Below are 243793 nucleotides of genomic sequence, written 5' to 3'. Positions count from 1 at the left end.
GGGCGCAGGGCTGTTTAACGAGCAAGCTCACAGCACCCCTCCATCCTCTGTGGCGCCTGCTGGCTGGAGGCCCCCAGGTTCTGGCTACCCAGTAGGGGCTCTGGCATGTTCCATCTCGGCTGAAGGGGAGTTTGGTGGGGAGCTCAGGTTGAGGATTTATTTTCTCTCACAACCTGTGGGGCACATTGACACATGTTTTCACAGACTTAAAAAAAAAAGAAGAAGACAAGAAACATTCACTGAGGTTCACACACACATCCTCAGGGAGGAGAGATTCCCCACATGTGCATTCTGTCTCCCCCCCATTCACGTCGGAGGTATAACTGACACCACCTGAGACATAAACACAGTGGTAATAATCCTGGATTCTCCTTGATGTTGAGCGGCGGGTGCGCACAGCTGTGCGAGGTGCTGGGAAAAGCCATCAGGCAGCAGGTATTAGCTGTTGCCTTTTCAACTGTTTCACCGTGGTGCCACCATGGAGACTGACCAGAAAACACTTCCCTGTAGACCTCTATTAGGAGCCATTTCTTGTTTGAACACATCGATTCAGGGAAGGAAGAAAGACATGAATCATGAGGCTGAGATGCTGTACAAGACGGTACAATAGCTAGGAAGATGAATAAATAGGCCTCTCTTGACTCTGCATCATAGATGGACAATATACAAAAACGTAACACCTTTTTATTTGCTTTAGGTACAGTTAATCTAAAACATTCCTTCCAACTACAGGATCTTAACACATTAATACTCCAAACCTGATTGTGTCTAAATCACTGATTCAGTTACACTTGTATACATAGTAAAATGTACACCTGATACAGCTAAATTTAGAATGGAATTTGGGTCAAATATGCAAGAAGTTGCAAATACCATCTGTATATACATATGTCTGAAGAGACAGGTGGTGCACAGAAGTGTCATTTTATGCTAATATTGTTATCACTGATACACTTCCTGCCCCATGCAACAAAGTTTAAGTATCTTGGGATCTTGTTTAAGAGTGATGGCAGCTCAGCCAGGAAGCAAATCACCCATACAAACCCTCCCGAAAAACCAGCTACGGATGGTAACCGAATGACTGAGACAATCGATACGAGTTCCTTCTGCAGCGTGACTGATATCCGGAGGGAACTTTGGACACAGCATCTGCTAATTCAGGTGGTACAGGGGTCTGTCAGGTTGCCTCCTGGGTGTCTTCTTTCAGAGGTTTTCCAGGCATGCCCAGCTGGACCCCAAGTTAAACTTTCTGGAGGGGTTATACATCCCATCTGGCCTAGTATGTTATCTTGGGATCCCACAGGAGTGGCTGGAAAATATTGGTGGGGAGAAGGAAGTCTTGAATACCCTGCTTAGCCTGCTAGGAAGGAAATGGACGGATCATTCACACGTCCTTACTAGAAAAACACTTTTTAAAATAAAGTTTTAATGTGGACCCATCAAATGTTGCCACAATCAATTAGTGCAACCAATGGGAATCTTGCCTTTGCAGTGTGGCTGTAGCAAACCTTGCAAGATAAACTCCAATGAAATGAGACTGTTGAAAAGGGAGTCGACCAAATGTCAGCTTGATCTCTACCGAATCAACACACAGCACAGGATGATAAGAAGGCTTAGCTAACTTAGGTGGGGAAGGGAGAGACTCTCCTGATGCCCACTTACCTGAATGCACAGCTTTCTGAAGATATGACATGCTCATGAAGAACACTCTGAAGTCTTTCCTTGCAGACACTGACATGTGCAGAGATAATGATACACACAGAGACACCGTACACGTGTCCCGCTGACATCCAAGGCTGATCCTCGCCGCAATGAGCAACCATCAGTCGCTTTGGAAGTTTTTATATCCGTCATATTGACAGGATCAGTGAGAACAGGATAAAGAGGGGGTGGTGGTGGTTGTTGTGGAGGGGTTTAGGGGAAGAGAGGGTGAGGTGTGGATCAAAGACAACAAAAGGATAAAATGCAAAGATCAAAAACACAGGAAAAAAGGTGAATATAATTTCAACAATGAAAGTGAGAAAATAAAAAATAGTGAAATAAAGAGTTTGAAACAAAACAGTCAGAAAATCAAACAAGTGCAGAAATATAAGATGTGCCGAGAGCCGGGGAATGCAAGAAAAAGACTGCGGGGGGGTCGAAAGGTTCTTGTTCCTTCTTTCCTTTGACCATAAATCATGAAAAAACCAAACATGCGATGACCCTCACTGCTCAGTGGGATGCAGTGTCAAGCACTAAGTAACACACACTGGCAAACACTCACGGTGTGTGGTCAGAGCCCCTTATCTCAGAACCAGTGCTCATCCCGACACTCCAAAGGGGCTCAGTGTGTGCACTGTCTAAGATGTTTAATTCATACAGCTGCCTGCTTGTGCTCGACACGAACGTGTGACGGAAGATGGGAACGCGGAGCATTATGCACGACAGCCAGGCTGGAGATGACGCAGAGACACAAAGCGGGGAGGCTACACAAACAGAGAGGAAGAGAGAGGGAATCTTTGAAGAAGACAGAAGTGAAAGAAAGTCATGTAGGAGTGTGGCGACAAAGAACACAAGGATATAGAAATAGACACGACTGAAAGCTGTGAAGCAATAAAACGATAGCAGGGAGGGAGAGAAGAGAGGGGAACGAAGAGATGAGAGGGCACATGTTTGGGATAGATTCTCAGTCGCTGGCATACAGAGAATGAGTGACTGATAGAATTAGAGCAGCAAAACTCAAAGAGCGAAAAGAGGGACAGGGCAAAGTGAGAAACCAAAGGAGGGAAATTTCCAGATACAAAAAAATTGGGGATGTCACCCAGGCAGGTGGCGAGAGCCCAGAGTGCTGAGGGTGTGATGCGGGTCTCGGGAGAGGAAGGCAGGGATTGAGTGTTAGCGATTTTCTGTCCCCTCTCTCGGTCTCTTCATCCCTCACGCCTGCTGTGCACCTCTTCTTCCTTAGCCCGCCTCCACAATGCAGCATGGCTCTTTTCACAAGCATTTCAGCATGTGTAGCAGTTCTAGGACATCAGTTTTATTTGCAGATCACATGGTTTGTAATACACTGGTATTCTTTAGTTTTTCAAAACTTTTCTTATGAAACCTGTACAATACTGTCTCCTTCTAATGCAGGTACTGTATATGTCCAAATCCCTGGTACTACAATACAGTTCATACCCTACAGCTAACAAGCTCATTAGCTATTTCCTCAGAAGCCATGCTTAAAGAGGTAATTTCATTCATTATTAATTAATACCTTGATCATCAGGCATACTAATTTTCCACATAGAAAACATATCAGATTAAGATGCAAATTCAATTGAATCTTTGCCTTTAGGAAAAAAAAAGTCTAAGCCTGTATAAAATTAAAATGCAGACACTGACTAAAGCTCTCATTTTTGCAAGAAATATCCAGTAAAAGGTTGTTTAGTATGTTTACTAAGCTTCAGACACTTTAATTGGTTTCAATTTAGATTTGATATTATATTATATTGGTGGCAGAGGCTCATGGGTATTGTAGTATTCTCTTAGTACAGAATTGAAGAAAACAATGCTTTACAACTCTATACAAAAAATGATGGTGAATACTGATATACACGCTAAACAAAGTCCTAAAAACATGCTTGCAAAGTAACCAAGTGAATCAAACACCTAGACACAAACACAAAGTCTAAGTTAGTATATCTTGCAACATTAATAAATTAATTTAATTTTAGGGGTTATTTTAACTTCAGAATACAGAATAATCTTTTTAGTAATAATCAAAATTCATCATCCACTCATTCGCAGTTTCTTAAAATACAAACACCGTATCGCATCCATGAAACATGGCGTCATTATTTTACTCTAAATATGATCACGATTTAGTAATTGAGCGCCACAATGTATCAAATAAAAGTTAAATCTACTGACTGACACGTGGAATCATCAAGAAAGTGTTTAGCGAGGGCATAAATCAAGTGAGCAGTGGGGCAATTTTCTCATAAACCTCTGTACAGTTTGACCAGAGGAGTCGCCTCCTAGTGGCCATCACGAAGAATGCAGGTTTAAGAAACTACATTGGTTTCATTTTTCAGACTTGGAGGCAGTGCTTTTCTTTTATAGCCAATATGTAGCAACGTCCCATCAGTCAGCCCACAACAGTAACAAAAGCATCACTAAACCTAAAGTGCATGAGCTGTACACACTCACAAAAACAGCCAACCTTGCACAGTGTAAATCAGTTTTTTAGAGGATGTGTAATACAGTAGGCGGAATAAACAGAGAACACATATACATGAAGATTAATCTCTTTATTATGTACACTTATTACGATATCAATTCCATTATCATCCGTTATTAGGCACCTTATATGCAGATAGATTGGGGGAAGAGACTTCGCTCATATACCTGTTACAAAAGCACTCTGAGCAGAATTGAAACATGCTATCAGCTGGGCAGAAAACAAATCTGAGATTTGTCCTCTATTTAAATTCTGTTTGAGGTGTCATTTGTTTACATGTATTTACGCATAACTAATGTGAAAGATGTCAGCGGCTGTGACTACGCTTCCTGTTAACTGATGTGTGCGCTGCTTGCATTGTCACTCTGTGTATGTGCTTGTGCATTTGTTTACACGCAAAGTCTGTGTCCTTGAATGGATTTTACACGTGTGTCAGCATGTGTGAAAGTGCTTGTGCAATAACTGTTTGTGTGAGGTTTGGGGATCTCTTGTGTAACAGTGCACTGTGTATCAGTGTCTGTGAGTGTGTGCCAAAACTCTTAGGGGCACTAGAAGTCTGTAAGGCCAGTTCAGGCAAGTTCCTAGACACCTTGGTACAGGTGCCACAACTCAAGCTGGTTATACCTGGAATATTAGAGCCAGCAAAAACTGTGGAAACTTTCCCCTTATGCCACTGGAGTTGAATCTATTCCGTTGCTTCCCTCCCTGCAAGTAGGGAACACACCCTCTAGAGAATATCAATACAAAATCAATATTTTACTCCCTACACCCTGGGTTACCATAGTGCTGCAGTCTGGCATATGGATCACTAAGACACAGTGCTACATTTGTTATGCAGTGGAATGCCTGCAAGCAAATTGACCCCATTTTTTTTTTAATTTGGGAAAATTCATTTCAAAGACACTTTGGAAGGAAACACATTTTGATATGAATGCTCTGAATAATCCTTTACAACCACACTGAAGTGCTGAGCTGAAAGCGAGTTAGAAAGCAGAGTGCTTTCTTTACTGGACTACCATCGAAAATGATGAAATTCTATGCAACTGTTTCATGTACTGGAAGATCAGAGAAGTCAGGGTTGATTTCGTTTCCTACTAAATTTTAAGAATGCCTGGACATTTGCCTTGTCAGGTTCTTGTGTGCTTTTGACCATATCCAAACACGCTTTTCCTTTCCTTCTCCTTTTTCAATTCAGGGCTGCGGGGGGAGCTGGAGCCTATCCCAGCTGTCGTAGCGCAATAAGCAGGGTAAACCCTGGATGGGTCACCAGTCTATCGCAGGGATAACACAGAGAGACAGCTAATTATTCACATTCCCACCTACAACCAGTTTGGAATTACCCAAATGTGCACGTCTTTGGACTGTGGGAGGAAGCTGGAGTACTAGGACATGAGTGCTCCCCATGAACAACCCCACCCAGCGGATTCAAACCCAGGACCCTCTTGCTGTGACGTGATAGTGCTAACCACCACACCACCATGCTCCTCCCAGTATGACTCCTATGTCCAATAAAGATTAGCAAACTGGTTGGAAACTGGTACAGCTAGCTTTGGTCTGTGTGAACATAACAAGACCCACCTTCTTTCTCTTTTCTACAGATTTCTAAGTTTTTGAAGTGCTGGTATATAGATTCTGTTGTATGCTAAGCTAAGCTAACAGGTTGCTGCATGAAACCTTCTACAGGTAGACATGAGAGTTAAACTGATACAATAGTTTAACTTTTTAAACACAGTAAGATGTTTTTTTTTTTTTACAATTTCAAGACTTTATTCTGATCTTATTCTGTCATCTAGTCTTATTCTTATTACAAGAAAACTCCTTAACTTAAAATGTAACCTCTTAGAGCTAGATGTTTAATTGACTGGTATCGCTTTTTTAGTTTTTTTGCTATGCTGAGCTAGAGCTAGATTTGTACATCAATATGTGCTATGACAAAGATATCAGAGATACCTAGTAACAGGTTTGGTGATGCCCGTTTGATGCTGCTCACAAATGACTAATGATTATAGTATCATGAACACCCAATACTTCTCTAAGCTAACATGCTAGCCCAGAGCCACTGCTACAAATTAGCCACATGTTTCTAGCTTTCCACTGACACAACAAGACCTTACATGTTGTACAGCTTGTTTTCTTTAGGTCTTCTAATCCCAAAATTGGTGATTTGTTTCAATGAATAACACCTCCACGAATATATCACCCTCCACTGATTCTTTGACACATGGTGGCAGATCTGAATTTTTTAACGCACACCTCTATTCAGCAACTCTTTACCAATTCAAGCCATTCCTTCAAGTTTGTTTATGGACATTTTCCAAAGAAAAGGAAATCAAGTAGTAAAGAAATCAAACTTAAAGGAAGCTTCAGCCCTCCTCTTCCCTGCTGTAGCCTTGACAGCCATGGACACAGCACCACCACCCAACCGTGAAATAACCACTTGTGTTTTAGCCCGAACAACTCCATTCCTCTTGACTGTCAGAATACACCCCCCACCCCCGCGGTTTTTGTAATCCTGGAGGACCAAGTGTATGTTCCGAAGAGGTGATCAATACTATTCAATCTGCTTGCAAGTCTTTGCTGCATTAGGCCGCGGCTGCTATACAAACCATGCATGGGTGGACACAGAAGGACCGGTGTGCAAATGGAATTCCACTAAAATGTGATGGCTCTCAGGGGTCGACCCCGTTTTTGTTTTTTTCCCACCCCGTATTCTCCTCCAACTGCAGCTGCTATTTTTTTTAAATGTGCCTTTGATTGACAGATCCCGTCCAGGAAAGAAAAAGATGTTGCCGTGACAACAGCTCCTGCTACACCAGCGTGGATACGAGCTTCTGATAAATATCACTCTGATACACTGAAATCAGCAGCTAACACTGAGAGGTCATTATATTGGCTACAGATTTTTATAATGTCTTTACACTCACAGACATCATGAAGTGCTCCAAGTTACAGCTGTTTTGTTTCATTACAGACAAATGTGCTTTTAAGTGCTGTTAAAACGTCTATAATATCAACAGTGAGTGGCCATTATTCACATTGACAGTAGAGATTTGAGTTTCCCATCTGACATAAATAGGATGCGGTGTATGTTCCCAATATGACTGAGAGAAAACATTTCCATGTTGAGCTTTTGCACACAGCACGTCTTCTTACTACACTATTTTCAATATATCTCATCTAAAAATAGTTTCAAGCAGTGAGATGGAAAGCAGACAAAGCAATAAAGAGTTGGTGAAACAGAGGGGAGGAAATGAAAAAGGCTCCTCTTTTGTTATCTCTGATGTCTTTTCTTCTTTTTTTCCCTCTCTCCTCATTAGAGTAAAGAATTTCAAGTCAAAGCCCCTCTTTGTTCAAGGAGCCCTTTTGCTTTGCCTTCTTCTTCTTTTTTTCTTTCAGCCAACCCCCCTTTGGGTTGCCAAATTAGTTTACCTACTAGCACCAGGCTTTCAGTGACACCGAGGGACTTTCCTCCTTGCAGTTCATCTCCGTTTCAGGCTCTGCTTCATCTCCACTGGATTGCTTTTCGCAACAGTGTGACTTGTTTCAGGGAGCCAACTTAAGCGTACCTAATGTGATGCCAGGTTCAGTCTTTATTCTCCTACTAAATGTTGTTTGTTTTCACAGTGAAGTTCTTTCAGGCTTACTGTCTACCCGTAGATATATACAATATAGTGGGCAGAGGGAGACACAATGGACACTTCACCGGGTGTTGTCAAAGACTGTTCACAGGATCTATGCATAGAATGAGAAAGAGGAAGGACACTAAAGCACATACATGGTTGTGTGTGTTTTGGTGTTACCCTCTCATGTTTGAGGAAGTACAATCTGGATATATGGAGGAAAAAAGGTAGAAAGGGAAGTATAGAGTAGTATAATAGCAGTCCTATGGACAGTCTTTTTTGCTGCTTTTCTGAGAGTCCTCAGCGGGGTAGAACCGGGATCGGTAATACAGCACAAGAGTACGCACGGGAGAAAACACACATTAAAGTGCTACGATGAAGGAGCTAACATGCCACAAACAGTTCAGGACTTGTGTTTGAGTGATTGGAAAGTGGGTTATACTGTAGATGTCACTTTTTTACTGTAGGGATAGATAGGCGGCGGTGGGGTCCTTAAAGAGCCTTAAAAGCACAGACAAAGCAGAAATTATCTCTTTGCTCAAATACCTTTTGGAAACCTTGTTAGGCTAGAGTTTTGGGAGAAGGAGTGAAGAGAGCTATGAGAGAAGTCAATGCGTGAGAAGGTTTGGCTGCAAAGGTCAGGAATGACTGGGGATGGGGCGTCTGCAATGGAAAATATCGGTCAGGCTCCGAGAAGCTGCGAGCAATTGTTTGAACTGCGAGGAAACAGCGAGTCAGAACTTGTGAGAGTTCACAGGAGTGGCTGGGACGAAGGCATGGTTTCCATCCAGATCGGTCTTTGGAGAAATAGAGGTCGGACACTGAAGAGATGGAGAGCTGTGATAGGTCCAGGAAGAAGTGTAGGTGGGTGTCGACAAGGCGATGCGTATCAGCGTCCTTTTGCGGCTGGGAAGCCCTTCTCCATCAATCTATGGTGAAGACGGAGTGCACTCCAGAGAGGCTGCAGAAAATGAGAAAAAAAAGAACATTGGAAAAAGTTTATGAGAAAAAAAATCTTCAGAAAACACAGTCCCCGCTGAGATGAGGTTGAGAAAAATCAGAAATGGCAAGAAGGAGAAAAATAAGATAAAAACAGAAGAGCAAAAACAGAAACGATGAGGAACATCTCTGGAGGAGCCGGGAGAAGGGTTCAAAACGAAACCAAGCAAAGTGACGTAGATGAGAGAGGAAATTAAGAAGTTGAGATCAAACAGAGAGGAAAAAAAACAGAAAGGGCTGAGATAACAAGCATGGGCACAGTAAGGCATAAAAATGGATCTAGTGGGGTGGTGGTGGTGGGATTGGTGGAATTAGAAAAATAGAAGAGAGAGGCGCGAGATAAGAGAGACAGGATAAAAGAGAGAAAGCGGGAGAGCGAGCGAGGGGGAGGACGAATGAAAAGAGGAGACATAATTATAAAATGGCACGAGAAAATCAATGCAGTGGGCATCATTGTGCTTGCAGGAGCTGTACAAAGGGAGGTGGAGAGCAGCAGTGTGTCCATCAAACAAGTACACACCAGCACATGGTGTCTCTGTCTCTCTCACACACACACACACACACACACACACACACACACACACACACACACACACACACACACACACAAGGACTTCAAATGCAGAGTGAAGACAAGGAGGATGAGTCAGGCAGATGAAGTGGAGAGAGACAAGTGACATTTAGAGCTCACTCGGAGCATGTAAAGACAAGGCATAAAGATACATGCCAACCCTGCCTCTGACAACAGCTTTTGTACGTGTGTGTGTGTGTGAGTGTGTGTGTGAGAGAGAGTGTGAATGCAGACCTTGGTGCAACAGATTTGTGACTTTATACGTTACTCTTTTCAACAGTGACAGCTGAAGCTCAGGGCAAATAGCTAACACAAAGCTGAGATGTATTTTTAAAACTTTTAAAAGTACAGTTCAGATCTTTAAAGTACAAAAGCCAGTACTTTGATGTACCTTGACAGTACTCCATTACAATTAGAACGCGTGTATTACAATCCACTTAAAACAAATGAAAAAAGCAAAATGTAACCAAAAGTACTCAACCTTTCACTTCAAACTATAAAATATAATTAGACAGTCGATTATATGTGACTAATCCTTTAATAAAATATAAGAAGTCTTTTGTGATCATTTAAAAACTAAAGATCTTCTGACTTGAGTGTTTTTGGCTCAAAAGAAAAAAAGTTGAATAAATGCTCGGGTCAGACTCTTTTCAAAGGTCATCTATTACTTATATTTCTAGCTCAATATTTTTTTTTTTAGATGCTATGCATGATTCACAGGTTAAAATGAATTGAATGATCTGATACTGGCTCTTTGTACATCCACTAAGTTCATCACTGAGAAACAAGGCAGAGTTTCTCCACTTTGTTCTGATTGGCTGTTCCTCACGCACAGACGGCCGGAGCCGTTTACCTCAGATAACCATATAAAGGAATAGCCTCTGTCTTTGACATCATAAACATCCAAGAATAAAAAAAAAACGGCCTTAAACAGAGCAGTCTAAAGCCTGAGCGTTTGGCTCATAAGGAATACTCGTCCACATGCTGACACCAAAAATGTGAAAATCTGGCAATGTGTAATATGAGCATCCATCACTGTAACAGTATGCATATGGCAGGTTTAAAAAAATGGAAAAGTATCATAGATCTGCTTTAAAGAAACAAGATTAACACATCAGCAGACTTCCCAGTGCGCACTGTTTGACATTTGAATCTCTCATGAGAGTCTTCTTTTCATTGTATAATCCACCCCCCCCCTCCCCCACCCTGCAGATATGATAGGAACATGCTGTGCATCTGTTCATGAATTATGGCTGTTTCTTTTCAAAATAATCTAAACAATAGTATTTATGATGATGGTTTGTACTTGATCTGTAACTGTTACTGGATGCAGTCTCATATATTGTCTTTCTCTGGTACAAAGCTGCAGCTATAAGTTCTTGTCACATTAAAATAAATTATTCACAAATATGTTACTTACAATAGAACAGATGTTAAAAGTGGTTACAATTGTACCATTTCATGAAAAATTATTAGTTCATATAATATTTGACATTTAATAGCAGCAGCACATCTCAAAAAAGCTGGGAAGTGAGCAACAACAGGCTGGAGAAGTAAGTGGTACTAAAAGGAAACAGCTGGAAAAACATTTTGAAACTAATCAGGTTAATTGGCAGCGGGTCAGAAACAGGATTGGGTATAAAAAGAGCATCTGAGAGAGGCAGCGTTACCAGAAGTAAAGATGGGCAAAGGTTCACCAATCTGCAAATAACTATGTCTGTGACAAATTGAGGAAAAATTTGGTGTGAAATTGTAAAGACTCTGAATATCTCATTATCTATAGCACATAATATCAGTCAAAGATGATGAAAATCTGAGCAATCTCTGTGTGCAGGGGACAAGATCAAAAATCAGTGGACGCCCACAATCGTTGGGACCTAAGGCAGAACTGGACTGGATGCATCAGTGCCTAAAGAACTGTCAGCTTGCACATCTGCAAAGGCGCCATCAGTGCTGAAAGGCATATCCAGGTTTTAAAGCGGCATAAGCTCCTATCGAGACGGCATCTTCTTTTAGGGAAAGCCTTGCATATTTCAGCAAGACAATGTTAAACCTCATACTACTGCTATTACAACAACATGGCTTCAGAGTAGAAGAGTTCAGTTGGTTAACTGGTCTGCCTGGAGTCCACATCTTTTATCATCTGAAAACATTTGTCTGGTTATGAAATGAAAACTACAACAAAGAAGATCAGAACTGTTGAGCAGCTCGAATCAGGCGAGAATGGGACAAAATTCCTCTCCAGCAACTGGTTCCCTTAAGTTCCCAGATGTTTACGGGCTGTATTTAAAAGAAGACGGGATGATACAAAGTGGGGAAACATGGCCCTGTCTTAACTTTTTTTAAGATGCGTCTCTGCCAGTGCAAAAAAAGCAGAGATGAGATTGTTATCCTTATCACGATGGAGGGGGTAGACTTCCCAAGTGAACTCTGGAGCTATGTTGTCAGGGGCAACATGGCTGCTGGTATTGGCTCTACTGGCTGGGTGACAAGCTAAACTAAGTATATTTCATAAGGCCTCTATGGAAACAACAACAACACCCTTGCTACCTGTATCTGGGTTCCAGAGACCCCACCCAAGATCCAGACCTGGGGGAGGGGTGAACTGCTACTGGTCGGGCATTAGTTCATGAAGTCAGGCTTGGCTCAACTCCAGTGAGCCGCATGTGCTGGCCCTACTGCAGACCCACCACCCAAAGGATCATGCAGCTGTGGAAGTTGAAGGCTTTGGCTTCCAATACCTGGTTACTTAAAGTCTTAGGTTCAAAGTGTTTTTTCCTTCTCCCACATACTGAGTTTTAACATGCTACTAATCTAACCCTCAGCCATATAAATAAAAACACTGCAGCGTTAAATACTGTTAGAAACACACTTGAGACTGTCCGGCAATGATTAGCTTGTTTAAGGAGTGTAGGAGTTGAGTGATGCATGCTCAGAAGCATGTATACATCACGTCAGGCGGTGCGCACACAACTGGGCGCACACTCTTACTCCTTGTTAACTGCATTAGTGCCAGGGCTTATCGGTGCAGCAGGACCACACACCACAAAAGGCTGAAATTCATTACAGTCGTAGGAGGGCCCTGACAAGCTGTCAGCATGCTCAAAATGTTCTTCAAATCCCACCCTCCCTTTAGAGGTTCGCTCTGTCTTTTGAGGATCGGGAGAGTACTGAGAGCTATCTGTTTACCCACACACACTCACGCATGCACAGGCGCGCACACACACGTACACGCCTCCTGGTCTACATCTTAATTTCAAGGATAGTTTGCATTGTCACACGCAGAAGCAAACGTCTACATTTACAAAGCAAAATGAAAAAAACCCTCTTAATTTCATGGGTAGTTTACATTGACTATCACACACACACACACACACACACACACAAATAGAGCACACGGCGTATGCAAACACATTACTCTGACATAGTGCTAAATGGAGAGCAGGCCCAGAGGTGCAGTTCAATGACATACTCTGTATTTCCAATTTATGTTGGTGTCACTGCGTCTCTATTGGCTGCTACCACACACACACACACACACACACACACACACACGCACACGCGCACACACAGCATCTTAATATAAAGGATAGTTTTCTGTTATGACTAGAAAAACATTTCCCTGAATGCCACAGAGATTACTGTTGCCATAAAACCACGCAAAACAATAAAACCATAGCTCCTCGTAGATCCTTTATTTTTATATATTTTCCAATCTACTTGACCCAGTAAAAAGCAGAGTTTCAAAAAAAAAAAATTGGAGTATGAGGCTCCTTTAGCTAGCACTGTTTCAGTCTTCAAGGACAGAAAAGGGCAAAGTACTTTGAAAAATCTTTTCTTTAACATAATTACTATAATCTGCCAAACCGAAATTAAACTGAGCAGCGTGTGAATGCCTCCCTGACATAAGTGTGGAGCATGTGTGTGTGTGTGTGCGCACCAGCATCTGACAGAAAATTATGATTTCGGCATGCGTCTGTGGTGTGTAATCGCAAGTGTGTGTGCGAGTGTGAGTGAATGAGAGGCAGAGAACAGTTGGTTTGTCTCCAGTTAAACTCACCAATTACAAAACCCACTTTTCATGTTTACGGCCCATACGTAGGGAAAACTGATATATTACTAATGTTCTGTTTCACAGTGTAATACACACGGATTCCATCTCATGCCCATATGTTCGTATGTTCAAACATAAATGCTTGCAGGCCTACAACACGTGCACACAAACTCTCTTGTATTGACAGCGGCTCGCTCTTCTGTGCCACCGGTATGACTGATCAACGTGATTTGCCTCTATTAACACATGAGCAGCTTTATAGAAACAAGGAGTTAAATGTCCAGATCATCAAATTTCCCCCGTCTGTCTTCCTGCCATACTTCACTCACGCTGTCATTGCCGTCTTTTTCTCCCCCCCCCTTCCTTCGTCTCCTCTACAGCTTGCACCCATGCATTTGTAATCAGAGCTGTCCTGCTTGTTCAATCAAAGCACACCTCAGCGTGCGGCTTCATCTGCCGCCTCTCTGCTGCGTGCTGCGTCTCGATGTAAAAATGTAAACGAGGACGCTGTTGCGCCGATTCTGTCCGCCCTGCTTTGAACTATCTGCTCCATACGGGCTGGATCCTGCACCTGGTGGTGGTGTCCTGCTGCTGGGTCACATTAAGATGAGTTTTCAAAGGATTGCTCTTCATTATCGACAAATCCCACGGAAAGACGAATCCACAGCGTCAAGTGTCATCTATGCAGTAAAAGTCTGCCGAGACAGGAGCTCCATTTATGTCCACAAAAAAAATAAATAAAAAAAAATACAACTGAGCCACGGCGTTGCACTGACTAACAGGTTCCTTCATTACAATGAATGTGGGCACTGTAGTTTATTTTGAGCCAGATTATTATTGCAACAAATGTGCATAAATGTGTGGCTGAATGTAGTCCAATGAATACACAAATACGCCAACAAATTTAACTCAGTTTACTCTTGTTGGAGTTATTTTTGCTACAATACAATTAGTGTCATGCACTCTATACCAAACACACAATCATGGTTAACCACATTTAGCTGAACATCTGTCTTCTGTGGCCTTCAACTGAACACCTTTGGGAATCAGATGTTTTAGATGTCCACCGCAAGCAAAGCAGCGAGTCAGGGAAAATCATGTGGAAGAACGGTGTTCAGTCCCTCCAGCAGAATCCGAGACACTTTTAGATCAATGCTGGGGATATATAAGGAGTTTGGTGGCATCTTACTAAGAGAGTTGATAGTGTTCTTTGCTTGAATCTATAATCCATAAATTAATTGTGACCTGTTAAATGTACCAATCGATGATTTTCTTATTTAAGATATGTAGATACTCGAGCCTCCGTCGTGCTCAGATAAGCTTTATGGAGCCTCGTCTTCCAGCGTCTGTTTAAAATAGGTCATCTTATTCTGCGAGTCAGAGCAAGCATGCCTGCTTCTCTTCCTGCCCTGATTTCAACAACATAAACAACTGACGGGATGTTTCCCCTTCTCCGTCTCTCCATCTATCTCTATAAAGCAGAGCTCCTCATCAGCGTAACCCAGAGAGGTTAAATAAATAAGTTTATTTTATGCAGAGCGAGCGAGAGGGGAACGGAAGTCCTCAAAGTGCTTGTATTTTGGTTTTCGAACTCGTGTCAAGTTGAATTTGTTTGCTACTGTGCCTTTTCCAGTGCCACCTGCCAACACATACAGTGACACATACTCGCACTTTGCACATGCACAGACCTTGCCTCCATGGTTCGGCTTCCTTTAGTTGCTCAGCAGGGCACTGTCAAACTGAGCTCAGCATTGTGCTGCTCTATCATGCAGGATATCTCTACCGAAACGAAGCTGTCACATCGTCAGGGCTTTAAAAAAAAACAGTGATACAAAGAAGCAAAAAGCGAAACAGTAAAAACAAGCTTTTCATTTATTTCAGAACATCTATGCTGTCATTTGTTTGTATCTATATTTTTAAGCATGTCTATGTGGGGAAGTCTGCGTAGATATGCTTTTAGATCATTGACTCCCAAAGTGTGGTCCGCAGCCCCCTAGTGAATCATTAAGGCACAGCAGGTGGGTCACGAGATGCCTTTTACAATAAATAAATAAACAGAACCAATGAAACAAAAGCAATGGAATTCAAATGTTAAACATTATTCTGGATTTTCTGATATAAAAGAAAGTAGGTTTGGGGATCTCTACAGCACATCATCCACATGGACCCCAGTATAAAGGTCCTAATGTTTGGTTTTGTGTAGTTTTTGCAACCTCTTCAGGCAGGGCTACATCTAAAATTTACCCGTTTACTTGCTAAAATGAGACTCAAGTAAGAGTAGATCACTATGATAAAAGAAAAATGACATATAACTCTGAATGTTATATTCCAGTTCTTGAAATGGTTTCGATCGACTGAATCAAGGCGGAAACACAACAGACACTGGACAATTTGTTACTTCTAGAGCTAAAACAACAATGAGATTAAACAACTGGGTCAACATTTGGTTGTTATGATTAATACCAATTCAGGATGCTTACTGCAAATGGTAAGTAACATTACTTATCTTCAATTTTGCGAATAAAAACATTTGCAAAATTCAAATTTGTCTCAATTAGTGGATGCTGACACGGATCCCTTACTTTTCTAAAGTTATTTTTTTGAGCATTGCAGGCTGTGCTGCAAATTAGTGAGCAGATCTTCATTATCTGTTAAATTGGATTCAGAAGATTGAAGATGTTGGTACTTATTTTATACACAAGAAATATTCAAACTACAGTTTGACTGTAACTGTAACAGAAAATCTCAAGTAACTTTTCAGGGGATTTCATTCACATCTTCATCAGAGTTTTGCAGTTCCATACTTGAGGCTTAGATAACAACTGAACAAGTGTCATACATACCAAGGAAGTTTGCCTTTAAAACCTACACATTTTGGTTGAAAGCTGAACAGCTTAAGTCTCTTAGTCTGCCAGTCTGGTCAAATGTGGTTATATGTTGCTGCTTTCTCTAGTCAGCCCCAGATAGAAGGTACTAGTTGATTTTTCTTTTTTCATTATTGCACAGTGAGCTTGCTCTCCCTGTGAACAGACGTTGTAAATGAGTAGATTTGGAAAGTAAACAACTGTGCTAACTAGTGTTGTTCTGTAATTCTGTCATGTAATGTTAAAAAAAAATCACGTTTGTCAGAATAAACTGGAACATAACAAGTCAGATGAAGCAAAAAGTAACAATATACTACATCAAGATGTTCATGCTAGCATGGAAGAAACCAAGGCTACTGGTGCTAGCATTGCTAAGGTTAGCCAAACCCTGGAAACTCCCAACACTGTGTTTGGAACATCGTGTACAGCACAAACTGCTGCAACATTTAAAGCGGGATTTTATTAATGAGGAATGTGATGAACGGTTTCATATAGCACTTAATGTATTTGTTTGCAAGACATTTTCCATCCTATCCATGAATTTGAAAATCATCCCAAACAACATAAAACATACATTTAAATTTGTACGTATGTATCATTGTAAATTACACTCGTTCTGAGAAAAAGTGCAAACCTAGTTGCTGAAGACGTGCTTTCGTTGATACATGTAACTTGATTGTTTGTTTTTTTTAAATTAACATATTTCAAAGAACAGTAACTATGCACTGAAAGTTGTGTCCCACAACATATGTACCATGCTGCCAATAAACATACTTAACTTGGAAAAGGAAGGGACAAATCCATGAGATCACACGAACAAAGAGGAAGGGACATAACCGAGCGATATGCTAACACCACAGGTAGACTAAAGATCAGTCCTCTTTGTATTTTTTTTTTTTTAAATCTTTTCTGTTTTTGTTAGGTCACAAGGGTTACATCTGTTGCCCTTGCAATTATATGAATAGTAAGATTTTAAAATAAATATATAAAATTACTAAAAATTTATATTTGTGTCTATTGAAAAGTTGGGCAAGGTAGATTTTGAAAATTCTGAAATTGAATTAGTATTCAGTATGATGCTGATTATCTTTAACTTAAATGTCAATGAAACAATATATAAACAGAGTTGTGCCAAGCAAAGCAAAGTATGGCTTTAATGCCTGAGCTGGGCGAATCTAATTTTGTGATGATTTATTATCTGTTTTTCTTAAGTACAAAATAAAATGAAATACAAAATGACAGATAAAGTATATGGTGACAAATAATTTTACCCATTCTGCGCTCTATTTACACAGTTTGGTATATTTCTGTTTTTCTTAAGTGATTTACTCAAAAGCCGACCCCTGAGGAGAAATGTAAAGGAAAAAAGCAAGGCTCTAGCACTGTGGACTCAAAAAGAAAAGCTTAAGACATGTGGGTAGAGTCAATGAGAGAACTATATGAAGTACCCTCAGCTCACAGGTTTCTGCTGACACTGATAAATACCTGAGGAATGGGACACAGTCGAGAGGTTGGCTATGCCGTCATTAACCTTGTAAAACCTCAGCTTGTGCTCATGATTAACGATGCCCCATTATATGCTGCTAAACAGCAGCAGAGGAGGTTTTCTTCCCCCATACCAAAACACCACAATACTGCTTTTCAGGGAAAGTCTTTCTGGGCTTGACAACGTTGTCCTGCAGGGAGCTGAGGGTTTAAAAAAACAGGCCTAGCATTTTAGCATCAGCTAAAAAGATTAGTTGGCAAGTTACAGAATGACCCACTGTATCCTAATATCCTCTGACTGCTTCTTCTTTACATGCCACTTACTTGTTTCCCCTCCCAGTCTTGTTCAAAGCTCTGTTATTGTTTATTACAATAGACCTCAGTGGAGTCCCCATAGAAAACTCAGTGATAAGCAAAATACTCTGACACAGAAAAGAGGCTTTTACCATATGAAAGGCAGGGAGAAGAAAAAGGAGAGAGAGAAACGGGAAACAGATAAAGTGAGAACAGATAGAGGTGCTGGGATGGGGCGAAAATGTGCGGAGTGAAGGATGCATGTGGGTGAGAGAGTAAAAGAAAGAGGGAAGAGAGTGTGTGGCGGGCGGGATGGGGAAGATAAAGGCTGAGCTGTATTCCCCGATGTGGTTTCTGTGCGTTGCTCTTCGCAGCTCCTGCTCCAAGGATTACTGCATTTACACTCCAACTTAAAAATAGCCCCCGTGATAATTTATTTAGCTTGAGCACGCCATCCAGCATTGTGTTTCCTGAGAATAGACTTTTCCCTATCTGAGTCTCTATGAGATTCTTCCTCACTTTTTCCCCCCCCTTCAGTATAGCGATAATATTCTTTTTATCTCCAATTCCCTAAGAAAGTATGTCTCTCTAAAAATATATATATATATATATATATAAAAATCACAAATAAACACACTGGCCATGTTTGCCCGCACAAAACTTTAAACTAGCTATACAATACTTTTACATAAACCTTAGGTATCCTTACTCAGTGCAGTGGATGAAATACCTCTCAGCTACACCTTAGCAGGTACCACTCACCTCTGTGTTTGAGGACACATTTTTTAAATATTATCCCTGCATAACATGACAACTGATTGATTACAAGAGTCTCATCATGAGCCACAGAGCCTACATTGCTGTTGACAAGAAAATGTCCTATAATAGCAGATGCCACTCATATCATCATCCTTTGAGTCTTCATGCATTTGATCTTGGTGTTACTGGATATACATGTTGTGCAGTGACACGAGACTCCAGACTTTGCACCCAACATGCACCTAACTTTGTTTTTTGCACTTTATTATATACTTTAAGAAGGGGGGAAAGACAGAAGTAAGTGAAACAATAGAAACAAACAAGAAAATAGACTGAGCCCAAGATGCCAATTTGGACACAATACAATATAATCACTATTATTACCCATTGTGTTTGCCTGCGTTTATTTTCAAAATTAAAGACATGACAGAGCTGCAAAGGATTAAGATACTAGTAATACAAATTACGCAAGGTCCCAATGTAACACTAGAGCTTTGGTTGACAAAGCGATACATAACCTTTATTACACAATAATTTCTAGCAATTTCAAAATAGATTTGGCTACTTTAGCTCTTCAACCCAAAGTATAAGAAATGAAAGCGGCATAAATAGTTTGTAACACAAAGAGTAACCTCTGTGTGCTTACAAAAGCAAACAAAGAGGCTAAAAAGTGTAATATAATGTAAAACTGTACATTTTATTCATAAATGGGCCTTTGCCTGGCAGATTAAAGATTTCTTTTGAGATAAATTCAGTTTAATAATCTAATGTAATACAATAACCTCTAATATCACTGAATCTTTTAAAACTCTACTTCTGAGGTGTCCACGTTCTTCATTAATAAATATCTGGTTACGGCATCTTTCTAAGGTCAGGTTCTGAGAGGGTTATACATGACTTTATCTCAGCTATTGTAATGGACTTTTTATTGGTGCAACTGGTCCAGAAAATGCTGCTGCATGTCTCCTTACTGTAACCAGTAAAAGCAAGATCACATCTCCCCTGTTCTGACCTCCCTTCACTGGCTCTTTGCGCACTTCAAGATTGATTTTAACATTTTATTGTATGTTTTAAAACTTCTTAATGGGATATTAACACTTTATGTCCCGTCAAGGTCACAGAGGTCTATAGACCAGTTACCGCTGTCATTCTGTTCTTATTGTCTGACCCTTTTATTTTATGAATGTCATTTTGGTCAGCTCTGCCATTTTAAATGTGCTTTATAAATAAAGTTGGACTGCATCAGTATTTTTTACTGAAATTCAGCTGTTATATGTGTGGTTTCCCAATATAGCGGTGTATCCCATGCTTAACTCTCCCAGTCCCACCATGCGATCACAGCTCGATGTGTAGCTATGTGAAAATTCTCCATGGAGTGTAACCAAAGCCAATGGACATGAGAGAAATTAGCGTTACCACAACAATTCTGATTCTAGGACAAGCCTCTAAGCCAATGATATACTGCTCAAGTGAAGAAAGCAATACTATTACCACAGTGCTATCCAATTTGCCCTTGGGGTATGCCTTAAAATGTACTTTGAGAATACTTGAAGGAAATGATCCCACTCAAGCTTCTCAGTTGATGCGGCGCCTATCTAGACTCAAACAGGGCATGTTCAAAGTCAACAGCACTTAAATATAAGATATGGGAGGGGGGCTTCAAATAGCACAGACAAAAAGGCTTGGTTGCTATTTTCGAATGGGGAAAGTGCTTCAGTAGCCGAGGTTAAAGGGGATCATCAGTCTTCGTGGCACAGCGAATCTCATTTTCCACAGAAATTTGATGACTCGACAACAGGGAGGACGGCCATGATGTAGACAGAGGGAGCACGGAAGTGGTGCTCAAAATAAGGAAAAAACTGCAATGCGTTTCACTCAGCATTTTCTCTTGTCTCTCTCTCTCACCTTCTGTCTCTTACTACAGAAACCCTAAGAGCTGTTGGTGAATAATGATGACCTCACATCACCATGGCTCTGAAACACTGGCAACTCTTGTTTCCCTTTGTCACTGGAGTAATGGGATCTTATTTCTCACTATCAGGTCTCTGCTCTTCTACTAACTGTGAACAGTTGTGTTGAAGATGGCACCGCTTGTTGCCTTCTGTTCAAAGTGACCGCCAATGATTGAAAACAAATTAGGCAAAGGAAAACAAAGAGGCATTCAAAATGCTTTAGCTAGCTACATCACCTTGTGGCCCAAACATGAAAAAACAAAACAAAACAATGTAAAACAGACTTGAGAGGTTTGACCATTGCTAGTTACTGTTATGCTGACAATGTTCCCATTATTGCACGGTACATAACCCAATTTGTCAATCTGTAAACTAGAATAATGGCTACTGCTTGTGTTTGAGTTATGCTAGCTGTGCTATGCTAGCTTGGTCCAAGCATTTTCCTGTGATTGACTTTTAAAGTTATTGACCTGCTTTAAAATGCTACACTGAACAAAACTGGAACAAGATGATGACAAAGAAGAGACCTAATAGAAACACAACATTGTTCTTGTACTGCTGTGATGAACTAGTTTAGCTTGTTAGCATACTAAATAGGAGAGAATTCCAATCATTAGAGTTTATGGTAATGGAAAAGCTTTTAGGGTTGGAAGACTACTGCAACAAGATAATGGTATTTGAAAGGACTAATTCAGTGAGTAGATAGTAGAGGTGGGATGTAACCAAGTACAACTGTACTCAAGTGGATTTTAAAAATGTTCTTTACTTTTCTTGAGTATTTTTATCTCTACTTTCTACTCAACAGACGTAAGGAGGAGGGAAGAATAACACAACAAAAGCATGCTTACCTTAAGTAAACCTCTAGTGTGAACTCCATACATCCTACTTTGAGGCAGTTCATAACAGTGAAGTGAATAATCTACAATTTAGGCAACAGCAAATACAGCTTTTTTTCTTTTTATTTCTGTTTGTTTTTCTGTTTTTCTCTGTTTGTGTTCTACATAACAGATGGTCAGGCTGACTCCCTAATTACAGTTATAATTTAAGTTGAAATAACATTTTTATTTCCTTGTATTGTATGTTGTTGTACTGTATGTGGTTTTTCTATGTTAATTTGGCACATGTTTCAGTTTCCTGTGGACCAAAATGCCTGTTACAAACATCCTCCAACAAATTACTTTTTCTGTTTAATACTTTTATTTCAAATATACATTTCAAAGTCTGTATCTTTCACTTTTACATAAGACATTAATGTACTTCAGCTTCTACCAAAGTATTTTTTTAAGTGAAGAACATTTGTACTTTAGCCACCTCTGTTTTGATTGGTGTAGACGCTAATAAATAGAGCCTTTGTCTTTTTTTAAAATTTAAATTATTGTTTTTTAAACAACAATTCATTTTTTACCTTTACCCAAGAAGGGTAAAAAATATCTTAAGAACAAGAGTACAATGAGAACAGTTAGAGTGGCCTTGTCAGGCTCTATGTGTATGAACTAAATGAATGAAGCCTATATCTTGAAATGGCTACATTATGCTAAAAGATGTTATTTTCATGCAAGGCTAAAAAATGCCTAAGAAAATGACTTAATATAATATGAAGTGTATTTTGCGGTGTAATAATGTTTATCTAATGTAATTGCGCATTTTTTATTGTTGCAAGCATTCTGTCAGTTTCATATAACAACAAAATGACTTGCATGAAATTATCATAAGCAAACTGCTGAAAACCACAACTAAAGACATTTTCTTTGTGTTTTCCTCAATTTCCATTTAATCTGACTCATGCATCCGTTTTGTCCCCGAAGGCACCATTTCCACTGATGGAATCATTACCCTCTTTCACGCAGTGACAACGTAAAGAAACAGTTTTCAGCATTTGGTTGCAGTTACCAAAGGTGCACTATTGAAAATATACATTCTCTTGTCAATTTAGCCAGTGGAAGAGATACAATAAGGAAGTGAGGAAGCTCTCGCTATTCTCTTTGGAGGGGACACTGTGTATACTCGGTAAATAAATCTGTGTGGTAGCGCAATATAGCGCCTTCCTCTCAGCGACATAACCAATCACCATGAAAGAAAATTTCATTTTCCTCTCTGCTGAAAACTTTTGGAAGCACTTTAATTCCTCTTGAGTGGCTCTGGGATTTCAAGTTTAAACTAATTTGCCTGTCTTGTAATTAAATAAGAAATCAATTCTACAAACAATTAGTTCCGCTGGCACATCCAAGCCAGTTGAGTGTGCAAATGCTCATGTGTGTGTGCATACAGTAGTGTTCATGCACATTTCTCGGGGTGTTTGCTGTGTGGGTGGAAGAAAATCTTTTTCTGTGAGAGTGATTGCTTTCTGTGCTTTGTGAATCTGAGAAATGCAGGCATACCTTAACACGTCGTCACGTTAAGAACTCTGTAATTCATCAGTACGAGACATCTGTAACAAACATGAATCCTGCAGACTGCTATCGGTGTTGTTGACTACCTAAACGAACTGCCCGGTTTAGACTTTACCGCTGCTCTCGCAATATTCTAGCAATAACGCTGAGGACCTGACTCGAGTGTCATCAGGCACACAATTGTGAGGTATTTTATACAAAATAAAGTTTTGCATAGGCTGCTTTGCTTTTTTCATAAATCTCCCACAATGTATTTGAACAACCTGCAGACAACAGGTATGCATTCAGTTCGAGTGGGAGGAGAGAGCAATACAGATAATGATAGGAACATTATAGCAACTGCAATAAAACAAGTATCTTCAGGCAAAAAGAGGGAGCGCTACTTCCCCTACTAATTTTTGGCTGCATTTCCATGAGACATGTTTACTGTGAGTGGCAAATTAGCATCTGCACTCTCTTGCAGGGTTATCCCTGCACAATTGTTGCACGTCAGCACATAATGCTGAGCGTTCTTTTGCCTTAAAGCTGCACTAATTAATATTTTAAACAAACAAAATCTTCACGCGCAATGTACTCTTTACAATGCCTGCTGAAAAGCTAATGGCAGACACATAATTTTTGCAGATATCTGGAGAGATTTGTATAAGAGTTCTTGTACAAGCATGGAAACGCAAACAACTCAAAATACATGCAAATGTAGCACCTTAGGGCTGTTTGTTGTCGTTCTAATGTTGTGTTTCTGCCACATTCGGTCTTTGTTTTACAAATTTCTGATATCCAAATTAGTAATTCAACACAAGCCATATCTGCAATGCAAGCAAACGAGTTAATTTTGTTCTTGTTATACTTTTGATTGATGCAACTAATTACAGCAGAAGACAGCTCAAACCCATTTTTCACTCTTGTAATAACTGATATCAAAATAATGCAAAAACTGCTTCCACCAAACTCTTAACAGGTCACTGTGGATTTTCCTATATTGTAAGGCAGTGCTCAGTCTTCATGTGCTGACACCGAAATCTTCCCACCAGTCCCTCACACCCTCCCTGCTTTAAAAATAAATCACCTGAAGTAATTGTGTATTCTGGGTACGCCGCCTGCCCCGCCTGACTCTGTAGCATTAAACGTGTATTTACCAACTAGGGGTCTGAATACGTGACGAAGCTCCTGGTTTCCCAGCGGGGCCATACCTGCCACGACTATACCGCATCGCCCTTGAGCTAGACACTTTTAACCTTAGCAGAGCACACAGGCACATCATGTCGAGTAGACTATGTATAAATGGATATAATTTTCGCGTCAGGGTGTGCGGGTCCCTGCGGATACAGAGGGGGCCATCTGCAGGCAATGAAGGAACCATATGATGAATATTAATCATCAAATGTGCAGCATATCCGGGGAGGCTGTTGTAAAGAAATACATCAAGGTGGGAATTGAACATATACATTCATTCCCAATCAATAGTGCCATACCTGCTGTTGCAACGAGGCAGTGTGCTCTAGCATGGCCTCCAGTCAGAGAACTGTAGTTAGAGCTTTATGTGTTTGTGCGCGCCCAAGTGTGTTCAAATTACACGCACATTACACCGCCTGCGACAATGGTGGTCATACTGTGCAAGGGGCTAGCGCTGCTCTCTGGTGTGTGTCTTTTTTGAGGCACACACATCTCCTGATAACACACTCTCCAGTGTCTACCTGTAGCTTCATAATATGTCTGGGTCAACAGACATTGGTAACGCAGAGGGAGGTTAATGTGAAGCAGACAGTGTATCTGCTTCACTGCTGGCAACCATCAGCATTGTTTGCTAGATGTATTAGACACAGTTGGTGAACAGCGCTAGCAGAGCTGCACCCATTTGGATACAGTTGAGGCATCTGACAAACTTGAGATTTGATCTCCAACATAGAAAGACCTTGCATTACAACAACCTCCTGAACTTTGAATTTTTGTTTATTTTTTTCAAATGGACAGGCAGAAAAACGTGAATATTAAATTATTATTAAGTCTAATTTGTTATTTTTCAGGGTGTCAAACAAGGCTTTTGCATGAGAAATATTATGCATTGGCATTATGCATGCACTTTGCAATGTAAGGTAAAGACCTCACAATATTAAAAAGAAATGCCTTGGTGACAGTGGAAAGGAAAAACTCCCTTTTAACAGGAAGAAACCTCCAGCAGAACTAGGCTCAGTAAAGTGAAACAACAGAGTCTGATTTCATGTTTTATTATGTGTGAAACATTGATTTCACCCCCCCAACCCCCCGTTTTCTTTTGCATTGTTTGACTGCTGATGGCTTAGAATGTAAAATATCAGAAGATTGTGCCAAAGGGCCCACTGCATTATCTCAGAGCCCTCTGTGGCTTCAGAAAAGGATTTGGTTTGCACACGTTAAGCATATTTGAAGGCAGATACTGTATTGCAAAATTAGGAGAGCTAATGAATCATAAAAAATACATTTGACCCATCAAATTCAGTTTTAAACAGGCTCATTAGAAGACTGTACAAGTTGTCCTTCAAAGATAAAAGCAAGACGGAAGTAGGCAGAGGATTACTGCAGGGTATGATGGAGTCTGCTATTGTACAAGCGAAATCGACTGCTTATGCTGAAGAACTTGAGTGCAAAAGGTGTCCACTGTTTTTTATTTTATTTATTTTTTGAAACTGAAACTGGTCTCTTTGGGAAGTGAAAGTGAAGAGAGGGAACATTTGCACAAATGATGACTAATCGCCAAAGCCTTGTTTGCACGCGCCCCCCACAAATAAACGTGTCACCTGTTTTCACCGCCTACTTGACACTGAGTAATCACACAGTGAGAGACATCTGCCATGTTACTGGATGGCAGCGTTTCATCCCACATCACTCCTAGCCAGTTTGACGAGAGAAAATAAGTGCCACAGGAAGCACTGTGGGCTTGGGACTGACCCCTTAACACCAAGGGCCTATTATCAAGGCTTTTCTTAGCAGTGTATTAATAGGCAAGCTATAAAGGGTTTTCTTAGAAAGTATTCCACATATTAGGTGTGAACTTATACAGAAGAATACCTGCTATGACCAGAAATACTATACTAAGTGCTTATACTAAATGGGAAAAAGTAACAGCACAAAAACGGTGTTGCAGATGGAAGCAAAGGAGAAAGGAACAACCTAAAAACATGGAAACTATGGCTGGAACAAAGTACTAAATGAATGTGGCAAAGTGGGAGGTATACAAAGCGCTTGAACAAGAGAGAAGAGTCGGTATAGCTTTTGAAAATGTCTTTGGCTAATATGTGTGGCAGATGGTTAGGGTAGAATTAAAACACAAGCAAAACACCAAACAGTAAAGAGAATTGTAACACCTGCTTAGTATAGTAGGATTAAACTTATAGACTAGATTCGAGAGGAGTAAAATAAATTTGAGAGAATTGAGTGTTGAACAGCCGGCAGATTTATTACAATGTTACAGTGGTGCAATAATCCAATGTAAACAGCATAGAAAATTAACAGAAGATCAACAGAGAAGAGCGCTCTTTTGAAAATAACAACAAAATAAAATAAAATAAGTAGTCTCTTTAGACCTGACTCCTGATGAGCAGGATATTGGGAGTTCAATAGTTTCCCAGAGAAACAATCCGTATCAAGTAAGCAGTTTTTGTTCTTGCTTATCTGAAATCCTGCGATTCGAAGTAATTCAGACTGTAACTCTACTCCTGCATCCAGAACAGCTGGCCACACTGCTTTTGGATTCGCCAAGAGTTTTCACAGGGTCTGGCTCGCCATCCATATCCAGAACCACTTCAGATCCAGGATCACAAAAAACCAGTCTGCACATACAGTACAGAGCAATAAACAAAATAGTTCTTAACAGTTTTTCTAAATAAAATGAGATCTCATAAAGTTTTCAAAATCAAGTACACTGTTGTTTTAACATTGTTCTGTCTCTATGAATTCCATTTGTATTGCTTTACAGCATTACAATCAATTGTATTTATATACCCCTTTTTAAGGCATATGTAATCACATCATGAAATGTTTGTAACGTAACTAGTTTTAAATAACTTATTTACATGTATTAACCTATAACTGAAATTACAAAGTGCAGGAAAGGCACTGCACAACATTTATGGCTAAAAGAAAAGTGCATCCTGCATTAGTTTTGCGCATTTGTGAAGATGCCCAATCAAATAGACAATAAAATAAAATACGACATTCCATTTCACACACAATTCAAGTACTCCGACTGGTTTTAGCTTTTTTTAGACAATACAGAATTCGCACTGTTGCAGTGTTTACCACATGTACAATTAGCATAAGTTTTCCTGCTAACTTATCATCTCTAGTAACTCACCGGAATTCCCAAGAAACAAATACACGCTCTGCCTGGTTTTGGTCGAGAGTAAAACACATAAAGGCCTCTGAAAAGTACATAACTTTAAGTTAGAGACTGTTGAAAATACTTTATAACACTTATTTTATACCGAAAGACTCACTGTGTAGCTTGTTAATTGCTCTCGGGTGTCTTGCTCCGTTTTGCCTAGCTTAATGCAGCAACGTGCTTTTGTTGCATTCACTGAACTACGGAAAATCAAAGTGTGTTCAAGGGGTGTCGGAAATAATATTACCAGGTAAAAACAAGAAAATACTAGTAACCATGTCTATAGGGGTTACACCCTCCCCCTTTGAATAAACATGAGTCCCTTCATGTACTTAAAATGTATCTAAACATCATAGATTTGAGTGTTTTCATAGCTACTAAACGACTCAAGAGCTTGGTTAAAGTTATCCAGAAATCGTTGTGCAAAGGATATAAGGGGTTGACCCAACTGGGGGTAATGAAACCGTCCTGGGGGTCGCTTTAATCTCTCAGATTTTCTCACTTGAGGTGTTTCAGGAGTTATTTCAGGTGTTTGTTCAGCATGTTGGTCAGTGATATTTTCACTATGCTCTGTGTTTTCTATCTCAACATCTGGTTCTCCTGGAACTTGGACATTATGATTCTCTCCCATGATGTTAGAGTGAGATTCCTCATTCAGCAGTTCAGGTTCAGTTTGATTTCCCTGTCCATGGTCATTCTTGCCCGAGATTGTCTCTATTGGTTGAAGCAAAGAGTTGTCACTTTCGAGCGTACATGGATCATTTTGAATTTCGGAGCTTGTTGTCTCATTTTGCACATTGGAATGGTTTTGAGTTTGGTCACAAATCCTGATAAACGTCTCGGTTTGGATTGAGGGATGACCTGAAATGCATTCATACTCCTCCTCAGACTCTGACATTTCTGTATCTTTAGGTTCAGAAGGGCTCTGCCGAGTCTTAGGTCGACGTGGAGGTTTGGGCTTTGTCTCAACCTCATCCTCAATGTCTGAGAGATCACCACATGCAAGTAAAAGGTCTCGATGAAGAGTCCTGCTCGGACCACCACCCTTCTCCGGTTGGACCACATACACAGGAACATTTTCCAGTCTCTTAACAACACGGTACACCATGTGTTCCCATTTATCGCCAAGTTTGTGTTTACTGCGCAAACGAACGTTCTTGACTAAGACTCTGTCCCCAGCTTGAAGTGTGGACTCTCTGACTTTTTTATCAAACCTGTTCTTGTTTCGCTCAGCAACTCTCTTGGAGTTTTCGAGTGCAATCTGATAACTTTCCTCAAGCCTAGCTTTCAGATTGCGCACATACTGGGAATGGGATGTTGGTGAGTCCCCTGTAACTGGCAACCCAAAGGCAAGGTCGACTGGTAACTTGGGTTTTCGACCAAACATTAGCTCGTAAGGGCTAAAACCAGTAACCTCACTCTTTGAACAGTTGTAGGCGTGGGTAAGAGGCTTGACAAAATCACGCCAATGAATCTTTTGCTCATCCTTCAGGGTGCCCAGCATACCAAGCAGGGTGCGATTGAATCGCTCAACGGGGTTACCTCTTGGGTGATAAGGACTGGTCCTTACTTTTTTAATGCCTGTGGTTGAGCACAATTCCCTAATCACATGTGACTCAAAATCCCTCCCCTGGTCACTATGGAGGCGTTCGGGGAACCCATAGTGAACTAAAAAGTTTTCCCAAAGGTTTTTTGCCACAGTGGTTGCCTTTTGGTCTCGGGTGGGCAAGGCCACTGCATATTTCGTGAAATGATCTGTGATGACCAACACGTCTTTGGTACTCTTACTGTCGGGTTCAATAGAAAGAAAGTCCATACACACCAATTCCATTGGGCGTGTGGTTTTGATGTTAACCAGTGGTGCTGCTTTTTCAGGCAAGGACTTCCTTCTAACACAACGACCACAGTTCTTTATTTTAGTCTCAATATCAGCACCCATCTTAGGCCAATAAAATCTTGCCCTTACTAGATCATGAGTCCTCTCCCACCCCATATGACCCATATCATCATGGAGCAGCTTGAGAACGGTAGACCTAAGAGAGACAGGGAGTACAAGCTGGTAAGTTGTAACTGAGTCACACTGTCGTTTCCTATACAAAAGGCCATTTCTCATTTCAAAACGTTTCCATTCTCTGAGCATCAGTTTTATATCAAATGTTTCAGACCTGTTTTCACGTGGAACATCAGCACCAGATTCCAGTAACTGAATGACGTGGTTTATGCTTGGGTCAGATCTTTGGTGTTCTTTAAGCTCATGCTCAGAAAACAAGGGAGCAGCTACTTGACCAGATATTTCAGCATCACTGTATGCATCAGGAATGGCATCAGCACTCATAGCCAAGGACTCAACCAGAATGACACAAGGTGAGTTCTCACTGTTCTCATTGAGAAGATGCTTATTACATATAGCTGCTACAGTGTCAGGGCATACACTGTTAGAGCTTGGAAGGGATCCGAGAAGACGTGAGGTGAGTTGTTGAATCCTGTTTTCCTCTTCCAATGTCACACTATCTGCAGCCAGAGTTTGATGAGGCCTCCGTGATAGGCCGTCGGCATCCTGGTTAGCCTTCCCAGCTCTGTATTTGATTTGGAAGTTGAAGGTAGACAACGCTGCTAACCAGCGATAACTCGCTGCGTCAAGTTTTGCCGTGGTCAGAATATATGTAAGCGGGTTGTTATCCGTTACAACGATGAACTCGTTACCGTAAAGGTAATCATGGAATTTTTCGACAATGGACCATTTCAGAGCTAGAAATTCTAGCTTATGAGCTGGATATCTGGTCTCGCTTGGTGTCAATCCCCTACTAGCATAGGCAATGACGCGCATTTTACCATCCTGCTCCTGATAAAGAGCGGCACCCAGGCCCGTGGTACTAGCGTCAGTGTGCAGAGCATATTGGAGCTTTGGATCTGCAAACCCCAATACAGGGGATGATGTTAACTTCTCCTTAATGCATTCAAAGGCTGACTGACAAACAGGTGTCCATCTGTCTGCAAAGGGTTCTCGAGGATTGAGATATTTAGAAGTGCCTGTTTGTTTCTGGCCTTTTCTGAGAGGTGGATAGCCACATGTGAGATCGTTTAAGGGCCGGACTATCTTTGAATAGTCCTTAACAAATCGACGATAATAGCCTGTGAACCCTAAAAATGACTTCAGCTGTTTCAAGTTTTGTGGCACTGGCCAGGTCTTGATAGCAGCAACCTTTTCAGGATCAGTCTGCACACCATTTTTGGAGACAATATGGCCCAAATATTTAACTGATGTCTGGAAAAAGCGACATTTTTTCGGGGACAACTTTAAGCCATATTCACGAAGACGGTCCAAAACATGCTTTAGCCTCTGTTCATGTTGCTCGAGGGAGTCTGAGAAAACAATCAAATCGTCTAGGAAGACGAGTACCTCCTTGAGATTAATGTCTCCCATACACCTCTCCATTAACCTCTGAAAGGTGCTGGGAGCATTTGTGATGCCTTGGGGCATTCGATTGAACTCATAAAACCCCAGTGGGCATACGAAGGCTGTTTTGGCTTTATCCTCCTCCTCCATCTCTATCTGGTAATAGCCTGACTTCAAGTCCATGACAGAAAACCAGTTTGAACCAGATAGGGCGGAGAAGGTCTCTTCGAGGTTTGGCAACGCGTAAGCATCTTTTACCGTTTGCACATTAAGCTTGCGGTAATCCACACAGAGGCGTACCTCACCATTCTTTTTCTTGACTACAACGATGGGGAATGAGAAGGGAGATTCTGACTGTCTTATTACCCCAGCATCGAGAAGCATTTTAAGGTGTTTCCTGACTGCTTCGTAGTCATTTGGATGAATGGGCCGCGATCTCTGTTTTATAGGCGTTTCGTCTTTAAGCTTGATCTTATGCTTAACTTTAGTGGCATGGCCAAAGTCGAGATCGTGGCATGCAAAAACGTCACGGTAGGCACTAAGACTCTGCGTGACCCGACTTTCCCATTCCTTGGGCAGAGGTGAATCGCCAAAATCAAAGGTCAACTGGTCACTGGGTAATGAACATGAGTCTGCCGACAGGCTGCAACAGCCTGCAGAGTTTGCACTCGACGTGGTTTGAGTTTCAAGGACTTGGTCTGCAATGTGTAGTTCAGCAAGAACGCAGTTGCCAGGAAGGATGATGTCATGATCGGTTTCGTTTCTGATCCAAATAGGATGCTTGTAAGGACTTTGACGTGGCACTGTGATAAGGCAGCAATCGACAAAGATTCCTCCCGGAAGGGCTGAGGAAGTTGGCTGCTCTACAACTGCCCATCTGTCAGTGGTTGGTGAATTTAGGTGGGCGTAACTCTCTAGGCAAACCCTTTCATGAGCTGGTATTACGTAAGGTGTGTTGCCCCTCAGTGTCATTAGTCCAAGCTTTCCTGTGCTTTTTGTTTCATGTCTATGTTCAAGGATTTTTAAAATCTGACTATAGCCATAGACAGCTGATGAAATAGGAGTATCCCTACAGTGTTCCTCATATAAAACATCAAGGGCATTTGTACCAATTAAAACTGGTAAGTCTGTGCTGGAACGTAAATCAGGGACAATGAGAGCTAATGTAGAAATTTGGGGCTCAGACTCAACAAACTCCTTTGGAAAGCCAATTGGAACTTCTACATACCCTAGATAAGGTACAACTTGTCCATTTGCACCCTCAACATCTAAGTCACTGATTGGCTGGATGGGAAGATCAGACAAATGTCTCTGGTAAAATGAGTGTGAAATAGTCGTTACTTGCGACCCAGAGTCTAACAAAGAATTGCAACTCACTCCAGCTATGTTGACATTAGCTGTGCACTTCTTGCCAATTAAGCCCTTTGGAAAGCTGGAATGACGCATACTTGTTTGTGCACAACACTTTTTTGTTGGGCGGTTTTGAGTGGGACTTTTGTCGCTTCTAGTTCCAGTTTGTCCCTCAACTGAAACAGGAACTAGTTTAAATCAGAGTCACATTGGTCTTCCCAAGCTTTTTGTTTTACCCTTAGCTCTTTCCGCTTGGCTTCAACAGTACTGGGATTCGGCTCATTGTCACAAGAGGGAGCTATATGGCCATCCTCGCCACAGTTAAAGCAGAACCATGGGCGAGGCTTTTTGTTTTTGCCAAAGCCTTCATTTTTCAACGGAGAGTTCTGTGTTTGTGCCTCCTTTAGCTGCTGTTTCTTTACAGCTTTTGGGAACTTTGCCTGAGGTTTCTTTGCAACCATGGTTTCCATTGAAGCTTTTAAGGAACTTAACTGTTCTTGCAGTTGAGCAATTTGTTTTTGCAGTTTCTTGGCAGATGCTTGAGCGGAGCTGTCAGTAGCAGCAGCAGCTTGAAACTCAGTGGTTGGGTAAACATTTAAAGGATTGGACTGCACCTTTACTTTTGAAATTCCCAAGTGCTGCTTCATGCGAGTTGACTTGGCTGCCTGCTTATCTTCCTCTGTTCGCAAGAGTAAAAGCAGCTCAGAAAAGGAGGGTGGACTGGATTTCTTTTGCTCTAGATGGAGGCTAGCGATTAGGTTATCATCCCAGCATCCCCTACAGAACTGCTTCAAAAGCTGCTGATCGAAATCACTAACTGGGACTCCTCCCCCTTTTACAACTTTGTCAAGGGTAGTCTGCAGCCTGTGCACATAGGCTGAAGGTTTTTCGCCAGCATTTTGGTTTGTACTCAAGAATTTTGCGAACAGCTCATCAACGTCATCTACAGTTCCATATGCAGAATCAAGCAAGCTCAAAAAGTCTTTGAGGCTGGACAAGGGACCCAATTGTTTAACAATGTTTGCAGCTGGCGGTAAGAGACTGTCAATGATCTTCCGTACTACTTGTCTTTCAGGAACAGAAGAATCTGCAAGATAAAACTCAACATGACTTCGCCAAGTGTCATAGTCAACCTCCGTATTAGGGCATGGAGTTTTTCCAGAAAAGGACCTGAATTTTACAGAGCTTGGATAGGATTGGGACATATCAGTACTTTTGACAATGTGCTCCACAATGACCCTCTGGACTTCAGGTGTGGTCAAGTGTTCAGGGTTCAAAATAGGAGCTGGTCTGTCAGTAAGGGAAGGATTGATGGTGTCAGTGGTCAGAGTGGGTGGGATAGTTTCACTGCTTGGTCGTCTCAAAACAGAACCAGGTATTAAAGGGACTGGGTCATCTACTGAAATGACCTTAGAGGGGGCTGTACCCTCCCTTTCCCCAGCAGAGGCCTGAAGTTTGTTAAGTTCACTAAGTAGCATTTTCTCATAATCTACCCCACTCACCTTAGCAATACCCTTTAAATTAGAAAGGTAAGACTCTGTAGTACTAGCCGTTAGCTTAGCACTGTAAATTGGGGATAAGAGTTGGATGCTGTGAACTACATTTGGGTCAGATGTTGTTCTGTGACAGGGTAGTTCACCCTGAATCGACTCAATGGCTGTGCCATACTCAAACTCAACTATAACTGTATCTTTAAAGTCAGGGTCAGAACTAGCAATTTTCACTGTTCGTGCAATAGAACCATAGTGTTGCAAAAACTTAACAACTTCTTCATCAGTCTCTGTACCAGAAAACCCACTGATTAGTACAGCATTTGGTACCTTGATACGTTCACGTTCAATGACATCCATGTTACTTCAGTGGAAAAATGTGCAAAAATTGTCATAAAACTGCCAACTGTGTGCCAATGATTGGATTAAAGGCATTAAATAGCCAAACTCCTCCTGGCTGGCTCGCCACTTTTATGTAACACCTGCTTAGTATAGTAGGATTAAACTTATAGACTAGATTCGAGAGGAGTAAAATAAATTTGAGAGAATTGAGTGTTGAACAGCCGGCAGATTTATTACAATGTTACAGTGGTGCAATAATCCAATGTAAACAGCATAGAAAATTAACAGAAGATCAACAGAGAAGAGCGCTCTTTTGAAAATAACAACAAAATAAAATAAAATAAGTAGTCTCTTTAGACCTGACTCCTGATGAGCAGGATATTGGGAGTTCAATAGTTTCCCAGAGAAACAATCCGTATCAAGTAAGCAGTTTTTGTTCTTGCTTATCTGAAATCCTGCGATTCGAAGTAATTCAGACTGTAACTCTACTCCTGCATCCAGAACAGCTGGCCACACTGCTTTTGGATTCGCCAAGAGTTTTCACAGGGTCTGGCTCGCCATCCATATCCAGAACCACTTCAGATCCAGGATCACAAAAAACCAGTCTGCACATACAGTACAGAGCAATAAACAAAATAGTTCTTAACAGTTTTTCTAAATAAAATGAGATCTCATAAAGTTTTCAAAATCAAGTACACTGTTGTTTTAACATTGTTCTGTCTCTATGAATTCCATTTGTATTGCTTTACAGCATTACAATCAATTGTATTTATATACCCCTTTTTAAGGCATATGTAATCACATCATGAAATGTTTGTAACGTAACTAGTTTTAAATAACTTATTTACATGTATTAACCTATAACTGAAATTACAAAGTGCAGGAAAGGCACTGCACAACATTTATGGCTAAAAGAAAAGTGCATCCTGCATTAGTTTTGCGCATTTGTGAAGATGCCCAATCAAATAGACAATAAAATAAAATACGACATTCCATTTCACACACAATTCAAGTACTCCGACTGGTTTTAGCTTTTTTTAGACAATACAGAATTCGCACTGTTGCAGTGTTTACCACATGTACAATTAGCATAAGTTTTCCTGCTAACTTATCATCTCTAGTAACTCACCGGAATTCCCAAGAAACAAATACACGCTCTGCCTGGTTTTGGTCGAGAGTAAAACACATAAAGGCCTCTGAAAAGTACATAACTTTAAGTTAGAGACTGTTGAAAATACTTTATAACACTTATTTTATACCGAAAGACTCACTGTGTAGCTTGTTAATTGCTCTCGGGTGTCTTGCTCCGTTTTGCCTAGCTTAATGCAGCAACGTGCTTTTGTTGCATTCACTGAACTACGGAAAATCAAAGTGTGTTCAAGGGGTGTCGGAAATAATATTACCAGGTAAAAACAAGAAAATACTAGTAACCATGTCTATAGGGGTTACAGAATCAAAGAAAAGCGTTTCATAGTCTAGTTACTGCATGTCCCTGCGTCTTCTTCTACAATACCTCTACCTAACCACACTATGTAGGTTCAAATAAACACTGAATAATTTAGAAATGCTATTTGACCCTGGTTTGCAGCGACGTAGGCTATATCAATAGGATCAGATGAAATTCAGGTACGCTGGATATGAGCCAGTACTCTAATGAAGGGCTATTACATATCCTTCTGATAACAAGCCTGGCTTTTCTGCTTCTTCAAGTGTAAGGCTAAGACTGGGGAGAAATGACTGAAGTACAGAAAGAAATGCAAATTGGTTTTTTTTCCCCTCAAGCATCCACTTTATGATAATCACATCTCTACAGGAAATGAGATGATTTGAGAAAACTTGGGGATGCCTAATTACCAACCCGAGAAGAAAGATTAATTTATTTCAGAGGCCATGAGTGTGTGTGTCTGTGACACAGGTTACTGGAGACGTGCTATTTTCTTTCATTGAAATACATCTCGACACACTTACTCGCGTCTTTTGCCATTTGGGGTTGAGCAGTTAACACAACACTGACACAATTATCTTGAGAATTTGATGCGATGAACGTGTCGCCTGTTTATACATTCAGCAGGCACGCAGACACATTTGCATTTATTTGAGGCTGTGCTTGTAAGAAAAACGTAATTCAAATATTCACCTCGCTTTTAGCTGTTTTTTTCTTTTGGTTTCCAGCAATTCCAGAGGGAAATATCAGATTCTAAATGCTGCAATTCACAGACTAGTTGCTAAGCTTGTCTACTATGCTGAAAACTGTGCTGAGGTGAGACTAATCCAAAACTCTGCTGCAATGCTATTTTGAAATATTCTAAGAAACATATCTAAAATACAAAAGTAAGTTGTATTTTTCTGCTTCTAAAAAATTTTTAGGATGAAAAACATGGGTAGACACTGAATTAGCCCCTCAAAATTTACTGTATGTTAAGTTGCTAAATCTTAATTAAAAAACAACAGGAAATCACATTCATGTAATACAAGATGCGTAAATAGTGCAGTATATTAACAGCTAGAAATTTATACTGGTAATTACTGAGAGTATAAAAGTTAAAGCACTTTGCATATAAATAGAGATACAATGTAAATACTGCAATAAAAGTATAATCTGTTTTCAGAAAGAACACCATCACATCAGTTAGGCCCCACTCACACGGCCCTAGAGACAGGTTGGTGATAAACTGGCAACCACAGGTCACAAGGGGAAAATGTGTACTGTATTCTCTGACTGGTTGTTAGTAATTACTGTCAGTTGCCCTGAAACTGATTGCTGAAGCAGCCCAATTCACACACACCTTTAGACAGATCAGTAATCCCCTGGTAACTAACCTGAACTGGAGAAAAAAAGATGTTTTTGCAACCAATTGACAAGTGGTCATTGGAGGTTGCTAGCAGTCTTGAAAATGACTGCAAACACAGTGTTGCACCGAAAACCTCCTTGCAAGTGTTTGGTTGCTAGCAGCTGCTAGTAGTGCACTATATATAATGACTTATCTTGCAATCCCTTCTCCAAGATGTCATGAAAGTGTGAAAAAAACAGAATGTTCGTCATCAAAGTAAAAGCCGACCCTTTTAAAATGTGTTTTGTTCTACACAACATTTACTTTACAGGCAAATGTTTGGCTATTTCCCATTTGTGTCCCAAGTTTCACTACAGTTTGGGGACAAGCGAAGACAAGTGGGCATCTTTTGTGCAAACTATGAGGAACTGCAGCAATCTGCAAGTGACCAAAGCAATCACAAGAAGGTTTTTGGTGTAGCTCCCTCTTTATGATAATTTTATTGTCTGGGAACATTGCGCAGGTGCTGTACCAACTTTTACAATTTTAAAGTTCTCAACAAAAATGAAACAGCTTACAGGTTTGAGGAGGCACACTCTGTTGACTGATTTGAGAAGAGCAGCCTGGTCCTTAAAACCAACAAGCCCGAAGAGTTAATCAAAGGCTTCAGGAGAAGTGGAAGTACCTTCACATGCATGGACAAGCAGTTGAGAGTAGAGAAACTAAAAGTTTCTTGGACACACCTTATTCAACATCCTGAGCCCACCATCGACAGCATCCTCACAAATGGTATAATGGTGTGGCACAGAAGCTGCACACCTGCTGAGCTGAAGGATCAACACCGAATGGTGAAGACTTCACAGTGTGTAGTAGGGCTGCAGCTCCCACACCTAGAGGATGTCTACAACACCCGTCTGAGGGAGAAGACAGCTTCATTTCAGACATGTCACACCCCGGTCACCCTCTATTTGAACTTTTGCCATCAGACAAATGATACAGACTTACACAATCACACACAAACAGACTGAGGAACAGCTTTTTTCCCAGCGCTGTAGCCTCCATCACCTCTCACTCAACACACATACACTACAATAACTTGCACTGATCTCATTCCATCCTATGTAATTATTGGATTAATACAAATTTTATCTGCCTAAATATTGTTATTATAGTCTATTTATTGCTTTTTGTAATATTTGCAGATATAAAATTTTGTTGTACTTGAATAATGACAATAAAGATTATTCTATTCTGTTTTTGTGCAGTTAGGCTGTTTTAGTTGCTTTTGCCTCTTATGTGGTATATGTAGGGATGGGTACCGGTATCTGTTCTGACATAAACGGTAGTAACCAGACTGAAAAGCAGCGCACATTTTGGTGCTTTTTTTTCCCCTGAAATGTCATACACTTTGGATTCTAGCCAATCATTTTACCTTTGCGAGCGTAGTAGGCGGGCTCAGGTACATACGTTCTTTTAGAGCAGAGCTACAGATTAAAAATGCCCAAGGCAAAGTGGTCAAAGTCTGGCTGTACTTCACAGCAAAATATGCAAACTCAGCAGCCTGCAACAAGTGCTTTAAGCTGATACTGTGCAAAGGAGGTAAGTCCTCGACTCTGATAAAACACCTGGCGACGTATAGCATTTTGTTAAAAGCCGAGAAATGCACCATATTTGATAGCTTGCTGCGAGACCTCACACCGGGCACATCTATTGCGGGTGGGTTGCCTGTTATTGGACCCGGTGTTAGCAACATCCCCCAAAAACCCGAAGAGGAGAGTCCTGGCCCCTAGCCCTGCCAATGTAGCAGAAATGATGACGGATGATGATGCAGCAGCAGCCGTTCTTCTCTGCGTGAGTAGCTTAATGTTGTCCGTGTGTAATTTAGGTTGAGTAGGCTAACCACGTTATTACATTAATGCACGTAAGGTGAATTAGCAAACATCATCGTAGTTACATGCGGCTGTCTTCTTCTTTTATGGCAGATACTCCCTTCACCCTGGCCAAAAAGACTAAAATGACCAAAGAAAAAGTGGAAAACAGCTAAACATGAGAGGTTTTTGGACAAAGTTTGTGTTTTTTCCATTGATTAAGCACTGCCTCCAGCCAAGAGTGATGCCATAAATCCCCTATAGCTGCAGAAAAGGCTAACATTGTTATCTTTTTACAAAAACAAACAAACAGCTGAACATGAGAGGTTTTTGGACCAATTTTGTATTCTCCATTCTTTAAGCATCGGTTTGAGCACTGTTTAAGCACCGGCACCGTTTCAAAAGTACCGGTTTGGTACTGGTATCGGATAAAACCTAAACGATACCCATCCCTAGGTATATGTAGTTTTTCATGAGCTGGGAACCAGTAACACCCTCCTGCGTAATGGGTCATAATTCAAATCGCAAATAACATGAAGTGCCCAAGACTTCTGGAAAGTGTCCAACATTCATGTAGCTATCCATGTGGTTTGTGGTATCAAAATTTGCATGTTTTTGTAAATAAGCACATCAATGTGCACGTGCTTCAGACTAGCAGCCATGGGGTAGTGTATCAAAGGCAGCAAGCTAACAACGTATGCTTCAGTGCCTCTTTAAATGAATCATATGTCTCACTGAGAGAGCACAAGGCACTTCAGAAAAATCTACTTGACCTGCTCTATAAGAGCACGCAGGAGTAAAGACAATTGCGCTAAACCCCACTGCTGCTGAACAAAAGGATTTCATTCTTCATTACCGGTGGAGGAGAAAATTAGTTTGTCTTCATGCACCAGTGGTGGCGAAGCAAGCAGGTAGAGTACAAACCGCCTTGCACCTCAGTTTGACAACCAAATAACCAGAACGGCTTCAGAGACTGAACCAAATAACACAGATCGTACACAACAAAAGGCCATCACTGGCAAGCTAACTGTGATTCAGACAGTTAGTCAGTTGGAGGGAGTTGATAGACAAATAAGCATTGCCGCCCTCGTCTCTTTATCTCCTCATTCTGTTTAAGGCTGCAGTTGTGTGATTGATGGCTGAATGCAGGCCTTAATTTGTAGGAGGTGAAAAGATGGGGATTACAATGCCTGACAAAACAGGAACAAAGGAAGTGGAGATATAGATTGAAGGCAGGAGGAAAATGGAGATGTGAAGATCCATTGTTAATCTTCAGCACAGATAGAGTGACATTTGCTCGCGCAGAAGACGACGCCTGGTTAAATACTGCAACGCATATATATACCCAGTAGCACTCTTTGAATGCAAAACTGCTTTAAAAAAAACATTTTCAGCCTGTCACGATCGGCTAATATTTGAGATAGCAAGGCTTATATTAGGGTTGATGCAAATGCTAGTTGCCATGGTAATCAATGCCAAAAATCTGCATTCAAATGCTTCCTTTTATTGTTCAAGATTACGCCTGAGTTGTTTGACGTTTTACCCTTTGATTTAAGACCCTTGCATTCATGCACCCAGGATGATGACCATAAACAGTACTGTTTATGGTCATCATCCTGGGTGCATGTATATTATATATTTACAGGAGAAAAGTGCAGAAAAGAAAAGGATTTCTCCAGTTAAGTTCTATATACATCATACTTTCTTTTGAGACATTTCACAGCCTTTTTTCTGTCACATACGAAGCATACCTCAAAGAGATAAGTGTCATAACTCGGAAAATAGAGAAATGGACTCGTGAGAGGAGACTCATTATCATCACTTCCTACCTTCCATTGTGATTCCTCCATCCTCCATTCACTCTAAACAACCTTCAGTTTCTGTTTGCATCTCCCTCTTTCCCCTTCATTAGAGACTTAATTGTTGGCCTTGTTTTAGCCCACATTTCACCAGAATGTCAATAACAGCTGTTTTGTGAAAGCCGCTGGCATCTCACAGATACGTAGAAGGTGTTCTTTGGCGTTTGGCTGTACGGCTGTGATCGTTGCAATGAAGTTAAACACACTGGGCGAGTGTAATTCCTCAACGCGACGGATTACTGATTTGAAGTGCCGTACTCTGAACCTAACCAAGTAGTTTGTAGTACTTTTGTCTTGGTTAAATATTTTCCCTGCTGATTCATCAAAGGAAACTGCTCTTTTCTATGATGGCAATCCCTTCGGATTCTGATTGATAGAAGGGCAATTTTTTGATCCCTGCTGTTCCAAACACTATTAAACATTCTCCTCAAGCTTCCCTCGTCCCTTCTTTGCTGTACATTTAAGAGGAGTAGCTGGCAGGTAATTACATTCGCCTAAAGATCTTTATCCTGGTGTAAGTGTGATAGAGTCTCAAGTTAAGGTGGCTGTTTAAAGATCATTTACGACACACTTGTCATGTCACCACCGCAGAAACCGTGAATATGATTTGTTACACAAATGTGTAATTTTTTTCAATTTTTTTTTTTTTTTTTTTTGCACAGACAAGCTCAGTCTTCAACACGCGCATAATCACTTGCACTTTGCTTCACCCCACAATTACAGAAACAGCCACTTCAGGCAATTTGAAAGCAGCCACAATAAACGAAGATGTTTACATCATCAGAACACTTTTCCCCTTCAGGAGAAAAGAAGAGAGGAAATTAGTGTCGTTCTTCACATGTCAAGATTAAAGAGCGCTGACTTGAGTAAACACTGCCTTCTCATGTATACTGATGGAGACCCTCTTTGGGCTTACTAAAGGCATGTTATTACACGTAAACAAGTTAAGTCAGTGGATACTCAGTAAGTGTGCGTTAAGAAACAAACAGTGGGTTTTGGCTTGTTTGACATGACAGGCCTGCATAGGGAGAATAGTGGGAAAACTCTGTGCAACAGTGTGGTAAAGCAGACCAGACAAATGGCAAATTACTGCATGTTCGGCTTTATATCACCTGAAACGCAGTACAGACAAACACTGCTGCAGCAAGGGTGTGCTGTTAACTGGCTTCTGCTTAGTTGCAAAGCTTTAAACTGAATTTGATTCAACAAAGCTTTGAATTTTTGGCTTGCTTTTCATTTCTCCCAGCTCTGAAAAACAAACACTGTATGCTGCATTGTTCCTGTGTAACACTGGGCTGCCAGCACCCCTGTTTTATTTACAGCTATAAAAAAAACCCATATGTTTTCCAGAAACCGATAGCAACTGGGACTTGTTTACTTACATTAGAAGATATTAGTGCAAACTACCTTCGTTAGTCATCAGTGTACATTCTTAATCTTCTAAAGAGCAGCTCATATACCTGGCTGTCTAGAAGCTTCCACTCATATCATATACCCAAATGGACTAGTTGGCATAAATTTGTGGACGTTTGGCTCTCACCAGAGATGGGCAGTAACTGTAATCCGATTACTTTTTCAAGTAACGAGTAAAGAAAGGGATTACTATTGCAAAAACGGTAATTAGATTACCGTTACTTTCCCGTAGGAACGCTGCGTTACTGCGTTACTAAGACCGTGATTTTTTTGCGAGAATGTCTCATGACAGTGACGTAAGCGAGTGCGACGTTAGTGACAACAGCTGTGTGCAGATCAACAATGGATCATATATCGAGTGGGGAGAGAGTATGAGCGTGCAGCGTTTAAAGTGTGGAAGCACTGACCTTACTTTGAGTTTGATTCCATAAAAAGTGACAAAAACATTAGTGTCTGTTGTGCGTGAGAAGAAAACTTCTTTTTACAGTGAAAAAAACCCCTAAACTTCCAAGCAAGCACCAAGTGCGCAACGATGTAATGGGAAACTCAGAGAGAAACTCGTGGATTCTTCAACTGACCGCTGCGGCACACCTGCACCAGGGCAAACCTCCGCCTACCCCACTCCTGCTTTACAGGTGAAAATAGAGCAACAGGACTGCTGAGTCTTTGATTTTATTTATTTTCTGCTGTGTTTCACTTGCATCTATTTGAAAGAGTGAGTGTAAACACAAAAAATATTTTATTTTATCTGCTGGAATGTGCAGGTTTAAATATTAAACAAATTTCTTCCAGTCAGAGAATGTTGCATGTAATTAAATTTTTGCTTGATGCATAAAGTTAAAAGATTAAAACTAATAAAACAAGTTTTAAAAAGAGACTTTTCCATTTGATTACATTTTGTATGATGGATTATGCAGAAAAAGTAGAATTGGGCTAAAAGATCTATTTCTTTATCACCTATTCAGGTTGTAAATCGTGTTTTTAAAAAGTAACTGAGTAACTAAGTAATTAATTACTTTTGAAAATAAGTAATCAGTAAAGTAACAGGATTACTTTTTTGGGGAAGTAATCAGTAATTAGTTACTGATTGCTTTTTTCAAGTAACTTAACCAACACTGGCTCTCACATACTTTTATACGAATGTGAGTAAAATATGCTTGGAAAAAATGGATGTGAACATCGATGCAAAGTGATAGAAAAGAGATCTGACAATGTTGACAAGAATGAAATGAATATTCAGGTGCGATTGTTTTCTCCTCAACATTTCACACAAACTGAACGCTGACACGTTATCACATTTCTATTTAAGATGATATTTAAGATGAGTCTCCACCAACAGCTTAGGGAGATATCTGCCTTTTTAGCTGCTACTTGTTCACTATAATCTTGCTGCTTAAATCACCCATTTCTGAAGCTTTTGGAATATTTGCCATCCACTGACCAAATTTGGCTGTCGAGGTGGATTACTCAGCCATCATCTATAGAAACCTCTGCCCATCTACCGACTGAAAGGGTGCACACACTGCAAAATAGGGCTTATTTGCAGTAAAAAACATCTTATTGTGTATTAACTGCATTAAATACGTTCCAGAGTGCATACCACAAACACGTTTGAGAATGTTTAACTCTTCGACACGGCCTGAACTTTCTTATATAAACCTTTATCACCTTTATGCATTGAATGATTTGACATACCTCAGCCTTTTTTGACTTCATCCTTGTCTTTTATCCTGTAAGATCAGCTTCTTGACAGCCATTCTTCCACTGAGATCTACACTACATGGTCCAACTGAAGGGTCACATGCATCTTTCAGGTCCTGTGTCAGCAGTTTGCTCGTTTTTTTTCTTCCTATTTCTTAAGGACATGACAATACTAGCAGTATTTCAGATACCATTCATCTGCTGTTTATATACTATTTTCCTTCACCTCTTCTTTTGTCCTCCACTTGCACAGATTCCTCAAAATTTTAAGAATGCACTACACACCATGCCATGAAATACCATGCCAAATTTCTGACTAAAATCTCTTCAGGAATCACCTTGGTGCAAAAATACAACCGTATAACCGTTTTAGCTTTGGCATTTTTGTATATTCACCTAAAGAGGTGGGAACAAATTACAAGTTTCTGTGACAGGCTGAGAGTTACAAAGTGCCTAAAGATACCGTTTTGCTCGTCTCTTACGCGTAGACGTTAAGGTGCTTTTTTTCTGCTTGAATGATTCATGGGTGAATGCCAAGTGGCTTGACAAGCAAATAGCAAAAAGGAAAAAAAAAAAGCATTCTTGTAAAATGGTCAGGTACAAGGACTGAAAGGGAAATGAGTAAAACGGCATTTAATGTCTAAAGAAAACCCTTGAAAGGCCTTCAGAAACCCTGGAGAACTATTGCTCAAGACCACTTTCAGGTTCCTTGGACACAAGATATAAAGAAATTAAGGATGGCTCAAGACCTTTCCACAGTATTGTATAGCCATGTGGTGGTTGAAGAGGCCACATCTTTTGTCAAATATAACTTTAAGTCTTAATACAATTGAAACAAGTGAGATCATCATCACAAGTGACCGCTTTCCACTTACAGCCTTTTGGACTATCTGCTGAAAAATGCTTTGTTATGTGTGTGAGGAAGAGTCCCTGCTCACTTTGCTGTTCATTATAACGGAATAAAAGTTAGCACCTCATTACTTCAGTAAATCCCAAATCCTTCCCCTTTAAAGAAACTTGTGCCAAAATATAGCACCGCGAGAATTATTACACTTACTTTTGTGTGCTAAACATTAGACTTAGTTCATGACCTCAAGAGAGAAATCGCGTCAGTGCTGATGCCATGCAAGAATCATGCAAACTCTCAGCCTAAGAACATTTGTTCCCCGGGAGATGGTGAGCCGACGTCGCACGACAGTGACATTTTGTACACTCTCTGAGGAATAAGCGGGCAAAAATGAGATGCCACTATGATTAATAACCCTAAAAATCTATGCACACAGTAGACTTCAGGTGGCAACAATATGGATTCTATCAAGCGAACAATGACAAAGTTTAGCAATTTTGGCTCCAAGGGTGCAGTCATGCACAACGTCAGGTAGCCAATTTGCAGCAAATGCATGTATAGGCATTCGACTCCCAGTAATCATGTAGAGCTTCCTTCAAAACAAAACTGCAATCAAAGAGGATTCATAAGTGTGTGCAAGACAGTCATCATTTGTGTGTGTGTGTTTACTTGCAGAGTGATGACTGTGTGTATTTTTGTGTGTGCGGTACCTGCCTGCCTCCTTCACTATTCTCCATCAGGCTGTGTGCTGTCAAGCTGTGTTGTATAGCGTGGAACCATTCGATCAGTCTCAGGGAATAGAGTGTGTGTCTGCAGCGCGGCTATGGCCACCACTCTTCTCCCAGGAGTCAGTTCACTTTAATTGAAACTCCACTGAAACACAAGCCCGGGCAGTACAGTAGCTCACACAACACTGTTATCTGCAGCATCTCTGTCTCCCCATAGAAATAGAATTAGACTGACAGCCCCTGGCCTGGAGACCTGCTTTGTGACCAACACACACACACACACACACACAGGCAAACACACACACACACTGACAAAAACCACTCTGTCTTGCACCAAAATAAATTCACATACAAAACACAGTAACACAGTAACAAAGACAAAGGTGAAAGCGCATACACACACACATGTGCACACACCATCATATAAACACACTCACAAATACAGTGTGCTGGAGTGGCTGTGGCTCTCTATCAACCAAGAAATCTCATATTGGTCTGCACTATATTGGTCTGAGCTGCCACGGAGGACAAAAGAGAACACGGAGGAGGAGATGATGGAAAATAGAAGGATGAATTGAAGCAGAGTGAGCGATGGGAATGAGACAAGAGAGCAGAAACAGAGGAGAGAAAGAAGGCGACATTAAAGGAGACCAGAGATGGGAAACGAGTACACAGATGGCGGGTGTGTGGAGAGAAAATGAATAGTTACCTTCTTTCTGGGCTTCGCTATGCCTCCTTGTTTGAATTGGGTTCAGGCTAAAGTTTAAGAGCTAATGACTGTTTAAGCCTGTTAATGAAACCATGGGATGCAGATTTCTCACACAATATAAGTAACTGAATAAATAAATGAATAATGTCAGAAGAACCTTTAACTACCATAGCTGCCCAGGAAATATAGATAATTATGTGTATAGGAAATATTTTTGCTGTGTTGTTAACTGTCTCGTAGCAGGAATATGTATATTATATATACAGATATGCAGATAGGGATGATCGTGTCTCAAGAGTTGGCAGTTCGTCTTGTAATTGGAAGGTTGCCAGTTCGAGCCCCAGCTCCGACAGTCTCGGTCGTTGTGTCCTTGAGCAAGACACTTCACCCGTTGCCTACTGGTGGTGGTCAGAGGGCCCGGTGGTGCCAGTGTCCGGCAGCCTCGCCTCTGTCAGTGCGCCCCAGTGCAGCTGTGGCTACAACTGTAGCTTGCCATCACCAGTGTGTGTGAACGGGTGGATGACTGAATGTAGTGTAAAGCACTTTGGGGTCCTTAGGGACTAAATAAAGCGCTATACAAACACAGGCCGTTTACCATATATGTAGCCACAACTCATGCTTTGCAGATCTACTCTGTTAATAGAAACCTTTGATAACACTGTGGCTATTTGTTGTGTTTGCAAATAATTGTCACGGTTATTGAGGATAACCTCAATAACAAACAAACAAAAGTTGAAAAACTTTTGTTTGTCCTAATAATTGGTCATCTGCCCCACATAATAGATTTTTTTTGGTCATAAAACAAAGGCTAAATGCGTATGAATATAATCCTATTAGAATATGTGGGCTGACTTATATCATGATGAATATCATGATATGAATATGAACATCAACTGCATCAGTTGAAGTGTATGGATGGCTACCTATCTATCTACCTTCATCCCTGCCTATTAGCTTGAACACTCATCATCACGGGGGTTTCTTTGTAATCTCGAAACACAGATGTGTGTAGTTTGGCTTGAATGTGCAGAAATCACAAGTACTGTACTACTGGTAATGTAGCAATGATCTTGTGAGAAGAAAAAGGTGCGTTTCTTAGCCGGCATATCACCATAGCTAAAAACTGAATGAAAATTTTCCATAATTTTATTATATTTAGACTGAAAAATTGGTCATGAAGCAAAGGCTAAATGCGCATGAATATAATCCTATTAGAATATGTGGGCTGACTTATATCATGATGAATATGTGGATAAACGATGGCTTTTGGTAAATGTTTCCTTTGTTAAAAAGGAAAGCAGAGTTCACTACATTGTTATCCACTTTTCTAAACAACATGTAGGAATGTTACAGATTTGTGGGCATGTTTTGCTCATCGTAGATCAGCTTTCATTGATTTGTTATGCTTTTTGATTCCTCTCTCTCTCTCTAAAAAAAAAAGAGCAATACAAACAAGAAAAAGAAGAAGTGAAGTATCAAATATTAATTCGCCTCTAAACCCTTTGCCAGTTGTCTTGATCCACACCATGATCTGAGCTTCTGCAAGGCAGGGTCACATGGTACCAAGCAGCAACAACATTTTGAGAGGGTACTTCATCACCCTTCCCCAATTTAAAATTTCACACCGTTTGCTAATGCATCCCCACCATTAAGGACCGCATAATGAGCAGCAGGACACTGTTTAGCATGCGGTAAACACCTGCTTGGCCCCAAATCATATTTCACTCTTTCTCATCGTCAGCAGCTCTTACAGAGATAGTGTAGAAGCTGAGCTGTAGAGGACAGGAGGAGCAAGAGGGGCTATTTGTATTCTACTAATCCTCCAGTACAGTGCTGCAGAGGGTAATGGGGGTTAACATGACTTTCACTTAAAAACTCCCTGCTCTCAGGGAGATTCTTAGGGGTGAGAGGAAGGTGCACCTCCAGATACAAACCCTTCCAGTGACATGCTCACCTGAGGACTGCCGAAACTCTTTGATGGGGTCGTGAAACTAGGTGAATTCGCCCATCGGAGACAGTGGATGGCAAAAGTCAAGACAAGGGAAAATTACAGTGGAAGGGGAAGGGCACATGTGGTCGTGGTAAACCATAATTGTGTCATTGGTCTGTTAATGATGCTTTCGTGAAGGCACTAGAGCATAAGCACACACGTATGCAAATGTTTCCAGCAATACACACAAATCTAACTTTGCTGTAGTTCAGTATTTGTGTAATGGGAGTAACTACCAACAGTGAGGTTTCTTGTGTTTTTTATTGATTTAAGCACACATTTTAACTACATTTCAAAAGTTTGTGTTTAAGTCTTTCTAAATGCATTTCACAGCTATATAATATGTTGGCTACTACAATTTACTACTAATGACTCGGTATAAACTGCTCCCTCAGTCACAAGGGGTCACCGTAGTAGAAGGAGGTGCAAATTGGATTTGGTTGAGATTTCTTCGTGGGATTTGTGTCTCTTCCCAGCCTCAAATTGAGAATCTTTTGCATGTTAGGTAAACGTTAACCACTACACTCTGAGCAGACTGTTCTCACTCCTGAGATGTAATATACTGACGATTTGTCACATCCCGAGGCGTTCCATGGGAATGCAAAAGCTGACCTTCCACGTTCCAATGCTACGCGGCGGGTTGTGGATGAAGTCCGTGATCCGTTGCACCACTACTAAGCACTTTTATTCACTGACTTCTATTTAAGGCGACTGGACATCTGGCACAAGATATTTCTAACAAATCAACTAATGTTATCTGCTTTGCAAGATCAATATATTTAGAATAGGTCACTAATCACCACAGACAACTTTTAAAGATAATTTCCAACTCCATATTTTTATTCCGGAATCTTGCTTTTTGTGATCTATAAAGTTCAAACAATTTTTATTTATGGTAAATGGCCTGTATAAGAACAAAATTAGCAGCTCTGACTTGGCCTTTTGATAAAGTTGCACATCACCCCAGTCAGCATTAGCTGAGAGTGTTTCATTTGCCGAACAAAGAGCCTTAACGTTAGATTAACTGGTGATTCTGGTTTGGCTATAGGTAGGTGTTTCTCTCTCTGTTAGCCCATGGTGTACCCTACCTCTCGCCCCATAGGAGCTGGGACGTCATCCTCATCCTAGATGCTGGTTATTTGGTTAGAAGTGAAAGCATACTCTTTGAACATATAATACGTGTTTTAGCTAAAGGTTCAAACAGCTGGGGCTTATGGAAGATGAAACAAGTTTCCTTAATGGGGAAAAAAAACCAGGAACAATTTCTTTATATTATTAAATTACATGTCTGCTACACTGATCATTAACTGGAGCAGACTTTTTGACAAGACCTCATTTAAAAAAGTCACAGTTTTATACAACTGAGCTGTAAGCGCCTGCACTTTTTACTAAACCTTTTATATTCTAATTAGGTAGCTATGCTGTAAGTTAGCACTTCTGATAAAATCGCAGTCTTTGGACAAGGAAAATTAATTTTGTTAATTAATGTTAATGGAAATTTACCAAAAAAGAAAACGTTTTTGGTGATAAATCGCATCTGTTATCCCCTCAGACCATCTGTAGTCTGTTGTAATGTAAGATGTGCTGTGTTAGAAATGTGTTCCAACAATAAGGAGGGACAGTAGAGTTGCTGAGTATATGACAGAAAGATAAATATAATCTGTGATTTCATGCACATATACTGTATGCTTAGTGTGCCAGTTTTGCACACTGACTTTACTTCATCATTTGAGCAGTTCTTATTGGGAAAAGAACAGTAAAGCAGTTACACAAGCAAAGGCTGAACTTTCTTTAACCTTGCTCCACTTGATTGCTTAGACCATAGAAAAATAAAATAAGGACCATAGTGGACTACGCGGCCTCAAAGAGCCCTCAGGAGGGTTTAAGAAACTTTTAAAATTAAACATTGTCTGCAGACATTCATTAAAATGAGAGCAATGTCAAAAGAACAAGGCAACTGATGTGACTCAAAGACTGAAAAGGTTGTTTTCAGAGTGTCAGGTTGGCTTCAAAGAGACATACATTTAAAAACGGTTAGTGAGAAGGTTTAAATGAGAAGAAAAAATATTCTCCTTCCCAAAAATGAAGAATACAGAAAGTATTCCACTTAGAACTATGAACCAACTTCTCAGATAAATGGCACCATAGTTTAAAAATACCGAACATCCACATGGAGCCTTTTATTCCTACTTTCTGCAACTCAGGATGCCACTGGGGAAAGTATCTGCAGGTATTTTCCTCAATGCTTCATCTTCTTCACTCTCTGTGGTCTGGTGAACCCCTAAGGTGCGCAAAAGTAGTTGTATGTCAGGCAATTTTCCGACAGACTTTGTGAAACTACCAGGTAGAAATGAACAACATCTTCTGGAACAACATTTAAACTGAGGTTAAACTGAAAACTGAACTTTTCTGTTCTCATAACAAGGAATAATTTGCTTGCATTGTTTCTTTTATTCCTCATCCAATCTTCAAACATACAGGTAATTCTTTATTCTATAAGTTTGTGCCTGTAGGTCAGCTGCAAGCTCTGCAGAAGTTCTGCAAAGTGTACGTACTTCGGCCACCTTCTTCACTTGGGAACGTCAGCATATTCTAATTATGTTAGCCCGCTCTGCCTAGTTGCATGGCCTTGCTTTCCAATGAATCACTGTTAATCCCATTTTTTGCTACTTAAATATATATATAAAAAATCGGTCTCTAGCATGCAGCCTGAAAAATAGCAGGGGACCTGCGCTCAATATCTTTGTCCAATAGTATTGTAATTGTGTGGGGCTAAGGTGGCGGGAGCACAGCGCCTTGGTTTGGATATTGCCTGGTTAGATTTCCCTTGAGCCTGATGCAGTGTAAGTAGTCTTTCAAGGTCTCTCTTGCTCACATGTGTCTGTCCCCTCCTCTCTATTTAACTGTCTCTCTGCCTCCGTCTGGCTGTCGCACCCACTGCGCCATGGGAGAGAAAAAAAGCATGTCCCACCTCTCTGTCACAAAGCAAAAGGAACAGAGACAGTAGCACAAAACAAAAAAAGTGTGAAACCATGTGAAGGTACTGATTTGACTTTAGTAATCTGGTTCATGGACAGCTCTGTAACCGGTTTAATCACTCACTTCCCACACCTTGATATCTCCCCTCTTTTTGCCTTTTTGCCACTGGGTTTCTCTTCTTGTGTCACGGTCTGCAGAGGCAGGTCGTGCGGTGGTGTGTGTAATGGACCCAGGAGCGTACACAAGTGAGTAGACGGGAGTGAGTTTAACAGAAAGCGAGCCTTTAATATGACTGAAGACCAGGAATACAAACACAGCAGGGATAGCGTGGCTAAACTATAACTAAACTGGGAAAACTAATACTGTGACAAACTAAGAGAACTCTGAGACGAAGATGATCACAAAAGACTGATCGTGAAAACATGGGGGTGAGAACACAGACGACGCAACACAGACTGTACGAAACACAGAGACTAAATACACATGAGGGAAGATCAGGGGAAGTGGATGCACACGGGGAACACAGGTGACACTGATAATCATAACAAGACACGGCAGGAGTGAACGTAACACTGATGGGAGATGGGCAAAGTAAAGCAGGAAGTACACAGAGGTTCAAACAGGAGGAGAGAGAGCACGGGGAGAACGCAGACATAACGGGCTGGGGAAAACATAGAATAAAGCACAAAGAGAGACGAGGGCTCATAAATACACAGAGGGGCACACAGGGGGTAAGAGTCACGAAGGGAAAACACATAAGGAACAACGTAACAGATCAACCCAGGAAGCATGGCCTAAATAAAGAACAAAATACAAAAATACATGAAAACTAAGAATACTGGGCCCACATGGCCCAGGACCATGACACCACCCCCCCCTAAAGGGCTGGCTCCCGACAGCCCAAACCCGAGAAACAAAACACAAGCGAAACAGAAAACACCCCACCCAGGGCGGGAGGCGGGGGACCAGGACGGAGGGAACAAAATGAACCAAAAACAAGGAGCACGAGAACAAAACTGAGTCCACAAATACACAAAAGAGTCCAGAACAGGAAGGCAAATGTCCAAAGAGGCCCGAAGGCCAACCCGAGAGGCGACAACACAAAAGTCCAGTCCAACCGTTCCGGAGGCCGGCCACGGGAAAGGTGGCCACGGTGACAGAACAGATCCGGAGGCCGGCCGCGCGGAAGGCAGCGGCGGCGGCGAAGCAGTTCAGGGGGCCGGCAGTGCGCAAGGCAGCGGCGGCGGCGAAGCAGTTCAGGGGGCCGGCAGTGCGCAAGGCAGCGGCGGCTCTCCAGTGTCAGGCGTACTGGCCGAGGCCCGGTGGGCACAGGACCAGTCAAGGCGGGACCAGACGAAGCACAGGCTGAGGCGGGACCAGACGAAGCACAGGCTGAGGCTGGGCCAGGCGACGACTCTGAGGCTGGGCCAGGCGACGACTCTGGGGCTGGGCCAGGCGACGACTCTGGGGCTGGGCCAGGCGACGACTCTGGGGCTGGGCCAGGCGACGACTCTGGGGCTGGGCCAGGCGACGACCCTGGGGCTGCAGCAGGCGAAGCACAGGCTGGAGCTGCAGCAGGCGAAGCAGAGGCGGAGGCTGGACCAGGCGTGGCCGAAGCAGGAGCTGGTGCTGAGGCTGGACCAGGCGTAGCAGAAGCAGAAGGTGGCTGGATGGGCGGCTCGGGCCCTCCAGCTGACGTGGCATGGTGCTGGACGGGCTCCTCGGGCCCCCCAGCTGACGTGGCATGGTGCTGGACGGGCTCCTCGGGCCCTCCAGCTGACGTGGCATGCGGCTGAACGGGCCCCTCGGACCCTCCAGCGGAGACAGGCGGCTGAACGGGCCCCTCGGACCCTCCAGCGGAGACAGGCGGCTGAACGGGCCCCTCGGACCCTCCAGCTGACGTGGCGTGGGACTGGACGGGCTCCTCGGGCCCCCCAGCTGACGTGGCATGAGGCTGAACGGGCCCCTCGGACCCTCCAGCGGAGACGGGAGGCTGAACGGGCCCCTCGGACCCTCCAGCGGAGACGGGAGGCTGAACGGGCCCCTCGGACCCTCCAGCTGACGTGGCATCTGAGGAGGCCCTGGGGAGAGTCTTAAGCTCAGAAGCGACTGGTGAGGCAGCACATAGAACACTGTTAGCATGACAAGCTTTGAAAACATAATTTCTCAGGTCATGAACACTTTCGGTAACTCGAGTAGTAGATGCCAACTCCCTGTCGGTATTGTCAACACAATAGTTCATGGTAGGATTGCACATAAGTCCGTAGCTGGATTCAGAGTCACATAAAGAGGCAGGCATGCTTATGGCTGGCCTAACAGTCTGCGACTGAGAAGCAGTAGCATCAGAGCTCACGTTCCTGTGCATTTGGTCTTGAGCACTGTCTGCAATCCCACCATCAGGGAATACGGAACTAGACTCCACTACGATCTGCACGCGGGGGTAACACTCCGTCTCGGCTGTACGAGTTTGCTGCAGTAGATAACAGTCTGAGGCGGAGAGAAAGCTCACGCCATTCCTAGCAGGCTCAGAAGCAGACTGTACAGTCGACGTGTGAATCCCTTTCGCTGTCTCATGAACCTTTGCTCCATGTGGTGCGGCTATGGGAGCAACACTAGAAAAAGTCCTGGATTCTACAGGGTCAAGAACGTTGTCTGTGGTTTCGTTGTGTGGTTTTTCAAAACAGTTACACACAGTCCTTTCATTATCACAACACTGCTCTGACTGGCCCTCATTCGTAACTAGAGTTAGGTCAGTCACAGCATGGGTGTCTATGAAATCATGATTAATGGTAGAGCAGTCTTTGGCACCAGTTTCTTCATAGCTGGGCCCACAAAAGGGCAACCCAGTACACTCCACTATATCAGGTTCATGAGATGAAAAAGCACAGTCACTCACCTCCGTTATAAGAGGAGTCTGGGGCAAAACTAGGACGGGTGCTGACTGGACAGCTGCTGCCCCCACCTCTTCAGAGACTTCAGCACAGTACAAACAGTCTGTAGTTGCTCCTTGAGGAAAGCTAGGCAGTCTCTCTTCAGACTCGGTAGATGGTTCACGCAAAGTTTCAAACCTGGCATGAGGTGGCTTGGTAATCGTTAAATTGTCAGAGGTAATAGGATTTAATTCTTGATCACCCACACAACTAGGACTGCTCGCTAAGGATGTCAACACATTAAATCGAAAGTCGTCTGATACAGAATACTTTGAGTCTGACCCCTTACTCCCAGCATCTTTCATTATTCCAGAAAAACCCACCGATTGCAGGCTCACTGTGTGAGACGTAACGTCCTCATCACTAGTTACCTCAGAAAATCCCTTTGACTTGAGGTCTTTGGCTAAGGGGCTAGATACGACGTCAGAAACTGAGTCAGGGGTACTCACGGCTGGATGGCTGATGGGAGTTAAAGCCTCAGATGGCATTAACTGAGGGACCTCCTTAGGGTGGGGCTCAGAGCGCCGGCGGCGAGAGTGCCGCTTCTTTCTATCCGTGGAAGCGGGCGGGGTGAGCGGTGGAAGTCCCTGGCAACTCCGGGGACCCCCAAGAGCCAGTCGAGTTCCCCGGAAAGAGCGCTCGTCATGATCAGGAGCGAGCCACGGCTCCCTCCCGAACTCTTCCACTAGCTGTGCGCCTGCGGCGTGCTGCTGCCCCTCGTGATCGACGTCCAGGACCCCCACAGCGTCCGCGGGACGCTTCGTGGAGGGCGAGACAGGACGTAGCAGTGCGCGACGGCGGCGAGAACGCCGCTTTCCCCTTGAAGCGGCTGTGGACAAAACCCGACTGTCCCTGGCGACCGGCTCCTCGTCCTCCAACCACATCCGTGCTAGAAAGACAGCAGGGGACGAGTAGTCCGATCGGGGCGGCGAGGGCGGGCGGCAGGTGCGAGGTGGGGAAGTTGGCGAGAACTCCTCCTCGGGGATGAGCCAGGGCTTCCAGCGGAGCTCGTCCTCGCGATACGCCCGTAATACCTGCTGCCGCTCCTCCTCACCAAAGTCAATAGCAGCTGGCATCTCCTTGAGCCGCGTAGTGCAGTCAGGCGATGGCGAGGAAGCGGAAGCCGATGGAGCGTGAGCCGAGGGTGTGTCGGCGGTGAGCCACACCGTACCGATTCTGACCGCTTCAGGCTCACGAGGCAGCGGGGAAACAGAGCTACAGCATGGCTCAGGCGACGGCTCACGCTTACCGGGCAACTGCTGTCGCGGGCGGAGTTGGAGAGTGGAGGCGAGAAAGTCTATGATGAGGGGATGCAGCGCCTCCCATAACCAGGGGAATGCGGACACGCATACTCCGGCTTGGCGGGCTAGCTCAACCCGTTCCTCCTCCCCGGAACACTGCAGCCAACCGCCGTATAGCGACTCCACTGTCCGAATGATCTCCTGGTCTTGTGACGCTGGGTCCGGCATGGTCGCATCGTACTGTCACGGTCTGCAGAGGCAGGTCGTGCGGTGGTGTGTGTAATGGACCCAGGAGCGTACACAAGTGAGTAGACGGGAGTGAGTTTAACAGAAAGCGAGCCTTTAATATGACTGAAGACCAGGAATACAAACACAGCAGGGATAGCGTGGCTAAACTATAACTAAACTGGGAAAACTAATACTGTGACAAACTAAGAGAACTCTGAGACGAAGATGATCACAAAATACTGATCGTGAAAACATGGGGGTGAGAACACAGACGACGCGACACAGACTGTACGAAACACAGAGACTAAATACACATGAGGGAAGATCAGGGGAAGTGGATGCACACGGGGAACACAGGTGACACTGATAATCATAACAAGACACGGCAGGAGTGAACGTAACACTGATGGGAGATGGGCAAAGTAAAGCAGGAAGTACACAGAGGTTCAAACAGGAGGAGAGAGAGCACGGGGAGAACGCAGACATAACGGGCTGGGGAAAACATAGAATAAAGCACAAAGAGAGACGAGGGCTCATAAATACACAGAGGGGCACACAGGGGGTAAGAGTCACGAAGGGAAAACACATAAGGAACAACGTAACAGATCAACCCAGGAAGCATGGCCTAAATAAAGAACAAAATACAAAAATACATGAAAACTAAGAATACTGGGCCCACATGGCCCAGGACCATGACATCTTGTCTTGGCCTCTTTACTTTTCTCCCTCTCTGACTCTGTTCATTTACACTTGGCAGGAGAGCGAACGGATGGCCCTTAATTCTTCTGCTGCAGCCTGGACGAGCTGGCTGGAGACACAGGGCCATTTTGAGAAATAGGATTAAGGGGGAAAAAGTTCAAAAGTACAAGAGGGGAATAGGACAGCGAGTGACAGCGAGAGGGAGAAAGCCGAGGAAGGGGATTATGAAAAAGAGATGGAATGCGTGGGAAGTCTGACACGTCATCTCGTGTTCTCTCGCAGAAGGTGAAAAATGTTGTGTAAAGATGGGAGAGTGTGACAGACTGGCTTTAAGTCCCTGCGCTGCACTGCCTGTGCTGCAAATATGGAGGTGATGAATAAGGCAGCGTTGTTGGCTGCTAGTCAGAATTAAACTATGCAGTTGGAAACTTTAATTTTGACACAGGCCACATATTTGGTAAGCCCAACTTTTGATTGGCTAATGCATCTTAATAGCTTTAGAGGTATAAAAGGTTGGGTGATGTTTGTAGTTTGAGAAAGACAATGTATATATGTGTGTGTGTGTGTGTATAAATGATGACCTCTTGTCGTAAAATGGTTCACTGCGATGAACTTTGAAGCATCTGTCTGACATTTTCCCAGCGTTCCCATGTGATGGTAAACAAGAATGGATAGCATCCAGGGCTGAACATAATAACAGCAGATGACTGCCATCTTTCTCGGTGGCGTGTGAGAGATGTGCATTTCCGTTGCTCAATTTGTCAAACGATCGCATTCCCATTCTGGTAAAAATGACTAAAAATAGTTCAGTTCAAGTCATCAATAACATTAAAAACTCAGTGACAAAAAGTGAAAATGAGGAAATATGATTAAAGCCCGACAGCTTCATTAAAAACAATCATTCAAGTCTACATCCATCCAGTGGTGCAGATGAATGTACAGAGGAGCATCTGTGTTGTTTAATATGTAAACGTTTGAAATGTAGCTATTAGAAACAACATCATCCGTCAGTTATTGTTTCAGTGTTTGAAATTCAGTCTGATATTACAGAGGATTATGTTTTTCTTTTTTCTGCTCTTCTCCAGAGCTTTTAACAAGGTGGGAGTAAAGCAAACCGCTTTCCTCCACCTCCCACTCTCTTCTCCTACATTACTTTCCTTCCTTTTGAGACAAATAACCAGATTAATATTTCAGAATAAAGAAAATCTAACAATGTTGATATGAAAACTTATTTTATGTTTAATTATTCTGTGACAATAAATCCGTATAGAATTAGCGATGCTTACAGGATCCGTGAGGCGGGTGGGCAAGACCTTCATCACCGCTCATATTCCAGTGGACCAGCAAATGTGGGTGCAGCTGGGCAATGATAATATCCCATGTAGCCACAATCATTAGATAAGCAATTGCACTTACACAGCACATTTTAATTTTGAATTACAATAAACCCGCCTGTAAGTCTCACCTTTTAATAACCTGGGAAATTATGAGTGAGAGAATCATAACCAGCTTTTCAGTCCAACACCTTAATTACACCAGCCTTGCTTTTCCATCATCTGTCAGAGACACTACCAGAGGGCACACACACACGCACGCGCGCACACACACACACACACACACACAGACGATGTAAAATGTAATTGTGAGGCACTAGATTGGACTCAGCAGACGTGTTTAAAATGTGTAAGAATAGTATCGTGTGGTTGAATGCAGGGTCTCTGTTTATCTGATGTAAATATCATTTAATTTACAGCCAACTGTTAGGAACAGGACATTTATAAGTATGAATTTCATGAGCATCACCACTACAGCCTCAAACCAGCACTGTGGCAACAAATCTTGAAGCACGTTACATTTAGAAATGCATGAAACCCAAGATCAGCACGGAGCACAGATAATGTGTTTCCAAGCCTGGGAAAGAAAACGTGTATTTTGTTCATGTTTTTCACCAAAATATGACCAAAATAGTTTTTGTGAAAATCTGAACAAAAATAAAATGACAGTGTTATTCTGTAGCAGTTGTTTAAGAAGTTTCCACTTGGTAACGATATTAAGTGCACTGCAGCAGGAACTGTTCAAAGCCATTTTTAAAGCTCACAGGAGGAAGCATATGGATGTCACTTACTTCTTTACAGCTAAATACCCTTTGTGCAAATGTGGAGGTTCTTGCATTAATTTGAGAGAAAACAGGATTAGAGCCAGGCACCACTCCCACACTGACAATCTTTAAGGGCCGCTATCAAATGATAGATTCATTGTCATTATTGTTGTTGTAAATACATGGTTTGCAAAAGAATTTTGGAAATAACATGCAATATGCTTCATTATGGCTGAGGGGTACATAAAACGAGGATTAGCTATGAAATGTAGCCAGTTTTTATTTATTCAGAAAATACAAAACTAAATATAAACTTAGACAAAATGTGAAATTGTTACATCCCTACGGAGAGGAAACCAGGTCAGCAATCTAAGATTAACATTCTTATTCAGAAAAACTGAAAGCCTACTCCTGTGGGTCCACTTCCCCCCTCCCACAAAAAAAACCGATGCACAGATAAACAATGCAGTCAACAAAGCAAACGGTGACTCACTCACACCCACATGTCAGTTACCTTCGCGCAGTTCATGTGACGGGGCGGCATCGTTGCTTCAGAGGAACCTTTTACTCTGCAAGGGTTAGCGAGTGTGATGTAGGTGTAAAAACAGATGATGCTGCACCAGTGAAGTTTGTGTCAAACACTTAGCAAACAGAGCATCTTGTGTGCCAGTCGATATGAAACTTGCACAGGTCAAACCGATGTCGGGTTTATGCAATCTCAGCCTGTGCTGCTAATTCCCATAAAAGCTGGATAGAGCATCTCTTCAGGGTACCAGGAAGCAATGTGTGATGTCTAACAGATGGATGAAAGTCACCATGCCCTTCTTTGTGTTTTCCCCCCCATGCAAAAAATTCAAAGTTGCAATGCCCTGTAACTTCTGTCACACTGCTAATGCTAAGCCTGTTCTGGTTTCCACAGTAGTCTATTTAATAATGATGATGTCCTCTCTTTGTGCGGTCAGTGCAACTCACATATTATTGATGTAGTCAACACAAAAAACCAGAATGCCCCCGAAAGATCACATAGCAGTTATGGCCTGAGAAAAGCAGCATATTTTCTACTGCAAAGTGTTTGTTAGAGTTAAATAGACAGTGCTGAAATTAAAGGAACTTAGATGAGAACTACTTTCAAGTTATAATAGTTAATAATAGGCAAAGAAAAAGCAAAACCAAGAGTTATTATGAATGTTTTCAGCCTCCAGGGTCAAATCAGACTGATGGGGAAAAAAGGAAAAAATGTGTATTCGGCCTAATATTTCAACTGATGATTTAATGTGTGCATAATGAAAAATAATATATCCCCCATAAATATCTGCTGGGTAGATTTGGTGTCATGCGCCCCAAGTGTGCAGTGTATCATGATATTGCCGTGCCAGGGCAGTAAATGGCTGGCATAGCAGAGCATGGCCTGCCTCATTCTGCGTCTTATGGTTTCTCCGCGCCCATTTTATAGTGGCAGCACTTAAAACAGTGACGTGCTATAATTCTGCACTTTCTGCAGCCAAACGCTATAACACTGTGTAGAAAAGGTGGAGGTGGAGATGGGGTTGAGCAAAGCACAGAGGGGAGGAAAACTGTATAAAGAATGAGGGAACGGGCGCAAAGGGTGTGTATGTGTATGCATGCATACACGTGTGCTGTACATTTGTTTTACATCCAAACGCCTTTGTTATAAGCTCACTGCCCGAGGCGGAACAAATGACTGTAAATGGAACTATTAGTGAAACACGGAGGGTGAAAGGAGGAATTCAAATTAAAGTGTTTTCGCTAGCCACTTGCTTTCCTTCAATCTGCATAATTACGGTTAGGACACCAAGCACTTGTGTATGCATGTGTGTGTACATTTGTACATTCAACCAGGCATTAGGGGTCACAGAGGTTTCCTTTGATTTGCCAAGGTTATGAACACCAAGCATGTTTCCTTTCATTATCACCACAGGAGCTGTTTTAATTACAAAGGAGGGAAAGTTGATGTGGAAGCCATTCTTTCATGTTTAGTGCCTTCATCGTCCAGCTGCGCACAGATTCACAATCAATATAAAACAATGATGATATTTAAGTTAGAAATGACACCTGTGCTAAAATTAGAGGTTTGTATCAGCTCAATAAAAAAAAAAAATCATTACATAAATGCATGAATGTGGATTCAGAGTGCTGTGAAAAAGTATTTGCCCCCTTCCTGATTTCTCTTTTTAAAGTTATTATTCTGTTTTTTGTTGGATTTCCTTTATTAAGGGAGAAAAAGCTGTCCAAACCAAGCCCGATGTGAAAAACCACAAATTAACTGTCATTAATCAAAAGTTTTGGAAAGCTGAGTTTAGTTAGTTCATCCCTGAATGCCGCAGAAATGTGGTGAGGTCATTTTAAATAAATTATTGGAATTAAAGTTAAAATGATGCTGTTTCTTGTTTTAGGAACTGCGTCTGAACTACGATGTCTCACCACTATGTCACAATGTGTCAGAGTAATGGAAGAAACTTGAGGTAGGTGGTAAAACAGGAAAACAGACACATTTTTTTCTATCTGATTTAAATGTTGACTTTCAGCTTTAATTCCAAGGGTTTGATAAAAATATTGAAACTGTTTAGAAATTACAGCCATTATTGTACACACTCCCCTATTTTTAAAGTTTTAAAACTAATTGGATGGTTGACTGACAAGCAGTTTCATGGCTAGTTGAGGCCCGTTTCCTTGTTCTTTCATGACAAGCTGGTGTTATAAAACTGTCATCCATATTGATCCTAAGTGTAGAACTTGCATTGGGTAGCTGTTCACTGGAACTCTTAATGAGGTCCAAAGAGATGAGACCATCATTAGAGTGAAAAACTAAATAAACTTATCAGAGAAACAACAAAAAAATTTAACATTCTAAAAAAGAAGGAACGCACTGACCAACTCATCAAAGCTGAAAGTTCACGGATGACACCTAAAGTGAACAATGACATAATCATTAACATGGTTAAGAAAAAAAAACTTCACAACATCTAACGAAGAAGTAAAAAAACCTCCAAAACAGGCAGGTGTATTATTATCATGGTCTAAAATCAGCAGATGTGTAAATACAATTTACAACAAGGTGCAAACCACTCAAGAAGACAGAGGCCAGATTAGATTTAGCCTCTAAAAGAGGCTGCACAGCTCTGGAATAAAATTCTTTGGACAGATGAAACCAAAGTTAACTCGACTGATGGGAGGAGAAAAGCATACCGCATCATTGGTCAAACATGGAAGAGGCAATGTTATGACATGGGCATGTATGGCTTCCAGGGTCTAGCGTTTGTTGACGACATGACTGCTGATAGAAGGAGCAGTTATTAAGTCTACACAGTTAAAACGCTCAGATTCAGCCAAATGTTGCAAAACGGGTTTAACTGAGCTTCCTAGTGCAAATGGATAATGACCCGAAGCAAACTGCAAAAGTAACCCAACAGTTTCTCAAGGTAAAGACATAGGATACATAGCCAAGATAGTCACCTGATATCAACCCAACAAAGCATGCTTTTCAGTTACTGAAGATAGAACTGAAGGCTGAGAGAAGCTGCTGCAACAAAAGTCTGGCAGTCACAGACTATGAAGAATCTTCATCCAAGTATTATGGCCAATACTTATTTTTAAAATGACGTTAGTTTGTCCAGTTAACTTTGAATGCAGGATTATGAATAGTAATGGGTATAATTCTTAAACCAGTGATGCGATACTTTTTGTACAGGATCAATTTTCTATTGTATAAAAGATGCAATGTTCTCTTCTCCCTCGCTTCTCTTTCACCTCAAATACGTGGGGCTGATGGCTGGCCCCTCCATGAGTCTGGTTCAGCCAGAGGTCTCATCCAGTTAAAAAAGGAGTTTTTCCTCTTCGAGTTACCTAGGGGATCATCTCATCTCCAAGTCGTCTATTTATGTTTTATGCTTTACCTTATAATACTTGCCTTGAGATGATTATCATTGCCATTTCATGGTATATGAAAAACTGAATATAAACGTTTGAACCTGTAAATGTATCACAGTTCTGCAGTGAAGCTACCATTTGTCATCTGATTATTTAGCTTAACTCTGACAAACTTTAGCCATGTATTTTCATCTTCGGAGAGTGACACAGATCTCCAAAGATCTATGTGTTTTAATGCAGACAGAGTTTACGGTATACACCTAGCACGGCGTCACAGCTCGAGTTGTGCTGCTGCTTAGCATCATTGTGCTTGTCAGTAAGAAAAAAAAAGGTACAGCACTCGCAGAGTAAACTTATTATTTACAGTTTCCTAATGCACAGGAATGCAGCCGCAGGTATGAGATGACTGAAACAATAAATCAAGGTGCCAGCCAGCAGTGGGAAATACTAGGTGTCCCTCATTAATTGAAGCAGTAGCAGCGGCTGGCAGACTGGCTGCACTGGGGCCAGGCCATCCTCGGGTCAGTCTGGACGATAATCAAAAACTATGATTGTATCAGCAATGCCCCTGAAGCACGGTGACTGGCAGGAGGCAAAGGAACACCGAACAGTATCAGGCACAAAATGCAGAAGATTCACTGACAGAAACACTGAGAAAGACAAAAAATACATAAATAGAGAGAAAAAAGGGAATAAAGTAAAGAGAAAACAGCTTTAAGAAATCACAGACCTCCAGTGGGGCAGATGATAAAAGATGTGAAACGCTGATGTGTACACAGAAAGTGTGAAGAGAAAAGAGTGAGCGACAAGGAGTTTGGGATTCATAGCTGGTGTATGAAAGAGCAATGGGGGTGAAAGGTTGGGGGGGTGGAGGAAGATCAATCATGTGGAATAGCAAAAAGACCTTTCAACAAACTGGCTTTAATCTTCTGACAATGAAACAAACTGGTCTTGATTTGAAACGTCTTCCTGGGGCGCGAGGGCCCCCGCTTCTAATAGCTCCCCTCTGTGAACAAGCTAAATCTTCAGCGGAGGGCAAGTTCAGCCCAGAACTCGTCTCTCGCTGCACGTACATAACACAGCAGAGGCATGGGAAAGCAAGAAGAAAACCCTACCTGTTCCAAAGAGAGCTTAGTGGGAACATGACCATTTATAAGCAGGGCACTTATGGCTCATATTACTCATGTAGCACCTAAAACACCAAAGTGAAATCAACATAGAGAAAAAAAGATTACATAATGAGAGAGTTCTAAAAAAGCCTCATTTATATTTCATCCCTTAATAAATATTTAGAGGAAAGGTTGCCTAAGTAATTAAAATAAAAGTTAAAAGCATCTGAAGCTTTAAGTCCTCTGGTGGTGTTGTGGATAAAAAGCTCACTTACAGTTAGTTCTTTTGAAAATTCTAAGCTTAAACCAATGCCATCTAAAACATATCTGAGGAGTAAAGTACTCTGAAAAAGGGAGCCAGCTATCATGGGATCAATTAATGCTTTGCTTTAACGCTAATGGTGCCAGTGGCCACCTTCTACCAATATAATATATACATATATACCCAGAATTGTGGCTGGGTTGTAGGGGGACAATTACTTATTACACTCAATGACTCAAAATCAATTTATAACTTTTCTATAATGTGTTTTTGGGGTTTTTTGGTGATATTCTGTCTTTCATTATTCAACGAGAAATTACGATAAAAATTGAGACTGCCATCTACAATCCAGTTTTTAGATCCCTTCCCAGACACCTTAATGCCCACTCATATCCTGGACCTTTTGACCTCAGGAAATCACATGATAGGGTGGGGCTAGGTTTCACAATGAGTTCACCTGAAACAATTGCTACATCCGTTTTCACACATTGGCTTATGTGATTAAGTAGAGGATTAATAGGGGTCCATGTCCCTCTTGGGAGACACTCTTATAGGGCTTGAATCTGGGACTGTCCACCATTTGAGCTTAGAACTGAAGAAGCTTCTCAGATAAAAGGTGAAAGGATTCAAGCAACTTAAAGAAGTCCAGATGCTTTTCTCTCCAAGCTCCTTAGACTACAATGACCTGGATAACTGAGAACCTTCACAGACATGTTCCTTTATAAGTAAGCAAACTTCTAAATTCAGCGAGTGAAATAATTATCATCTCCACTGTACATAAATAAAGTCATCAATAGTTTAGGAGTTTCTTTTCTGTTATAAACCTTAATAATGGACAAATTAAGATGTTTAAATGATGAAATGCTAAAGGACCCTGCAGGCAACTTTCATGCAAATCATGCCACTTAAAAAAATACATGCACAAACTAACATTAGCAACTCTGTGATGAAATAAAGTTTATATTTTATACAGTGACACACTCACTGTATGAATAAAATCAGATGATATCCCTTTTAGTTGTTTTGTACTTAGTGTTGCTCGTCTGTACCATTTGCTGCAGACCTTATGGGTCTTTAAGGGTCCAAGCAGCAAAGCTATTGTAATTTTTTATTTTCTTTCTCTTCTTCTCCTCCCTTATGTTCTCTTTTATGTCCTTGCATTGTGTTTGTGAGCATGAAACTTAATCACATCGTCCCAAATTGGAATGTGTGATATCTAACACCCAAACTTATCTTTGGTTAGAATAGAAACACTTAGGCTGTTTTAAAGTTTAAAATCAAACTGTGAAAGACACCCCCAAAAATGAACATATGACATCATCGCCTCAGTTTATCAAAAGGTGTGCAGACAGCCAAGCCTCCCTGATAGCGTGGTTAGTAAACCACCTTCTCTGGCGATATAAATGATGCAAAGACCCAGGGTTTAAACCTTCTCACTAATAATACAGCAGTTTATGCATGTGGTTTACTTTCAAGCGTGCACTAAGATCATCAAATGCTAATAGTTCCAATTCCTGCATTCTGTTGGGATGCTGCTGATTGTTGCCTGTGGCAATTGCTTTCATCATGACCCAAAGTGCAGAAAATGTGCAGTGCACAGGATGGTGCATGTGATGATGTGCTCCGCATTTGGAAGTACAGCTTTCTAGACCTTCCATCAACAGGTAAAATGAAAACTATATATTTTTAAGTTTTAAAGTTTCCACTGAAACGAGTACACAATTACTTTTAATTACTCTGCTCAGAACAAAAAAAAATGACAAGAGGGAAATAGATAGGCTGACATTTTGGCACGCAATCAAGCATGAAAAGACTAATGGCACCAATTAAAAGTGATGTAGGGTGGGCTGATCACTGTTTCTTACTAAAGGGTTTGATTTAAACTTTTTTTACTCTGCGTTTTAAAGTGGATTACTGTCACTTTTGTGGGGAAAAAGAAGAAGATCAAGTGAAGCATGGGTGCAACAGCAGTATGCATAAAATCTGTTCCTACAGAAACATATCAGATCACATGCATGCATGCTACGAGGCATTTGTACTGTACATTATGCATACTTTTAAAGAAATTGGTACAACACAATGCACATTTTCTGATTGCATTTATATTTCAAAGAATGCCAAAAAAAAAAAAAAAAAAAAGAGACCAAAGTCAAGTCGGGCATATTATAAAAGTTTGCTTATTCTTCCACGTGTCCTCCTCCCATTTTAGTAGTAATAGTTTGATAAATGACTGTCTTCTTTTCAGATAATGTCCAATTGCAAACAAGACCTTTTTAAAATACTTTTTGTCACTTTTGTTGTAATAACAATTTCAACCCAAAGTCATTAACAGCTTGCCATCAATCATATCTGCCCCCAGAGTGAGAGATGTTACAATAATAATGGATGATCAGTTGTGATGCTGTACTCTTGCTAAGTACGCCGTCATAAATCCTTGATACACTAACCACGATGCTGTACTGGCGTAATATACATCATTTCCTTTTATGTACCTGCTCGTTGCACCCCATTTCCCTCCAAATGTCCTTGGTATCTCGCTTCCTTTTCACTTGACACCATTCTCTCGATCTCCTTTATGCCTGATGATTTTTCTTTGCATGTCTTTCAGTCTCAGCCCCGGCTTTGCTGTCTATAGACGTTTTCATAAATGCACCTCAGCTCTGAACTGTTCTAGACAAAACCTGACGAAGATGTATGTGGGAATGCAAACGTCAAACATAGCTGGAGCAGACATTAAAAACTCTTTAAGGTCCCAGTCACACAGTGACACACTAGAGACCAGACAGCAACCATCTGGCAACCACAGTTTCTGAGGGAAAAATGTTCATTCCATGACCTGTTGGCAAGCAGTTTCTGGAAGTTACTGCACCAACATACTCCTTGATTGATGGCGAATACTGATTTTTTTTCATAGTGACCAGCTGGATGCTGACAGTTCTCTTAGCTTGCATGATCGAGGTCTAACCTGCCAGTTTCCCAGTACAAACACTGTGGGCTGTTTACAGTAGCTGTGCCCTAATGAGAATATCACAGGTAATAGTGCATTGAATTTACAGCAGAAGAGGGGGTGTCATGTGTGCTCAAACACATGGAAAGCAATGAGATGCAAGGTAGCAAGCTTTCCAATGATTCCAGCAAATACAACATGAGAACCTCCAACTTTAAAATATTTTAAATGAACATATAAAGCTCTAGATGGTCAGACCCCTGCTTATAGAGCAACTGAGACCTTATCATTGCAACTGACTTTTTAGCTTTACCCATAATTTTTCCTTCATTAGTTGGGCTGTTGTTTGCTTCAGTTTGCATGAATTGAAGTGTTGTATGTTGTTATGAATGTCTGACTATATTATTATTGTATGATTGTGAGTCTGTGTGCTAGAACGTGTTCACTCATCTTGGCTTTTATTTTCAAACTGTGAAGCATTTTGCAAGTCTCTGTGTTTTGAAAAGTGCTATGCAAATAAAGTTCATATGTTCATACAAATCTCCATATTAGAAACATTTTCAGTATTCCAAATATTTCAGCAGTACTTTGAAAAAGTTACTCTCCTACCAGTATAAAGTGCTTAAACCAGAGCACAGGTAAATGGAATACACCTAAATAGCCCTTTCCTACCAAGCTGCTGCTAATGGACCCATTAACCCAAACAGCCATTTATGCTACATAATTTTAATTCAAGCATTGTTCTAATGCATTATGCGCTATCCTCTAAGTAGGCTGGAGACTTTCAACACTGCAGATCCATCTTATTAATAAATTATCACAATTAAAGTACCATGGAACAGAAATACATTAACACATTGTGGTGTCTGTTCTTATAAGGCATTAACCAATGGGCTTAACGCCACACTACCTCAAAGCTGCATAATGGTTGCCTTGACAAACAGTGGGCAAAACAGCTTCTTGAGTGCCATTTTCCTCTTCTCCATTACACATACGCACAGTAAGTCTGGAGCCAGTACTTGGGCATGTTTATGGGTAATGGCTAGTCTCTGAATAAAGTACGTGTCCTATAGCTATTGATCCAGGTTACTAAGATCATGAGCAAATGCTGGGAAGCTGAAGGCGTGTGCTCAGGAGTCTGGTCTGTCCACGCTGTCTGGGCTCCTGGATGTCCGGAGGTGGTCAGTGAGGCTGGAGGCAGCTGCAGACTAAGTGGAACCAGCCAATGCTGCCAGGCGACCAGTACGATGACTTCCTAATGGCTTCTCATTTTGCTTTAAACTAATGACTGCGGCTGTGCACAGTGAAACCTTACCCGCTACTTCTGGTTTAAAAAGGCATATAAAAGCAAACTATTGAGTGCTTGGGATTCGTCATCTGTGGAGGTCATTTTATATAGAGTTCAGGTTGTGATTTCCCACCATCGTACAGTTTACAGAGTACTTCTGCATGATGCACCAACTTCATTAAGTTTTCATAACTGCTGGCATCCAGACTCTGACAACATTTGGCCTTTGTGGTGCAAGGCCACATCTATACAAATGATATAATGATGGATTAACTCTGTAAATTTTCCCTTACAGCAGTCACGTTACGGGGCAAAAACTACCATAATGCTTTCAAGCCTTACTGGACGTTCGGCAGCCCAGGACTCTCTGGAGACTCTGTCAAAAGTGCAGATCATATCATATGATGTCAGTGGACCTGTCAAAGCAATCTGTTTCCCTCTGCCATGGGTCAGATGGCAGGACACTGAGACACAGACAAGTGCACACACCACATTTGACAATTGCTGATGCTGTTCCTCGGGCTATTCCACCTTTTCCACCCATTCTCTGTCTTCCTTTGGTTCTGGGTACATCTTTCTTTATTATCTCTCTTTATTCCTTTTCATTTTCTCTTGGTTTCATCCGTTTCCTCACATAATTTGGAATTCCAGCAGTGCCCTCTTTCCTTTAGCTTCATTAAGAGATCTGCACATGTTGTTCATACTTGGCTGCATCCTGCTCTGGTGTCCTTGTGAGCCGGAGTTGGAGGTAAGAGCGGGCTTGGTGCATTTATGCATCTCTTGCTTCACCGAGAGTAAAACTAGATGAAATGAGTTTTGCCTAACCTTGATTCTGCTCAGCTATCTGTGCTTTTTTCCTCACCCCCCAAAAAAAGAAGAAGAAAAAAAAGAAGAAAATAGCCAACTAGCAGTCCAGTTTGAAGCGCTTCGAGGGAGGTGAAAAGGGAAAGTATGTAATTGGGGCCCTGAAAAGGAAGATTTCACTGCATGCCAAAGAGAATTATAGCTTGAGGTTATAAGAAATACTCTGAGGAAAATAGGCTGCACTGGTTCTCTTTTTATTTATTTTTTTCTTTCTTCTTCTTTGCTTATTCCTATCAAAATACAACTGGGCACTACTTGCTGTGAGATCTCTGCTATACCTTGATTACACAACAGCCCGGTTGCTTTCCTAACAGGGGAGGCATTTACTCTCTGAGGTGTATTGCTATACAGTGGATGTCTGCCGCTGGGCTTTGTATCCCTGAGACCACTGCCATTAATGGCCAAGGTTAGGTTGCTGTCTGAATGGTGAAACCATTTGCTCCTAACTGACATTTCCCTTGTATGAGCTCAAAATGGCTTTTAATGTGGAGTCACCCAAGGCATCGAATTAATATTCAGAGAAGAGTAAAAATGAGTCTGCGAGACTTTATTAAGAGCGATATTGCCATACGCTCCATATATCTATATGAAAAAGGAAAAAACATGGCTCACTTTGTCAGACATAGGTATTCACTTTGTCTGCACTTTAATCACATCTTTCAGGCACCGCACCATAGATGGAGTCTCTGAGGGAGGAATCTGGGTGACAGGAAATTAAGGAAAATAATTAATTTGACCTTCGCTTGTGGCAGGAAAAAGAAAGGGAGAAAAGGCAAGCAAGCAAGTGAGAAAGCAAGATAGATAGATAGAAAGCAAGAAGAAAGAAAGAAATGGCATCAAGAGAGGTTTAAGGAGGAAGCGCCTCCACAGAGGGCAGAAGCCTGAGGAGAGAACTTGTATAATGAGAGCTCTCAGCTCTCCACACACTCTTGCAAGACATCTGATTTGCTAAAAAGCCCAAAGGAAGGACAGTAGTCACCCTGAGCTCCTTAACTCTTCAGAGTGAGTGGTTTCAATAAAGTCTTTGGAGCAAGGATATTTTGTTCACTTATGATGGCCAACGGGACACACAGATAACCTACGCTGCTGGCCATCCTTCACCAAAAGCCCTGGATGTGCTGAATTTGGCAGATCAAGGTCGCAGAATAAAGACGTTTTGTTCAGTTTTTAATTAAAAATGTTTACATTTGTACACAGTTTCACCTATGAAAATGTGCAAAACATCCAGAGTTAAATGCAGCAGACTTTGAAAAATGCAAGTATCATAAAAAGATGGACACTGCTCTGTGACTTTAAGAGTTAAAAGCATAAATGTCAGTTATTGTTTTTCGATGAATCTTGTTTTTGGCCCATGTACTTGGAAGAAAAGTTAAAAACTTTTCAGGCTATTTTTATTTAGTTCTATTTGAACATAACTGGCAACAAAAATATGTCCAAATGTTTATAACTGCACTTTTAGAGTTGTTCGTAACTGCATGGTGATGATACAAAGCCTAGACTTCATGTATTAAATATTAAGGTTAGCCCATGTACAAGTAATTCCTGATTTCATTCTAATTGACAGTTTTTGCTGCTCTAATATCTTTATTTTTTCATCGTTAACTCAGTTTCCCTGGGTCTTTTCCCGTGTGTTATGAATAAATCTTTTTCTTTTTGGTATTGGTACGGGTTTTATTTTGTTGTATTTATCCGCGACACCTTAAAGGCCGGTCTGTGTTGGACATAAACCGCTCCGTGGCGCAAAAAAGGTTGGGGACCGCTGGTTTAATGTGGTCATCTTAGGCAGATGTCTTGCAAGCGTGTGTGGAGTTCTTTCCTCTGTACTTAAGCCGAAATTTTATATATATTTGTACTTTTCTTGAGTTTTTTGGACAACTTTTTACTTTTACTCCCTACATTTTTAAACAAATATAAGTACTTTCTACTCCTTACATTTTGAAAACGGACTCGTTACTTTTGGTTCATTTAACGGGTCAAGAGGAGGAAGGGTGAAGGGAGTGACTGGTATTTAAAATGAAATGTTTCTATCAGCTCAACAAACAGCAAGCACACACGTGCTGTTGCCAGCTAAAGGTTAAGCTGTCCGGTTAAGCAGTGTCAGTGTTGGGGGAATAAATCATAATTTTTGTGTTCTTGTGTACTAATATCATTTTATTATATTAATACAGCAAACTCTTCAGCTACCTTTGTACAAAAACGGTTAGTAGAATTGTCCCTCAAGGAATTCCTTTTTACTTTGAGTACATTTCTGAGTTTGTACTTTTTCACTTTTACTTGAGTAAAAAAGTTGCTTCAGTACTTTAGGTTTTTTTTTTTTTAACTCAGGCATCTGTACTTCTACTTTAGTAAAGAAAGTCTGTACTTTTTGCCACCTCTGATCTTAGGCTCACAGCACTAGTATTGAGCACAGCAGCCACAACCACCTGCTGAAATCATCGTGAAGGAGGGCAATAGGACAAAGGGAACTATAAAGGACAGTATAAGGTAAAGAAGGATTATTTTGAACTGTGACTCACATAGAGAGTCAAGAAAAACAAATGGACCTGGAAATTAGCACACAGGTCCAGGGGTACAGCTTGGAAGCAAAAAATCTAAAAGATCTCTTAATCTTGTACATGATCACAGTGTCTTACCACTTCTGAGCCAACCTCACAGTGTTCCCACTTTGTGGTTGTAAGCATTAATGTTATTGATTTGACTGCTTGTTATCCCACAATCACTGGACTGTAAAATGATGCAGTAATTTACTAGAGGGGGAATATGTGAAATTTGTTTTATTTATGGTTAGTAAAGTGTCTCTAGTTACTTGGAATCTTCATTTCGGCACAGTGTGTGTGTCGAACAAGTTAAAAAAACATGGAAAAAAAGCTGGAGAGGGTATCCTGTTACTGAAGAGATTTCCTCTATAAATCCATGAAGCAGGGGGAGATCATTCATTAAGGGGCCTGAAGCAAAGGAAACATAGGTCTACTAAATCCCAACAGAAAAACTTTCTTCATTTACTGCCCCCGGGCCATAGTACTTTACAAAAGCTGTCAGACTGGGAAAGGAATAAGAAATTCAGGCCATAGTTTCAGAGATTTAAGCAAAGAAAAGAGACAGTAGCTCTTGTTATCTGGAAGGAATCAAAAACAGCACTAACATTAAGGGATGTCTAAGATTTATTTGTTTACTTACTTTTGAATGTTCGCGTGCATATATTATGTCACTGATAAAGTATGGGAGCTGAAACTACATTTAACATCTTTTTAAAAAGTGTTTTATACTGTTGATTCAAGCAAACAAACGTGTCAACAACCGAAGAACAAATGCCACGAATCCAGTGGACAATAACAGGCACAAGTGCACAAAGTGAAAGAAAGTGAAACTGTCAAGCAGCTATGTCCAATTTCTTCAAAGGTGTCCTCATCTTCTCCTTTAAACGAGTCTCTGTTACAGTAAATGAAGCATAAGCAGTGAGCCTGTGTCTACATTCACAGATTAGCACTATGTAGTCAGAAAACCACTTTCATAGAGCTCTGTCAGCTGTGTAATTCAAGTTTCTTTTAAGAGCGATGATTTCACAAGCCAGTAATAGCATATTTACTGGCATAGGGCTGTTATTGAAAACTCTGAAATGGTTATAAGCATGAAATTGAATACAGAAGAAGAGTAAAATGAGATTTTTTTTAAGAGGAGAAAGACGATGGCTTAACAGCTTCCAATCTTTGTATTTGGAGTTAATTCGTGGAGATTCAGTGCACTCACTAGAGGGTTTTACACACAACTATCTGAATGGCTAAATGGCATTATAAAGAAAACAACCTAATTAATCATAACAATCTCATTCCCTCTTCCATTGTCTCAGAGTTTGACTTTTTAAGGTGTCAGAAGAGTTAATGTGAAGCCATAACTCACTTTAATTTGCTAGAGAAGGGCAGATATTTTTATTTTTCATCCAGTCCTCCTTACTTTGCCTCAGACATGGACAGATCTTTTGATTCTCTCTTAATGCCCAAAGTATGTCAGGGGAAAATATCAAGGATTTATACCTTAGATGAAGACATTTACGTTAACATGAATAGATGGGAGTTGTTCGGTTGTTTTTGTGTAGATCCAACACGAACATTTAATAAACCCTCAAATAAAATGTGACACATAAAAGGAAAAGCAACCTCTGTTAACACAAAAACATATCTGCCCTCTTGGTTGGTAAGTCTGGTGCACTGATAAGTGCTTGCAGCTGGACTAGAAACAACTCTGATTGCAAACAGTCCTGCAAAGTCAAATCATTTATTCAGTAGATCTTTCTCAGAAGAACAAAGTTGGCTACAAAGTCTCACCAGAATGACACAATGCAAGAAATGCAACAGAAATGCATCAAACATGGTAGAGCCAATGTTATGCAATGGGATTGTTTCCCTGCTAGTGTTTATTGATGAGACTACAATTCATCCCACTGCTTTCATGAGCAAAGTTACTTTTGAGCTGCTGAAAATGGGGAACAACAGTTCATCTCTCAGAAGTGGCTGGAATTCCACAAATCCTCCAACAATGTTGCAATAAGTTCTACGCAAAACATCCAAGAAATTACACCTCAAAGTTTTCATGACTACAACATCTGAAAAATCCCTTTTAAAAAAGCATCCATGGAAACAGTTGGTAAACCACAAGAAGATGAATGGCATCATGTCATCACAACTTTTTGGCAAAATGGTGTACAAACTGATACGTTGAATATTGAACTCTGTGCTAGTCAGATAGTGTAAACTGGGGACAACTAAACAGAAAGAACACAATCGAGCAATTTATAATTATAATTCAGAGTAAATTCATTTATGCTCACTAGTTCTCAAGTAGTAATGTTTTGCTTTTATGAAACAGTGAAAGATGAATGTTACCATATTATTTTTAACTTAAGCAGATCTAGATTTAGTTACTATAGTTTTTTTTCTTGCTGCTGTTACAACCAAATTTCCCCTTGTGGGACAAAGGATTATTCTATTCTATTCTATTCTACTCTACATGTTTTTAGGCTCTGAGCATAATTTGCTATTAAGTACACAGCACTGACAAAGCAAGCAATATTACTTTCTTAAAGGTGGCAGTATTAACACATATTTACTTCATTTATAATTTAATGTGAATTGTTATTTACAGTTTATGCCTTGATTAATTTAAGATTAAATTGTTATTACATAACCAAAAAGGGACAAAAACCACATGAAGGCCTTTATGTATTTATCTGCAGTTTATATAACCTTTTGTTAACTGTCAGAAATTATAAATCTGGTCGTGGAAGCATATTTATACAGCATAGTTATACATTAAATGTGTGTGACAAGAGTGACAGCCTTAAATATATCATGAAATTAATTTCAGTGAATATTTGCAGGAAAAATATAACCAGAAATATAAATATAAAACTTCAGAATTACTATTAAATGCATTCAGCATGACAGTTTTTCTGGAGGTCTTGTTCATACTATTCTGGTGTATCTGGCATCAGTTATTTGGCTTCTGAGGGGGGCAGCTCATAAAAATATGAGACAATCAGTGAAAATTTCTCCCCAAGTTACTAATTTGTGCATATTTTATACTAAGGAAAGATTTCATTACCACATATTACCATTATCAGGGTAAACCTTAGGGATGTAAGAAAATATCGATACAACGAAATATCGCGATATTTCGCGCAATGATACTGAATCGATATTTAAAATCACTGTTATCGATTTTTTTTATTGAAAAATGACATGCATTTACTGTTTATTTCTTTTGTATGTTGGAATTCAAACTCCGGCCACTGGTTTGCAGTTTACCACCTTTACTATGACGTAAAAACGAGGTCTCGCGATAACTGTAGAAGCCTCTAGTTTGCCAAAAGAACGAAGTAGAACAGTCAGTGGACGTGTGTGATACTAGCTAACTGATGACTGAAGAGGAGAGGATACAGCCGGCCCCCGCAGCTTTCAAAGCTGATGTGTGGACTTATTTTGGATTTAGGACAAAAGAAGGCAGTAAAGACTATGACAAGAGCTATGCAGTCTGTAGAATCTGCACCGCCAGAGTCAAATATTCCGGTAACACAACAAATTTACGAACACACGTGTCTAGACACCATAGCGACGTAGCGTCAAATGCTAATTTTAAAACGAAACGAGGTGATCCCTCTCAACGGACAATTGAAGAAGTTAACTTTTCGAAACTACCAGCAACTTCAACTCGTGCAACAAAAAAAACGCAGTCAGTACTTGTTTTTATTTGCAAAGACATGCGCCTTCTGAGTGTTGTGGAGAATAAAGGATTTCGTAATATGATTAAAACGCTGGAGCCCCGTTACACCGTTCCTTCTCGACAACACATCACGGACTTCGCTCTGCCAAAGTTGTACCAAGAAGTCAAAGCGACAGTGCTGGACTCTCTCAACTCGGCTGAGACAGTTGCTCTGACATGCGACGCTTGGACTTCGAGAGCCACTGAATCGTACGTAACTGTTACAGCACATCACATAACGGACCAGTGGAACCTTCAGTCTCATGTACTACAAACCCGAGCCATGCATGACAGTCACACAGGTGAGCACATTGCAGTGTTACTAACTGACGCTGTGGCTGAATGGGGATTGAACGCAAAGGACCTTGTTGTTGTTGTTACCGATAATGCACCAAACATGGCTCTCGCGGCTAGACTTGCCTCAGCTATCCAAAGTAGCAAGGAGTTTCCTATGCATTCCTGGAACAAGTGTCTCTGCAGAGAGAGTTTTCTCCTCTGCAGGAGACATAGTAAATGCACAGAGAAGTGTCCTGAGAGCTGACCATGTCGATCAGCTTGTATTCCTGCACAAAAATCTGGAAATTGAAAAATAAACACTGAGAAAACACTACACATGTAAAATCTCTGATATGAGAATGTTTGACATTTTGGTTGAGTCTCATAAGCACTTTTATTTAGATGAGTAAATTCCTTTTTTCAGGTTGTACTAAAAGTGTTCCATTGATGGACACTGCAGAGCTGTACTTTATTTTATTAACACTTAATTGTAATAGCACTTTACATTTTTTGTTAATGTTTACTTGGATGGATTCTTCAAGCAATTTCATTTTTGATTTATATTTGTTTATGTTAAGGTCACATAAAAAGTACTTTGTTTTGATGCTCCATAGAGCAGTTTTTGGATAAGTATTTTACAATCATAGTACTTAGAAAGACTTCAGTGTTACATGTTTACTTTTTTCATGTTAAAAAATACTTGATATTTCAGTAAAGTAGTCTTTGTTTGTTTATTTGACATGACTTCTAATAAGGCAGATGTTAATTTCTCCATTCATTTTGAACTTAGAGTGTTTTTGTTTCAGATGTTTCATGTCAAGCATTAAACAGTTTGGACTGTTTACTTGAGTTTTCCTAATTAAATTTAGTCCTAAACACAAATATCGTCTGGCTTTTAGTATTGCAATATATCGTATCGTCTACCCTGTATTATGATACATATTGTATCGCCAGATTCTTGCCAATACACACCCCTAGTAAACCTACAATAAAAATGTTCTATATACTTTTTTCCTTCTGTTTAGGAGAGCAGCTGTTTCACAAGCATCACAAAAGCACTGCCAGGTCTATCATGACAAAGATAGTGTGTGGGAACAATGAAGCCAACACTACTTTCTCTGGTTTTCATGCCAGCCCCACTGAGGCTCACTGTGGGCAAACAAAAACACGTGAAGCCATTTCAAAATGTTTGTACTGGCCACGAATGTCAGTAGACATCGATAACTGGGTGGGTACTCCAAATATTATAACTGTTTTTTTTTTAAACGAGGCTAAAAGTCATTTGTTAGAACTTTCTAATTAACAAAGGTGTTCATTTAATAATTTGAAATTCCCCTGCCACAATAATTGCTCAGGTTTCCCAGTGCACAGTTTGTCAGGCAAGTGCTACTACAATAAAAAACAAACAAACTGTAGAGTACACTCCAATAAAGGCTAGTCAGAGGTTAGAACCTGCAGGCAGCAAATCATAAGAAGTCACTTGGATGGTTGACCAAACATTTTTCTACTAACCATATGCAGATGAACAGTATGGGACAGCCGTACCTGGATGTTCGAGCACTGTCTTTAATTTTTATATGATGAATTTACTTAATATGTCTTTCTTGTCACGGTTCTGGGTCGGTTCGACAGCATTTTGAGTTCTTAGGTTTTGTTTTTGAATGATCGTTTTGTTACTTTTGTGCCTCGTTGATTATTATTTAGAATTCTATGTTTCTGTTTATTCATGTTTAAGGATTTGTTCTTCGGTTGTGTCTCATGTTCAGTATAGTTCAAGTTCCATGTGTTATATTCTGTCTGTCTCTCAGTGTCAAGTCTGCGTCTTTGTGTAGTGTTTTCTTGTTTCCTGTTTTATTGTGTAGGTCTGCGTCTCATGTGAGTGTGTTCAGTTTTACCTCCCTTGTCTCGTTAATCACTCCCAGCTGTGTCCCCCACCTGTGTGTAATCTCCCTGTGTTTCTCTGAGTGTATTTAAGTCGTGTCTTCTGTTGTTGTAGTCGCTGGTCCGTCTGTGTATCCATCGGATTTCATCCGTGTGTTCTCCCTGCTGTCCGTCATCACTTACCTCCGCCCATCCTTCTTCATGTTCGTGTCCTGGTTCGTGTTTTGTAGTTTAGTTGTTCCCAGTACAGATAGTCTGCAGTCCAGTTTGCTGTTTTTCTATTTTGTACTTTACTTTCAATAAACCACCTTCACAAGTGCCTGCGTTTGGATCCTACTTCATTATCTCCACACGGCTCACTTCACTCGCTGTGACATTTCTATTTATGGTTTTCCAGTCATTTGAACTGGTTGGAATGGATCTTACTGGAAAGCTAACAAAAACCAAAACTGGAAATCAGTATGTTTGCATGTTTATTGACTACATCACAAAATGACCACAGGTGTATCTGCTGAAGTCCAAATCAGCCATAGAAGTGACAAACTGCCTGATTACATTTCAATTAAACCTTAATCAGGATTTTTTTTGTCATAATTCATGCATGAAAGGGTTAAAGTATTTTAAGTATCTTAATTTCAGCTAAAACATGAATCCTGGAGGTGACCAGTAGTTATAGGAAGGGCTTAATCATTGTAATGCCATTTTTTCTATTGATTATTGATGACATAAATAATTTTTATTATATTTTCAAAGATGGCTATGTCATCTCCTGTCCAAACAAAGTTTTTGATTTAATGATTATAATTTTTGAAAAGAGCTGTATATTGTTTTTCAGGTTACAGTTCAAACAGAACCATCATCCTGGTATTGATAACTCTGTGTGTGACATTTGTATGACTGGTATATGTTTTAACTCTTACTGTAATGCATTTCTATTTGCACTATGCTTGAAATTTTATTTTTGTAAAGAGACTAAAACCAGTGCATTTTATATATTATTGCAGCTCAGCAAAACGGTGAAATGTTGAATATATATTAGATTAAAAAAAAATATCAGTGTTTGCCCCATCATCTGCAAACAAACACTGTCAGAGACTTCTTTAAAATTGTCGGTGACCACCCAGGAACATGGGTTGACTATATTGATGCCGTGATATTTGGGGTTCGAACAAAAAAAAAAAAAAAAAAGAAAGAAAGAAGAAGAAGCAGATGACCACCAAGCACTCACTTTGGCAGGGAGGCTTGTTAACCATCCAAATTTCCCAAACAGTATATGGTTGTTGTTTTTATCTTTCTGTCTGTGACAAACTACTCGACAATCAAACACGATACATCTCAATAAGAATTCATAATCCATATTTTACTAGCGCTGTGCACCTTTTCTGAGATACAAACTCTCTATAAATATTAATTAAGCTACAGTGTAAACCTTTGGTGTGACCACTTTTAGTACTCGACATAGTCTGACCTCTTAAAAAGGCTTTCTTGTGATTACTTTAAGTATTACACATGATTATCTTTTACTGTTCATTTACTGGATATATTGCTTATCTAATGTGAAGGACGCACTGTACACTATGCTGAGAAATGCAAAATTTCATATGAATCATAATCACTATATAGAAATACTATCTGTCTGCCAATTTATATAAAATCCATTGGCTAATTATTTTGTGTTCAGGTTATAAGGTAGTTATTAACATGCCACATTAGATCAAGCCAATGGAGTATGATGTCATTGTGGGAATAGTGAACGAACATCATCACTAGACCTTAGTGGTAAATAACAAATTCATTTTAAATATTCATTTAAATCATTTAACCAAGACAAATGCTTGTGGATACATGGATTTTTAAGGGAAACATTTCTTTATCATTTGTTCTTCTTCACTAGACTTTGAGGTCATACAGCCACAACAAAACAAGTCTCTGTAACTGGATCCATTAGAAGAGACAAAACAGGACATTCAGAGATGTCTAGAAACAACAAGGCAAGGAAAACTGCCCAAATGTTATTCCATTATCCCTTCTTATACGAATATTTAAAAAATATGTTTATGGTATTAATTGTATTATTTTGTTAATATGAAACAATGTGTATAATTCTAAAATCTGGACCCACAAAAGTTTCATTTTTGTATAGTTTAAAAAAAAACAACAACAATGGTATGGGTATTCTTTATAGCTTTTAAAATACCTGTCCCTGTTTTTCTTTGTGTTTATTTCTACCCTCATGTCTGTGTCTGATGGTTCTTTCACAAAAGACAATGCGGCACAGGCAGAATCTACACTGTTGTTAAGGTCCGGTACCAAACGACTCACGGACCGGTACCGGTCCGAGGCCCGGGGGTTGGGGACCGCTCGTCTACATCACAGATGAGGGCTAGATGTGAGAACCACAAAATTGCTCAGTGACAAACTACTAACAACAACAGTGCTTTAGATGTTTAAAATGGAACTAAATTTGATAATTCACACAGATATCGAGGAGAACTTTTGTAGATTTTAATGGATTGATTTTGATACATCTGAGTTGACACTGGTACCAGACAAAGATTAAATTACCTAATCTATTCATTAGAGAGAGAGAGATAAACCTTTATTAGTTCCACACGTTTGGTCAATTACAATTGGTTTCCAGGGCATTTGTGTGAAGAAAGGCTTGCAACCTCTCCAGGTGGACTTGCGATACAGTGAAACATCCCAAATAAGTGGATGCTACATCGTGTAGAGTTCGCTGTAAGTATGTGTCCTAATCCTCATAACCTTCATATATCCATCTATCCAACCATCCATCTGAAAAGATATGAGTATGAAAAATGCTATTTTTCAATTAATATACCATTTACATTTTGGGTAGAAAATATATATATTTTTTAAAAGGGACAATATCTGTCCTATTGTCAAGAGAAGCCATAAACAAACACAGGCTGCAAACTGCCACCGCTCTCCTTCTTAATACACATATGTAACACATCACCATTCGATTTTCATACAATCCTAATATTTCCTTTTTAACTACTGTTGAAATTAACTATAGCAATGAATATATCTTTGGCTGTGTATGTGGTATTTTTTTGTTTTTTCTACAGATGACCACTGTGGATGTCACTACAGATGTCACTACTGTGGATAGAAAGAGCATGACACTGATGACAGCTGTAAACTTAATCAGAAACACTTGTTGTCAAATGATTACAAGACATCCCCGGAAATTCTAGGCTGAATGAAAAGCTAATAATAATAATTATAAATAAATAATGTATACTTTATTGATCCCGAGGGGAAATTCCTCTCTGCATTTAACTCATTCAGTCAGTAAAGCAGTGAGCAGTGGATAGGGATTGTACCTTGCTCAGGGGTACCTCAGGGTAGTCTTTCAGTGGATTTAAACCCCGACCTTCCGATCATAGGACCACCACTCTACCTACTGAGCTATCCCTGCCCACAGTAATATCCCTGCCCGCAAATGGCACTAATAGAAAAGTCACACAATGTGTGATGTAGCCCCATAGTTCTTGTGGTGATGAAAGATGGAGAAAACGGCAGCCATTGCATCCTGCATGCTTCCCAGTGACCAAAAAAGAGGTGAGATGGTTCTTGGGCCAGTTTTTACTGCAAGACGTTCAGTTAATTTTACAAATGCATGATACAAACATATACGTTTCAGTGCATAATATATTCGGATTCTCTGATCACAACCTGATGTAGGTTAAACTGTTATTTATAAGCGTTTCAGTGGGTATAAAAGCGCTTAATATCTGGAAGGTAGGTACCCCAATCATGACGTTCTGTTAGTAATACTCTTGTATCTTTTGCCTGATGGGAGAAGACTGAAGGTGACTAGCTTTCCTGGTGGCATAGTATGAAGGTATGGAAAGCAAAACCCAACCAACGATCCTGGAGCCTCTATATACTACTTTGTTCAAGCTTTTGTTTGTTGTGACTGGCTGTTCTAGTCAGGATGGAGAAAATAAGGACTATCTGTAACAGCTGTGTAAAATTGGGTCATACCTTCCCGACTGACCCTGTATTTTCTCAGCTACTGGAAGAATTCTCTGGTGGGCTTTACTCACTGGTGTTTAATTCCCATGATAGACTGGTGTATAGTGGTGCCTAGGAAGTGCTTGAAGAAGGAGACACTCTCAACAACCTGGCCAACATCATTACTAGAATTCCCACTGCTAGAAAATTCAGAGGAAGAACATCAGTCTTTAAGTTGAAAACTCAAATGAAGTTATGCAGCAGGACAGCAACCTAGCATAAGACTAAATCTACCTTTGAAAGGAGAAAAAAACGACTTTGCAGTGGCCAAGTCAACGAACACATCTGAAATGCACTGAAATTGGCTTGGGACATTAAAACAGGAAAGAAGGCATGGTGGAAATTCCACCATAGAGATGTTGGAGACTCGCCTCAAGTTATCAGGCCACTTTGTAACAGTGGTTACTGCTAAAGCGTGGCACAACTCCGACCTTTGTCATCAATGCATTGGATAAATAGTTGGTTCAATTTATATAAAATTTTTTACAAAACTTGCATTACAGGTTATTTTTGTTTTATGTTAAATCTGACACAGCACAAATGCACATAAAAACAGGACAGGTCAAAATGCTAATTCATGCTAGCTTGGCACCAAGAAGTGTGGACATCCTTGGAAAACAGAAAAGCGACTGGTAAAAGTAATGCTGAAATGATGCTTCATCTAGTTGTGACAATATGGTGTACTGAATCACCTTATGATATTCAGTTTTATTGGTTTTCGGTCATGGATTCACCTTAATGTCCTTCCTATTCCATATCTGACCCTTTCATATGTTTAGACACTGTAGAAAAGCTGTCATTTGTTGATTTTATCTTTTATTCATTTCCTCCCTGCTGAAGCGGAAATATTAGCAGCTGTATTTGACAGGTGTTCTCAAACTGACAAAAAAAAAAAAAGCCTTATTTATTTATTCATTCATTCATTCATTTTTGAGGTGATATATTGAGGGCTTCCATACTGTTATACTAGTTTAGTAGTAGTTTTACTTCAGCTAAAGGAGGAAAAGTTCTTTTCTCACCTCTTTCAGCATGCTCACCCTTCAAGCATCAGAAACAGCAACACAAATTATTCTTTTGTTTACTCTCTACACAAGTGCTGGAATAATCTTGCCAATGTAAAAGACACGATGTTGCACAACATTAATCAGATTCCTTCAGCTCCAGTGCTGCTCCACATTTCTCAGTCTGAACCTACAGTGTACACCCCTGCTTTGCTTTTATGCTACCACTGGTATCGTGCACCACACCACTTTAGATCAGTGTTATTCTGAACCCTGCTCTTATTCCAAAGCATCTCTAAGGCTGCTATTAAAAGGCTGGATATACCACTGGATATCACTTTCCATTTGGAGGACTTCAGCCCATCTCTGATGACTGTAGGGAATAAGTGGTTGTGAGCTTCCGCTGTCCTCATGGCAAAGAGAGAAAGGGAGAGACAAAGAGAGGGGAGAAATCTAATTATTTCTCTCCCATGGCCCAGCAAGCCTTAAAGGTTAATCACTGTCCGTTGAGCTAATTCTGTCTGGGTACACTGCAGTAATTACAACACCTGTCTCTCGCTCTCCCTCTCCTGCTTCCTCTAATGCCTTATTCTGTCTGTTTGTCTATCTGTGTGTCTGTCTGTGTCTCTGTCTGTGTCAGTATTTAGACAAGGGCATAACTGTTCTAATTTGGCATCTGTACACCACTACAGTGGACTTCAAATTAGGCAATTAAGATATGATTAAACCACAGACGTGTCAAGTTCAAGACAACACTTCTTACAGCACAACAAAAAAAGCTCAGGCAACAGGACAAACAGCCTCAGGTGGTGACCCGGCTTCCAACCTCTTAATATCTCAGTCGAATGAAGTATATATTTGACAGACATAAACCGATAGAAAGCGGCATGGTGGTTAACACAGTCGCCTCCTGAACATCCTGGGTCTGAAACCGCTCCCCAGCTGGGGCCTTTCTCTTTGCCTTTTGTCACTTGGTTTCTTTCCAGGTACTCCCGGCTTCCTCCTGCAGTCCAAATATATACACGGGGTTAGGTTAAATGGTGAGTCTAAATTGACTGTAGGTGTGAATGCGAGCATGAATTGCCTGTCTCTATGTGTTAGTCCTGTGACAGACTGGCGAACTGTTGGGGCTTTACTCCGCCTCGCATCCTATGACAGCTAGGATAAGCTGCAGCCCAACCGTGACACTGAACTGACGTGGATAGAGAGATGTGTTTATATAGGTACAGAAAGAGAGATGTATTCATATCTTGCATCACATCTCTAAGTGAGGAGGGTTTCCTTTTCTCACCCCCTCTCTTTCTCACATTCCTCACTCATTCTTTCTTCTCACCGCCTTTTCTCTCTCATCCTACCTTCTCGTCACCTACTGTCTCACTCTCTCCCCACTACTCTCAATGCTTCTCTTCCTCCTCCTTTCTTCCTCTTCATTATCTCAACAGCACTCAACCACCGTCTCTTTCTCACCTAATTTCTCTCTGTCACTGGCTCGGCTTCTAACTGTGTACAGCTGTATCTCACTTTAGCAACAGCTGAAGGAACTTCGCCCTGGGCCTAGAAATACTGCACCATCTCTTCTCCTTCCACTTTTTTCCCTTTTACTACCAAAAGTATGTCCAGAAGCAACAGCTTAAGAGTACCTCTCACTTCCCACCAAAGTTCAGTGATATAAAGTGCCTTGGATGCACCACCTATGACTGCTGAATAGAAGTTGAAGCATGACCGGTGTTCTTGATATTACTGTGAATAAAAAGTGCTTATGCATACTTTAGAAAATTGCTAATTTATGCTTAGTAGACCTTAGAAGACCCTATTCTTATTAATTTCTTATCACACTGCCATACACAAAAAGACATTTTCTACATCCCCTTTCATCCTCTACTTCTTCTTTCTGTTTCCAGATTTCCTACAGTTATCAAATTAGTATTTTTGGTCGTTCTGTTTTTTCTCCCTGAGGCCCAGATAGGCTTCTCTAACAGGCTGCTCCCTGCTGAGGCCAGTGGCCTAATGCTGCTGAGGCTGGTGGGCTGTCATTCCCCATATCATCAATACAAAACAGAGAGGAATGAGAGAGAGAGTGAAAAAAAAGAAGAAGACTGGGGAAGATGAGACATAAATTGTGACAAAGAAGCTAAGAGTAGCCCTTAGCAAAGTGTCATCACTCAGACAATCTCCATCCTTTCCACTCTGTCTTTATGTTTTCTACGTGCTAAGGGACCAAAACAGAAGCGGGGGACAGTGCCAGCTTTATCACATTCCAAATGTTTTCCAAGAATTTTGCGAAGTGACAAAGATCCCTAGAATTTGTTTCTTGGCCCCTGAGGCGAAGCTCTGCTTGAGAGTCTGTGCAGATGGGTGCTGATGGAAACAGTGGTGATGAGGAGTGCTGCTGGTAGCTGGTGGAGGGAAGCTAGAATTGCTGAGAAAGAGACGAGGGATGCTGAGAATTCACAGGGTGAGGAGGAGAGAGCGAGAGGGGAGAAGATGGAAAACAACAGCACCTGGCTGGCTGTTATGCCTTTGCCAAGGATAGAGTGGAGGCGGATGTATGTTTCCAGTGATGTTTATTTGTTTCTCTGTATGCCGAATTTGATGAAACTTGTTAAAAAGGTGGGGTTGGAGCAACAGACAAGCTCATTAATTTTGGATCACTTTAGAATGTATTGAAGAATGTATTGTGGAAAGTCAGATGAATGGTCTGTCAAAAGCAAAAAATGAGACTGAAGGACAAACTGCATTTACGTATCCTTGTGCATGAACATAAATGGAGGAAAATGGTGAGCTTTTTGTAAGGCTGTTTACACTTCTCAGTTTCTTCCGTCTGTTTCATGTAATCCCCAGAGACTGTATATAAAAGAAAGCCATAACCACCATGAAGAGCCACTGGTCTGAGCTTTGATGTGCCAACATTAGCATTTTTGAAGCCAGATGGAGTGCTAAGTAATCAGCAATTAACTGCACAATGAGCTGTATTATTTGTCATATAACTGCATTCAAATTATGCATTTGTGGATGACATGCACCATTATCCACTTCAAGAGTGCATCAACAAGGACACAGATTAAACCAGAACGACATGTAAAGGACTGCGAGCCTCACTTGTCTCAATTAAAGTCAGAGTTCATGATTCAAGAATAAGATAGACAATGGGCAAAAATGGCATCCACATGAGAGATCCAAGGAGAAAACACTGACTAATAAGAACAATAAGCTTGTCTCACATTTGCCAAAAAAAGCATCCTGATGATTCCCAAGACTTTTGGGAAAATATTCTGTGGACTGACAGGACAAAAGATGGACTTTTTGTGTGCTGTTGCATCTGGTGTAAAACTAATACAGCAGTTCATATAATGAACATTATAGCAACCGTCAAATATAGTGGTGCTAGTGTGATAGTCTGACACTGTTTTGCTGCTTCTGGACCTGAATGACTAGCTATAATTGATGAAACCATGAAATCTGCTTTCTGCGAGAAAATCCTGAAGGTGAACGTCCAGCCATCAGTTTGTGCCCTAAAGCTCAAGCACACTCGGATTATGCAGCGGAACAATGATCTGAAACAGGTCAGGAAGTCCACCTCTGAATGGCTCCAAAAAGAACAAAAAACAAAAACAAAATGAAACTTTTGGAGTAGCCAAAACAAAATCTAAACTTAAATCCCTCTGAGCTGCTTTGGCATGACCTAAATACAGAGTCGTCATTTTTATACCCGCTGTATTGCTCCTATACTGCATATTTCTAAAGTGTGTTTGTTAACAGTACATTTACTGCTACATGCATTGAGAGTAAGCTAACGCAGGGAAAGTAAGACAAAAACAGTTAAACCTTGGCTGTCAAAATTATTAGAGAAAGCAATATGTTTAGTAGTTAAAACAGTCTAAGTTAATACTGCAATGTTACTTCTTAAGAACATATTCTGAATTCAGACAGCTCTACAGTATGCAGATAAACTGTCCACTTACAATTAAAATCATTCCTTTTCCTTTAGTGTTAATAAACTCAACATATTGCTTGCAAAACTGAAGGTATTTTGTTCTTCTGTCAGCACACGAGCATTGATCCTATGCCTGTGCTTGCGTTGGAGTGTAGCAGCACCCACACATATTGCTGAGATGAATGTCTGGCATACAGGTAGACTCTTTATAGCTATTCTGAAATGTTTTGTCAAACAACCTTACAGTGTAACCATATAAGTTATCACAGCCTGACCTGTGTAGGCAGGTAAAGTCGTAAATCTTAAAAGGCAGCGACTTCTGTGCGCATCTCTCTTTAGAGCCGTACATGCTGTAAGCGTAGTTAATATATTTTTTAAAATGCAAAGCATATATAACGTTCCAGAGAAGCTTGCAAAAAGCGCACCGTCTTAAAGGGTTTTACACGCTGATGTTGCATCTGGCCTTAAAGAGATATATACACTTATCATGCTCCACCAGGTAAATGTGGAGCAGGATAGCTCTAAACTACGCCTTTAACATCAACAAGTTATCATGTTTACCACTCTGAGCTGTCTGTGATCACAGTACACCAAAAGATACCAAAAGAAACAATTTATTCATGACTCTCTCAGTTGCATAATCATTTATGATTCACCACTTCCTGCAGGCTTTAAAACATGCAGTGATTGCCATGACTACAGATGGCATGTGCATAAATGCTGCACATTAAATGATTTGAATATTTATCAAAATGTGACATGCTGGGTTTATTGAGAAGAATTTTACATTGCTGACAGGCAGATAAAATATGTGCGCTTAAAACCTAGATGCTGATGAAGATTGACAGCATTATGGTCCAGCGTATATACTGTGTGCAAAGGGTTCTGCTTAGAAGACCCAGCCACAGGGAGGCCAGTGAAATCCTAGTGCCAGAACCAAGCTTGGATAAAGGGGACGGCTTGGGTTGAAAGATTCATGGATGTAGTGAAGGAGGATATGCAGAGGGTTGATGTTCGAGAGGATGCTAGGGATGGAATAAAATACAGGCAGATGAAGAAGAACATGTTCTGCCTAAAAGTTACCTTGTGTGAGAAGTTGAAGAGTCCGGACTTCCTCCCGGACACGAAGCTGCAGGACCTGCTGCAGGATGTGCTGCCTCTGCGCTTCCTGCATGATGCCCATTCTTTCCAGCTTTCTGTCCGTCAATCTCATCAGAGCCCGCCCTGAACAAAACACGCAAAATGAATCTGAAGGTTAAAGGTGAGACGCCTGGGTGAAATTTAACATGCACAGCTGGAGACACTCCAAAAAGGGCTACTGATAACGTATTCGTGCCTGTGGAAGAGCAGAGTGTCAACGGCATTCAAGTGCAAATTCCTAAAGCTGTTCAAGGACGCAATATTTTCTTTTATAAAAGCATAAAGAGAAACTGTTTTATGACTCTTTCTTTTTTATGTGACCGTCACTTAGCCTGAAATTTCCAATTAAGCCCAGTGCAACTCACTGCAAAGCAGTTTCGTCTCTGCATAAATATCAGTACTGTGTATCCCTTGAGCAAGGATCCCTCACAGCTCTTTCCTTAATTGCAAATCCTTGTATAAAAATTCATAATTTAATCATGCAATCAGTTTGTATGAAGGGGATTTAGGCTGCTGATAAAAAGCCATGCAGAATATGGTGTAATTATTAACGCTTCTTATGAGTGCCTTTGTAACATGTGGGATGGTAAGCAGATAGGATAATACTGCAGAGCAATTACTAGGCATTAAAGTTCGTCCCCAGCAGCTCCCTTTCCTCTTTCGCCCTGATGGCTGTCTGGACAAGAAAATCTGATTGGTTTGACTGCCAAGAGAGTAGCTCGGTCCTGAAAGCCTCATGGATGCTGGTTTCTCATATTCGTCCCCATCTTCTTTTTGTTCTAGTTTCCTCTGTTCCACGACTATTTGTGGTTTGATCAACAACAATCAAATGCGAAGGCTCAATAATAAATATTTAATATAAAAATGTTTCCTTTTGTTCAAATCCAGCCTGCCTGCAAAAAAAAGGCAGACTTTACAATTTCATGTCTCTTGACTTTCTTGGACTATCTGTTGTAGATTGTTTGGGCATGCTGAGCCCCATGCTACCACTTTGCTACCACAGCACAAAAGGGAGTTTGCTTGGAAAGCTAAGTACCCTTAAGTGTTATCGGTAAAATGTTGACTGTGTTTGGCCAATTTTCTTCTTTCTAACAAAAGAAGCTCTTGACTCTGCCCTACGGCCAGATGGGGGTAAAATGCCTAATATAGTTAAGACGCCTCAACTTGAAGTCGCACTGAAAGACTGTAGACATTACAAAAACACTGGGGAACTAAGTAGAGTCATAAAGACTCAGAAGTAAGAGGAGCATATTAAATGGGAAGATGGAAAGACGAAGACTACTGATGTGAAAAAAGAGAGTGGAATCGGAGGCTGAGAGTGGAAAGTCGGGAAAGAAGAGTGAGACGTACAAACTGACAGAATGAAAAAAAAAACAAGGATGCACACATAAAGCATGCTGTTATGAGTCTATAAATATTGACCAGCCATCACTTGGCACCTGATCTTGTAACTCAAGATAGATTGGCATGGCAACAGAGGTTTGCTTTTTCTGTGCTTCTGTAAAGTCTACCTTAAACAACAGCAGAAACAACAAAGAAAACACGGCATACTTTACATAATGGATAATAATGCATGCTTAGAATCTTTATATGTTATTATTATCATCTTGATATTATGAATTTGGAAAATTAAAATAAAACTATAGAGCACTTGTGTCAAACTCCAGTCAACTTTTAAATGTGTCCCTGCTGCAACACACACACACGAATAAGATTAGTAGGCCATTAGCAAGACTCTATAGACTGCATGCTGAGGTGGCAACCCCTAAGCCTACTGAAGTAAATGTAAATAAATGGAAGTAAATGCAAGTGTTTGGAAAAATGTACTTTTATTGGACCATCTTCATTCGCTTCGCTTCATTGCAACATGAATCAAATTGTTGAATGCCACCTCAGCTTAAAAGTTTCAGGACACCGGCTCTCGAGGACTGGAGTTTGACACCCCTGCTTTAGAGAAACTCCCCTTAGTATTTATTACTTTACTAAAATTTGTTATCACAACTTGCCTATTGAAGCTTTAATGGGCATCTTTATTGAGACTCAGGATATCTACAAGACTGCTTTAAAAACACTGTGTTACTTACTGTAATACCGACACTAATGTTTCCTAAAGCAATACTGGCAATACTTAAAAAGACTGAAACTAGCAGTGAAACTAATAAAAACTAAACTACAATGAAACATTTTTCAAACAATAAAAACTGGAAACACTCTGGAAATTTTTTTTAATTAAGAACAAAAAGTCAAAACAAACAAACAACAAAAATAAAACTAATAAAGAAAAATAGAAGTATAATAACTACGTTCTCCGCAACTTTAATACCCACCCGTCATTATTTATTTGCCCACACATTGTGTGATCACCACAGACAGAAGATTGGGATACTTAAAAGAATCAAGGTAAGCTAAACCTCATATCTTATTTCAGGTCAATAAGTTTAAGGAAGAACTTTCATTCAACCATATGTTCTTACTTTGTAACATTCCCTTGCTTTCACCTGTTTGTGTGCCTGCTGAGGCTCTTGGTGTACAATCTGAAGGGCAGGCTTACAGTCTTTTCCTCTGTTGCCATTATTATGTGCTGAAACTGCTCTCATTGGACCCTGACATTACTTTGTTTGTAGATGGCTTGTGACTCATATGGCGTAGTAAGTGGACCTTGGCATGATGTTTTTAAATGTCTTTTTCCTCTTCTTTCTCTACAATGTCACCATCACGGGTGAATGATTCCCCCGCTGAAGCCAGTCCAACATATAAGCTGAACAGTTACGCGATAATTGGTTTTGATCTCTTCCACCCAGACTTTCCCTGTTTGCTTATCCTAAGGACAGCTTCAACCCTTTTTTATCTTTACTCCCAGATTTTTTTTTAAATTATTATGTGATTGTAATTTTAACAGATTTTTATCATGAGGCATGACAACAACATGCACTGTATTGTATGCAGATATTTCCCCCATTGTTCTTTGTAGAACTCAGAACTCCTAAATTGATTCTACTTTCAAACTTTTGAATATAGCGATTTGTAGTGTGTCACTTTGAAGCCGATAGCCTGTCACTTGCATATGCCTGTTGCTTCGGTTGCCTAGGTAACTCTCTAATGTACAGGGTGGGCCATTTATATTGATACTAGAGATGGCACGATACCACTTTTTTATGTCCGATACCGATATCATAAATTTGGATATCTGCCGATACCGATATGAATCCGATATAATGTTTTTTAATCAACAAAACTGTTTTTTTTTTTAAATATCTTGCTGCATTTTGTATAAGTTCATACTCAAGTTTAAAACAACAACTACACTAAAGCTATTCTGTTATACCTATATGCAAAAAAAAAAAATTTCATAGTTCAGCAATACTGATCAATCTAATAAACTTAAACCTACACCATCCTCCCTATTCTGGTATTTTAAAGAGTACTTAGCGTAAATATTAAGCAACCTAACTAATAGGGTTCCAACTCCCAGCAACAACAAAAATAAATAAATAAAAAATAGGGAACCACCCCTCACACTCCACCTCATGATGCTTAATCAACGTAATCAACCTTAATTTGATGCAGTGTGAAAAAAAATGCACAGAAATCAATTATTTTTCAAGAAATATTAAATAGATTCAACATCTTTCTTCAACAAAATTGCAGACTGCACAGATGGTACCTTCCCAAAGGAAAAAGTACTATAGCTTACTAGGGTATATATATTAGACTTAATAGTCACTATATACAGTAATGGACTTCTATTCATTTTACATCAAATTAAAACTTTGGGTGTAAGATTCGGATAATTATTTATTAAAAGCTAGACATTTTAAATGAGAATAAGAAAGAAAAGTATGTCTTTGTGCCCCCTTTTCCCTGTTCATGCCCTATCGGCCCCCCTGGCTAAACTTTGCTAGATCCGCCCCTGCACAGTTACCAGCCGTCAGCTACGTAGAAAAAGATCCTCGAGTAGAAAGTAATAATAAATAAATTCTAACAACAGCTTATCAAGCTTAAACGTGCTGCTGTTGTTCAGCCGATGGTTTCCTCTTTCTGGTGCAAAGTGGGCCAAAAACAAACCAGAGAGACGGACTCGCGACAGAAAAGCCGATCAGCTGATCGTTAAGCAGTTTCATGATTGAAGTAGCAGCCAGAAGAAGCAGTCGCTCCATATATCGTTTGGTAAGCTTAACGCAGGAATGCTTTACAAACATTCAGAGATGGACTTACACACTTGCTTTACTTCTCTCGGGGATAACTTTGTCGGAGATGAAATGCCGGGTTGCTAGCGAAGCTCCACATGCTATCCAGACCACCGACAGGTCCCGCATGCCACAGCCGCTCTATCACGTGATGCATACTGCTCCGACGTGCTAACGTTCTGAGGTGAGTTACGGCGTGTTGCAAGTTTTGTGAGGTGCTTTCGTGATATTTAATGGATCGGATTACATTTTTTATTTTTCTCCGATATCCGATCCAGTAATTTAGGTCAGTATCGGACCGATACGTAATATCGGATCGGTCCATCTCTAATTGATACACCGTAATAACGTGGGAATGGTTGGTGATATTAAAGTCCTGTTTGTGGCACATTAGTATATGTGAGGGGGCAAACTCCTCAAGATGGGTGGTGACCATGGCGGCCATTTAGAAGTCGGCCATCTTGGATACAACTTTTGTTTTTTCAATAGGAAGAGGGCCATGTGACACATCAAACTTATTGTTAATGTCACAAGAAAAACAATGGTGTGCTTGGTTTCAACGTAACTTTATTCTTTCATGAGTTATTTACAAGTTTCTCTTTGTTCACAGCCATTGACATGTCGAAGAGGTTAACACGTGAGTGGATCGAAATTGTGTTGATATTTGGTGAACGCAATAACCGGGTCATTGCAGTAGATTTCAATGCAAGACACCCTACGAGACCACCCGTCTCCCATGCTACAGTTAGCAAACTGCTTGCTAAGTTTTGTGAAACTGGTTCAGTGTTGGATTTGCCAAAATGTGGACGCAAGAAAACTGTCACTAATGAAGAAACATCAGTGGCTGTCCTAGCTTCATTCAGCAAGAGCCCACAGCGTAGCACTCGCCGCATGTCACTGGAGAGTGGCATTAGTCGAACATCCCTTCGGCGGATATGAGCTCCCCTCCTTCTAGAAACTTAAAGTTTAAATTCAACCATAAGCTGCACAGTTGCAATTTGAGTAAAAGTCTAGCTTTTTTAATCTCACAAGTCTAGTGGAATATTGTGAATGCCTGCAACATGACAAGCTCTGCAATTATCATGAACAAGCTGCCAGTTCTCAGCGGTGAATGCCAACGCGCCGCTTCTTCCGGTCAGTGAGGCAGCATTAGCGGGGTGGAACAGCTTCTGTAAGGCATCCAGGCTTTCACTCTGCTTTCCCGCAGTTCTGAGCCATTTGCTTTGACAATCCCACCAAGACTCAGCTGGGAGTTTTTCATACCACAATTAATACACTGTGCACTGTAGCGTGGTTGTGAGGAGAGGAAGAGGAGGAGAAGGAGGAGGTGGACAGCAGAGGAAATTGGTCAAGAGGAAATAAATGAGGTAAGGGGAGGAGAAGATTTAAGAAAGGCTGAACGTAAGGAAGCGAAAGAAAAACAGTGAATCAGCAGTAAAAGGCCCCAGAAATGCAGAGGTGAGAAGAAAAATGAGATAGGGCCTGGGCTGTGTGGACAGTGGTGCGAACGAAATATTATGTCGGCCTGGTGTTCTGCTGCTTGGCCAAGACAGTTATAGCACTATGATATAGCATGGCCTTAGTTCATTTAACATGCCAACACATAAAGATCATGGCAAAAAGACAACATGACAGAAAACCATTAAGTTATCATTTACTTAAAACATATAGTTTACACACTCACACTGTGACACTGTCATCCTTTCCCGACCTAAAAGCGTACCGTTTGGTCATGAATCTAGTTCTCAACATGTGCATAATGACTGTCCTGTTACTGTAGGCAAGAAAGAAAAATGCTGGCTATGATCCAGTCACCACAGCTCGTTCTCTTTCAGAATATTGATTAGACAAGAAATTTCATCCATCTCTGAAAACCGAAAGGGTTTACCCTCTTTCTTTTTTTCACTATCATTCTTTTCCATTCATTCCCCTTTCTCGCTCATTCCATTTAAATGCTACTTCAGAGTTTTTATTTATGAAATTTAGGCAAAGATGACAACCCTTCGACTTTCCAATTTTGGCCGTTGAGGTGTTAAAGCTCTAGTATTTTCCTGTCCTCATTAATCAAGCAGCAAAAACTGATGAATTGTGGCAAGTCATTGTTGCAGACGCGCCGTTGGTGTTTATCCAGTTAATTCATTTGTAGGCTGTGGTGATCTGGACAAAGCTGGGGACATCACACACACCCCTGTTTCAACTATGAGTGTTGGACATTTACCGTATTTTTCGGACCATAAGGCGCACCGTGTTATAAGGCGCATTAAGTGAAACAAATCAAGTCAAACTTTACTCAACTCATTCTTCTTGCTTCCTCCACTTCCGTACCATTGCTTCATTTATGTTGAATTCCATCACAGCTGCTCTATTCCCGTGTTGTTGCAGTATATTAATGACTAACCTCGTATTGTTGATGGATTATCTAAGTTGTTCTCCTGACTGAAATTTGGTCCGTTTACAGCATCCTGCCATGCGATTGCATTTATCCCTAACAGTGTTGCCAACTCCTCAGTAAGGAAAATCGCTATTGGCTGTCCTAAAAGTCGCTAGAAGTCGCTAAATGACGTCATTGCCTAATTTGCATAATTGGCCATGCTAATGTAATTGTAACCTACGAGAGAGAAATAACATCGGGGAAGAGACATAAAGAAGAGATTTATTTATGACGAAGTCTCCAATAACACCAGAAAAAGTCACCAGATTTGTCGCTAGTCGCTTTTTAGAAAGAAAGTCGCTAAGGGGGTCTGAAAACTTGATAAATATAGTGACAAAGTCGCTAAGTTGGCAACACTGGTCCCTAACCATCGGGAACCCTCACGTTAACTTTTATTGAGTGGAAAAAGGTTAGCATTCATCCTCCAGCTTCACTGTTTGTTATGCTAACATAGCTGTGTCGCTGTAACGTAGCACATCATTATATACCAGCTAGTCCAACTTCAGTAACCCTACAAAAGTCACTGCTGTTTAGTTTTCTGTCGTCATTTATGTTGGAAGTGATAGCAGAGCTGTATGTTTTAATTTTTTCAGAAATCTCTCAGTAAGAACATGCTATATCATGTTTAGGTGGAAACTAGCGAGCTAACGCCTGCTAACTCCATTAAAGTTAATAAATTCTGTTTTCATGGATGCCTGGATGTTAAAATTAATTGTTACACCTGGTAAAGCAGCAACGCTGATCAGTTTATTAAAGATGAAAGAATTTAGACAGTTTTAAAATCTCAGTGATGCTGCAGTGTTTGTTTGACTTTGGGACCTGACTTTGGGTAAGCGAGGCTCCCGACTAATGCTCCGACAATCCATCAAGCAGTGTGGCTTTGTAGCTTACCAAAGTCATACCAAAACATTTTTGACAGATTTTTCAGCACCGTGTACCACATAAAATCAGTTAGAGGTCAATAATCACAACTAGAATTCATACATAAGGTGCACCAGATTATAAGGCACACTGTCCATTTTTGAGAAAATTAAAGGATTTTAATTGCGCCTTATAGTGAGGAAAATATGGTAATCTACTTTAAGTGTCCAATAAGAAAGTCATAGATCTGAAACAGAAATTCGCAGCAGGAGGGCGATTTAACTGAAAAAGGACAAAGGCCCTTGGCAACTTTGCTTTTATATAGGAATATAACAACAAAAAAACAACCAATTGATACCGGCAACGATTGCAAACTGTTGGCAATCAGCTGTCTGCAATTAGAAATTTGCCTCATCTGTCTGGGAGTGAATGCAGTGAGTGTGAGACAGACCTCATTTATTCGGAGACAGGCTGTCTCCCATCAGGCAACCTGTGGGCAATGAGCTGGTTGCTGTAAATCACCGGGCAACTGGAGGTTGCCATCTTATTTTTGCTTTGGTGTAACTAAGCCATTAAACTAGTTGCCTGAGGCCTATAAGGAGAGACCCAACCCACCACCATCCAAAAAAATAAATACAAATATAAACAACCACCCAACTCATTCAGGTCAACCATGTAGTGAATTGAATGTTGAGAGGATTGAGATGATACCCTTGTCACTGAACTATTTTCCACAGAAACAGAGGCAGAGTTTGTTCTACTCTAGTGTTTTTACACGCAATTTGAAAATGTGTCTATCAGTTGTGTCTGTAGGATGTTAAAAGGAAAGGGTGTGTATGTGTTGCTGCACATGTTCTACCTGCAACACAAATGTCTGAATTTCAAGTGTTGAACAGCAGGGAGATGAGGTGCTCTATTTTCATTATACTCTGTGTATTTTAACACACAAACCAAATATGGGTACACATGTTGTGCACACATACTTCCTAAAAACACACCGACGTACACACAAACACATTGTCCCTGGGAATTAGATTAATGAGTGGTGGGTGAGCAGCAGTGTTGGGCTGCAGATTAATCTGCAGCTATAGCGTGACCATAGTCAGTGATGAATGGGAGCTTAAAGTGCATCTGTACACACACACGCACGCAAAAACACAAATACATATACAGACAACGCACTCACACCCAGACACTGATCCTGCAGTAGCCCACTTCATTTTGCAGGTGGAGCTAAAACAGCATACTAATTATGGCTGTGTGTGAGGCAGCCATGTGTAAGGACAGGAGTACAAAGGCAGCAAATTAACAGTCCTCTGCCTCCAATTTCCAAAATGGCACTTTTCAGCCCTGACAATTTTTGGCAGCTGTGCTCAAAGCTTTCGATACGGAGCAGGAATGTATTCTAAGACTTTTCCTCAGGTAAGTCTTCCATACCAGTCACTCATCTCAAATCTCCTTCTCAGCTGTGCTCATATGGGTGTCCTCTGGGGATGAATGTCACCGAGCTGCATCTGGAAAACTGCACTCCAAACCCGCACGACAATCTGTCAAGCGCAGCATAACAAGCCATGCAAGTGTTGAGCGCTGGATATCCAGTACACTTCTTGTTGCCATATGTGATAGGATCCCCCTCAAGAATAAAACCAAGATAACAGAATTGGATTCAACTAGCGTGCAGTGACAAAACTGTGGCAGCACTGGGCATATCCTTCACTAGTATTCACTGTGATGTGGCGCAGCTTGAAGTCCTTAAAGTCAATGGCAACTGATTGTCTCAGTCACGCAGCTGCCTGTAGCCCTGGAGCTAAAAGGCTACTAGAGCTACTGAGCAGAGGTGGGACCAAGTCATTGTCTTGCAAGTCTCAAGTAAGTCTCAAGTCTTTATCCTCAAGTCTCAAGTCAAGTCTCAAGTAATGTCAGGCAAGTCAGAGTCGAGTCTCAAGTCACTGGTGTAAAAGTCCGAGTCAAGTCACAAGTCTGAAACTTTGAATTTCAAGTCCTTTCGAGTCTTTAAAAAAAAAAAAAAAAAAAACGAAAAAATAATGTTGCAGTTATGCTAAATGTAAATGTTAGACCATGTAATTTTAAAATCTGTGTTTCTCAACACATGACAAAATAGTGAACTTAGAAAATATACACAAATTGTGAAATTGCACCTCTTTAAAATGCAGCTCAATTAAACTTAGCTCCAAGAATAATTTTCACCGACAGTTCTGAGATAAGCTGCATGTTATTCTTGGATGCGGTTGTAGGACCAGCTTTAAAATCGCATGACAAAAATATCATACACATTAAAAAAAACTGTATCACCAACGTAGCCTGGACAACATTTGCTAGTTAGATGAAGTCAGCTATCTCATCTTAGCATATTTATATGCATATTTATAATTATACGGTTCTTGGAGTGAGTGCATACACTCATGAAGTTTAGTAACTTCAGGTCACTGCAACAAGCCCAGGTACAGTTTACCGACGGATGGGTGCAGGACCTTGAAATGCACCGTGTAGAACGAAAGACCATCGTACGTATCATAAGTTTACCAGTCTCACAAATCGTCGTCATAAATACACATTCCTTAACCGTTTATTAATAGGACCTTTGAGCTCAACGGTAATTAATTAGTAGTGGAAATAATTTCTGGTAGCATCACAGAAATGTAGCAGTGACAACAATATTGTATGCTGTAATCACCGCGCGGATAGGAGGCGGCTGGCTTGACCGCGGCTCACAAATGACGGCTCACTTTACCGCAGTCTGTAATCGCACTGGGCAATTAGTGATACAAAAAACCTGTTTTATCCTGTGAATAAAAGTATATGTTTTTGTCAATGTACCATAATAACAGAAGCGAAACGCAATATTGTGTCAGGACAATTCATTATTTATGCACAATAAATAAAGGAGCATAGCGCGACAATTTCTGTTCAGCGCCAGACTTGCTTGTAACCTATATCACTAATTATGTTATGAAAATGACGTATTAACTACTAAAAAACACTGACCTTCGTGTAAATGCTTGGAGCAGACTAACCTGTGAGCTGGAGGGTTCTGGGACGTTATATTTGGTCTTTGAATGGCTGCAATCCAGGCCATCCGTCGCGTCTTTGTTACTTCGGAAACATGGCTTGAACTTCTCTTCAACGAGGTAATCCGATAACAACCGATCTCTTTACCCGTCGGCTTCCCGTGGCTGTCATGCGACCGGCTATTGCAGTTAATAATACAACGGCTTCTTGACATTTTTGTGTTTCTTTTTATCGCTGTTTAACTGATTTTAATTGAAAGCCTGCGTGCGCTAGTACCGCTTGCCACGAGTTCCCAGAATCCTTTGCGGTTCTACCCGTGAATGACGTCACGTTTTCAATCTCTATATAATATGCATGTTAAATTTTATATTTGGGGTAAAATATCAAGTCTTTTCAAGTAAACCGGTTCAAGTCCAATTCAAGTCCCAAGTCATTGGTGTAAAAGTCCAAGTCAAGTCACAAGTCTTAGAACATTTTTTCAAGTCTAAAGTCATAAAATTAATGACTCGAGTCTGACTCGAGTCCAAGTCATGTGACTCGAGTCCACACCTCTGCTACTGAGCACCTGTGATCCAATGCTAATGCTAATGCAGAGTGTAGGAGAAAAGCCCAGTTATAATCCTAGAGAGAACAAGGTTCAGTCTAAGTAATGAAGACAGTCCCACCAGAGATGGAGAGACACACAATTACATGCACCCAGACAGATAATAAGCCGCCTCAATCCTCCACTTGTCACATCAGTAGTAGCCTCATGCTGATTTCACCATTACTGATGTATTCTAAGTTTGCCGATCATTATACTGCAACTCTGTTGGATAGCCACAGCTAACAACATGCAGACAGCTCACTTGGACTCTAACACTGTGGAATCCATCTAAATTACTGAGATGACTTGAAGTTTGCCGTGGCAATAACTAGCCATCTTTCGATGGTTATTATGGAAGGACAATCGCTTGTCATTTTAGATAACTACCGTTCTGCGAGATGAAGTAGATTGCTGGATACACTTGTGAGCCAGAGAGGTTGTGATGACCCAGGTGAAACCTGCTTTGAATCTGTCATACCAACCTTGAATTCACCTACACTATCAAGTTATCTATTGCTGTAGTAGGAAGAAGAAAGTTATTATTCTAGAATTATATTTGGGTAATATTTACTTTTTTGGTGGAATACTGTAGATTTTCTGGGCCTTTGATGTTTCTATATTGCATTTATTTCTATGTGGCGCATGGGCATGCTGCACTTAAAACGCACTGTGAATTCGTAGTTTCTAAATAGTAGGTATTAAAAATGTGGCAAGCAAAATATGTAAACACATATACAGTCCTATGTGCATGGTGTTAAGGAAACCTTGTGAGACTAGTTTTACTGATGCAGGAAACATTTAGGAGAATCAGATGTCTTACACAAAAATATTTATTGCAGAGAGCTTGGTCCTGCTGAATAGATCACAGCAATTCAGGCTGACACGTAAAAAAGCCACCATCCACTTAAGTGGCCATTATGATAACAGCCCATATTTTACCCTACACAAAAACAAGCCATTCACAAGTATTGCACATTGCTCTCCATACACCACTTTGTGAATGAGATATTATATATGGGGCAGGTGTTACTTGGAAGGGAAAACTTGTAAACTATTCAAGGTTTTTCTAGTGAAGCCATAAAGATGGAGGATGGTAGGAAGATGTGATTGGTCTGCTGAACTACCTATGAGAGACCCCATCCTCAGGGTAACCCCTTGAAATCATAGCTAAGCGACAAACATCTTCACATATACACACAGACAATAAGCATGAAATATATATATTGGGGCTGAAATACAGCGCAAATCAAGACAGAACCTAAACAGATAACTGTAAACACTGTTGTACCTTGCTCCTGACCTCTTCTTTACTGATAACAACTTGAACCAGATCTTTGGATTCATCACACCATCAGACACATTGCCACAGATTTTGGGTTCGGTTCTCTTTCTCTGGCATACCTCAGCCTCTTCTTCCTGAATGGCTTCAGATAGCCTGGAGGACTATTTCTTAAGACATTGAGGGTAAGATGGTAAGATGGTTCTCTTAGCAATAAAGTTTAAAGGCACTGAGATCGTCCTTGTAACCGTCACCCACCACTGTTGTCATCAGCAAACTTCACAATGAAATTGTAGATACTAGTGGCCGTGCAGTTGTAGATGTAGCGTGAGTACATGAGAGTTCAGTATACACCCCTGACGTAACACCACGCTGCCGTCTATGAAGGCTGCATGACGTCACACCGCGCGACACCGGTGATAAGACCCACCACTGTTGAATTGTTGGCAAACTTCACAATGAAATTGGAGATGCTAGTGGCTGTGCAGTCGTAGGTGTAGAGTGAGGACAGGAGAGAGCTCAGTGTTGGGTCTGTGCTTCCACAGGGCCCGCTGGTTTAGAGACTTATTCCCATTAACGAAGCAAGACGAACAGCTCAACCGGGTTTTCACATGCTAGCAAGGGAAGGATCTCAGAGCAGCCCTTCTGCCCTCGGTGTCAGACCACTTTGAAGAACCATCTCCCCCTGCAGCCTTTTATTTCTGTGACACACAGTTTACACAAACACCCACTGTAAAAAAAAACCCATGGCTATAAAAGGTTAAAACACTGTGTCTTTGTGTGTGTGTGTGTGTGTGTGTGTGTGTGTGTGTGTGTGTGCGCGTGTGTGCGTGTGCGTGCATGTATGTGCGAGCATGTGCGTGTATGTGTATGCATGTGAGTGTGTGTGTGTTTGGGGGTGCGTTTGTCTGACCTCCTGCTCACCAAAGGGTCATAAAGGCAGGAAGTTTAAAACAGAACCTTCACATAGGATGTGTCCCTATAATAAAACACTATAGCCTCCTCCACCATTCAACAGCCTGGGGAGAGCAATAGAAACAGGAGAATGTCTTTGACCATATAGTTTGAACCAAGACTTGCAAATTTAAGTAACACAATGACAACATTTAACAATTTGACTCCAACACTCAGTATACACCCCTGACGTAACACCGAGCTGCTGTCCGCGATGGCTGTATGACGTAACAACGCGCTGACCTCTGCGAAAGCTGCGTGACGTCACACAGGTCACACCGCGCTGCTGTCACACCGGTGTCACCGCAGCCACCATGCTGCGGTCATACCCATCACACTGCGCTGCGTGACGTAACACTGTGCTGACTATGAAGGTGTATGCTGTTTGTGTGAACTGACCAGATGGTCTGCCAGATGTACAGCTAGGAAACGGAAGCTGTTCACTCTTGATGGTGATGGTGATGTGCTCTTCTACACCTCCAGAGGTCCACTATCATCTCTTCTGGTTTTGTAACATTTAGGGTGAGATGGTAGTCTTAGCACTGGAGTTTAAAGGCACTGACATCCTCCTTGTAAACTGTCACCCACCATTGTTGTGTCATCCGCAAACTTCACAATGAAATTGTAGATGCTAGTGGCCGTGCAGGCGTAGGTGTAGAGTGAGGACAGGAGTGAGCTCAGTATACACCCCTATAAACCCAAGTTAACATTATTCAAGAGTAGTAAATTGATATGAATTCCAATCACGTTGCCTACTCCTCATCATAACTCACAGGTAGGCTAAAGCAGTGGAAGCAATTTGGAACCAGGGTTCCTAATTCGTGTATATAATTAATGCATGTCATTTAAAAAAAGACAAAAATTAAAGAAAAAATAAAAATAAAATAAGAACATTTAAAAAAAATGAAAAAAAGCCATGCACATGCCTTCAGGCTTCTCTAAGGCACTGCCTGCTTTCAGGCTTTGCTTCCATTGCTGAATCACACTAGTAAAATACTTGGGAGACATAAGCAGAACAGTGTGACACGATTACTGTGCTTGAGACTGTAATCATATGAACACATAGTGGCAATGAGATAAGTTGCCTTTGAATAAATGTCCTATTTTCTCAAAATAGTTACAAAAGCCTCACTGGTACACGAGCTGCAATCACTTGGATATCTGCGCTTCTCTTTTGGGCCGAGACATTATTTTTTTCCCTCTTTTCATCAATAAACGGATATCTCTTTTCAGTTTATTATTATATCACTATTTAACGACAAGTCATTCACGGTCTCTACAGATTAATTTTTAATTCTCTATATGAAGAAAATTAAGAACGCCATTTTCTAAACATGCAATTGGCAGGACAGTAATTAATAACATGTAACACACTGACATGTAATCGCCTTGCTAATGGTTTCATTAACCATGATTCCTTCTGCCTGTGGATCAGATTGTCCCCCTAAGAGCTCATCAGCTCACTCCACAACTCAATCACTCAAACAACAACCACCGATGGATCTTTTATGTGGCTCGCCACTTGATTTGGAGCCATGTTAGTCCCTTTGACTCATTTGCTGTTTGCATTCTCATCTATTACCTGGAAGCAGTCTGTAGAAATCACTGCATTCATGAAACAAAAGCTCTTTAGATTATGAGTTACATTTATACAGTTTTTTTTTGTCCTGATGACGATTCAAAGTGCTTTTCACTGCAAGACACATTCACATTTTTTAAAACTATGAAACTATAAATATAAACAGATGGTAACTTTTTTTTTCTTTTTTTTTAAAAAAAGCACCCTGTGAGTAACCCCGAGGCACACAAACACCACCACAAATACCCTGGCATATGCTAGTGTGACAGCAACCGGTTGGAAGTTTTTACCATCTCATCCAATCCTAACTTGAAAACTGTTGTATAAATGTGGTTCATCCTAAAAACAAAACAAAACACTGCACTCAAATCTGGACCCCCATCTTCGACAGTTTTCTAAAACCAGCCCCTGCAGCCAGCCTCCACAGCTGCTTCTAATTCAGTCACTGTACGCCCTTAGAGACACTCTGAATTTCCACACTGTGATGTAATGGTCTCCTCTGACAGAAAATATAAGTTAATAGCGACTCGCCCATTTTTCCTCCTTCATCCTCTTTGCTTCTGATTACCTATGTCATCGCACCTTTTATGCTGATTACATCTAAAGTATCGGAAACGGTGTGTTTAACTAATTTACCATGCCAAGCTATTCTCTCAACCAAAAGAGCTTTGTCTTTGTAATTACAACGGATTAGGGACTAATATCTAATTATGCCTTAATATGCTTTAATGCATTTTTAATGGCAGCTGAGTGTTAAAGTCAAATTCGCTGCCGTCTCTGTTGGGGGTGGGAGGTGAAGATTGAGGAAGGGAAAGGGTTTCTTGGCAGCAGAGGCTGGAGGGAGGATAGGAAACATTGATTTCTTTGGCAGAGGTTAGAGGAGCCTAGAAGGAAGCCAGCTGCTGCATACTGAAGTCGCTCAACGTTAAAATGTTGCACCAGTCCTGATCCGCAGTAAAATGCATTTCCCTCGCCGCTGTTTTATGTCAGGAGCGGGAGGACACAAATGCCTGTTTGAATTATGATCTGAAATAGAGACCGTTTATTGATTTGCTACTTTATGAAGGGACGACTACGTTGCCAAGACAAGTGAGATTGAGTACCGCTGGCAGCCAAAAAGAGGGCTGACTTTTCTGTCAGAAAATACAGTCAAGAATTGCTACGGTCTGGAGACTCCGATGCTAAAAAGCCAAAAATCTATTCATGCATACACATGTGTACGCACACGCACACACACATGCACGCATGGTTCTGATTTTCAAGGGTCACAGCTCATGGCTGACAAGCACACTGAACAAATAGATATTCTCAGACGCACGCCTGCATGCTCTTATAAATGTATTCATACTCACTGTTTGTTTGTCTACGCATGATTGTTTTCCACAACAATATTCCATCATTTGTTTCCCCCTTGTTTATTCTAATAGAGTGTAGGAACAGAAAAATATCTGCATAATATTTCAAAGATTGATTGGGATGCAAATTGCCTCATGAGCCCAATTGGTGTGGCTTGGCCTGTTTTAATTGGGCTCTGTTAATTAATGCTCAATGTGAAGACAAACTGAATTACTTGCAGGTTTTGTGCATGTCATTATCTCCTAATTGTGCCAGCGTGAATGTGTATGTGTGTGCGTGTGTGTACAATATGAGCATGAGTTTTCATTTGGTTAACCCTTTCCACACCTGTTAGAGCCCGCAAACATTATTACACCTTAATAACAATCACAGGTCATTAAGTTAATACACTATTAGGAAGCTAGGTTCCAGGGTTTTATTAACTGGGAGACTAAAAGTGTAATTAATTTACAGACTAACTGGATGCACTAGAATTGTTAGGCACACAGAGGTGTTTAATCTTAAAGTTAGATTAATTTTTCCGTATTCAGATATGGACCTCATGAGAAATTTCAAATGAGTGGATGGATAAGCGCTCTAACTGCGTGATTAAGAGTGTTTTCAGAGGCAGGCCCTTTAAATCGTCCTTTTATATTTGCCTTGTAAGTCATCTGAATCGGCAAATATTTTATTTAGCACACGAGCTCCGAATCAGTCCACAGAAACCAGAAGCTAATGTTTCACAAGTGACTCGTCAATACATCACTTTTAGCTTTTACCTTGAGTGAAAAGAAAACAAAATAAAATCTGCTGAAATGCCTTCGCTTGAAAACGGATTTAAAAACAAAAAACAAAAACGCAGCAGTGGTTCAGCAAGCGTGCAATGAACTGTGGATCTCTCAGACCTCTATGCTGGTGATGAGATATATCTGCAACTTGAGCTGCAAAGCGGCGAGATTCATATTTTCAGGCCATTAAACAGGAGATGCTAAATCTCAAAATCCTCTATGCAGACGTATAACAGAACAAATGCATCAACGGGTGAAATGGGAGCGTGAGTCATTACACCACTCATCATGACCACCAAGTGATTTATCCTGCCATCCAGTCACTGAGTCGAGGAGGTCCTCGACAGCAACAAATAAACATATTAATGCGATCATTCGTGCTCTGAGAGGTAGAGAGTGCGGCAATTAGCGCTCGTCTGTTGCCACGCGGGCTGGAGTGTCGTTAGGTCAGAGTGACCTTGAGTAGCCTCGTTAGGAAGATGATTGACATGGCCGGCTGTTTTCGGCGGGAACGCTGAAAGTGGGAAGCGAGGGATGTAGGCCGGGTGGCAGGTGGCAGACAGTGGGTGCAGAAAGCACCTGGGATGTTATGAATGAGATCTGGTTTTGTCAAGAGCAGATGTGATAAATGTACCAGTTTCATGAACTTGACTCCAAACCTCATTTAAAGAGAGATATTCAGTGATTTAACGTTGTGATATTTGCTGCATATCATGTTACTTGCACTTTAGCACTTTTTCAGGAGCAAAACAGATTTGCTTTGTTTTTTCTTACTTTCTTTAATTAGTTAGCAGAGGTCTGACAAAGGTGGCTGCAAATATATTTAAACTCTTCACACATGCATGTTGCACCTTTTCTAAATAAGCCGGTAATAAAAAATTGGAGTTTACCAGGCAGGAAATGCTAAATCTTTAAATTCTACAGTTAGCTTAACCTCTGTGATTGCACAGAGCTCTCAGGAAGTGAGTATCTCAGAAGTGCACTTATTTAATTACTGATATCAAATGGAAACATGTTTGTAATGTTACGTTACGTTAAAAGCCGCCACTATGAGTTCTACTAAACTGTCCATATAGCGGATATAGCAGTTCAGTATCTATACATCCATTTCGTCTTATCCTATTGATCATGAATGTGAATGGAAAAAAAATCAACCAGGTTTTAAAAGAGCAACGAGCTACTAGAAACCCGTGGATAATAAGCCATAAACCTCCTCAAATGAAGCCACTGTACAGGTGCCAAAAACTACCTGTGATGTCGTGCTGTTTGAACGAATCGCTGTAGATCTGGTGCTGATTGGGACAGTGTTTCTTCAGCCATTTGCACACGTCCTGTTGGGTCCACAGGGCCACTGGCTTGGACAGCTTCACATAGCCTGTCTGTATAAGATACAAACATAATAATAAAAAAAATAAGAACTCCTTATTTTAAAATCTTTTTACACAGTCACCATTTATAACCATTAATAAACCCTGATTATGACGTTTATGGACTACCGCTTCCTCTTTTTGGTCAAATCGTTTGATCTAGAAGATGCAGGTAAAATACTGTTATGTGTCAGTGTTTTCCGTTTTGACCTGGTGGGATCATGCCACTTTCACTTCTTAACTGTATTTTAGTGTATCTGAATTTTTACAGGCTGCTTTGTGACATTTTCCCTTCTGCATCAGTGATCAATGGCTAATAAGTGATTTTTTTACACTATAACTCCAGAAAAATGTTTAAAAAGACAGTCATGAAATCTACAGCTGGGAGCTCAGCACAAAGTAAAATATTTAATCTTGAATTACACACACTGTTATGTATGAATTAAACATATGTTCTCAACATATGTTCACATTGTACAGCTCAGAGAAACGTATCGCTTGCGTTAAAGTTAAACACTAAATGGCTCATTTTTCCTCAACAACAACAAAAATCTGTATCTAAACACACACAAAAAAAATGATGACTGAGAGAAAGGTGGTGTTAATTTGTGCAAATCAATTCTGTGAGGAGAAAACTGAGAAACACAAAGGGATCAAAAACATGGACTCGAAATAAGCAGCTAGAAGATGAACACCTTGTGCTGTCGTCTCTTTACATGTGCGGAAATTTGGCCCCTGAATTATAACACGAAGCTTAGAGGATAACTTTAAGTTTTCTATTTTGATTATTTGCTTTAACGCCTGATAAGCACGTTAATCAAAATTACAGATGTCAAGAATGCATGCAAGCTCTGAGCGCTGCAAATGCACCAAACCAGTATAAGAATATTTCCACACAAGCAGTAGACCAGCCAACATCAACACCACCAAATGTCTCTGCACATATTGAACATATGTTATTCTCTGTATATCTTATTATTTATTGTGATTTGCTAGGCTTTCTTTAAGCGCCGATGTGGGACAGTACCACACTTTCATTGTACTACGTGTAATGGCAATGAAGAGTTAAACTATTAGTGCACTTCTGAGGGAAATTAAAAGTATGCCCCTTCAAGTGTCCTGTTAGTTTTCTTGTTGACTGACTTTTGCTGTATGCTGGGAAGTCTTGCAGTGTTTTATTCTTTCTGTATGGGCATCTGAAATAAAAAAAGAATAAACTAGACCATAAGAAAGACAGATATCATACTGTAAAAGCACAAGAGGACCAACACTTACTGCTATCCAGGGCCAATAGTATCCAAAACCTATAACATTGTAGCTGTAGCCAGTTTTGACAGAGAACTATGAACGAGTGCATGCATACACTTCTCTGTTTTGCATTGCAGTCTTGCTGCAAGACACCTTTCTTATTTAAACGCACTACTTCAACTGCGGGCTATGCAGTAGACTGCCAGCGGATTGCTCTTGAAAGTGCTGGCAATGGATTTGATTTTGATTGAGGGGGCTACTAAAATTACAAACACAGAGAGGTGATTAAAATTTCACATCCACTCCCCTCCACTTCAGCCTGCTCTCTGGCTGCCGTGTGGTGCGGCATAGCAATGGAAGCCCCCTCTTTCCTCCACCCAAAGAAAGCAGAGCAGCAGGTACTGGCAGCATTTCTCCCGGCTTGTGCCTTCTCGCTCCTCCTTTCTATCCCGTCTCATCTCTCCCCAACGTTCAATCTCACGCAGGCCCTGTCAGATCTGTCGCGTTGTCTTTCTCACTTCTTCTCCCCGCATATTGTAGCCCTCGTCTCTCCCATCGCCCTTCTCTCACCTGTTTCTTATTATATGGTGCTACCTCACTCTTGCCTTTTCGGTGTCTTTTCACCGCTCCTTCCCACTCATCACGCGGCATCCCTGAGAGAAAGAGAAATTGAGGGATGTGTACATGCTGATTTGGGCATATGGTCTGTATCCCGTGTAGGTAGGCGAAGTGACAGACAGCCAAAGAAAGCAGGTAGCTATGTACGCAGAAAGGCGAGGCCGCCTCTCTTAATACGATTGCTTGGCAGCCTGCAAAGGATAGGTGTAGAAACTGCAGAGAGGGGAGGGTGTGGTATTACAGGAAGAAACCACATTAACCATTAAACACAGCTCAACTCAATGCTAATTAACCCCGACTATAAGCCTGAGGCGACAAAAGAGAGAGGGAGGCCAGGATGTCGTAAGAGTGAAGGATGGAGAAGAAAAGAAGAGAGAGAGAGAGGAGTGTGAGTGTGTGTGTGTGTGTGTGTGTGTGTTATGAAAGCATGTGAGAAAGTAGAGTGTAGAAAAGGAGGAAAAAGAAAAAAGAGAGGAGGCTGGGAGTGTGAAGGATGGCCGGACTGACAGATGATCCAGAGGAATGAAAAGCAAAAAGCCTGGTGCTCCATGGTAGACTCAGCAGAGTTTGACACAGGAGACTCTCTCATTTTCCATGAACCCATTTGTGAGTCAATGGCCATCTGTGTTTTACATTCTGCACTGATTTAGCCCATAGCTGTGTTCCCTGGGCCTGTACAATAGGTGAGCCGGTGCCTTTCTGCCTGCCAGCCAGCCTGCAGAGCCAAAGGGCGGAGAGAAAACAGAACAGAGAAGAAAACAAGAGTACAATCATGCTCAAAGAGCCGTGTTCAAGAGACTCCAGGCCAATTAGAGTTTTGAGTGACAGCGCAGGGGTGAGAGAGGAAGCCCGCTTTATTTCTAAGTGGAATACGTCTGGGAACGAGCACACAAAGACGCACGCATTTATCCACATGTGCAGCCCGTTCGCACAAATGCGTTCACACTGGAAGGAATGCGCATAAATGCAATGCATACGCGCGCACGCGGCACATTTATATGACCGCCATCTGTGCCGATATGCGTACAGTGTTGTGATGTCCTTGGATTTAATTGATATCTGAAAGCCCAGTAGAGCTTCCAGTATTCTTCACGTTACCTTAGCAACAGAGCAAGGACAACCTCAAAAATTAAAAGATGAGAAATAAAGCCTTTTGGGGGGAAAACGCACAACCCTAAGATGAACCAGAGTCTGCGATAAACATACATTTCCAGTCACACTGGAAAAAAACAACTATTACATACATAATGAAGCATGTAATCCCACTAACGCTGATAAGCATTTAAAGATCCAATATGAATGCACTCAGCTAAATTAATCAAGAGGCAATCACATGGCCCCTTTGTGAGGACAGTATTGGAATACAAAAAAGAGCTGGGAATTAAAAAGCGCTGAAAAGCATTCCAGAGACAAACACCATGTGACTGAGAGAGTGAATTTGGCAGTGGTGTTGTACGGCAATAATTGTTTCTTAGGAGAACTGCAAACCCCCCTCATCCCCGTGCCGCGGTTTTCATTTTGCCTCCAAGATTGTCGGGCTGATTGCAGGGTCAAATGGCTTTTCACTCAATTAAAAATGTTAACTACAGCAGCAATTAGCTCATGTAAGGACATTGTCTTGTCAATAATTTGAATTTAGTGCTAAACTGACCACAAGGAGCTTATGAAGTGAAACAGATTTATTAGTTCGTCTGAGTTTTGCTTAGTTACCAGAAATAACTCAAATTCAACCTCGGCTCTGGATATTTCCCTGGACAATATAAAGTGGCAGAGTTCATTTATTGAGCAAATGCACACAAGGGCAGAACAAATACTCGATAGCTATTTGATAGCAAAGTGCTGTTCCTTTTATTTAAAACCGTTGTCTAGTAGCCTTCATTAGGCGCAGCGGTGTTTGTTGAATAAATCGTAGCTGATTCCCTTTTTGTCCTAAACAGGTATGAAAAAAAAAAATGGAAGTAATGTTCACACAGTACCAAAAGTTGCGTGTAAAAGTCAGCGTTTCTTAATATTTTGCTTCTAAACAACCAGACTTTGTTGTTTTGTTGTCTTTAGGCTTTCTGAAGGTCTTTCAAAGTATTTTTTTGGACATTGCTTTTGCACCGATTTTCCAGCCTTTGTACTTGATCATTTTTAAAGGAATGGTTTTCTCTTTTCTTTGCTAAGCCACTTAACAGCACTGACCTATGAATCACTCAGGCATAAAAATGGCACTTTACTCAAGGGATGAACCAGTGTTGACACAAAACAGATAAGACAACTAAGCAAAAACACAATTTTAACTATTGTAACAGCAGACAAAAAACAAAAAACCAAAACATAATTTCTGACAGGCATATTGAATTCATGATAACAATTCCCAAAGAGCTATTGGGTTTTTTGTATGTGAAGTGACTGGCCTAGGTAAACAGTATCTGAAAGTTGTGTCCTTTTGCACATTACTATAAATGTAGGATGCAAAAACTGTCATGGTCCTGAGTCTGAGGACTCAGTGTTTTGTGTTTCCTTATGCTTTTGTTCATTCCGAGTGTGTATTCTGTTGTTATTTTGCCATTTGTTAGGTTTCTGTTCTTTGCCTGCCTGCTCCCACTTCTCTGTGTTCCCTCTGTCTGTCCATGGTGTTATTGTGTCTGCTCATGAGTCTGCCTGTCAAGTTCAGTGTCCTGTCTGGTTCTCTGTCTGTTAATTTCCTGTTTTATTCTGAAGGTTCATGTCTGATGTGAGTGTGTTCAGTTTACATTTCCCCTGTCCCGTCAGCTCTGATTTCTCCCAGCTGTGTTGCCCTCCTGTCTCTTATCCCCTGATTACTGGTGTGTGTATTTAAGCCCTGTGTGTTCTCCTGCCTGTTGCCGGTTCGTCTGTATTACTCCATGTAAGTCCGCGCTTTTCTGCATTCATCTGTGTCTCTCTGCGTTTTTGTATCCTCCGTCAGTCTGCGTCTCTCTGCCTTTCACCCCGTGTCCTGTGGATTTCTAGTTGCTCTTTAGTTTTCCCAGTTTAGGTTTCCGTTAGTTTGTCTCATTATTCGTTTTCTGTTCCTGCCACTGACACCTTGTAAATAAACTCCACTAATCTTTTCATACACTGCTTGCTCTTGGGTCCTTTTTCCAACTCCACACGGCTCGCCTCGGCAGCCGTGACAGTACGAACCGGCCACTATGGACCCAGCAGCAGTCAACCCGCCCGAGGAGCTCCGGGAGGACATTATGTACTCAGTGGACAAATTAATTAACCTATGGCTGGAGCATGAGGGGAGAGAATCCCGCCAAAGCATAGCTGTTCGGCTACAGCGCTTACTTTCTGGTCTCCCCTGGTTGCTCAGCTCACTTCACCCGCTCACACAGAATTTTGTTCTGAACGAGCTTCATCTTCTCCCCCTTGCTACCACCCACCCTGCAACTCATGCTTCACTCCCCGACCCGACGGAGAGTGTCCTGCCCGGCCCGTCGGTCCAGCCTTCAAATGGGGATCAGCACTCACGCCGTCGACGCCCCTCGCCACAGTCGGACCCCAGGATATCAGAGCGGCCGACTGAGGTGAGTAGGAAGGATAACAGTTCCAATTCGGACCTTAAGACTTTTTCTTCCGGGATTGTTCGGGGTGTGTCAGTGGGAGCTAATTCGCTAAGCCTACCTACCTTCGTGGTAACCGATCTCTCCCAGGTTGGCATTTTTAAGACTTCAGTGAAAGCAAAGGGCTGTTGTTCTTCTGAAACTGTTAAACCCGTGTCAGCCAACCCAGGGTCTGCTAAAACTGTGACATATAACCCAGAGACCATTAACACCAGCTCTGATGATACTAGGACTGTTTATTCATTTGAGCCGCACGGCCTCAAGCTCAGTTAGCCGCATGGCCTCAAGCTCAGTTAGCCGCACGGCCTCAAGCTCAGTTAGCCGCACGGCCTCAAGCTCAGTTAGCCGCACGGCCTCAAGCTCAGTTAGCCGCACGGCCTCAAGCTCAGTTAGCCGCACGGCCTCAAGCTCAGTTAGCCGCACGGCCTCAAGCTCAGTCTCTAATTCCACCACCGTTGTCATCACAACCACTATGTCAGTCACCCTCAGTTCAGCCTCCTGTTCAGCAGCCACCAGCCCTGCATCCTGTGTCAGTTGTTCCACCTGTAAAACCATACAAGTCAATTCTACCCGAAAGACACTGCTCCTCGCCCATCCACTACAAGCAGAGAGACAAATCTAACAATACTGTCAACAGTCCTCAAAAGCTGGCCAGTTCTGAGACTGCGACACACTCCAGGGCCTCCCCAGAGGCCGGGGTTCAGCCCCCAGCTGATTCTGGATCCCTGGAGGTCAAGAAGCCAGCTGAGGACTGCACCCAGCTGTCACTGCCTGAGCAGAGTCAACGCTCTGGGCAGCTGAAGTCTGCTATGTGTTTGCCAGGGGCCACTGTGCCTGCTGGTTCTGTTCTGTTTCTGCCAGAGGTCCCCGCGCCTGCTGGTTCTGTTCTGTCTCTGCCAGAGGTCTCCGCGCCTGCTGGTCCTGTTCTGTCCCTGCCAGAGGCCCGTGTGCCTGCTGGTCCTGTTGCGTTCCTGCCAGAGGCCCGTGTGCCTGCTGGTCCTGTTGCGTTCCTGCCAGAGGCCCGTGTGCCTGCTGGTTCTGTTGCGTTCCTGCCCGAGGCCCGGGTGCCTGCTGGTTCTGTTGTGTTCCTGCCAGAGGTCTCCGCACCTGCTGGTTCTGTTCTGTGTGTGCCAGGGGCTCCAGTGCCCACTGGTTCTGAGACTGTTTTTGCTGGGGGGCCCGAGGAGCCCGTCCAGCCATCTGCCTCATCAGCTGGGGGGCCCGAGGAGCCCGTCCAGCCACCAGCTGCAGTCTCATCACCAGCTGCAGTCTCATCACCAGCTGCAGTCTCATCACCAGCTGCAGTCTCATCACCAGCTGCAGTCTCATCACCCTCGCCTGCTGCGGCCTCAGAGTCTTCGGCCTCGCCTGGTCCGGTTTCAGCATCTGCTTTGGCTTCATCCTCGTCTGGTCCAGCCTCTGCATCATCCTCGTCTGGTCCAGCCTCTGCATCATCCTCGTCGTCTGGTCCAGCCTCCGTGTCTTCATCCTCGTCGTCTGGTCCAGCCTCCGTGTCTTCATCCTCGTCGTCTGGTCCAGCCTCCGTGTCTTCATCCTCGTCGCCTGGTCCGGCTCCAGCATCCTCATCATCCTCGCCTGGTCCAGCTTCTGCTTCAGCGTCCTCATCAGCTTCGTCTGGTCCAGCCTCCGCCTCCGCCTCGTCTGGTCCAGCCTCCGCTTCGCCTGGGGCTGCAGGGGCCACGCAGCCTTCAGGTCCCCTACTACCACCTCCACATCGTCGGTCATCTGCCAGGCCGCTTGTTGGGCATCTCCGCCACCATGGACGCCCTCCTGAACGCCGCCACTACCTTCCACGTGGCCGGCCTCCGGACCTGCCCCACTGCCGCTGCCTTTCACACGGTCGGCCCCCGGAACTGAACTGTTTTGGCCTCCGGGTCGGCCCCCTGACCTTGTCCGTCTGGGCCTTTTCCCTGTTATATACTACCCTCTAGTGTCACCACTAAACACTGCCTCCACGTTTAACTGCAGACTGACGGAGAAGCACTAAGAAGAGCAAGGCAGCTGCCATTAATGTCATGTTGACTGAGTGAATGGGTGTCTGAGACACGGAGCCCTGTGTCGCCTGCCCTATCTCCACTGCACAGCTAATTAACAGCTCTGGCATGTTCTCTCTCGCTTTCTTTTCTTTCTGCCTCGCTCCATTTCTCTCGGCAAGAGCTGGCAGGAGATGAAAATTCCCTGTATTAATTAATCTGTTACATACAGGAATTGGGATGAAACCGTGATACGGGTGCGTGTATGTGTGAGTGGACAGGGTAGAGAGGAGTCCAGAGAGCTGTGGATAGCTGACAGAATAACACGCTGTGCTGGAAAAATTAATAAGCCTTAATAAGGAGCCTCTGTTTGAAATTGGATTTACAGGCGATGCCAACTTTACTCAGGCACATCAAAGAAAGTACACCAGATCCCTTCAGAGCACCTGACCTTGGGATTCAGCGGGGTCCATAAAGCATAGCAGGGCGTGTTAACACCAAACAAGATATATTCACCTTGGGCTTCATATTGATTACGACTGAGATGAGGTTATTTGCTATGGATGTTATAGCTATCCACAGAGTCTAAATGGCTGTTTTATGCTTCATGTTTAATCTATGGCTGAGCCTTGACTCGATTATAAATCCGAGCAGGCGCATGATTCAACTTTAATCCAATATTTAAAAATTAACGCCGCTGATGTGATGAACTGAAATGACCTGCTGTATGCTGTTCCACAGAATGGCACAAAGGTCTGGATTTATTATGTCTTCACATTTATTCAGTGCTAATTGATGGATCGTTAAAACAGGTACTTACACTCCACATGAAAAATGAGATGAATGAGCCCTAGCATCAAACTCTCCCTCTTAGTCAGCAATCCTGACAAAATGTTGAGTTTCTCACCGGAAAAGCCGATGAAGCTTGGTAACGTTTCTCTTCTATCAACTGAAATGTGTTTGTAGGGCTGAAAAAGCACTCGAATGTGGCACCGGAAAGTTTCAGTTAAACAGGATTTAGATTTCTCGGGGCGAGGTATCAATCACGAGTGCTGTGTTGACTCTAGAATTAATACAGACTCTCAGTTTCATCTGCGTGGCTGCTGTTATTTAACAGCCAACAACATTTGATTAGAATTTCTATTTGCAAGATATATAGTCCCTGGACTCATATGCATATACACGGACAAGCCAAAACATTACGACTGCTCACAGATGTAGTGAATAACATTGATTATACAATGATGCATTTCAAGGTCTGGGATTAATTAGACTATAACTGAACATTTGGCTGTTAAAGCTGCGCAAATGGGCAGCAGTAAAGAACTAAGTGACTGGCAAGGGTGAAGTTGCAGCCAGATGACTGGACGGGAACATATCGTTAGCTTCATAGCATAATTGCCTAAGTCATTTGACTAAGTCAATGACTTAGGCACTTATGCTATGAAGCTAACGATATCTGAAAGAGCAACACTTATCAAGTGGCCCAGTTTGGCACTGTTGAGTACAAACCCGCAGTGGTCTGAGGAGAGACAAGGCATGAACTGATGGCAAGATGTTTTAACTGTTCCCAGTTAAACTTGAGAGGCTTGATGCACCCCGGGCAGCAACATTTGATGGTGCAACACTCCACACGGCACCTTCAATGGTCTTGCCTTGATGGGTCCATTGACTTGGCACCACACAAAGACCAACAAGCAAATGAGTTGAGACATTGTAATGAGGGGACATGACAATCAGGGAGTGCTGAAGAGAAATCTAAGGGGAAAATACTGTAACAGAGGAGGCAAGGAGCCAAACAACAGTGTAACCTGGGAACATATGAGCCACTGACGCCTGCTCGCAGCACAAATGTTGTTGTTAAGATTGTTGTAAAGATGTAGGAAAGTGTACTTTTCTTGGCTTTTCACCCATAATATTATTAATTATAGCATTAGTAAAACACTCTGGCAGGATCAGGTAAAGACATTGACGCTAAGGTGCTCAAACCTTATTTTGCAGCAAATAAACATCAAATTTTTTAAGTATCACAGTACAGGATTTGGTTGCAGTTTCTATGCTCTGTGCTTTTTAAGATTATCACCTACTGCACATATAACTGCCAGGAGGCATTCCCTAGATGACAGCCGAGTGGTGAGAGTTTCACTTATGAGGACTTTGATATGAGGGAACGGGAGGTTTTGAAGCATCACCGTGATTTAGACTTGGTAGTGCATGCATATTTATGAAATCAAAAATAATATGCCGAGCCATACAGAATGTGAAAGAATGTGGTCATATAATAGCACACATATGTAATACTAATTGAAGTTGAACACCATTTAATTAACCTCAAATCCTGTAAGTACTAATAAATACTATCTGTCCTGTGTCTCCAAAGCTTGATAGTACAGATTACTATGAGACATAATTAAACTCTTTCTAGACTAGTCTACTTAGATTTTTCCAAAGATAGGAGATATTAAATCTATCGCACAGGGACATGTGACATTGAGGCTGAAAGTTGTCAAATAATTTCTGCAACTTTCTGTTTGCACTAATTCAACCAGGCCAGGCTGCAGGTCTGGTATTTCAAAGAGGTTTACACAGAAGCTGGTGTCTGACTCAAAGTACTTTAATCTTCTTTCATTGTCGTAACTGTTGATCAGGAAAGAAAAAGAGCATATGGCAGTTTGCATACGTTGGAAGTAAACACTACTCTCCCAATCCGTCTATTTCTGGAGAGGAAACAACTTATGAGTCTTCACTGCTGTTGATGGGTCCTTTCATCTATTATCAGGGACACCAAGGAAAACAACAGCTTGTCTGTCACTGCTTATTCCACATTAAAGTTATTGTTGGTGCTTACAAGGTGGACAGAAACATAAGGGGTTACTTTATCTACATGACTGGCATACTATTTTGTGCGTGGAAAGCAAAAGGATGTGTGCCGTCCACATAATGTGACAACAAATACCATCAATGTATCATCAAATAAGAGTAATAAGTGCAGTTATATCACCACAGTGCAGTTAAGCATGCTATGTGAATTCCTTGTGAGATCTGAGAACTTGTGCTACAGTGTTTCAAGTGCTATACTTTTGTTTAGATACAGTGGAGCATTTCATTAACTTGGTTTAGCCTGTTAGCATTCCAGCATTTGCTAATTAGCACTTAAGAAAACACAGTAATTACACTTTTATCCAAAACAAAGCAGCTAATTTGAGGGGTCACAAGTGTAAATCTAATACTAAGACTTTCATCATTTCAGTTTTTAGTGCGCTCGAGGTGGCCTATATTTATTTTGGGAATTTGGACACAAAAAAATTGGACAACCTGAAGCTTGCTGTCAAGCCAGAATGTAGAGCAAACACGTTTGCAGCTAATCAGCCATAAAGCAATAAAAACTGAAATAACAGTCACCCCCAAAGCAGGTTTTATTTCCAGGTTTATTTATTTTACTCTAGATTTGATTGATTTACAACATTATGCTGAAAGGAAAAAAGATCAGAAAATAGCAGCTGAGACCATAACTGGGCAAAATGTTTTAGTCAAATGAGGATTAAGGTCCTTTTTCTCATAGACTTCTATACAGCCACACTTTCATTCTGCCCATTCTGGCTTTTAAAATAAATATATATTTATGACACACTGAGAGCTTATATCCAACTTTTACGCACAGTCTGTGGACTTGATGGATTTTTCAAAGGCATTAAAAACCTTTTGAAAATTTCACAGTTAAAGATCAAACTACAACTCCCTCAACAAATGCAAAGAGACATTCTTTTTTAAAATGTACCTAGCAGCCCTGAATTTTTCAAAACACTACGCATCAAAAGACATTAAACAGTCTGTACCCCCCAAATAATATAAAAGATAATACATGTAACAGTTCAGTGTATTTAGCATTTGCTAGCAACTGGTCATTCAGCATGCTGCCACCTGCAATACTCACACAGCACCGTCACCCAAATCATCCCAGTAGTGAGAACACACTCCCCCTGACTATTTCAATTCTAAACTCACGTGTCTAACTCACAGACTTAATGGACAAACATGTAATATAAATATTAGCCATCAGTCACCTGTTTTCTTTTATTAATCCAAGCTTCTCTTACAGTTACCATGAGTCTGAAAACTGCTGACTCTGGCGCCCCTTAGCTGCAGTATGATAGAAAACACTATGAAGACACTATGGCAGCGGTCCCCAACCCCCGGGACACGGACTGGTACCAGTGAGTCGTTTGGTTCCGGGCTGCGACAGTTGAGGCTCGGGTGTGAAATTTATGGTTTCCAGGGGTTTTTTTTTATCGTTAACTCGGTTTCCCTGGGTCTTTTCCCGTGTTGTAGTTGTGTGTTTTCAAAGAAATATTTACACGTTACCATAGTGACCAGAGAGTATTAAGGGACAGAGAGAAGGATGTTACACTCAATTTGTTGGTCATTGTAGGAGGATGCTGCCAATAAAGTTAGGCAATTACACAGTGAATTCGCATTTATTATTATATTTGAAAAATACCCCAGTTTGTGTCTTGCTCGTATCATTTTATTTTGTTGTATTTATCTGCGCCACCCTAAAGGCAGGTCTGTGAAAATATTGTCTGACATTAAACCGGTCGGTGGCACAAAAAAGGTTGGGGACCGCTGCCATATGGCACTATGGAGACACAGAGTACAGATTTGCAAAGAAAAAGAGGAGTTGGAGTTGTTATATGCTTGAAATAACAGGAGATTAAATAATTAATAATTGAAAAATTAAAAATTGAAAAACAAAAACAATATATGCTATGCTATGATAGATAGTCTTACCCGGGTCAGCTCAGACTCTGAGACAGATCGGTGTGGCGGGGAGCGCCGCTGGTACCTAGGAGGGCTGACATCCTGATAGCTTGGGCTGTCGTCATCCAGCAGGACAGACCCCACGTCCACAGACTCTTCTTCCTCCTCCAGCTGTGACGTCATATTCTCCTGGCACATCTGGTGGTCGATGCCATTCTGGCTCAGGTTGCAGTGAACAGCTGAGTGTGTCAGAGGCAAACATTTCCAAGTGATTAGCAAAGGGTAACAGCAGACATTTGCCATAAATAGGACGAAAGTGTAGTATTGCAATTTTAACTGGAGGTGCTTTGCATTACATTTGAATCACTTAGGTTCAGGTATGTACTAGCTAAGGTATGTACTAGCTACTAGCTAATAAATTAAGATTGCAGTTTTCTATAAATGGGCCTTTCAATGCTTGTGTAGTACACAAGAGTACTACATCGTTTCTGTAATAGTATAACATCTTTTTTTAATGGTCTCTTTTTACAGTTCTCTTAAATGTTAGATTATTAAATTTCCTGGTGAAATTCCAAACTGTGAGCAACACATGTTGAATAACCCAGTCCTCACACACTGAACGCTACACTTCAGAAATTCCACAAGATGGCAGCAGAGAGTGACTTATGGTGAGTAAGCCAATGAAAGTCTCAGTAGTTCATTGTAATGCAACCTGTCTCCTACTACCAGACAGTTCTTAATACAGTGGACTGTTTGCAGACAGTTATCCAAAATCTGTATTAGAGCATAAATAATAACAGCAAAGTTTCAGGAAAAAGCTAAGTGTTATCTATTATTCACTAACATCAGAGAGACAAGTCCCAGAATGATTCTACATGATGAGAACAACCCAAATGTAAGGCACAAAAATATCTTCTGCAAACAAGAAGATGAGCAAGTTATGCAGGAGATGATATGCCCCCACGGAGATAATCTGGAATTTACATAAACAGGCAAACATCCACAGAAGAACCATGACAAGTTCTCCAAAAAGACAACTTAACTGAAAACTGTGAAAAAGCACAACAGCAAAGGAGTTGTCTCATACATCAGAAATTTAGTTTTTCTATCCTTAATGTAATGACCCTTCTATGAATCTCATGCTCTTAAAAGTAAAGAAGACAAAGAGAATTTTGTTAGTGTGGAACTACCAGCAAAGCCAGCGTTCAGGCATCCATAAGTTGAAAATTCCAACAAGTTCAGGCAGGCTACAAAGTCGAGCTCAGCTGCCGGCCTGGCAGATCAGATGATATCAGTGCCAGCACAGATCAGCTAGTCTCTCAGCAAACTGGCACATCTCATTACGTGTGTGCTATTGAATATTCTGTAACCTGCCAACAGTTTCTGTAACAACTGCAAGCCGCTCAGCAACCCACCTGACTTCATGTCGACTCTGTTGTCACTGATGCCAGCTGTGCTAGATCATTTTGTTGCCATGCCACGAAATACAAATTACTCCAGACGGAAAGAAACATTTTCTTTGGACTTCAGTGGACCACACTAAATTTTTTTCCATGTTACACTTGCTTAAGACTTTCAGTTTTTATGGAAAAATATTGCATTGTAAATTGACGACATTCTCAGCATAACCCAAGACTGGCTGAGCACTACAGCAGGAGAGTTTATCTTTAGCCACAAAAGCCTTTTTTCTTCTGTTTTTTTCCCCCTCAAAAATCCTGCACAGTTGATTGCCTTGATAAAAAAAACAACTGGAAATCTGTGTAAAAACTTGTGTTATGACTGCCACAAATTGGCATTCAAGGACATGTCTCAGGCAGATGACTTAAAAAAGAAAACAGCAAAAGCAATTCCTGTGAATCAATTTGCATGCATGTAAGAGATGAATGATAATAGTCACATATTGGCAGAAGGCTTGTATTACTCTGTGTAAAACCGTATCGTACTATTTCCTCCATGAAGGGCTTATTTTTAGTTGTGTTTTTCAGGAGGTGTCAGACTCGAACACTATTTTAGTCTCATCAGGCAGTGATGCAGGAGCAGAAGTGACAGCTAGCAGTGACTTGTTAGGTGTCACTAAAATAGGCCATTTGTCATCATAAAACCTGAGCACTTGTTCTAAAAACACCAGCGTCTCATTCATGTGGAATGGAAGTCAAAAACCCTTTTCATCACACCTGAAGTCTGCTTGGATAAAAGGTCAAAAAACATGTTTTTCGAAAGCCTCACATTCGGCTTTACTTAAAGGTCTAAAAAGAGTAACCGAATGAACTTGAAAAAAGGAGGGGAAAAAAAAGCACAACCGTGCAATGTGTCTCATATAATTGCCTGCAATAAATACATATTTGAATGTCCTTGATATCTTGGATAGACACATAGGCTTTGGGGAGGGTATAAAAGGACGACAGCTATCTACTACCCACGACTGCAGACCTGCTGATGGTTCCAACACCATCATTAAGTTTGCAGATGACACCACGGTGATTGGCCTCATCAGTGACAACGATGAGGCCGCCTACAGGGAGGAGGTGGATCGTCTGGCTGAGTGGTGCGACACAAACAACCTGCTGCTTAACACCGAGAAGACCAAGGAGCTCATCGTAGACTACAGGAGGAATGCTGACCCACATCCACCCATCCACATTAAGGGGACGGCTGTGGAGCGTGTGAGCAGCTTCAAGTTCCTGGGAGTCCACATCTCCGAGGATCTCACCTGGACGACCAACTGCTCCAAGCTGGTCAAGAAGGCTCACCAGCGCCTCTTCTTCTTGAGGACTCTGAGGAAGAACCACCTGTCCTCAGACATCCTGGTGAACTTCTATCGCTGCACCATCGAGAGCATCCTGACCAACTGTATAACAGTCTGGTACGGGAACTGCTCTGCCTCGGACCGGAAGGCGTTGCAGAGGGTCGTGAAAACTGCCCAGCGCATCGCCGGAGCACCACTTCCTGCCATAAAAGACATCTACAGGAAGCGGTGTCTGAAAAGGGCTGGGAAAATCATCAGAGACCCCAGTCACCCATCACATGGACTCTTCACCCTCCTGCCGTCTGGGAGGCGCTACAGGAGCCTCCGGACTAAGACCACCAGGTACCGGAACAGCTTCTTCCCCACAGCTGTCAGACTCCTGAACTCTGCCTCCTGACATCTGACCCACGTTAACTCATGGACTGAACATACACACACACACACAATGGACAACTGTACCCTCAAACACACAATAATAACATGGAGTGAACCACCACTCACAACCACTAGCACTTTATATAGCCTCTGTAGAAACTATCTACACCCTCACTTATCTTAACTGCACTACTGTATAGCCCTGTGTAAACAATCATTCTGTACATACGATAATTTTTAACCCTACAACTGTTTACAACTTGCATAGTTCCCATTTCTGTATAGCTGTATATCTCAGATTCCTGTAAAGTTATTTATTTCATATTCTGTATAGTTTTTCATATTTATATCCTGTCCATATCCTGTACATAGCTTGTACTCACTACAGCCTGTACATACTTATAGTTATAGAATATTCACAACATACTTCATACCGTGTACATTATAACATAATAGACCCATTTCTGTAATATACTTACATATCTATATTATTGCTAATATATATTGTAATATATCTATATCACTAAAGCACTTCTGGATGGATGCAAACTGCATTTCGTTGCCCTGTACCTGTGCATGTGCAATGACAATAAAGTTGAATTCTATTCTATTCTACTGGCCAAACAAAAATGCCAGTCTGCTTGTTGGCAGACAAGCACGGCCAGGAAAATTGCCAATTAGCGACTTATTTGAGACCACTGTCAGAGAGCAATTACAAGTCTGACACAGTTCAGACTGGACTGAAACAAAACAGCAACAATATCCGTGCTGCCATTCAACATACCAGCGGGGCCACCTACAGTAGATTTCACTTCTATAGTTCCTCCTCATACTGCAACATGCTATACGTCTGGGAAATAGAGTGTGAACACATTTAAAATAAGGGAGAGAGTGCACTACATTTGTTCAAATATCTGACCTAGAATCACACCATAGATAGATAGATCTCATGGCTAAAGCACTTCTGGGTGGATGCAAACTGCATTTCGTTGCCTTGTACTTGTGACATGTGCAATGACAATAAAGTCTATTCTATTCTATATAGTCACAGAGCACTTGAGCTAATACAAAAGTTGCCTGAATGACTCAGATTTTGTTCAGATTACTGTTACAAAGAACAAAGCTGATACCACAGCTAACAACAGATCTAATATTTATTGAGCTGTACACAGAATGGAAAGAAAAAACTGGGGCAGGGGTGGTTTGCAAAGCAGCTTACAGATGATTATGCTCAATACATTGAATCCATTATATAGCTGTTGTGATGAGCCTGATGATAATTTGTTGTAATGTTAAAATAAAGGGTGCCATGCTGGAGGCGTTACTTCTAAAAAGTGAATTTGTACGCAATATAAAAGTGTCCTATCATGATACTGATGATATATATAATCTGCATTTATGTTGCTAGTGCACAAATCCAGACTGCTAGAAAGTTGTTACAGCTAAAGGTGGGAAAAAACCCCAACTTGAGGCAAAACCACCAGTACAAAGAGGAGACATGGCGGCTGAAGTGAAACCAAAAAGTAATCAACCGAGCATCTCACTAGTTAGACTCTACATGACAGGAGGACCAAGTGGTGGATGGAAATTAGTGATGCAGTTACATGGCTTTAATCAACTGCTTAAAAGGTCTGAGCCAAGATATAACATCTCAGGTGGAAGATATTAATCAATTCAAGTTCTATTATTTGATAGTAATGTGCAGGCTCTATAAGAGTTTCAAGGTTACATCACTTTACTTATTAATATTATTGTTATTATTACTTACTTAAATGTTTGACATTTGGAAAACACTGACTAAGCTGCTTTTGGGTTTGCATTTGATGTATTGCACTATAATGCTGCTGCACCTTGTGGTAATGGATTCACACTGTGAATTAGGCAGTCTGTCATCAGTGACACTAGTTCATTGGGAAAGAAGGAAAAGGAAAAAGGTCGCTCATGTTGTTTGCACCAATAAGTAAATGCTCCTGCCTGCAAGCTGCAATGTCTGACTGGATGTTATTTAGTATTTGTTTTTCCTTATATCGACTGAAAAATAATTATTGGAGATTTTCTTGAAATGTTGTGATATCATTTTGCTATACCAACCACCTGTAATTAAAATAATTAAAATCTTTAATTTGTGATTTAATCCCTACATTAGGAATCATTGGAGTGAGTTACCTATTCTAAAGCAAGATGAACCATGCCTTAAATAGCCTTAAAATAGTACGCGTGCTGTGATACGTCACCGTTAACTACCTCTGCTACTTTTATGATTTAAATTTTGTTTAAGCAAAGCTTTTAATATATAACTATATATGAACTATTCCTCTCCCACATGCCTCTTTTCTTACTTGTGTTTTTTGATACCTGTACTCAAAGTGTGAGGCAGTCTACTGATTGTTTAAGGATCACTCTACACTTGGTTAACACACTGACCGACTCTCTGTGTGACATCTTTAACCAGCTTTCTTCGTTTTCTAATAGGACAAAAGGCAAGTTGCTCTAAAATATGCCACATTAACTAACAAGGCTTACTTATAGATGGATGGACTACAAACGCCGATCAGGTGTAATATTATGAGGCTAATATTCTGTTGGTCTCCTTTTCGGTGCCAAAACGGCCCGGACCCACTGAGGCACGGACTCCACTTGACCACTTGAAGCTGTGCTGTGGAATCTGGTACCAAATTGTCACCAACAGATCCTTTAAGTCTTGTGAGTTCCGAGGTGGGGCCTCCATGGATCAGACTTGTTTGTCCAGCACATCCCACAGATGCTGAGCGTATGAACCACGTGCATCGGTGAGCCTTGGCCACCCGTGACACTATCACTGGTTCGCCACTCTTTCTGACTTCGACCACCTTCGGTAGATTCTAACCACTGCAGACTGGGAACACCCTACAAGAGCTGCAGTGTTGGAGATGCTCTGAAACAGCCATCTAGGCACCACAGTTTAGTCCTTATTAAACTCACTCAAATCCTTACAATTGTCCATTTCTCTTACTTTAAACACATCAATATTGAGGACAAAACGTTCACTTGCTCCCTAATATATCCCACCCATTAACAGGTGCCATGATGAAGAGATAATCAGTGTTGTTCACCTGTCAGCGGTCATTATGTTATGTTGTGTATTACTACTTTAAAGAAAAATGTCAAACATGACACAGCTATAGTCCTGCTGTTTGATTCCTGATTAAAGAACAGAGCCCCGTGAAGCCCCATTTAAACCATACAAAGATCATACATGAGCGGGCCATGTTTTAAACAAAGCCGAATTGAGATGCGTGGCACGATGCATTGCTCCCTCTCACTGCTTCTTTATTCTCTCCTCCCAGCTCACTCCTTCCCCTTCCCCTCCTCACCCTGACTAAATTCATGACTGGTGTGCAACCACTCTGGAGGAGAAATGAATTATACATCCTCTGCTAAGAGCATCTGAACAATGGTACAAGTAGACTAAATGGATGGACGGGTGAGAAGATGGTGAGAGGAGTTAGGCAAAGGGGGAGGACCACAGCAAACAGAAAGGACAGCCGCACTGGCCTGTCATTGTTTCTGTGGAAGAAGGGTGAGTGGATAGAGGGCTAAAAGATAGATTTTCTTTTCTCTCTCTCTTTTTTTTAAAATAGCAACAGTTGCTATAAATAGCACCATTACATTCTTCCCTCTCTCCTCGCTGACATGCGCCGTGAAAGCTTTGCGAGGGAAGAGAGATAGATGAGGGAGGATATCCGCCTCCATTCTCCCACTCCGTTCTTTTTCTATCAATGGAACTCGGTGTTGGGAAATGAGGAGAGAAAATGAATGGAGCACACTTACGTAGAATTGTTACCGAAAACTGCCATCGCTTCAAAGCCAAATGCATTTCTATTAGAGGAGGATAAAGTAAGAATTAGATTAGTCTTACGTAACTCTGGTTCTCTTAATTACTGTACATGACTTTTAAACGAGCAGCCATTATCAATTGAATCTGAAAAGGACCAACCAGCAGGAATCTGTTTGTATGCCTGCCATGAAAAATTGTAGGCACACTGAATAAACTGACTGCTATAATAAAAATTTTAAGGGTTTTGGACTTGACAAGTTCATGCCGACAAAAAAATATATACAGTGATTCAGATCATCAAACAAAGATTAGACAGAGATAACCTGATAAGCACAAAATGCACTGATTTCATATTTTAAGGGAAAGAACATTCAAACTCTTCTGGCCCTATGTGAGAAAGTAATTGCTCACTAAACCTAATAACTGCTTGTGTACAGTTGGCAACTGCAATCGAGCGCTGGCAATGAGTCTTTCACATCACTGTGGAGCAACCTTGGCCCACTCTTCCTTGCAGAACTGTTTTAATTTAGCCACATTGGAGGGTTTATGAGCATGAACAGCCCATTTAAGGTCATGCCAAAGCATCCCAATCAGAGGTCCTTGACTTTGACTGGGCTGCTTTGAGCCATTCGAGTGGACTTGCTGGTGTGTTTTTGGATCATTGTCCAAGCACTTGAGCTTCAGAGCACAAACTCATGGCTGAACAGTCTCCTTTAGGATTTTCTGGTGAAAGCAAAATTCATGGTTCCATTAAATTTGGCAAGTCATCCAGGCCATCCAGGTATCACACTACCACCACCATGTTTGACTGTTGATATGATGTTCTCTTTATGAAATGTTGTTGTGGTTTTACAACAGATCTAATGGGACTCAAAACCTTCAAAAAGCTAAACTTTTTCTCATCATTTCACAAAATGTTGTGGATATTCAAGATGTTTTTGTGACACAGGACTTAGTATCCTTTTTGGTCACCAGTGGTTTTCTTATTGGAACTCTCCCATTTGGGCCCAGTCATTTTATTTTTGTTGAATACTGAACACTGACTTTGTGAGGCCTGCAGTTCTTTAGATGTTGTTCTGGGGACTTTTGTGACCTCCTGGATTAATCATCAGTGCAGTCTTGGAGTCATTATATTCCTGAGAAGGTTTACAAATGGCTTAGAAATGTCTTTGCAATCACTTCCTCACTGATGTATGTCAATGATTTTGTGTCACTTCACACTTTTGAGATCGTTTACCCTGCTTCACTTTGTCAGACAGCTTCTATTTAAGTGATTTCTTGATTCATCAGGTCTGCCAGTAATCCGGCCAAGGCGTGGCTAGCATATGCATATGGAGTTTTGCATGCATTTTCTTTCCTTAACATTTATTTAGTCTAGAAGGCTTTTCGGGGCTGTTTGCAGAGAAGCCCAGTCATGTCATATTTGACCAGAAATAATCAGGATCTTTGTATTCTCAGACTGTGCACTCCTGAAGAGACAGGCAGCTGTGTCTTATCTTTGCCAGAAACTGAAGTCCAACTTCAGTGACCGCAGGGTAACCCCTCTCAGGCAGAAGTTCACAGACGTTGAAAAACTGGGATTCATAATTGAAAGAAACGACAACTGCAACAGCTGCAGCTTTTGTTCCATTTTAAATTTGGATCTACTGTTTTCAGTGTAATAGCAAAAAAAAAAAAAAGAAAGTCAAACAGTCTTTTTAAGTTTAATAAGTGTTTTACATCAATGTGGAGTCCTGTTCACATCCCCTCATACTTAAAAAAAAAAAAAGCATCTTGGTGACACTGCTGATACATTGGCCATGAATTGGCTCCTCTGCAGCACTATAGTGTTAAAGGTGCAACAAGCCGAATTTAGAACTACTCAATATTGCATCAGAGTACCAGTGAACACTGAGATTTGACACACCTCTTGAAATCCTACAGTAGAGCGTCAGCGCTGCAGTCCATGACTTCAAAGTTAGGTGATGTAACAAGACAGTAACCCAGACCACACCAGTAAATCAACAAGAAGTCATTCAGAATTCCCAGCGCTTTCCTTAACATTACTGAGATCCCATGGCATGACCTAAATCAGGACATCCTACAAATATCAACGAACTGAAACAGTAATGTCAGGTCCAAAAATAGCTTCTTATTTGAGTAAAGTCCCTGAGGCTGCTATAAAATGTCTAATAGAAGTTTTTGCTGCTAGAGCTGGTACAAAGAGTTACTAGATTCACATATTAACTTTCCTTTTTCAGCATTGTGAGTTATTACTAGGTGTATTCAATAAAGATGGAAATGACTGAAGTTAGTGTTTTGTTAGCTCAAATAATGTTTGAATAGCCTACAAATATGAATAAGATAAAGATCAGAATATTTTTTTAACTTCTTGAAAATATGTTTTGTGTGTATAAAAACAGTTAAAGTAAGCACAGTGTGGAAAACCAGTTTAAATAAAAAGCACTCAAGAAATTTATTGATGGTTGCAAATGTCACCAACTGCAGTTTAATAGAGAGCATTGGAGATCTCATGGAAAATTAGATATATCTAATGGGTAAGTCTGAATGTATTTATTAAGTGAATATTTAATATTTTACTGCATTGGACAGTTATTGGGTAAGATTTTAATTGATTAGTGTGATGCTTAATAGATAGGGACATTGTCTGTAGCTGTAATACAATCTGAAATGGTGTAATATTACATACAGTACTTTGCAAAAGAGCAATAGTTATTCAGGCTTTTATCTTTCACATTTTTTCTTTGGATGTTGTCCCCTTTCACTCATTTTTAGTCAAATCCTTATACTGATCCATTTTCAGAGATATATTTTTGGTTTCTTAAGCCACTTAACTCTGACCATTCAAATATAAAAAGGGCACCGAACTCAAGGGACGTACCAGACAATTTAGAAAACAACCCATTTTGAATTATATCATCAGACACTTTGTTGCAAGAAGCCTAACGCAAAAACACAATTTGTTCCCATTTCTTTAGACGAATCTATGAAAACTTCCAAAGATGGCAAAATATAACAAAAATAATGCAAAAATAACCTTATTTTTGCACTTAACTGTGATTCCCAGGAAGCTATTGGCCCAAAACATGGCATATCCTGGCATGCTGTACAGTCTGCTGTAAAAATTTTAGGAAAATGGACAAGTGGAGGAAAAAATAAGAAGTGGCAGACCTTAAAAACTATCTACAGCAGATAAACCGTATCTCAAAGTCATGTCCTTAACAAATGGGTAAAAGGGTACAGCGAAGACCAGACAGAACCTGAGAGACACATGTGATGCATCATCAGTTCATCCATATAATATTCACTGAAGCTCAAAAAAAGTGGAAGGTTGGGAAAGGAAATGGCGAGAAAAGACCGAGATATGCCAAATTACACAAGAACTGGACTGAAAATCTGGGACAACACATCTTATGGACTCATTAACCCAACTTAGAAATTTGTGGTGTAGAGTCGACCATCATCGTCAGAGGTCAGGAGAGATGTACAATAATGACTCTCTACAGCCATCTGTAAAACATGCTGTTATGGTTTGGGGCTGGATTCCAGCCTGTGGTGTTGGGGATCTTTTCAAAACTGATAGAATAATGAACACAGAAAACTATTCAATTCAGTCTTACTTACAGTATAAAGCACCAAAACACAGCAACAGGCGCTTCAAGGCACTTTAAACTGTAAGGTAAAGACATTCCAGTAATACACAGAAACCCCAACAATCAGACGACCACTTATAATCAGTCACTTGGTGACAGTGGGAAGGAAAAACTCCCTTTTAACAAGGGGCCGTCATCTTCTGCAGCTGGTTGGGAGTGAGGAGAGAAAGACAAAAAGACACATGTCTAAATACTGACTTCCATTAGAAACATTATGCTGTATTTCCATTTATGTTCGCACCATTCAGTAAAACACCGTATTCCCATTGTCCTACCAATTTATAAAAAAACGAGCGGTAGCTTAAGACTTGAACAGGACTGTATGTTGCATATTTACCCACTTAAACAACTGTGTAAATGGCATTCTTGTGCACTTAACGTTCAGACTCTTCCAGGGGTTTGGGTATTTTATGTTCAGAATTAAATTGGAGATATTTAAATATAAATGCAGTCCCCCAGCCCACTGCATCAGCTGTACAACGTGGTTGTAGCCTGACATTTATGGTTTTTCTTCATGCAAAAAAAGCTTTCAATAAATCTAATGACTGAATGACCAAGTGAATTCCTATAATTGAACACTTAACTGAGCTAACAGAGGGTGAGATGATTTAAATATGTACCGAGGCCGATGTGTTTCCCTATCTCCTCATAAAACTACACCCATGCAAGAAACCCAGTGGAAAGAAAAAGCACATTTCCAAGAGGGGAAATGGAAGAAGCCAGACAGCAAATTTCTGCACTAACTTTAGAGCCAGTGTTTCACAGCACGAGCTGGTTCAAAGTGAAACCAGTAGTGGGTCCATAATCAAAAGTGATGTTTGCTCTGTGTGGACGCTCACGCTCATAGTGATCTCTTTCTCTTTGGCTGACTCCCAGGGTGTAGCAGAATGAAATGTTTGTGAATAGAATCAACTGTTATGACCCAGAAACAAAGCCTAGAGAAAGAGGCCAGGGCGAGCCAGATGACTGGAGACTGTACAAACTGCTGCTTTGAGACCTTGAGTTTGTTTTTTTCCTGCTTCCAGAACTTTTAGTGAAACAAGTTAATATGTAATAAGCTAACAGTCATGTACACAGGACAGGAAGGACGTGGGTGCCTTCATTCCAGAGCAATTGCGCCAGCAGACACTCTAGGGGAATTTGAAGAGGTTTTCTGGCACCCAAACTAGCAGGATGTAGAGAACATGGCATTTCAGTCAACTGCGCAGCTGTGACTCTTTTTATATGTTAACGGTAGCTTAGAGCTGAATCAGAAATCAGTCTCTGTCACATGGCTGGAAACATGCAAAACTCTACATCTAAAATAACTAAGGCATTTGGGAGTAAATGTGCGGATTTGCACATATTTTCCAGGCACATCGTCAGTTGCCCCCATCTGTTATCTCTCTCCTGTTAGCTCCCACACGTTCATGTGTGCCCAGGCGAACACTGCATGCATTCAGAGTGATGTGCAGACGTTACACAACCCTGCATGTATATATGCAGACAAAGACGTACGCACAAGCTGTGAAGACACCTTCCAAACACTGTGTGCGTTTGTAATTCTCGCCCAGTCTGCTCGGAGAAAGTGAGCAAACCTAGCAAATCTACTTGTGGTGTCCATCCTCTGCTTTCCAAATTAGAAAAGAAAATGTGAGAAGAGTGTGTAAACGTGTGAGAGGAGTGTGTCTGCTCAGTTGTCTGCCCCCGAGGACCTTGGAAAGAGCATCTCCATCAGTCAGGGACAGCAGACAGTTATATCCTTGTTACATGCTAACTAAAGTACTAATTAGAATGTATCTGAAAACTAGAAGGCGACAGGAAATGAACCTCATGGCCTCCGGTATCGGATGTTCTGGACAGGAGCCTGTAGAATAAACTCGCTGCCCAGAGAGACAAAAGAAAGTTACATGTACGTGATCGCTTTACTTATTCTTTTGCAAAGCTCTTTAAGATTAAAAAGGATTTCAAAGGCTCTTCTATCAGAATTAAACAAGATCAAGATATTCTTTGAGTTTGACAACCATATGTACAATTTAAGCATTTTCTGCTCAGTAACAAAATTTAATTGGCAGTGTTTAATAAGAGACTGCAGCAAGTTTGTTAAAAGTATTTAAAGTGCCTTACAGAAGAGGTGCTGCTGCTTTGAGTAGAAGGAGAACACATGGTTATGTAAACCATTTGCTCTGTGGTATTTGACTTCAAGCTGTGCATAGTTTAGGTTTTTATGCTTCTGAACACTGAAAAAGTAGGGCACCCTTCTTTTACACTAACTGATCCATGAGTTATTAATACACCTACTGTTAAAGCCTTCCCCGGCTACATTAACATTCATGAGCTGCCTCTGCAATCTGGGACTCAGGTGAGCTCAGGTAACAGTCACAGAACATGACGTTCAGTGGGTCAGCTCTGTTGTTGTCATCACCAGATTTGAAGTCAAACATGCCCCTTTTCTGCACACTTGAAATTGAATCAGCTCACTTAAGTTTTTGTGGCAGAAGAAACAAAAAAACTAGTGGAGTGGTCTACAATATTTGAGGAGTCCAAATATAAATGCTCGCTTTAATTTTTATTTCACGAAAAGACAAAAATGTGATGATAAAGTCAAAACTGTGCCCATGCCACAAACAACTACCCACTATCTCTATCGGAAGATCAGCTCTTTCTGCAAGCATCATGACAATATGCTTAACTCTGTTACACAATAATGCACAACCCTGGACCCCGGTTGATGTTAATGCCGAGTGCATGCCGACCAACAACAAGCCGCCAGAGCCTGACCTTCAACAGGTAGCAAAATCAATGATCAGCAGTTAGACCTGCAGCATCCAAAAGGATCGCTGTGCGCACGAGATTTTTCTGTAAAGTGCTGCGATGTGCTTTTGCCAACTTTTTGTCAGTTTGTTAATACTCCTGTGCCTTCATTAGAACAGAGATTTGTGCCAGTGTGTACACAGGTGGCCTAAGGCTCATATTGTTAAATCTCAAATATGCAACAGTGCATCAGAAGCAGAGTATTGCTAAAGTAATGCAAAAGTAATATGCCCCATGGTGCAATGCATTTTACATTTTACATACATACATGTTTGTTTTTCCCGTTTGTGAGCAGGTAGGTGCGCCAAGGATTAAGATCAGGCTGACTGTGCATGGAAACACGAGCGCGAAATGTTACATTTAGGTTCAGTGGCTTCAGTGATTCGGTTAAGCAGTAAAAAGTTATAATATGTAAGATTTCCACATTTATATGTCAGTGATTTTTTTTTAGTTAGCAACAGTGCTGTCCCCAAGAAGCTATCAGGTTTTGGGCTCCTTTGATCACAAAATACTGTTTATACATTTTTCCGGAGATGACTCGAGAGGGTTTCAGGAGGAGGGCCGGTTACAGAAAAAAGTTGGTAAATCCTGCAATAAAGTCATTAAATCGGACACAGTAACCAGAGTGGAGAATGAGCTTCCAAGCTTAAATTGTAGCTACATATGTCCACATTTTATAAAAGAATATCAGAATATTCTGATATGAAAAATTGAACATCTATGCAACAAAAACAAAACAAAAAAAAAATATTTGGGGATTTCCCTAATAGCAATCAACATTTCATTAGTAACCTGTGGCTGTTTAATTAGACTGAAATGACACAATATGAAAACATCTTAAACAATTAGAGCACAATAATTAAGGATTTTTAAGATTGATGCAGATATTTTCATCCGTATATCCATTTTCTCCCACATATCCAATTCAGGATTGTGGTGGCGCTGGAACTTATCCCAGGGTAAAAGGCGTGGTAGACCCTGGACAGGTTGCCATTCTGTCGGCAGGCTAACTTAGACACACACAAAATCCACACAGAAAGGCACCAGCCAGGTGGTGGATTCAAATTCTTCTTGCTGTGAGGCAACAGTGCTAACGACTGTTCCACGGTGCTGCTCCAGTACTGATTTTATTTTTTCCCTTTCAGACACACGAAACATTGGTTAGTAAGGAGTTATTTAAGAGTTCTTACTGGGGAAAATATGACAATGGAGTTGAATTACTTGTTTACGCTCTAAACATTAACACTAATTACAGTTGCAGAGTGCCCTCTGTTGGACAAACTATGTAATATCAACACTCCTAACATGGTTGAAGGGTGTTTCTCATATCTATTCCTTATTTCTTAAATTTATCAGTCATTTTAATGCAAATATATCGAAAATATTGTCTTATTTTCTGGGGGAGCCCAGAGATCAATTAACAGATGTCCATAAGCAGCGGTGAGGTCAACAACTACGCTACTTCGTGATTTCATTTCAATATGCTTTTTGTTATTTTTGTGATCAAGAGAGCCCCATGCAGCTTAATTTATAAACTGTGCATTTAATACGTAGAAAGCAAAGAGAGAATCTCACTACTCTGAAATGATTAGATGGGATTTTAAACAGGATACTCAGACGACTAAGTCAGCCTTAAAAGAAGCTTTTTGGAATCGTTGCCATTAATTTTGCTCATGCACACTCATAAGGCTGTGGTTATGTTCATATGTCAGCTGCTGAGACAATGAGGATTGACTGCATGACTAACTATCAAAGTGAAACCATGTAATGAGTTAGCCAGCCAGCTAGACTCTACGGGCTCTTAATTCACCCTGACATCCCATCAAAAGTTAACTGCATTCAAACTTCATAGACTGCCTTCTACAACCCCAGGGCTCCATCAGCCATGGCTGCTTGGGACTGTGTCAAGCAGGCGCAGATGTGCTCAGCTTTGAATATTTCTTAGGTGAAGAGTGTGAGGGAGGATAAAAAGAGAGAGAGAATGATGGATTGAGAGACGGTGGAAAAAAAAAAAAGTTGGACGGTGACTTAAAGTAAAAATCCGAAAGACAGACACAATGAGTCAAGTGAGACAGAGCTGGAAAGAAAAAGACAGACCGAACTGACCCACTTTGCAAATACATATGAGCTAAATATAACTGCTTTTCACTTTGGCTTGCTGTGATGCTGCTTTATGCCTGTATTCCAGGCATAAAGCTGTTAGCATGCTCTGCTTCAAAGGCAGACAGTAAAAGGGTGAAAAAATAGAGTGTCTTAATTTAGAACTGAGTAACAACTATTAATATTTAATGAAACTCAAACTTCCTCCATTTGCCCAAAACAACAGAAACTATTACATATTAATATCAAAAGTTTTTGACTCAAATCTCATCAGTTACCAGGTACGGTATACAAGACATGCTTTGAACCTTTCACTTGTTTTATTTGAAGAAGTTTGAAGCTGCTTTACCAATATAGCAATCCTAGACATCGTATATGTTTATATGTGTAATATATTTCAATATCAACTAGCTTTTACTGCCTTAAGATACACGTAATGCTTACAATGCAGAGTCATGATTCGGTATCACAGTGTCACTTCAAAAAGCAGAATTCATATAGAGACACAAACTGTTTACATTCTTCTGCTTTAAGGAGGGACCGGCTGATTAAACAGCCATCAGGCATGATGTGACCAATGCAATTTCTCCATTAGTTCCAGTCATATTCGATCAAGCCATGGTTGGTCAACCAACATGGTAATGAAAGAAACCCAAAACTACAGCTCTGTGTGGCCATATGTTAACTTGACAGAATGACTGTATGTAGGCCTCACGCCGCGCGGCACTCATACAGTTTACTATGCAGATATTAAAGACAACCCAAGAAACAAAACTAGATAGAAGATTTAAATACTGGAAAGGCGCACGAGAAAAAGTCTGTCCTTCTGATTCTATGGTACAACACCACCTCTACCCACCTTTGCCAAACACTTTGACAGCCTGATGTTCATATCCACTTCCCTGGAGCCTATCCCAGCTGGGCACAACCTGGACAGGTCGCCAGTCTGTCGCAGGGCTAACACATAGACAGGAGACAACCAGCCACACTCACATTCACTCCTGCTTTCACATCTATGGGCAATTTAGAGTTTCCAATTAACCTACTAACCCCACCAACTGCATGTCTTTGGACTGTGGGAGGAAGCCGTAGTACCCGGGGAGAACCCACGCAAACACAGGGAGAACATGCAAACTCCACACAGAGAGACCCCGGCCTGATGGTGGAATTGAACTCACGACTTTCTTGCTATGAGGCAACAGTGCTAACCACTGGATTTTAGTCCTTTAATTGATAATTATAGGATATTATATCTAACCTATTAAAAAAAAAAACTATTTGAATTTCCCACTGTAAGGCACATCTAAAAGTGCTCCCCTGATGTTTTCAGCAATGAGCTCATTGTACCCCAGCACACTGCTGTTCTTCAACGGCCTGATTAAATTAGTAGTGATCTAATTAGCTCTGTTGCCACCCCCCTGAAAAACACTTCAACTGAATTACAATTAACATTTTGTCCATTTTTGGCCTTCACTGTGGAGTACTGCTGTAAGTGGAGGATGCGTTTCTGTTACCATCTGCCTTTGCTCATATAGTTTAACAGAGTACTTCTGAAAGTACAACTACTAGAAAAGTTGCATTTTAAAAATGTAATTTTACAGTTATCCATATTGTTATGGGCCATATTCACACACACTTCCTAACTGAACCAAAGCTCCTGTTTATTCCACCTTAAGAGAACTTTAAAGAATCAGCTTCACAGCACTAAAAACGCCACATAACGATTTTCTTCACCTGACAATGACTCTCCATCTGTGCCCACTATATCATCAGTGACACCCAAACTCTCAGATCAGCAGCTTCAATCAGTCAGCAGAATGGAGCGCAGATGACTTCATGGTCACCAGGGACTGAAGCTGACACAAAGCCAAGTTTTTGCACTTGACACACCGGGGTGCCAAATATTCACAAAAAGCAGAAAGGGCATCCTTTTGGAAAGAGACGAGAAGTGCACAAAGGGCCGGGAGCGCTTTGCAAGGATGAAATAAGCAAAGAATGACTGGAACATTCAGCAAAATTTGTCTCCTCCCCTGGGCTTAATTTCCCTGATGGTCACACTTCATAAAGGTCGATAAAGTTACTGTATACAGTAAATTTTGTTCTGCCCTGTTTTGCGGTACGGACAAGAACCCATGCAATCAGCCAGGTATTTTTACAATGCATTTTTAAGAATGCCTTCACAGAGGTTAGACAGAAGCTATCTGCATAAAACAACATTATTGTCTTCATTAATTTGCATATTCATCACTTCTAAATGTGGAAAATTTACACTTTTTCTCCCTTTCATCGCTATAATTCTGAGAACAGAATTAGCATATGGCTCATGATTCAAGTTGATTGAGCTGTACCATGAAGCATCCCGAGGCTACAGATGAAACTTTAAATACAATGAGAGGGAAGTATTAATGCAGGTGTGATAGGAATAGATGAATAGAACAAAAACTACAATTTGTAATGGTGCTTTTAAATTAGAGAGCTGGTTAATGGTTACATCATTTTACATCATTTTTTTCAAATGATAAGGATGTAGTTTTGTAGAACGACTTTTGTTATTCTTCAATCATCTGTACATACATTGTGTTAAACAATGTAGTTTGAAAAGTGACACTAGGCATGCAAATTTTTTTTTATGTATTTATTAAGTGCAATTAGGATATTTGTTTTGGATCTATGGTACTGATGTACCCTTTAAACTTCTAAAGCAAATCAAGTTGTTCCTGCAACAAGAAACAATATTAACACACATCCACATTTTCTTCATAAGATGCAGGCTTAATATCTTAACTAATATAGTATTTCTACCAAGTGAAAATAGGCTTATTTGTTATTAATATACTTAAATGAAAGATGCCAATTGTACCTTTTGATGTAAAGTGAGCCAAACAGTACCTAGTTAATGTCAAACCCATGCTATGGAAGTCACCAGAATCAATATTTTCAATTTATATACTGTAGGCACAGTATGCTGCTCATGTACAAATGCTGCAGTTCTTCCAGAACTACCAGGGGCATCATATGCCTCCAAGTGTTTTAGTCTGCTGAAGAAAAGAAGAGGAAAAAGAGGACACCCAGAAGCAGCTAGCACAGCTGCTCTGACTATATGATAAGAATAGCATAGTTGGGTATGGTACTTTGCGCTTCAGGTGGATAGCCAAGGGGTGATGCTCTCTGGCTTATTTCAGACCAAGCGAAAGAATACTTCCAATTTAGCAAAGCACCTAAAAGATCAGCATACAAAACTTAATAAAGAATTCAAGGTGAATGAATTTCAATTTAACATCAATTCAAAGTATTATCCTTCTTATGTTACCATTTTTTAGACAGATGTCCCTGTAGGCCAAATTGTTTGCAATGGTTTACATGAATTAGCGTTAATATTGTATATGCAAAATATAATGTTGACATTTCAAATAAACAGTCTGTCACCAGCATTTGGGTACATGGAATATTCACTTTGTAGGAATAGAAAATAGTGTAATTTTGCTGGTACTGGTACCAACTACTACATCCCATGGTATCACAGCATCCCTAGCTCACACGTTAGTGTCACTTTGGTTTGGTTTGTTGTGCACCTCTTGATTTTGTAACATGGTCAGGTGGAAGACATGAGTGTGTCTATACTCAGTACAGGAGCTCAAAGATTCCCAGAGGACTGAGAGCAAGATGCTGCAATAGTCTTTAAACATGAGAAAAAACTCTACAAGCACACCCAGTCACACCCATGCAACAACAGTAAGCCAAACTTTAGCCCACTTTCCCTACTAAATCAGTCTTTTTCTTTAGGTTGAATACGTCTACATATCTTGATTTGGCACACATTTTTAAACCAGATACCTTTCCGACATAACCCTCTGCATTTATGTCTCCCCCTGGTCTCAAACAAGTGGCTTTTAGATGTTAGCTGAATTTATCAACCACTACACTGCCGAGGTACTACCAAGAAATCAAAATAAGAAAAGGCATTAAGAAAACATACCATATTTTATTAGTTTAACATTAAAGTCATTGCCTTTTTTTCTGTGTTTTTTAATTGGTCCTTTTACTTGTACAGAACACGTTCTAGTAAAACTGAGGGAATATAAACTAGTGCTGCGGAAAAAGAAAGTGTCCAGACCAGACACACTTGGCCTTTCCTTCTCCTGGATTTCTTTCTCTCAAGCTGACAGTCAGAGACAGCAATGCAAGCTGAGCCAGCTAAAGCACTCAGACCAGGGACAGGTCCAATAGAATTGTAATGAATAACCCATTGACATTTGTTAGACAGACTCTTTCAGGTACTTGCCCTTTACATCAATCCATGGAAGTAGTGGAAATCTCTGCAAGTCTGTTAATGAGAAAGTCTCCTTTGTGCACGTTGCTTGAGGGCATGTTTGTGCCTACCAATACTTTAATTTTCTATTTTTAATTTTGCTTATCTCTTATGCTAAACTCCAGGCAGCAGCACTTTAGTATGGTACATCAAACATGGCTGTAGGCCTACCTAAAGGAGGACGATTGCACAACACTGCTCTCCCTCGACATTTGCTGCATCCGCTTCTGTCATCTTAATCCTATTCCTGCTGAGTAAGGTTTGAAAGATCCTCGTCCGATGTAGTAGCTCCTTATTAAATTGACTAAGATGTAATCCCATTCCACTGACTCAAATAAACATGTTTATTCTCCTAATTCTATTCCTGGGCTAGATCCGGGGGAAGGATTTGAAATGAGTTTTCTGAATGGGTGCACAGACAGGCAGAGCAGGGCAGGGCAGATCAAGGAGGCTGGATGTATAGAGGCAAATAGAAAGAAGGGAAATGAACAACCTCAGCCACAGGGGTAAACACTACTGCGACTAGACTTGGGGTCCAGCTCTTGCCGCTTTCTATATGTGTGTACATGCACACGTCCACATAATTCATGGTCCTGACACATGTTAGCCTTTTAGTAGCTTGCCTGGTTAAATTATAATGACGTTAGCACTGGAAAAATGTAGAGCCTCTGTCATGCTGATAATAACAATGAATGCTGGCGGCTGAATGATTAAGACGTTTACTATGTGGTGTTCTCACCCTGATTGCGCTACCGGATCGCTACCAGATATAATCAAATTTTGTAGGAGACACAGCTGCTATGCTGTCCTACAAAAATTAAAATCTACCCAAGATTATCTTAAAACTGAGTTATCTTATAAAACAGTTTCAGCATGGGCAAGTTGCAAGTGAGGGAATAAAACATCACCTAGCAGGTCTGAAGGGTTAATCAGATACACTGGAATGTTATCACAGCTACACTGACTTGCTGCTCTGAACAGATGCTTGCAAACAACAGATTTTAAAAAATGCTGTAACATAAATAAAACAAGCTAATCTACTTGAGCTTATTCGATTTAGTTGTGTTAGGGTATGTGGAAAATGTTAAGCAAGATTTAATTTGCTTAATAACCCTGTTATTGTTTTGGTTTGCAAGAGTCCTCCTGCATTGGCGACCGCCGGTACCAACACTTTCAGTTTGACACTATTCTATTTTTGGTCCCAACATGGCCTTAAGGCACCAATGTCTTCTATCAGAACTGCTGTTCAGAAGTGCTCACACCTTTCTGATGTGGGTGCGTGTGACCATTTCTGTAAAGTTCCCAAACCAACAGTCCAACATTAACACCCACGCATCTACTCCCTCGTGCTTCATACCCAAAGTGAGCCAGCATTTAAACTTCTCTCTTCGCGTCTCTTCTTTCATTTGAAACATAATTTCTGTCACATAAATAAATGAGTCAGACACTAATACACTATTATACTCATATTTTAACAGTACTGCGTCCCTACCCTCCATACGATGGTTAGCTTCACACTCAGTCATTGTACCAGTACATTTATGATACAACCTTTAGTCAGCAGAACGCTAAAATTAATTTCCCCCATTAAGTCATGACTTTGTTTACATAAGCTGTTATGAAGCAAGATCACTTGATGTCTCCATCTGTGCTAAGGGCCCCAGGTGAAATTATCTTAAGCTACGTCACTAAGGATCCTGTGTCAAGTTTCTGGAGTATAACCTCAGTGCCTATCAAATTAACTATGTGTCAGAATAGACATCCCAGAGATGCACTGATCAACCAGCCAGGTACCAGAATCTGACAATTTCCAGCAGTCTTGGCTTTGACCAGTGACCGGTCAGTTAGCCTCATGTATGTCAGATGAGATGGTTGGTTTCATGCAATAGCAAGCAAATAGTCATGCACATACTTACTGCCATGCTATAAGCAGCATGCATGACGGCTGTGGCCAGTACTCAGTCTGAGTGTAGAATACACAAAGTTTGCCAAAGTAAACCAAGGGGGAACCCTAAGTATGAAAATCTTCCTAAAATCAAACCTAAGCTGAACATGTCCAGTTTGAAGAAGCTAACAAAGCCAAAGTGGCTAAAGCTAAAGCTATTCAGACGCAAAGCTAGCCACCAGCTAGCAGCCTCAATATGAGCGAACGATCAAAGCGAAAAAGAGAAACGGGTGAATGTTTTGTTACCTAAGTTATTCTGCAAAATTGAGTAAGTACCTGTGATTAGTTTTGTTATATGACTGCTGCATGTGCTTATTTTCTTAAGGTAAAATATATCAGCAGGTAAAGGTTCATCTTCAGTTAATTACAGTATATGTAGCTCTTTCCAGTAGCACAGCACATTATATTTAGTTGCTTCACCGAGAGAAGATCCTAAAATTTTGCTAACAACATTTTGCATTGAGGAAATGTTGACTTTTGCTCACATTCTGTTATGTCAGTTAAAGATCTATGAAAGAAAAATATGAATTGTTAAAAAGTTAAAACATCATCGGAAGATCACTCAGAAAAAAATTACTGGAAATTGGAATGGGACAAGAAAATTGCAATCAATACACATGTACATCAATCTCTAAGTTGTTCTGAGCAATCAACACACCCTCACTTACTCAGAATCTAATGTGTCAAAGAGTGTATCAGAAACATGACCATCTTCTTTCTCAGATTTCACTTTTTTCATCTAGACTAGACTTTTTTCTAGAATTTTTTATGCTAACAAAAAAAGCAGTGCTTGTACAAGAAAACAGTGGCTCCTAAACAGATCATTTAAAAGAAGCTATAATCAAATTTCACACCATTTAAAAGACCCTAATTAAACCTTCCTCTCGAGTGTAAAGTAAACTATTTGCCGGCTTATCATTAAAGAGCATTGCAAACATTTGTGCTTCCTTTGTTATTTTGTGTAAACTGAATCGGCTAAGCACAGCTAATCAAAAGTGCCTTTCAAAGTAAAGCTCAGTGGGGTCCTGGGGTGGCAGTCTCGAAAGCCCTCATTTCCCAAAGAGCTTTTTTGTCCTCTCATAGCTTATAAATTATTAAATATCTGACCTATATTCTCTGTCTTGGAAGGGTTGGTGGAGAACTGGAACAGAACACAGTGACACAGCAGAGTTGTTGTGATGTTTTTTTGTTTTTTCATCACATCTCAAATTAAAAGTGATGATGCTGCCGCAAGCTTTGTCCCACCCGCGGGGACAGTTTAGCAATAACTGCAGAGAAAATAATGGTTTTAATTAGATCTGATCTAAAAAAAAAAGAAAAAAAAGAGGCATTTTTAGCCAACTGTGGCAAATTTAGAAGTAGAGATCAGTGAGCATAGGAAACCAAAACAGGAAGGAGAAATAACAAAAGCAGGACATATAATTTAATATACCTGCACTGTATGCAAACCTTACTTTTATTTTCTGTTTGATTGTTTAATACGGCGGTCCCCAACCCACGGTCCGTGAGTCGTTTGGTACCGGGCTGCAAGAGTTGAGGCTCGGGTGTCAAATTGATGGTTTTCAGGGGGTTTTATTGGTTTTTATCGTTATTTTTTTAAGCGTTTTTATCGTTAATTCGGTTTCCCTGGGTCTTTTCCTGTGTGTTATGAATCAATTGTATTTATTTTTTGGTACTGGTACTGGTTTTGTTTTGTTGTATTTATCCGCGACACCTTAAAAGCAGGTCCGTGAAAATATTGTCAGACATAAACCGGTCCATGGCCAAAAAAGGTTGGGGATCGCTGGTTTAATTTATAAAATGCTCAAATAGAACCCTGACCAATATAACTTTTCTGTTTTAAAAATAACAAAACACAAAAAATCATGGAAAATCTCTTGTATTCAAAAAAAAAAAAAAAAAGACAAATAGTCACTGATTAATTTTGCAACAATAAACTATTTCATTTGACAGGTGATTTGACTATAGAGAGCTTGGACTCAAAAAGGTTTAGTGCCCTTTGCTTAGCAAATATAACACAACAGCAAATAAAAACATACTATGTCATAAAAACATCTACAAAGTCTTACCGGTACTTAATTAAAAGTTTAGAATCACAAGGAGAAAACTGAGCTAAAAGCATCAAAATTAAAACTACTCAACTGCAAAAATACATCCTTGTGAGTGTTATTAAAAACAGGAAGTGGCGCTCGTTTATGTGTCCTTACAGATTAAACATTTAATCGTTAGTTATTATTCATCCCTGGCTCTGTTCCACAGCCTGTTTTTTGTCCTGTCTCCCTGCCCCTCACTCCACGGCCACACCTCTCTGGAGGTTTCTTCCTGTTAAAAGCCAAAAGCTTGCTCATGTGATTGTTGAGTGTGCCTCTCTCTTAATGTAGAAGCGAATATTGTTGTGATTTGGTGCGATATAAATGACACTGAACTGAATTCAATTATAATTATAGAGTTGAAGTGTGTGCCTCTGTGGTTACTCACATAAATATGTGGGATGATTAATCAAGTAATCTAAGCAAATCTGCACTCATGTTTTGATGTTGGACTGAATCTTTGCTTTACTGTCAGGTGCTGAACTATTTTACTTCTTTGGGCCTTGAAATAAAGTGTGAATTTAATTTTAGGATCATGCAATTCTAGATAACTGAAACATTACAAGACACTCTAACCAAAACCCGAAGCTGTAGCCCACTCAGGTATCACACACCCAAAGCCTCCTAAGTTCAATGTAAGATCCTTTTTCTATGTCTTTTATAATGTGAAAAATACAGCTGTCAGATGAAAGTAAACATTTCCCTCTTAAATTTAAGGAAAAAGTGAATCAGTAAGAGAATACCATATTACTTTCTTCTACTCCGAGTCACAGTATTTCTGTAGCATCAGTACATTTTACCTTCAGCATAAGGCTCCGCAGGATGTTTCTGACAGCTTTGGAAAAGTTTGTGCGAGCTTGGTTTGTGTGTGTGTGATTTTCTTTCAGATTGTGGCTGTTGCAGCTTCAGTGAATAGGGACGTGACTCATAATTCATCTCTGTGAGTGACACAAGTAAATGAATCGTGTTCGAATGCAAAGATTTATTCCATAGCTGCATGAACTGCTCAAGCCTTAAGTGGTGACATTTTGTTAGACTATCTCCTATAGAGGTGCCAATCCTGTAAGATGATTTTGGGAGCATTAAATCATTTCATGGGAAAAATGAAGTGATGTCATGACTTTTAGCTGTGGTGTGGCTGAGGACTGATGCTATTGCTCCTTGAAGAAATGGTTGAAACTGGACAACAGACAAACTACGCAGCTTTGGAACAAAGAGTGCATCTGCAGACAGCCTTGCTCTTACAGCTTTGAATGATGAATCTCAAGAGGTGCATGAATGAAACTATACAGGGGAATATTCTGGAAAGGTTGTATCTAAGATGCTTTGAAACAGATGACGTCTCTATACCTGTTGTTCAGCTATCTGCCCTATTAAGATGCAATATCATCGGAGCAGTAAAGACACAACTTCGTGGCTGCAACATTTCTCGACTGGGGGCCAAACACAGAGCTTGAGAATGTTTAAAGCGGCCTTGAACCTTACAATAGGTTTAACCAATGAGGGGAGAAGTATGATCAAAGGCTCTAGGGGCAAGCACAAATGCTTCACTAAAATCTTAAACAGGACCTTAACATTAGAGAAAATGAAGGGAACAGCAGTCAGACAGCATTTATCTCATCTCGCTGTTTAATCTGTGCTATCAATGCCACTACACATACATCCTGGACAAAACAAAAAAACCCGTATCCTCACTAAGATAACTTAAACCAAAGAAAACAAGAGAGACTGGTTCAGGTCAGACAATACACAGACATGGCTGTGCACACAAACGTCCCACATAAAAAACCTGATCTTGGCTATGCAAGCGCTTCGAAATGTCATACCAAACATACCTGCGTGGGGAAATACACAAACAAAGGACTGGAGAAGCCCTCTCAAGCGAGAGAGCTGGCTGCACTCAATGCGTTTAAAGCATGCCTCTGACATACCTCTCATTGGATTCTGGATCCACAGGATGCCTCCGATAAGGTGAGGAGACTGGCCGAGCATTGTGACTCACTGACTGCCACTTCCCTCACCTCAAACGTCCGGAGCGAGCACCTTAACTAACTGTGTATTGACACTCACGGGGAGAGGCAGGTGACCACCCCTGTCCACATGCCACACCACCTGCTGACAGGCGAGCAGCCTCTAAGAGACTGTTCTTGTGGAACAGGTTGAGCGCTCACACGGCGCGCTGTTGCATCACGAAAAAGACCCGTGAATAAATCCTAGCAGAGATGGGTTTATCTTATGTTCTCTCATAAAAGTGATTCAGAATCCTCCAGAGAAAATGCCGAGGCGACCGTGTCAAAGGACTTCGGCGATCCTCGGTCGCAGACCTGTTAACCGGGGCTCCAATCGCAGAGCAACGTCGAGGCGCACAGGCTGCCACAATGTAAATACAGAAAGAGGCTGCGCGTTAACACGAGGCTTTATGGTGTGTGATCATGGATCAGCACTCTGAATACCAGCCGTACATTGATTCAATTGTACAGCGTAATAATAGGCTCGGAGAAGATGACCAAAACGGCGCATCTAACGCTGACAGAGCAGAGGCTACAACATCACCCAATCACAGCCTTTCACAGCTGACCTGACTGTGTCTTGGCTGAATCGTGTAAATCCTTTCATATGATAACTATACTATTGTATGCAATATTAGAAAGGACACAAAAAACCTGACACGCCGGTGTGGGCAGCGCATTGTGAGGCGCCTTACCTTCCACGGCCATGGTGCTACTCCACAGATTTGGGCATCACTCGCAAAGGGGAGCAGACGAAATGTAAAAGTCAACGCTCGCTCATTGTACCTTGTTTGGTGTGTTATCACCACTTTGCTGCGGGCAAGCCGGAGCGCACAGCTGCTGCCGCGCCTTAAAGGATTCTGGGAAGTGTAGGCTCAGCGCTTACTGGAAGGAAGAGGAAGTTTCCTGGGTTTTGCAGAGAAAGCAGTTTTAGCCGTAGCTGGAAACAGCGAGGCAAATGTCTGTGTACGCAGCACATTTCAACGCAATTAAATCAAAGTCTGCAGGACAGAACACACACACACACACACAAGTTAAAAAAAAAAGAATAAAAAATTAGCTTGCATATTATGTGAGAGAAAGCACACCCACTGGATCTAGATTTTAAGCTTGGTACAATTACACAATGGAAGCCAGGAGCTGACATATAAGATAAATCCTGTTGTCTACGCAGGAGAAATAATTTGCTTCCTCCTTTTAACTAATTAGGTCTTTGGTCAGTAGTTCATGAGCCAAATGTTTGAACACAATCCCACCACTTTGTTACTGTAGCAGCTAGAGAACAATCAAGAGTTAATTTCACTGATAATTACATTGTAGCTCTTTGTCTGTCTTACTGGATCCTGATAGAACAGTGGAGCTTTCACACACTGGGGCCTGATGACTGGATGTGGCACCTCCTTTGTCACCTTCCAAATCTGTTTCAAGTCCATTGTTACATCAGATGCTTTTGTTGTTATTATTATTATTATTATTATTATTATTATTAGTAGTAGTAGTAGTAGTAGTATTAGTATTAGTATTATAGCCTAAGCTCAATCTGTCACTATCCAGGTGGTCTGTGCTGTCACCATATCTCTTGAGTGAATGATATATCTATGACAGATTTTAGATTGACATGCTAGACAGTGCTTGACCAACATCATCAAAGCACCAAATTCGGGATCTTAAAAATTAATATAAACCCTACGCTGCCTACAGTGACTACAGTCCAGTGATCACTACAGTCATCACAAAACTATAGAAACCCTTTTTAATCAGAGTATAGCATCAAGTCAGTCAAATTTCTGGGATATTGATCTAGTCAGTTAGGTAGCAGAGGGGATTGTTAATCAGGTTCAGCTACTACTAACAGGTGGATTATTGAGGCAACAATGCAGGTAGAGGCCACCAGACATAGTAGTGGTGGACAAGCAGAGGAAGATGGCTGTAGTGATTGATGTAGCTATACCAAGTGATCGCAATATTAAGAAGAAGGAACATAAGAAACTTGAGAAATAACAAGGGCTGAGAAAGGAGCTGGAGAAGATGTGGAGGTGAAGGAAACAGTGGTCCTCATGGTAACTGGAGCCAAGCTCGAAGGATAAAGACAGCCCCGTGGGAGATTGGGGAATTAATATATATGTTACTGTTACTAGTACTAATTACGACAGTACAAGCATTTTCCAGAGAATTATGTCTTCATTACTTAGGAATGCTGCTCCCCTGTTGAGCTACTTCTTGTAGCGACACAATATTATACGTCTTAAACACAAGATGGCGCCAGAGCCTTTGCAACGTCAGTTTTCATTCAATAAATCCAGACTTTCATTCAATATAATCTGACTTTCATCAAATATATTCAAGTTTCATTCAGTATATTCAGATTTCTATTTTAACTGAATATTTTCCTGTTCGCTTAGTCTTCAGCCAGGCTGTGTCCCATAATGTGTCTCGCGGCTCTACTCTAGTTAAAGTGGAACGTTTTGTTCAAAGAAGATCTATGCATCTATGATCTATGCATTAAGTAGATGTTTATTGCTTTCTTATTTAAAGATACAGGAATTAAACTCCATCGAGCCAGCAAATTAAATCGACTAATTTCCAGTTTACACGTATAGTTGTATTTTTGTTGGATCGTGTGGAGGACGGTGAATAATGGCATTAAAAGTATACAGTGAGTAATAGAAAGATGACAGATTGCCAAAAGAAAACAATTACAGTTATCAACACCCGTTTTCTCGATCACTGATGTGTGCAATTGGGCAAAAGCAGTAGGTTAACTACTTTATAAGGATAAGAAGAAAAAAATAGTAATTATAACTTATTTTCATGTAGATACTTTATCATTTTAGATACTAATGAAAATACCCCTAAAGAATTTTGTGCAAAGTGCAATTCCTGTCCAAAAACTGAACAGATGATGCTACGGTCCTCAGTGTGCAGTGTTGTTGTAGTTTGGATCTAAAACAGCCATAGTGGAACTGAATGCTGATAAATAAATGAGACACAGACAAAGACAATGTAAGATAATTGCTGGTGGTTAATATGCTGCATTCTCATGACCAATAGATCAATAGACCTATCTCTTTTGTGCTAATTTTGAATGAAAGCAGTGTTAATATCACAAGGTGTAATTTTATTTTTTTATATTCACCCTATGATGTGGCCACTGTAGGTTTCCCAGACCCTTACAGCTGTGATCCTATCTTCTCCAGTGATAGCAAATTAGGTGCCACTTCCTGACCCGACAGAAGGGGAGAAAGAGTACTGAGGCTGGACTGCAAGGAGGAGAAAACAGACGTCATGAGGCAGCTGAATTTGTTTGACAGCGATGAAGCAGATCATACTTTGTGAACACAGTGCACAGTTTACTATTATTGCTTGTCACTTAATTGTAAATCCCTAAAATGCTTTAAAAACACATAATTGAATGCTGAAATATCAGATACACCTCATTGCCACTTACAGGAAGCTGAAGCAGAAGCCACAAGAAGCGCAACGATAACAACGACAACAACGACAACAACGACAAGCATTCTGTGAACATGAACACAAAGAACTATTTAATTATTTAAGAATTATTTAAAATTGGTGTTGATTGTAATTATAGTAAAAATGGTCTCACCTGTCTGCTTGGTTGTTTAGGTCAAAAAGATGAAGACGCGAATACTGAAACGTGCGTCTAAGTTTAGGCAAAACTGTGCAGCTACACTCTCCAGTTTACAGCAAGACGCAGCCTGGTTCATTTATACTCCCTTTAGTGCTTCAACATACAAATGATGGGCGGTATTTTCTGTTAAAGCATATTTGCATGCATATAATGTGTTCACATTGAACACCTGCAGACTTCACAGTTGATTTCACTTTTTGACTAAAATTACCGTAAGTACAGATATATAAGCAGGAAACAGATACATTTTAGTCTCCCATTATCAAACCATCCCTAGGTGCTGCTCGGCAGTGATATTGCATGCTACATTCAAAATTATATGCAGATTTGTCCTAATTAGTTAAATGGACTGATTCTTATATAGCTGCGTAGCAAAGTTTGAAACTTTACAAAATCACATGAAATCTTTTAAGAAAACGTCCTTGAAAGCAGTCCTTGAGTGGGATTTAAGTCTGTATGTGAGCTTCAAGAAGGCTGTGTGAGTACACTATCCAGTTTACAGTAAGAAACTGGCTACCATGTGTACATTTATAGTGCCTCACATTTGAATTAGGAGATAAAAGTTTTCACTGGTCTGTTGCACAAGTATATGCAGTAGCTGGCGTTCAAATTTATAAAGTATGTCAGCTAGGCATGTTTCTCATTGTTAGCATGTTAGTAATCTGAACATGACTGAAAATCCTGCAGAACCAGATTATTAGTTGTTCTTGATTTTACTAACCACCACTTTACTTAACCACCACTCGGCCTTGTTTGGCAGTGATATTGTCTGAAACCTCCAAAACCTTGTGCAGACTTTTCCTGTTCACTTGGGGTTCAGCCACTCTGCAATGAACTAATGGATATCTGGTTAAGAACGCTTCCTTGAAAACAGTTACTATTTAGAATTTTAAAGAATATCATTTTAGTTAAAGAGCTTTACATAATGGGAGTTTATGTTATCAGCTCTTACATGGTGTCTCATGGTGATCCTGTGTTCTTGACAGACATGTCAGGGTGTTCATATCAGTTCCAGTCAGAATACAATGTTCTATTTGATAGAAAGGAAAGCCAATCTGCACATTTTTTTTTAATCATACAAGGAAGAGGAAGACATGGAGCCCGAGCAAAGACTAAAATAAAACCTGAAAGAGGACTATATCACCTTAGCAGCCGTCGATCACTATTGCACATTTTATTTGTTCATTTTTTCTGCTACTTTGTCCTCCATCATTGTTTCTTGTGGTTTTTGGTTCATTTGCTATTTATGAACATATTTAAATGCAACTTTTACAACAGAATAGAAAGGTGTAATGGACTTTTTCTGATGAGAGTAGCAAAAGGGCATGTCTGCCTTCTCAAACCTAGATTAGAGAATGTTGACATTAAAAAAATGTAACTACGGCGTTACAGTCGGAACCAACCATAACACTAATAAGCAACTGTGTAGTAAAAATACTTTGTTTGGACACTTTTGTGATAAAACTGATCAAAAAGATCTACAAAAAATTGGACCTGGCTGATGTTTCAGTTCATTATTTAACCACATGCAGCTTAACCCATTTCACACTCACCACTCACCACGATATTAGTCTCGTTTATAGCAGGCAACTAAGAGGTGCTACTACACTCAAAAAAAAAAATAAATTAATTGGATGAACGTAATTTTATCTTGCCACTTATATTCCATCTAAACAAATCATGTTATATTAATCCATCTTGGTTGTGTTGTGTCAACACGATATATGTGTGTAGGTTTAACATAATATTAACATTAACATTCAATTAATTTGATTTGATGTTTCTATGGCGAACGTAATTAAATCATGTAGCATCTACATGAAATTCAGCAACTTAATTTGTTCTTGTTGAGATGACATGATACAATCCAGTAAGAGTGGCTGGATCCAGGCAACTAACCACTCTTACTAGATTGTATGATGTCATCTCAACAAGAGATGGTTTACCTGGTAACATTACCTTCCTAAGCGAGAGGGAGGGTGATGGGGCTTCTTATGTGTGTGTCTTTTGTGTGCATCACCTGTGTGATGGAGGGAGACTGCAAAAGGAAAGTGCACAGTCTGTCTCTGAGAGAGTCGCTTGTAATCCTCAGACCCTGCTCAGTCTGTAAATTGCTTGCTGATGAAGCTGAATGTTCACTGCAGCCCAAAACGACCCTCAGGCAATCAGACAATGTCCAGGTGCTCCCGGAGGCCAGTCCAGCCCTCAGCTTAGTAAGTGATTAACTGGTAAACATATCCAAGCATTTATTTTTATCATTTCTTTTTTATTTTTAATCCCAAGACAAAAAGCATCACAAAACACAGAATACAGCAAGTCATCATAGGCTACTGTATGATTAGGAATCCAGCTTATAACTATAATTTCGTTCATTTCAGCACTTTAATTTTGACTTATTCACACTTTACTGCTGTGCACTCCTGTAAAGCCACTGACAGTTGAAGCGATTAACACTGATTATCCTGTTCTAATGTGATCTTGTACCAGCACATCCTCTAATAGTAAGCAAAAGCACCTCGAGCAACACACTAAAAGAGGACAAAGTGCTCACCAGGCCTCAGTACTTCCCAGATTGTAGAATGATCCCAAGCAACAGCCTGATCAAAGTAGACCCTTTGCTGCAACCCACAGGAGGTTTTCTGCCATGTCTTAGTGCAAAAAACCCACAGGGCAGCCACAGCTGTCTTGTGGAAATGACTTAAAGACTATTAGCCGTCACTGAGGACCTACACAGTATTGGCCAGGTGGTTTTCATGAAGTGGATTTCTCCAATTTAATGAGTTTTCCCATTTTCCCTTGCAGTCTTGGTCAACCTTCGATACCATTTCAAAGAGCTGTGGTCTAAAAGGCCACGGTGTTTTAAAGTACTGTGGCGTTCCACTGCATTGTGTCTGGTGTAGCGCAATGAAAGCTGAGCTGCATGTATTCAGGCAGCGAAACCCAACCCATGTTTGAATTAGTGTACAGAATACTGCAAAGCTGCTGATTATTTGGTACGTTAGCACATGCTCAAGTATCTCATTAACATAAACCATGAAGTGAAAAAGAGACACTCGTGATAATCTGCAAGCTACTCTGAATGGATTTTAAGGAACCAAAACCCCAACACTTTATCTCTTCAGCGCTTGTGATTTAAAGCTTTTAAGTCTCTGCAGATTTCGCAAAACACTGAGCAAGACAGCTACAGCTCAAACACTGACAGAAAGAGTCGTCAAGTATCTACCAAAATAGCAGCAAAAGTATTCTTTGGATAATCCGTAGAGAGACACATCCGCCGAGCTCAGCTTGTATCCTTTTGATATTGTTCTGCAAGTGTCCACCGAGTAGTCCTGGGTCAAACTGCATCTTAAATCCTCCTCTTAGTGCTGTCTGACAATGACGGGGGTTATTTCAGGTTCAAATTCCAGTGTGCAAGCAAAGAAGCTGTAAGAGGATTTCAAGAACAACTTTGACCCAGGTGTTAATATCACACCAGAAGAGTAATAATAACTCCATCATCCTGGCCTTGCCACAGCATCTCGCCCTCAAACTCCACTTTCCCATGTTTCCTGGCTCTCATCAGAATCCCCACCACCTTGTCAGAGATCCGAACGTATCTGTCAAACAGTTCTCCAAATGTGACCCGGGTCTTTCCATCTGGGTCCGGATCGGCCATAGTTCTGATCACATAGCACATGTCGTCTATTTCACGGTGGATATGTTTCTCCGCACGTTTGGCCCTTTCTGCCGTCTTACTACCCTCCTTTGGACGTCCGTAACCCTCTTGACCTTTCTGGAGGCGGAGGGACATGGAATAGTCATAATCAAAGTATTCACTGAAGGGGTTGAGTTTCTGATTAACTGTGTGCTCAGAGGCCCAATTCTGCCAGCGGCTCTTGAGATTTCCCACGCTGCTGTATTTCTTGGACAACGTGTTGATCTTGTTGGCATCCTCAGCTTCTTTTTTGTAGCTGTGAAGCATGTCAAGTGACACAACAAGTCAATACAAAATGAACAAGACACTCAGTACTGGTTTTTATTGTTATATTGGTTATCATTTCTGCTTCTCTCTTGGCCAGATCTGATTTGAAAAAGAAAGGTGTAATCTTAATGAGAAAGTTACTTGTATAACTAAACAGGGTTTCAGTAATCAACAGAAAGAACTTGTGGTTTTACTTGCTTTTAAATGTAATTGTTGGAGACAAAAATGATAAATGTGTGCAAGTTTTTGTGTGGTCTAATGAAAACATCCAGTCTGTCAGCTCAATTCTCTATTTCTTAAATATTGAAAAGAAGTAAAGAGTGTTTGAGTTTTTAGAATTTGTTGGATGAAAGTTGATTTGGTGAACATTTTATACTCCCTCTTAACATTTTCTTTTTTGAAAACTTAGTTCTGAATACAAAATGAAGCCCAGTGACACTACTTACATTGGAACTGAGGATCTTTTTATTCCCACTGCTGTCTCAGAGTCTTCTTCACAGTTGTTTTCCTCTGCTTCTTCTGAAAAGCTTGTTCTGTGTGTTTTATCTACTTCCAGTCCCTCTACATCTGCCTCGAGGGGCCCACTGTCCTCTTTACGCCCACAGGTGAATCCCTCTCTTGGATCTCCTCCTTCTTTAACAAGCTTCTGCTCATTCTCCACCTGCTTCCAGCTTTTGGTCAGCGATGACACCATGTTGGAGCACTTCCTCCGACGGGTGGGCGAGCTTTTCTTCTTTAGCAGTCTGTCAATCTCCTCATCTGATGGGAGATGCTCCCTCTTGATTTTTTCTGTCAGGAGCCCAATACCTGCACTCTTCTCCTGAGCGCTGCTGGTCACTGTCTTCACCACTTGCTTTGTCTTGATAAAAGACGCCGCTGGTGGCTCATCCGATGTCTTAACCTCACCAGTCTTTGATGTCGTTGTTTGTGTAGCTGCGAGACCTTTAGAAGCTTCTGTTTGCTGCGTTTGAATGGATGGAGGCTTCTTTGAAACCCACTTCTTTTTGGGTTCCTCTGGTCCACCCAGTGAAGACGGAGCCCAGCCGCTTGGCTCGCTGGCCTGCTTGTTCTCATTCTCTGTCACCCATTGCTGCCAGCTGCTTGCCAGGTTGCACACCATGCTAATAGTGCGGAGCTTCTTGATGTTCTTGTTGCTGAATGGTTTCCTTTGGGAAACTTGGCCATTGTGTTTGTCTGACATAATTGTCTCTATTAGTCTGTAAATACAGGCACAATTAATCCTCACAAGTAAGCTGTAAGATTTGCTAAAATGAACTCATATCCTCTGCCTGACTCGCTGTACCTTTGTTGTCTCTGTTTCCCTGCTCCCACACACAGCTCCAAACTGGGGAGCGTAAACCCTAATGGTGGAAAGTATTCGAGTCATCCCAGGCTACCAACGTGATCGTCTTTCTCTGACACTGGTCACCCCCATGCACTCATGTTTCATCACAGATTAAGGCGCTTGTAACTAGAGGTGGACAGGGCAGTAAAACAAGTGCAAAACAGAATGACAAAAAACTTACCATTTTATATGCATTCAACATGTTCAGCTTCATAGATATTAATGATGATGATGTATACTGGGAGATATCTGCAACAATTACACAATATTCTACTTTGCTTTGCTAGCTTTTGCTAACCTTTTGGTTAAAGTACTTGTGACTCTTGATAAAAAGTATAAACCTGTTTTACAAAGTCTTACAAAGAATACGTTGAACTCATAAGCAGTTAAACCCACTTTTAATGGTATCATCTTTACTGCCACAAGCTGACATTTTTGGTGTAACACAAGGTTATGGTGGCTAATGTTAGCCAGTGTTATGAAACTTTAGAGTTGCTGAGCCCATTTGCTGATTTCCTTGCTACTATAAAGCTTTCCGTTTTACCCTTTAACTGTCTGAATATATTTTGTGGTCAAGGGGCTGCAGTATTCACTGCATATAGTGGGGCTTTAAGGGAACGTTTCAGATTAACTCTCTGAAGACAACAGTGATGCATGAAGTAAGAAGGAAAGAAATGCAACAGTACATTAGTATAATGACTGAAACTAGCACCACTGAAGGAACAATGGGCTGGGAGGTCAGTTCCTTCGTCATAATTATGCAAATTCACATGACCATGAAAACAGAAATATTCAATTTAAAGTACAAATTCAGCACCTTAACTGTGTACTCGACTAGCTTTTAACGGTAGCTAGTTAAGAAACTGGTTATAAAGAAAAAGAACAAGTATAACAAAAGGAAACTCTGGGGAGTTTCAACCAGGAAAGAATATGATACCCGCAGAAGACTGGGATGTCTTGCTTACGCATGCAGTGGTTTAGTCTTCCAATGCAGAGGTAAGGAAATCTCATCTCACTCAGTGGAGAGTGGCATGTATTCTGACGTTAGCAATATCATCAAAACATACTGCAAGCCTTAGGGGGTGTTTAGTCCTGTTTTAAGAGCTGTTTTATTTGAAGATGGTTTTATGTGTGTTGATTTTACATATGCATGTCTGATGAGGAAGGGGCCTGTTTATAAATAGGACTTGGAACATACACACGCACACAGGCATTAAGTTGCATCTGTTGGCAGTCTGTCATGGAGGGTGGAAGTGACTCAGAGAGCATCAGCAGAGGACATGTTCTCAAACCAACTCAGCATGTTAATATATACAGTTTCAAACTGTGCAGAGAGGAAGGCTAGTGCTCCTCCACAAGGACAAACGGGCTCACTATGCTTTCAAGTCTGGGGATAAAATAAAATCTGTGCTTGCAAATGCTTTGAAAATCCAAACAAAATATTAATTTTAATCCAAAGTAACAAAAAAACTGCATTATTTTTAATGCTTTTAATGAACAGACTGTATTTCATTGACAAAACATGCAGCACTTCCTTATCTAGAAACTGCCAAAGAGTTTGTTTTCAAACAATAAATGTTGTGTTTAGGTACAAAAAATCACCCTGAGACAATTTACCTCACAGGGCTTCTTTGTTTTTATATGACACACAGCCACAACTCGAGATTTAAAAAAGAACTGACCTCAGATAAAAGCTATGAATGTCTGGCTGAAACTAAATTTGGGTTTAAATTTAGGAGAAATATGAGGCGAAAATAAGAAACAGGGCACTTCTGCCCAGTAAAGAATGTGATACTTGCACAAGATGAGAATGCCCTGCTTACTCAGTAAGTGGTTTGGTCTTGCAGGCAGACAGGAAATTCAAGCTCTCCATGCCAGCACGCATCAGCTGATGTCTGCATGTTCTGTACCCTGCATTGTGTCAGTGCTGCTTTCCCTGCCTCTGTTTGGCTTCATGTATTTACATACAAAGGTGAACAGTTCCCAGAACATAGCCATTCTGCAAAATATAAAGTACTGCAGTACTATTCAACATGGTCTTGCCTTTTTTGACTGATACTTTTATTTTATTTTATTTTATTTTATTTTATTATACATATAACTGCATTCTATTTTGTGTTAATTGTATTTTCTTGTAGGGAGTCCAATATGCTAAAACATTAAAGTTGGTCACAATCAAGGCAATGCTCAATTTGTTTTTTAAGAGTTTAAAGTTTAATTTTGGAGAAGGAGTTTTTAGTTTGGTTGTCTACCACTGGAGGTCACTATGACTTCATTGTTGGAGCAGTACACGAAGCATCAGGCTACAAATAGTTTACCTATGTGTTTAGTATTTTCACACAGAGCAAAAGGGCCTTTCTACTATTAAGGAGACAGGAAGTTCCACTGCATATTGAATTTAATCCCTATAATTTGCATTATAAATAAAATATCCAAATATCCAAATAAAACTCCAATTCCAAAAAAGTTGAGATGCTCTGTAAAACGCAAATAAACGATTTGTAAATCTCTTGAATCCACATTTTATTCACAATAAAACATTTTACTTCTATGACAAATATTAGCTCATTTTGAATTTGACGATAATAGCGCTTCTCGAAAAGTTGGGCAACAAAAGACAAAAAAAAAGTAACTGTTTTTTTAAATTAATTAGGTTAACTGGCAACAACTCAGCAACATGACTGGGTATCAAAGGGTATCACAGACAGGCAGAGTCAGAGTAAACATGGGCAGAGCTTCACCAATCTGCAGAAAACTGTTTGCAAATTCTGGAACAATTTCAGAATAATGGTCCTCGACATAAATGTGTGAAGACGCTGAGAATATCATTATCTGCAGTTCGAAATATCGTCAAAAGTTTCAGAGAACCAAGGAAAATCAGTGTGATCTTCGGGGGCCCTCAGGTAGCCCTGCATTAAAAACATAGAAATCCCTGCATGGGCTCAGGACCACGTCTAGAAATCACTGTGAATGCAGTTTGCTATGTCATCCACAAATGCAGTTTGCAATTACAGTTGCTCCGAGACAGTAACAGTAACAGACTAAACTATTTAAATAGTACAATATGTTACAGAGTTTACAGATTTAAGAAATAGCGCTAATATATACAAATCGCTCAATTATACACATTAAAAATATTACAGAGGTGATTATAAATATCAAGAATATTGACAAATGCTCCAGAAATGCTGCCATCTTCTCTGGACTGAGGTGAGGTGGAAAATTGCTCTGTGGTCAAATTAATTAAAAAAAATTCTCTTTGGAAAACATGGATATCACATCCTCTGGACTAATTGGGAAATTATCCTTGACCCGTGGTGGCGTGTTCGCAGACAGCCTCTGTTGGGGGCAGTGCCAAAATATATGGTACATCCAGTCTGTGGGATACGCATGACTGTGATGTTGTTGGCCAGTCAGCCAGAAATGGAGCAGATCAAAGTGATAACAAAGAAACCGAGTGTTATCCTCTCACTGTACTTACTTTTTTACCACTTGGATTGACTACAACTTTACATGTGCACCATGAACACGTCACAGAGTTGAAAAAAAAAAAAGGGCTAAGACAGGAAATTAAATAAAACAAAAAACATCCTGGATACATGGGGGTAATTATTTTAGGGTCTTTACCATATAATACATTTTTTTTGCATTGAGCCGAATGTCGTTGTCATGTGTTGGTGCTCCATAAATAAAAATGAAGGGAAAATGTCTCCGTGAACAAATCCTGACCAAAGTTACACTTCAGTCATAACCATACTTTGTAAATGGAATGATGCTTATATAGCACTTTTCTACTCGTGGGCTCAAAGTGCTTTATATAACACACACACACTTTTTTCTATTTTTTTCTACCTAAGTGCTTTCTATTTAATATTCACACTCCAAAGAGCAACTCAGGTCCAAGGATCTTGCCCAAGTAAACTTTGGCATACAGACTGCAGCAGCAGGGGCTCAAACCGCCAAACCTTTGATTTGCAGATGATCTGCTGTTTCTCCAGAGCTACATCCAGATTGCTGGATGTAGCTCTGGATCAACATCCCAACATTTATATGTTGGGATGTTGATTTGATCATTGCAGCAACACTTCAAGTCTGATGAAGAGGATAAAGACAAGCACAGACAGAGCACAGAGCACAGACCAGTCTGCATTCTGAGCAAGACATCCCAGTCTTCTGCATGTACAGCATCACATCTATTACTGAGCAAGTATCTCTGTGCTATCTCTGGAAGCAACAGGCTGCAGCAAGCAAAAATGAACTCATTTGACAGTAATAACCATTAACCTGCCCATCAGATGTAATCAGAGGTTACAGCTGGGTAGAATGATCCAGAACGACTCAGTGTTCTGGGACCCTCTGTAAATGAACAATTACATCTGATAGGCAGGTTAATGCATTTTGACATTTCTTTGGGCAAGATACTCAACCCCAAGTTGCCCCAATGTATCCACAAGAGTGTGTGTGCGTCGCATGTGTGGATTCGAGTGAATAAAACATGTAGTAGAAAGAGCTTGAGTAGAAAGGCATTGTATAAAGACCAGTCTGCTTACCATACACCTCAAGAGTGGTAGATATCAGTTTGATGATGATGCTGATTAGATTCACTCATCGAATTCTACCCCTTTATCACGTCCAGAGGTTGGAAAACCAGCCATGCAGCTCATGAAACATCTACTTATATGTTGCTGTTATTATTCAGATAGCTAAATCCACAAAGAGCAGTGAAGTTATTATGTATCTTATTTCTCAACGCTGCACAACTAAACCTGATCTTTCACTGTATAATGAAAAATTAATGACACAGAATCCATGGAGCTAAAAGTGACAAAGATGCTTCAGGTGAGGAGAAAGAACGTTCCTCTAGACTCAATGAGTGCAGAGGAAGTCTGAAAGGAGAGACACTGCACCTGTGCTTCTTGGTGCTTATGAACATGTGCAGTGTTACTGCTGTTTTGTTTACCCTGCACTGCTTGTACTGAATTTGTTTCATTTGGCTGCAGATATTAATGCACCTCAGTTGTACAGGAATGCATTTGTTAGGGGCTCTCAAGCTGTTACTCTGACCTTTTCCTGTGTTCCTAGATTTGTGTTGTGCTCGCTGTTATCCTTTTGATCATACTTAGAGTGTTGCTAAAATGATCAAATCAACTTCCCAACATGCAGATGAAACAGATGTGATTGAAAAAGTAACTTTGGTCAGGGTTTGTTTGCAGGGCCAGTGTGAAATGACAAGATGGAACAGCTGTAACTGGGATGTTTCTTTTTTCCTGTCTGTAGACCTTCACTGATTTGATGCCTCTTCATTTTCAGGCCAATAAACAATATCTATAACTGTCTAACTGCTCTTGACAAATAATTGGAATTACCTACACAAAACTGCAGTTTTAACGCAGCTGTATTGAGCTCTTGAAATGCTGCAATGCTGACCCTGACAAAGAAGTCAGCCGTACAAATCTGTCTTGGCACAGGAAAAGTAAACCACTATAAAATCCACTAATACTTCCTTCCGAAGAGGATAGATGTTATTGTTTGACTGTGTGATTTGTCTTTTATAAATAAAGATGGGAAAGACAGTAAATTAGCGCTAGCTCAAAGCAGTGAGGCAAAGAAGAGACCTCGTCCCCTGCGGAGGGATGGACGGGATGACAGAGTGCACTGTTGGAACCAGACAAGTTGATTAGCTGAAGGCCGAGGGAGAGTTTAAAGGTCCCTGGTTTGGATTTATGCGCTGGGTTTGATGACAGTGTTTTACACAGCGAAGAGCCTGGAAGAAGACGAGGAAGAAAAATAACAGACAAATCAGGAGCATAGTGGCAGTGTTTACATTTATATGATGTATTAGTAGTGCTGTTTAATGTTACAGATTTTTTTTATGTGTAACTGATAACTGCTAAGGCTTTATAAAGGATTAAATGGTCTCCTTGAGGGGCTTTGAGGCTCTCCTTATGCACACACAGCACTGACTTCTGACAAATCTAGACGAATGACGCTAACGCTCACAGTTACAATGCTAACATGATAACATTTATAACTTTGAATATTTATAATGTGTTATCGAGCTTAGATTTTCGACTTTGTGCCGTAAAACAAAGTCTGCACAGTGTTTTGGAAGTTCTCAGATGCTTGTGGGTGGCATTTCTCAGTTATAGTTCAGTTACACAACAGTGAACCTCTAGGAAAAACACTGGCTGCCCAGTGATTGCACTGAATGTCTTTGCTGTTGGAGAACAATCACAAGCAGTTGGTGCTGCAACCAAATGGTTGCCCACAGTTTGTGCGTGCAACACCTTCAACCTCTGGGCGATCACACAGGTTGCCTAGTGAAAGGCAACCTATTTTCCTCTGACTGCAGTCACTCTCAGAAAGATTGGCAAAGGTTTGCAAAATGATTTATGGCTGATCGCTGTGTTATCAACAGATTGCACGAAATTGCCAAATTGATCTTACTCAGTCACAAACTAATAGCAGATTTCTTGGAGATTAACTTTGTTTTAGCTATTTTATTGACATGTTGATGCTTTGAAGACAGCAGTTGACTGCAAGTAGTCACAGATGCTGTTGCCATTTTCAAAGAACCCAAGTTACAAGTGTATTACACACAGTCGCAGTTATTTTGGTGACCACAGTGTGCAGCTTCTCTTTTGTCTTGTGTTTGCAGAGTTGGGCATTTATAGTATAAAACCAGCAAAGATTTATATGCATAATCTACATGTTCCCTGCAGAAAAATGATGATTTTCCGTTGCTATAAAAAAATCAGACCACTTTATATAATGCACTTCACAAAAACAAAGATTTATTTTACCCAGATAAAGAACTTTCTCTCATTAAATATCATAATGAATAAGAAAAATGATAAAAGACAGGTACTTTAGTGGTAATTGGCATTGCTGCACCATTGTGTCATTGCTTCACAGCAAGATGGAGCTGGGTTCAAATCCACCAGTGGTTTATTTTTTTCCCTCTGGGTGCCCTGGCCTTCTCTACTGAGATTGAAAGTAGTTTTCTGAAAAGTATATCCCTGTGTTTTAAAAATGACACCTTTTAATATCTTAATCTAATTTTTTATTAAAGTATTTACACTAATTAATGTAACTTGTATTATTCTCAACTATCTGTTTTGGCATTTTATTCTTTTACATTCCCGTTTTGTCTCTTGCACGTACGCCACTTTGATGCACATGCTGGCTTTTGTCACAGCTGCTAACAGCAATTCTGTGTTAAATTTGTGGCTCGCAAACAAGGAACATATCAAAGTGTTCTGACATAAAGACGCAGACTTGCCAAGTGCAGATTGTGATAAAAGGTTTATTGAAGATTAGGACAAATCAGGCTGCTTTTCAAAGTATTCTTGATCATTTGCACGCCTGCGCCTCTGCATTTTAGACGCATTGAATATGTTAGTAAAACACATGCTGTTTGTTTTGTGTCATGCTCTCGTTACCAGATATCTTACAAAAACATGTTGCTTTTGGCTGGCATAGCGTCACTCAGCTCTCACACTTCATTACTTCTAACCGCAGCAGCCTCTGGAGCAATAATTGACCACACACTTCTCACTTGTTACATCATCTTTTATGGAAAGTGAGTTCCAAATTAAAACGACTAAAATACGGCCCTCATATTCTTTAGCCACTACTTCCTGACATGCAAACCAACTACCCGTGCTTTTTTGCAGATTTTCCAGCGTAATTAAGCAAAAAGTATATACTATGTTCCCATAACTTCAGGATGTTTAACAATCATCTAAATCCATTTGGATAATTTGTCCTTTGCTTAAATTGGTGAACAAATCAACATTTACAGCTGAAAGCTTTCAAGCCCTTCAGTAACCACGCAAGTACAAAGCCTTGGTGTTATTATCAGTTTGAATGGTCCCTTCCGTTGCCTGCAGCCTTTCTTTGCTTCACACCCTCTGTGTACAATAACTGTCATTCTTACTCCCACAGACCATCAATCACGTCAGGCTCTTTTTGAGTTTTTCTGCATGAGAGAGTCCCGCACCTCAACATACGTTTACTTTTCTATTCGTCTCCATTTATTTTGTTAAACTGCAGGACTTTTCGCTCAAGACCAGCATATACAATTCAAACTGCTTTATAATCGACAATCTGAAAAAGTAAATCATGACGATACCAGATAAAAATTGGTCTTTTGTGGTCTTGAGACATCAGAGAATTGTTAATGTACATTTGGACAAACTCCGACATGTAACATTTTAACTGAAAAAAAACTGAATAAAGTATCATTCCGTTTGATAAGCTACAGAGTACCAGAGTGAGAAAGGGAATGATTTGAGTTACATACCTCAAATATGAGGAATATCAGACCTCATTCAATCTGATGAATTCGAGAGGTGACTACACCAAGGCTGTTTCAATATCATGCTTTGTGCTGTTGCATCTTTTTAAATGGCTTGCTTTACTGGCAGTTGATTCTGTCTATTGTTGCTAGTCTTGGAGCTTCCTCCTCATGACTGAAGGTGTATGAGATCCATTTAAACCTCAGAAAAAAGTTGTCATAGGAATAAAAAGATAAAATAACATGTGGCTAAACACTAAATACACTTCTACCCTAAAAATGATGGAAGGAGCCTTTTCTTGGTCGCAAATCTAACACATGGATTTTAGTTTTAGCCTGCATCCAAAAATACTGGGTTTGTAATTTGAAACTTTAGTTTGGTTGTCACAACACTTTTTATGGAATGTAAATCAAACACTGCATTATTCCTGCTGAGATAAGCGCTTGATAAAGGTGGGTGTTTTTCTCTAAACCTTTCAGCGAGGTTTTTGAGTTCACAATGCTTTGTCTGCCAGATGAAGACGTACCGTACTCAAATTTAATCTACACACGTGGCTTAACAACCTGATGTGGCTTTGCTTGCATCACGAGCTTCCAAACCAGACCCTAAATGGATATTTACGCCTCGGGTCTAATATGTGCAACAAGGCTGGTTATGTACTGAATCTAAACTCTAAAATATGACTGTGTGAGAATCATCGACAGTATATAAACAATCTGTTTTTAGAGCGTCGTCTGTCATGTGTAGACACAAGCCAAGAAGTGTAGCCGCTGCTGCTGTATTAACCTGCTGCTCAGCTTATAGCTTGCATTCTGTTTTCCTGCAAATGCATATTTGTCTTACTTAAATGTTTCAGATCAAACACATTTTTATATTCGACGAAGATAACCCGAGTTGATATTAAATGCAGATCTTAAAAATGATGATTTCATTAGTTAAGGGAAAAAAGCTATCCAAACCTACCTGGCCATTTTTTTCTTTTTTTGCACCACATTCGACGGCAAGAACTGCAATCAAGTGTTTGCAATAACTAAAAGTACTTTGTCTCACTCGTCTTTGCAGAAATAATCTTCAATTATTTTTTCAATAGTGAAGTATTACAGTTGTTATAGTAACAATACTAGTATATGCAACACCTCCAGTTGCATGTTTTTGGCATCTTGATGCAAATATTTACTTTGCAGAGTTACAACCAGCGATGGGAAGTTATTTTAAAATAGGCGTAAGAGCAACTCTGTGCCACTGAGTCTTTGTGTTTTACTTGCATCTATCTGAAAGAGCGAGTGTAAACACAAAAAATGATTTTATTTTATATGCTGGATGCAAAAAAATAGGTTTAAATGTTAAACCAATTTCTTCCAGCCAAAGACTGTAGCATATTAAATTTTTGCTTGATGCCATGTGCATAAAGTTAAAAGATTAAAATTAGTAAAACAAGTTTTAAAAAGAGACTATTTCATATGATCCAATTTTATATGATAGGTTATGCAGAAAAAATAGAACTGGGATGAAAGGTCCATTGCTTTAATACGTATTCAGGTTGTGTTTTACCTTTTTAAAAAGTAACTAACTAATAAAGCAACTAATTACTTTTGAAAATAAGTAATCACTAAAATAACGGGATTACTTTCATGGATAAGTAATCAGTAATTAGTAATTGCTGATTTCAAGTAACTTGACCAACACTGGTTACAACCGTAGATGACCACTATGAGCAAGATAAATAGTAAATGCTAAATAAGTGATGTTTGGAGACCTTTTGTATTATTTTTTCACATGTAGAACAAAAGGACATTGAATAGAATGTATTTTTATTGTCATTACAATACATGTATTATACAATGCTATATATATAAAATTAAAAATGATCATGCAACAGTGCAACATATAAACAAGATATGCCCACTAATGATGTTGTTGCTTTTTCCTACATCACTTCAAGGTATTTCAGGTTCCCCACAAATGAACCAGACGTTTGTTTGTGGAAATGTAGGAATTTTTTCCTTTTCAGGGGCAGCAACTGCAACACAAAGGCCCACTGACCACTGGTTCCAAGATAAACACATTCAACGCACCAAATGCCACTGATGAACAAACAGATGGCTTTAGAGCTGCAACACTACACATGCACACACAGATTCTCAAAGAGTCACGAATGTACTTCTGGTAGCTGTCATGGCTTTATTATAGTCACTGCCTTTTTAGAAGAGCAACTGAGATTCCAGTGGACAGGAGGTCCTGCCATGAGCAGTGATTTTTTTTAGCAGAACTTTAGGATGTAGTTACCAATTTAGGGTTAAGACTCCACTGAGTACTTACAGTTCTATATGCTTTATAGCAGGCTGATTTGTGGTCTCCACTAAATGCAAATCTACAATGACGTATGCTTTTTTCTGCTCTTAGTCCAAGGGCAGACTCAACATACATTCATGTGACAAACTTTGTTAAATTTTGGATTCAACCAAGTCTCATTACGGCCTCTTCAGTCTGGAGACGAGTGTGTTTTGTTGCTTGTTCCACAGACAGCTACATTTTGCACAAAAACAATTCCAGTGATAAACATCTGCTTTTGATACAACAAATTTATTTCGCTGACACCATTCATTTAGTTTACAGTTGCAATAATGGACATAGCTACAAAAATACAACTGCTTCTTCTTCAGCACATTCTTCAATAATAATAATATAACAATAATAATAATAATAAAACAAAGAATTACCTGATTTTTGTTTCTGAGAAAAATGAGATCCACATATCAGGACGTTTGTTTTAAATTTCGATAGAAGGGTAGCAGGCCCTTGTAGAGCAAAATTTAGTATTTTGGTCTAGACAACTGTTATGTTCCCCTAAAAAGGTCCAGGGATGAGGTTGAAAAAAGGAGACAGGGAGGCAAAATGGTTAAATTAAAGAGTTTTATTACTGCTTCTATTAATAACCAAACTCAAAGAGACAGACAAGCCCCTATCACCATTTAAAGAAACAAAACTCAAGCGTTGGTCAGTGAACTGAAAAGCAAGTAAAAAAGGATTAGTTACCAAACACACTCCTCTCCACCGAGTAGGAGCCAACAGTCACAAAACACAGCTCACTAGCTGCAACCACTAACATGGCTCTCTGGCACTAGAGCTCACCTTTCTCTGGCCTTAAATACTTCTAATTGCTGATGAGAGTCAGCTGTACAGAAAAAAGGTGACACGTAAGACAGGAGAGACAGCAGGACACACCCACCCAAGGGCAAACTCAGGAGGTGGCCCCGCTAGGGCTGTGACAACAACTCAAAATGTGATGTCCACACATGTGGACGCCAGGTCCTAGGAGGTTAAAGGTCACACTTTTTTGCTAATACCTGGCATTCAGCCTATTCATCCTTTGTTTCCTCTTTAGCCTGGGCCACTATTAAATGCTTTACTTTACTGCTTGTCAACACTTTAGGAATTATGATACTAATATTTTGTACTTTTTAAATCGTGTCCATTTCAAAGCCTTACTGTGTGGTTCCAGGTGCATCATGACAGGCCTGAGTGTTTTCCGCCACCTCTGGAGCTGGCTTTGCTACCCATGCTGCAACAGTTGGCTGTCATGTTGGAAAGATGGCATGCTGCTGCAATTGGTAGTGATATTCTAGCCACAGATGTAAATGTGAGTGTGAGCGGTTGTGTGTGTCTCGGTGTTAGCCCTTTGATCGACTGTCGACCCTGCCTTTCGCCCTATGTTAGCTCAGATATGCTCCAGCCCATCCACTTACAATAATCTTTCTTAAGAAATATGAAAATGAAATCCGATATAATTGAATTAACAGATGGCAGCTACACTTATGTTTTCAGATTCACTTTTCTTCTCTCTGAATCCTCATTACTTGTATTTGTTTTAGTTGAGCAGGTGGTCTCTTCAGGGGGTTTCAAAGGCCTGCGGTATGACTGTTCATACTGCAGGCACTGTATTGTGTTATATCTGATTTGGTTGTGCTCCAGTGCCGTCTGTCCTCACCTCCTTCTGGGAGTCCTCGTTGACCCTTAGCTTTTTCTGACTTAACAGGAAAGGATCCATTTTCAGCGCGGTAATCTGTCTGTCAGTGTAAGAAGCTGGTGGCGTGTGTGTACGTGCGTATATGGAGATTACAAGAGGAACACCACTTTGCTCAACATCCCTAAGCCATCACTGGAGACAAAACTTCCCAGTCTTTAGTACCTCCTGTCTTCACACCAACAAAGGACAACGCTTAGGACCACAAAGGTGTTTGCCAGGTTTTTGTGGACCCTCTTCACACTCCACTGCCTCTAAAGAACACATTCCAGTGAGGGTGTTGGGTCAGCGAAGGCGCTGAAGGACAGTCTGTGGTCCACAGGCTGCAGTAATTTGTTTATTCTGAGTAGGCCCAGGAATGTCAACTATGAAGAGACACTACAAGTCATGACAGCTTCGTTTGACACTTTTGGCAATCTGTCATTAATACTAGTGAGCAAGCAAAGCGAGCCACCACTCAGCACAATGCCACTCCACTGTGTGGACAGGGAGAGAGTTTTAATCTCTGCAGCATCTGGTTGGGTTCTTCAAAAAAAAAAGGAAGATGAAAGCACGTCTGTTTATCTACGTGATTTATCTCGTGTCTTTCTGCACCAACACATTCACTTTGCCCGGCTTACAGTACAGCATTTGTATATGAAGATTTACACTCCTGTAAAAGATCTTATCGTAAAAGGAGGCTTGTTGAAGCAAAGGAGAAATAAAAGGGAGATGTAATGAGGGCTAAATTCTGAAGCCCCTTGTTTAAACCTTTGTCTATCATCACATCATTTTTGGATGACAAAGTCCAGCCTAAACGCACATTGAAAACATTAGTGCATCACATGCGCTTTTATTTAATCTTAGCAACACAACACTGACCACATGTTACAAAAGATGTTTAAATAAATCAGCAAATCTAGAAGTTAACGAGGTAAAAGCAAAGTTATCAAAGGCACATTTTTTCCAGGGTTATTATTTTAACTTCTATGTTTTATGCTCAGCTTCAAAAAAAAAAACCACCACTGTACCTCTGGCAGAGTGAAAACTGCAAAAAAAAGAAAGAAAAGAAAAAAGCAGGAATGCTGCTTTACATGCACACCCATTAAATTCTACAATTTTAGTATGCTAATAAACATGTCAATTGTCATTTTACAAGTTCCAGATACACTTCATCTTCTCGCCGTGTGTACCTTTAGTAAATACACCACAGTAGATTCTGTTTTTATAAGCTGGAAGTTATGAAATACATGTTCACACGGATCAGTTGGTGGAATCATTAATTTCATGCTTCATATCCAACCCAGACTCCTTCTTTTTCTCTTAAGCCGAATTGATGAGAAACAGAAACTGGCTGGATTCTGTGGCTGTGTCATGTTGATGTCTGTGGAAAATATTTTGGATGTAACTCGCCCTAATGATCTGCTCTTTGTCGAAAGTTTAGAGGTCGGAATTCGATGAAAGCTATTGGACAAAAAAAAACAACCCCTTTCACCTCAACTCGCTCGAGACGCTAGCTTAATATAAGCATTTACACCTTTGTGAATATGAACGAATTGCTTTGTGGTATTATATACTGAATGCTATGTACAGTATATATAGTGTAAATCTGTAAGAATAACTTGTAGCAAGTGTGCAAATGTGAATGTTTTTCCCTCAGAGTCGCATATGCATTGGGATTAATGTCCTTGAATGATATTTGTCTTGTTTTTTTACAGTCAGCAAAGGTAAGGTGATCACTCATATCGTGAACTTTGGCATGTGTTAGTTGCTTCTCGGCCAAAAACACAAGGCAAATACATCTCAGTCCAGAATCTAATCCAATAATAACCTCACACGGTGAACTCTAAAAATAATCACACTCTGTCAAAAACAAGTGCATAATTGCCAGCGAATAACTGCAAGCGACCTTCCTAATTCTTACCAACTGTATATCACCACTGGAATTTCAAGGTCATCTTAAAAGTTCTTACAGTATCCATAATGCAGACAGGAATTCAGTATACATTGTACGAAAGATAGTTTCATGAGTACAGTTAGGATAACAAAAAATAATACTAAAAACACAATATGTAACACAACCGTGATACTGATGGCCTGTGTTCTGTTAGCAACATTTTAATTACAAGTTACAAAAAAAGTCACAATGCTGTCCTGCAGTTTTAGAGTCTGTGCAGCTCTGTGGTAGCTGCTTTCTATTCAAACAAACAAAAAACGTTCAAGTCCTTGACATTATTGCAACACAGGTCCAGGAAAATAAATTGAAGTGCGACATTTTGTGTGAATATTCCCTACAAGCTCACACATTTACAACGTCTTCCTCATTTGTAACATCAAACTTGTGAAATCGCTTGGGAACAGAAAATCAGTTCTGGTGCGTCGCGCCTTGATCTGCGCTCCTCCTCCTCGCGCCGGCTTTTTCAGCTCAGTGTCGGGAAAGGTTACGAAGCAACAGCGGCGCAGGCTGAAGAAAAGATTCACTGGGTGACTCCCCTGTCCAGCGAAAATGAGGTGAGACGAGAGTAGGAAATAGGAAATGTCCCTCTAATGTGTGGAAGTTGAGTTCACAAGTTCAAAAGACTAGGAGAAGTCCAGTGGGCGGATCATCATGGTTGTTGCTCGAAGTGAGTAACTGGGGCCCTTAAAGTAGTGCCACTTGATACCGTTCAGCTTCCCTATGTGTTGTCCTTGGTTAAAGTACATACCATTAAGGTTTGAAGGGCCACAGGCATCAAACCACCAACCTGGGAAAAAGACAAAAACATATACGTATTATTAACATATAATAGAGACCAGAGAATTATTCCTGTATTGTTGCTGTAGTTATAAAGTTACTTCAACCGCAGGCTTTGTGCTTTGTGAAGGTTGAAAGGTTCCCATGGCCTCACCCGCAAAGGCTTGGCATAAGTTCAGACACCGTTTCCTGCTATCTGCTGAATGTGTTGCTGTCAGTGGGTTCATCAGCATGCCAGTACCTGTTGCTGAACACTTTTGGGACCTTCTTCTATTTAAAGCAGTGCATGTATGTGCTTCAGTGGGACATCAGAGCAGTGAGAGGCATGGGAAACTTTTATTCCACCCACAAGGTGACACATTTTATAATTTCTCTGAACTATATCGGTTAGATGAAGAAGGGGCCAAAACTCAGGCACCAAACTCAGGCATGTTGAGTTTTTAAGAGGGCCTCTTTTATAGTTTTATCCAGTTTCTCAAGTACATGGGAATAGCTTTCCATTTCTTCTTAAAGGCTAAAACTGTGGACCAACTGGCAAATGTCTGCCGAGGAACTTCTACATCTTTGGTAGCCTGAATCCTATTAGTAATCTTTCAGAAGTACTTTTAATCTTTAATCATATATTTAATGTCCACCTTTTAACTCATTTATTTGAATGATACGTGATATTTTCCACTGTGACAGCGCTGGTGATTTCCACCCGAAAGAGACTGGTGTCTGTGCCAAGAAGTTAGTACCAGCAGAACACTGCAAAATGGATGTGCCTAATGTTGGAACAGCCGGTGTCAGTGGTTGCTGGGACAGCTACAGCAAAAACACAAAGAAATAAAAAACAAAACAATGATTTGTTGACACAGCCCACGGATTTTGAATCCCGTGATTTTCTGCCAATAAAAATGACAATGGAATCACTTTCAAAACTAATGATATGTAACGTTCTCAAATCTGCCAGAACGTGAGCTGTTTTGTGAAAATGCACTAGCACGAGCATCCTGCTGGTGGGAAATGAAAATCAAATTTTGCCTGTTAAAGATTTGGAAACTGCAAATCATGCTTTACTTTCCTCTCACTTCCACGGCTCTAACTTATTTTCTATGCAGGAATAACACAGTTAGACCCTTATAGCCCTGGCCTCTCTTCACCAAGGAGTGAATACAGAACTCAATATTAATTGATTATTAATTCTCCGTGTCACCTGTGCAGTGGGCGGAGAGTTACTACAAGCACATCTTTAAACTCCTTCTACTTTTTCAAAAACAAATTGGAAATAACATTAAAAGCATCTTTTTTATTTATTTAAAGCCTATCAGTGAAGCTTGCAATATTGTTATTCAGACAGTTTCTGCTCTTACTTTTAGACATTTGTTTCACAAGTATAATATCTCCTGGTTTGATCCTGGGAGAAGACACAAATTCCTTCGGGCTTATGTCACGAAGGGCACAAATCAAACATGCTACAGGAGCTACCTGCCCCTGTGATCCTTTGTGAATTAAGGGAAAAGCTGTACCTTTCTATCTTATTTGATGATGATATAAAATGCTGTTTATGTTATACTTTCATCCACAGAGTCTGCGCTCTTAATAATTCACTTCTTGCTTGTTTCTGTGTGTTTCACATCTATTTAATTTTGCGATTTTGAAAAACAGGAATTCATGAATTTCTGGTTTATGTCATCCTATCTGCCACTGATCAGTTCTTATATCTGAATCACTGAACACACACGGGAACACAGTCAGATATAGATGGAGGAACGGAATGTGTCAGTCACATGGTGACAAATGGCACTTCTCCCTTCTGGCGGTCCTGAATACCACAGCGCACAACAGCATGACATTTCACTGAGACCTGTCAGTAATCAGGAGCAGAGTTTTGCCCTTGTTGCTGGCACACATCACACAGATATAAGTTTCACATTGATTGCTGCTTCATCCTAGGACAAATGGCTAACCTGGCATGGAAACCAGTGCACGCCTCTTTATATTTCCACTGCTGCCTATCATTTCAGGTGCAAGTGCCAGTGGGGAAGTGAAATTGCACTTGTGGTGGTGCAATTTCACTTCCCACAAGAAATTCAGTGAAGAGAAGGTTAAAGCCGGCTATTTTCTGAGCTCGAGAATAAAAAGTATAATTAAGGAAAGGGGTTGCTTAAAGTGGCAGGAAACTCATCAAGCATCTCAGTAATTCTAACAATGCATGTCCAAAATCCCCATGTAGAGAACCTGCACTGCACCAAACAAGAGCTAGAAAACAGCTTGTCCTTCAGCAATGAATGTGAGCATTTAGCAAGTAGGAGAGAGATATTTTCAACCCAGCACTTGGTGGAGAACAAAACAGAGCTGTGAAGACCAAGAAAGACTTAAACATACACACACACACACACACACACACACACACACACACACACACACACACACACACACACACACAGATCGAAATGAAAAAGCCAGTGTTTTTAATTTTTTTACACCTAATATATCAGGACTAAACGTACTATAAAAATAACAACTGAGACAAAATTAGTCTTTAAACTGAAAAACCTGTTTTTTTGCAACGCGTTCTGTTGAGTCTGCTTTATTTTATTGAAATTGCATTCTTTCCTCCCATAAAGCAAATGTGGACCACTTGCCATCTTTTACAGTACTTGCTGATATACTGCAGACCACACAACCGCTGCCATACACATAAACATTTAGTGTGCACATCTCGATCCTTTGGGATTAATGATTAGTGGCCTCCCGGTTTCCAGCCCACAGCTTTTTACGAACTTGTAAAATATTTGAGGATGTTTTCCTTTGAAAAACTCTCAAGCACTGCAGTTTGTTCTCATGATGAAAGATGTCCTCCTTACTCCCGATGTCTGAGCGTCATCCCTACTGTACGCTCTGGAGCTGGGTAAATATATATATTATGTGTGTCCGTACTGTATCCTCCTCTGTATTCTTAGCACGGCACGCTGTGGTTGTCCTCATAAAGGTAACAGAGACATATTTTCCCCTTGTATATTCAAGGTACTGACGTCATTTAATGTCAGACTTGTTCTTATAAATGCAGGGAGTAAATCAAATGATATACCGCATACAGTACCACTAACTCAGCGCTGGGTTCAGCTCAGCCTCGAATCAGGCTACATGTTGTCATGCTTCTCATTTGCGGCTGGCCACAGGCGGGCCATGAATCAAGTAGAGTAGGGTGTTGATCATTGATCAATTCCAAGTTCCCTGTAATCCACTGCATTTAGAATGACCTAAGAGGTAATTCTGATCTTAAATTTGCATTTAGAAAATCCTTGATTGGTACCAGGTCAGGAATCCACAGCAACAGAGCTTCTACGAGGTGACATCAAGGGTCAGCGGGCTCCACTTACACAGCATGAGAAGCAGAGACGTTTTAAATCTCTCTGACACTTGGTGCCGCGCCCAGGGATTTTTATATTGTGCTTGTTTCCAACCTCAGTGTTACACATGTGGGAGTGGATGCAGAATATAGACTAATAGGTACAGATAGATCTTTAATTGGCCACATTTGCAGAACGAGGAGGTTTGTGATCACAGTGACCCGAGCTTATGACTGTGCAGTGAAGGTTGTGGTTATGGAATAGTTATAGTTCTGCATCACGCCCTCGTAAAAGTGCATTGTGTCCTGAGCACTGCGTAAGAAAAGCGATACTTCTACCTCTTCTACGTTATCCTTTGGGGTCTTTTTGTAATTGTTGAAATTGCGGTCGTGGTAACGTTGACATTTACAAAGCAATCTGGTGAGATGGGGAATGTGACAACATTACGAAGAACAAAGTCCGACGGAGCAAGAAACCCAAAATGATAACACAAGAGTTTTAAACAAACCCTTAGGGAAGCCAAACAATTTTGGTTATGAAAAAACAAACAGCTTTGATAGTGTGTGCCCAAACTGACCAGGACCGAGCTGTACACAAACATCGCAGACCCATTCAGCAATTAAAGAGTCAGTCATTTCTCCCAGGAGGGCCCAAAAATGAGCAGAGACACACGCGGAGCAAAGACCGGACTCATATTTTCCAGGTGACTTCAAATGAATATGTTTAAACTAGCAGCATTTTTGAGACATTAGCGATTTGATTATCTGATCGCTCTTCTTCCTGCGCTTGACTACATGTGTAACTACAATGTTACAACCACTGCGTGAATGCACTTACCACCAGTTAGCATGAGGGCGCATTTGCACATGCAGTTGTCATTGTCCATGTCCTTGGTACTGAAGTCTGCTCCGTGGATTACTAGACTGCTCTGTCTGCCTGCAGTCCCACTGTGGCTTTTCAGGAACAGCCTGAAAGACATCAGGAGGAAAAGGAGTGAGTCAGGACTCGAAAACATGTATGTGGGAGGAAGTGGGGGAGAGAAGTACGGCGAACATTGAAGGCAATAAAAGCACAGAGAAGACATAACGTGGTGCAGGAAACATCTCCTGAGAGATATTTATTTTTCAGTTGTGAGAGAATACATGTGGAACACCTGGAACAACATTAAGAACAGGGTAGAGAGAATCTAAAATAAAGAATGAAAGACGGAGTGTATGAAAGAATTACAGACGAAAGTGTGAGTGAGACAGAATGTCTGGGAATCGCATGTCAGCCTGCAGAGCCAGTGAACGCTGATTTACACCGCAACAACAGGCTAAATCATTAAATGCAGACCTGTAACAGCTACCTGCAGTAAAAGAGGAATAAATAACCTGCTTAACAAATCATTTATCCATAGCTGGACACACAGGGAACAATCTCAATACAATATTTCTTCCCTGGCTTCCTGTGTCAGGTACATAGTCCTTGGACTTCTTCTGTTCACGATGTAGGACGATACTTTTTTGTCATGAAACCAAACATGCCTGTCAATTTTCCTACCAAGTCCAGGAAGATTTTGCAGCAGGAGTGCAGTTTTCTCATGTTATCTGTGATTTATCGTGTAAGTTCTCTTGGATTGTTTGGATACTGTGCACATGCTACTATTAGTAATATTCTTTCTGCAGGTAAAGTTTATTTTTTCAAGACTGAAAATGAGAAGATGGTTCAGTACTACCAGAATGAAATAAGAACGAAGTATTTCGCCTATAAGTACACTAGATTGGGTGGCATTGTGGAGTGGTGGTTAGCACCTCTTTGCCACAGCAATAAGGCCTTTCTGTGTGCAGTTTGCATGTTCTCTCTGTGCCTGTGTGGGTTCTATCTGAGTACTCTGGCTTCTTCCCACAATCCAAAGATATGCATGGGGTTACATCGAATGGCGATCATGTAGCACCCCTACATGATCCTGATTTGGATAAGTAGAAATAAATGGATGTGCAGATAACACTTACCTGAAAACAACATTTTAGTTGTGGAATTCTTGCACAGAATTTTTAACAATAGCTACATAAAACTAGTAACTGATAATTATCAGTGTGCTTCTGAACCAATTTAGTGATTTACTTTCAGTAGTACGATTCGTAAACATCCATCTACTCATATGATGACTACTTTTTCTAGTTTATTCTGAATTAACTGCAAATGGCACATAAAGAAGGTATGATTCTACCTTTCTTGCTTTATCCCTGTAAACACAGCCATAAATGTTTCTTAATTAGCTTTTTTCTCTCTTAATTACCTAATTAAGTCTAATTTTAGCAAAGTAATAGATGTGCAAGTTTACTAAACTTCTAGTTAAGAGAAAAAAAATCAACAGAGCTTTTTCAAAACAGCCTGAGTTCATTTAGGTGCATCTATTTACTTTTTCACTAACTTTCATCTTCCCTTGCAGTGCATTAAATCCAAAGTGCATTATTTTCACTGGCGTTTAAAGCGTCTGCAATCATAAGCTTACTTAACCTTAAAAGCTTCTGCAGCTCAACGTGGCAAAGACCAAGGAACTGATCGTGGACTTCAGGAAGACCAGGAAACATTTGACCCCTGTTTCAATCCAGGGGGTCAGTGTTGACATTGTGGAGGACTATAAATACCTTGGAGTACACATTGACAATAAACTGGACTGGGCTAAAAACACCACAGCACTTTACAGGAAGGGCCAGAGTCGTCTCTATTTTTTGAGGCGACTGAGGTCCTTCAACATCTGCCAGAAAATGCTCAGGATTTTCTATGAGTCTGTTGTGGCCAGTGCGATCCTCTATGCTGTTGCATGCTGGGGGAGCAGGCTGAGGGTCGCAGATGCCAACAGACTTAATAAACTAATCCGTAAGGCCAGCAATGTTGTGGGGATGGAGCTGGACTCCCTCAAGGTGGTGTCGGAGAGGCGGATGCTGTCCAAGATAAAGACAATGTTGGATAACACCTCCCACCCACTCCATGACATGCTGGTCAGTCACAGGAGCACGTTCAGTGAGAGACTCAGATTACCGAAAAGCACCACTGAACGACACAGGAAATCTTTCCTGCCTGTGGCCATCTCCCTGTACAACGCATCCACTTAACACACTGGTTACTGCTACAACTACACATGTTTCTTTTCCAGCTATTTATTTATGAGTGACTTATGTATGTATATATATGTATATATTGTACTATTCTTAGTTAGCGTATTGTCTGTCTTGTCTTAATGTTGGTTTATGTTGGTTTATAATGGAGCACTGTAACAAAAATAATTTCTCCCAGGGATCAATAAAGTATTCTGATTCTGATTTATACTTATCTAAGTGTATTTTAGGGATACTTTCTTGAGGCCTCTAGAGCAGAGCTTGGTAAATATCCTTTTAATTTAAGAGATGCTATTGAAATAGCATGTTGGATCCAGCATGTTTAGGGGACTGATGAGCCATCACTAAGATGAATTCCTTCACACACTCAATGCACAGAGCACAAGCTGAAAACTAATATGAAGGTTGGAAGCAGATTTCTCCTGGGTGTGGCCCACTGTGAATTCAATCCTGGTGTGAGTGATATGTGCTGCATGGGGATATGACAATTCCTGCACCCATTGGACAGAACACGCCTTCTCTTATCCTGCCATATCGCAGATTTACTTTTTTCTCCATGGATACCTTTGTTTTTCTCACGCTCTCAGTTTCACTTTCTCCCAGCAGAAGGAATTGCACATCCAAAGATCAGGATTGCATCACCAAGCCAGTGAGGTCTCCATTATTATTATTGTTGTTATTAAGTACAGTTCACTCCCAAACAAAGTAATTGCTTGAGATTATTTTATCGACAACAGGGGAGCTTGGGCGTGTTGTGAACTTTGAGTTCACACTTTGAGTTTTCTGATGAGAAAGTAATAAATGCAAAATGCGGTAATTTATGTTTTAAGTAAACTCACCCAAAACCTTTTTGAGGCTTGTAGCTCTGAGGCATCAGGTTGTGCATCTCAAAGAACCAGACTGATAGGCTTCCCAGGAAAGAAAATCACTCAACGTGAAAGACTCCTGTATTTGGACAGCTGTGTAAACGGCCGATTTGTGCACCAGGGTAAAAAGTATGTCTGCTAGTCACAGAGGGGAATTCGCTAAGCCACTAAACCAGAAGGCACAATCCTACGACATAAGAGTGAGTCATGTTTCTAATCAGTGGCAGCAATGACCGCTGGACATGGCAAGTTTTAATAAGGACCAGTTACAATTATGCAAGCGGTAAAGTGTCTAAATGTGCAAGTTCCTGTATGGGTGTCCAAAACTTAATCAGTGACACATTGGAGTATTATCTGGTGTCTAAAAGGCAACAGATGTTTTTGGAGATATTTTCCAGGTCAAAGTAAACTCATCCCAAAGTGCTGCCTCACTTACATGTAGAATGACTTCCATCAGCTAATTCCTGATCCCGACAAATACAGCATTCAATGTCGAGGATGTGGTCTGCTAACGCTCTGATAAAGAACAGACTGTGCTTCACATTTACTCTCTCTGTTTTCTTTAGCTCTTTACGATCTGCGTTTGCCTGATGAATCGCCAAAGCAGATCTTCAAGAAGTCTTTTCGAAATGATGCTTTGACAAACTGCTCGGAGTATTCTGTGGCTGTGCTTACCAGCTATGCTGCACATTTAAAAGACCAAAATCCCCTAATAAGACTGACATCTGCAGTTTTTCCTGTCAGATTCCATTAAACACGTAAATGGTAAGTGGGATAATCCAAAGAGGGGCCAAGTTATGAATACAAGAGGAACAGATGCCTTTCCCGAAGCCTGTTTAGAATTAGACAAAGAAAAAGACCTTGGCAGATATGGCATCTTCCTGTTAATGAAATGTATCAAAGGACAGACATCTGCTCAGTCAGACTGGAAACTAAAAAGGCAATAGACGCTAATCTGATCTGGCGTTAAAGAAACTTAGTAATGCAATTCGTCAAGGTACATTAGTGAAAAAATAATTTTGGAATTATTTGGTTGTCTTAGTGACAGGAAAGGAGTTACGTGTCATCTCAGGTCTCTAACATCCACTGGAAATGCTGGGTGCTTCTGATGCTCTAAAGTTACAGTGTGTAAAATGCTGCTAGATGTCAATAGATTGCAGATTGCAGTCAACTGAGTTTTGCTTTATTACTCCTCCTAATTGAAGTGCATAATCGTAGCTATGGTAACAACTTTGGCTGCCATTCATCTGTAGTGAGTGTAGGCTGTTAGTTCACTACTTACCTCAGCAATGTGTTGTGTGTCCTGTCTATTTACTCTACAGCGTGTGGCTGTAAAATCTTCTCACTTGTAACCAATGACAGCAACACTGAGGTGAATACTGAGCTGTTGAGGAATCCTGTCAGTAAGCGCTGCTGTTAGCCTCTGTTAGCCTCTGTTAGCCAGCGTAATAAAACTTTCTTTGAAGTGTATCAAACATAGTTCGACTTGGTAACTTAGCAAATAAAGCCTTACATAATGTGAGAATGTAATCAAACTGTTTATCTGGGGGGAAATGTGACTTTTAGGACACTTAAGCGTAATATTAGCTGGCATAATGTTTGCTTTTAACCAACTGTTGTTGGAGACGGGAGGGTCGCACACAAAATCCTGTGTTATCTGCTGACAATAAGTAATTCAACATCCTGACAATATCAGGAATAAGTAAACATGTTTTGTGCATATTTTCATGTTTTAGAGCCCTGACTTTAGAAGAAGAGGCTGAAGTTGAAAGAGTGGAAGAGGATGACATTTTTTTCCAAATACTGGTCATGTTTCCTATGTGCTCTCACTCCTTTGGTGAAGGAGACCCCTTCTCAGATCATAAATGAACTTTCATATCTTGAGTCTGAAGGTGCCAACATGAAGTTCTGCTAAATAACTGCTCATCGATAACATTAACCAAGCTAAGGCCTAAGCTTAGTTTGAGATGCTGTAAAATGAGGAAAAGCTAGGCCTACTATAAATATGCTCGTAATGTGATTACTCCAGGTCAAATCGACTTTTTTAATCTTAAAAAAGAACAAAGAAAAACTGAAAGAGATGTGAAAACAGAAACTGTAATAAGAGTTTCTGAAAAAGACAGAAATATCCAAGTTCGGTGTCACAAGAAAGTCGTATTATATTAGGAAAGACACATCAAGGAGCAAATAAACCTGAATATGGAAACACAACTTAAGTAAACTGAGTTTTTATAAGTGTTATTTGGCTGAGCTGAACCCTTAAACCCTTAGATACAGATTCGGTTTCAGTCATAATGAGTCGACGCTCTAGAGTATTACAGCTGCAAACTGTGTACGTGGGAAATCATTTGTAGCGCTGTAAGGTGAGCTATCCGATGACACTAATATGTTTATCTGAGACTACTTCCAAGTGAAACTAGGTTACAGTGATTGACATTTTATCAGACTGTAACCTAAAACACAGTCATTAACATTATTAAGAAGAACAATTAAGGCCGTGCATGTTTTAGTTTTTTTTTTTCAAGTTTAGGCTAAAATTTAGCACAAAGGCTGAATTAATTAACACAAACTCAACTTTATATGTGTAGAAATCTGTTTCATTTAAAGTAGTAAAGTGTTCATTAATGACCCCTTAAAGCTGTTTTTTCCCAGACTTAGCGGATTACAGCTGAGTACGTGGGATTCATGTGGGGTCCTAGATCTGCGAACACGTTGCCTCTTTGAACTCTTTTTTTTTTAGCTGACATGTTCTATTTCTCAACACTCTGTGTTACTCTGAACTGGGAGAACATTTCTGTCATATTGTAACTTCATAGAAGAATTATTCTGGGAAGGTTTGGGTCAAGTCCTGAAGCAATACTTCTAATGGAATGTATGGCACACTAAAGTTCAGGGTGCTCTTTGAAGAAAATGCCAGAGATAAAGTACGGATGGTGGCTAAGCATGCTTGTTTTTTTCCCATCTACTTATAGGCGACTACCCTGTCAGCTGAGAGTCCTGCATTAGCCTCTGCGCCTTAAGCCACTGCAGAGGTTAATCACTCTGACTGAGGGCTAGCTTCCTACCACAGAGCCACAGAGGTATCTGGCTGGCTACTCTCTTGCCAATGGGTGTCATATAGCTCCACTGAGAAAATCATTCAGGCAGGCATTTGTCATAGTGCTTATAATCTGGCAATACACTTTATAATTTACATTGTTGCGTTGAGTAAGACCACTGCCATATCCATCTTATTCATGCCTGTTAAAATATGCAGACCTATTATGCTTACTGTCACACATACTGACCCTGGATTTTCTCCATCTGACCCAGAAAATTCTTAGCATTGATGGACGAAAGTACAATCAGTTTTATGTTGCATATCTGAAAGCTGTGAACCCTCGAGAATCAGAATCTATCTAACTTGAAATTTGCAGGGACGGGATTCAATTAGCTCCAATTTAAGATATCCCTGATAATCTCAGAGTGAGTCTTGGATAAAGAAGAAGGTAATCATATTTTGCAACTCAAATCTCTGCCAATTTCTTTTGTAAATCTCCAAATGAAAAACATCTAAACGAGATCTGATTCTACAGGGACCTTAGTCATTACCATATGGAGAAATCACTGAATTTTAGGAACTTGGCTTTCTCAATGGGGAATCTGAATAAAGATGTAATGGCTCGTTAAAAAATAAACATACTGCATAAGTCTTCTAGCTGGGAGATTTTGAACACGCATACTAAAGATTTTTTCATGTAAACTTTAATTTCTGTATGTGCATATACTGAACTGATGTAAATCTTTCTATCTCAGACAATTTTGGAAACGATTGCTTTACATATCTGGATCTTCAGATGTGCATTATTATTTTAGGATGCATTAAATTCAGTGACCCACATTGCTTTCCCTGTGCTTAATGAAATAATTACATGAAACTAAAGATTACAGAGGCTCACTCAGGCTATGAAAAAAGTACTAAAGTACTGCACAAACATTTTGAACCACGTCTCATTGCTTTTTATCTTCTAGCAAAATGGGAAATTGGTGTCGTTACTGAAACATATCCAAACCTCAATATAAATATAATCTAAGTAGAAGAAAGAATCAAAGTTTGTATAATTCTCAAAAAGGTTGAAAGTCAGTTAATGTCTTACACAGCCTGAACTCTCTTATGTAAGCTTTATTAAAATTTCTTCAAGTAGTCTTCGGGAATAGCTCTCCAGGTTTCTTGAAGGACATTCAAAGCTCTTTTTTGGATGTTGGCTGCCTTCACTCTTTCAACATCCCACACTGCTACATTAATGTTAGGCCCAGGCTTTGGGGAGGCCAGTGCAGGAATGATGGCGTTCCTTCATATGTTTTTCTATCAAGGTATGCTTTTATACTGGCAGTGTTTTTGGGACCAGGGTAAAAATAAAGCTGTTGCCAATCAGACGCTTCCCAGATATTATTGAATTCTGGATCAAAATCTGATGGTACTTCTTTGCATTCATAATTCCATCAGTTTTGGCAAGATTCCCAACAGCACAGATGCAAATGCAACCCCAAACCATGACAGAGCCGCCACCATGTTTTACAGAAGACCTCACTGGTGTATTCTCCTGACTTCCTCTGTACTTACTGACAATGATTTGAGCCAAAGGTTTCAAAATATCATCACTCCATAAGAAATGTTGCCACTGATTTTCAGTGTAGTTTTTTTTTTTTTTTTATTTGGCATACATCAGGCTTTTCTCTTTATTTCCTCTTGCCTTAAGAATGGCTGTTTAAAAGCTCTCATTTAAGGAAATCTCCTGGGACAACTATGATCTTTATTTAGTTCAGTGAAACTATAATCCTCCAAGAATCAGACTGACAAAAAAAACCATATACTTATACCCATTGTGAAAATATGATTGTGGGCTATTCTTGTGAGTGTCCAGTGCAGTTTACTTTCTGTGTATATCCTGTATTTGTCAGTTTTCTGTGTTATTCCTTTGTTCCTGCTAATTGTGTTCACAGCTCTCCTGCAACTTTTTCTACCTTCTTATTTATTCTTTTGCTGGCTAGGATTCATGATAATAATGGTGATTTATTAATTTACAAAGAAAACCTCATTCTGTAGATCCCCCCTCCCCCTTTAAATCTTTGTTGTTTTTGTTTATTCCATTTACGTTTCACAGTTAGTCATTTTTAATTCTTTTTTGCATTACTTTGCTATTTAACTTTCATTTTCATACTGAACAACCATGTTTTCTGGTCTCTTCTATTAATATTGACAATGCAGAGCCATTCAATGAAACAACAAAACTTTGACAAATGACAGTAATTAACTGATTGTGTTCATCTGACGGCTATAGTTAGAACAATATTTGGAGGTCATGAAATGATTTGACCATTTTCTTTTCTGCAACCCATGCTGTGGCACACCAAGCAGATTAGATATGATGATAGGGAACTTTTTCAGCTGTTTATAAGGAAAGTAACCTCTGCAATTATGGTGGCTTGAGTCACAATGAAGCAAAAAACCAAAATAGACCTATAGAGTTTTCCACTGAACCACAATTCAAGCTTATACGATTGTGAAATGAGCTCACTTTACAATCATGTAACTTTGTGGTTCAGAAGCAAACTCCATAGGTCCAGTGAAATGAAATACCTGTCAAAGTGTTAAGATGTGCACATTCATGATTAAGACAACCTTGCTGATGTCGGCGTTCTCCCTGCAGATACTGTGTAGATTTCTGTCTTTTTTCATGAGCTGTTTCTGCATTGATGCAGTTCTCCTGCTCTCGCCATATTATCGCTTGTGATTTATGGGAGAAACAACGTTTTGAGGGCATGACTGCTTAATATGGCCTTCAGTGCACTCAAGAATACATGCAAACAGTGCACTCATCTACAATCTTATTAGGTACACCTTGCTAGTACTGGATTGGACCTCCTTTCTTCCTCAGAAGTGCTTCAATTCTTCATTGCGTAGCTTCAACAAGGTGCTGGGAACACTCAGTGATTTCCACATGATAGCATCACACAGTTGCTGCAGATTTCTCAGCTAAGCATCTATAATATGAATCGTCTGTTCCAACACATTCCAGTTTGCACTACTGGACTGAAACCTAATGAACTAAGTACATTTATTGTCAAGTTCAAGAAACCAGTTTGAGATAATCAACTTTGTGACATGGGATGATATTCTTCTGGAAGCAGTACACTGTAGCCATAAAAGGATGAACATGGTCAGCAACAAGACTTAGATAGGCTATGGTGTTTAAACAATGTACACCATCAGCCTGAACCGCTGGTACAAGGCAGAGTGGATCGATGCTTTCAGGTTGTTTAACCAGTCAATCTGAACATCTGAAACCTTAGACCAATTTTGGTCTAAGGTGAACTGTAGCCTCAGTTTACTGTTCTTAGCAGACAGAATTGGCATCCGGTGTGATGTTCTGCTGCTGTAGTCCATCTGCTTCAAGGCTCAATGTGTTGTGGTTCCAGGGATGTCTTTTTGCATACTTTGGCTGTAACAAATGGCTTGTTGAGTTTCTGCTGCCTTCCTACCAGCTTGATGCAGTCTGGCCATTCTCCTCTGACCTCTGACATCAACATGGAATATTTTGTCATTTTCAAACCATTCTCTGTAAACCCTAGAGATGGTTGTGTGGGAAAATTCCAGTAGATGAGTAAGGATGAGTGAATAAACCAGCCTGTCTGGCACCAATAACCATACCACGTTCAAAGTCATTTTAATCACCTTTCTTCTCTGTTGTGATACTCGGTTTGAACTTCAGTAGGTTGTCTTGACTATGCCCGCATGCATAAATATTTTGAGCAGCTGTCATGTGATTGGCTGATTTGAAAAAAAAAAAAACCCCAAACAAATCAGGTCAGTTTAAAGGTAAATACTTTGAGTCTGTGTTTTAACGTCCAGTACCAGCATTTGACATTTGACAAATCAATTAGAGATGGCACGATACCACTTTTTTATGTCCGATACCGATACCGATATCATAAATTTGGATATCTGCCGATACCGATATGAATCCGATATAGTGTTTTTTAATCAACAAAACTGTTTTTTAAAATATCTTGCTGCATTTTGCAAGTCTGCAAGTTCATACTCAAGTTTAAAACAACAACTACACTAAAGCTATTCTGTTATACCTGTATACAAAAAAAATATTTCATAGTTCAGCAATACTGATCAATCTAATAAACTTAGACCTACACCATCCTCCCTATTCTGGTATTTTAAAGAGTACTTAGCGTAAATATTAAGCAACCTAACTAATAGGGTTCCAACTCCCAGCAACAACAAAATTAAATAAATAAAAAATAGGGAACCACCCCTCACGCTCCACCTCATGATACTTAATCGACGTAATCAACCTTAATTTGATGCAGTGTGAAAAAAAATGCACAGAAATCAATTATTTTTCAAGAAATATTAAATAGATTCAACATCTTTCTTCAACAAAATTGCAGACTGCACAGATGGTACCTTCCCAAAGTAAAAAGTACTATAGCTTACTAGGGTATATATATTAGACTTAATAGTCACTATGTACAGTAATTGACTTCTATTCATTTTACATCAAATTAAAACTTTGGGTGTCAGATAATTATTTATTAAAAGCTAGACATTTTAAATGAGAATAAGAAAGAAAAGTATGTCTTTGTGCCCCCTTTTCCCAGTTAATGCCCTATCGGCCCCCCTGGCTAAACTTTGCTAGATCCACCCCTGCACAGTTACCAGCGTCAGCTACGTAGAAAAAGATCCTGGTGTAGAAATTAATATTAAATAAATTCTAACAACAGCTTATCAAGCTTAAACGTGCTGCTGTTGTTCAGCCGCTGGTTTGCTCTTTCTGGCGCAAAGTGGACCAAAAACAAACGAGAGACAGACTCGCGACAGAAAAGCCGATCAGCTGATTTAAGCAGTTTCACGATTGAAGTAGCAGCCGGAGAGCGAGAGGCAGTCGCTTGTTAAGCTTAACGTGGGAATGCTTTACAAACATTCAGAGATGGACTTACACACTTGCTTTACTTCTCTCGGGGATAACTTTGTCGGAGATGAAATGCCAGGTTGCTAGCGAAGCTCCACATGCTATCCAGACCACCGACAGGTCCTGCATGCCACAGCTGCTCTATCACGTGATGCATACGTTCTGAGGTGAGTTACGGCGTGTTGCAAGTTTTGTGAGGTGCTTTCGTGATATTTAATGGATCGGATTACATTTTTTATTTTTCTCCGATATCCGATCCAGTAATTTAGGTCAGTATCGGACCGATACCGATACGTAATATCGGATCGGTCCATCTCTAAAATCAATTACCCAAATTATCTGAATCATCTGACTATTACTAATGCGCTGTTTTAACAGTTTTATTGTAGTGGGCAAACCCCACAAGAATCCGATGACCGAGGAAAGATAAATAGCAGGTCCAAATTTTTACAGCACTTGTAATAAATGTGACATTTATGCTGTGTACATGATTTCATCTGCAAAGGATTAGGACCCAATATTTCACAAAGAAATAATTGCACACCTCCCTCCCTCTCAACAAGTTGAGTGGTTTGTGCTTCACAGTATACGTAGATGAAACAAGACGCTGGCAGCAGGACAAGCATTTCCTGGCGAGCAATTCTCAGTATTGTTTATGATAAATGGTGAGTCGTGCGCAATGGTGGACCTAGATTATAATTCTGCCTTCTTTCCAAGTGGTGCTTGTGTTCACAGCCTTGCTTTCTTTAGTGCTTAGAGAGTGCATGCTCGTGAAAGAAAGAAAGCAAGAAACACACTGACTGACTGTACAGTATAAGGTCTTTATAAATGTTTGTCTGACTAGTGCTGGCGCAGTCAGTATTCCAGTAAATTGCCTCAGATGAAAGAAAATATTTTAAAACCAGCTAGAACACAGGCCCTATCACTTGCTATCGCTTTTAAAGTTTTAAAGCAACATAAATGCAGTCTGGCGAACTTTCTGGCAAACTTGCAGATTCTTTTACATTTAAGAGGAAGTAGGTGCCAAAGCAGAAGAAAAAAAGCCCAAAACAGAATGTGGCAATACCGGTTTGTTTGGGACTGGCCATCTGGTTTGTTTTGGCCCATGTTTCAGAGCAGCAATGAGTGATTATCATACCACAACTATTTTTCGAGAACATATCTATTTATAGAGATCTGCATGTCTCCTTAGCAGTATGAAACTGAGTTGAAAACAGCCTGGATTGGCTGGGGATGCCCTTTGCCTGCTGCTGTGTGACAAAAACAACAGTTTTTACATAAAAATGTAAGAAATCACTGTTAAATCATGTGTGAAAAAAAGCAAACGGAATTAGGGTGTTAAAAAATAAATGCATTTGTTTCTGTAAAAATGAGTGTGAATGAAATGCATGTAAATGTGTAGGATGGTGTTTAGCTTTTGAACACTTTCATAAAGTTCTTACTTTTACAATAAAGTACATATTGATCAATACGTTTGGCCTGCACTTCACATATCTGTGAACCACAGCCAAGAAATAAAGACCGAAAGCAACAAGGGATGGAGTTTCATTCGGCCCTCACATTTTGAGTGCTCAAAACTTCAACTCATAACAAAAAAAAGACAACTTGATCTCTTCCGCCTAAATGAAATCCATTCTCCAGACCCTTAGAGAAAACACACAGCCCACTCCAGGTACAAGCTTCTCAACACAGAAAATTTGTAAAGTGAAACCCCTGTCGTCGCAGGACTATTCTGAAAATTAGATATGGCAAAAGGCCTACCGGCCTTGCTGCTGCAGGGAAACGCTTGAAGCTTGTATTCTTTGATGGAGCTCTGGACCGATTGTGGTAAAGGCTTTCAACCACAGAATCTTGTTCCTTAGTTCATCATTCAAAGATGAACAAAAGTCACTTTGAAACTAAAAGGACTTCTTATCACAGAGAACCAGCCATCCAGTGAATTGGAGATGTCAGACCTTCGCCTATGAAGCCAGCAATTGCTTGGAGCTCTGGAATTTGCATCAGTTTTCCACATCTAAGTGGGCCAAGCATCTGCCATAGTTTGAAGCCTGTTATCATTAACCCCCTCAAAAGAAAACAGAAACCTTTGCCCTGCAACACGCAAGGACAAAGCATCCATCAAATCAAAGTACAGTTTGCAATGAAGAGACGATGACAAGCAATACATTTGGGCTGGAAGGAATTTGCTAAGAGACAAACCTGACCACAGACTTATATAACAGGAAAGACATGATTGAGGTGTCTGGAAAGCTCGGTTACAATTCATGGTTATAATCTTAACACTTTTGAACATTTTTTCTTACCGCTAAAGTATTATTTTCCGGTCTAATTTTTTTTTCCTTGCTTCGTTTCAGATATATGCTATAGATACAGTCTTAGAATGTCCAGACGTGCAATGATGTAGGCACGAAAAGGTGAAGAGAACACCAAATCTTTGTCCACACCCTGAGAAGTCCGTGGCTCAGGAGGCAGGTTGATCCCAGACTTCTTCAGCCTGCAAGTCTAAGTACCCTTGGGCAAAATCCCGAACGCACATTAAACACCCCATTGTGTTGTGTGATAGTTGAGTTCTGAAAGCACTTTACTGTTTACACAACAGCCGTTTCAATCATTCATTTCACGGCTGTCTGATGGAACAAATATACTTCGCTCTTAATCAATTCTGTCCACACAGGCTGTGTAATAGCTTTCATTTGACTCACTCTGTGTATGTAACCGTGACTCAAAACATATTTTTATGCTTTAAGACTGTTTGCTTCCATATTACGTGAATAATTTTGATTGTTTGTTGGGCTTTGAACACTGCCAAAACTTGACTGACACTCTGCTGTGTTTGGACTGAACTGTGTCAACATTGTGCAAAAGCCTAGAACTATGGCAGGCTTTGAAGCTGTAATGAGACACAGCAGTGCATTGGGCAAAGCGCTAGTGGCATCATGCTAACACGTGAACAGTGACAAAGCTAACAGGCTAATCTTCACCATGCTGGCATACTAATATTTGCTAATTGCTACTAAACACGAAGTACGAGTGTTTGGAATAGCATTGGTTCTGGTGGTATTTGTTCTAAGCTAAAGAGTTGGCCTGAAAGTGTTGCCACACTGAAGGTGAAGTATGTGTGAAGAGAGATTTTAATGTTAAACTGCCTTTTAGTTGACAGTCACGCTAATAAGGCCGGGCCGCTAATCATGCGCAGTTCTAACATCACTCGGGCTTCATTCATTAGCTTTGTGTTAGCATTCTCCCTTTAAATAAGCTACATTTGATGTCAAGGCAACAAGACATCAAGACAAGATGTTCCTTTTTGTCTTGATGTCTATAAACACTTTAGTGATCAGTTTATGCCTTCGATCACTCGTTTTGTGTCATATTCAGTAAAACATGAAGTCTATTTTGCAAATTGTAGTCATACCATGCGATTCAAAGTCAAACAACCCTCCTTGTCTCATGCGTTTGTTTGCAACCAAGATGGCAATTGCAGAAACTTTCCACTTGAGTCTTCAATATGGGACTTCAGAAACCAGTAGGTAACCTCACAGAAGCTTCGACCATCTTTTAAAGAGCTTATGGTGCAGATGTTAGCACAGACTGAGTGTTGTGTTGCAGTATAATACAGTTGTTTCTGTTTTGGATGCAATTTGCACTTTACCATCATGCTATGTCCTTTTGTGCAATAAAATATGACTACAATAATGTGTTACTTTGTAGCTGGCTACATCCAACACTGGTAACATGGCAATAATAAGCAAATACTGGCCTGAAAACACAACAATCCCCCACTTTGTCTGCTATTACCTGTAGTTTTGCTTCTCACTGCCTATTTGGAAGCGATCGTACAGTGAAAAGGCTTGGAGCCCGTCCCAGTCGGTCAGCTCTACACGGAGGGCATACTGCCTCTGGTTTGTCAGCTGGTAAACGTACTCATTTCCCAACCAATGCTCTGCAGACAGGGTCCCAAAACCCTGCAATGGAAAAGAAAAATTCAATAATCAGCATGTAAATACCACTGACAATACTTTTTGTAAAGCATAAACTTGAGATTATTCATTGCTCATCTCATCACTTTTCCCTTGGATGATAACATCTTCACACTAGAGGATTATGGCATGAATGGGAAGGAATTTTCTAATTTACTTTTTCCTTTTTATCAATCAGCAATTAGATCAGAACAAACCGTCTCTGATAATAAATGCTGTGGTTGTTTATCCACCAGCAGAAATGTTCTTGTACTGCTGTAGCGTCCTACCCCAAATAGATAAGACTTCCATTACATATTAGACATATTTACATGTTTCTTGAGCATGCTTTTGGCCCAGTCTTTAACTTGGATGGACTTACCTATCTATAAAATTACAAAAATCGATACCAGCTGAATTAGAAGCACACCTTTTTTCCATTTCTGTCTTCCACTAAAGTCACACATGTTTAAGTCATTATTACTTAAAGAATTCGTTCCCAAAACATACACCGCATGCATGGACACTCCTTCAAACAAACTCCAAAGTTTGTATTTGATCACAGTGGCTCCCGGTCACAGGCAAAGTGCTTCTGACAGCAGCGAGAGCAGTGGATTACAGAGGGGGGAATATCACTAAGCAAGATGACATTACAGGTCTGACAGGACAGTCAAGGCTGCTCCGTTAATGATTGTAAAACAGAGGGGCTGAAATTGTCAAAGCGGTAAAGTCAGAAAGAAGTTGTGTTTGTGCTCTGAGTGTGTAGTGACAAAGAATAGCAACGAGGGAACACAAATACGGGGCATTCCTATGGCCTTAGCCATGTCCTGCTGAGTGGGTGGAAGAGAAAAAGGCTGGGGCCCATTACCACTTTCTCTCTTTTTCTCTCTGTCGCTACAATTGATCTTGCTCCTGATGAGATGTTCCCATCTAAAAGGCTTTAAGTTTGATCCAATGCCTCCTACTGTGACCACAGTTTATCTCAAAAATTCTTGCTTGGAAGAGGCTGCATGTGGGGATCTTTTGACAGTTTTCCCTCATATAATTCTGAAGCTCTGTGATTCTTCACACGCAAACCTGATCTACATCACTCAGCCCACAAAAAGATGAGGAGATGGTTAGTCATATTGTTGGACTGAGCGCTCGGTTTGCATGTCAGTTACACTTTCAAAATGTCCTGATAAAAAGGAAATGTGTATGTTGAGCACTCATATCTCATATGTAGATCTCATATCTCTTACTGACTTACTTGTTCCCAACCTTTGTTTTTTTTTTGGTTGTCAGGGGAGCTTTAGTCATTTATTAGCACCACCCATCCTATCACTTATACACCACACAGCCAAAAAAAAAAAAAAAAAAAAAAAAAAAATCACACACTAATATTTTATTGGACCGCCTTTAGCTTTGATGACGGCACCATGGCGATCCTTCAATAAACTTATACAAATTCTTTTTTTTGCCCAGATCTTGTCCCGATGATGGGAGGGTTGAACATCCAAATGAAGTCTTCTCCAGCACATCCCAAAGCTTCTCAGTGGGGTTAAAATCTGGACTGTGGAGGCCAATCCATGTGTGAAAATGATGTCTCATGCTCCTTGAGCCATACTTTCACCGTTTGATCCTGATGAAGCGTGGCGTTGTCATGTCGGAATAAGCCGGTGCCATCAACGAAAGAAAAAAAAATCAGCTGATGGGAAAACCTGGTCATTCAATATATTCAAGTAGACAGCTGACTGTATTATCTGGGAACATAACATTGATGAACCTAGACCCGGCCAAATAAAGAAACCGCAGATCACAACACTGCCTCTGCAGGCTCGTTTGTAGGCACCAACATTTATCTGCTGCTCTTCTTAACATGTTCCAGCCATCACTTTGGAATGAGTAAATCTAGACTCTCCGAAAGTTGATTCTATTCATCTGGACTCAGCGTTTTCTGTGGAAGACACGTTTCATCACTCCTCCAAGTGACTTCTTCAGTCTCAGCTGACTGCAGGTTTCCCTAATCTTATAAACCGTACATTTGTATAAGATTATAAGATTATAACTTTGGGGAAACCTGCAGTCATCTAAGACTGAAGAACTTACCTGGATGATTGAGCATGCATCAAGATGTAAATCTAGACTCAGACCATATGATCTTTTTCCATTGCTCCAGAGTCAAATCTTTATGCCTTGTAGCAACTTAAAGCCTTTTTTTATTAGCCTCACAGATAAGTGATATTCCTAAGGTTACATAGTTTTTTTGTTCCAATTCCTTGACTTCTCTTCACATCGTCTGTGTGGAAATGCTCCCAGTTTCACTGCTAAACATACTGTTGATTATTTTACTATTTGATTTCACCACTCCAATCATACAAGACTTTTTTTCCAACTACATTTCTTTCTCATTCCAGATTTGAATAACATGTTGGGCAGTTCCAAACCCGATTCGCTTCAATAATCTCCTCAGTTGTTTTCGTTGATTGAAGCAGGCCAATAACTTGATCCTTCTGAAATGGCCTTTCGCATCAGTTAGGATTAAATAATCTGTTGCCAGCCAAAACAATTAATATCTGAAGTTATTGTGCAATAGGAAGGCTCTTAACTATTTGCTTAGTTAAATCCAGGGTTTTTTAAAGTCATGTAGTGTATGCACATTGATGGGTATTTTTAAAGGTTTTTTTTGTTTCAAATGTTTATCTACAGCTTTTAGCTATATATATATATATATATATATATATATATATATATGTATTTTTTTTTTCTTAAACTACTTAAGCTCAATAATTCAACTGTTTTTGCATTAGCTGAAGGTCCAAGGAGCCAGTTTTCAAGTACTATCTAGTACTACAACAAACACATTTTAAATGCTTGCTTTCTTGCTGACATTGATCCCCCTTAAACACATGGCATGATATTAATACATTAGAAGTGACTCAGACTGATGGGCAGCTGAGCAGTTACTGTAAATAAAGGTGTTACCTGATAATGCACTTACATGCATGATCTTCAGATCATATTTTAATGCACACGCCACATTCCTCTGTGGTCTCACAAAGAAACTGAGTCTGAGGTTTTGCTGAAATATTAACAGATCTTCTAAATACAATAAATGTGTAAGTACAAGACTTGGGAGACCAAGAATGTGAAAATTGATAACACAATAAAACACTTGTTGATGACTTCTAAACTTTTCAAGGAGACTCTAAGCTGTTAATTAGCCGCGTAAATGTCAGCCAAGTCCTGCGAATGCACTCCGTGCACTCCCTCTGTGCACCTGTTCAAGGCAGGAAGGTTTCCACTGGGGTTTTTTTTCTTTTCTTTTTTATCATTTTATATCTTTCTGTTACCGTTTACGCTGCTGACCTTTCACCTTTTTATTTTACCTCAAAAGAGTGAGATTGAGGTCGCTTTGAATGAGAGATTTCTGCCTTATTCCAATATTGCTTTTGTTGATTTTTGTTCAGGCTCTTTCAATAAAAACGCCAACATGAAGATTTCTCATTGAAAAACTGCTGTGGGTTTATATCTGGTCCAGTGTGCAAATTCTCTGCTTTGTAATTCCCCAAATGGCTTTATCTTTTCCCACTTACTGATAAATTGTACAACAAGAGCAGCTGAGAGATGAGGTAAAAACTCAAGTAGAAACAGATTATACGGGGAAAGAGGAAACATTAACTGAAAGCAAGTGCAAGGTATACACAGGCAGCTACTATAGCAAACACTAGCAATTCAACAGGCAGAAAAAATAAATCCAAGTTACCATCTAAACACAGCCTAGGTAGGAAATGTTAACACCCTCAATGCAAATATGCACAGCTTTATCCTTGATGACAAACACCTGGCCCAGCTCGACTGAGACTAAACAAATGCTTTGTTTTCAGATTTAGGTAGTAATTTCCTGTTGGAGAAGAGGAAGAATAACAGCAGTGAAGCCTCGGCTAAGGAGCAGTGCAAGTCTCAGACACCCTAGACAATTTTGCTAATACAAAAACGACGGGAGATATTGCCGAAGAGGAATGACATCTGGCCGAAGCATTCCAAATGGTCTTGGATCAGTGCATCCCGACTCTCATGTTTTCATCATGTTCAGTAAAGGCCAAAGTGTGCACGATATTTTTCATCATCACACAGTGGAAGCGTATTTTTTTGAAACAGGAGGTCTCGCTCATCGTACGGTTTCGTAATTTATGCTTAATGGATACAGATGAGCGCGCTCACTCAGTTTCTGGGTGTGTATTCACTTACTGTCTCGTGTTTAAAGAACAAACATTATCCTCTCGTTTTTAATGGATATGAATGAGTGCATGGATGGAGAAGTGCGTGCACGTATTTGTCTTGTCTCACCATCTTGTACTCCTTCCATGTTCTCTGGAAATCCACGCTGCCATCTTCTCTGCGCTGGATGACTGTCCATCCGCCACCGGCTGTTTCCATTCTGCAGTAGACCTATGCAATGTTAAAAGGACAGAAAGGGAGGGTTGGAAAGTACTGTGTATGAAGGTGATAGAACACTGATAACACCCATAGGTCTTTGCATAGCCTGAAGATGTAACGTAACTACCAAACTAATGAATTCAACATTCAACATTTCAACTCTCAGCGGCATTTACAAACAGAGCAGGGTCACTTGGACAATTATTTGGTTCTAGACACTCCTTTCTCTTGCTTTCTCGATGAATCATCTTTGGGAATGCAATGTATCTAGGTCCTCTTCAAACTCAATCAGCGTCTCCTTATCCCTCAACAGCTCCCTCGAGATGTTCCTCATCAGTGGTCCTTGTTTCTGCAAAATCAAAGTGGAGGTCCAGGATGGACACATACCAGCAGACACCTGGGTGTAATGTGGCCCTTAACCCTTAACCTCAGTGTGTGTAAGCTGATAATGCAGTACTGGCACTCTATCTGCAGTGTTACTCTTTGTTTTGAGGCGGATACCCCGGGGTTTAGCGGAGAAGGTCTCTCACCTCAGCCAGACCACACAGCTGAACACACATGAACAAAGCCTGGGTATAATTAAAGCGGTAGCCCAGACAGAACCCTTCTTTTTAAGACTAGCTCTTCATGCATGCCAAACACACACACACACATGCTATGACCATCCACTTTACAACCATCGCTAAAAGTATAGAATAGTATAAAATAATGTTTTTTTTAAATTAACTTAAATTTTTTCGATCTTTTATGCATAGCAAGTAACATACACAAAATAATTTTCAGTGCTGACATGAAGAACCCAGGCTAAAGACAGGTAGGCTAGCTATATTTCCTCAGCAGCTAGTTTTCCTATATAGCTCATTCTAAAAAGACAACTGTCTCGCCCTGTGGCAGCTGGGATAAGATCCAGCCCCGCTGCGACCCTGAACTGGATAAGCGGAAGGAAATGGATTGATAGATGTAAAAAAACAGACTTTTCAAACTTGGTTTGTTTGAACAAAATTAGCAGATCTCTCAGTAATACACCATGGAAGTCGACAGGACATCTTCCAGCCAAAAAGACGTCAGACGCTTCTATGGGAGCTATCCACCCAGAGGCTTGAAGCTTAGATAGCCTACTGTTTAACAAATATCCTCCATAGTTTCCTCATCTTTCGTGGAGACTGGAATAATAAACAACAGCTCAAGTAACATTATACATTAAAATGCTGTGTGAATTTAAATTTCAAAAGGAGATTAGCCAAACAGCTATGAACAGAAATTCGCACACAAACTCCCTAAGTCATGAAATCATCGCTCTCATCAATCAGAGAACGTAGCCAAGTTGGCCAAGGGCTCGCTCAAAGGGAAAAGCTGGGTTTCTCTCTTAGATTAGTTATATTTGGTGCCATAACAGATAAATACACTTCAGTTAAATTCAATAGCGTAGATGTGAAATACATACACACACATACCTTTGTCATCATGCTCAGCAGTGTGGTGTCCTGTTTCGCACCTAACCTCCCTAGTAAACTCCTGAACTCTCAGAGCTGCCAAATGTATTTTTAGCTTTCAATATTTCCGCAGCAGCTAGCACTCATCATTGACACTCATCATTGGCTAATATCCCACGGGTTGGTTTTAGCTCATGCAGAGAAAGCGGAGTCCAATATTTTTTAAAAAACCAAGTCAAACCCTGTAAATTCACTATAAAAATGCTCCTCAGAGGTGACGAAAGCTGAGATATTTTCACATTACAGAGAAATGCTGGCTGCATGATATCACGGCTTCCCACCTTTTTGGTCTCCTGTGCATTAACGTGGATGGTGTAGACGCCATTCTTATGGAAACCAGCCTGGTACAGGTCGGCACAGTCCCGAAACCTCTTCTCTTCTTCCATGACCTTTGTACTGTTAGGAACAACTGCAGATACACAAGAAATTCGTCATGTTTTTGTCTGCATAACCTCAATGAGTGAAAATTCTCTGGAAAACACTAGGTTACGTCATATTTGACTGAAGTTTACAATTAAAGCCATTTGTTTAACATATGTGGTGTTCAAAAGTTGAAAAATAAAATCTCAAAACCTCCAAAACTCGACAATTCTCTTACTTGCTTAATGAGGAAAACAAAGAAATTTGGAAATGACAGGACTGCTGGATGTGAAAAATGAACGACTTCCTGCCTGGTTGTGTGACAGGTTAAGGAAGTCTTATATGAGCTGTGGAGTGAGCTTGGACAGTTGTTTCCACATGCTTCCCATTTTTACACTGAGCTCACTCCAGCTCCATAAAAATGCACAAACGTGAGTTTACTTATCTTCTAATCTCACTCCATGCAGTAAAAAAATATTAACTAATCCTTCTTGAAGTCTCAAACAATTAAAGCACATTTTTTTTATCACTTGAACGCCACAAAATGTGCAACCTCTTGTATCTTAAAAGTAGAGTTTAATAAGAATCACAAATTGGCACCAAACCCATAGCTGATACAATCTGCAATATTTCAGATCTACATATTTCACAGGGGGAAGAAAAAAGATAATAAAATTCTCACTGCGAGCGTAACCACCAGATCAACTTTTAGAGCAACCAATTCATTTGCAGCACAGAGGTGATCATTGCTGGATATTTTCACACTCTGAGAGAAGGCTTTAGACTGTGACAGACCAGCTGCATCCATTTCCATCTGCTGATAATTATGGCAGCGTTATTTTGAAACCAAGCAAGGGGGTAAGGACAAAATACTACAAGCTATAAATTTCAAGTTCCTGTTATAACAAGTGGTTTTTATTTACTTTCCAAGCCATACTATATTGGTGGAAATACCTTCCGATTCTCTCTCCTCGCTGTCCCTGCCTTTCGCCTCTCATAGAAGGGGGTTGGTCTCAGTTTTCACACCACTGTTTTTTATTGTTGAAACGGTTGAGTCAAAGAAAATGTCAGGCAAAAGTGAAATGTGTCAGTGATCCTTTGATCCGCCCCACCCCCTCTCCTGGATGCAGAACTTCTCAGCAGAAGCAGGCTGCTTAGTTGGGCGTAGTATTGGAACATTTTGACAAGGTATTGAGTGTCGGCAACAAGAATCCCCCGCTGTGACAGGTTGACGGAGTGGACCCTTGCTCTGCAGACTCTAATACAACAAAGAACGGCCCTGTCGGGTGGTAATTGACCCCAAGCTGGCAGACAGCGGGACACATTTTAGAGGCCTGAAAGATCACTGTCAGAGGGGAGCTTTCTGGTATTCAATCTGTAACAGCGTGGACAATTATTTCACAATTGCCTTTGACATCTACCCTGGTGGAAGAAGACTGTCTGCTGAGGGGACCGGACCCTCCAGCTTCATAGCGGCTCCCTTGAACAGCTTGCTGCCCAGCTTTACAAATATTTTTTATGTCCCAATATTTATTTACCAAAAAATATTTTGTGGTTCAGCTGGGACTCGTATTCACCAGGGGGTTCATGTGAAAAGACCAGCAGGGCTTGGGTGTTTGCATAAATCAGGATCCTTGCCAAATGAGCCCAAATACTTGAACTAGGAAGGTTGAATAAAGGAGCTAAATGGACTACCACAGAAATCCCTGCTCCCATGCGACTATAATCAGTCCTCAGTGCCATTGAGAGTTAAAGTGATTGCAAGTGAATTTCTTTATTTTGCGTACTTGCAGATCAAGCATGAAACACACAAAAAACGATGCCAATTCCTTCCCACAACGCATTTACCGTAATGCAGTGATGATTAATAATTGCCCTTGTGATTTATTACAACATGATTTACTTTTGTCCTATTTTTGGATCTCAGAAATCGCATAGCAAAGTATTAAAATCCTATCCCTTCCCTTTGCCAGATACTTGTCAAGTTGATGAACACGATGCTATTTATATTCAAGGTCAACTAGACCCAAGCTGGGTCTCTAATGAACGAATGCAAGTAACAGAAATCTTAACAGACTTCAAAGAGAAATTGGAAGCAAGGTACTGTATAAAAATACTAGAGCATGTGTGCCCAGGACAGTGTAGAAAAATCATTTAAAATAAATCATTAAATATAAAAAAAAGAACTGACAATGTAACGGGGTAAAACGGTCTACAGAATGTCAAACAGGGAATTGAGGGTAATATATAAGGAGGGTCACTGGTATCGTGAAAATGTTTTGGGTTCTCTCACTTTTATATCAACTATATCTCTTGAAAAAGTACACATAACACGTACACGTGATTTGCTTTTGGATATTCCTTCCATAGAAGGTATACTACATGCAAACCATGTTTTAGCGATACTCAACTCTTTATACTCAACATTCCTATCAACATTTACATGATTTGCCAAATTTTCGCCACCAATAGCTAAATCATTCTTTTACTTTGATGTTTTTTATGTTTGGGCTTCAAACGCCATTTAGTTGATGCTTGTAAAAGGGTTAGAGGTTATTGTGTTCTAGTTAACGAGAGAAAAAAAGTCTGACTTCTAAACTAAAACCATTCTCCCTTCTCTAACCTGAACCAAGTGTTACCGCAACCTAAATCATTGGAGGAAAACGACACAAACCCAAGTCTCTGGTGCCAAACAAAGTTCATGGACTGGAAAGCGGCTTTGTTTTGAAATATTTACCGTACCAAATACTTTTCTTTTCGTGACACAATTCTTTATGCAAGGCCTCTAGTGGGGACATGTGCCGTCTATGTAATCTTTTTAGTTTTATTATGTAGAACAATTTAGAATGCTCGCTAATTGTAATTTGTAGCTTAAATGTATAAAATTGCAAACTTTAGCTTAATAAATATCAGAATAAAATATGCAGTTTTACCCTTATACGTACAACAACAGCGTGTTTGATCGCTACAAAGAAATTAAATATTTCGGTTGCACCCTTAGAAAATGCAGCAGAGTTATCCCTACTTTTGGATAGGTTATTCAGGTGGATGGAAATAACTGCACACACTTTACAACCAGCCAGTGAAGCATGAAAACAATCGCGTGCAGCAAATTTGGTCTGGAGCGTCTAACGAAGTGGTTTACCATGCTCTTTTTTTTAGGACATTACACAGAGAAAAGGCCATGTTTTTTAGGCATTGCATGGAACCTTAAAATAATTATATTCTGACTAAGCAGCTGTAAAAATGATGAATGTCATTCATTTAGTTGGATAATAGAACACTGTAAAACAAAATCACATTTAGCAGCCAGATTTTTTTTTAGCACAGTGTTCCAAAGCTGAGGTCAGGTATTGTTCATAACAATGTGTGGCTCAGTGCTCTCTAATGAGGTTCGAGTAATGATTGCAACCTATATAAGAAATCCACTGCAGCATCTGGTCATTCTGAAAATATCTCCCTGGCCTCACTTTGCATAGCAACAGCTGAAACACACACTGGAAACTTCAATTTTAGGAAAAGCAAGCGATGGACAGCTGGTGGGAAAGAGTCTTTTTTTAAATTTAGGGCTTTTTGTAAGCATCTGTCAGTTTCCCCGCACTCAAAGATGATTTGAGGCCACGTTTTAAAGGAAGTGCTCAGGCTCCATTTCCAAACAAGAAGTTATTAACGCAAGCAGACGCCCCCCGATGGCATAAAATGCTAAATCTTCCCTCGAATGAAAACACTCATTTGTTTCTCAAACAAACTAAAGCCCCCCCCCTGAACATAGAAAAACAAGCTCTGCTTCTTCTGTGCTTTAAATGCTGCTGAAAAGCAGGCGCGGTGCATCAGATGACCAGTGAGCTCTACCAACTCCTTCACCTTCTTCAGACAGGGCTTCCCCCAGGAGCTATTACAGTTTGACTTATCTGGGCTGGGGTGAGGAAAGGGCAGACCTCTGACCTGCATGCCCGCCCCAACCTTCAACACCCCCTTGGAAGAGGAAAGGACCAACCACAGAGCAGCAGTGGCCATGTTCCATTTCTATCCCCTCTTATTAGGGTAGCCACCAATCATGGGCTGGGGGATGGGCTGGGATACCCTGCTCACCTAACCAACTCTAAAAATGCCACACATGGCACTGAGTTATATGCTATAAAATAATGATTACCAGAGAATTTAATCAATGTTGTTAAATTACAACAACAACAGCAAAACAGAGATCTACAAGTCTCACATCAAGACACGCATCTTAATATAAGGAATGTGCAGATGATCCATATGGCCCAGGCAGCCCAAAAGGGTCCCAAAAGACCTCCGGTAATTAAATGTAATATATACAAATCCAGACTAAGCATAGAGGCAGTCCGTGACCTTTTTCTGCATGGAACATTAAAATGACAAAAGTCAGCAGCATGATAAATACAAAGCATGTGTTAATCATGTGCAGCAGCTATCCGCTCATGACTCCTTCATCCTTTCAAGCCCTTGTTGTTTCCTGTCTGATGGGAAACGTCGAGAAGCACTGTGGGGTCTCGAGGCGTCTCTGCAGGAAATCCACAAATGGAAATGAGGTTACAACCATCCCCCCTGACACGGACTTGCATGTCAAATCTCCTGTGACCAAAGGGATTTTGGGCAAATGTTAGGATCAAGTAGGTTTTAATGTTTAAATGCCTGAGAAGGGGGTAAATGAGTTCACTGCGTTTGACCGAACAAGAAAGGTTGCATTGCTGTCGGGTCAAACATTAGGCCAAAAGGGAAATCCCTAGTCTCGTATTAACAGTGAGGGACCCAGAGGAATGAAATAAGCCAATTACTTCATGGACAGAGTCGTGTCTAACATCTCGCTGAAGCCGTGTACACGGACTTTATAAAATTAAAGCGTGAAAAGCGATTGTTGTGAAAAGTGCACCACGCTGGTTTACGAGAGCCACTAAATTGCTCTAATGGGAGCACATCGGGTTACAATAAGAAGCATGTTTCTTTCTTCATGCTGCTTTCAATGGTGCTCGGCATTATAGCTAGTGCATCCCTGTGTTACTCTGCATGGGGTAAGGTTTGTAGAACTGGTTTCATCATAATATCGCATGGATTGTCAAATCAAAGCTATTGTAACAGAAAGATCTGACCAGAGGAACTAAGTAATCCAAAACAGCTTGCTGCCTCACGGGTCAAACTTAACATAGCCAATCCACAAACTTTGCTTTTCACATTGTGGTTTGGCAAAGGTCAGTAAGCATCTTCTTGCGTTGGGGTCATCGGTGATGGGGGTAGAAAACATTTAGAGCAGTGCATGTCCGACCAATGGATGATTGACAAGTCTTAAAGAAACATAAATATAAATTTTTCTTCCCCATTATAGTCCAAGCCGGTGAATTCTGGACAGTCTTGATTTTTGCTTTAGGGTGAAACAAGAGTAAGAATTTAAAGTTAAGCAAGTGTCTATTTGAGGCTGTATTTACACACAGCAGTGGGTTGCCAGTCACAGGATCTCCCTGTACAACTCCTCCATCCTAGTCACTGTACACAGTGCAATACTTACACCCTTTTGCACATTCTCTACTGTGAAAACAAATAACAAAGTTTACAGTTTAGGGTAAAATGTCAATCATATATATTTAATCTCTGTAATATTCTGCATATTTATAGTTGAGCTGTTTGTATATATGTTAGAGCTATTTCTTACATTTTGTAACTTTATAATATATTGTATTATTTGATTTAATTCAGTTTGTTACTGTCCTTATTGTCTTATAATAATAATAATAATAATAATAATAATACATTTTATTTATAGGCACCTTTAAGACCCTCAAGGTCACCTTACAATACCACAGAACAGAAGCAACAATAAAATATAATAAAACAAAGCAAAATAAAATTTAAACATAAGGTAAATAAAAAAAACAAGCATGAAGATATAAAATCAAGTATAAAAGCGGAGCACTGTAAAAATGGACTAAGACAGATCAGGTGTATGCAATTCTGAATAGATGGGTTTTGAGATGTGATTTAAAAGTGGTGAGACTACTAAAGGCTCTGAGTGTCATGGTAGTCAGAGCTGAAGAAGAGCGAAGTGAGTATGTATGGAGAAGATCAGATATGGAGGAGCGAGGTTATGAAGTGCTTTAAAAGTAAGAAGCAGGATCTTGAAATTGACATGGAGGTGAACTGGAAGCCAATGGAGCTGTTTAAGAACGTTATATGTTCAGTGGATCTAATTCTGGATACAATATGAGCAGCTGTACTTTGAACTAACTGCAATTTATGGAGAGATTTATGAGGTAGACCATAAAGAAGAGAATTACAGTAATCTAAACGAGATGTGACAACAGCATTGACAAGTATGGTAGTTCTGTTTGGAGTGAGTGAAGTCGAAGGCGGTTAATATTAAGGAGAATAGGAAGACCGAGTGATATTATTTATATGTGCTGTGAAGGAAAAAGTGCTATCGAGGATGACACCAAGACTCTTGACCTGAGGGGAGGGTGTGACAACAGAATTATCAATGGATAATGAAACACTTCTTGTTGGGACTTTAGTCAGTTTTGATTTGGTGCCTGTTAAAATGAATTCTGTTTTATTGCTATTAGGTTTAAGAAGTTGGAGCAACTGTAACCACATAATTTGCTTAGGGATGAATAAAAAGTATTTCTCAAAGGTTTTTGCTCTCAGAATTCTTGACTTGTCTTCATCTACTTCTTTGGCACCACAGACCTCTCCTGTGTTGTCTGTTGTATCTTATATATATAGCACCATGGTTATGGAGGAACGCTGTCTCGCTTCATTGTGTACGGTACCATTGCACATGCTTGAAATGACAATAAACCCGCTTGACTTCACTAGACATCAAAGGATATGCTTTTCCAAGATGGCTACAGTGTAAAACAATATTTATGCTTTGAAACATTCCAAACTTTTACACATTTATGACTCCAATTTGCTTACCTCCATCTTTAGAGCAGAGGTTGAGCAGGTTGTGGACAGTGTCCATCATCTCCTGCTGCTGTCTCTGCAGTGCCGTGCTGTTTCCTGTGGTCCGGCTCAGCTGGGCTTCCAGCTCTCTGATAACGCCGCTCTGCCTTCCCACGAGGTTTTGGAGACTTCCCTTTTCCTGCTTCAGTGTCTCTAACTCCTCACGGTGTCTCATCTCCATCTCTAACATCTTCTCCTCTAGGAAGCTGAGGGGAAAAGCAAAACGAAAGAGTTTATTATGGAACATGGTGAAGTTGTTAATTATTATTTCCTTCCAGGTCATCCAACGTCTCTGGAATTGCATTTGTTTTCACAGGATTTAAACTGATCCACAGTTGTTTGGCAGTTTATGCTTTAATCCTGCCTCTGATTTACTAGTTATGCAATACATATCAGTTTCATTTATTTGCAATTATGAGCAGGGATCAGGTGATTAAAACATATTTATTTAAATTTCTTCATATTTGACTTTTGGTTCCCACTGCGCCGCCTATGACAGACACCCAAAGTAATTATAATCAACATGTGGCAATACTCCCCTCACTATCTCCCATGAGGTGATTAGAGAACTCCAATTCAGGAACTTTCCCTGACTAAAATACAAACAATGATGTCTGTAGGGTTAGTTGCCATGTTTTCCTCACACAGTATAAACATGTGCTTCATTGTTCACTTTGCAGGCCCATTTGAGGTAAGTGAATACGCTATTACGGAATCTGAGCTTTACAATCTAATACCTCAAAGATGATAGAAGTTGACATCAAATTCATAATCATATCCTCCCTGCAGTTATAAGATCGGTAAAGGAAATACATATGAGATTGAATAATGTCATAATTGCTTAAGCTTAGGAAAATTGCTCTCGGAAATCTATGTCCATAAGCTTCAAGCATAACTGAAGTCTGATTCACCAGAAACTATGCTTTCAAATGGCGATCTTTTTTTTTTTTTAAGTGATTGTCTCAGTCTCTGCAGATATCGCAGTGAGACCTATGGACTGAAAAACTACATCATGTAACACAATCCCGCAGGACTAATCACTGTAAAGAACATGGTTTAGAGTTATGAAAACATATCCCACAGCAATATTTTAATTGCTTGATTTTGCAACAAATACAAAGTGGTCCAAAACGGAAAGCGAGGCTTCGTGGGGTTTAGTTGGATCTACTGAGCACGAAGAGAGTATGAGCTTCTTATCATTGCTGCTGTTTACATAACTAAATATTATTTTGGAAAATCTGCTAACAATGTCAGAGAGCGCTGGTAGTAAGCTTTTGATTTTGTTTATGCAATCATGCAGCAAACAGCAGCAGCGAGTGAAAAATGTTTAGTAAATTTGCTGGCCTTTCGCCCATCGATACATCATCTTTATTACCTCCGGTTTATCTTCGGTTGCCAGTCTGTATTGTGTATTGTGTGTTTACCTGTTCTTGTCATGCAGCTTGCTGATCTCATTGGTCTGGACCATTAATTGCTTCTCCAACTTGTTGGTTGAAAGAGAATTTTCCAGCAGCTGGATCTCAAGCCTTGATGTTTGATTCAGAACCTGCCACGGCAAAAAAATACGGAATACAAAAAAATCAATATTATACTTTGTTAGTCCCAGTAATCATAAATCAGCAACAATGTAACAAAATGTAAGATAAACCAAAAGCACTTGAGAAAAAAAACAAAGCACTGTACATTCAAGCCACACATAAATCCCCAGCTTTGTTTTCATTTTGTCAAGCCTACACCTAGAACATGGGAATATGTAGAACATATTTATCTCTACTATGTTTATACTTAAAAAAAAAATTGTGAGCAGTTATCGTTTTAGTGCTTTTGTAACCAATGACGTACACAATCTATTGCAATTTACAGATTATTGCCCATAAAACAATAAAAATGAGCACAGCTTGGGTGAAAACCCATTAGGTGATTCAGTACGTTGAATAAATGAGCTAAAAATGACCCGTGCACTTACTTTTCATCACCTTTTACTCAAAGGTCAACTTTACTCAACTTTCAGTACTCAAAGTACTGAAAGTAATCGATAGGCATTCATACACCATCGTTATTGTCTTTGGCCAGTTTGCCTTTTCTTTTTAAGAAAAAATGTGTAAAATAGTTAGTGAAGCACAGGATATACCTACACAGTGTTATTATAACAATTCACTCAAATATGTAGGCATTTGAAAACATTCGAAAGCATTTTTTAAGTGTTACCTGAGTCTCAACATCAGTGAGCTTGCGTGTTTGTTCAGCAGTCTGAGAGAGGAGGTTGGTTCCCATTTCCAACATGGCTGCAGTGTGGTTGTGGACAGCACTCTGCTGCAGCTGAGCCATCTCTGTTTTCATACTCTCTTTGATGTAGTTCTCAATCTACAGAAAAAAAACAAGGAGAAAGAAGCAACAGATTTACACCCAAAAAAGAAGACAGTGGCATACTGACACTGGTGATTACTGACGGACATCCAGAATATACCATCCACTGTGTATGTGAGGATACACTCATATAAATGAAAAAAAATCCCAACATCTTCACCATCCAGGTTTCTTAAGTTTATCTAGAAAAATACACACATACTTTTTATTTCATATTACTTGAAAGGAACTCGATTGAAGAATGACCTTAGTTCATACAGGTGCACAAACATGCTGGTGGTTAGCTGATGCCTGAACAGATGAATAGATATTAGCCGAAGCTTGTCTGGATAGAAGTTTTTCCTCCTTATCTCCAAACTAGTCTGTGCTCCATAGCCAAACAAATGACAATACGGCGGTAAAGGTTTAGGTTCTCCTATAGATTAATTACATAGATCACCTGGATTAAGAATAAACTCTGAATTCTGTTATAATTAGGACATTTCATGTTTTTCTTTTGGTTTTTTAAACAGTGAAGAATATAAAGGTATGGATACAGGGTATAGGAATAATAGCAGGTAGCCAGAAATCCACCAAGAAACTTGTGTCCAACTGCGGCCACGCACAACTGGCTAAAATCTACGCACTTGGCTAAAAATCTGTCAGATAGAAACAAGGAGAAATTATGCTACATGCTACAATGCATATACTTCACATACAGTTTATATTGGTGGGCATAACATTTTCAGAAGTGACAGAAATATCTTTTTTATCTGTTTGTATAATTCAATAGAAAACATTTATCCTGCAACTATTTCCAGTAAATGATTTGTATGCAGATAAAAAAAAAAGACTTTTTTGCTTTCATAGCAAATAAATGAACTGCAATATTTTAATCAATCCAAGACTGATGGATAATAAAAGAGAACCGAGGCGGATCCCTGTTGCTCTTCAGCAGACATTGCCAGTTCTCAGCTATTGGTGTGGCTCTGCCAAGTTGAATTAAGCGTACAATGCAATATCCTCTGTTGGCGACAATATAGAAGTAAAATTAAACATTTTTGCAGGCTGGATTTCAGACATAATATGGCTTCATCTAGCTGTGAACTACACAAGACTGATATAAGTGTCACTTTTCATATAACCTCCAATGGTCTGGCGTCAAGACATAGAAAGAAAACAAGGAGTCTGGAATTTGCAAAGTTCTAATAATGATGGATTATTCTGGCTGATAATGAACCACAGACTATGACTGAGAAAAGGTGATCGGTAAATCTGGAACTCTATGGTTCGTGTGATGATTTCATACAATCATAGGCCCCGAGTCTCAGGGCAGTGAGAGGTTTGGCACAGCTTAAGTCATCTCAGGAAAAAAAAACGGTATTGAAGAGACAAATGACAGAAACCTAAGAACAGCTATCACTTCACGGTTTGTCTCAGTGTGGCTGAATCATGGCTGGACCTTGCGAGGGTCATAAGTGGAAAGTACCAAGGAGAAAAGAGATTATACAAACACGCCCATTCATGTAAAATCAGCACTTTGGAAGCTGTAAAATAGGTCTATGTGGGTGTTGGGTTATTTAGATGGTTTCTAACCTCGACTCCAGTTAAATGCAGTGTTTTTTCTTTTACTGACTACCAGCAGAAACTATTGTCGGCAGTAAAAGCAAATAGTTCTTTCCACTGCCGAGCTGAATTTGTGTCACTCAGCAGCAAGATTGGGATAGTGAAAAATGGGTGTATAACGAAAATGCAAAGGTTTTATTCTGCTAAGATAGAAAAAAAAAAACAGGGAATTAAAAAAAATGAATATTCAGCACAAATAATTTGGTTTAAGCCTTCACTCAGTGCTTATTGCTGTTTTAAATGTTCATTCAGTAGTAATGAGTAGTCACAGAGGCCTAGAAAGTGATTCCATGCAACTACCGTTTACTAGGGAAAAATATGTATTCCCTGATGAGTTGGTAAGTAGTTGCTCGAAGTTGCTGGCCTTCACTGGATTAAATCAATCACGAAGAAGGTGCTTAGCATTTACTCTCCAAATGACAGTGAAATTTGAAAAAGTGTAAGTAAAACTGGTGACCGTTTGCCTTCAAAGTCAAAGCTGTGCCTTACCACTGTAACCAACACATTCCAAAAGGTCCAACTTTTACTTTGAAGGTAACGGTCACTTTTTTCAGTTTGTTTGCACTTCTCTCACTACTGCTTGACGAGTACTTTGTGAGTATTTGCAGACAAGTTGGCGTCTTCCAAGCAAACTACTGGCGAACATGGAAACCAGCCAGCAACCCAGCAAGCCAGGACGTTTTTTTGGCGCAGCATCCTATACCTTTTTATCAACTTCCTCCATCAACCACTCAGCATCTTCCTGCACTTCTACCTAGTAGCTGGTGATTGGCAGAGGGGTCACTGATTGGTCTCTCAGCCTGTGTGAATGAGGCTTAGCAACTGGTTTCAAAGGAACTGCCACCAACCATTTAGCTGATACTCATTTTACCCTCACAACCAGTGGTTGCAAGATGGTCATCAACTGGTCTCTGTGCCTTTATGAGTGGGGCCTAAGATCTGATATACAGAGCGATCTAAAGAAACCATATTAACATTAAAGTGATTATATTAGCAGGGGCTTTTAAAGTTTTATATACTTTCAAGTGAAAAATATTACTTAGAGCTATGTACCCCTTATAACAGTAACATAGGCAGACTATAGACAAACTTGTTAGCCACATTAAGGTACAGGTCATCTCAGGTCAAAAAGGTTAGTAGAACATATTTGTCTCTCACCAAAACTAATTAGTCCACTTTCATAACTATGACCTTAAGTAACTTCTAATTTCTAATAGTTTAATACTATTAGAGCCTTCTTAATTTCTTCTAGAAATGGCTAAATCTATCATCTCTTTTCAGATAATCATTGTTTGCTAAGTGAGAGTCTCATAAACACAAGTTTATGTTTCCCTAAGTGCTACTTTACAGAAGTATTAAGGTTTTATGGTGGTGTGTTTGGCACAAGCTGACTTCATGTGGCCTGCCTGTGACTTTACTAATTATGCTCCGCTCCATGACATTCATCCTTCAGTGCCTTAAGTGCACTCTGTACCCTTTGCATGCACAGACTGGTCAGAGTAAACAGTTTATGAGGCACAACTGGATGTTAATCACCAAACAGGCTGTTTTGAGCCCTTTAGAATGTAAATGACAGGATAGAGACTTTAAAAGCAACTGTTGCTGATAGAAACGTTCTGAGCAAGCACATTTTCATACCAAGCATAACACGCAAAAAGGTTGGAATGGCATCATGTCAGACATCCAACATACGGATCCTGCAAATAATTATGGCAGATCTACTGAAATACCAATGCTTGAGAGCCAGGCACAGGATAATCCCTTTAAATGATACTCTCTGTTATGATTACTATTTAAAATAACTTCTGATCTTCTTCTAAACAATTGCAGTAGCAGTGCAAAGAGACACTGTGAAAGTAAGAAACTGCAGGCCTGGACTTTTTAAAATACTTTCCAGTGGAGCTTTGTCACATCTCTACTTATCTCCAGCTCTTTGTGCATGCAGGGAGGTGATGGTAATGGTGTTACTGGGGCAGCCTGGCTTCTGGGATACATCCCTTTCACTCATGCCTGGATGCATTGCAGGCCACTTTAACAGAGAGGATGGGAGTTATTACTTACCATGATCTACCCCCCGCATCAGCCCTTCCCAATGTATCACAGGCCTATTTGCTGGCTTAGACCCAAAGCCAGCAAATAGGCTCCACTTATGCATTCTTATCGTTCACTGACAGCGGAAGGTGAATTTGACACCACTCTTTAAAATCCGGGTCTATAATTCACTCTAGTAGGGCTTTAGAAGGTGCTACCCTGACTTACTGCAGGCCACTTTCTGCAGCTGTATAAAATAGGAGAAACTTCTGCCGTATCTTAAAAACTGTCTAACTCGGTCGCTCGATTGTTTGTTTTAAAAGCCACCTTTAAATGGTTTTAGGACCGCTGTCTTAAAGTCTGTCAAGATTAGATGAGTAACAACTCAGACTGAACTCATAGCAGATCTCTGTGACCTTTGCTCCAGTGGCCAGCATCCAGAGATTTACTCAATTGCTGCCACATTTTTTGTCCTCTAACAGGATGTCATGTGAGAAAGACTGACATAAAATAAATAAGAAACAAACATAGGCCCGGCATGTCAAAGTAGACAGTTTCATCAGGCAGTTTTAAAAGAGCTGTTTGCTACACCACACCTGTAAATTACTGAATAATATCCAGGCTTATATGCAGTGTTCTGTGACATAATTTTCTGCTGCAGCAAACTTTATTTTAACAAAGTTATCGTTTCCGTGGACTGTTGTAAACTTGCATGAAGAATCTACAACTACAACAAAAAACTACAACTGGAAACTCAACAACACTGTAGTTTGATCCTATTTAGTTCACCTTGTAGATAAGCGCTCTAACAATATAATGAAAGTTAACAACTTCCAGAGTGCTCACTCATCTACTTCCTGACAGACATATCAGCTAGCTGCAACCACACAAACCCATCCATTGCATAAGATGAGTTGTCATGTTTACTGAACAAATGCTTGGGGTATATGGTAAATCTTATTAACTTTTTGAATCAAAGTTTTTTGCTTGCAGAGAGCTGGAAGTTTCTACGTGTTTCTTGTGTGGTTCATACTTGCGTTGGTGTAGCGAGTCACTAACTGAGTCATTAACTGTGTCACTCCCTCCGCTCTGGCTCACACAGACTATTTAGGTCTTGCAGTCACGTACCCGCTAACTATGTGATGTCAACTTGTCTGCCATTTTGAACGTGTTGCAACATTGGATCAAGTGAATAAGGCTTCAGTCAGACAGGATGAGAGAACGGCCCAATATCATATTGCAGCAACCAGTCAAGTCAATGGGTATTCTGACCAGTTGGTGATTGCTGGAGGTTGATGCAGTCATTCTGATATTCATTCCAGAAGCAACAGTCACACAGCCCTATAGATTGGTCAGTGACCCCTGTAGGAATTTTGGGTCTTGAGAGAAAATACTTCCCGTTAATATCCCAATGAAACCTCCTTGATATAGTCACTAGCAGGTTGCTACAGACACCGGTATTTCAAACTAAATATGCTGACTTTTCTACGAATACTTGCTGACCACTAGTTGAACATTTGTGAAACTGTGCAAGAAATGGAGACCATTTGCCTTGAAAGTAAACACCGCGTCAGTTGAATCATGCAAATTGCAGTGCTAACGCACAACTTTCACTTTACAGGCAAGCATTCACCACTTCGGGTTTGTGTTGCAATTTTTCATGTTTCACTTTTTCTCAGTGTACCGTTAGTTAGCACAGTTAGAGTGTTGGCAGACAAGGTATCATCTTACATGCAAACTACTGGCAACTAAGCAATCTGTTAACAACCAAAATAACCAAAAGGAGATTTTTTTGCACCACATCCTCTTTGTGACTGATTTCGCTCAATGACAGCCAGCAACCACCAGAAACCTCTCGATAATCCATCTGGGAATATGCATTTTTCCTTCAAGACTGGTGATTCTATCATGTTCAATATGGTAGACAGCTCTTGAGCACTGTGTGTGAACCTCTATAGTTGATGAATAAAGCACCTTTCAAGGCATATGTCTTACACAAAAAGCAGAAGACTGAGAACATTGATATTAACAGCAGAACCTCTAGAGGATTGCTGCATTGGTTGGCACCTTGAGTGCATTCACTCAAGTACCTAAACGAAGCACAAGTAAGGCTGGGGAAACTTGCATTGAGTCGAGACTGAAGAAATCACTTGGATTAGGGATGAAATGCTTCTTCGACTGAAAATGCTCCATCCAGACTACAAAATCAACTTTCTGGAATTCCCTCACCTGAAATATTGAGCATCGATCAAGGCATTATATTTTCTACTCCACAGAGTATAAAGTAGAAAGCTTAAAAAGAGAGGCAGGGGGACTTCCCATTTCAAAAACTGTGGAAGTGCCCTTGGTGCAGAAGGATTTTATAGGTCAGTATAGACTTCCTGCAAGGAGGTAGTTCCCACAGAATGTATTATTTGTGAAAGTCATGCCACTACATTGGAGAAGGTCTGTAAGCAATACAAGAAAGCAAGTAAACATGCTGATGGTGGATAATTTAGAATAGGAATAGGAGTGCGCAATGAATTGGGTTGTCCAAACCCTCTCTCAGCTCTCTTGATCTGTGTGAATTTGGCCATCTGAAAAACAACCAAGTGCCTGCCAGCACCTGCTTGATCCAACACTGCCTTTTCTTCCCCCTTTATATCTTTCTTGCTTGTTTTCTTCCCGTTTGTCAACCTGTCAAGACAGTATTGATGCTAATCTTGTTGTGGTTTTGTATTTCCAAGGACATAATGAAACATGTGTACACAACTTTAAGTAAACCAAGCTCTTTATAAATGATTAGGTCAATTATAGTGCGTAGTTTGAAGTACCCAAAATTGCTTGGCAGGTTCAGACGCACACCATTTTTCAACCTTCAAAGGTTTACTGTCATGATGGTTTGTCAACAGGGCAGCCAATAAAAGAAAGTGAGATTTTCTGGCTGGTATATTCAAGGCTGGGTGATATTTCTTAGGAAAAACAAATCAGAACTTCTAACCAGAGTGCAAAAGTTTTAAGCCAAATTGAAGTTCATATTTTCCACATTTTGTCAGATATTCTTAAACTATACGACTTTGCATATCATTACTCAGTGTTAACCATTCAAATAAATCACAAACACAGAAGGGGGAATATACATAATACCTTTTGATGTGGGGATTTTTTTTCCCAAACAACTGATGAGATCTCTGTGTAGATAATTTAAATGCTTCAATTGAAATGAGGCTTGATTTTCAACAAGGTCTGGGTAAAATTCTGATGCTCTTAATCACGATTTCGAAACACAAACCCGAGTCAAATTTAGATTTAATACTTCTTTTGATTATGTTAAATCTGCAAAAAACATTAAAACCCAAGAAAGAAGAAAACCTGCTTGTGTTGCTCTTGTTGCTTTTAGTCTGTTTTTTTTTTTGTTAGTTTCTTTGAGACATAAATTTTGTGTAATCTGTGTTATGCTTTCTCTTACGTGAATGGTCAAACTTGGAAGGACCTTTTAAATCAAAGTCTGACAGTGTTATGTCTATAACACATACATTCAGTGATAAACTACTAGAATATACGACAAAGAAAGTCTTTTATTTGTCAGAATGACAGATTGAGATATAAAAATTGCAATGTTGGCACCATGTTATGAAAAGCACAGATGGACAAACACGGTCTTTTGACATAAAATAGAGAGACGGACATTTTAAAGCCTTGAACTTGAGTTTTGTAGCACTTGTGTGAGAACATCCAAGAGCAATGTTTGGTTTTCATTTACTGATTTTGATACGATTATACAGACACTGCTTGTTTTCATGAGGAAAATTTATTCTGGAAATGAATTTTCAGAGTTGCTCTGCTCGGTGCTTCTTTAGGACTAAATTCCAGTGAAACTACACATAACTCAAATCACTGCAAAGTGTTAGACAAGAAACATAAAAATATCATAATATCTACAGGCTACAACTCCTATAAAACCGAGAGAACAAGCTCATCTCATAAAATCTACGGTAGGAACAAGTTTTTATTATTGTTATTATTATAAATTTAAAATTGTATCTTTAGGTCCTTACTTTAGGTTACTGGCAGTCTGTCGCAAAAACACACTTTATTCTCATTTCTTTAGCTGAATCTATGAACAATGCCAAGATAGCACTGCTTGACAGCAATATAATAGTATTTTTCCACCAACAAGGCAATTCCCAAAAAGCTATTAGCCAAAAACTTGGCGTATCTGAGCATGGTGTGTAGTGTGTCCTTAAAAAAGTTGAGGACACTTGACAAGTTCAGATCAGTTGATCCATTTATTGTTCGAAGCCTAATCAGAAATGGCATCAGTGGAAGGGTGGCTATCAAGAAGCCATTCTTAAGGAAGAAAATGCTGAGGTATGCCAAATTAAGTAAAAACTGAAATTACACAAAAACCAGTCCCCACTGAAAATCAATGGCAAGCAGTCTTGCAAAGATCAGGAGAGAGGTACAACAGTGAGTATCTACAGCCTTCTGTAGAATGGGTCTGAAATGGTTTAGAGCTGCATTTCAGCCAGTGGTGTGAGGATATTGTCAAAGAGAATGGAATTATGCACACAGACAAGTATCAGCAGATTTTGATTCATGATGCAATACCATCTGGAAAGCATCTGATGCCAATTCAGTAAAAGCATCCCAGAGTAGAGAAAAAAGACAAGAAGAAAGACAAAAGAACACCATCAGTCATGTACTGACTTTCTCAGAGCCCAAACCTCACCATGATTGAAGCAGTATGGGATCACCTTGATAGACAACTGGGGAGCTACTCCTGCAGAGTACTTAAAGAAATTACATGCGTGAGACAGTTCTAACATGGGAATTCTTTTATGCCAAAGAGCCTTTATTTACTGCATGATGGACATGATTCAATAAATCACTGTACCTAAAGAAATGAGGGGTGGTTCAAGACAGCATTTAATGTATGATTCCTAAGTCAAGCAGATGTAACAGTCGCTATTAGAGACAAAGCATGGTTTCTTTCAATGACAAATGTAAACAAATACAGTGAAGGAAAGTGTGCATATGAATGTATATTTTCATAAATACTCCAGTTACATTGGTGCTATCTAATGTCAAAATGGTCCAAAAATTACTCCAATTAATTTTGCTTATCTAGCCTTATGGGAGAGGAAGTTCTTGCAGTCATTCAAGACATGGGAATGCATAACGAAAAACAAATAAGCAAACAAAGCTGGACCTGCTACCATTCATCCAGATGTCTTAAACTGGGAGCACCAGCAGAGGGACAGTCCTGAGATATTGTGGCTCACTTAGTCATCCAACATGAGAAGCTTTCCTCAGGGACACATCTGGACAGGAATGCACCCTTTTTTAAAAGTCTTTTTTTGTGTGTCTATGCTGCTGGCCATGTCAGTCTGCCCCTTTACTTAAGCACACAGGGATCGCAAACCCACCATCCCATGGAGGAGTCTATTACGTCCAAATATTTGAGATAGCATTCCAGTATACCCTCAAAACATCCCAGCAGGAGATTCCTCTGCCAGACAGTTGTAGAAATATATGAAAGGGGGCATGTTTTGTTTTAATTTCAGCCATGACAGAAACCTTACTACATACAGCGTTGTATGTTAAACCTCCTAGTCAGGCAAAACCTCAGGGAAAAATGGTTCCAGTAGTTTGTGTGCCAGCCCCACTACCTACCAAGCTGGGCGTCTTTTTAAATCAAAACGAATGAGCCTTTAATGACAAGGGTTGTTTCCTTCAATGTCACGTTCGTGTTTATCTTTCATCCTAACATCCCATTAAGCATAGACTCCGGAGTTTATAAACTGTTCCTATAGTTAATCACCACAGTGTGAGCTGAGCACGGCCTCCTTCACTTTCTCTTTCTGCCTCCCTCCATCCCATATCTGCACATCTACACGTGCTTGCATTTCCGAGTCTTTCTTACAATCTTTGCTTCGCTTTGATTTTAATACCGAAGACACAGAGACACTATCGCACCAGGTCCAGATTATGTTACTGTTCAGTCATTTTGCACGCTTCCACTGTTGCTAACACGCACTGTCAGTGGCTGCACGAGGCACTTCTAAGTGAGGCCGAAGTAGACCAGCTAACATGCACACATGAAACAGCTTTGACCCGAAGTTTACCACATATGTTTAAAAGGACGTGGACGCTGCTCTTATCGACGATGTGCAGCTAATGAGCAGTTTGATCTTTGGCTTCGGTTGACATGTTGCATGTTTGTGCATCTTGATCATTAGCTGCTCACGTGTTTGATGTTTTTCATAGAAAAACTGCAGTACGAGTACATTTGTACACACATTGAAAGGTTCTTGACATAGCATGTCATTGGAATTACATCACATCTTTTTCTGTTGTGCAAGGTTGCTAAAGAAAACAGAAGTAGAGAAAAGGATCATTTAGAGAAGTGCACACTGTGTGCATTACCTGTCTAATTCCTGGGTTTCTGTGTTCAGTTTCTGTTTGTTTTTGAATTTCATAGGCAGCGGCACTCAAGACATGTCTATAAACAAAAGCAAAAGCAAAGGATGGATCAAATGATTTCAACCAGTGCAACCAAACATAAATGGTCATGCTCAAACAACAAAACATCTTATCCATTTTTTGTGATTAGTTTGAGGGCTTAAAGGTTCCAGGTACTAAATGGACTGTAAAGCAATAACACTGTGGAAAAAAAAAAAGAGAAGAGGCTTTGTTTTCTTTTTGAAAGCTGCCATCTCTGAGGACGTGAATGAACTTTAAACCTTAACTGTTAAGCCAACATGATGAGTACCACAACGCTCAGAAAAACTGAAATATGAACATCTAATCTTGGAACCGAACTCCGTCTGGTGCTGTTGTAGGACTGAAAACCATGAGAAAGCCACAAATCTTAGTTGTATCATGGCAAACAATGATAATTACTCCATACAAGGTAGATTTTAGGAAAACAGTGACATCACCCATTCTTTTTTGCAATCTGTAACTGTTAAAAGTTATATCTTCATCCTTCCCTTAGACGAGACATAGACATCATGTATCACTGACGTGTATACATTTACATGGATAATGTGAGTGCTGTTTGACAGCATGTGTCAGCTTCTGTTCCAGTTTCTGCACCTTGTGATTGCACATGCCCAGAGAAGTAACATCTCATATGATCCTTCTCAGACTATCGGCTAAGCTCAAGGTCATCTCATCCAAACACAGGCGAAAAAACAGGCTTGTGCAGATAAAACAGTGTCGTGCACAAACCCGCATGCAGAAACGGACACGAACGTGACACACTCACGCGTGCAGATTTACTAACGTCCATGTCCAGGCCTCTGGAGGATTAACCTTTCCACCTCAGAATCACAGCAAACATGTCAACTTAAATAAACTTCTGGAACTATTTGTAACCATTTGTATTTTCGTTGTAAACTCAGACCAACAAGCACATCCATCTTTTCAATCAACAACAGATTTCTAAGTTAGTTCCTGTTAGGTCACCGTGCAGCAGCGCAATTTAGAGGTAGTCTGTCACTGCACCGTTGCTGCAGAGGGGAAGTACATGAAGAAAAATGTTACGCTACATTTTTTCCATCCCTAAATGTGTGCAAAGTGCTTTCTCTACCAGTAATCACAACACTGACTGCTAAAATCCACCTGTACTAATCATTACAGCCAACTGTTTGCCTAAACCAAAAACAGCTTGATGCTTCAGGCTGACACCAAATACAGCAGTGTTTTTACAAGGTTTTCCCCTGTAACACGCACTCGAATAACAATGTAGCAATAATAAACAGTCCTAAATGAAGGTCCAGATTTCTATAAAGGTCAGAATTTGGTGTAAACAACATGAAAGCATGGATTCATCCTGTATTATATCAGTGATACAGGCGTGCTGCTGGTTGTGTAATGTTGTGGGGGATACACTTTGAGGTTCTTAGTACCAGCTGAGCATCTTTTAAATGCCACAGCCTATCTGAGTACTGTCGCTGACCTTGTCCATCCCTTTATGACCACAGCGTTCTCATCTTCTGATGGCTCCATCCACCAGTATAAATCTCCATGTCACAAAAGCTGAAATGATCTCAAACTGCTTTCTGGAACATAACAATGAGTTCACAGCTCTCAAATAGCTTCCACGGCAACCAGATCTTTGGGTTGTTGTGGAAAATGAGATTTGCAGCAGCAGCCCACAAATCTGCAGACAAAAAAGGGTCCAACTCGCAAAGGTGTAACTGAAGAAGTGGCCAGTGAGTATATGTATCAACATGCTTGTATGGGTTTTGCATTGTGAGCACAGAGAAAAAAATATGTAGGACTAGATAAATTAAGTATAGACTGATTTTTACAACATTTATCATTTAAAGTGAATTTATGAATTATATAAAAGAGCTATTTCCATGTCAATTTGGGTGGGTTTTTTTGGTGGGAGTGTGATTAGCTATAGTTTGGTGTAATGCAACAAAGCAAGTTCTAATGAAAATCTAAATCAGTATCTGCTTATATGTAATGTTGAACTTTTTAGAGCCTTTACTAGAAAGAAAAAATCCAATACACAGCTTGCTTGCCTAAAAGATTATTCGTTAGAGCCTCTTGTTACCGTACTTGATTGAATACTTAGATTGTGTTTTAAAAACAAACGAATTGTGCGTTTTAGGCGTGTGAATTGCATACTTGGTGCAATTCATCACCAAATTCTGTCGTGCAGCAGGTGTTCCTTATCAGCTAATCGACAGCTCTGATAGCAGCGTGACCGAAAGTACAAACAGCTAAAACGACCAAAGAAAAGAAACATACTGAAACAGTCGACGGAGTCATTGATTTTATGAGGACTCTTGAGTTGCACTGTACGATGTTTTGAGGGTGTTATTGTTTAACAGCAGGGAACATAAGAAATGTCACAGGGTAACCCACTTTACTGACTTTCCTCTACATGTCTGCAGTGAGTGTGCCAGCTCCAGCTGTGGTATTCTGTGAAATATGAGAAGTCTGGCTCAGGTCCCCGCTAACGCAAACACAACTCTGTACAGGGTTACGAGTGTCTTTGCTTTCAAAGCAAATATTAAGATTTGTGGGTGCAAATGTGTCTGCATGTGCGTCTATATCTTTTCGTGCATGTGCGTATTGCCACTAGCAGGCTGAACGAAGTGTCACACCAATCACAGCACTTAAAGCGATAAACCGAGACCCGACTCACTTCATGTGCCCAAAGCGCCCAAAGAAAACAGAGGCAGGTTATAAACAGCCTGCCCTTCTGAATTGCTCCAGACTGAATTCCATCAAGATGTGTGGGTCTGAAGATGTAATTCAATACGTTGCACAATACTCACAGAGCAGCTCGCCTCCCTCACTCGCACCACAAGACAATAAACGATTAAATAAATACGTGAAGTAATGCTCAGATGTGACACGAAGGGCTTAAGAACAAGTGGCTCACATCCTACCACCATAAGAACGCAACAAAAACAATGGAGACAACCATTACTCATTTGAAGATCTATGTAGGCCACAGTGCGAGGGAATGAAGCTGTTTATGTTTTCTTTCCTACTATTCCGAGTCTGTCCCAATCTTCTTCTGTCTTCTTTTCACCGTTATGCGCTTCCTGTCAACAGTTTTCTACAACTTGGCCTCACTCTACGGCCTTTTCTCCTCATTTTGGAGCATCTGACTTTGATTCTTGTGTTTCTTTGCTTTAGAATCCGAGAAACACACAATCTGCAAGGCTAACTCCAAGCAGGGTGAAACGGCGCTGCCCTCTGGAACCTCTGGAAGGCTCCCCAGCGTTGACAAACAAAGACATCCACTCAGAATGCAACATCTGTCAGGGAGAGTCAAAGAGACACTGGAGGGAGAGCCGGCCTCAAAGGCAGCATCTAAGGCGGCTTCAGGAATTTTTCCTCCACTTCACAGAAATATCTACGGGATTGAAAATTATCATAAACGAAGATCAAACAACACAACTTAGAGTGAACTTCCAAATTGGATGAACACAAACTGAAGCATGTAGCGAGAGCATTCAAATTCACAGCGTATCCTTATTTTTCATTCTGCGGCACATTGCCAGAATCAGCAATACAAGAAATTGATATTTTATCAGTTATCTTTTCCTGGAAACAAACCAGTTGGGAAAAAAAAGGAGAACATCTGACAGATTACTGCAAATTCAAACCGAGTTAGACGTCTTGGGGTATTCTCTGCAAACAGCTCAAATATCAAATATCCAAACAGAGCTTTGTTTTTAATGCCATATCAGTTCCTTTGACCTTAATCAAACTTTGATTTACAGCGTACGACCTGCATGAACCGAAGTCTGGAGGAAAACAAATAGCAGATATGGGTGAGTAATATTATCTATCATCTGCTCTGTTTATCAAGAGTCATTATAAAACAAAAATACAAAAAAAGATAACAGGCAGCTCTGCGACTGAAGTAAGCTTAAACACACTCGTGATTTGCTGCAGGCTAAAATAACAGCACATTACATTACTAACCGTGCACTTACATCGACCATAATGTCTAATGTTCCACTCTATCTAAGTTGTTATTATCTCATATTTGGCTCATAATCACTCAACCTTAGCAGTGGCAAAGATGCAGACAAGAACCTTTTTGCTTTTGGCAACTCTTCTGACAACAACTTCCACTCTAGTACTAATGGCTTTCACTTGTCTGCCCAGAATAATATTATGTATGGTTGTTCTGTTGGGAGGCAAAAAAACAAAAAACCTCTTATTTCAACAATTTTATAAGAAAATATTTAAATACCACACTAGAATAAAACCTATACACATACACTTACCTTAAAGCTGATATAATCTGTATTGCTGTATAAACAATGGCTCTGTGATGGTCTGTCAACCTACCCCATATCTTGCCCCATGACAGCTGGGATAGGCTCCAGCACCTTTCACCCTAAGTTGAACGGGTGGATGAATGGATGACTTGGTGTTATTAACTCTAAATAATTTCCCAGAGCTTTTACAAATATTGAGATATAAATAAGTAAGGAAGTAAAGTTTATTTCTAAAGTGCTTTTTACAGATATATCTTCACAAAGCAATCCAAAAAATAAAATATAGGAATTAAGGAAAACAGCTAACTAAAAACAGGTACTATCCATAAGAATCTCAACAAAAGGCCTCCTTGACTAAAAGGCGTCCAGAGAGTCAGCTAAACAAAGTTGGAGTTGGAGGCTATTTCAAAGTCTCAGTGCTGGAATTGCTTCTGACTTCATTGTTTGGTTTGTTTCTCTTATGACTCTTCTGGTCCTGGCAAACTGCTGTTTAAGTAAAAAAAAAAAAAGCTCTAGTTAAACCGCTTTGTTCTTAATGTCAACTAAAAAGCAGACTTGCAAAGTTAGCAAAGGTGAACATAATGGAGCGTTTAGCAGCTGAAAAGTCAGATATGTCCCTCTGAAGTTGGTGGTGACCAGATTAGAGCTAAAAGGAATCTGAATACAACCTCTCATCAATCAGATGGCCTGGGGCTAGACTTCAGACTACCTCCAAATTTTTTTTAATGATGATTAAAAGTAATAATACGGTATAGCATATGTGCGTGACTTTTTTCACTGTGTCCAAGTGGCCAAATCACAAGAGTACCTACATTCGTAATACCTCTAACGACCAAATGAAGAAAAATTAGCACCATTAGAAGAGTGAGAGTGCACGGAAACATGAGCCCATAAGAGGAAACTCTCAATTTATTTTACAGATGCACGAATGGGTGCCAAGCTACAAGCTATAGCTACAGTGTTTTCAGTGGGGATGTCATAAATCCTGCAAGCATTTAGCCAAATGTATAACCTTGTAATTAAAGCAAAATAAATCCTCAATAAAGTACCCACCTGAGAGTAATTCACTAAAATGAATGATGGAAAAAGAAACCAAATGGTAACTTTGTATCGCTGCACTAAAGGAAACTAGACAAATTCAAAATGGACTGTCACATTACCTAGAAATGTACTGCTTCATTCATGTGACTTTAAAGAGACATAGGTGTACAATACCTGCCTGGCCAGTATCAAAGCTGCCATCATGTTCGCAGCCACCGGTTAATTGAAATACGACCTCTGGAAAAAACGGGTGAGTCTGAAAACAAAGCGGTACGGCTTATTGAGCATGACAAAACCGCTAAATGCCCCCTTTCCCTGAAAATCAGAAACATTAACAGTGTTGAACCCCATTTTCATGTCCGTGTGGAAATACTGCGGCATTGTTGTAATGTTTTTCCCTGCTCCCACGACACGCAGAAGCAGAAAGTTCTCTTTCCTTTTCACTTACAGTCAAAGCACAAGTGCAACCAAGAAAACCCTTCTGGAAGCTGTTATTGGAGCGCCCTTCTGTAATTTCTATGGTTTCCTTTTTGCAAGTTTAGAGGTCCAGAAGGACAAGACTTTTTATTCCTTGGAGCATTTGCCCGTCTTTATGTATCATCCGATTGTTAGCTTTGGACAACATTACGAGTGAAAAATAAACTCTTATAGAGGAAGTCACTACTAAAATAGATAGGTTTCCCCTTGGATCCCCAGGCACACTGTGTGGCCTTCTGACAGCATTAAGTAGAGAAACATATTCACTCTTTCTCAAATGAACTCCCAATATGGAAGGGAAACAAGCTGCTGCCCACATGTTGGTATATCCTCTAAAGCACTGTTTATGCAACGCAGTCAAGTTCGTCAAGAGGCAGAAAGATGGGAATTTCACAGGGATAAGACACCCAGGATGGTCATTTCCCCTCCATGTTCAACAGCTTAGTTTGGCAAAGGCTTCTCCAGAAGCTTTCTGCAGTTTCCACAAGAGGGGGAAATGAGAAGATCTTATTACACTTCAGTGCACCAAAGAACACCATCTGTTGTTAAAGTGCACTAAAAAACACCAGTTTCATCTTTTAACATGTCAATAAAGCTGAGTTTTGGTATTGATCTAAGTATGTCGCAACACTAAATATTGGAAATTGTCGAACATCAAAATCTTATTAGCTCAGTCAATATTTTTGGTCATTTCAGTTTGTATATCAGTTATGAAAACTTGCCTGTATCCACACTCTATCGAACAACCCAAAAAAGGGGGGGGGGGACTCCAAGCACAAAAGTAGATGCTGATAAAATGTAGCTTTTAAAAATGTTTCCACCACCAACAAAACTCATTTTATGCAATGAGTGCATATTTAAATCTGGCTCCTGGTTACATTTGCAATCTTCTGGCTTCTTTATTCCATGACGGCTGCTAACATTTAGTCGAGGTGAAATTGTCCTGTTGTTCCGATAGCATTAAGATTTTGGGACAGCCTGCTTGAAGAAAACATTTTAATAGGAGGTTTTTAGAACATTATGGCCTGTATATGTACATAAACGGTAGGAGACCTTATGGCGAGATGACACTGGGAATCCTTTTTGTGCCCTAAATTGCACAAAGTTATAAGCACGAGATATTTTAAATCCCAAGAAGATCAACTCATACTTAGGTATTTCAAAAATAAGGTTTGCTGCATTGACCAGACAGTTTATGTTATAAAAGCTTCAGAAATGGAAACGTTAGCTTGCTGCTGTTTGATGCTAAATGATTATGTTTGATGTTTGTGAGACACTGTGGTTGAGATTTATATATATTCAAAGTTTCATTGTGGAATTTTACAGGCATACACTGGATTTGGATTGAAAATGGACGATTTTTTTATGCACTTTGACGTGACATATGGTGACATATGTTTGAAATAAATAAATAAATAAATAAATAAATAAATAAATAAATAATAATAATAAATAAAGCTGACTTGCCAGCATAAGATAACAAAATCTCTTCTAAGCTGTAACCGTATTGCATTCTAGCAAGGAACTAACTAATAGCAAAAACACCTGTTTATGAGATATGGAGAAAATTCGAAAAAAACTCGTACTTTACCTTCCTGCTGCATATTGAGTATGTATTTTAGCATTTTGTTAGCTTCAGTATTCTGTATCACTCTGTGTTGTACTAAGATTGGCTGGTTTGTAACAGATAGGTGAGTTGCTGCAGCAGGTGCATTGTGGGAATTGAATCCTGTGAAATGTCTGATGTACTGTCCCAGTTTTACAGCCTGTCTGATAAAGGATTTTGATCTATACTTGTTTGGTTCTTCCTTGTTGGCAAACACCTGTTGCCAACAAGTTGCAGAGCGCCCTCAGGTGGACAGACTATGCAACATCAACACTTGTAACATCACTGAAGGGTGTTTCTTCTCTATTTTTTTTTTCATTTTCAGCTATTGCCCAATATAAACCCCATTAAAGTACAAATCAGTGAATAATTAATATCACTGTGGACAATATATTTGGTAAGAACAGAAAATAAAAGTATTATAGATAAGTGTCAAAAATAAAAACACATTTGCATACCAAACACAGTCACCTACCTGTTGTCTTTTATTTTCTCTCCATTTCTTGTTTTTTGTGGGGGTTTTCTGCCCGTGTGTTCCTTTTATAATTCTGTGAAATTCTGGTAAGAAAGCTTATCCATGGCTCTTCACCTTGCAGACAGGAAAAAGAAGTAATCCTTGAGCAAACACGAGCCACCTTTGACTGGTTAGGAATGTTATCCGGGTCCATATACTTTACCCTGGGTTGACAAAGGTAAGATCTCAGGCTTAAAACACTTCCCCAACAGCTGTTTGCTACATCACTCTTAACTGTCTACCCCCCACACTGGACTGAAAGCACAGGCACAGGGTTGCTATCTATAATAATCTTCTCTGTCCGTCTCTTTCATCAGGGCTGGTTGGAGCAACATCAGGGCGAGCTTTCTTTTAGACAAGCAGTAAAAAGACCGGCGTGATTAAGATAGATAGACCGACTGAGACGCTTAATCTTCTGTCCAATGAAAAATGTTAACTGCATCCTGATGTTCTCCCCCCCATGTAGTGCAATTAGCGTGAATTACCACTGTGTGTTTAAACTTCCCTTATGAAATGACCAAGAGCTAATTCCTCTTTATTTCTGATACTTGTTTTTTCTGCTTTTGTATTTAAATTTACAGTATTTAGAAGATACATCAGAAAATTCATGATAAGATTGTCTTTGGTCCTGCACGATAAACTCCTAGGTGTCAGGAGAGAAGCACAATGGCAGTAGTGGTGCTCTCTTCCTTACATCTGAGGAGAAAGTTATTCTAGAGGTCCCATTAGTCAAACCTTCAGTGCACGAATGCTGCCGTTGTGTTTTTTCACAGGGTCCCTTGTACTGTCATAGACGGATGAGGTTCACTGAGCAAAGATAGAGCTGGTATTATTATAAACCATGGCCTTTCTCTGCACTTAAGACACAGACAGAAACACATACACAAGTTTTCAGACGTTTGACTACTAAAAGTCTTTTCTCATTTTTCCTCCCTTTAATGGTGACTCTACATAAACAACTGTGACACACAGAATGCTAAATGTAGATAAAGTCAGTAGTAGCGACAAAATCCTCTTGTGCTATACCCAAGTTGGTTTGAGACGCATTTCTAAGTTCTGTAGTTTCGTAAGATATTCTGAATTTGCTGGAGGGTGGAGTAGCCCCCAACACTACCTCCCTTAATTACGAACTCAGTCAACATCTCGCTCTAGCAGACCGCTGCCACTACCTGGTTAATTGATGAGAAATGACTATTTCCTCCAACTCGTGGAGTGAAAATTACTTTCTCTGAGAAAACGAAAAGCAGACGCAGCGTAGCTCTGAGAGCTTTCGAAGGACATGTTCATTGCATACAAACAGATTAATCGGTGAAATTCAGCTTGATAAATTCCCCGTTACACTGTGATCCATGAAATCCATCAGTTGTTAGCTGTGCGCGTGTTTGACTTACAAACTGCGGAAAATAAAATAAGCCATCAGCTTTTAGGTGTTGATGGCAGACTGGACATGCTAATCTTATTTGGGAGCAACAACACTGTAGAAAGAGCAGGAGCACGAGATCCTGTGATGCCAAAACTGAAAGTTTGTTTGTTTGAATCGTGTATTCATTTCAGAGAGACGGTCTTGGGCTTTTCGGAGACACAAAGTCTCAAAGCCTGAAAAAGCAGAGTGCCTGCCAAGCAGTATCAGATATGGCTTCAGAATTCGCATCTTATTAACATATTTGAACAAAACACCTCACAGATCTTCAAATTCCCATTAAAAGGATTTAATTTAGGAGTTATTTAACCAATAAATTCTTCCAATAAAAATATTCACATAAAACTTCTTTTATATGAATCTGGATTTTCAGGCTAAACTCACACTTGAACAAAAATAAAGAGAGCATTCTCCTTCCATGTCTTTTCCTCCTCTTTGAGTCTCTTGGGGCTCCCTCTGACTTCCTGCCATTAAAGAGACAGCCCACTGGAGAGCAGAGGGTGACTGACATATAGCTACCTTTGCTGTATGAGCATCTGTGGAATTTTGCGGTTAACACAGAGAAAAGTAGGAAGACGTCAGGAAAACAGAGATGTATTAGACAGATGTACACAGTTACGTAACCAAATACTCCAGTCTGTCCTCTTTTGTGTGTTATCAAAAACACATATTTTGTTAACTAATAAAAGTCTGTTTGTCAACTCAGAAGCAAAGAAGATTAATGCCACTATGAGACCAGGCTGCTTTCTCAACAACTGAAGGAGTTATGAGGTGTAAGTCAACCAGTTGACAGCCGTGCATTTTAACATTTTTGATGTTGTCAGTGTTTTGTGTGGTAATCTCTGGAATTTTATTTTGAAAGTGGCCACACAGCATCACCCTTTGGGGGGGGGGGGGTATGGGTAAAAGAAAGCTGCACTTTTCCAAGGCACATAAACTCTCCTACAGACAAGCACTTTGACAAACTACGTGTCGACTACATGAAAACAGCAAACACTGCATGGTTTTAGTCTGACAGCCTCGTCCACAAACCAAAACAAGGTATCTAGTGAAGCTACAAACAGACGCTCTGGGGAGACCACACACCCAAGCAGACACAAATATCTCAACAAATAGCACACAGCAGCCACTTCAAAAGAAAAAACTCATGCAGATGCAATTCTAAGATTTTCAGCGTGGTTCTGATTAAAACAGGAAAATTCCACTGCGTTCTTATTTCAGCTTATCATTAAGCCAAGATCATGTTTAAATGAAAAGAGAGATCTAGCACCTGATGCTCCACATAAAGTTCCTCCTTACCTTCTGTAGCCACTGGGTGTAATTCTCCATAACGTTCTCCAGCTGCTGGATCTTCTGGCTGGGAAAGTCTGGCTCAGGTGGTGGAGCGTCCCTCTGGAGAGAGTTGGCGTTGTACTGCGAGCTACTGGCCTTCGCTTCCTTGCAGGAGCCTCCTCCAGCTCCCTCTCCCTCAGGTAGGATGAAGGTGTAGGTGCACTGGCCATGCTGGATCTTATGAAAACGTCTGTTATTGGAATTACTACTGCTGCTGCTGCTACTACTAGTAGTACTCCCTCCATTACTGCTACTGCTGCTGCCGTCCGTCCCTCTCCGCTGCTCACCTCCTCCGCAGCTCACAATCACCAGAAGCGCCGCCAGCGACAGCAGGTGACGACTGTAGTGGTACCACAGCATCATATCAGCCTGGAAGCGCTGTTGAGGGTGATTAAATTTCTTGTGTCTCTTGTTTCTCCTTCTATGCTTTACTAGATGTTCTCTTAAGTGCTGAATCAGAAAACGTTAGCCTGAAACATGTATCCTCCATCCTTAAGTTGGACCTCCAGCAGTCAGAGTTCATGCAGACTTTTTTGCCATGGACGGGACACACATGTATGTTTCCAAACCTCCTCTTAAGCTTTTGTCCTGGCAGGGAAAGTTGCACACATGTCTTGGAGTGTGACAGCTTGGCTATATTTCTTGGTGTTCCTCCAGTAAATCAGAGCCTGCCTGCGTTTATCAGAGTGTGCATTTAAAGTAGGTGCTGGGTATGCTGGGATAGTGTCGTCAGACCTCCCCTGGTCTCTCTGCCGTTCTTTCCTCCTCTGCTCGCAAACTTAACGACTGGGGGTAGAGAGTGAGAGAGGGAGAGGGAGGGAGGGAGACGCGCACTCTGAAGAGCAGTTCCAAGCTTCCAGCACACTCTGCGCCTGCCCCTCGCAGAGCCTGCAGAGGAATGTGACTCTGTGCATGGACGTATTTGTGTGTGTGTGTGTGTGTGTGTGTGTGTGTGTGTGTGTGTGTGTGTGTGTGTGTGCGCGCCAGTGATCCTGGCAGAAAGAGACCTCAGCACAGAGGACATGCTTAGACTGTGGGGATCAGCTTTCAGACCGGTTTATGTGGTTGACCTGCTTCCTTGCCTGTGTAAAATAATAATAATAATAATAATAATAATAATTTGAACGCACGCATTTAATTTATCTCTTCTTTTCTCCCTGCTCAGCTAATAACAGGTGCTACGAACTTGTCACCTGTGCTCGGGGTAGCTTTATATGTTCTTCTGCTTATCTCTTGAAAGTACAAATCCATAGTCAGGACAAGCATTGTTTTATAAACTGCAGCACCTACATGGAAGTAGCCATAGGATCAAACTGCAAACCTACGTAGTGGCTAATGGACAGCAAACCATACGCCTGAGCTACATTTACCACAAGATATTAAGTATCTTTCATTCCATAGAATTTGTTGCAGTAAATTTAAAATACTATTAGAGAGCACTCGAACACCAAAAATGCCCACCATTCTATCATTTGGTAATGTTTGCTAAGTCTGTTTGACACTATATATACTGTAAGTAGTATATACATATATGTACATGCAAATATTTAATATGTACTATAGAGTAAAGTAAAAATTCAGCAAACAGTCACAAAGCATCTGTGGTCAACACGTTCTCGGTTGGCCAAAGCCTACTGTCATGGGCTAAGTTTTCTATTGGCAAACCTAAGTCAGCAACCTCCTTATGACTAATAAAAGCCATGTTTTTCCCAGTGATTTCATTGTATTGCATTGCATTTAACAACCAATTGCAAGCAGTTGCTGTGACCAACTGGTTGCTCAGAGACTGGCTGTGCAACATCCTCAACCTCTGGGTGACCACTTTTGATTGCACAGGTCACCTCCTGGGTAACCTGTCTCCAAACAACTGCAGTCTGACTCAGACAGACTACAATCACTCAGAGAAAGTTTGCAAATACTCACTGTCTAGTTTATAAATGCAGACAGATTGCCAACGCACTGCAAGCAGTCTGAGTCAGTCTGCGCCAGTGAGCGCAATTTGTCTCCAATACTTCTTTATGCAGTAGAAGACCTGGCACATCTGGTTGAAAAATGGTTGTATGGAGCCTGATCTATGGAAGGTCTTGTCCACTGAATTTGTAGAGTAACAAATTATTAAACTGTAACTATTATGGCTTGTTTTAGACTTAAAATCATACCGCTTTTTAGGTGTCGTTTTGCTTGGTATCTTAACTACAAGAGTTTACATAATCACAAGTATATCACATGCCTTCCAGTGTCACGTTTTCATGAAAACAAAAGTGAAATCCAAGAATGAGCAGGGGATAGATGGAATGCCTTTTTATCATTAAGCCAGAACAAGGGGCAGAGTGAGGAAATACAGCGCTGAAAGACCCTGGGTTAAAGGTCAAGTCCTTGTTACGGCCAGCCTATTAAAATCTCTGATTCCGGGAGACACAGCTGTCTGATTTCTGGCTGAATTTCAACATTCCTCGTCAGTTCAAGACATTCAAATTTGTGTACATGCTTGAGTGTGTCTGTTTTTCTGTTTGTGTGTGTGATGTATGTGCAAATACTGTATCCAGCGTATGTTTATGTATATCCTTCTGCTTATGCATACTCACAGTACATGTCACAGAATTCTGCGTAATCCTGTGTGGGTTTGACATCTTGTGTATCCAGTGATATCAGAAGGCTGAAAAAAGTTGGGTCTTGTGTGTGGGAGCAGAGGGGTGGTGTGAATGAATGCATGAAGGAGACCCAAGATAACAAACCCTCTGAATAACCCAGACTGGCCAAGACACAAAGCATGTTTGCTCTTGGAATGCTTTTCTTAGGTTGACGTACTTTGCTGGTGTCCTAAAAGTGAGGCGCCTTTTCCTGTGTCCAAAGGAAACTAAGGAGGAGATAATTGTAAGAACTGGGGCTTGTAAATCTAAACAGCACATGACTTTGATGCACAGCTATACATGAAAATATCTAAACAAATTTAGGAATTATGACTTAGTATTCCTTTAAAGCTACAGTATAGATATTTTCACATGCATAATGTAGGAAGAACAATGTTATTTATTTTTTTATTAATTTTTTAGCCTTTAATAAAACAGACAAACACAGAAAACCAGAGGTATTAAAATAGAACATTAAATAAATGTGTTTTTTCTGTTTGAAGCTGCTACGGTTAGAGGGCATTTAGCTTTCTGTAGCCTTATATGGTCACTGCAAATCAGTTCAAAGTTGCTCTTAGTAATCACTTTTATCCTGTGAGGAAGCATCTTATTGAGATTAATGCGTGTGTCCACGTGCTTTTCGTTGAAGAAAGTCCATAAAACATTTTTGGAACACAAAACGCTTAATTTTCAGCCATCTCACATCCAGCAGTGGCTTGTTTTGCAAAGGAAAACACACAAGCTGTTTATATTTATGAGTTAGTAACTGAGTGCTATAGTCTCAGATCTGAAATCTTACTGGAATGTAAACTTATTGAGAAAACAAACAGTTTACAGAGCAACGAGAGAAAAATGATTCACTAACTCTTGGCATCCCATTCTGCCTGCTCCACATGTACATCCAATACATACCCAGTTTAGTAAAATACAAAAATCTACATGTATACATAGATATATGTATATGTATATGTGTGTGTGTGTGTATATATATATATATATATATATATATATATATATATATATATATATATATATATATATATATATATATATATATATATATATATATATATATATATATAAATAAATGGAAGTAAGGTAACATATAGCTTGCTCAGGCTAGCTAGCTGGCAGGACGGTTAGCTAGGTTCAACAGATCCAGGAAGGGGCTTTTCTTTGTGGAGGTTGAATGCTCTTCCTGGGTTGTCTGAGTCAGGACAGATTAATTTGTGCTTCTAAAGTGAACGTAGTACAAAATGACAAAAACACAGAAAATTCAAAACGCTGGGTCAAATGACCCAGGACCATGACAGAATAGTTATCTGTCTCTATATGTTACCCTGTAAATGTAGTGCTGCAGGACATGTATACATGTTTCTATACTTGATTCTAACCTAATGCTAATGCCTAATGCTAAGTCTCTTTTACACTGCTGGAACTGTAACTATTAGAACACAGAATAAAAATACCTCTTCAGTCAAAAGAATTATTTTCACTTTGATCTGCCAACAAACTAAAGCAATTTTCCTTTATTAGGCAACAGGACAGAAATCTTTGATATTTAAATGCATACAGGAAAAAAAAATCACAGCTCTAATCAGCAGCCCCACTTTAGAAATAAACAACAACATATGGATTTATAGATTTTTAATTCCCATTTGATCATCATATGATCATGTGTGATTGATGCCGAGGTCACTCATAGGGATCATTTTGTGGTCACATGACTTGTAAAATGCCACTTTTTACAGACACAAATCCCAGGTAAACAGAAAAAGCAACATGTTAACTATTAACTATATTTTCTGTATTGGATGGAGGTATGATACCAAAAAGAATTTGTGACACGTTTATTTTTATTTAACTTTTATTTGATATTAACCACTTGAGATAACAACTGTTAGATAAAGTTATTCTGCATCCAAGTCGATCACCAATGACAACTAACAATAAAGTTTGTGTTTATTTATTGGAAACTCATTATCAACTCAAAATTCATGGTAAAAAATATTTTTACTCAGTGGCATATTGGTCCACTATTAAGATGTGAGGGTCTTTGATCTTCTATGGTTGGCTAGAACCCCGCCCCACCCCCCCCCCCCCCCACCCCCCCCAATGTGGGGCATAAAGGGTGTTGTCACTGGATATAAAAGGCACAAGCGTTCCGTTTGACTCCAGTGACAAACCTAAGCAACTCATTCAGAAATGCTTGAATAGCTTCAGCTCGATTTGAATTTGATGAAATGGTTGTATAACCCAGCCTAACACTGATGGAACCATTTCTTTTGGTCCTGAGCTTAACTGTTTGTCATGGTGACGGTGACTGAAGGGGACACAAATACGCGCTTAAACACGAATGTCAAGGCAGTGGTGAACTAGTGCCAGCCTCCATGCTACTGACATATCAGTGGCAGGATCTGCTTGCAAGTGCAAATGTGGGTCATTTTCATATTATTCTCCTGTTCTGAGTTCAGTTCTGATGTGTGATATCCTGAGATCCTTTCTGAAAGATCCACGGTCTGGTCTGCTGGGGCCTCAAAGGAGCGTTAATCTCACACACAATAGCCTCGTTAGCATTTGACCATTCATGACATCACTTCATGCTAGATGGCTGAGAGGTGATAGTTAAAGAGTTATGCATTTGTGGGTGCTTTGAGTGGTTGTGGTTTTTGTGAAAGACTGAATGGATGTACTGAAGTGCATGTGCAGGGAGTAAAGAGTTACACCAGTGGCTCTGCAGGCACTTCATCTACTTTGCAGTAAGTCTATAGAGTAATAGGCTCGTGTTTTCAAGTCTGCTTACTTAAATCCTGTGGGATAATAATAATGGGGCTTAACGTCCAGTGGGGGGTTTTTTCCCGTAGAGAGACAAACATAAAGGATTAAGAAAAAAAAGCAGACATTCAGCTGAGTAGAAATAAATCGAGGCCTAAAACGAACACGCATTTTGCTTTGCAATTTCCTGTTGAGAGTCGAATTAAAACGTAATTCTTAAATTCCTTGCAGACCAACCTCATATGCAAATGTAGCAGACCCACCTGAAACACTATTCCTTGGTTCAACAAGCAGCATGCTAGAACAGAGTGCAACAATGGTTGCGCACTTAAAGGGCTCTGATTCCAAAATTTAATTTTCCGTTCATTTTCTCCATTGAAATTTCAGAAAATCCTCATATACAGAGTTTTAATCCTTGAAACATACCAACCAAATTCTTGGTGACTAATGACCATAAAATGATTTGAGAGGGAAAATGAAGGAAAACTAAATAAAATCCAACATAGACCGTGTGACGGCTCAGGAACTACTTGTCCCATAATCCATTGCAAATCCCAGATTCCACAGCAAACGTCCAATTTTCTTGAATTTAATTATATTTATTATTGTAGTGTTTATTTAGTTAATAATAATTCTAAAGTTTGTGTTGTGTTTTGTGTGTGTGTGTAACAAAGTATAGCCTAGTTATTGTTGTGGCACAGAGGTTCATTCTGACAGTTTTCAAATTTCATGCTCTCTAAACAATCGTAAGGTTCGTGGGTTTAAAATTTTCCATGGTAGCAGTGAACTCCACCAATCAGAGACATTGCTGTTTCAATTTGGGATTGTGGTGAGTGTAGTGCTTTTCCACAACATTACCAATAAAACACATTTTTGCTAAAATAAGGTTTATATCATACAGACTTGTGGTTTCCACAGGAGCACATGCCATTGTTTCACAATGTCACTCATAATGAATCGGCTTTGGATGGTTAAAACATTGTGGCACATAGTCAAAATCCCTACGGAGAATATGAATGATACTTTTACTTCAGGAACCTCACTGTTGAGCTCAAAGTTTTGACTTTCCTGTTAAATATACATCTGCTTTGCAGATGCCATAAAATGCGGCTTTTTCAACACACTAGCTTGACTGCCATTAAATATGATACAGATGTGTATGACAGTCAGACAGTAAATCCTCAAAGGTTGAAATCCTGTGATTTTTTTTTTATTTTATTTTCTTCCTTTGCTTGTTTTCTTTGACCATTTACTAGTCCACCATCATGTTGGATAGATTCATAAAACATTGCTTTCAGTATTTCCTCAGGCTGACTTGGAATCACGTTAATGGGTCTGTGCCAGCACAAGACTCCTCTTTTGATGCTAAAAAAGCTACTGCTGGGATTTACAACTGAAAGCATGGACGCAGGTATTTTAGTTGTTGGCCTTATTACAGAGTGCAAAAGGAGAATATTTAAATGAATTAGACAAACACGATTTATTAGGTGAGCGACATGCACTTTACCCAACATTGTGAAAAATTTATTGCCAATTTCTGGGTCTGATGTGGCTGTAATCAAAGCCGCTAGGAGAGAACATTTATTTGAAACGAGAGCAGGAGATGCTGCCAGAATTGCATGTGGTTCATGGCTTGACATATCTGTCACAATGCAGAAATAAATGGGACTGTGTTACTGTTTTAAAGTTTGAATTTTGCAATATGCAATACTGACTTTGATAAATACATAAAGATCACACTACTACCTTGAGGCGACTGTTGTGATTTGTATAAATAAATTGAGCTACTTGCAAAAATACAAGAGTGATGTGAGATTTCAGGTTCACATGGGAGAATAGTTTCTGTTAACATCTCTGCTGTTGTAATCCTGCTGTCCACCTATTATCGGTGTTATTAGGGCATGTATTGTTTGCTCTCTCAAGCCGTAATTATGCTAGGCTAGGTTGCAGACATGGACACAGACAAGTGAAGAAACAATGGCTGAGGAGTCACTCCTGTTACTTCTTTGAAGTTCACCGCCTAGTACGCATGCACAGTTTGTGCACAAGTAAACCAAAAATGAGCAGGCACATCCACATGGACCTACACATTTAACAGCCAATGACACTTGGACTGAAGTGGACGCTAGCATAAATCTCGCCTAGGGTCACTTGTGCTGTCATTGTGGTTGGTTGACTGGCAGATTTCCTGTCAGCCTCAGCTGCACTTGCATTTGGAGCTATTTGTAATATAGTTTAATTCTAAATGTTCTAAACTCGAGCATTTTGACAGTGGCTATGATAACATACTTGCACAATGTTCAGTTTGTAGCATTGTGTTGACTAGAACAGTATGTGACTATACATAACAACAGTCTTGATATCTGCTCTTTTGTCAGAAAGATCCTGATTAAGATCGACAATAGCCAAGCGTATTACTTTTTGCTGAACCAGCATTGGATTTGATGGATTTTGTAAACAACCAGTTCTGACATGTGCCTGCTGGAGCAATGATGTCATCAGGGCGAGACCACTGGAAAAGTGACAGTGGGAAGCCATTAGCACAAGGTGGCTGTCAGTCTTCCTTTTCCCCTTGGGATCCACAGGTCGATATGTACTCCACAGGCATGGCCTCCATCTCCTGTCAAAGCATGCCATATCCCTATCCAACCTCAATTCCACCCATCCTTGATACATGAGACAAAGTTCAGGCCGAGGTGAATGGAAAAGTAAAAAGGTTTCTGTCTGTCAGTATGGTATTAAATCTTATGTTGCTCCTCAGAAGAAGAGCTGTTTTCTTTAACTCGTTTTTTCTTTTTTCTTATCTCAACAGAAACAGAAATAGGAAAGTTAGGAAAAAGGGGGCACCCACGGTCAAGTTAACTGCACTGTTGGTGGTCCTGCAGTTGGGTCTGGTACCATGATAAAACTCTAAAATGAATGACAAAGCATCAGTAAACAATAGAAACAGACAAAAAAACATAAATAAATGAAAAAGAAATATGGGTGCTTTGTGCCCACTTGCAAAAGCTTTTGTGGTTCGGACCTCGTGTTTGTTTTTCCTCTATGCTTCAGCAATTTATCATTATAGCAAAGTCAATTTCAAATTCAAGTTGATATGTGTATTCCTTAAGACGTTCTGTTTATTTTTGTGTACTTCATGTCACCAGTCCCATCTGATGTTTCCTTTTCCAACTCCTCACCCTCATTCCTGCCTCACTACAGACTGCCACAAATTTGCATGCTTTAGTTTACTTTGTGTCTCTCGCGTGTATTATAAAATTTTCATCAAATCACAGAGATCAGATTTGTCACAGTCAAGTTTACATGATATCACTATGCGTTCAATTTGCAATCATAAGGTTAACCAACGCCACATGGAAGCAAATGCACAAACAAAATATGACCTTTGCTGCTGCAATATTTGGTTGGTGCAAAGGTCAGAAGAGTGTTTGGCTAGACCCCGGGAATGTGCTATGTGGCTCTAGATATGTTACCCTCTGTTCTGTCTATTTTAGAGAGCAGTAACTCTGCAAAGCAGAAGACTGGAACACACAAACACAGATACAGACAAAGAAAGCACAACTGAAAACAACATACAAGTTACATTTATAGACTGACACACAATATATTTAAAAAACCTAAAAAAAAGGAATTGTTTACTAAATCTCATAATTCAAAAGTTTTTCTTATTTTCTTTCTTTCTTACTTTTCCACTGTGCACAACCCTTTGTCCTTTTGTTGTACTATCTATGCCTGTACTAGTCGTGGACAATTGTAAACCACAAAAAGCTGCAAACATCGAAACATACCAACAATTACTGAGTAGAGTCATTGGAATTCAAATGAAATAAGTCCTGTGACGTGGTTGGCTACAGAGCTGAGCTACTCTCAACTTTAAGGAAAGTGACACAAGTGGCTACTAATGGCAATGACAAGTACTTGTGGCTGACATATATTATGCAATATAAAGTGTCAGCTCCAAAGTGATGGGCACTGAGTATATACACTCACCATCCACTTCAGGTACACCTGCTGGACTGCTCATTAATCCAAATATCTGTGGCAGCTACTCAATACATTGAATTATGTCAACATGATTAAGACGGCATGTTCAAGTGCAAACCCAGCGTAAGAGTAGGAAAGACAGGTGATTTACTGTAAGTGACTTTAAATATTTGCTGGAGCCAGATGAGGGGAGGAGGTTTTCCAGCACAACCTAGGGAAAATAAATACCTTAAATTTTAAGGTAGAATTTAACATCTCTATCATGGTAAGAGAAAAATGAAATATCTACTTGTTGACCAAACGTTACAACCAAGAAGACCATATCTGAACACACAACACATCAATAAAATAATAATGAGGCAGTAATAAGCAAAGTCCTAAAGCTGCAGAAAACCACATTGGGTGCCATTTCTGTTATTGTACAAGCATGCTATTGTCGCGAAATCGATCAATGTAGAGCAGTGTCACAAACCACGGAGGCCCCAGAAAAGTGCAATCAAACGTTGAGTTTATTAACAGCCCGGAGAAAACATCAACATATGTCTTCTGACCAAAATACATGTTGTGGACACTTATAAAGCAGTGGGGTACACGCCCCCCCAATGACAGATTAAAATAGGTTCCAGACATTAGTCACAGGTAATCGTACATTTTTAATGGCTATAAGCAGACATAGAACTTCTCTTTTCTATAACACCTTCCATACAAGGTAGTAAACTTCAAGCCCTCAGGGTCTCTGAGGCTAATTATTGACTCTGCTCATCTGTTACCAAGTAGAATAAAATGCAACAGGTTTGCAACAAGAAGCTGGAAACATTTGGGCCTCTGCTCAGGCCTATTCCTAGATTATATGTATTATATGTACTGTAAGCATGCATTGCAGTTATCCTTCTATGTTCTAGTTTCCCTCAGCATGTATCACCTGGACAGTCACGCCAGTGAAGCTTAAGACCCTTAATGAACCGAACATCAACTCAAAATAAGCACAGATATGCAATGTGTATAAAATACTTCTAACTGTACTTGTAATAAAAGTTAACATAATGGAAGGATCCTCAAATGGACATCTTCAATAAACAACTGTAATGTAGTATCAAAACTGTGAGAAATATTATTAGATGAAATAATGCTGTGAAGAATATTATTAATGCAATTATAATGATGCAGATTATATGGCAGCAATAAAAGAATTTCTGTATCTCCACACTATGCTGAACAACACATCAAACCTTGGAACAGATGGGCTGCGGTAACAGAAGATCACGCTGGGTACCATTTCTGTCAGCTAAGAAAAAGTAACTACGAATTCCATCAAAATATCTGATCAAAATTGGACAATTGGGAAAAGGTTTCCTGATCTGATGAATCTTGATTTCTGCTGCAATATTCAGATGGAAGGGTCACATTTGATATAAACAACATGAATGGATCCATCCTGGTCAGTATCAGTAAAACAGGTTAGTAGTGGTAGTGTAATGGTTTGGGGGCACACTTGACATCACATTTCCAACCCTTTATTATCACAATGTACTAATTGTCTGATCACTGCTTCCAACATGATAACGGGATGTCACGAAGCTGAAATCATGGACCAAAATCTTTGAGGAATGTTTCTAGCACCTTGTTGAATCTATGGTAATAGCAAGGTGTACTTAAATAAAATAGGGACTGTGTATTAGAGTCATTGGTCATTCACCATGTAAATATAAAACAAAGTCTGGTACATCAGGCACACCACAACTACTGAGGCTGTTGTATAGTTATGTGGCAGTGTGCCATAGATGGAATAATTCACTCTTGTTTAATTGTTAATTGCTATATGCAGTGACAATTTAATGCTTATTTTAATCTTTTAGCATCTCTTAGAAGCGCCTCATTATTTTTTCCATAAAGCTCTGCTGTCTCCATGAAGACTAAACAAACTCCATTTGAGTAAAAGTGAAATGTACTGTAGTGACACGCAAGCTAAACGTTATTACCATAAAACAGCTTTACAGATGATAATGAAAAAGAAAAAATGAAAGGAAAAATTGCTGTTGCTAATTTCACTGCCTTGCAACACAGCTGCCATCATAGTTTTTGAGTTGTCCTGATCAGTTGCCTAGTTGTCAGTATGTTGCCTTCTAATTGTCAAGGCTAAGAAAAAACAGTCACCGTCCAAGTACATTTTTTTGAATCCAGTGGCTGGTTCGACAGCTTGCATTCAAAATCTATTCCAAACTTTAAGACCTTCACTCATCGCATTCCTTAGTCTTTAGATAATATTCTTCACGTACATTTCCCATTCTGTCCTGCCATATCAGATAAAATTAAGTCCTGTGCAACAGCAAGCTGACACCTGATACAAGCCGATGAATGCTGATATCGCCATGTTTCCTTCACATTAACTCACACAATCAGATTTTGGACATAAACAGAAACATGCCTTTGTGTCAGTCTGAGCAAACCACTCAGGCTGGTTAAAGCGCAGCATGCTTGTCAGCACTCCATAACGATATTAGGCTTTGGAAACTGATATCAGACAGCAAAGCAACTTTAATTAGCAATAACTAATTTAGCTTGACTACTTGGACCACCGTTTGACATCAATTACTATAGAGTTCTTTTATTGTTGGCCTCAGATAGGGTGCATTGTTCAGCGGACATACATCAGAAAAGACAAAGTAAGCCGAGCTCTATCTTCTTACTTACTTTGTTAATTTCACTGCTGGCAAGTGCTGTTTGCTCGCTCCATCTTAATGTGATTCCAGCTCGCTGCCATTTGTCTCGTAGTATTTTCTTCTTCAGTAATGGGGCCAGTTGGTCCTCCTAACTTTGGAAAAGAGCATGACATCAGCAGATGGTTATTTTCTGGACTTAACCTGCTGGTGGAATCAAAAACACAGTGAGTCAGTGTGTAGGTGTGTGCAACATGAGATCATATGTGAGAGAGCAATAAATAAGTCCAGCTAATACTATGCTTTGGGTCTGTTCAGCTGCATGCTGGTTGGCAACAAAGCACTTTTAAAGTTGAATGTCACACACAATCTGACATACATTCACATCTTGGATTGCATGCTGCTTCGTGTCTCTTTATTTTTTGGCTGATGTAGGACAATCTAACAGGTGGACAGGTGGAGAATAAGCCTAAATCTTTAGCATCATACATTTACCCCTAGCATACCTTAAAAAATGGCGAGGAAGGAATCTGATAAGTCTTGTGAACAAGAGTTTATGTTCCTCTGTCCACCCTACGTACACCTTCTCACAGCTCTGTTTGTGAAAATTGTGAAAGTATGATATAGCTAACAGGAGACAGAGCAGGTTTTTGTCAGCTCTGTCATAGTGGTAATCCTTTAATGGACAGAAGGTTAGTCTCCCGAGAGCTCGAGAATGTACACAAAGACTTTACCATGTCAGGTGCTGTATACTATAGAGACTCTTGAGAGAACATCTATTTTAAAAACGTGCGTTATCTACGAGTGATGAAACAGTGAAAATGGAAAGGAGAATACTGGCTCTTTTAAAATGTGTTAATAAACGGTACTAGTGGGCTGCTAAATCAGTCACCAACTGTTTAAAAACATGTAAAAGATAAGATAAAGAACACAAAGTTTAAAAAAAAATCCTGTGAATAGTGACACAAAGGTGAATTTTATGAACAGTTCTTATAGTTTATAAAGAGATCATCAGATCAGAGCATCATTTATGCATCTTTAGTATTTTTAGAGGAATGACATGGCATGTTAGCTTAACAAAGAAGATAGTGGCCTGGTCACATTGCACAGAGTAGCAATAAGTTGAAGAGTTTATCTGAGAGCTTTGAACACATATTTGTAACATTCAGTCACTTTTAGTAATAGATTATTATTATTCAATTCATCCATCCATCCATTCGCTTCCGCTTATCCTTTTCAGGGTCGCGGGGGGCGCTGGAGCCTATCCCAGCTGTCATAGGGTGAGAGGCAGGGTACACCCTGGACAGGTCGCCAGTCTGTCGCAGGGCCAACACACAGGGACAGACAACCATTCACACTCACATTCATACCTAGTGACAATTTGGATTATCCAATTAACCTATCCCCACAAGCTGCATGTCTTTGGACGGTGGGAGGAAGCCGGAGTACCCGGAGGGAACCCACGCAAACACGGGGAGAACATGCAAACTCCACACAGAAAGACCGTGGCCTGATGTTGGAATTGAACTCAGGACCTTCTTGCTGTGCGGCAACAGTGCTAACCACCGTGCCACCATGCTGCCTTATTATTCAATTCAATTCAATTCAATTCAATTTTATTTATACAAAGCCAAATCACAACACCTCAAGGCGCTTTATATAGTAAGGTAGACCCTACAATAATACATACAGAGAAAAACCCATCATATGACCCCCTATGAGCAAGCACTTTTAACAGGAAGAAAGCTCTGGCAGAACCAGGCTCAGGGAGGGGCGGCCATCTGCTGTGACCGGTTGGGGTGAGAGAAGGAAGGCAGGATAAAGACATGCTGTGGAAGAGAGACAGATTAATAGCAAATATGATTCAAAGGGGGCAGCACGGTGGTTAGCACTGTTGCCGCACAGCGAGAAGGTCCTGAGTTCAATTCCACCATCAGGCCGGGGTCTTTCTGTGTGGAGTTTGGATGTTCTCCCTGTGTCTGCGTGGGTTCCCTCCGGGTACTCCGGTTTCCCCCCACCATCCAAAGACATGCAGTTTGTGCGGATAGGTTAATTGGATAATCCAAATTGCCACTAGGTGTGAATGTGAGTGTAAATGGTTGTCTGACCCTATGTGTTGGCCCTGCGACAGACTGGCGACCTGTCCAGGGTGTACCCCGCCTCCCGCCCTATGACAGCTGGGATAGGCTCCAGCGCCCCCCGTGACCCTGAAAAAGGATAAGTGGAAGCGAATGGATGGATGGATGGATGGAGTCAAAGCTTTCTGCTCTATTAATACACAGTGAGTGAGAAAGGTGACTGAAGAAGAAATACTCCATGCATCATGGGAATGAATTGCCCAGCAACATACACCTATTACAGCATAACTAAGGGAGGATTCAGGGTCACCTGATCCAGCTCTAACTATATGCTTTAGCAAAAAGGAACGTTTTAAGCCTAATCTTAAAAGTAGAGATAGTGTCTGTCTCCTTAATCCAAACTGGAAGCTGCAAAATGATGCATTGATTCTTTATTTTTTTAATGCAATTGAAACAGGTTTACAGAAAAATTAAATCATTATTTAAACTCCTACAGATCATCAAGCACGATGAAAGTCCAAGATTATAGACAACTGCTAATGGTCAGATTTAAATAAGGGAAAGACCCGACACGCGGTTATTCTATTAGTACAGAAGGTCCATGCTACACTTTTTCTACTGCTAGGTTTACAATTAGAGGGGAACTGCTAAGGAATGACCAGGCGTGCTCAGTATCTTAATTTTGCTCTATTTTCTGTTTTGCATTTTCATATGTAATATTGCATTATGGTTTATACTTGTGTTGTGCTGCTGCTTGTTGGACATCATTTTTGCAAATGTTTTCATTCATTTTTCATTCATTTGTTTGAAATAAAGTACTTTTCAACCGTGAGTTAGAAAGATGCACAACAAATGCTCAAAAAATGTGTTTAGAATTATGAATAGGATTTGATTGAATGTTTAAAGAATTGTCTGGATATAATGGAACTGATGAATTTCTGTGTTTCTCAGATTCTCCCAAACTCTTTTTCGCTCCGTGTATGGTCTTATTCCAGTTTTTAATCACCTGTTGACAGCACACGATGACTCTTTATTTTTCTGTCTTTGTAACTCTGACATTAATCAGCCACTTGCTCCTTTATGATGGTGATGATATAGCTCCATGTTGCAAGCTTAGTTTATCTTCCAACTGGTTCATCATTTAACTTGATTGAATACATAGTCACTTTATTGGTCTTGTGTCTACCCAGTAATTCATTTTGAGCTTTGTTGCCAACAATATATAGAATATAGAATATGAAGGGTTTGTTTTTGTTAATATGAAGAATATTTGTCATCACCTGCCCAGGTGACTGCTGCACAATGTGCTGTCGCCACCTCAGAGTCATTGGCTTAGCCTGTGTTCCAGTATGTTCGATGACAGCAATGCAATATGAAAATATTTTTGTATGAAAAGTGCATTTCCATATTTCATATGTGGCAGCCTCATCATGTTTCTGTGTTTGCACTGGTTCACATAATGAAGAAATGTCACCACATATAAGGCGGCTGGACCAAACATGGACTGGGTTAAAAAAAACACTGTTGTCAGCTGGTTTGCCCTTTTCCTCATTTTCACATCACATGTGCTCCCGCAGGAATCGAAAGGAATTAGGGTGTTCTGCTTTTGTTTTCTCGTTGCCTTTCACCACATCGATAACCGCTCCATATAACATAAAGTTTTCCAGAGTTTTCCTTTTTTCTTTCCAGTCTGTGTTGTGACGATGACACAACCGTACTGCAGATAAACTGAACAAAAAAATCCAATATGTGATTCACATCTTTTGACATATCTCAACTAAATCTTAGGTCATTACAGCAACTGGGATTAAAAAGGGCAACATTTTTATGTCTACAGTCAAATTCAATGTAGTTTGAAAAGCACAAGTCACACAATGACTTGCTAATGTGCCTGTAAAATGATGCTTTTACAAGCTCTTGATTAAAGTCAACCAAAACACGAGCGCAGAAACACTGGAACATTATTTGTTTTTACTATGTAGGGTGACTGTGTAATTTTTGCAGAGATATTACTTGGTAATCACACATACAGTATAAGTGGCAATAACACAGCATTGATTTTCTGCTGTGTGCTGCCAAACTCGCTACTGTGCCAAGATTTGATTTATAGCACTCTGAAAGGATATGTTTTGTAAAGGATATGCTTTTAATATTATATTTTAATAACAGCCATTTGGAAAACAGGGCTCAACAGTACAGGGAGTGCAGAATTATTAGGCAAGTTGTATTTTTGAGGAATAATTTTATTATTGAACAACAATCATGTTCTCAATGAACCCAAAAAACTCATTAATATCAAAGCTGAATGTTTTTGGAAGTAGTTTTTAGTTTGTTTTTAGTTTTAGCTATTTTAGGGGGATATCTGTGTGTGCAGGTGACTATTACTGTGCATAATTATTAGGCAACTCAACAAAAAACAAATATATACCCATTTCAATTATTTATTTTTACCAGTGAAACCAATATAACATCTCCACATTCACAAATATACATTTCTGACATTCAAAAACAAAACAAAAACAAATCAGCGACCAATATAGCCACCTTTCTTTGCAAGGACACTCAAAAGCCTGCCATCCATGGATTCTGTCAGTGTTTTGATCTGTTCACCATCAACATTGCGTGCAGCAGCAACCACAGCCTCCCAGACACTGTTCAGAGAGGTGTACTGTTTTCCCTCCTTGTAAATCTCACATTTGATGATGGACCACAGGTTCTCAATGGGGTTCAGATCAGGTGAACAAGGAGGCCATGTCATTAGTTTTTCTTCTTTTATACCCTTTCTTGCCAGCCACACTGTGGAGTACTTGGACGCGTGTGATGGAGCATTGTCCTGCATGAAAATCATGTTTTTCTTGAAGGATGCAGACTTCTTCCTGTACCACTGCTTGAAGAAGGTGTCTTCCAGAAACTGGCAGTAGGACTGGGAGTTGAGCTTGACTCCATCCTCAACCCGAAAAGGCCCCACAAGCTCATCTTTGATGATACCAGCCCAAACCAGTACTCCACCTCCACCTTGCTGGCGTCTGAGTCGGACTGGAGCTCTCTGCCCTTTACCAATCCAGCCACGGGCCCATCCATCTGGCCCATCAAGACTCGCTCTCATTTCATCAGTCCATAAAACCTTAGAAAAACCAGTCTTGAGATATTTCTTGGCCCAGTCTTGACGTTTCAGCTTGTGTGTCTTGTTCAGTGGTGGTCGTCTTTCAGCCTTTCTTACCTTGGCCATGTCTCTGAGTATTGCACACCTTGTGCTTTTGGGCACTCCAGTGATGTTGCAGCTCTGAAATATGGCCAAACTGGTGGCAAGTGGCATCTTGGCAGCTGCACGCTTGACTTTTCTCAGTTCATGGGCAGTTATTTTGCGCCTTGGTTTTTCCACACGCTTCTTGCGACCCTGTTGACTATTTTGAATGAAACACTTGATTGTTCGATGATGACGCTTCAGAAGCTTTGCAATTTTGAGACTGCTGCATCCCTCTGCAAGATATCTCACTATTTTTGACTTTTCTGAGCCTGTCAAGTCCTTCTTTTGACCCATTTTGCCAAAGAAAAGGACGTTGCCTAATAATTATGCACACCTGATATAGGGTGTTGATGTCATTAGACCACACCCCTTCTCATTACAGAGATGCACATCACCTAATATGCTTAATTGGTAGTAGGCTTTCGAGCCTATACAGCTTGGAGAAAGACAACATGCATGAAGAGGATGATGTGGACAAAATACTCATTTGCCTAATAATTCTGCACTCCCTGTACTGTGCAAAAGTCTTATCTTTATGTTTTGATAGGAAAATTGTAAATAGGTGAAGGCATTGATTGAAAGATGTGCAACATATATATGTAAATATAGTTTATAAGGCAAAAGCAAATAAATTCTAAATACCTTCATTCCACAACAAAGCCTGAACTTTTTTAACCAAGCTTTCTTGTAATTTTTTCAAGTAGTTCTTCAAGCTACCTAAAGCTCATCTTTGGATGCTGGCTGCCACTTACTCTGTTCGCTGTCAGGATGATCCCACACTGCTTCAATAATGCTGAGGTCCGAGCTCTGTGGAGGCTAATCCATGACTGATGATATTCCATTGTGTGTTTTTCTTCTATCTAAAGATGCTGTGTTTGGGATCATTTTCAAAAAACTTAAGCTCCCACTTTAGTGGATCAAAATCTGATGGTACTTTTTCTACAGCCCCAAACCAGCGTCCGCCGCGTTCTCGCTGTTGTATCTCTCTCCTGACATTCTCAGAACATATTGCCAATGATTTGAATCAGGAATTTCAAATTTGGATTAATCACGCTACTGATTTTCCATCCAGTTTGTGTGCAATTTATCACACTTCAGCCTGTTTACCTTTGACCAGAAAATCATTCAAATCAAGGGCCAGATTCATCTCTCGGGGTTCTGTATCGGGTCTTCAGAGGATTTTTTCCCCCTTTGCTTAAAGTTCATACATCTTCTTAAAGTTTTTCCGAAGTTGTCTGTTGTGAGGACACTGGTTCCTTGAGTTAGACGCCGTTTTTATGCTTAAATGATTCATAATTCAAGTAAGTGTTAAAGGGCTTAACAAAAACAAAACAAACAAAAAAAGTATTGTGTCACCACAACACTATGCACACTCATAAAGTCAAATGCTGTTGAGCCAAAGTTCAAATGCCTGTTGCCAAAGTCAATCATGTGCACTAGAATGAGTTTAGAAAGAGTCAAATAACACATTAAACTATTGCTGACAGTATCTCTTGCCCCTCATAAGTGGAAGCATCACATTTTTTACTACAAAATCAGGGAGAAAACTGAAAAGAAAAGATGCAATATAATGCCAAAGTTAAATCAGTATTTCCACCTTGCGACATAGATATGGTTTTCAACAGCTTTTCTGCATATGGAAACAACCTATGAGGCGTCAGTGTCTGGTGACGCTTGCATCAACCTCTAGAAACACAATGAGGTCAGGGGAGTGAGTGACACGGCGTAGCATGGACTCTCAATACCTCCCAGAAAGCAGTCCTATTAGTTGCCTATTAAAACTCAAATAGCAGCAGAGCGTGTCTAACATGTCTGGCAGAGAACGGGCAGTCATTCACCTGGTGATCTGTCAGAAACACTGAGTGTGCTACAAAAGCCAGATCTTCACGCCCCTCGTCACACTTTACGTGCTGAAACACTTGAGGTGCTTCTCAGTGGTGATTTTTATGGCTGCTGATCAGAAACAAATGTCTCATTAAACTGTCAGAATTGATGAATTGATTTCCTCAAACCCGAATGATTCGTGCTCACGTAAGTGATAACTTAACTTTATCAGTTTGATGTCACGAAGTCAGTTGGAAGGTGGGGAGTGGCATAAACTTGCTCTTGCTGTGTATATGTTTACAAGAGATAGGTCACATTAAATAAAGCCAGAAGTGCAACAAAGGTTTACATCATGTCACATTGTTGTATGGGTCAAAGGGCCAGCACTAAACACAATCAATGACTGCCTCGCCTCCAGGACACACGACACAGGTCCTTAGTGGTTATTTGAGTATTTGTCTATGAACTTGTCACGCACTAAAGCCGCTATTACCAAGTGAAAATAAATGGAAACTAATTTAGCAAATGGGAAGCAAAAGCTCTACCACATGGTACTTGACCTCCGCGACACACTGGTTTGACCAGCTTACCGATCCTTCTGGTTCTGTTTGTTGCTTCTAGTGTTTTAACAGTTGACAGAGCTGGGGCTTGGAGGTACACAGCACTTTCCACTTCTCACAGATGGCTAGGCAGCTCCGGCACATTGCCTGCCATGCCTACCATGTCCCAGTGAGAGCCACCCACCACCGTGCAGTACAAGTTCAGTTGTACAGACAGCTGACTGAGCCAGATCCTCTGCATTTTAGCACTAGGACTGAACTATTTTTTATATTCTTAAAGAAGATTGGATTTAATTATTTTACTGCTTTATGACTGTATAATTCAGTGATACGTTTACACAGAATGCTGTGTAAATGCAGTTATCCCATAGTGCATAGCCTCTGCTGCAGGAACGTTGGTGGGTGTCTGGGTGAAATCTGCTGCAAAGAGAGTTTGCCAAAAAACTCCATGTGATTTCTTTGGGTCACTAGGGGATTGCTGCGGTCAGCTGTAGTTTGCACGGAGGACGCCAACTCTCCTGCAAGCACTCATTAACTAACCACAAAGTGGTAGCAAAACTGTGAAAATTGTACTGAAACTCAGTACATTCACATTCAAGTAAAAGTTTTGCGTTACCACTGAAATCAACACTTTTAAAAAGGCCAACTTTTACTCTCAAGGCAGACATTCTTGCAGTTTGTGTATATGCACCTAATTTCTTGTAGCAGCAGCCACCAAACTCCTGCAACCACTTGCCAACCTGTTGCAGTGACCAGTGGTTGGCAGACTATTACTAAGCAGTCTCGAGGCTTGCAACACTAGGGGATTAGCAATTGATTTCACAGCAACAGCAAGCAGCCTAAAGCAACCATTCCCCAAAGGTCAGCAATTACTCATATTTCCCTGGTGGTCGGTGGTTGCAAGGCAGTTGGCAACTGGTCTCTTGCCTGTGTGACTGGG

General features: G+C 40.4%; 4 protein-coding genes across 5 annotated transcripts; 1 reads left to right on the top strand and 3 right to left on the bottom strand.

The window, feature by feature from the left end:
* Positions 1-8729: 8729 nt before the first annotated feature.
* On the bottom strand, positions 8730-144216 carry samd12 (sterile alpha motif domain containing 12). Its single transcript, XM_085346886.1, has 5 exons — positions 144198-144216; positions 117696-117904; positions 105358-105487; positions 87022-87162; positions 8730-8785 (listed from the first exon to the last, which is right to left on the bottom strand). Exons 1-5 carry the CDS (start codon positions 144208-144210, stop codon positions 8754-8756), a joined length of 525 nt encoding a protein of 174 aa, XP_085203012.1. The 5' UTR covers positions 144211-144216; the 3' UTR covers positions 8730-8753.
* Positions 74248-75479, top strand: LOC146609462 (E3 SUMO-protein ligase ZBED1-like). Its single transcript, XM_085346655.1, has one exon. The coding sequence runs from the start codon at positions 74459-74461 to the stop codon at positions 75341-75343; it is 885 nt and encodes a 294-aa protein (XP_085202781.1). The 5' UTR covers positions 74248-74458; the 3' UTR covers positions 75344-75479.
* A 2428-nt stretch (positions 144217-146644) lies between the features above and the next one.
* On the bottom strand, positions 146645-152465 carry abrab (actin binding Rho activating protein b). Of its 2 annotated transcripts, XR_014905085.1 has the most exons (3): positions 151562-152465; positions 150378-151104; positions 146645-146762 (listed from the first exon to the last, which is right to left on the bottom strand). XR_014905085.1 is itself a non-coding variant. In XM_085346885.1 (2 exons), the coding sequence occupies exons 1-2, from the start codon at positions 152314-152316 to the stop codon at positions 150621-150623; spliced, it is 1239 nt and encodes a 412-aa protein (XP_085203011.1). In that variant the 5' UTR covers positions 152317-152465; the 3' UTR covers positions 149330-150620. The 2 variants fall into 2 exon arrangements, 1 of the variants encoding a protein (XP_085203011.1); XM_085346885.1 differs by lacking the exon at positions 146645-146762 and having other exon boundaries at positions 149330-151104.
* A 13461-nt stretch (positions 152466-165926) lies between these two features.
* Positions 165927-223846, bottom strand: angpt1 (angiopoietin 1). Its single transcript, XM_085346077.1, has 9 exons — positions 223063-223846; positions 202166-202321; positions 201382-201503; positions 199931-200163; positions 192919-193046; positions 191055-191156; positions 186565-186731; positions 171670-171800; positions 165927-167507 (listed from the first exon to the last, which is right to left on the bottom strand). Exons 1-9 carry the CDS (start codon positions 223456-223458, stop codon positions 167344-167346), a joined length of 1599 nt encoding a protein of 532 aa, XP_085202203.1. The 5' UTR covers positions 223459-223846; the 3' UTR covers positions 165927-167343.
* Positions 223847-243793: the final 19947 nt, after the last annotated feature.

Source organism: Diplotaxodon limnothrissa, linkage group LG22, assembly GCF_057381915.1.
Source record: "Diplotaxodon limnothrissa isolate DT_005_m linkage group LG22, D_limnothrissa_male_GT1.1, whole genome shotgun sequence".
NCBI lineage: Eukaryota > Metazoa > Chordata > Actinopteri > Cichliformes > Cichlidae > Diplotaxodon > Diplotaxodon limnothrissa.
This window is presented reverse-complemented; position numbering and strand designations above follow the sequence as displayed.

What these genes read in the sequence shown, in the direction of transcription:
- LOC146609462 (XM_085346655.1), top strand. Translation starts at nt 74,459, where the DNA reads ATGACTGAAGAGGAGAGGATACAGCCGGCCCCCGCAGCTTTCAAAGCT.
- samd12 (XM_085346886.1), bottom strand. An exon ending in CAGAGTCTGAGCTGACCCGG is followed by an intron (nt 105,488 to 117,695) that starts GTAAGACTATCT and finishes TATCTTATACAG; the next exon opens with ACAGGCTATGTGAAGCTGTC. An exon ending in TCTTCAACTTCTCACACAAG is followed by an intron (nt 8,786 to 87,021) that starts GTAACTTTTAGG and finishes CATTTTCTGCAG; the next exon opens with CCTCTCTGGAGTGCACTCCG.
- abrab (XM_085346885.1), bottom strand. Translation starts at nt 152,316, where the DNA reads ATGTCAGACAAACACAATGGCCAAGTTTCCCAAAGGAAACCATTCAGC. An exon ending in AAAAGATCCTCAGTTCCAAT is followed by an intron (nt 151,105 to 151,561) that starts GTAAGTAGTGTC and finishes CATGCTTCACAG; the next exon opens with CTACAAAAAAGAAGCTGAGG.
- angpt1 (XM_085346077.1), bottom strand. Translation starts at nt 223,458, where the DNA reads ATGATGCTGTGGTACCACTACAGTCGTCACCTGCTGTCGCTGGCGGCG. An exon ending in ATGCACAGGAGACCAAAAAG is followed by an intron (nt 191,157 to 192,918) that starts GTGGGAAGCCGT and finishes AACATTGCATAG; the next exon opens with GTCTACTGCAGAATGGAAAC. An exon ending in CGCCCTCATGCTAACTGGTG is followed by an intron (nt 167,508 to 171,669) that starts GTAAGTGCATTC and finishes TCTTTTTCCCAG; the next exon opens with GTTGGTGGTTTGATGCCTGT.